Raw genomic sequence first — 207,500 nt, 5'->3', positions numbered from 1 at the left:
TCTACAATCTCACATCGTGAGCTCGTAGATCGGATATTTTCAAATGCCCAAATAGGGCTGAAGTGGTGCATGTATGTCTTGTAATAACAATCAAAATCTACAAAGTAACTATAGTTGTCAATTAATTGTAGTGGAGTAAAAGTGCAATAGTTGCCTCTGAGGTGTAGTGGAGTAGAAAGTATTGAAATGTGTAAATACTCCAAGTTACCTTACACCCTTGCTCACTGACTTGAGTACACGTTTGAGGTACTCTACTATTGCTTAACTCTCTATACTTTATACTACTAGGAAAATATTGTACTTTATGTTGTTGCTTTGTATATTTTGATTATTATTGTAAAACATGCATTTTATTATTTATTTATTTGAAAGTATGTTTACAGTACTTTGTTTCTTTTGAGTATATTTAGGTATTTGATCTCAAAAAGCCATATTTTATACTTTCTACAAGCTCACAACGGTTGCATCTGCGACGCAAACTTGTATGTCTGCTGTTAACCGGAAGTGTCCCGCAAATAATGCTACAGTAAATTCTCGCGGAAACAGGTGGATAATAGACTAAGATCACAACTTTGAGCTTGTAGATCTGCTATTTTCATTTTCATTTCATTTCAAGTATGTCTAAGTACATTTTGGTTACATTTTGAATATATGCCTTTATACTTAACAGAATATTTTCATATTGTGCTATATTGCTACTCATACTTAACCCCTTAAACCCCATGCAGCATTTTATTGTAGGGAAAGCTGTGAAAGCTTTTCCCACAATAACAGAAATGGGAAAAGACACTAGGCAGAGCCGAGAGCCCTGCTCAATAGTATAGAGAAACTCTGCTCAACCCTGTTTAAAGGTTAACGTGTTTAAATGCAGGTTAAGTGATATCTTTTGGTTGAAACCAAAGGTTTTTGTTTAAAGATTAAAGCTCTATATTCTGCTAGTAATCATTGCTTTAGAGTGTTTTTTCAGTCACAGGGGTCTCTCGAGCACTTAGATAGAAGAAACAGAAAATAGGCTAATACATTTTGTGTTCCAGTTTGTCTACTCATTTCTTTGTGACGTCACATCCAGTTGCACTTGTTTAATCTGCATCCAGAGTTCTCTATCCTGATTGGATAAAATTGGTATCCTGACAGAAGAGGAGGAGAGACATGCAGAACATCCTTTTACTGAATAAACACTCTATGGCAAAGAGTACTATCAGAATAGAGAGCTATAACGTATTTTAACCAAAGACAATCACTTGCTCTGCCATAAAGTGAAAAAAAAGAAGAGAAAAGTATTTCTTCCTCCATGCCAGTGCAAACAGGCCGTTGTTAGCCTGAGGGGTCCGGCAAACACTAATTATAAAAAGCTGGCTTTCGGCCCACGGGATAAAAAAGAAATCACCGTCACACCAAGGAGGATGCTGGGAGATTATAGGAGAGCCGCCGTGGGGGGAGCTTGAGATCGTGATCATGGCTTATTATCGCAGTGTTTCCCAAATGATGGTTCAGGACACATTTTTTGGGTACAACTCAGCATGCTTACAGACCTGTTCTTGACCAGTACTGTCGATGATGCGTTGGACTGATCACTATTGGTGAATGCTAACCTGGTGAGTAGCTAACCTGCCGACGCTGGTGAATGCTAACCTGGTGAATGTTAACCTGGTCTAACCAATGCTCAGTCCCCGTGATGGTTCGCAAACTTTTCAGCTCGAGACCCAAAATAGCTATAGACGTTTGCCCATGCAAAATTAGGAAAATAGCGGATCTACAAGTTCGCAAAGCAATAAATCAAAACCAGTTTGAAGTGGAGTGTTCAAGTCAATGGGGAGAATTAATTCGCTAATAAATTAATGGCCATATATGGAGATCTCTGTGTCAGTCCTTGTCTCTTTTATGCCCATATGGAGATCCCTGATGTCATCAGTATTAAGTCCCATGTGTCTTTGAATGTCCGTATATGGACATACTCTAACTATGTCAGTCTCATGTGGTCTATGATGTTAGACATCTATGATGTCAGTCATCTATATTTGAGAAAAAAAATACATTATTACCGTAATTAAAGTCAATGGAGAAAATGTATTCACAGATACATTTACAGTATATAAATTAAACTATGTAACGTATCTCTTAGGCTAGCAAAATGCAAGGAATCAATTCCCGATGAAGCCAGTCGATTTCACATAATGGCCCAACAAGTGCGTGCCACCAAAACTGTGGGAGGAGCAGCGTGGCAAAAATGTTTATAAGGGGATGGAAGATAGATGGATGGGTGGAATAAAGTCGGACAAGTACTATAGTCTGGGTAACCACACTAATAATTATAATGATATGGCCGTGAATGTGATTTCATGATCAAGTTGTACTGTAATAAATAAGATATTTTAATCTGTTCGCATTTAGTGAGTGTGTGTGCGTGCATGCCTGCGTGTGTGTGTGTGTGTGTGCGCGTGCGTGCGTGCGTGCGTGTGTGTGTGTATACACGTGCGTTCATGCATGCATGACTGCATGTGTGTTTGCTTGCATGTAGGCCTACTACATGTGAGTGTGCATGCATGCCTCTATGTGCATGTGCATTCATGTGTGCATGATGAGAGAAACAACAGAGCACAAGCACAGACACTGATGAACCACACACGCACACACACGCACGCACGCACGCACGCACGCACGCACGCACGCACGCACGCACGCACGCACGCACGCACGCACGCACGCACGCACGCACGCACACACACACACACACACACACACACACACACACACACACACACACACACACACACACACACACACACACACACACACACACACACACACACACACATGCATACTGTACAAACCCATAGGCATGCATCAGCTTGTTAGGCCAAACATGTACAACACAAACACAAAAACATACACAAACACACACGCACAGCCTGATCTGTCAACCGGTTTCTACTACCGGCATGGGTCCAAAAACTTGACAGGATAATACCCCCTCCGATCTCCGATCTGCCATCCCGATTATTACCAGAGTCTGTTAGATTGTTTAGCCAACACGGAGGTACACGTTAAAACAGCATTTTTTGGCAACCAAATAATTGGCAAAGCACTACAATTTTAATGATAATATGATATTGTTATAAAAAAGATAGGCCTATATCGTCTCTGTGGGCACATATGATCCTGACGACCATTGCTGCGTGTCACTCCCCATCTCTCTCCCCATTTCCTGTCAATCTACACTGACCTATCAATACAGTAAAGGCATAAAAGCCCCAAAACAAATCTTTGGATGAGTTTTCATTGTGATACAATGGAAACTGAGGTGATTTGTTCACCTGTTAGGGTCACTTGTTCACCTGCTAGGGAGGTCCACCTACTCCTCACCATTCAAAAGCCCCTGTTGACAGGCGCCATCCCAGACTGTAGGTTGGACTGGAGGACAAAGATTGCCTGTACATTTTCTTTTTCTGGTTTAATATATATTTACTTTACTATGTTTGTTTCCTTGATCCATTCTTCAGAACATCGACTGATCGATCACCCAAATATTATAAAGTGGGCCCTGAATGATCCAGGGATTTTTTTTTAAACCGCTACACATGTATGACTGATCTCCATTTAGAAACATTGCTATTCAGAAGATTGACTTCCATTATTCTAAATGGAGGTGTCACCTAAACCTGACCTTAACCCTAACCTCAGTAAAACTAACGCTGGTGAATGCTAACCTGGTGAAATGCTAACCAGCCGACGCTGGTGAATGCTAACCTGGTGAATGCTCAGCCCGTTTCTAAGTGGGGGTGTTTCTGAATGGGGATGTTTCTAAGTGGGGGTGTTTCTGAATGGGGATGTTTCTAAGTGGGGGTGTTTCTGAATGGAGGTCCGTCCCCCACGTGGTTATGAAGCCGAAACGCAGCTTTTTGTCCTCTCAAAAGCGTTTACTGCGTCTGCATGGATGTAAATGGGTCAACCACAACAACAAGGTCAGAGAAATGAGGCTGCGACCGAAACCGCTTTGATTCCTGGACCAATAATAAAGCACCAACCCGAGCGCAGGAGGACGGTTTAAGTAACGGCAATCCCTATTCTCCCTTCGGGTTCCGGCGGCGATGCCAAGCTCCTGGAAATCCCCAGGCCCGAGTGCCCCCAACCTGGGGTGACAGGGCAGTCCCCCCCCCTCCCTGTGGAATGCGCTCCCACATCAAAGAGGGCCCCTGCTCCCATCCTTCTAAAGCCTGATTTATACTTAGTTAGCACACAGCCACGGGTGTTGCCTGCGGTAAATAGCAGATTGTGAGCTTGTAGATCTGCAACCAAGTATAAAGGGCCATTTACACTGAGCTATAAAAAAATGTTTTAAAAATCGTTGTAAGCCAAGTGGGTGGCAGTGTTCACACCAAATTTGTACAGTATATATATATTTTTTAAACACAATGGTGAACGATATATAGTTATAGTTATCGTGCCCTGTGGGAATGGTGCTTAAATCAGGCGAACAAGAAAAAGGCATAGTTTTTAGCTTGCTTTCTCCGCTTTTTTGTTGTTGTTTGTTTTTACATTTAGACTCAATTCATTGTATTCTTAGTTTCTTTCTCTTTAGTAATAATGTGCGACTCGGTTCCACAGATAAATACTGTGAAAATAGCAGATCTACAGGCTCAAAATGCCTCGAAACGCAATGCTATTCTCACAATTTTGACTCTTTCTTATATTATTTGACAATTTGGCTAATGTTCACCTTGTTTTTATAGTCATTTTGATGCAGAATGGTCTTTTTTTTCTTGGTATTGTAAAGGTCTTAAAAGTCCTTAAATTGTCACTTCACTGTCAACTAGGGACCCCCCAATGTTTCACCCTTAGCTTGAGACCATGCGGCCCAAACCTTTTAGCTCAAGACCCAAAAGAGAAATAAGATGTTTACCCAAACTAGTGAAAATAGCAGATCTACAAGCTTACAACAAATACATCAAAATTCTTTGATTATTAAAATTTTGATTCATCTCTTATTGAATTTGTTTTCAACTCATGAAAATGTGATTTTGTTTTTGTGGAAATCTTTAAATGAATATAGCCTAATAACAATGACAAACATTTAGGAAACTAAAACATAAAGGGATATTCTGCTCGCGACCCCACAGAAATGGATCCGCAACCCACCATTGAGGTTCCGACCCACTGTTTGGGAAACATTGGGCCGCCTTTGTGTTGATGAAGGATACATCCATTCGTACACAGGACCTGTCCCCGACTTAGCCCGCTGCACACAAGGGGGAGTTCCACTGGAGCCTTGCTAGAGGGCACGTTGTTTGAGGGAGGGGGAGCATTACTCATGTTCCCTGTGCCAGATTAGGCTACTTCTGCAGGTACAAAAACACTGTTAACATGTCCTTGGTTCGAACTCCCTTTGGTCCGACCACCTAATCCTAACCTTAACTCTAACCTCAGTAAAACTAACGCTGGTGAATGCTAACCTGGTGAGTAGCTAACCTGCCGACACTGGTGAATGCTAACCTGGTGAATAGCTAACCTGCCGACGCAGGTGAATGCTAACCTGGTGAATAGCTAACCTGCCGACGCAGGTGAATGCTAACCTGGTGAATTTTAACCTGTTCGGACCAACGGGAGCTCGAACCTATAGACGGGTTTCTTGTTTACAAACATTGAGACTAAATGCACAGCTGACTGTATCATGTAATCAATGCCGTCCAATCCCCAAACCTGTTGTTTTGGGGAGCGCTGGTTTCATTGGCTAATTTTGGTACGGACCCTGCGCACGCATCTAGTTTTATCAGTGTAACGTGGACCAGAAACCCGTCTATGGGGCAGTCTCCAAACCACCAGCCTTCACAGCAGGTTGAGTGAGTGCCTTGCTCAACAGTAACTTATAGTTGCTGAGAAAGGGGGAGATTAATTGCACGTAAATGCACGTACTGCATTCGGTGTATCTGTCGCGTAAGCTATCTGTTTGTGTTTACGCCCAAAATCTCCATGAATTCAAGGCGTCATGGGGTGTGTATAATTGATAGAACATTTTAACCTGATGCTGTCGGCGGCAGTGGCTATAGAGCGGCTGCCCTGGGATACGGAAGGTTCCCAGTTCGATCCAGGGCTCCCCACCGGGTTACTGTCGAAGTGTCCTTGAGCAAGACACTGAAGTGAAGCAATTTGGATAAAGACATTTACCATTTTACTTAAAGGAGTATAGTTCACCCCCAAAATGACTTTTTATACTCACGCCAAGGAGACTTGAGTTCAATAATATTTTCCGATTTTTGTCGGATTCCTAAGACAAAAAATGAATTACAATAAATGTACCCCCATTGATTCCGGATGTCAATCCGGAATCAATGGGGGTAAATTTACTCTAATCAAAATTCTGTCTTAGAAATGTGACAAATACAGAACTATATTATTGAACTCAACTCTCCGTGTGAGTAGGCTAATCAATAGGGGGGGGGGGAAGTCATTTTGGGGGTGAAGTAGGCTACTCCTTTAAAGCTGCACAACTTTTCTCTTCTACCCCGGATTTGAACTAGCTGGTTTCCATGCGCAAAATGCTGACATCAGGTTAAATTCATGTCAGATCTTGTATCTACAGGTGAGATTTTAATTTACATGCTCATAGCATACAGTTTGGACACCACTGGCTACAGTCAGTGTTTTTTGGCAGTTGATATCCTACCTGGGAAAAACGGAGAGGTGTTTGAACAGGTTTTTTTTTAACAGGTAATAAAAATGTGCAACCGCCTTTTATCAGTGGTGCAGTGGTGATTCAATGTTTGGGGGGTCGCGAAGTCGCTCAACACCTACTATACAGGTCTATTGATATGCATATAGGCTCGTTTCTTTGTTAAAACCGTTGTCGAAGTGTGATCTTGGGGGGTGCGAGACCCCGGCTGAAAAAAGATATGGGTCGCCGGGGGCGCGCGACCCAAGACCACGGCAACACTGCCTTTTATAGTGGCTTATCTTACAGTAATCCACTAGGCAGGAAATGACAAGCGAAGGCCCAACTACACCAGTGAGACTGATGCATTCCAGTCTTTTACAATATGTATTAGCCTATCTGATAGTATGATATAGACCCATGAATTTGGCTGCAGACCCCCCATCTTTCCCCAAAGAACCACTGGGGGTCCTCGGACCCCACTTTGAGAAGCAATGCTCTAATAATATTGATGTGTTATAGGCTAGAGGGCGACATCTTCACTAATTGATACCACGTACGCAGCACGCACGCACGCACGCATGCGCGCGCACGCACGCGCGCACACACACACACACACACACACACACACACACACACACACACACACACACACGCGCGCGCGCTATGGAAATAACTCTGACGCAAATCACGCTCATTTTTACAAACCAATAAAATAAAGTATTAATTCAATCTGTATGGCAGAAAACGGGCCCTTTCACGCCCCGCCCACCCAAACGATCGAGGGAGACCGCAAAAAATAAATAGCGTGGTGGATATCAGCTGGGAGAGAGAGAGAGGGGGGTGGGCAGAGAGAGAGAGAGAGAGAGAGAGAGAGAGAGAGAGAGAGAGAGAGAGAGAGAGAGAGGGGGGTGGGCAGAGAGAGAGAGAGAGAGAGAGAGAGAGAGAGAGGGGGAGACAGAGAGAGAGAGAGAGAGAGAGAGAGAGAGAGAGAGAGAGAGGGGGGAGAGAGAGAGAGAGAGAGAGAGAGAGAGAGAGAGAGAGAGAGAGAATTGTCATCTCGTTTCATTCACTCTTCCTGTGAGTGAGAAACAGATTGCTGGTCTTGTAGGCTACTTTGGAGGATGCAATGTAACCGGCCGTGTTCCATTCACTAATTCGCCTGCGTGTCAGTGCGTGGCGTGCGTGTGTATTAAAATGCCCTCCCAATTTTAACGTTACAGAACCATGTAAAAGATAATAATACAGAAACAGCACGCAAGCTGGTTGCTGCTGCAAAGCAAGGCAAGACAAGACAAGACAAGACAAGACAAGACAAGACAAGACGGGAGAAACCTCACCACCGGGCAGTCAGCAGGTAAGATTGAACTGCTAGTAATCTTGTGCAAACAAACACAGATATAAAGTCTCTTTTATAGATGATCTCGTACATATTAACACAAGATACGCGCACGCTTGCATGCAGCAGCGCGTTGGAAAGGAAAGCGTACATGCGCTATAAAACATTATTATTATTGGGAACAAAATGTATTTTTCATTCAAGATTTCCTACTATGCGTGGGAACTGTCCGCACTCTCTCACGTGCGAGGCTGCCGATAATTACAATTAGGCTACGATACTAAATGTTGCTGCTAATTGGACGCTGTAGCCTCGTGTTGTTGTGGAGGTTTGTGAGTGTGAGTGAGTTGACTAATAGTATAGTGGCAAATGAGGATGCTATGTTATTGTTTGGATTTACAAGTGAAGCTTCACTCCACAACATCACAATGCTGGCACAGTGTGTGTGTGTGTGTGTGTGTGTGTGTGTGTGTGTGTGTGTGTGTGTGAGGGAGACAGACGTCCCTATATTGTGGGGAAAGCTTGAGCAGATCGATGAGCTCACTCAAATTGCTATTTTCCTGCGAAAGCTTTCCCCACAATAACCGACACAGAGAACAGAAAAGATACTAGCATTGAGCCCTGATCGAGGGACTCTGCTCAGTTTCACCTATGGCCCTGGAATGATTCTATAAGAACAGTGGTGGACAGAAATGAATAAGCCTATATTTACTATGATTTTTTTTTTCTTTTGATTTTTGATTGATTGATTGATTGAAGAATTTATTAGCAGTTTGCAATAGAAACAAGTACAGTTTCCTGACAGCACAAATCACTGGTACAAGGTCAACTAAAAGTAGATCCTAGAAAGCCTTACAGCTTATTTACACAGGAACCACGTATGTATCTCATATAACATTGAAAGACAGACGGTACAGTACTGTACCTTCTTTTCATAGTAGCTTGCTTTAATATGTACTTTACCTGCATATTCGTATTTCTTTTTAATCTTGACTTTCATGATTTTCACACTAATAGCCAACATGTCAAAGACTGACAAATATTGACTTATAAGTAAATGACTCACTTCATTTCTAGGCTAGGATAAAAAAGTACATACGATTTTGAACTTTTGCTTTTTGTTTTGGGTGAAACCCAAAACCAATAACTAGGGTCGGCCGTCGCTTTGGCAGTCACGTGGGCAGGGTACAGTGGATACATTTCCCCTGATGAGGACACGCGGGCTGCCTCCATGTATTCTATATAGTGCGCCGGCCGCTCAGCCGTCCAACATGTGGAATCGAGTGCTCCTCCTTTTTAGTCGCTCCAAGTAGCCCCCCTCTTTTGGTTTGGGAAGGGCGATATCTGTGTCGGAAGGTATTTGGCCGGGCGGAGCCAGCCTGTCTGCATGTATTTTAGCGTATTTCAGTGCTCTCGTCATAGCATATATGTGTAAACGAGCACCACTGCCTCACTAGCCCTCTCTCGGTGTTCCTCGGCAAAAGTCGCGCTCCCTCGTTTTGTGCCGGCCGCCATTGACTCCTATATTCTATACTGAAACATAAAAACGGCTTTATCTCGAAATAAGGTGCAAATAACGCCGAGGAGGCCGAGATCAGCTTGTCTTCACGGCGACACTATGCCGTGATGGTCGGCCCCGGTTAGGATTTTAGTTTTCGCGACCGTTTGTAAACAAACAGATCTCCTTCCTGGATCGTCAGTGTACACCCACGTGCACACGCACGGAGCTTCCGGGGCTCTTCAAAATAAAGCGTAAGTGAATGGTGGCGTCCTGAGTGTTAAAGCAGGTGAAAATAATAATAAACAAATAATAGTTGGAAATTTTTGGATTTAAGCTCACAAAAAAACGGTGAGTGGTTTAAACATGCTGAAGTTAACATTTCCCATTTGGCAATGCGTCATGGTGTGTTGCAATACAGTGGATTAATGTTTTAAATATACATTTTAGGCAGATTACCCCCCCGGACCCCCCTGCGGCTTAACACTTTAAGAAAACAACAAGCACCCAAAACGCTCTATCAAAGAATTTGATTCTAGTTTTCAAATGATAGTGAAGCTCGTTCAGTCGAGCTTTGTGCTTGCAGATACTAGGCTATGTAAACTTCCACTCAGTTACTGGGATTGAGTGTTTTGTCCATCGCTGCATGCTACATAGGCCTATCATTTGATTTAATATCAAGCAATGGGTAGCGATTCACAAGTGTAGACAGATACATAAAAGTGCTGAACAAATGTGGAATAAATGTGGAAAAAGGTTCTCGCCCCTCTTGTCTTAGCCTTGGATAAAGACGGCCATCGTTTGGTCATAATGATGTGACCGTCTTGGAGTTAGTTAAACATGAGCTTTGATACGAGACTGGCATATACCGTCTTTTATCAAGGCTATCCCTTTCTTAGCCCTGAAACATGACATGTCATGGATCGACTTCAACCTGGTTTGGAGCATTTTAGCCAATTTGCGACGTATGTCTACACAAACGTTCAGGTTACAAAAAAATATTGCTTACTGAAGGCTCACGGATGTCACACTATGGTACGCTCAAGCAGAATTACCCATATCTTCCGTATTGTTTAATACAAATAATTGTAATCCAATCTGCGACCATTCTCTCAGATTTTTCTCATTATACTTTCAACTATGCGACCCCATCGCTTGGGAGGTTTACTGCACTCTGATACATTACAACTTTTTAAGAAAATGAAGCCCGATCGCATTAAAGTGCTTCTTATTAAACAATACGGAAGATACAGGTAATTCTGCTTGAGCGTACCATATTGAGCCTTCAGTTAAGCGCTTCATTTTTGAAAGCTGAACGTTTGTGCACACATACATGGCAAATTAGCTAAACTGCTGAACACCAGGTTGAGGTCGATCCATGACGGTCATGAGATACGACCGTCATGTTTCAGGGCTAACTGTCTGTAGCTTACCGATATGAGAATAGGCATACATGCTGCTGATATATCTTTGATATCTGTCTCTGTGCTGAATTTCCTTTTTGGCCAAGCAAAGTTGGCAATAGGAATCAACTAGAAAGATGCAATTCTGGGAATTTACAAGGGTGGTTGCCGTGACTTACCATTTGAATTTTCCCCATTCAAGTCAATGGGGAAAATTCATTCACTAATACATAATGGCCATATATGGAGAGATCTCTGTGTCAGTCCCTGTTCCTTTTATGCCCATATATGGAGTCCATGATGTCATCAATATTAAGCCCATATCTAGGAATGCCCATATATGGACATACTGGTTGAATCAGCATGTCAATGGAGAAAATTAATTCACAAATAAATTAATATAAATGAAACAATATAACATATCTCCTAGCAAAATGCAAGCACATGATTCCTGATGAAGCCAGTTGATTTGTCCAAGTGCGTGCCACCAAAACTGTGGCATGCACAATGTTTACGGCGAGTTTAAGCTGATAAATGGCAATAACTCTAGCATGAATGAAGAGCTTAGAAAAGCAAACACCACACTAAGCCTTTGGAGACTGATCTGATGAAAGCTGGCTTGCGACTCGCACCCTGTTGAGAACTGTCACTAAGATGATCTATAGCAGTGGTTCTCAAAGTGTGTGCCGTGACGACGCAAGTCCAGGGGTGCCGTAGAATATAGGGATGGACATCGGAATCGGCCAATATCAAAAATCGGCAGGTATCATATCAAACCGGCCGAATCGGTGACCGGCAGGTCACTGACATAAATACCGGTTTTATGCCAATTGTGTCTATGGCACTGCACAGTATGATGCTCTGGTCCTGTGACTAAAGTAAACATTAGCAAGTAGCAGCCAGTCTACTTAGTGGGAGCCTACAGAATACAGATGGTGCTGATTACCTTTGCAATGTAAGGATATATTCCATAATCCTGTGTCAATGTCGTCTCCAAAAAGAAGGGGAAAAAAGCATGCGTCACCTGCTTTCCTCCTGCCTAGTCCAGACGGTCATATTAGACTGGATATTGTCTGTGATTTTGGATATTGTACTATTGTGATTGATTTGGCATTAGCGTTCTTCTAGCTTATTGGTACTCAAATTGAAGTATGTCTTAGGCCTACTTGGCCTGAAAAAAAGGGTATTAGAGCAACCCTATTTTCTAGTTCTTAGCTAAAGAAATCGGTATCGGAAAAATCGGTTTTGGCAGGTCAGACCTTCATAAAACCGGTGGATCGGTATCGGCCAAGAATCAGTCCATCTCTAGTAGAATACTTTGATAATATTTGGAATTCATCAATATCACTTCAGTTTAACAACTTAAACCCTCTATACTTAGTACTCCTCGACAAAAAATGCCGATCTACAAGCGCACGTGTCACGTTGTGACGCATTGTGAGCTTATACTGTAGTGTAGATAGGCTCTTTTTGGTGAATGTTCCCCCCAGAATAGGGATGCTGGGGTTCAAGTGGTTAAATGTCAAGTATGAAGTTATTTTCGATCTGTCTGTCCTAATGGAATCATATTCTCCCAAGTTTTCCTCGCGACACATACTGTATCTTAGGGGGTAAGATTTACATATTTACGAACTGTACGCAAATGTAAGGTAACTTATATTATAAAGTAACAATATAATACAGGGGTGCCATGGATGAAATGTTATTCACAGGGGTGACATGAGACAAAAACAGTTTGAGAACCACTGATCTATACTTGGTCGCGATCTACATGCTCGTCAAAGCGTTGTGACTCGTGGACATTTTTCACGGTTCCGTAAAATCTGTTAAACTCATGTTGTTGATGTCGGATGTCGTATGTCCAACAACGATCTACAAGCTAAGCTTGTATATCTGCTATTTTCACTACTTGTGTTAGAGTCTACCTTTTTCCACCAGAAGAACTTTGGTTCTAGAACTGGTTCCGTTCTAGATTCTTGGAACCTTGGTGCTTTCACGGAACCAGCCCGCGAACCAAACCTGCGTTTCCACCAGTTCTAAGCAGAACCATTGTTTATTTATTTATTTATTTTTATTGATATGACTGTAGACTTGACAGGAAATGGGGAGAGAGATGGGGAGTGACACACAGCAAGGGTCGTCGGGATTGGGATTCGAACCCGCGACACACTGTCAGGCATCAGAGCCTATGTGGTATGCACCTGGACCGCTAGGCCGGAGGGTGACCCTCTTTTTAGTTAGAGCAGGAGTCTTAGACGTTTTTCATGCCAAGGACCCCTTAGCTGAGACAGAGATGAAGCAGGGACCCCCAGCTACATATTGTATCAAATTGTCATACAGTAGATTTTCATGGCTTGGCGTCATAGACTTGTTTGACAGCACAATCGTCAGTGGACGTTGGATTCAGTGAAATGTGTATTTTCACTCTGTCTGCTCTTTACCTCTACACCAAACCTCTGCCAAAAATAGCCAATCTACAAGCTCGGGTTCAAGTGGTTAATGTGAAGATAATTATCCTATATTCACAAAGATTTGGCGGCACCCCTGTAGTAAATGGACCCCCTAGACCCCTGTTGAAGACCCCTGAGTTGGAGAGCCCGCCTGGGGAGCAGGAGTCCCCAGTTGCCCCAGGTTCGATTCCAGTCCTGTCCAGCAATGTGTCGAATAAGACTGGTCAAAGGGGCCTTTTCCACCAAAAGAACCTTGGTCCAAGAACCTGCGCCGTTCAACTTTCTTGGAACCTTGGTTCGTTCTCGTTCAATAGCTGTCTCTGAGATGTAGTGGAGTAGAAGTAAAAATACAGAAAATTGGAAATACTCCAGTTAAAAAAACGTAATAAAAAATAAAACATACTTACAGTAAGTACAGTACTTGTGTATTTGTATTTAGTTACTTTACACCACTGCTTTCAGGCTTTATCCAAGCTGAAGGAACACAATGGTTCCGCTGCTCAAAGTGGAACCAAGAGTTTTTTTTTTTTTTTTTTTTTTTCTTTCTTTTTTTCTGGTGGTTGCCAACTCGGAACAGAAGATTGGGAGCCATGTTTGTGCTGTCGGAGTGTTGCTTGGTTACCTGAGAATGACCAGCACTAATCTGACCTGGACATAGGCTGACTACTAATGAGACAACTTTTGTGAAAGTTGTTGTCCTTTTTTTCTTTGGTGAGCTGAGGGGGGAGGGGAGGGGGGGTGGAATCCATTGATTGATTGAATTCTTTATTAGTCAGAAATGTGAACGGACACCCATATGGTATACTGTGTACGAATAGTGGTTCGGGTCATGTTTGGGTCGCGGACACATTTTTATGGATCGAAAGTAAATCCCTCCCCCTTTTCTTGATTCCTACATTACAGCACAGACACACACACACACACACACACACACACACACACACACACACGTGCACACACGTGCACACATGCACGCACGCACATGCACACAAACGTATATACAGTACATACATACATACATACGAATGTATACACATTGCCCTCTCAATGTCTGTACTTGGGTGTTTTCACTGTCTGCTTGTCTACCAAAGCAAACGTTAGGACACATTTGATTTATGTCACTGCATTTTCAGTGCTTGTCATTAGCAGGGGCGGATTACCCTGGATCTGTGGTGCCCTTTTCTATGACCCGTTTTGGTCGTTTACCGGGGAGCGTTTCAGCGTTTCTTGCTCCAAAATGTCGGCGCTCTTCTAGCGATAGTCGAGTCTTCTTTCACAGCTTGTATATCTGCTATTTTTGAAAATATCAAAAATCTTTGGAAAATGTTGAATATATATATATTTTTTACATACAGTCTTCTCCTTTGGGGGACCCTGGTTGGCACAACTTATTTTCAGATGGGGTCCGCGGCCAAATACATATCAATTTGGGGGTCCTAAATCAGTGGTTTGAGAACATCTGTATAATGTAACAGTATAATGCTGCTGACACATTGTAAAAAACGACAACAATAACACTATTTAGCAGCATTTAGTGTTCAGCTGAGATCTGGCTAGAAGACAAAGAAAATTGGCACGGCCTCTTAAATCCTTATTTTAGAAAGCCACAATGCTGCACCAAGGCTACAAAGGGATTTTTCTCCATTTCAGCTGTGCCAACGTAATGTTGTCCGGATGAATATTTCAGTGGCTTCTCTGTGAATAAAGAGGACGTCAAGCTGTGAGAGAGATACTCCTCGTTCAGCCCAGGTACAGTACAGTACAGTACAGTACAGTACAGTACCTACTGTAAGTACATTTACTTCCACTCCACTCTCATATGCAAATATTGCACTTCTACTCCACTACAATTGTTTGAAAACTTGAGGTACTAGTTACTTTGTAGAATTTGATTATTATTAGAAAACATGCATTGACCTCTTCAGCTCTATATGCATTACTGGGGCTATTTGAAAATAGCCGATCTGCAATCTCACGCATTGTGAGCTTGTAGATCTGCTATTTTGAAAGTATTCTTTTATCCACAACTTTCCAACATCCCATTGTGCATTAACCAGAAGGCAAGCGGCATTTCCGGCATGTGATCTACAAGCTCACAACGGTTGCATCTGCGACGTGACGTGAGCTTGTATGTCTGCTGTTAACCGGAAGTGTCCTGCAGATAATGCTACAGTAAAGTCTTGTGGAAACAGGTGGATACATTTGGAAACTTGTAAAATGGGACATTCTGCAAAATGATTACCTTTTTCTTTCAGTGCTTAGGTATATTTTAATGTGAATACTTTTGTTTGAATACTGGACTTTGACTTGTAACAGAGTCTACATTGTGGTATTGGTACTTTTACTTAAAGGAGCTATAGTCAACTTTTTCATTGTAGGGCCGACACTTTGTTTACATCCTAGTCTAACATAGACAAGAATGTAAACAAAGTGTCAGCCTGACAATGGCCAAAATGATTATTTTATCATTATTGTACGCTTTGTGTAGTAATTTTTAAATAGAAACACATATATGAAGCTTATTTTTTCATAACATATTTTTGAAACATTATTTTTATTTTAGCATCCGTTTTTCAAAAAAATGTTGACTATAGCTCCTTTAAGTATGTTTTAATGTGAATACTTCTATTTGAATACTGGACTTTTACTTGTAACAGAGTCTACATTGTGGTATTGGTACTTTTACTTAAGTACTAAATGTGAGTACTTCTTCCACCACTGAGTACAGTACAGTACAGTACAGTAAAGTACAGTAGGCCTGCATTTTAATAGGTCTTATTCTGTTGAAAGTGGCCTGCAGGCTGTGCCCTGGACCTGAGGCCGATTCTACAAATGCGGTAGCGTCAGTTCAGCAAAAGCTAAGGTATGGCAACATGACTGGTGTCTTGCACGCACACCAGTCATGTTGCCATACCTTAGCAACAGGCATGATGAATTTATTTTAAGAAGTACATTTTATTCCCTCCCCTGTAGCCAAGGTATGGCAGCTGCCATAGCTTGCCATATGCAATTGTTTGTTGTTAACATAATTCAAAATCATTAAAACATTTTCCAACACATCAAGATGAAAAAATAAATAATAAAAAAATACAAATAAAAAAAATGGCTATTTAAAAAAATGGCACATTCCAATCCCTCACCTGCACCTGCCTGCTTATTCACTCCCTACTCCTGCACGTGTTGTATATTAGATGCTGTATGTCGTTGTTGTCGGGTGGAAACCTTGTATGTCCAAAACCGTTAGTTTTGCATTTATCATTTTAAAAATGATTCAAGATCTGCTATTTTCACTAGTTTTGTGCATCTTGTATGAGGAAGCAAGGTTTTACTTTCGGAAAATAAATTACAAATTTGAAACTTGGAGATACAAGGTTTCTACCCGACAGTGACGATATGTTTGACGAGCAGTCTCCCACACCATGCTCAGCAAATACGGCACGATTTTGTAAATAAAGATCAACCCCTTATTCAACGGAGTAGTTCACCCAAAAAACACTTATTTTCTATCAATTAATCTACTGTACACACCACATGAAGTCTTGAATTTTTGTCACATTCCTGGGGCAATTTGATGACTGGTGGAGTAAATGTAGACTCCGCAAGTCTCCTGCCGGGAGACTAAAATTATTCTCTCAGGAATACAAAAAAAAAGAAATCTCCATGTATTCAAGGCTTCATGGGGTGTGTAATTAGTAGATCATTTTATCAGGCAGGCACGTTATGTTTCCATTTTAGGATATGAGCACGCAGAAAAGTTTGGTCGGGTCTAAAACATCCCGTTGAAGCCTGCGACTTCCCATCTCCCAGCTCACTCCAAAACATGATTTACTAGACTGTGGTGGCTCATGTGGGACAACCAAGGCATGGATGCGTGTGTAATGACAACTAATAACAGATTCATGAAAAAAAAGAAGTTTGACCGCAACTAATAGCTAAGTAGCGATATGCTTACAGGCTCCACTCTATGCTATGAGGGCTGCTGCAGATAAACTGGACGACAGAGGCAATTCCGCAAATAGACCCCATGGCCAGTCAGTTTTGGGATCAATATAACTAGGGGGAAAAAGCCTATATGCCTAGGCTATTTTAGTCTGGACTTGTCCTTTTAAGTAAAGAAATGTAGTCTACTTTTCTCACCACTGATGGGATTCCAGGGTCGACTTTCCAGCCCTTCTAGAAGGTGCTGTGCAGGGATCCAGTTCAATGCAACATGTGTTTAGGGCCATGGCGTTGCCCGGGTTTCGGGTTGCATTGCTTTGGTGACTGTGTGAATGGAACATGGCACTGAACAGTGCCAGGGTTAGGGGAGAGGGGGGAACACCATTTCCTTGGTGGCTCTGTGTTGGGCAGAGCCCGGCAGTCACTCTGCCAAGGTTAGGGGCAGTGCCAGTGACACTGTGGGCAGGGTCTTTGCTTGGCAGGCTGTGGTTGTGTGGAGGCATTGTGCTGTTGTTCCTGGGTTAATAAAGGTAGCAGGAAGAGTGGGCACCAAGGAAGAGTGGGCACCTTGATGTCAAATAAGAGTGGGCACCTTGATGTCAAATTGGCCATTTGATCCAAAATGTTAAAAAATGTAATGTGTGGAAAACTGTAATGCAAAGTATACATGATTAGAACATGATTGATAATGTGCCTGTTCAAATAATGTAGACTTTACATTACTTATGTAACGCTTCTATAACTTTTACTATAGGTAGCACCCTGTGTTCAAACTTAATTCCCAAGTGCATCCATAAAATAAACCACTTAACAACTTCTACCTCAACAATTGTTTGGCAATTTATTAAACTAAAGAGGTAAAATAAGAGTTAAGGAAGAAAACGATAGGATAGGAAATGTCCTTTTTAAAGAACAAAATAAAGTAAAATAGCAACAGGTTGTTGTGTTCACACAAATAGGTCTTGTGTCCTTTTAAACCTTTTTAGAAATATGAACTGTTTCACAATATTATATTTAAAATGGTTGAAGCCGCTTCACTCTAGTTGAGCCAAAAATAAAGAGTGAATACTCACAATATCAAGGGTTCAAGGGTTTTCACCTCCAAACTTTGGGGAGTGACTGGACTGGTGATGGCTAACTAGTGGATTTAATGGAGCAATGTCCTTTCTCCCTCGTTGCCAGAGGAACTACCCGGCTTTATCCTGGTCACCGGGAGCGCTATCTGGGCCCGTTTTTGCAGATCTAGGAGGTCTTGAAGGTCTCCCTTTGCCAACTAGCCAGTCTGGCTAACTGGATAAGCTGACTGTGTAAACTGACTGGCTAGGCTAACTCCTATTGTAAACACTGCTGCTTCTAAACAGTATCTATGCAGTTACCTACAGCCACTCACTTGCACTGTAGTTTTCTTTAGTCCTTAAAAACATACAGCATTCAGCATTCTTTTCCAAAACACATGTTTTCAACCATTTCTTTGTCTCTGCCAAAATCACTGTCTCCCTTCTCTCCACTCTCTCACTTACTTCCCCCTTCTCCTCCTCAGCACCTGAGGAAAACATTATCTTAAAGTGACAGAGCAATGTTACATTGAAATGCACTTTGAACAAAACAAATGGCCTGAAATAAAATATATATAGTGGCCTGGGGCTACACTTAAATTACCATTTGTCAAATATTTTATAATTTTCCACAAAATAGCTAATTTTCGAGGTGCCCACTCTTCCTTAGTTCCCACTCTTCTTGTATCCGTTAAAAATGGTGTAAAAATTGGCAATTTTGTGACGAAAAGAGAGCTGAGCTAGAAGACAAAGCTCTCGATATACCGAGCAATCTTCGTTCCAACTCTCACCTATGGTCGTGAAGTGTGGGTCATGACTGAAAAATTAAGATCACAGATAGGTCTACAAGCGGCCATTTTTCCAGACGTGTGCCTGGCTAGAGACAGGGTGAGAAGTTCAATCATCTGTGACTGCCCCTTGACTTGGAAAGGACCTAGCTTAGGTGGTTTCGGGCATCTAGGGTCCAATATTTCGTTCAGTGGGGGTGGAGAATTTTCTCAGGGTGCGTTCTAGGGATGTTCCCAGTTAATTTCACTGACATGTACACAACATTTTTTAAACCGAATATCAGAAAATTAATTATAATCTTTTTAATTGTAATTAACACCCAGAAAATAGACAAAACTGAGCACAATTCGATCTATTATTAGGCCAAACCTCATTTGAAAAATTATCAACAGTATATGAAAGTCTTTGCTGGTCATCTGCTCTCCTCCAAGTTACATTAAACCATTATGGTATTGCATTCTCAGCCAACTTATGATTAAGCCTGCCATTCCCCTTGTTCTTACCTCAAATTGATTTATTCTTAAAATCGACCAGATAACAGAGGCAGCGGAGAGCGGACATTAATCTACTCGAGGTGACGACTGATTTCTCCATCACAACTTTGCGCCGTAGCAACTTAAGTAAAGTAACGTAATGAATGATGCTGCACAGAGGCAGCAGCAGACGTGCGAACACTGCGGATCATCGTGACCACTGCGCAAAGTGTGACAGTCATGCTCCGCAAATCAACCATGGTTATACTTAATTTGCTTATTTTGCTTGTTAAACGAAACATTATTAAGACATGACAGTGATATGGGTGCAAAATGTAAATCTTTAATAAAGTTAATATTTCAATAATTAAAAATACATTTAATAGAATAACCAAATTGTATTTACAAACCGAATAGTGGGGGCAGCCCCGTTTATTCGAATATTCACGCACATCCCCATAATAGTGCGGTCGCAACCCGGTTCATACTGTCTGATGTCCAGTCGGCAAAAGAGCCAAATATCTAGAAACATTCAGGAAGGCGTTCGGATCTTCTCTCAATGCCTTTCATAAACAGCGAGAAAAACCTCAGCGAGCAAAGTCCTATCTTGTGAAAAGAAAACATTCCTTGGGCTACAAATGGCCTCAGAAAACGATGGTTTATTGATGAAAAGTGATGACTCATCACTTTTCATCACTAATCACAGTTTTGTGGGGGTTTTCTGGGGCTATTTGTAGCCCAAGGAATGTTTTTTGTGCAAAACAAATGCTTGTAATGGATTCAGCATCATGACAACCCCCTAGTTAGACCCCTCACATCCTACTTAAATACCCAGAAAAATATTTTCTGGGTATTTTCCTCCTGTATAGAAAGTCGAAGGGAGCCCAACTTGATTTGACCACTGTGGCGACCCCGAAGGTCGCAAACTCGGGCGCCCTAGCTAAATCATTAGAGCATGCCCTGGGCTACATCTGTGCAAAATTTGGCACTTTAAGACAAATTTGCACGAAATTAGCATTTGCTCCCCTTAAGGCCCCACACTATTAGTTCCTGTTTCCGGTAGATGTAGTTTCCTGTTCTGGTTGAGGTTCTCATTGTTTCATTTGATTGGCTCAGCAGCAGATCTCAACTGGGAAAAACCTTCATATCGTTGCTGTCGGGCAGAAACCTATTATCTCCATATTCTAACTTGTTGTGTTTTTAATTTTTATTCGTAAATGTATGCCCTAAAACTTGATCACACTACAGCGTCACACAAAAGCATCAAAAGTAGCCGATCGAGATCACGCTTTGAGCTTGCAGATCTGTTACTTTTGGATTGGAATTCTGAAAAGTAACAGTTTTGGACATTGTGAATGAAGTTTCCACCCCACAGTGACAAATATCAAGTGTCAATCAAATAGTTAACCGCAGTTATTAGTACGACAATTTAACAGTCAAGTAAAATGTCACAATATCGTGACAGCCCTGGGTTCAGTTCTGTCTGACATTTGAAAGGAGAGTGATTGTTGTTGTTCTTTTTTTTTTTCTTTTTTGGGGTTGTTGCTAAAATATATATTCAAATGTATGAGATCATTTGTATCATTTGATCTCCCCGCGTGCCCCGGGGCGGGGAGCGAGCCAGTTTGCCTGTCAAGTCAAATGTATTCAAAAGGGACATTAAACGAACCGGTTTGTCACAGAGTGCATTTGGCTACTCTCACAGTGCATAATGGATATACCGCAGAGACGATCCAATCCAAAATATACATATATTTTTTGTGTATCAGTAGTGGATAGTAACACTGTGTGTGTGTGTGTGTGTGTGTGTGTGTGTGTGTGTGTGTGTGTGTGTGTGTGTGTGTGTGTGTGTGTGTGTGTGTGTGTGTGTGTGTGTGTGTGTGTGTGTGTGTGTGTGTGTGTGTGTGTGTGTGTGTGTGGCATTGTGTTGAATGCGTTCGGTAGTGTAAAGTACAGTACATAACAATTAAAGGGGCACTCCACCACTTTTCAACCTATGTTCATATAATTGGTCCTCACTCAAAAATAGCTTTTTTTTTTTTTTTCTCAGAGGAGGGCTGTGGGCAGGTCAGAAACCCATCGTCTTGTGACATCATCGATTGCCAATCCAGCTTATAGAAACTGCAGGATTTCTATTCCTGAAAAGTTAAAATTTTAAAGTGGAAGCCATTGTTCTCGCGATAATAAAAATCTAAATATTTTTTTCAAAAATATTGATTAATTTTTTTTTTTGGGAAAATGACGATGGATTCTGAACTTCCCACAGCTCTCCTAGGATACTTGGACTGAGTAGAAAAAAATTGTGATATTTTATCATGAACATTAGTGAGGACCTATTATATGAACACAGGTTGAAAAGTGGTGAACTACTCCTTTAAGTACATTTACTCAAGTACTGTGCTTTTTTTTAGCACAGTACAGTACTTTTTTACTTCACTGGCGTATCCACATCATCTCAGAGGCAAATATTTTACTCCACTACAATTACTTGAAAACTTGAGTTACTAGTTAGTTTGTAGATTAGATTTTGGTTATTATTACAAAACACACCTCAGCCCTGCATACATTCCGGCCATTTGAAAATAGCCGATTGGCTATTTTCCAAAATAGTTTCATACATTTTATATATAAAAAAACCTGGGACGTTCTGCATAAAAAGTAATTTCATCTTTAATAAACACATATCTACAATAGGGCAAAAAGAGTACTTCTTTTTCATCGCTGCATGCGTTTCACATCAAACAGAGTGGTTCCCTGTCCTTGGCCACTGTGTCCCGTGGCTGCAGCCTGTCAGGCCGTGCAGGAACAGATAAGGCTGGCAGAGTTTGATCTGGCGTCGTGATTTTAGACCAATTTAGAACTCAATTCCCGCCCCCCACCTCCCCCTCATGACTATCTGTCTGTGTGTCCGTCTGATCTATAGAATCTCAGCCGATGTGTCTTGGTGCCATTTTGTCTGTGAAACCCTTTTATTATGTTTTTTTTGCGTGTCTGTCTCAATGCATGTCAATGCATGTCTGTCTAACCAGTTAACACGTCCCTGGACTTGTTAACGGGCCCGCTGCACTTCACGGGGGGGAAATCGTTATGTCGTCAGGTAACGTGTTAGGCACTCCAGGTTGTTAAGTATTGAGGGTTTAGGTGGTTAAATATCTGAAATATCTCTCCCTTAGCAGAGTCTCTGTCTCTGCTAAGGGGTCAAAGACCCCTGTTTTACAGTATTCTTATCATGGCTCCACGTGCTTCAGACGTGCATCGTGCAAAGGCTCCGATCACAGAATAAGCTCCACTTTATCAAGACAACTCATCTGTTCCGCTGCTCTTTGGACACAGACGCTGCTAATAACATTATTGTGGGGTGTTTGGCCAGCAGTGTATCCTGTTCAAGTTAATGTTCTGTTCAAGGCTTTGTCCCAAATGGGAGTCTTGGTGGCAGCAAGCCAACAACATACATCGTCGGCTGTCTGGGGTAGAAACCTCTTATCTCCATATGGGGTTTTTTTTGTAAATGAAAGCTTGAATCCTGAAAAGTCACAGTTATGGACATTCAATCTTCCCAACCGACAGAGATGACATGCTCTTTTTATTTATTATCTTTTTCTTTAGGAAATTAAGGGGAAAATAAACTGTGTTCCAAATGAATGCAATGTAGATATTATTTTACTTACTTAAGACTTTTAATTGGTTCAATGTCTATGAAATCCACAGACACAATTAACCTTAACTCATCGACTACCCAAAATAAGAGCGTTTTTCTATACTTTTCAAAATCACACCAGTGTGCATGGTATCAAACAATATTAAGATTGGCTGTTTTTGCTACATTTGTGTGCCACTGTACTATGACAAAGTAGGGCATTCATTTATGAAATGACTAAAACGCATAAGGCGTTGAATTATGGAGATATGATGTTGCTGCCCAACAGTGACGGCATATAAATGAAAGAAACGTATGCAACTGGGCCACCTAACAGGGTTGCTGTGAGTTATGTGGTTATATAACATACATGTACAGCTGAGGAGACGCTGATGTTTTTGGCATGAAGCATTGGTTCTCAAAGTGGGGTACCAGGACACCCCCTCCCCCCCAAATGCTCATTTACCCAATGAGCATATAGGCCTACTGTATACAACAGATTAGTGCTAGGTAAGGAAATAAGAGGTGATGAGATGGATACTGTAATTAGTTGACATGTTTAATGTGTGGTAAAGCTCGCCACTGAGGGTGGAATTAAATTAACAGTGAATCAATTGTATTTAAATCAATTCACTGCACTGCACTGATGTGAAATCAATCCGCGCTGCAGTACAGCGGCGGAATAGAGGGTATGCGTGTGACATCATCATATCCGGAAGTTATGTGTGAACGCCTACTGAGTGGCAAAAAACTTACTTTTTGGCCTTGACAGCCCATACATCCAAAAAGAAAAGTCCTATCTGATTGCATTAAACGATGTTAAACAACGTTAAACTAACTTTGCCACTCACTTTGCCACTCGATTTGCCATTCACTTTATGCATGCGCATACCCTCTATTGGGTTCGAATTGTGAAAAAGAAGCGGGGGTACATTTTCTCAACAAATACAACTTGAGGCCCTACATATACTTCTTCATGTGACAAATAGCGGAAAAGGACAATCTACAAGCTCACGACGCGTTGTTGTATTTTGGAATACAAATAAAAACAGAAGAAAAAAAATTGCCAATAGCCAAAAAGATCTTGATAGCTGTCGTAGAGTTTATATTATCATGATTGATTATGTGACGTTAATAACAGTAGTAGATATTATATTATCATGATTGATTATGAGTAACGTTAGTAAGAGTAGATTATGCTGTATCATGCATTACAGATTACATGATGTACTGTAAGAGTCAAGATGTTTTTCCTAGGTTGGTAGATATTGTTTGTTACAGCTTGTCCTTGCAATGCCAGTATAACTAGGGTTTGATTTCCTTTGCTTAGGGCAGAATCTCGGTACCACAGGCCTGTGGTACTCCTATGTACACAATCACTTGTACAATTCATTGTATTATTACCATGCGCGCAGGGGGTAGGGGGGGACGGGGGGGATTAACACCTCCACTTTTTTGGGTGGGGGGGATATCCCCTCCAGTGCTCAGGAGCTCTTTAAATTTTTAAAATCGCTTCATAATTGCCCGATCTATGAGGAATCAATCTGCAGTTTTGCTTTGCTTCATATAGATGCGTGATCGCTGTTCGCGATGCGTCATGCCAATTTAGCCAAATAAGAAAAGAAAAAAAGCTCTCGAAGCACTATAGGCTATACATGGCATGTTGACAGCTTTTAAGTCTAAATATGTTTTTTTCGGACACACACATGTACAGTAGGCCTATGTGCTACAGTTCAAGGACATGCAGCAGCCGTCTGGCTGCCATTACCTAGGCGCTGAATTAAGTAATTAAACAGCCCTATTCTTTTACATCTCTGTCATTTTTGGTCTAATTTTACAAATGTAAATTTCTAAATAATAAATGAAATGTATTTATTATTACTGTACTCAATATCAAACTAAATCAGGTGGGATATGTTTTATTTCGTTTAATTAGGCTACTGGTTCCATCAGATTCCCTTTTTTTTGGCAGGAGGCCGCCGTTCCGTAGCCTATTAATTAACTCATTGAGTGCCTATCCCGAATTAGTTCGGGATATATTATCGCATCCCAGAGTGCCTATCCCGAACTAGTTCGGGATATAAAAAAAAAAAAAAAAAAATCAAAAAAAAAAAAAAAAATTTTTTTGACATTTTTTTTTTGGACCCCATCAAATCTAGTGAACATGATTTCAATCGCGATTTTGCATGTTCCACCCCCATACAACCCCATCTAACATACAGGGCAGCCATGTTTGTTTACATAACATGTAAAACATAATGGCGATTATCTCAAGAATGCCTGAACGGATTTCCAATCGGATTTTTTTGTTTGAAAGCTGTGAACAAACTGCACAAATCCACTCCAATGCAATCCAGGATTGCATTGGATTTTTTAGAGCTCATTCTTCTCTGTTATTTTCCCATGCATGAGGTGTGCAAGGTTTAATCATGGCTAAGTTGACGAAAATAAGGCTTCTAAAATGCTTGGTAGCCAATAGCTAACTTCAAGCTAACTTCATCCTCTTCCTGTACATGCACAAAGGAAAGTGTTCAGGCAAGTCATGGCTGCAGGGCTTCTGCATATACCAGCATATCTCTATGGGATTTTCTATGGCCACTGGGCGCCCTCTAGTGGTGAAAGGGGTGGCACTAAATGAGTTAATAGGCCACTATGCGTCCATTGTTCACTCAACAAGGCCAGCCTATGTCACACTGACACGCTGGCATGAGATGAGAGAGACAAATAGATATGTGGACGTGACAAAAAAAGTATTATATTAATATAGCCTTCTCTCTCTCTCTCTCTCTCTCTCTCTCTCTCTCTCTCTTTCTCGCCTTTTTTTCTCTATACGCAAACAATGTCGGTTCTAATAAAACAGACCTTATTGAGTGTGAGATATTTACAAGCATGATATCACTGTGATATGTGAATAAGCATTAGCCCTCCCCATCCTCTGGTTTTATGCCAGTTAAATGGAATGACGGACAAGCTTCTGATTGGTGAATGTACCTACAGCGGTCATGCCATCGGTTTCCTCACACGTTTCCATGAAAACACACCCATGAATAATTTTTCACGTGGTGAGCGCACAATTACGATCATCGCAAATCACATAATCAGCTGCTGAGCGTTATTCATGCGTCAAACGCGATCGTCGGCAGTCGGTATCTCCTTAGCACGGGCGTTAATTACCGCCTTCTTAATTGGGCCCTGAGTAGTTCTCATTTCAAGGCGTATTACTGCCCTCTAGAGGCACAGTCCCACCAGTGCAGTGCAGTCAGCTCAGCTCAGCTGTTCTGAATGAGTTTAATTAATGCAACGCGATAGTGACAAGCAGGCAGGCAGTGGCAGAAGGAGACCGTCATTGCAGGTGCTGGACCTGCTGCTGGTGTGTGTAGGCTAGTCTCACATCATTCTCAGTCAAAAAACCAAAAAACGATAACGTCGTTCTTTAAATCAAGCAACAATGTAAGTACCTTTGAACAGATGCATAATGGAAGTGCAATTTCGTTTGTCAACACATTTTAAGTTACGTTTCCTCTTGTTACTGTGGGGGATACAGTAACAAGAAAAAAAAAAGCCTTGAAATCTGCGTAAAACAACTGTGTAATTCAGCTCAAGTGGAGGGGATATGTCCCCCCCTCCTCGGGGCAAAAGTGGGGGGGATATCACCAAAAGTGGGGGGGATACCCCAAAAATGTTCGCGCGCGCTATGCGCGCGCACATACCTCCCAGATGTGTCCCCTTCACTTTTAAAATGCCTCCTGCGCCCCTGATTATTACCACCACCACCTTATGCCTTTGCCTCTGACACTTCTTTATTTACGTCTTATTGACAGAACTTGAATTCCACCACATAGCCAATGCAAATATTGTAAGTTTAAAGTGCTCACATAGCCTAGGCCCAATAGCAGGGGTCTTCAACAGGGGGTCCGGGACCCTAGGGGGTCCTCAGAGTTACTGCAGGGGGGCCGCCAAATTCTTGCGTGATAGGATAATTATTTTGAACAATTGAACCCTCGCATCCCTATACTCTCAACGTTGCGAGGCGTTGAGAGCTTGTAGATCGGCTATTTTTGGCAAATAGAAGTAGGGTTGGTGTATCGGTAAAAAAGAGCAGAACAAGTACAGAGTGAAAGGTCAAGTTTACTAAGTATCGACAATTTAGGATTTTAAATGGTTACGTGTCAAACAAGTCTATGAATAGCTATGAAATCGATGAGAATCTCCACCACACATTTATACAATATGTAGAGGGGGTCCCTCCCTGCTACATCTCTCTCTCTCTGCTAAGGGGTCCTTGGCCTGAAAACTTTGAAGACCCCTTCCCTATAGTGTCATCGATTCTGTTGGGCTTGTTTTTTTTAGATCTGGCTGCTTATTTCTCTCACAAAATGTGGCAACGGTGATGGAGGTGGAATGGAAGGAAGAATGCACTGTGCACATGACTGCGTCCCACAGTAACTGACACAGCCGCGCTGTCAGCAAAGTGCAGCAAGGACAAACGACACTGTTGAGTGGCGAGCACTTTGGCCAAGGACAGGGTGACATGAATTAGCTATAGACAAAGACAGGTTTTCAGGTTCGAAATCTAGAGCAGTTGTCATGAATATTGTCTGTACACGGACAATGCATGCATAACATAACAATGTTCTTATTTTGATCACAAGACCCCATTACTGAATGTCTGACAGTCCAGGTTTACTTCATAATATGTCTGACACATATTTACTTTAATGTGACAGTATATGGCACATTAGGAGTCCAGTGGTTTCTCAAACCTTTTTATTTTCAAGGACCACCATAACTCTGAGAGTGTACAAATGGATTCCAATTGTACACTCCCAGAGTTATAGACCTGTAATGGTCATTCAGGGCTATCTCTTGAAGTGTTTCGGGTAATATTATTGTCCGCTCATTTGCATGTCCGTGGCAAAAAATTGAATTTTGACAAAAATGTCCACCACAAGCTAGCATGGCGATGACCAATGACGTGTCGCATTCAAACTCTACTATTTAAAGGGATATTTCACTTCCAAACATGTTTGGAGTCATTTTAACGTCTACTCTTTTGTGTGCATCCCCAGACAGTTTTTAAGTTGCTTGATTCAGTATTTCGATATTCGATTTTTACACGCATGCCCTTCAGATAGAAACCCATTTTAACCATGATTAATCAAAACACCCTTTCTTGGTTCTGGTGAATGATATTGTCCTTATGTGAAAGGTCGATGTTTTTTCAATTGCTTTCACTTTTTTTCATTTCCCCAAAACATTATAAAAATACATTAACTGGTTGATATTCAGAGGTTGCACTTTTTTTTACACATTTGTTTACATTTCCTGTGAAGTCATTAAAACACTACAGAAGTTGCCTGAATAATACAGTCAGTATTATAAGTTAAAAAAAACTAAGCTAAATAAAACACCTCTTTGAATAGATATTTTCTCCTAGGTCCTGCTAGGCTTTTCTAACCCAACCCACCCCCTAGGAGTTGCTGTGCAATCAAAATAAATTCTCTCTTCTCTTGTTTGTATTTTCCAACCGAGACCATAACCTCATTGACTTTCTCTCCACACAGTTCCTCTTGGAGATGAAGTGTCAGTTGTCTAGCATAGTGGTTCTCAAACGTTTTCATGTCAAAACCCAAATTGATTTGGCCGCGGACCACCATTCGAAAAGATTTTGGCAGAAGAGAATTGGATTCTTCTTTTCCTTTCGGATGTTCCCTTCAGGGGCCGCACCAACAAAGCATCTGCCTCCATCTCACCCTGTCCTCCTCTTCTCTGCACACCAACTAACTTCATGTCCTCTTTCATTAGATCCACAAATCTCCTCTTTGGTCTTCCCCATAGCCTCCTGCCCAGTTCCAACCTAAGCATCCTTCTATACCGATATACTCACTATCCCTCCTCTGTACATGTCCAAACCATCTCAGTCTGGCCTCTCTGTCACATGGCACGACAAGACTTACTACCCCGCAGTGGCGTCGGTGTTGGGTGAAATCATCCGGCAAGGGCTTCTGACAGTAATGCGGGGCGGGAAGCCTCGGCAAGCGAGCTGAAGCGAGCAAGTCGCCATGTCGAGCAATGCAAAGGTCGCTTTAGCTGACTCAGCACCGTTCGAGTTGTAAACCAGGGGGTCAAAATAGTAAATATTGTTGTGGGGACTGCTTTTGCGACCGACTGCCACTCAAAGGGACTTACATAAAGAAGGCTCACGTTGTTACAAAATGATTTATTACAGATTGAATAATGAAATACATTTAACATAAAACATATGAATATGTTTAAATAACAGTATACATATAGATTAGATTTTAATAGTGGGGGTGGTAGTGCAGGTGCAGGTGGCAGTGCAGGTGAACCTCCGTCTTAACTCTTGACAATGGAGACTATAGGTGGAGTTGGGGATGGAGGTGGGTTGCTTGTTGCATGCTGAAAAGAGAATGACAAGGTTCAGAGGCAGTGGAGATATTTAAATGTGGAGTCCAGTCCAATCGCCTGATTGACTGGCTGCAGATTGGCTAGAAGTGCACACCCTTTGAGCTGAGAGTAACAACTTAGATCTTTTTATTGAACTTACGCCTAAGCTACATTAGTGGGTTGGGCTGCTGCATGCCAGGCGTGGTGGCTCCTACAGGGTTCCCACGGTCATGAAATTCCTGGAAATATTTTGAAATTAGACAAATATTTTTCCAGTACTGGAAAAAGTTTTGGATCAAGGGTCCTGGAAAGTCCTGGAAAAAATAGCTATGCATTGTCTTTGGTTATTGATTGTGTTAATGCCTCTGAAATGACAAATTAAACATTGGCCAAATTGTCTACTTGCTCGTGAGCAGGTAGATCGGCTATTTTCACAATAAAACCGTGTTATACAAAATTCCTCAACTCTTAGTGCTCGTCAGGGTGCCGGATCCCCAGTTCAAATATGATTATTTCGGGGGTCACAGTCTGAAAAGGTTGAGAACCACTGGCATACACTGCCTGTCTTTGGGCATTGCGCATAGGAGTAAGCGACTCGTTATTGAGCTGAATTATTGTTATATAGTCCTGGAAATTGGGTTAAGTATCCTGGAAAAGTTTTGGATATTAATTGGTAAAAATGTGTGGGAACCCTGCTCCTATGTCTGGCAGAAGCCCTTGCCGGATGATTTCACCCGCGTGCAGTGGCGTCGAGTCTGACAGAGCAACTACACATGGGGGGAAGGGGAGGACGAGGTGTTTAGTGGGAAGGTAGACCATGTTATCCAGTATAGCTACTGTAACTCTAGTACTTCCAGAGAGGGGCTCGGCCCGGCTACAAATGGTCCAGAAACCTTTTATGTCCCAATACTGTTCCTTAGTAGAAAATAAAAGATAAACTATTGGAAATGGACAATCTACTGTAGCCTATGCAACGCCTTGTAACCTGAGGCGCTGTGAGCTTGCAGATCTGCCATTTTCACTACTTCCGTAGTTCCGTTGTGCCACACTCCTTGTACGACGAAAGGCATTGACTTACAAAGAAATAGTTTGCGATGTGGAGATACAAGGTCTCGGCCCCGACAGCGACGATGTGAGTCGGAGGGGGAGGGCGAAGACAGCGCCTTGCGGTGGAGTGTCATAGATGGACGGCGGGGGGTTGTCAGCAGAAAAAGGATACTGGGGTCTCTCTCTCTCTCTCTCTCTCCCTCTGTCTCTCTCTCTCTCTCCTCTACAGGGACACCTTTCTCCAGGCTCTGTGAAATCATCTCCATTAGAGAGAGTGCTCTGGTGCACATCCGTCTTGCTGGCCTGAGAATTTTGTGTCGGCATTATTAACTTACACACTGTGTGGGTGGGTGTGTGTGTGTGTGTGCGTGCGTGCGTGTGTGCGCCCGCGTGTGCATCTGCACACAAACACACGTATGTTTTTAAGGAAGAATGTGCATGTATTACTCGTGACCAAAACGTACGTGTGTGTGTGTGTGTGTGTGTGTGTGTGTGTGTGTGTGTGTGTGTGTGTGTGTGTGTGTGTGTGTGTGTGTGTGTGTGTGTGTGTGTGTGTGTGTGTGTGTGTGTGTGTGTGTGTGTGTGTGTGTGTGTGTGTGTGTGTGTGTGTGGACATATTACTCACCATCTCTGTGTTAGTGTGAGTGAGTTTGTGTGTGAGGCTTGTGTTCAGTCGTTGCCAAGCTAGGTTTTTCTTTCAACCGATTTTGAAAAATAGCAGATCTATAAGCTCAACAACCCCTGTAGTGTAAGGGGAGCTCCTTTCAGACTGTTTCACAGATCGCAGAATGGGACTTTAATTGGCCCGACAAAACCTTTTCACAGCTCTCTCTCTCTGGAAGGACACTGTTGCCATATTTTGTCAGAGAAATAAGCAACCAGGTCTATGCAAACAAGCCCAGTGACTATAGGCCCCATGAGCCCTTTAATCACAATAGCTATTTGAAAATAGCAGATCTAAAAGCTCACAGCTTATAGATCTGCTATTTAAAAAAATAAATATTTGACGCATTATTTTCAGATGGTGGTCTGCGAAGAAATACATTGATTTGGACAAGCGTCGCCATGCAAATGTTTGAGAGCAGGTTTAAACTATTTTGGAAGCAAGGCCAAAATGACTCCAAAAAGGCTCAACTTACCAAATATTTACACACAACTTCAGTGTTGTAAAGCAACTAAGTACATTTACTTAAGTACCGTACTTAAGTACACTTTTGAGTTATTTGTACTTTACTTGAGTAATTCCAATTTCCAATACTTTTACTTCTACTCCACTACATCTCGGATCCAAATATTGTACTTTTACTCCACTACATTTATTTCAAAACTTTAGTTACAAGTTACTTTGTAGATTTGTATTATTATTACAAAACATACATTAACCACTTCAGCCGTATATATGTTTGGGCCATTTGAAAATAGCCGATCTACAAGCTCAATCGCGACGCATTGTGAGCTTGTAGATCTGCTATTTTCAAAAGATTTTTATACATTTGATAACTTAAGATGGGACATTCTGCACGATGAGTACTTTTACTTTTGGTACTTTTAGTACATTTTGATACCAATACTTTTGTACTTTTACTCAAGTAAATGTTGAATACCGGACTTCTACTTGTAACAGAGTACATCTACATTGCAGTATTGATACTTTTACTTAAGTAAAGAATGTAAAAGTACTTTTTACACCACTGCACAACTTTACCAGAGAAACAAGCCTGAAGCTGGGTAAAATGAGCCAACAAGGCAACACTGACAGTGAGTTGTCCTGGGATCGGAAACAGTGTCACGTATATGGGCTCATGGGTGTTATTATTATGATTATTATCATTATTATGATTATTACTGTTTTTCACTCCATGACAGCATCCAATATGTAGGACATGATGGAAATGAAAGGTCACACATCTGTCCCGCATCAGAGAGAGAGAGAGAGAGAGAGAGAGAGAGACAGAGAGAGAGAGAGATCCCACAAAGGGCAGTAATAATGGCATATTTCCTCTTGCCTCTCACTGTGTGAGGTTCTCTCAGACTACCCTTGAATAACAAATAGACTCGAATAGTAATCTACTTTTATTTATGTTTTTTTTTAACACACACTCACCTTGGACTCTTTTATGTTTTTTGACCTTTTTCAAAGGATGCTTTCTGTTTTGTCTCTACAGTTTACAGTTACAGTTTAGGCATTTAGCAGAAAGCTTTTAATCCAAAGCGACTTACAATAAGCAGATAACATCACAATAATAAACAAGATAATATGTCAGTACATCATCAACAATATAACAAATGCAAATGGATATCTATCTAGAAAAACACAATATAATCAAAGTTCTAAAAACCTAAAAACAAAAACAAATGCTAACTGGCTTCATGTAAGGTCATTGATTTTTTTCTGTAATGCTAAGGGTTTAGGTGGAGTCTGAAAAGGTGAGTCTTCAGTCCACGGCGAAAGCTAGCAAGTGAGTCCGTTGTTCTAAGTGCGACAGGGAGTTTATTCCACAACTTGGGGGCCAGGAGGGCAAACTGTCTCGGACGAGTGGATTTTTGCCCTGGAGTTTTTAGCGAGGGTTCTGTCAGCATCCCTGTGTTGGCTGATCTAAGTGAACGGGTGGGGATGTAGGGGTCAGGCTCGGTGTGGGAGGAATTTTCAGCCCTGGGATTTGCATCAGAACGGCCCTATGCGAGTGCGCGTAGCGCGCGAGCAAAAACATTTTGAGCATTATTTATTAATTAATTGTCAAAATTGAGCATTATTTATTAATTAATTGTCAATTAGCACCCCCCCCTCCTCAAAATGAACGGTTCCAACGCCACACTAAAAACGGACCCCAAAAGACTGTGAAAATTGATGACTCATCACTAAACCATCATTTTGAGTGGCCATTTCTTGCCCAATGAATGTTTTTCGTGCAAAACAAATGCTTGCAATGGATTCCGAATAATTAAAAACCCCTAGTTTGATCCCTCACATCCCACTTAAAGCAGATTTTTTTTGGAGTCATTTTTTCCTTTATATTATAGTGTATAGTAAGTGAAGGTAGGTAGGTCGTTTTCAAAACTTTGCCCTGATGGGATTCCTTGGGACTTTTTTTCTCTCACTAAGGATATAATGAGGATACAGAATCAGTTGAGTTTGCTACTATTGCAATTTGTTTTAGGTTTAGCCTAATTTTGGCCTACAATTACTGGACTATAAGCATTATGTTTTGGATTGAACTGTTTGAACATAATGCATAGGCTATCCACAAATGTAGGGCCAACTTGCACAAATACTGTACATTAATTACTGTAGGCTACCCACATTACCATTTGCGCATTGGCGTGACATGTTAAGGTAATAAATTAGGATACTCACAAGTTATATTGTGGATACAATACAAGCAGTGGATGCTGTCCCAGCGTCTGGTTTAATAAGACAGGACAGCCTTTTGGGGAAGTTGACATAATTGCTCCTCAGATATATTCCATTCAAGGTAACGTTTTAACGTGTCCAGCTGTCCACATGACATGTTTCATCTGACTGGATGCGACCATAGGATGCGACAGACCAGTGTTGCGTCCATGTTTGTTGTTGCCATCTTAAAATGAGCGTGCATTCTTGTTAATTAGTGGTTTTACTCACAAATGCTCTCTCGTTTGAAAGGCTCTGTGATGTATTCTAACTAATAACAACTTGTTTTGATTGTCCATCCAACAACTAAACCGCGCGCCTAGCTCGTATTACAAAGTGAAGCCAATCGGTGTGCAGCGTCACAGGCACAGCGACAGCGTGATAGAGGGGGCCCATTGAGGGGGGCTTCCGATAGTGTCATTCACATATGAGCGTCATTTATTTGGACTGAGATTTACTGGCAGTCGGAGTCCCCCCTGGCAACAGGACATAGGCAGAACTAGCACGTTACAGAAAGGGGGCCCCAATGGGGGTTTTCTGATGGACGACGATCATTCGCATTGACGGCCGAGGCCCGTTTCAATTGAAACACTGCAGTGACCTGCAGCGGCCCGCTCGCCGGACTCCCCCTAGCGGCCCAGCGGGGAAATCCCCGGTTTCCCAGACGCTCACGCCGACGGTGGTAGGGGTTGATCAGGTTTTGGAGGTATGGAGGAGCCATACCTCCTGCTTTGAAGGTCAGCATCAGGTCAGCATCAGTGTTTTGTATTCAGTGCGGGACGCAACCGGGAGCCAGTGGAGGCTGCGGAGAAGGGGAGAGACATGTGAGAACTTAGGCTCTACCGTGGCTACCTTTTCTTTTTTCTTGGATTGTTGTTTAATGTGCTTCAGCTAAAAAGCCAGTGTTTTATAACACCGTTTTACTTTTGCTTTTGTTAGACACGACCTTAGAATAAGGTCGAGTGCACGTTGGGAACCCTACCTACTTGGTGGTGGGGGGGGGGGGGGGGGCAGTGTTCTTTTAACACATCGGCTGCCACATGGACGATCATGTGACAATGTGGCCAGAAATCATCTGGGATGGGGGCGCCCGCTGGCGTAGCGGTCCAGACGCATACTACATAGGCTTGACAGCGTGTTGCAGATTCGAGGCCGGCTACCTTTGGTGCATGTCACTCCCCGTCTTTCCCTGTTTCCTGTCTACCTACTGTACATAATAAAGGCAGAAAAGCCCCCAAAAATATCCTAAAAAAACTAAATTAATAGGCCTATCTGGGATGATGCGTTCCTTAGCTTGTTTTGACCAAAAACGCAATTTGGGAAAATACGAGATAAATGTATTTTTCCAAATCCAATAACCTGGAAGGGAAATGGGGCGAAACGTTTGGGGATTATGTAATTTCCGGTGGTATCCGTCTCCTAACAACCTATAGCACCATTCATACCATTCACATTGGCGGCGAATGATTTAACACTGAGGGCCCTTTCCACCAAAATAACTTTGGTTCTTGAACAGATTTTCTCCTTTTCTTTTTTTAACGACCCTGGTGGAAAAGGGGCCTGAGAGATAGTCCTGTAATGATCTATTTGTGACCCCTCGTTGATCCCCCACACCCTATGTTGAGAAACAATGGATTTATACTGCAGTAGCGTCGCCCATGTTAACGCACAGCGCTGGGCGATCAAAGAGGTCTTTGAAGTGTGTGTGTGTGTGTGTGTGTGTGTGTGTGTGTGTGTGTGTGTGTGTGTGTGTGTGTGTGTGTGTGTGTGTGTGTGTGTGTGTGTGTGTGTGTGTGTGTGTGTGTGTGTGTGTGTGTGTGTGTGTGTGTGTGTGTGTGTGTGTGTGTGTGTGTGTGTGTGTGCGTGCGCAAAAGCAAAATCCCGATAGCCGTAAGCCTAGGTTATCATACATTCTTTCATATAGCATACACACACCTTGCCTGCAGCCATACTTAACCGCAGTGGTTTAACCTTTTATCTCCCTGCCTCCCTCTCTCTTCCTCATCATCTTTCACTCACGTATTACTTTTATCTCTCTCTCTTGCGGCTCCGTTTCCACTGCGAAGGGTTAACATCCAGAGGGTTCCATTTATTGCCTGAAACTTTCCAGAAACTGTCAAGCTCTGAGATGTCTTTTGTTTCTTTGTTTTTTATTTTCAGTATAACCTGAACCACCACTGAAGGGGGAGTTACAGTACGTCTTAATAATAACTAGAACTGCACTCTGTCGAGGTGCCAACTTGCGTCTTGTGCACAAGTGCGCCAGCAGAGCGACCATGAGGTGCGCTCACCACTGGCATCACCACTGGCGATGCCAGTGACATCACCAGGAATGCTGGTCCCTCATTGGCTGTTGTTAATGATGACGTTGACAGAAATGCTGGTCCCTGATTGGGCTACGGGCTTAAACAAACACAGACACCGACATACGTACGTACGTACGTACGTACGTACGTACTTGGCCAGCAGAGCATACAAGTACTGTGTTCGGCAACCGTACACAGTACTTGTATGCTCTGCTGGCCAAGTAACTAGAAAGGTGCAATTCTGGGAAATTGCATGTGTGGTTGCCTATTTATATTACATAGTGTAATTTCATGTGAACTTGAATCAGAAAAGGGACATGTTGGGCAATCACACTGATAACAGACCTGGGACAGTGACCACGATCTGTATGTGTGGTTGCTGTCCTGGGAGGCCTTCGCCCGGCGCTGGTTTAAAGTTTAGGCGAAGTCCATTTTATGAGGTTGGTCAGATTTTGCCTGGGTTTTGGGCTGGTGTTGGTTAGGTGCCGCCTGGGGCAGTGAACATAATCAGTTAGTGTGTTTGCTGTCTTGGGTCCTGGGTGGTGTTCGGCCATTGCCGTTTTAAAGTTCAGGTGAACTCTAGGATGTCGAGTTGGTCAGACTTTGCCCTTGGACTTTGCCTAGGTTTTGGGCCTGAGATCTGGGACAGTGCCCACAATCTGTCCTTGTGATTGCTGTCCTTGGTGTCGTTCCAACGACACCAGTTCAAAATTCAGGCAAAGTCCAGGATGACATGGAGATCTGTGATATTTTTTGGGGCTAAAACATTCCAAGCATTTTACATTTTTTGGGCATTTATTTTGATAATACTGTTGGATTTCTCCTTGTATGGGCCGTTCTGTCCATGACGTCAGTTACTTTGTGTGCATGATTGAGCACGGATGAGATCTGTACAATTTTTTTGGCTAACACAAAGTGGGACGTAGGAGCGGTTTGTACCGCTCAAAAATAGCAGATGTATAAGCTCGCACCGCAGCATGAAGTGACCTCTTCTTCTTCGCTTAGATCGGCTATTGTTGGCAAATGTTCCCCCCAGAATCTTTCACACAAAGATTTGGTGCCCACCCTGTAGAGGCTCGGGACCTCTTAGGGGTCCTGAGCCTCCTGTTGAAGACATCTGGACCATAATAAGTCTTGGTACCCCCCTCCTTCACAACTTTGACACTTTGACTCACCTTAATTTTTATTTTGTGGCAGAATTTGCCTTTTTATGTATTTACTCTGGCAGTGGATGAATAAAAAATCTCTCTCTCTCTCTCTCTCTCTCTCTCTCTCTCCCCTCATGCAGCATGTACCTGGTTCCTGTATTAAGCCTGTTTGAGGCCTGATAAGCCCTCTGGGAGGCTGCAGCCTTATTGAACATCATTTAATATACCACCGCCGCCACTCCTTCCTCACAACAGAGCTCGGTGCATCTGCAATATGTCAGGACAAAGACCTCGCAGGCTTAGCTTCTCCTCCTTCCAAACCACTTACCGTAAATCCTGCATGCTGGAGCTGAGTCCCTCAGGGCTCCCAATGCTTGGGTCTTTTCTGTTTTCTGTTATTGTGGGGAAAGCTTTTAGCCGAAAGTAGCAGGTCGACGCGTTGTGAGCTTTTCGGTCTGCCCCAGCTGCATTCACATTTAACCAAATTTTCTCCTCTGAACTTTGTTACAGATGTGACTTGTCATAAGCTACTTTGTGTTGGAATATGAAGTGTGTCTGTCTGTCTGTCTGTGTGTCTGTGTGTGTGTGGTGTGGCCGGGTCTTAAGCGTAATGACAGCCACTCTCGCAAGTGTTTACGTTCCTACAGTATATAGTCTTTCCAAAGGCAGAGCACTCGAGTCCCAAATGCCATCGCAAGACAATCATATGCTACGCATAGAGTGTTTTAGACATCGTATTGAAATGCTGTTGTAATGTTTTACGAACGCATCTTAATTTATTGTTCCCATACTTGGGAGAGCCATTAATATACCCATAGTCCGGACGGGAGGGACTGTGCTGGAATTGCTAGTTGGTTGTCTACAATTGAACCCAAATAAAGTGTGATATTATATATACAATAGAGGTTCGGGCCGCTACACTGCACTCAAATCTACGGCACATGGCCGATCTGACTGATATCCCCATATATGGAGATCTCTGTATCTGTCAGTCCTTGTCACTTTTATGCCCTTCACATGGAGATCCTGATGTGATCAGTATATGCCCATATATGGACAATGCCCCCTTTTGTGCCCATATACAGTATGGAGATCCCTGATGTTTGGGCATAGTTGCATTGGGAACTCCTTATATGGTTATGGCTGGGTCATGGTGACATGAGTCAGAGGTCAGCATAACAGGATGACTTGCTGCCTTGATTTGAACTGACCGACCGACATTATCTTCATTAGAGTCTAAGAAAAAAACATATATCTAATACTCAAGGGCAGCCTCTGAACTATCCCAGGATGCCTGGAACTTATTTCCTCTGCTTTGTGTTTTGTAGTTCTGCTTTTTTAGCTCTGTAGTTTGACTCTTCTGTAGTTTGACTGACTCTTCTGTAGTTTGATTCTCTGTAGTTTGACTCTTCTGTAGTTTGATTCTCTGTAGTTTGACTCTTCTGTAGTTTGACTCTCTGTAGTTTGACACTCTCTGTAGATTGATTCCCTGTAGTTTTACTCCCTGTAGTTTTACTCCCTGTAGTTTTACTCCCTGTAGTTTGACTCCCTGTAGTTTTACTCTCTGTAGTTTGACTCTCTGTAGATTGACTCTCTGTAGTTTGATTCCCTGTAGTTTGACTCTCTGTAGTCTGATTCCACGCTGACTAGTAATCCTCGTTGTGACCCAGCCATGAGCTGTGGAGTAAATATTACATCAGCCAAGAACAAAGTCAGCTCTTCCTTCACAGCATCATCCCATGCAACGCAATGCAATGCAACGGACATCTCGTCATGTTGGCTTTGGCAACTGGAATCCCAGCGAGGCTGTTTTTCACCTCGAACACTGTTCTCTGTCTGTGGTGGAAGTAGAAGATAGGTTGAAAAGTGTTGAAGTTGTACTTTAATGTGTTAATACTCTTAACTTAAAGGCTCCATTTTCATCCACGCCTGACCTCTTATCCCTAAACTTTTTGGCCTTGTTTTACCATTTTGAAATTTGAAAATTAAAAATGGTTCAAATAGCTGATCTACAAGCTCACAATGTGTCAATGTTGTAGATAGTCTATTTGATGTATTTTAAAATGTTTTTCAAAATAGTAAAAAAAGGCAAAGAGGTTTACGGATAAGGGGTAAGGCATGGACGAAAATATAGCTCTATATCTGCAAAGTAACCCTAGTAATCCAAAGAAGTCGAATAATTGTAGTGGATCAAAATAGCACAGTACTTTAAGTAAGTTCGCCCCGCTGTTGCAGTATCTCACCATGTGGGCTTTGACAAAAGGAGTCCCGGTGTGGCTGATTACTCTGTTTTTACCTCGACACCGCGACGAACCCACTGTTCTCTGTCGAACTGCAAAAAAAAGAAATTCTCAGCCGCCAGTGAAGTTCTGCTGCAATCGGAAGAAAACCTGTCTTTAGACATTAAGTCTGGTGTACAGTAATGTTATGGTGTTCTGTGTCCTCTGAGAGTTAATTACCACACCAGATTGTCAAACGTTCGCACACGTTAAGGTGAACTCTGTGGAGAAGATTACACCACTCTCTCTGCCATGGGGATGGATTGCTCCATGTGTGTGTAAGGGATGGGACGATATGAAAATGTTATATCACGATTATTGTGAACAAAGAAATCATGATTTACGATATTATCGTGATAATCAAAATCCATTATCCTGGGGCGGAACATTTTTCAAAAAAATTGCCGATCTGCAAGCTCACAACGCATCACGTTGCGACGCGTTGTGAGCTTATAGATCTGCTATTTTTTGGCAAAGACATTTGGTATAGAGTGAAAAAAATACTGTATCAAGTATGTATATTATAAGTACCTTTTACCAATTATAGAGGGTTTAAGTGGTACCGGATATGCAGCAAATAAAAGGTGAATTGACCCCAGTGCATGAAGGAGGACGATATCACGCTAAATTAAATCTCCACGATACGATTATCGTGAGTGTTTTTAATCACGATAAACGATAATATCGCGTATCGTCCCATCCCTAGTGTGTGTACGCACAGGGAGTAGGATATTTGTTTCTGAGCCATCAAAGCAGGAACAGGACAACTTCAGAAGTGTGTCTCTCTTAACAAAGCTTGTCTGTGTCAAATATAACGAGTTCAGTTGTTCTGGGCTTCAGCACACGCACACACTTGCACGCACGCACGCACGCACGCACGCACACACACAAATAACAAGCCAGGCTCTTCAGTTGTTCTGGGCTTCCAAAGAAACAACAACAAAGAGTAGCTACAGTTCATTCATTCTTCTCCTGGGTCATTCCAATCAGTGGTGGAAAGTAACTAAGTACATTTACTCATTTACAACTAGAGCATTTACTCATTTACAAATGCCTTCTATTTTGTGGTTATCAAAACCTTTTAGTGCCAAAGACCCCAAATTGATACATATTTGGCCACGACCCCCCCCCCCCCCCCCCATCTGAAAATGGTTTGCACCAGGGACCCCCAAAAGAGAAGATACCGGTATGTCTTAAAATAGCCTCAGATGTACAAGTGAGTCACAAGCAGGGCAGGAAATTCACGGCGGCCACGACGGCCATGGCCGTCGTTGCCCCTCTCTTTGGCCGTGTGCCCCTCGAAAAATGACATGCCCAAACGGCCACCGTGGCCGTGGTGCCCTGGCGCCCACAGCAGTCCATTAACTGCTTTTTACTGTTTTTTCCTCTGCGCGATTTTCCAGTCATTACGGTAACAGCAGTGCGTGGTTGGTTGAGCTGCGCACATGACCAGTAGTAGATTCCATTTACGCTCGTAGTAAAGTTGAAAGTTTGTTTTATTTGACAGGGACCGTGCTCATTAATGGACATGTCAGTTTTCACTTCAATGTAAATGAGCCAGAGTTAGCCAGCCGTAGGCTAATTTTCATCTGTGGTCCCTGGACCCCCCTTGGTGGTGATCAACCCCCCAATCCAACCCTTGATGCTGAGTGCCAAGCAGGGAGGCATTGGGTCCCATTTTTATAGTCTTTGGTATGACCCGGCCGGGGAATTGAACCCCCGACCTCCCAGTCTCAGGGCGGACACTCTAACCACAAGGCCACTGAGCTGAGTAGGAGCATACAGTGTTGCCAGACGTACGATAATTATCGTATTTGTACGATAATTTGATCCTCTGTACGATGTACGATCAATAATTCCAAAAATGCCCAGATGTACGATAATTTCGGCATATCACCAAAAAGAGCGTGAATTCGCTATTTTCCCTGGCTGCTGATCTGGGATCTGGTTTGGCTTCTCAAAATAAGCCAGGAAATCGGTCAATCTGACCCTAGATCTGTACTTGGAGGCATTAAAAACACCGGTTGCATCTTTCCAGACCAGTTTCAGGCTTTTATTTGTGTAAGCTCCAGGAAGTTGCCTACCTCCACACAGCCTATTTGATGCCTTTTTGTCACGCAGGAGTCTCAAACCAGGTCGTTTCTTACACTAAAGACCCATTTTTTGGTGAAATTACGTTTTACGCAAGTGATTTCTCTTTTTTTGGCTGTGTACGATAGTTTCATGTCAAATACGATAATTCTGAGGCTCCGGTACGATAATTCAACATTTCCCATCTGGCGACACTGGGAGCATAGCAGCCGCCGCATAGTGGAGCCGCCGGAGTCCCGCAACACAGTGTTTATACAAGTTACAACACAAAAAACATCACCGGGCTAAACGGGAGTTTTATCTAACGCAGCCTGTTGAATAAATCCGAGATGTAGTGGACTAGAAGTAAGTGTTAGAAATACTCAAAATTACAATAAACAATTAACTAACCCTAACCCTAACCCTAACAATTAAGTACAATACTTAAGTAAATGTACTTAGTTACTTTACACCACTGCACATGGCAAAACAGAAATAAACAGGTTCTTGATATTTATTTAATTGAAAGGTATTACATTAAACCTTAACGTTTAAGCTAAATTAATTATGACTGGCGTGGACTTAAAATCATTGTTTTAATGATGGCCTTCCTGCCCTGGCACTTGGCCTTTGTGCCCTCAAAAATTTGACAACACCAAAGGCCAAGTGGCCTTGCCCCTAAACTGACGAAATTCTAGGCCTGGTCACAAGTCCCAAAAATCGTCCCAAAATCGTCCCAAAATGGTCCCTGTAAATTTTGTTTCCAATTCCGACCTGTGCCGGGAATAAAACCACAATCAAATGACAAACCAAAGCCGAGTTGCCCCCTACCAATTTTGTCCGATTCCTCCCTGTTTTGTCCCGAAATCCGATTGTATCCGAGATTCTGAGAGACCCGACCATTTTATGATTATTAAAGCTCCTTGTGTGTGCCTTTTGCCTTTCATGTGCCGAGGTCCACTGACTCACTGCAGCCGTTCTGTTACATTCATTAAAAAAAGAAGAAAAAAATGCAACAATAACAAATAATGGATATTAACTCGCGACCCATAACAAAATGTGTAGGAAATGCTTATGTCAGAGGTCTTCAACAGGGGGTCCGGGACCCCTAGGGGGTCCTCAGAGTTACTACAGGGGGTCCTCCAAATCTTTGTGTGATAGAAACTTTTTTCTTTTTCCTTTTTCATATTAACCACTTGAACCCTAGCGCCCAAATTCTGAGAACATTAGCCAAAAATAGCAGATCTACAGTTGTGAGCTAGTAGATCGGCTATTTTCTGCAAAGAGGTTTGGTGTAGAGGGGAAAAAGAGCAGACTAAGTACAGAGTGAAAGGTCAAGTTCATTAAGTATTGACAGTTCAAGAGTTTAAACATCTGAAAACACAAATTGACATGAATCCAAATTCCAAAATACACTGATGATTGCGCTGTCAATCAATGAAACTATATGGAAACTAAAGGTGAAAAGGTTGTGGGGGCCCCTGCTTCATCTCTCTCTCAACTAAGGGGTCCTTGGCCTGAAAACGTTGAAGACCCCTGGCTTATGTAAACACACGATAACCATCTCCTGTTCTCTCTCCCCTGTCGCCAGGCAGCCTCCCGGTGACCACGCCCCCACCCACCCGTCCCCCAAACGCCATGAAGCGCTGGAGGAAGCTGGTCCTGGCGGCCATGCTGGCCTGGCTCCTCCTCTTCCTGTCGGTGCTCTCGCACTTCCTGGACCTGCGGAGCGCCGTGGCGCCCAGGGCGCGCTCCTCGGGGGCGGCGGCGGGACCCTCGCTCAGCCGCACCGAGATCCGACGCCTGGCGTCCATACAGGGGGGAGGGGGAGGGGGGGTGAGGCCTGGGACCCCCGGGTCCTCCTCGGCCCCAGGGGGCCGAGACCCCGACTGGGGAGGAGGGCCCCGCGCCCCCAAGGTCAGTGATGGACTGTAACTCAATGCATTTTACTCGCGTACTCAACCTTTTTAGGCCGTGACCTCCCAAATTAATCCTATTTTAACTGGGGACACCCCAAAATAATCCTATTTTAACTGGGGATCCCCCAAATGAATTGTATTTCAACTGGGGACCCCCCAAATGTATAATTTTTTTTAACTGGCGACCCCCTAAAATAATCCATTTTGAATTGGGGACAGAACTGGAGAGCAAAATCTGATAATGGCCGGGATACTCAAACTTCTGAACTTGTGGGCCACGTTACAAAAATATCAAGGGGCCCACGGGCCAGTTGATGAAATGACATTACTTGATAACTTCTCTCTTTTATTTGCTTTATTTCCACATAACGCAAGAGAAGTGCAATGTGCATTATTGTATCGATTGGAATTCCATTTATATTCTGTCAATGACACAATTTGTAATCAAAGTAATTTGCTACATTTTCTCTTTTTAATAATTCTGTACAATTAGCATATTCCACACGAACACTAAAACAAACTAATGTACTTTTGTCTGCTATTTGTATGGGTTGTTGTCTATCTGTCTGCCTGCTATCAAGTGAGATACTGTAACATTAAAGATAGCTGAGCCAGTGATGTCATTACGTGCGCATCCCGCATCAAAAACTCATTCAAGTCGCCCAGGGACTCATTCATGTCATGGTCCTGGGGTCCCGGGGATGCGCCTCCATTGGAGTCCATGTTAAAATAATTTACCGGGTCGCGGTAAAAGAAAAACATTTTAAAATTCCACAGACACCACCATTGTTCATGGGTGAAAGCATCCTACTTTACCCTACGTTAACGTAGAAAGTCTTAAACAGGCGATAGATACGTCAATGTTTTGATTCCACCAACGTCCGACGCCATTTTGCGCGCCCGAATTCATTAGGGGCACATGTTTTAGTATTTTTAGTAGTTCTAAGTTCAAACATTAGCCAAATTGTAAAATAAATATAAGAAATAGGCAAACATTTTGAAAATAGCCGATCTACAAGCTCACAGTTCTTGAAAACATTGTATTGAGGACTCATAAAACTTTTCTGGAACCCATTTGAATGACCATCTGTGGGTCCCGGGACCCATTACATTGAAAACCTAGTAACATCACTGCTGAGCACATCTCTCTTTCAATTGCTTCACAATGTTATTTATGACTTGGCCCACATTCAACACAAATGTCTTTTTACAGAAAATAAACTTAAAATAGATTGCCCAGACTGTTTAGCTTCCAAATGGCCGCTGATGCAGTTGTTAAGTAGAGCTACAGTACATCTCTCTTTCATTTGAAATTGATTTGCATTAGGCCTACAATGTGTTAATTAGTCGGGCAGAGCCGCTGGTTAAAAATAAAAAATCTGCGAAAATCTCAAATGGCCGCATTCAAGATGTTTTGGCCATTATCTCTGGAACGGAAGGTCCAATCTGCTCAGTTTAAAGCTTGTTGGATGTGTGACTTCGAGGAGCTGGGTTAGGATTAAGATGGGTCAGTATCACTGGCCTATAGCATCACAATAATTTAAACCACCCGCAAAAATTCAAAAATGGCATCTACAAGCATTGTACATCGGCTATTTTGAAAGTATTGAAACTTTTTGAATAATTCAGATTTTCTTTTTTTTTTTAAACACAAATCTTCTCTTACAGTTTTTTCCGAACACAGGCCTACTTTACTGAGTACATACTTCTCTCCTCCACCTCTGCTGAAGGTTCCCAGAGGAGAGGCCCTCCTAAACGGGGACCCCCAGGAGGGGCGGTCGGACTGGGCTGCGGGGGGCCTCCGTGCCGAGGGGGCGAAGAAGAAGCAGCCCCCCGGGGGGCCGTGGGTCAAGGGGGACCCCTGGAGCCCGGAGGTGGACGACGACTGGGAGGAGAGAAGGCGGAGGAGGAAACTCCGGATCCGGATGAAGAGGGCCAGGAGGTCAGTGGTGTAAAAAGTAGGGGTGTAAGGATAGGCCTACATTTGAACAACGATTCGATGCGCATCACGATACATGGTTAACGATATGATACATGGACGATATTAGTTTGTTCATTCATGGCGATACGACACAATTCGAGTCAATGATTTAAAATCAATATAGTAACTATTTAGCGAAGACATTAAATCTGTGTGAAACATGTCAATAGAGCAGGTTCTTTAAGGGAAAAATCTAGAACGCCTAAAAAAACGCCTGCGAGGCGCTGTGAGCTTGTAGATCGTCTATTTTCGGCAAAGAGTTTTGGTGTAGAGGTGGAAAAAAGAGCAGACTAAGTACAGAGTGAAAGGTCAAGTGTATTAACTCATCTAGTGCCATTCCCGAGATATCTCGTGAAATGTACTCGAGTATCTGTAGTGCCATTCACGAGATATCTCGGGAAAAGTAATATATTACTGCAACGGCGAGTACATTACCGAGAAGAATGGGCGGAGGTCCGGAGACGAAATCCGTCGCTGATTTCGCATCATCACGGCTCCACGAGCACAAAATGGTCCCATCCATAACATTGAGGTGGACGGGGGATCTCATCTTTAATGTCCATTATCTCAAAACTACACTTTAGAAGCTAGGATGGAGGCAGATGCTCGCTTATGTTACACAGTTATAAAAGCTCCCGGTCGGCCATTACACAACTCCACGTGGACAAGGATCGGTTCCGGCGCACGACCCGATGACGTCAGACCGGAAGTGATTGCGCTGTGGACTTCTGGCCTTCAAAATAAGATAACGGCGGTGATGCCAGCCTGAAGGTGGCGTCGTGGACTTTATTATCCGTTCATTTCAGGGGCACTAAATGAGTTAAGTATTGACGGTTCAAGTGGTTAAATATCTGAAACACCAATTTACATCAATCCAAAATACACAGATGATCGTGCTGTCAAACAATGAACCGATATGGAATCTATGAAAAGGTTGTAGGGGGTCCCTGCATGCTTCATCTCTCTCTCAACTAAGGGGTCCTTGGCCTGAAAACGTTGAAGACCCCTGCTTTACGCCACTGCAGGAGATGGAGAGGCAGAGCGGCCCAGCGGGGGGAGAACACAGCGGCCACGGAGGACGAGGGCGAGGAGGAGGGCGACTACATGGTGTCGCGGAGCAAGGCGGTGGTGCAGAAGCTGTGGAGGGGCGACGCGTCGGCCGACATGCTCAGCGCGCGCCTCCAGAAGGCGCTGAAGGACTACCTGAGCTCCAACAAGCACCACGTGGCCTACAAGTAGGTATCGGTGTTAAGGGGAACACACACCGGCTGTGGTGGAAAATAAAACGGGGGCATATCGGAGCGGCGGGCGAGGCGTTAAAGCTTACTTGCACTGTGCGTTGTGCGCGGGTGTCGGGTGTCGACCGCTGTGAGCTTGTAGAGCTGCTATTTTCGCCACGCAGTTAAGTATAAATCAGATATTACGATGGCATCACGGCCTGACAAAAATACATTTTACCGTAGTCCACTAAATCAACTGTAGATTTAGTCTAATCTCAAGACGATCGGTCAACTGAAACTAAATTAAAACTAAAACATTTCAAGAGACTAAACTATACTTTCCTGGCCAGGTCACTATTGTTAAAGGTCCTACACCATGCATTTAAAAATAATTTATATAACACTGTTTGTGTCCCAAAAACGTTTTTGAAAAGGTTTGAGGCTAAATTACCACTCCTGAATACAGAGCCCCTGTCATTTCTGCCTGGCTTTCAGAGCATTTTCAGCTGCAGTACCACCTTGTCCTGAGTGGGAGGACTGCGCTATTGAGCCAGTTTTGGCCCCACACTCCTCCCCACCTCCTGCTCAGCAGGCCTGCCCACCCCTCCCCAACCCTCTCCCAGCTCCTCCTGCCTCCTTCTCAGGCCTGCCCACCCCTCCCCAACCCTCTCCCAGCTCCTCCTGCCTCCTTGTGACATCACAAATCTGACCTTTCACAATCAGGACCGTTCTGAGACATGCTAACATAGATCTGCCCATAAACTGAGAAAGACACAATGGTCAGAAATAGGACTTTGTGAGGATAGAAGTTGCTGGTGGGACACCAAGAAAATACATAAAAATTGGAAAAATGTAAATTCATGGTGTAGTCCCTTTAAAGAGATTTTAATCTCAATGATAATTTTTGATGATATGAAGGATACAAAAAATACCTATGATATAACCCGTCCCTGCTCTGTGCCCACACAGCGGGCAGCGGAGGCCGCGGCAGAGCGGGCTCCAGGTCCTGTGCGAGCTGAAGAGGCGCGCCCGCCTCCGCACGCTGGACGGGACGGAGGAGCCCTTCGCCAGCTTGGGCTGGACCCGGCTGGTGCCCCCGCGACCCCTGGACCAGCTCCTCCCCCAGGGCTCAGAGTTCAGGACCTGTGCGGTGGTGACCTCGGCGGGGGCCATCCTCAACTCGTCTCTGGGGGCGGAGATAGGTGAGTGAGATGACCGCTGTTAACCGTTGTCTGGAAGGATCAGTGCCCAGTCCGCCCACTTGAAAATGTCAAAAGAAGAAGACTGGTTGTACTGGTCAGCTCCCAGTGGCGTTTGGTTGTACTGGTCAGCTCTCTGTACAACAGTAGAGGACCGTAGTTGTACTGGTCTGCTCCCAGTACAGCAGTAGATGGCTTGTGGTTGTACTGGTCAGCTCTCAGTGTCCAACAGTAGAAGACTGTTGTTGTACTGGTCAGCAAGACTGGGGTTGTATTGGTCAGCTAACAATGTCCAGCAGTAGAAGATTGTTGTTGTACTGGTCAGCTCCCAGTACACCAGTAGAAGACACATGTACAACAGTAAAAGGCTATGGTTGTACTGGTCAGCTCCCAGTAAAACAGCTCTCTGTACAAAAGTAGAAGTCTGTGGTTGTACTGGTCGGTCCAACAGTAAGACCGTCGTTGTAGGCTACTTGTCAGCTCCCAGTTGAAAACTTTAAACAACATTGCCAGAATGTCCCTTTAGATTGAGCAACCCTATGTAGGTGAATGAAACTGTCCTGGCCCTGCGTTTTGCACCAGCCTCTTTCACTTTGAATGTGAAGATGTTTTGAGACACCCAACAGCGTGGTTATTGAAGATATTCTAGTAAATGAGGTTTTGCCGCCCTCTTGTGGTCATTAAGGGTGACTACAGGGAACAGTCATATCACTATCTACATGCTTTAGATATATCATATTATGCATTTTCAGTTACGGTAACTTTAATTAAAATATCTTTACACATTATGAATTGCCACATTAAATCTCACCATTATCAATTATTTGGTATGGTGCTCATACAAATCTGTCCAAATGAATATAAAATTCACATACTAGGTGAAGAGGGTAGGCTACATACTTGCATACACACCTACGTAATGCTATGTAGAGAAATTAATGCTTGGCCATTTTTACTGAACGTAGTCAGTACATGGTGTGAACTTATAGAACTTCTATTTTCTCTAGTTTAGGCCCTGGGGAGACATCAAAATGTCTCATTTGGGTCTAAACAAGTTTAGGAACCACTGCATTTGATTATGGTGAACGGTGCATTTATATAACGCTTTTTATCCAAAGCCCTTCACCCATTCATACACCGATGGTGGAGGAAACCATGCAAGTCACCAACCTGCACATTAGGGGCACACATTAGACACACGGGAGCAATTAGGGGTTCAGCGTCACTTCGACACTAACTGGTGGTGTTGTTGGCCCCCAAACTGTGGAATAAACTTGCAGTTGCACTTAAAACTGCAGACTCACTCCCTGGCTTCCACCGTGGTCTTAAGACTCACCTATTCAGACTCCACCTTAGCAAATAGCACTTACCGTAGCACTTGCCTACCCTCAATGACCATACATGTAATTTAGGTAACATCTTTTACGTTTTATTTTTTATGACGTTTTTACTGAATAGTTGCTTCGTCTACCTGTTTTCTTAGATTAGCCTACTATTTATTTCCATTTGATGTATTTATGTTGATGCACTGATGTAATACCTTGCTTATTGTAAATCGTTCTGGATTAAGAGCGTCTGCCAAATGCTTAAATTCTGGGGGAGCCCGGGATCGAACTGCTCTATACCGGCCACTCTACCACCTGAGTCACTACCACCCTGATGTGATGTGATGTGCATATGATGCTGCATACGAGTCCGTATAACGTGATGTTGTTGGCTGGTGCCTCCTCAGATTCCCATGATGCAGTGCTTCGCTTCAACGCGGCGCCCACGAAAGGCTTTGAGAAAGATGTGGGGAACAGGACCACCATTCGCATCATCAACTCCCAGGTGAGACCTGGGACTCTCCTCTCCTCTCCTCTCCTCTTCTCTCTTCTCTGTGATGTTGTTGAACTACAAATGAATGTGCCATTATATCTATTGTTAAGTTGACTTGTGAAGTACTTCATGGCAGTGTTGATTTTGACCGCAAATTTTGATTTAGTTAGTCTTTTGAATGACATTCTGTTTAGTTTTAGGGGCATTTTAGTCACCTGAAATATTTTACTTTTAATCTAGTTTTAGTCGACTAAATATCATTTTAGTTGACTAAATATCATTTTAGTTGACTAAATCTACAGTTGATTTTTGACGACAAAATTGTATTTTGGCGTTGAAACGGCTGATTTTACACTTAGTTTACATGCTGGAAATGGCTGATATACAAGCTCGGGCTTGTAGATCTGCTATTTTCTGAGCGCAACACCCGAGTGCAACCAACATAAAATAACTTGTCTTTTAGTTTTACTGCAGTGGTTCTCAACCAGTGGTCCCTGAGGGGGTTCCAGCCCTCCAGGTGGTCCCCAGCTAAATGCAGAATTGGTAACCAAAGGGACCCTTATAGATCTTTAACTCTTGAGAGCGTAAAATGAAACCAAACGGACCCTCACATTTTGCCTGTTATCTCTCCTATTGCCACATCAATACAGCATGCAATTGTGGACAAAATCTTACCCAACAAAATATTCTACGTTTTGGGTCCGAGAGGATAAAACAAATGGTGGTCCGTGGCTCAAATGCAGAATATATATATGTCCCTTGATATGAAAAGGTTCTACTGGATATCTTCTCTCCTCCTCCAGCGTACCAGCTACGCAAATTCTTGTGCTTACAGAGGTATTATTGTGCTTACAGGTGTAGTTTTGATTTTATTTTTATTTGGATATCTTTTAGCCATCGGCTACTCTTCCAAGAGTCCAGCAAACACAAGAATACATTACATTACAGCATTCATAATACAATTATAATACAAATATGAGTTTCATCATAAGGATCAATACAGTTCCACTCACTCTTTCACACCCACACACACACACACACACACACACACACACACACACACTACTATGCACCCCTAGGATGCCCATAGTGGACTATGCATGGCAGGGGCGTCCCCTCCCTGAGCCATGCCTAGACCTGGCCGCATACCAAAACCAATGTATTAGAAAAACAGAAAAAACATAATAATAATAGTAAATACAAACACTAGATAGATCATCAATAAAAAGTCATCATAGTTATCGCACCTGGTTCCATAATTTAACTGCCCTAAAAATAAAAGATCTAATTCCCATAACAGTTTTTATTCGTGGTAAAACATAATGACCTTTGTGTCTTGATCTTGTGTTGACCTGATGTCCATCACAAACTAGTGACAGTCTGTTCTTTATGCTAACCGGTTTGTTAGACAAATGAATTTTGGAGATCAGTGCAAGAGACTGCTTTCTAACACATTCCAGTGCTGTGGGCCATCCCATTTTGCTATGCAGTTCACTTGTACCTAATTAGTAGCAGTACTAGTATTGTTTTTCAAACTTTCGGTTTGAGAATAATATGTACGTAACGTATACTGAAATAACATACTACTGATTCGATGGACACTGCCACTGCATTAATGGACATGTCCACAAGAGGGCAGTGTATCCACAAAAACAAAGACTTTTGTCAAAAAGTCTACACATGAAGGGGTGAACTATCCCTTGTGAATGTATCCACCACTGACTATCTGTCATGGTAGGATTAAGGGATGTACAGTATGGATGGTTGGCACTGCGGGCTTGGGAGCCTTTCAGGCGGTTCACGTCTCAGAGAGATGTGACCATGCAGACCACATGGACCCTCTCTATCTCCCCAGCGCTGGGAGCAGTGTGACATATCCCAGTGCTTCTTTAAGCGTTGAGGGGGTTCCAGGGGGTCCCCAGCAAGATGGATATTTATTTATAAATATAAAGAAATACAGTATATATATGAAAAAATAAATTAAAAAAGTAAAAAATAAAGTAGTTAGAAATACATTCTGAGGGGGGGCTTCGTGGAACTTGGTGGCTCCGGTGGTTGGTGCATTCTATGATAATGAATTATTAATTATTAATGAATTAATTATTCGTTATTATGTTTAATTCTGGTACTGTATGGGGGGTGGGTGTCCTTTCTTTTGGGGTATTTGTTTGTTCCAAAGAGTAGGATCTTGGGTATTTATTTTGTTGTTGGGGACTGGGAAAGAGGCAGCTGGAGTGCATTTTCTATGTTACCCCTAGGGACCCCTAGCCTGGTTCGTAACATTGCTAGTCACGCTACGAAGTTAGAATAAAAGATGAACATACAAAATAACTATTATACCAAAAGAAACAAAAGCAATTATAGCAAATTAAACCAATTTTAAAGTAGGGCGATCATTTTGGAGGTGCACGGCACCGGAGATTCCGGCCGACTGATGACTGCAACAAACTACAACATGATTTGCCGACCAGATCAGAAACCCAAAAATTATATTGATCCCAGGCTAACCCCGGATTTGAACTCGGTTTCCTGCGTTTGAGCTAGTAGAACCTGCCTGCTTGCTTGCTCTACTCAGGGGATGAATTGAATCTTGACCATCAGGTCAAAATTAGTGTCAGATCCTGTGTGTATAGGTGAGACCTGACACAATCTTAATGTCTCGATAGAAGACAGAGGTTGTATTAACATACTCCACCATATACTGTATATTGGACAAATTAAATTGTATTCATCAAAAAAAAGTTACATATTGCCGCTTTTAATATAGCCTCAAAGTCAGTAAAAAACCCTTTAACCCTGTATATTTTACATTGCCTTTTTTAAATCTGCAAGCTTGTGACCTTGTAGAACTGCTTTGCAAAAATATACATACAGTACACGAGCGGGGTTCCAGGGGAGTATTCATATACTTCATATGTCTAAACATATTGGCTTTTACTGCCTTATTTATACTTTTATCTGGGCTTTCCTCCCCTTTTTTCCTTAAATTAATTAACTCTTGTCATGCTACAGTTTTATGCAAAAGTAGGCGATTTTTGCTATTTCTGAAAACATTAATACTTTTTACTTTGATACTTTTTAAGTACATTTTGATTCCAATACATTTTTACTTGTACAAATCAAAGTTGTGTGTGTCTTTAATTTGTATTATTTTATGAATGAATATTGAAACAATGAAAAGTAATTACACGAGCTTGTGACTTAAATAACGGAATCCATCGGAACGTCCAAAGTTTGTTTTATTTTCTCAATTTCCTGAAAAGCAACAGGTTTAGGAACTTACAAGGTTTCCACCTGCCGGCGACGATATTATGAAGCATTCTCGAAAAAAAAACCCTCAGGCTTCTTTACAACCTTTCTCTGAACTGTATGAAAGTATAAAGAGGCATGAGAAATTATGATCCGTGGCAAATGGGAACACAATGTTACCCGATCCCTTTTCACAGACAAAAAAACCCCGAAAACATTACATTCACTCAATGCAGTGCATGACTGATGTCACTGGTGAGTTACTACTCCAGTCCCAAGTATCAGTGGTGTATCTTAGTACATTGTAATGTACTCAAGTGCTGTACTTAAAGGGGAAGACCACCCACTTTCAATATTGAACTATGTCATTAATATACCTTAGAGGAGTTGTGTGAAAAAAAAAAAAGTTCCCCCTCTTCTGTGTTGCCTAGAACTGGAGGATTGATTTTCGGGTTTGTATTATAAAGTACAACGGTGTGATGTCATCAAGTTGTGATTTGCAATACAAACCCCAACATCAATCCTCCAGTTCTAGGCAACACAGAAGAGGGGGAACTTTTTTTTTAAAATTTACACACTCTAAGGTATATTAATGACAGTTCATTATTGAAAATGAGTGGTCTTCCCCTTTAAGTACAAATTTGCTTGGAGTATTTCCAATTTTCAGTACTTTAACTTCTACTCCACTGTGCCTCCATCTCAGGGGCAAATATTGTACTTTTTGCTCCACTACAATTATTTGTAGTTGTTTTTGCTATTATTATTACACAACATACATGAACCACTTCAGCCCTATATACAAGTAGGCCTACTGTACTTTTCGGCCATTTGAAAGTAGCCGATCTACAAGTGTTCCAATCCGTCACGATGACTTAAATATACAAAGTCATTACTGACACATTTAATAATTGTATACTTTCAAAACATTATTTAGAGAAACTGTAGATCTATTGTTGGATTTTTTTTAAACCTACATGTAAATGTTTCAACATGTAAACGATTATGATGATTCATTATTAATAATAGTGAAAATATAAGCTCTAGGAGCTCAAAACACATTGCACTGCGACTGTGTGAACCTGTAGATCGGCTGGCTCTATTAGCTCAATGGTAAAAATGTCAGCACTCGCGCCGTTTACAGTTTACAGTTTACAGTTTAGGCATTTAGCAGACGCTTTTAATCCAAAGCGACTTACAAAAAAGAAGAATAATACATCACTATAATAAACAAGATAACATGTCAGAATATCAACAACCATATAGCAAATGCATATGAATACCAATCTAAAAAACAATATACGGTAATCAGTAAAGAAAAGGATTCTAAAAACCTACAAAAAATGCTTACTAGCTTCATATATGGTCATTAAGTGAGTCCGTTATTCTAAGTGCGACAGAGAGTCTATTCCACAACTTGCAGGAAACCTAGCTGTTTCAAATCCGGTATAAGAGGAAAGTAACATAGTGCAGCTTTAAGTGGGTCGTCACAAGTGCAACATGTATCATTAACAACAACATGTATTAAAATACTCTGGAGTCAAAAGTCTCGTAAAATACAAATAGTCACATTTATTTGTCATAGCACAAATACAGAAAACCTTTACAGTACTGGAGTAAATGTACTTAATTACTTTCCACCCGCTGAATAGTAACATTATATTGCGTTGTATCCCTTTACAGGCAAACAGACACATTTGCATCAGATTGCATTCATACATGGCTGATGTCATTGGTGACAGCATCATGGATACATTACAAACAAACAGGAATTCTGCATTGTTGCGTAAACTTTGTGACAACTGACACTCACATCCTGACAGGGCTTGTTGGGGACAACAATAGCAATAGTTTCAGTTACTACTACGGACATGCAAAAGTTAAAAAAAGAAAAGAAAAGGAAAATTGAGTTCATATCCAAGATGAGACAGATAGATGGCCAGCCGAGGAACATGTTTAAAGGACGACTTCACCCATTTTCAGCCTATCTTCAGATAATTGTTCCTCACCAGTGCTCATGATAAATTAATTTTAAAAAGATGTACTCGCGGTCTGTGTTTCAGAGGAGGGATATTGACATTTCAGAAACCCGCCTACCAGTGACATCATAATTAGTCAGGTTTCTTTCCTTTTTTTTTTTCAAAAAATATTTCACTTTTTCTTCCTTTCTTTTACTGCCAAAGCTAGCCTAATCGTCTTGTCTGTTCCCTGCCAGCAATATCACTCACCTTTGAGATTTTATAGAACAACATCCATCCATTATTTTAGAAGAGAAAACCCCATAGATGTAATGGCAGAGACTTCCATATTTTAGTCCTACAGAATCTCATTCAAACCATGGGACCTGCGTTGCTCTTGTGTCCACAGATCGTGGCAAGGCCCAGGCACAACTTCAACAGCAGCTCCCTGTACCAGGACGTCACCCTGGTGGCCTGGGACCCGGCACCCTACTCTGTCGACCTGCCAAAGGTAAGGACTACACCAGCCGGGCACCGGCCTTCTCGGGAACGATGCAATATCCGTTATACCCTTTGCCAGAGTGCCCATTGTAACCGCCTTTCTGTCTGTGTCCCTTTTGTGCCCATATATGGATATCTCTATATCTGTCTGTGCTTGTCCCTTTTATGCCCATATATGGAGATCCATCAGTACCGTATTCTATGGCCATACATTGGCATACATTGGCCATAATACAGTAGGCATATCAGGCGGTTTGGCGGTTCTGGAAAGTCCCTTGCGCAGTGGTAAATGTGTGGGGGAATTTGCCCAGTCAAGCTTCAGCTGGGGTTGCCATGGCAATCAGTTGTCTCACTTGGGCCATGGCCAGAGCCTTTTCTGGTGGTTCTGGACAACCGCCTATCAGACCGACTCCACGCTGGGCACAGCACACCCTCGGGTTGTGCAACTTGTGTGGCGAACACTTAATATGCTGCCTTAGTACTAATGTAGATTAACTGACAAGCCTTTTCCTATTTTAGTTTAGTTGTTATACCTGAGTATAACATTTCACACAAAACATTAATAAAATAAACAGTTAAAACCCAGTGTGAAGAAAGCGGTGCCTTTGTAGAGTTTATTTCATTGAGCTAATACAGTGCATGTATATGAACTAGAGGGAACAGGGTTGAATATGCTTGACTCTCACTTTTCTTGTGCATTTCACCTGATGCATGTTGTTAATGTCATGGATTCTACCGAATAACCAAAGAAAAACTTTTTTTTCCCCTTCTTTTAACAGAAAGATTATCACTTGCCCTAACAGGTACACAAAAGGAGAAAAAAATGGCAGATCTACAAGCTCAAAGCGCATTGCAGCACGTTTTGACCTTGCATAGCTGTGTTTGGGAAACCGTGATGTAGAGCTACTTTTTAAAATCTTTTTTACATTTTGGAACATAATAAGGTCTTTCCACCCGAGCAGAGAAGATAGGAGTGTGTCTGGGGGGGTGGGGCTGTGGAGCTGTCAAGCGGTGAGGAGTTATCATGGTTGTGAGGTGTACGGTCCTGTCTGCCGTGCCGTGCCCTGGACTTATTCAACTTCCACACTGTCGCCATGGAAACTGTCTTTAACGCATTAAGACTTGAAAAATACCTAAAAAAAATCTTCTAAAACCTAATGGTTCTCTGAAAAACGTATGTTTCTTTATCTGTGATGCTCAAAGTTTTTAATGTCAAGGAACCCTGGAATTATATGTATTTGACCCCCGCCATCTCAAAATATTTTGTTCCACGGAACCCCCCAGAAGCAAAGATTTGAGTTAAAAATTCGATTTAAAATCTTTTATATTCAATGATTTTGAATATAAATGATTTTATTCAAAGAGTTTTTCAAAAATAGCAGATCTACAAGCTCATTGCGCAGCACTGACAATATTGAAAATAGCCGACCTCGTTGTGAGCTTGTAGGTCGGCTATTTTCGGTATACTAGTGATGTGATGTACGTACGCAGGGCCGTAGCGCGCCTAATCGGCGCTCTAGGCGAGCTCTCTCGAATGCGCCCCCCCACTCCCGCGCGCGCGATTTTTGCGGGTTTTGCCGTGAATTTAGTCGGTTTTGGGTCGGTTTTGGGTTGGTTTGGGTCCACTCCCTCCATTTCGGCGCCCCCTCGGCGCCCCCTCTAGGCTGGCGCTCTAGGCGACCGCCTAGTCCGCCTATAGCTAAAAACGGCCCTGTACGTACGGCTTGGATTTTTACACAGTGAGGTCAATTATTTCAACATACAGTAAGATGCTGCATTCACGTTCTGGAGAGTTTGGACAAGGACATTCTCTTGAATGCTGCCTTCAGGTACATCATGGAAAGATGACATTTGCATTTCTTTCACCATGGTAAAAGGTGCATTCCTGGTCTGGAGTGGGCACTTTTTACAAACGGGTAAAAGGGCAGGGCCTCAAGCCCCCTTTGATGTCTAAGTGTGCAGGTCCCTGCCTCTGAGATGTAGTGAATTCTACTTAAGTACTTGAATGTGAACGTGCTTGGATACTTTGCCAGCGCTGCACAAATGGCTTGTGAATTGCAACTAAAAGCGCACTGTGGAGTGACAGTGTGTGGAATCACACCTCCATCAGTCAGGCTTTCACAGCTCACTGTCTGCCAAGCAGCTGCACTATTATTTCCTCAGCTGTCTGGCAGAAAGCCTCAATTCATCAACATAGCATAAAAAACACAATAATTACATGTCATCAACAGATGCAAACTCTGCGTGTCCAAAAGTGATGGGAAATTGACATTTACCTCCCCTTTGTGGTCTCCTTATCGATGTTTTCGAGCGGTGCCTCAGCGATCCAACACTTGACCGTGTGTGTGTGTGTGTGTGTGTGTGTGTGTGTGTGTGGGGGGGGGGGGGGGGGGGTAACATTTTGAGGTATTTGTACTTGAGTATTTCCAATTTCCAATATTTTTACTTCTACTGCTCTACATCTGAGAGGCAAATATTTTATTTTATTAATATTTATTTGAAAACTTTAGTTAACTCTTTGAGTGCCTATCCCGAACTAGTTCGGGATATTCGGGATCAAAAACAATTTTTTATTTGCTATTTTACTTACCCCGAGCTGCTTGGAGCAACGTGGGTGGTCCCGGCTCGCCCAGCGCTTACCAACGAGAGACGCTAGATGCTCCGACGATTTATTCCATTGAAAATGGTTTAAAATAAAGTTTAGACCCCCCCCAATGTTCACCCAATGTTCATTGTAGGCGGCGCAACGTATTCCAGGGTGCCTATCCCGAACTAGTCCGGGATATTTAATGAAATGGAATAAAATGATAAGAGGCCTTCTGAAGCCTGGCCTGATTTTTCTAGCTACTAGCCGAAAGCTAGCAATCGCCCGGCCGGCCGTTATTTGCGAAAGAAATCGCCAATCTCCGCCTAATCCAATGAAAGACCACATCTTTGAAGGCTTATATCTCTGGATTGTGTCTTTAGGGAAGCGGCGCGAGGTTTATTTACGGCGAAATCGCCCAAAAATGATCTTTTAGATGACAAAATGGGAATAGCCATTCTGTTAGCATTACCATCCGGGACCTTTCCATGACGTGCATGAACGTGAGCACATGAGGTCCTGGAAGGTGAGGTCCTGGAAGCTAAAGTGCTCGCCTATGAGAGATACCCTGGCATTCTATGGCCCCTAGAGGGCGCTGGCACCAAATGAGTTAATAGACTTTGTAGATTTTCACAAAACATACATTTATCACTTCAGCCCTACAGTATTTTGACCATTTGAAAATTGCCGATCTATATAGCTTGCAACGCATTGTGAGCTTGTAGATCTGCTATTTTCAAAAGATCTTTATACATTTCGAAACTTGAAATAGGACACTCTACCTAATGAGTACTTTTACCTTTGGTGCTTTAAGTACATTCTGATACCAATAGTAAACTTGTAACGGAGAAATACTATTTTGCAGTATTGACAATTGTACTTAAAGTGGCTATGTCACCTAAAGGGGTACTGTCACCTTAAGAAATCATATTAAAAAACAAGTTAATATTTTTTTGATGTCATTGTGGGAATGCGTGATAAGCCAATCAAATTAATTAATTTACTGTTACTTACTGTATGTCTGTACAATGTACATTCTCTTCCCATCGCCCGCAGGGCCGCTCAGCCCTCAGGAAGCAGCTTCTCTGCTCCCACTGGGCTAGCACCAAAGCTAAAGAGGCTAAAGCTAAAGACACACATTTATATATAAATCTGTGCATATAAAAATTATATTTCCCCCCAAATCTGGTCGTTACTTCGCCATTGTTCATGTGAATATGGTTGTTTATCTTTTATTGATGAATTGGCGGATTCGCTAAAATTCAGCGAGAGGGGATGTTCCCTCTCGCCGGGAGGCGGGGCTCTAAATGCGGGGGGCTTGCCACATTTTCCCCGCTGCCCGTAGCCCCCGCTAGCTGTCCTCACGCTCACAGTCACACGCTCGTTGAGTCGCCTTGCACGGCGCCACAGACACACACACACACACACACACACACACACACACACACACACAGCTGAGCTCTGGTTAATCGCGTTAGAATGCGTTCTCCATAACGTTAATAGTTTCAATAAAAGGAACGATGTTGGGCTAAGTGATTTGAAGAAGGATAGGCTATATAAATTGATGAAATGGAAACGCAGTGTTGATCTGCATGCATTTCTCCAGACTGGACTAGTAAAGAGGCTGTCTGTCTTCTTTCTCCTCCTCCTCCCCGCGCCGGCGGGCAGTGGAGGGGGCTACGCTGCGGGCGATGGGAAATGTTGATTCAAAGTATTTTCAAATAGACCACGTGACCTACTGTATCATACTATTATAATTTCGGGTCTGACAGCGCACCTTTAAGTAAAAAAATGTAGTACTTTTTCCACCACTGGGAGAAACCAAGAAGTGCAAGCATAGTCCAAATGGAATTGAATGAGGGCTCCAGCTAGATTCTGAGAGACATAGGGCCATATTATTTCGCCGGTGCCTTACCCCTTATGCCTAAACTTTTTTGCCATGTTTTACCATTTTTGAAAAACATGTTTAATTAGTTCAAATAGCCGATATACAAGCTCACAACGTGTCAATGTAGATTGGCTATTTGAAGTATTTCTAAATGTTTTTCAAATTAGTAGATAAAGGCAAAGAAGTTTAAGTTTAAGGGGTAACTAAAGGCACCAGCAAAAAATAAGGCAATCAAGTTTGTGGATGTTATATATCTGTGTATCTGTGTAACTTGTGCCCTTGAAGGGCTCAATATATACATATATCTCTCTGTGGATTGTATGTTATATCTGTATTTTAAGATATATGACCTTGAATGTTCATGCGATAACTCTGTATCTTATGCTCGGCTTCTGGGGGGTTTGTGATCTCAGATTACGTGTCATGCTTGCTCAAATAATCTGTATTATCACATGAGCAGAGTCACACCGGCAAACTGAACGCAACATTGTTGCAATAATGGATAATCCTGACAAAAGTGTCTAACTAAACCAAAGTACGTGGTTTCCAAATTTATCAAACTTATATATATATTTTAAATAGCAGCTCTACAAGCAACACAACATGAGCTTGTAGATCTGCTTTTTTAAATAATTATATTCTTTTTCATCCCGCGATATTGTAACCTGTTTTTCACCCAGTGCCAATTGCTGAGCTGTAATCCTGGTGCTACTCTCCCTCTGCCAACCTGGGGAGGGCCACGAACTGAGCTCATGCTTCCTTCAGTGCATGAGGTGTGGGCAAGCTGCTTCTTATCACCTGACAGTGGGGGAGTTTCCCTCGTAGGACGTATACTGTAGCACGTGGAAGGAACATGTTATTCCAACCAGTTCCTTTCCCCTCCATCAGGATAGATGTGCTATATTTGAATTAAGGTCTGCAAAGTACCTGGCCCATGACAATTTCTATCAGTGTTTGAGTCTTTGAGATCAGTCTTTATTATACACCTTCATTACCTTGGATCCCTTCACGGTGTGTACGGATTCCATCATCATCAGAGATCATCGTCACCTGTGGGAAGATGGGACAAAAACGTATGCGTGCGTGCGCGCGTGTGTGTGCGCGCGCAAGATGTGCAGACAGCTCTTGTTTTCTCTGTCTGTACACACCGCACCGCTCATGTAACAGCAAAAGTGCCCTGTTTAATGAAATGATGCCGCATGAACTCAATGACTCCTAACTACTTCTATACATGCATACATTATGTATCAGACTTTGGAGGGGGTACTGTGTGTGTGTGGGGGTGTGTGTGTGTGTGCGTGTGTGCGTGTGCTTGCATTTGGATGGATAGATAACTACTGTAGAATCAAGAAAGTTTTATTTGTCACTCACTTATGAGTGCAAACAGCATTTTGTCTTTTTTAATTGATTCAATAATTTATTAGCAGATATACAAGCTCGCTTGTAGATCTGCTATTTTAGAGAAATCATGAAAATGTGTGCAAATCGTTGAATTTTCTAAAGTGAACATTTGTAATTCAAATATTTGCTCCCTGATACATAATATTTTGAGATGGGGGTTGGCAGCCAAATACATATAATTCTATAATAATCCTTGACATCAAAAACTTGACCTACTTAGACACATGCATTTTTCAAAAACCTTAGAAGGATTTAGACAGAAAATATTCAAAGACTTCTCTTGCATAAATGTTGACGATTTTTTTTCTCTCAAAATAGCAGATCTACAAGCTCGCAGCAAGCTGTGAGCTTGTATATCTGCTATTTTTTAATAGCTCTAGCAAAAAATATGTTACTTTAAAATAATAATGCGTTCCGGGTCCTAATGGGTTAAGGCTAAAGGGATAACACAAACAAAACATTTTTCCATTGTGGTCCTACTGTATGTATTCAGTTCATCAACATTGCATAGAAACAATTACCCAATGACACATGTTATCAACATTCAAAACAGTATCATGTATAAAGGAGAAAAAGAAAAACCGGCGGCAGTGAATGCCGCCTCCTTTCGATGGGAATTTGCATTTACCTCCCATTGTGGTCTCCTGATGGATGGATTTTTTTCCCCAGCCCTATTTTGAAAGAAACCAGTGATTCACATCTTTGAATGAATGGTGATTGTGCAACATCCTATACTGTAGGCAAACTAATATGTAAGAGAAGAAATTATACAAATATAAATACAGTATACAGTGAGAAGCAATTATCTAAGATCTTGCCGGCTTTAGACGGGGACATTAGCTCATCAATATGCAGGAGGTGATGTTCAGGTGATGTGCATATACAATACGTATCTTTGAACTGTGTAGGTATGTGCATATTGCATAATATGCATATATTATATATATATATATATATATATATATATATAATGAATAGCAGCAATATCATAGTCGAAGATGGATAGAGAGAGGGCATATCTCTCACTCGGCATCTAATCGGCACCTGTCACTCTGCGGTTTACCCTCGTTTCCAATGCTGCCGAGAGTGCACACTCACCACACAAATCTACAGTTAAGATGCATCTTAACAGATATAAAACACAGAAACAACATGTGTTCGGGGTGAGGGGTCAGCCCAGCTCCTCAACCAGACATCAGTCATATTAAAACTCGACTACTGTAACTCTCTCCTCACTGCTCTACCAGCATGTGCACTTAAGCCTCTCCAACTGATCCAAAATGCTGCAGCACGATTGGTCTTCAATGTATTTACGTGTTCTGAAATTCGCTCCGATATTCGTCCGGAAAAACAAACAAACGCAGCAGTGTGCAAAGACCTTAGGTCTTCTCACCACTGTCTGGTTTGGCCATGGTCAGTTGGTATAGTCCTGACGTTGTATATGTTGCGCAGAGCATTTTTTCCCAGCCATAGATAATCCCCTCTGGTCCTCTGTGACTTCCTCCAGTGCTGCGAGGCCTTATGGATGACAGTGGACTCGTGATTTGTGTGAGCAGGATGACTGACTGTCTGATAGAGTACAAATATATGTTTCAGGAACAGCATGGCCGCATAATCCTCCCTGTACGCTGTTCTGTAATGTTTCAGTATGTTGTCGGATGGAAAAAGCCTTCCTTTTGTATTATAATATATAGAGCCCTGAGGTCAACCATATGGGGTTTAAGTGGTTAAAGGACTGATTCATCGTGTATATTTGTACGTTTGGGTACCAGGGAGACACCGAATCTATCTTTTTTGTGTCTCTGGCTTGAAGCTAGGTTTGGGCAGCTCCGCTTTTACATGGCTTTCTTTTTTAGCCTTCTTATGTGTTTACATTTTGTCCATAGACACTAAATCCGCTTGGGAAAATCGTACCTAGTGAATCACAACACAGTAAATGCGATAGCAAACCTCACTGTGCATATAATAAGTTGTGATCATAACGCGATACCATTTGTAAATCAATATCTACCGCCACTCCTGCTCATATACTCCTAATAACGCTGGTTTATTTAACTTCCCACATATTGTTGACATAGAGGAAACAGTGTACATTGAGACATGGTAGTTATTTGCTTAGCGCACATTAATCATTAATGCACTTTGTGACTTCCCAAATGTCCCATGAGGAAGCTGTCAATGAACTGATTAAATGGCCTGCTTTAGCTTTCTCTCTCTCTCTCTCTCTCTCTCTCTCTCTCTCTCTCTCTCTCTGTCTGTCTGTCTGTCTGTCTGTCTGTCTGTCTGTCTGTCTGTCTGTCTGTCTGTCTGTCTGTCTGTCTGTCTGTCTGTCTGTCTGTCTGTCTGTCTGTCTGTCTGTCTGTCTGTCTGTCTGTCTGTCTGTCTGTCTGTCTGTCTGTCTGTCTGTCTGTCTGTCTGTCTGTCTGTCTGTCTGTCTGTCTGTCTGTCTGTCTGTCTGTCTGTCTGTCTGTCTGTCTGTCTGTCTGTCTGTCTGTCTGTCTGTCTGTCTGTCTGTCTGTCTGTCTGTCTGTCTGTCTGTCTGTCTGAGCACCATTACAAAACCATCCAGTCCAATTGAAACCGGACTAAAGCAATCGTATTGCTTATTGTAAAATGCTCTGGATTGAGAGCGTATACTGAATGCCTAAATTATATATTGTATCTTTGTATGCGAGCAAACGCGCGCAAACCACTGCCGACTGTGCAATCTTTTGTCTTTGAATGAGTTGTCAGCTCCCCAGTGTTGACGCACTGTGAGATAAACATGCTGTAGATGGCAAACATGGGACAAAAGGAGGGGGGATCTGCTAATAATTAAAGGCATCATACCGTAGTTTTATCTTGATCTTGATGCGTGTTACAGGGAGCGAAGTATCCCCTGACCAGCCCAGGCCAAAGGGTTCTGTGGATTTACAATTAGGACCCTAAACAGTGTTGGGCAAAGTACTCAAATGCTTTACTAAACAGTGGTGGGAAAAGTACTCAAATGCTTTACTTAAAGGACAACTTTGTTTTTTTACAACAAGGGTTCATATTTTAGATTGTAATTAGAGAAAAGAAAAAGTGAGAATTAAAATGTTTTCATTTGCTTCGTTCTATTGTTTTATCGTGTTTACTGTGCTAAAATGTGGGGCATGCGTACACATGGGGGCATGCGTACAAGTGGCTAAATATGTATTTTTAGACACAATAAGCCAGCAGTTTCTTTATTGATATTTACAGTAACACTTCTAGTCCCCATAAGTCACATCCAACCATGAAAGGTTGCGTTGTATCTTGGGAATGGGCTTATTCTGTGTAAAATGACATATTTAGCCACTTGTACGCATGCCCCCAACCACTGAAATAAAGATCTCTAAAACAATAGAAAGAAGTAAATGAAATAATTTGAACACTCATCTTTTATATTCTTTAATTACAATCTAAAATATGAACCCTTGTTGTAAAAAACTAAAGTTGTCCTTCAAGTAAAAGTATCAATACCACAATGTAGAAATACTGTTGCAAGTAGAAGTCTGGAATTCAAATTGTACTTAAAGTTCCAAAAGTAAAAGTACACAATGTTTGTTCTACAGTATGCCACAGACAAGGCCAAGTCTCGCCACGGACACAGTTGTCTGTGTATGGACATATTGATGACCCCTGATTCTAAGCCAATTATGTGTCTCTTCCCAGTCATCAATGTTTGGGTGAACTACTCCTTTAAAGCATGTGCCAGTACAAAAAAAAAATCCCCATGAATTCAGGTCTTCATGGGGTGTTTAATTGGTAGAAAATAACAGTCGTTTTTTGGCTGGATTGCTCCTTTAAGAATGTACTTGATGAACCTGTGTGGCATCCCCCCCACCCCCGCCCCCTAAACACAATTATGTAATACCCGGTCAGAGCTACAACCAAATGCTCAGAAGAGATTCTGAGACAATGATTTAATTAGGAGGATGAACAATTAAGTGTAGAGAATGAAACCGGCCACCTGTCTGCTACTCACCAATCACGTTAAACCAACACAATGCAGGTCCGCTGAGTTTCCGCTTTGATGGAAGGAAAACAATTTATTGACTTGGTCTTAAAAGGGACTAGTGAGTAATTACAGAGAGAGAGTGTGTGCATGTGCATTGTGCATACACACGCAGACGTTATGTTCATTCCAAGATATACTATACTCGGATGTTTTACTTAAGTAAAAGTAACATTTATTCAACATTCATTGAAATTGCCCGTCCTTGGTTCTGGTGACTGATATTGTCATTCTATGTGAGTTTTTTTTTCAATTACTTCTTTCATTTATTCCCAGAAAAGTACAGTACTTGAGTAAATGCATGAATATTGTGATGACGATATGACTTGCAAATAAGTAAACACATATTGAAGTAAAGAGTTTTGAACGTTGTGCCTTTGGTTTGCTGCTGACTTGGAACCTGGACAATAGATGGATAGATCTATACTTTATTACAACCAGTTGCCTAAAACCTACCGTGATAGGAAGGAACTAGGAATTAGAGAGGTTGCTATCAGGTTGTGAAAGTGGGGTGCCCCCAAGGGCCCTTGAAGGGGGGTCCAGGTGGTCCCCAGCAAATTCAGTTGATACCGTATATACTGTATGTAGCATTAAACTTTCACTTTAACCGCTTTAACCCATATACTGTACACGTTGGTTATTTGAAAATACCCAATCTACAAGCTCAACACATCTGCTTTAAAATCGAAATAGTAATAATAAATGACTAGAAAGGTGCAATCCTGGGAAATTGCAAGTGTGTTTGCACTGACGCGAGTCGCGAGGAATCCACTGGGAAATGAATTCCGTCTTACCATTTATGTTACATATTTTGATGTCAAGTGAAGCATGACCAAAAGCTTCAATTTGCTGTTGTGCAAAGGTTAACAAAAAGAAGATTCACTTTGCTGGCAAAAAGTTCTCGGACCTAGAACAATAGTGTGTTGCCTAAAGCAGCCACACTGATAATATTTTTGAAACATTTAAACACTAATCTTGTGTATGGGCATGAACTCTTTTCAGATGAAGACCTGCTGTCACGTACATATTGATTTGGGGGTCCTTGACATGAAAATGTTAGCGAACCACTAGATGGTTTGATAGAATTCATGGGAGCTTATACGCATATCGGAGTGTGAAGACTTTTGATGAACAAGGATACTATAGTTAACTAAAAATCACACCCAGTGTGAAGTGAGCGGTGTTATTTATGAATTAATTCCATTAAGTGCTCAGCGAAGCTTGGCCAACGAGACCCTGGCAGTAAAAACAGACACCAATTGACCAGCAGTCTGGACAGACACTAAACGGACAAAGCTAGATGTAAGATCAGTTAGCACCGCTCAAAAATATACCAGGTGAAAAAAAAGTTAGCCGGAAAAAATTGAAATAAAATAAAAGAGTGAAAATGTACTTAGTTTTAGCCTGAGATTTGGTCAAATGTATCAACATAAGCATGAGGAGGCACTGTTGCATACATAATATTATCTAAGTCTGGTGGAAACCTCGTGTATGTCCAGGATTCAAATAAAAAGGCAGACAATAGCTGATCTACACGCTGTAGAGCAGCTATTTTTGCTACTTTTGTTTGACAAAGTTGGGCATTCATTTACAAAACAAACGAGAAAAGAGTTAAAAGATGGAGATAAGAGATTTATTGAGACCGGGATGTCTATGTGACTGAGTCGACTGACTTGACAAAGTGTTCTGAACCGCTTCAGTCTTTCTCCTGACAAATGCTACTAATGTAATAAAAATATATAATAAAACTAATACAGAAACTCATAACTAAAAACCTGTTAAAATAAAACTGAACTAAAAACATACATACACATGGTTAAACAGTAACTGAAACTGAAATGAGCAAACCCACTCTGGAAACTAACTGAAACTAAATTGAATTGAAAAAAAAAAAAAAACTGAAAAAAATACTATTGAAAAAATACAAAAATAAAAACAAAACTAATTAAAAACCTAATTGAAGCAAAGGAAAACAATGCAAAACCATAACAACTAAGCACCCAGGTCCCCCCAGCAACATCTGTTCCTCATTGACAGTCATGTTGTTGAATGTTGGTTTCGACACTATTTACTATTTATATTATACCTATACCAATTTATGAATGAATTGGTATGCCGTGAACACAATTTCACCCGGCTTTTGTTGTCACCTTCATTAATCAATCTATGTCAATGCAGTGAAGGCCCGGGGCACAATCTATATTAGTAAAATGTAAGCTATTGCATGCATGGTGATGGGATCGTTTAACTCACTTGCAGAGAACAAAATAGAATAAAAACCATTTAAAAAGACAGTTGTAGAGGAGTAGTAGCTCTCTATTCTCCTGCAGTGATGCCGATTAGTTCCCAGTGGGATCGCTTAAGCATGTTCCAGTGCCCTGCTTTCTTTCCCATCTGAACAAAGGGAGCCTCTTTAAGGGCAGTGGTCTCCTTGCCGTCCCCTTTCTGCTGTCCAATTGCCTGGAACTTGTTCTCTGCCTTTTTGTTTTAGTGGGCCCGCTGGAAGCCAGCACGCTCATGTTAGTTTTTCTGTTGCTGTTGGAGGCCATGATGGCCTTGTTCTCTGTGGCCAGCTCCAACCTGATGTCGTGAGGGAGCTGCGAATGCTCCAGACCACACTGAATAACCGATTGCTTGCATAACGTTTTCAAACTAGGAGCCAAATCTAAGATATACAGGTCGCACACCTCGGCATCGTCCTCGTCCTCGAGGTCTCCATCATTTACCGGAATGGGCGTGCAGCTGTATCCTCCAAATAGGACGACGCGATCTTCCACCATGCAACAGCACATCTTAGACATCCATGAACATGGGCCTTTCCCCTTGCACTCGACCTTCTTCCAGGAGAAGGTCTCCGGATTGAATTTCCACAGATCGTTGACGCTCTCGCCCAGGCGGAAGTTGTCGCCGCCGAATATGTACAGCTCTCCATTGTATGCGAAGGCTGAATGATATGCGCGTCCTTCTGGAAGAAGCTGTGCAGAAGGCGTGCTCAGCCAGCAGTTGGTCTCTGTGTCAAACACCCTGATGATGTTGTACTGATTTTTGTCCTGGTCCCCTCTGCCCCCAAACACAAACATACTTTTACCAATAATGGTGGCAGAGTGACATGTCGTGGCAGGCGCCTGAGAGTTTCTTGTGTTAATGAAAGTCCAGGTCATTGTGGCGGTGTCCAGTTTGTGAATGTCATTAGTGTATCTAGTCAGCAGGTTGAACCCTCCAAAGATGTACATGACTTTACCCAGGACACAGGCCGAGTGGTGGTACCTTGATGCTGGAACGGTGCCCGAAACCTGGGGCTTGAACCACCTGTGGGTGCCGACGTCGAACGTGTAGAGCACATTGCTGTGCTGCCTGTACGTGCTCCCGCCCCAGATGTAGATGACGTCTTCTATCAGCACGGCCGTGTGGCTGTGCCGCATGTAGGAGACCTCAGGAGGAGGTTCGCCGCTTCCGGTTGTCACCGGCTGCAGCTTGATCCAGCGCAAGGACACAGTGCTGAAGACGTGCACGTCGATGGGGTCCATGTAACAGATGCCCATGCGCATGTAGCTCCGTCTGTCGGACATTGCAGGGATTAAACAGAATCCACCGAAAGAGTACACCTTGTGCCCCACGGCCACAGCAGCATGACAGACCTTCTTTTGGCCTTTCAGATGCACGGGCCAGCAGAACATTTCGCACACAACCAGAACCACCGTGGGCGGGTCAGAGCGGATGGGTCTAACTTTACCCCGTCAACGAATGGGAGGACTGAGGACTGTTGCGTACTCTATCGCTTATATTGGTACAGCGTGACACAAGCGCTTACACAAAGCTTGACCAATCCGCAAAGCCCCTTGGGTTGGGTTAGCCAATCAGGGAAATGTAATGCCTTTTGTCCTGTTTCAAATACTTTATTAATAGTCATGCTACTATTGTATTATTGTTACTATTCAGGGGAGCACAAAAGGAATCAAAATCTGTAAAAGACACTTTGGTCACTTTGCAGAGTGCATATCTTTGCCAAGCCGGGTTGCCTACCCCGAGCTGTGTCAGTCATGGGTGTCAGGACATCAATGACGATGATACACGACAGAAGAAGAAGGACAGGAATTTAGAACAATTCTGATATGCGTTCAATAAATTATGGTCCCATTAATTTTAAGATCAATGATAAAGTAAGGAATGCTTCTAGGGCTTCGACTGGTTCTACCGAGTGAAGACCCGCCTTCTTGCATCTTTTTAGTTGCCTTATGCTGCCTTATTACTGACTCCCTGCTGCCTGATGCTGCCTTATTACTGACTCCCTACTGCCTTATGCTGCCTAGTGTGGTTGCGTAGAGGGAAACACATTATAGTAGCCCAGATTTATTATTATTTAAAAAAAAAGTTAGTCCATTGAGTTCAATGGGGAAGTGATGCTAGCTCGAGGATTGGTCGAGCTTCACATGACAATTTGGCTATAATATAGGCAGCCACACTCGAAATTTCCCAGAATTGCATCTTTCTAGTTACTGACACTCTACTGCCTGATGCTACCTTATTACTGACTCCCTGCTGCCTTATTACTGTTTCCTACTGCCTTATGCTGCCTTAGTTTTGACTCCCTACTGCCTTATACTGCCTACTAGCCTGACGTGGCCAGACTAATATCACAGACTATTTTTGAGCGGTGCTCCTAGAAGGTTACAGGAAACGGTCCTTTGAACTTTGCTACTACAGTATTTATATTACAAGCAGTAATATAAATAATAAGATAGGAATTGGATTTATTTTTTTATCTCAAAAAGATTGTAACAAGAAAAATACAAGCTCACAACTGTAAAGCTGAAGTTGAAGTTTGAACGAAATCTATAGCTCTAAAAATGTGGAAGTGCCAAAAAAAGGGGTAACTAAGTGTGCTTGCTAAAGCGAACCCACAATTAACTCATAAATAGCCTCGATCACTTCACACTACAGTAGGTGTGATTTTCTTATTTTGTATTTCCAGGCCAACTGCCTACTGCCTTATGCTGCCTTCTTACTGACTACCTACTGCCTTATGCTCCCTTATGATGGTGGAGGAAGTCTTAGTGGAAGCTCTAGGTTGTTGCGAGCCACCCTATGACAGTAGTGGCTGGATCAATGCAATGTAATCTAATCCACTGAAATTCCACGGCACACGTCTTAATATTCTGTCACGAACACCACTGAGATGAATCAATAGATCGATACACAAATCGCTCTCCGTCAGGTTTAATGTTTGCAAAGCTTGGCAAACGCCACTGTCGGTTGGATCGTACGCAGGGTGGAAACCCGGTATGTCCCGAAACCCTGTATGTCCCGAAACCACTATTTTTGAGGAAATGTTAAAGAAACGATCCAAAGTAGCTAACTATTAGGCAGTCATGCACTCCAGAAACACATACAAAGCTAGCCCTGACTGACCATAACAGGTCCGTAACTCAGAGTTTTCAAATGGAACTGAGTTGACAATGACAAGTAGGGTCCATTTGGTTCCATTTGTACATTATGGTGGTCCTTGCAAGTAAAACGTTTGAGAACCACTAGTACTAGTAGACTCCACTGTGCTATAACGTCATACTAAATCAGTGTCATACATATTCTGAAGAAAACCTGGAGACTTGACATTCAGTAATTGGGTTTTATGATCAAAATAAGAACCTTAGAATGTTGTGTAAAAAGAAAATCTGAAATCTGGACATATTGATTACCCCTGCTCTCAGGCAGTCAATGTACATACAGTATAGGCCTACAGAGTGAGACGTTAGAGATGCAGTCCTAGGAAGAATAATCAAAAATCACAGAAACCCACCCTAGACTAAGGCGCGCACACATACTTGCAATCAAATATAGCTACATCATCACAGAACTACACCGATATGCGGAATGCTCTGCCTCTTAGGGCTGTCATACTTATCACACAATCGTCTAATCACAATTATTTGAGATAATCAGTTGTTTTGCATGATTTTCCTAATCGTTTCCATGTGAAGAATGTTCACACATTTTGAAACGTGTTCACACATTTTGAAATGTGTGAACACACTATCTTTTCAAGATATAGTGGATGAAATGTGTGAATATGTCATTCATTCCTTCGTATATTTAGCTTATTTTTCATGTCTGCCCTAGCTGTGCAACTTCAAATCCAAACAGAAATGTAATTTGTATTCATACGTTCCAGTTTGTAGACGACGAAAATGCAAATAGATCTTTAAACTCCTTTCTGCAGAGGCAAACGGGGTATGTTATCAAGCACAGCACAAAATGAGCACTGCACATAGTAATTTCCCATTGCACTCGCTTTACCATTCACATACTGGAGCACAGCTGGCTCCACTTAAGCCGCTGATTCACAACGATCTTCCACGCAAATCGCGTCAAATGCAAGTTTTGTCCATTAGAAGGAGCAGAGGCATCAATAGATGGTTCCAAAAATAGGTCAGCGGGTTTGAACCCCCTCTCTGAGCCACCATGGTGTCCAGCAGCGTTGTAAGAGCAGGGGTCTTCAACAGGGGGCCGAGGACCCCTAGGGCAGGGCAGGGGTTTCCAAACTTTTTTTGTCTCAGGGCACCCCATAAATATTTGTTTAAATCCGAGGCACCCCTGCATTATAATTTTCACCCCCAGCACCTTATATTTATAGCATATCGTCATTGTCGGGTGGAAACCTTGTATGTCCAAAACCGTTCGTTTTGTATTCATCATCTATAAAAATGTACAAAACTAGTGAAAACAGCAGATCTTGTAGATCGGCTGTTAGAGGCGTCAATAGATGGTTCCAAAAATAGGTCAGCGGGTTTTGAACCCCCTCTCTGAGCCACCATGGTGTCCAGCAGCGTTGTAAGAGCAGGGGTCTTCAACAGGGGGCCTAGGACCCCTAGGGCAGGGCAGGGGTTCCCAAACTTTTTTGTCTCAGGGCACCCCATAAATATGTTTTAAATCCGAGGCACCCCTGCATTATAATTTTACCCACAGCACCTTATATTTATAGCATATCGTCATTGTCGGGTGGAAACCTTGTATGTCCAAAACCGTTCGTTTTGTATTCATCATCTATAAAAATGTACAAAACTAGTGAAAACAGCAGATCTACAAGCTGTGTGCTTGTAAATCGTCTGTTTTCACTCGTTTTGTGCGACAGTCTTGTATGATGAAGCAGGGCTTTGCTTTACCACATTTACACATTTGAAACTTGGAGATACAAGGTTTCTGCCCGACAGTGACGATATTCTAGTGATTATGTTGCGAGGAAAACATTGAGAATAGCCATTTTGGTTAGAACTGACTGAAAATAACCTTGAGTTTAAAATGATACTAAATATTTTTTCAAGTGTCCAAATAAATTCCAAATATTTTCAAATTATCTCGCAGCACCCCTGGACTGCCGTCACGGCACCCAAGGGTGCCCCGTAACCCACTTTGAAAACCCCTGCCCTAGGGGGTCCTCAGAGTTACTACAGGGGGGGCCACCAAATCTTATGATGTAACTTGGCAATCAATAAACACATCAGTTTCTTGATAATCTCTCTGACGGAATGTTGTGTCTTCCCTTTGTTACTGTTGGCGTTTCTTCTCACTAACAATGCAGCAGTCCCTGTCAAAGTTACTGCAATGTACAGTATTTGTCCTTGCATGCATGCTTTCAGGATACATATAACACTTTCCAGTTAAGTAGGTCAATAACAAAGTTGTCACCTTGAATATTCACATTCACATCTTTTATACATTAATTGTATAACTCGTGCACGTCACAGGTTTGTTGTACAAGCTCCCCACCGTCATCATTTCATCTCTGTCGGGTGGAAACCTCATACCGTATTATGTCCAAAAACTGGTACTTTACCATCAAAAGTAGCAGATCTACAAGCTCGAAACGAGTTACTTTGCGCCACGTTTCGAGCCCCCCCCCCCCCCCCCCCCAGCACCCCTACTTCCCGCGGTAATGCCTATAATGACATAATGGTGCTTGGTTAATAATAGCGGGGTGGAATGAGGCGGTTAAAAATAGCAGCGGATATAATATCACATTTAATAAGGTGAATGATTTAAAAGTAAACCAGGGCTGTGATTAAAAGACCATTTATTTTGTCTTGTGTCATATCTCAGCCACCGTTGCCACTATCCATGCCAAACTTTGCACACACACTCCTTGGCTGGCAAACCACAACCTCCACCCCTCCTTTCTCACATGCCTTCTAGTGCCACCATGAGGTTGCTGGCAAACCACAACCTCCATTTCTCACATGCCCCTCTTCTAGCGCCACCATGAGGTTGCCGACCTGACGGTCGCTTATCTCCCGATTAGGGAGTCTTACTGGTCTCCTAATATTCCCATCTCTTCTCCTTTGTGATTGACTGATTCATTTATTGAATACTTTTTTTACGGTAAGACACTATGAAGCTAAAAGGATGGAAAAAAAAGTTTCTGCCAGCGTCTTTCATTGATTTTACCTTATTTTTGAAGTCACGATGTGTAAACGCGCTGTTTGTAACATCCAACGATCATTTCTTCTTTCACACGGAAAAGAAAAATTGTAACCGGAACGATCGAAAACAATCGAAACGAAAAAGGTTTTTTGACGATCAACACAATATGGAAGTAGAAGCAGTTATTTTCATTTTTCGGAATTTGCTATCATTGGTCTGGACGGACAAGCGGATATTCGGATGACGTCATCTCCCGATGATGGATCATGGGAAAATGAGTCCCTGCATCACGACCGGGTGCAGGAGACCGTGGTCCGATATCAAACAATTATTATTATTATTATAATTCGTTCCCTTTCTTGACGTACCTTGCTCTTACTGTACTCTGTTCTTGTTTTATTTTTTATTTTCTTTATCTTTTTTCTTACTTCTCTGTAACTTTGTAAATAACCTTATACTGCTGTGCTGCCTCTGGGCAACTGATTTTCCCCCCTGGGATAATAAAGGTATCTATCTATCTCTCTATCTATCTATCTATCTATCTATCTATCTATCGACGCGTTATCGAGCCAATGGCGGCCAAGCTCTGGATATCAAACAACGCGTTTTAGCGTCAGCGGCGGCCAAAATCCCGTTGTTATTTGCTTAACCCTCCTCTCTCCTCTACCTGTGCTCTCCTCTCCCCGCCTCTCAGTGGTACGAGAACCCGGACTATGACCTCTTCACCCCGTACAGTGAGCGGCGGAGACGGCGACCGGACCAGCCCTTCTACATCCTCCACCCAGCGTTCATCTGGGACCTGTGGGACGTGATCCAGGCCAACACGCAGGAGAGCATCCAGCCCAACCCGCCGTCCTCTGGATTCATCGGTGGGTTCCTCATGTTACCATAGTCGGAGGCCTTAGGGACTTTTCGTGCTAATCAGTCTAAAAGCACCAAATTTTGCCCAGGGCTTGCTCTAATGATTTTGCTAGGGCGCCCGAGTCGGCGACCTTCGGGGTCGCCACAGCGGCCAAAACAAGTTGGGCTCCCATCGACTTTCTATACAGGAGGAAAATACCCAGTAAAACATTTTTTTCTTTCTGGGTATTTAAGTAGGATGTGAGGGTTCTAACTAGGTAGTCCCCCCAGGAATCCGCGATTCCGCGATCGCAGAATTTTTCGCGGAATTCGCGACCACCCGCGGATTTCTCGGCCGTTCGCGGACTTTTCTGACGTCCGCGGAATAGCGGTCGCGAGTGGCAGCAGAGCGGCGGGAGTAGTCATTACTACTATTATAAAACAATGTGTACATGGTCTGGCAAGTGGCCACTTCATACAGAGCCTGGGGAATAGCTTAGCTTCCTCCTGCTAGTTGCACTGACGCTGTATTGGTCCGGTCCCACATTCGTTCCTGACAGAAACTGTGTCCTGATCTATAGTTCCTCTCTGCCTCTATAATGGTCCTGGCAATAACAATGCTAATACAGAAGAGAATAAATAAATATTACACCCATACTAGGTAGTAGGTAGGCTATCCTCTAAAATGTGGTTACTATGGGCATTGGTTAATTTGCATGACAATATAGTCTTTGCAACAGAAAGTAATTATTAAAAACAATAACAATTAAATAAATAATAGATTTAATATTAGATTTTTATTCTCAAAAATGATTATTTGATTATTCTAACCACTAATTACAATTAATTGTAGCTATTTCATGAAGGGTTTTACTTGATTATTAGAACTATATCATTTTTAGCTTGATAACTGGTCATTTTAGGTTGTTTATTAATGTCCGCGGAATCAAGAATTGTTCACCACAGAATTCCGCAGAATCAGGATTGTTCTCCGCGGAATAAAGCATTTTTCTCCGCGGATTCCTGGGGGGACTAACTAGGGGTTTATCATGATGCGGAAGCCATTGCAAGCATTTGTTTTGCACAAAAAAAACATTCCTTGGGCTACAAATGGCCCCAGAAAACACCCACAAAACTGTGAAAAGTGATGACTCAAGAAAACACCCACAAAACTGTGAAAAGTGATGACTCATCACTTTTCTTCACTAAACCACCGTTTTCTGCGGCCATTTGTAGCCCAAGGAATGTTTTTTTGTGCAAAACAAATGCTTACAATGGATTCCGCATCATGAGAAACCCCTAGTTAGACCCCTCACGTCCTACTTAAATACCCAGAAAAAAATAAATCATTAGAGCATGCCCTGGGCTACATCTGTGCAAAATTTGGCGCTTTTAGACTGATTAGCACAAAATTACCATTCTGTGCAATTCAGGTATTGAGCAGACACTCTTTTTATTTATTTATTTATTTATTAGATGCACTTGTGAACAATAGCCATATAAGATAATGTATACACCATCCATTGGCCAATCATATGGTTCACTGCAGCTCAACAGTCAGTAAGTGTGAGGGTTGGTCAGGAGATGTCTATGAACTCTGCGTTTAAAGGCTTGAAGGCTAATTGTCTGTGATGGAGTCGACCATGCTCTGGTATGCTGTTCCACACCCGGACAGCAGTGAAGAGAAAAGATCTGTCCAGTGTGCGTGTATAGGAACCTGGGGGGGCTGAGAGCATGTTCTGGCATGGCTGTGCATCGGCGGGTGGTTCACTGTCTGACGCAAGGAGGAGGGAGCATATCCCTGAGGTCCCTTGGGCAGTGGGGGTTGTGCATTTTGTACAGGACCGTAGCGGCTTAATCCAGAGCGACTTACAGAATAGTAAGCAAGGTAAACAAACACAAGGTATATACATAAAATGCATAGAAATTGTCTTCAGGTAAACCAAGAAACCGTTATCAGTCTAAAGTAAACAGTATAATATCAAAGAAACGTATGATCTGTATACAGTGCTGTAAACTGTAAAGTAACAAAGTACATTTACTTTTGTTACTTGTATTGTATTGTACTTAAGTACACTTTTGAGGTATTTGTACTTTACATGAGTTTTTCCAATTTCCAATACTTTTACTTCTACTCCACTACATCTCGAATCCCAAATATTGTACGTTTACTCCACTAGATTTACTGGTTACTTGGCAGATATAAATAATACTATTATACAACATACATAAACCACTTTAGGCCTATTTTACAGTATACCTTGGCTATTTGAAAATAGCCGGTCTACGAGCTCGCAACGCGTCGCATCGTGTTGTCGGAGCTTGTAGATCTGCTATTTTCAAACATTTTGTACTTGGTACTTTAAGTACATTTTGATGCCAAAACGTTCATACTTTTACTCAAGTACATTTTGAATTCCGGACTTTTACTTGTAACAGAGTATTTCCTTATAGCAATATTAATACTTTTACTCAAGTAAAATATGCACATACTTTTTCCACCACTGTCAGTGTCTGTACATTAAAACAAACATAAAAACAATAGGATGACAGTTCAAAATTCTCCTCTCCTCTCCTCTCCCGTTAAAACAAACACATCCGGTGTGATCAAAGCCTAATGTATCAGATTAGCTGTCACCGATCGCCGCTTCCGCACTCAATTTGGTTGCGTGCATAAATCACACAAGGTTTCATTATTAAAACTATCAACAAATTACCTTGATTGTATCACTATACTTATGGGCCAGACGTCCCCATAAGAATATTAGAATTTGAGAAACAGACGTTGTGAGGAACATCTTTTATAAGAAATATAGAGGTGTGGTTTAGGGTTTTGGGGTTGGAATTATGCCGTGTGTGTGTGTGTGTGTGTGTGTGTGTGTGTGTGTGTGTGTGTGTGTGTGTGTGTGTGTGTGTGTGTGTGTGTGTGTGTGTGTGTGTGTGTGTGTGTGTGTGTGTGTGTGTGTGTGTGTGTGTGTGTGTGTGTGTGTGTGTGTGTGTGTGTGTGTGTGTGTGTGTGTGTGTGTGTGTGTGCAGATCAGTATAAGCCCTTTAACAAAACCGATCGATGACTCACTGTGCCTGGATGCCCTCTGAGGAGAGGAGTATTTGCGGTGTCATTCTGTGGGATTTAAAGATGCTCATTTAGAAGGCCAGTCACAAATATTGTGGTTGAAGACCCGGCGAAATGGCTTTTGCTATTAGCTTGTTTTATTTTGAAGTTCCGGTCTGAAACACGCGGTCTTCACCCAATCGGTAGGTCCCGTTCCCTTAGGATTTCAAATTCAAAAGCACCAATTTCAAATACTTTAACTACTACTCCACTACATCTCGCCTCGGATCCAAATATTGTACTTTTACGCCACTACATTCATTTGAAAACTTTAGTTACTAGTATACTAGTATTGTAAAACATACAAAAAACACTTCAGCCCTAGTTTAAACCATGGCTATTTGAAAATTGCCGATCTACAAGATCTACAGATCTGCTATTTTCAAACATTTTGTACTTTTACTTTTGGTACTTTAAGTACATTTTGAAGCCAACACTTTAATACTTTTAGTACTTTAAGTAGCCTACATTTCGAATTCCGGACTTTTACTTGTAAGGGCACGGTCACACCAAAGTATGGTTGCCAGCCGATCAGGGGATTCTGCCAATGCAATATAATGGCAGATTATTTTATGAAATCCGCAAATGGTAGATTTTGTTGTCATTTTAGCATAGGCCATTCAAAAAAAATAGCAAACGTACAAGATCACAACAAGCTTGTGCGTCTGCTATTTTTGAACATTTTTGTGAAACTTCTTGAAAGTGTGACAACTACTCATTTTAGGAGCCGTTTTGTGGAATCGGCCTCGGGTCTTAATGGGATAATTATATCCACCACCCATTTAGAAGGAAATGAGCCGGTGAGTCATCAGTAGCAGTAAAATAATTTCCTCGCCAGGCTGGAGGTTATCTGCCTAAATCAAATAATAAAAAAAAGTGAAAAGACTGTTGTGAATTTAAAATGTGAGCAAACTCTTTGTCATTAGTGGTGGAAAGTAACTATGTGCATTTACTGAAGTTACTGCACGTAAAGGACAAGGTTTCAACCACTTTCAACCTTATCTTCATTTAGTTGGTGCTCACTAATTAATGCTCATCATACTTATGATCACCATTTTTGTCTACCCCGTCTGTGTCTCAGAGTAGGACGGTCGGTAGTTCAGAAACCCGCCTACCTGTGACACCAACAATGGAGAATCCAAGCTAATAGAAACGTCAGGCTTTCTATTCCTGGAAAGTTAGCAGTTGTTCTCGCGTCAATAAAAATACATCTTGTCAACTCCGACAGATATTCCATTTTATGGAATCGCACCCGTGCGAAGGGTATTCACTTTGCACCCGTGCGAAGGGTACTCACTTTGCACCCGTGCGAAGGGTACTCACTTTGCACGGTATCTAACATGACACACGTGCATATCTCCTTGTATTATGGGCCGTTCTGTTCGTGACATCAGCTGTGGTGATGACGGTCTCTGCGTACTTTCTATGACGTTGGTCTCGTTCTACAGACATGGGGACACATAGGGACCTACACGCAAAGCCAGACGTAGGCGTGGTTAGCACTGCTGAAAAAGTAACAGGCTTAATGATGATGTCACTGGTAGGATGGTATCTGAAGTGTCCACAGCCTTCCTCTGAGACACATAACGAGTAAATTAAATGGTTTATCATGAGCATTACTGACTACCAATTGTATGAAGATGAAAATAAGTGAAGTGGTCCTTTAAGGACAATCATGTGGTACTTTTACTTTACTTTTTATTTTAAAGAAAGAAAGAAAAAGGTTTACAAGCGGTTCTCAACCTTTTCAAGCAACGACCCCAGACAAGCACTTAGAAGACCGCCTATCTTCTACATTTTTTTTGTTTTTGTAGCCTAAATTAACGCCCCCACTTGATCATTCTACAGGGTCACACAAGAGCATCAAAAGTAGCAGATCTGCAAGCGTGTTTCAAGCTTGTAGATCCGCTACTTTTGATGTGTATATATATATATACAGTATATTGAATAGCTCGAGTTTTGGAGATACAAGGTTTCCACCGGACAAGCGACGACGTTCTCAAAAATGAATGTGGGAGACATTGTGAGCCGACAATGAGAGGCTTCTTTTGTGCCGTGAAATGAGACAGACGGGGGACAGGCGAGGAGATGGTGCTACACTTTTTTGTACAGGAATGTCAATTTCTGTGATTGAAAAGCGTATCTTTCCATATCAGTGGTTCTCAATCTTTTAAAATCAAGGACCCCCAGAAATAAATGTATTTGGCCGGGGACCCCATCTCAATATATTTTGTTCCAGGGACCCCCAGAAGCAAAGATTTGAGAAGAAGCCTCATGCCATTAAAACCGGGAAAGCATCCATGTAATTTAAGATGTTTGTGTTTTTCATACAGGCCTGTTCTAGCACCACCATGAGGCCGATTTTTGCACAGTACATATTCGGACAGTAGCTCCTACAGATGTCCAAAAAATCACTCAAATCGGTAGACAGTATCTCTACAGTCATGTGATCAACATGAATCCGTTCGATGTTCCATATTGCATCATGATTGGCATCCAAAGTTTGGAGGATTGATCCGCCTTGAACAAAATACCTCAAATCATGAACACAGCGTGCAGTTTTGACGAAAAGACCCGCCCCCACCTGCCTCTGATTGGCCTACCAACTTCTGTTTCTGTGACGCACGTGGAATCGCTGCACGTCGAAGGTGATGCATAACCCCTCGGTCCCGTGATGCATATGCCCCAGAGTCTACCTTTCTATAGCTGCGTTTCCATAAAGTCTCTTAATGCGCATTAAGAGTTTTGCGAATACATCTTTTTATGGAAACACTTCAAAATTTGAATAAACTTTCATTATCCGCAAACACTTTTATCCGCTTGGAGGAGGTGGATGTTGAGGCTTTATCGAATAAACTAAATGCGCATTTGTGAATGGAAAAAAATGGTAAAAACAAGCGTTTTTCTACGGACCCTAACTAAAGACCGGATGATCACGGATATAATGTTATTTTTGCAGTGAAAAAAAGAAAGTATGTGGATCTTCAAAGTTTAGTAAAAACGCTCGAGATTGTTGGCAGTGGGATGATGTTTTAACTCTGGCAGTAAAAGAGTTAAATTGTCACAGTTTGGTTTCCCGGTTTTAACAGGATAATGTATTCACTAAAACCTTTCCTCCACTTTTTCAATCTCACGTGGCTTCTTCTAGACCTGCCATTGTAGGAGTGCATGAAGGCAATTATCGTTGGAAGTGAGAAAATCCCCCCTCCCACCCCCCTCCCCAAATGCGGTGATGATCGGGGGTCATTGTGATCGAGTCCATTACCGTGTCGGATTGTCAGCGCTGATAATTGGATTTTCTTTTTCTCTTACATTTCTTTTGTCCAATTACACACTGGATCCTAACATCATATGAAATATTTAAACATCGCTGACATGCCCAGTACTACAAATATAAGTCCGCTGTGGGAAATGGAAATGTCACATTTAAATTTAAATGAGAGAAACTTTTGTTCCATTAATGTACAACTACATGAACCTGCTGCAGACTCTTTTTGTGTAAAGTTTGTTACTGTATCTCCATTGTGCAAGTTGAAGACCATGCATATCATTTAGCTCTTGGGGAGAAACCTCGTAATCTAATCTATGGTTCACCGTAATCTAAAATAATACAGAATTATCCAAAAATATTCCAATACTTTCAAGATCACAAAAAAGTCCAATAATAGCAGGCTCACAGCGTGTGATGCACAGGAGGTTGTATGTCTGATATTTCTGAATAGCCAACATATGAAATATGTGGTCAAAGTGATTGTGATGATAATTTGCACATAAATAATCAAAGGACTGCAATGGAAATAAGCTGCTGGCTTTGTGTGTGTGTGTGTGTGTGTGTGTGTGTGTGTGTGTGTGTGTGTGTGTGTGTGTGTGTGTGTGTGTGTGTGTGTGTGTGTGTGTGTGTGTGTGTGTGTGTGTGTGTGTGTGTGTGTGTGTGTGTGTGTGTGTGTGTGTGTGTGTGTGTGTGTGTGTCTAGCTATACTTATGGGGACTAAACGCATGTTCACACAGTCACCTGCAGGGGACCTCTGACAGTGTGGGGGGTGTGTGTGTGCATTTTACATCCGTTTATTACCAACTACTGTAGTCCTTGCCCGTTCCAACATATGTGCTCGGAATTATGTGCAGTTTGGGTTATGGGGTGTGTGCACAGTGTATGAGGGAATGTATAGGAGTCTCAGAAGTAATGTTGGAGAACCCAGGCGTATCAGTGATGTCAGTCATCTCTAAATGTGGGCACTGTTTAGTATCAGTGACGTCGGGTGTATCAGACATACAGTACAGTACATCGGACAGACAGGCATTCAGCCATTTATTAATTCATGGGTTGCATTTGTAGTCCTACACCGTCCATGTTGAGGAGCAACAGGTGTTTCAATTGTTTAACTGGCATAGAACTAATGTTCTACGCCAATCAGAACACCTGTGTTGGTCCTCAACATGGCCGCTGTAGCACTACAAATGCAAAAAGAAATCTTCATTTTGAAACTTGTTTCAACCATTCAAGAACTTCCCGTCCCCTCAGGCTACGTGAACCACTGGATTCTCACTCCACTGCAGCTGTGTGCAGCAGAATGGCTAAGTAGCCTAGCTGTCACTCACACTGCCCAAGGGAGAGAGAGAGGGCCAGTGTGAGGCATGTTTGTAACTAGATTGCTAATTTCAAACCTCACGTTTTCAGATATAACATATATATTTTAGAGTGCCGATCTAAGTTTGAAACGAGGAAAACGCTGTCTGGACGTCATCTTGAACGAGGTCCACAACGGATTAGCCCTGTAATTAAAATCAGGTGTGTTTGGAGGAACGTGCAGCTATGGGAATCACACGGGTGAATTAAATCAAGACTCGTATTTATTCATGTACATCCTACTGTACATGTCATCAAGCATGTACGTTTGCAGGAAGCAATTCAAATTCACCTTTGATATAATAAGTATAAGTCCCATTTAGCCCATTTAGACATAGAGACCGCTTCTAAAAACACCTTCTAAATCCTGACCAGAGTTTTCTGAAAAACAGTTACCGGTACCTTTCATGAAAAAATCCCCCCCCACCATTCCATGGCTCACTGGAGTGGATTTTTCAGTTAATACCCGTTTAAAGGACCATGATAAAGACTTTTACGTTTAGTAAAAAACATGTCACAAGACCTTTAAAATTTGGAGATAAGAGGTATTGTCCCGACAGAGAATATATATACAGCATAGCAACAGCTAATAAGACAGAGGTGTTCCTATCCGGATTGAAAGGTACAACAACGTATACAGGTTCCAGGTCTAAATTGGTTTATTGTGCAGAGACCTCTTGTTTCAGTAGACATAGTACATACAGTACGTGGGGCATACATGCATTGGGAGTCATGGCTTGCCCATAACCATGGTGGCCATGATGATACATATGGCTTCAATTAACAGCAGCAGCCAATGCCTTATCTGTATAGGGCATAGCATAGCCCTAATTTCTGGTTCCATCATTCCAGACATGGACGTGCAGAGAATATTGAAAATATCGACCTCCAAGCTCACAGCGCGTTGCGCTGCGACGCGTTGTGAGCTTTGAGGTCGGCTATTTTCGGTTTAAACTAGGCATAATCAAGTGAATACTGGAGATGTGGCGTATGGCATTAACACAGAGAGGGCAACTCTTTCAACATAAGATGCTGCATTCAAGTTCAGGAGAGTTTGGACAAAGCAATTCTCTTGAATGCTGCCTTCAGGTATGGCATGGAAAGAGGGCATTTGCATTTCTTTCACCATAGTAAAAACTGCATTCATGGTCTGGAGAGGGCACTTTTTACAGATGGATAAAAGGGCAGGGGCTCAAGCCCCCTTTGATGTCTATGTGTACACGTGCCTGGTTCCAGACCCCATTCATTTTTACCATCGAGATTTCCAAAAATATTTATATCAAAGAATCGAGCCATCCAGGATCCTGGTGAATCATGACCATAAACCCTTTTTATGGTCATGGCCTTCGTTTTTTCACAGAATCGGATATTCTATGGTCATGATTCACCATCATTCACGTTCGGCTCAAAAATAAAAGCCTGGGCTAATCTGTTGAGTGTTGACATTTCATGCTATGCATAGGAAGTGGGAATCCCCCAACCAAGGGGCAGGGGGCGTCGCTCTCTGAGCTGTGTGCTATGGGGAGTGGGGGCGGGCACACAGATCGTAGCACACAGCTCGTGAACCAATAGGGAGCCGGCATTGGATTCCAGCGCTAAATTGTATCCGCCCCTCTAGTCCTCAGAAAGGGACTGGCTCTAGGGGGCACGGTGGTGCAGTCGGTAGCGCTGTCGCCTCACAGCTCACATCGGTCCTGGGTTCGATTCCCGCCGGGGGACGCTGGGAGCGCTGGGGGCATCATCCTCCGCATCATCAGCGCCCACACCCTAGGTGTGGCGAAAGGGCCTTTCTGTGTGGAGTTTGCATGTTCTCCCCATGTCTCCTAGGGTAGGTACCCTCACAAAAACATGCAGTAATCCTGATCTCTATAATGCCTCCCCTGGCCATCTGGGGCGCCTGATGGAGGGGAAAGGAACTGGAATAACTTCCACACGCTATGTCCAACCGTGGAAGCTCCCCCGTCAGGTGATACGAAGCGGCCTGCGCACTCCTCATGCACATTAGCTCAGTTCGGGGTCCTCCCCAGGTTGGCAGAGGGAGAGCAGCGCTCAGGATTACAGCTTAGGCAATTGGCACTGGGTGAGAAGTGGGTTATAAAATCGTGGGATAAAAATGTAGGATCCTGGATGGCTTGATTCTAGGCTAAAAATAACAATAACAATACAAATATTTTTGGAAATCTCTATGGGGAAAATTAATGGGGTCTGGAATGATGGAATCAGAAAATGGCTGCCGCTGCTATGCCCTATAACCATGGTGGCGGTGACACATGGCTTCAATGAGCAGCAGCAGCCAATGCCTTAACTGTAATATATCTATGTATATACATATATAATATCTACGGCAAAGACATAACAGACCAGCGATGGACGAACGAACCATATGCTTTGAACACCTCGCAATGCAAACAACATTCTTCCACGAACAGGTTATACTTTATAGGAGGCCCATTCGTGAGGTCTTACATCGGTAAAATACCAAAGACGCCTTTTGATAAGGGCCAGAATCATGGCACAACACAGAGGTTTGGGGTGACATTGCACATGAGCACTGCACTGAGAATCTTGGATGACGCCCATGTCTAAAGGTCCTCGTCGAGTTCTCTCACTTTGTGGCCGTCATCTCGCTTTAATTTCTATTCTGTAATTTTTTTTTTTTCTGGTACTCGGGTGAGTTTGCCGTTGTTCTCTGGATGATTTCCAACAAAGTCATCTGTCTTCGTTCCGGAAAAAAAAAGGTTTCATGACAGCGACAGTGAGCGTTTTGATAATTTATTAGCAGGATTGTTAACAGTACAGGAAGTATAGTCAAAGGTTATGCTGAAAGGATAACACAAAAAGCTTGGTTCCATTGCGGTCCATTGTACTCAATTCATCAGTAACTTAACATTGGTGGTCCGAGTGCTGCTGGCGCGTGAACAAATCCCGGCACTGCTGTGCTTTCTTTTTTGTTACGTCCTGCCTGAACGTACAGTAGAGTGAGGTGTCAACTTTTAATGCTATTTTTTCCACTTCATCGTACGACAGTATGGCATGGTGAAAATCGCTGCCCTACGAGCTCACAGCAGTGAGCCAGTCGGTCGGTCGGCTTCTTTCATAAATTTTTGGTCTGTGTAAAGTTCCAAAAACGAGGACGCCAGGTTCGAAAGCGGTTAAAACCGCTCAAGTTGAAATAACCAAAAAGAGAAACGCACCACCACACTCTGGCGAACGGCCGAAACACGAGGGGAAGCCGTCATTCATAGTCCCGCCCCCTTTATAGTACCTTTATCATCTCTTCACGAGACGATATCCGGCAGATCCAGGCGCTGCTGCTGCTCTGCCAACGCCTCCATTTTGTCCGACAGCGCCGAGTGCACGGGGCTGACGCACACCTCCTCCTTGCCGTTGGCCTCGCTGTGCTCGTAGCAGCGCGGCGAGTGCGGCGGCGCGTGTCCGACGCCGGCGGTGCCGCCACCCGGGTTGCCGGCGGCGGGCGGCGGCCGCCTGTTGAGCTGGATAACGGTGGTCTTGGACGCCACCGAGTGGCCGTTCTCCGCCGACGGGTGCTTGCAGTGGAACAGGATGAGGAAGCACCGGTAGAACTGAGATTGGAGAGGGAGAGATGAGGGGGGAGAGAGGGAGAGATATCGTGTTAACTCATTTAATGCCGTTGAATGACTTTCCCGAGTTATTCCCAATAGTCCAGGCTGCCACCGACAAGATGGACGGGTTGATTATTTTTGTCTCTGGACGGCACACTTTTGAAAAACAGACGCTATTCGTGCACAACTTTGCAAAAGCTTACCTTTCCCACGTGGAAAGGTTAACTGTTTCTGACAGCAAATGCACAGCTCTTATGGTTTTGTCGGTAGAATCTCCCTTGGTTGCCATGTAACGGCTTTGTTGCGACCGTCAGGTCGTAGTTACTATCAAAACCTCGACCAGCTGTCTGTCAAGTCTGTCTGTCACACGTCACACTTTTGCCCTGCTCATATCTCCGCAACCGTTGCCCCGATCCATACCAAATGTTGCACACACAGTCCTTGCCTGCCAAACTACAACCTCCACCCATCAATTCTCACATGGCCCTCTTCTAGCGCCACCATGAGGCCGATTCTTGCAAAACACATTTCTGGACACTGCTCCTACACATTTTGCCCTAAAATCACGCAAATCGGTACACACATGCTCTACACTCATGTCATCAACATGGATCTGTCCTATTTAGCGCCACCTTCAGGCCGATTTTTTAAAACACATTTTTGGACACTACTCCTACAGATTTCGCCCTAAAATTACGCAAATGGGTACACAGTATGTCTACACTCATCTCATCAACATGGATCTGTCCCATATAGCGCCACCATTAGGCTGATTCTTTCAAACACATTTTTGGTCACTACTCCTTAGGGATGGGTATCGTTAAGATTTTAGCGATTCCGATTCCGATTCCGGTTCTGCTTATCGATTCGATTCCTTATCGATTCTCTTATCGATTCTCAGCTGGTCAGAAATAGTGGCCAATAGTCTTTTCTACCTCCTCCACTCCTTTTCTTCTTTTTCTAGAGAGGTTTGGGTTATTTTTATTACTGTTTTGGGTGCTTATTTCCCACACAACGGTGTAACAAGTAACTGTTTATTAGTTATTTTAGCACACGGTGCAACACACGCATGCACACACACACACACACACACACACACACACACACACACACACACACACACACACACACACACACACACACACACACTACAACATCGGGAGCACAGCACCCCCCCCTTGCAGCGCCCCTGGAAACACCCTCAGCACCCCCCTTCCAGGCTGTTCCAGCGCCCCTGTATAAGCCTACTCTCTGTCGGTCGCGGAGCTGCTGCTGTACACAACTAAAGCAGAAGCACTGTCTTCAACAGTTTGGATCAAAGGATTTACATACTTTTCTTTCTTGCACATGTGATATAGGGGAGCATTTAGCAACACGGAGCACATTGGACATGTAGCGCGTTTTGTAGTAAGAACGTGGGAGGCGGCGGGGCTTGCAAAACAAACTTTTTTGGGCACTCTAGCTCGGCGGGAGACTTGTCCGTTAATGCAGTGAGCTTGAGTAACTAACAACTTAACTAGGAAAGCTGACGCCTCATTATCAAAACATGAACATTCTCGTGAAATATACAGCCAGACTTTAGAACGCCTCTGTTTAGACAACATGTTGGCTGAGCCTGCGTCTAAACAAGGCAGCGCGGCGCGTGTGTTATGTCATCGCGCATATGCAGGAATCGATAGCAGAATCGTTAAGGACGTTGGCTAACGATTCCATGGAACCGAACCACGGGCAACCGGTTCTCAACGAGAACCGGTTCTCGATACCCATCCCTACTACTCCTACACATTTGCCCTAAAACCACGCTGCGACCTAACGGTCGCTTATCTCCCGATTAGGGGGTCTTACTGGTGTACATATCAGATCTATTCCCTTTCAATTGTACATGCATTATTTAATTTTCATTGTATTGTTCCTTTGGCAATGTAAACATATGTTTTCTCATGCCAATACAGCCCCTTTGAATTGGAAATTGAGAGAGAGAGGGGGAGAGAGAGAGATGGGTGTAATTACAGTTAGTGTACATTCACCACTGATGTTGACTTCTTCGTTATACTACAGATACACACACACACACACACACACACACACACACACACACACACACACACACACACGGATAAAGTCACTTTATTAAAGTAGTTACAATGATTGTGATGCTTTATTAACTACTTATGAGTGTGAGAGAGTTACAGTGAGAGAGAGATGGGTGTAAATTACACCCAGCTAATGACAAAATTATTACACAGTGTAATAATGGTTAGTGTATATTCAACAATCTACAAGCTCAAAATCACGCCTGTAGATTATTCCTATTAGCTTTTGGGGGAATTTGACTTCTGGGAATTGTAGTCATGGCAAGATGGCTGTAATAGATAGATATCCCTTGGTGTCGCCCCAATTACCTCAAAACCACACAGTAGCTTGAGTAGATGTACTCTGTTACTTTTAACCACTGGTAATATTCACATTCGCATTCTGAAAGAGTTTGATTTTTGCTAGATGGAAAATATGTAAATTTGGCTTCTCCGTCATAAATCAAAAAGTACAGCTGCAAACAAAGCAAATAGCGCGCCCAGGCAGTCGAGGGATTGTGGTGCGAGCTCAAGACAACACAAAGCAATCTACATCAAAGCGGCGCCGGGTTGCAGCGCACAGAACACACACTCCAAGGTGAGATGGTTTGTCCTATGGCGTCTGAACATTATGAGCGGCTAAACATGCAACGGCTGTGGTAGTTAGACAGTGTTATTTATATATAAAACTCAGCACAAAAAGAAAGGAAACATATTAATAATTAATTATATCTCCCCTTTAATAATACCAAATTGTATTGTGTTTTATATAATTTTTATCATTGATTCGTCACCTGTACAACAAGGTACAGCTTGCAAGGATCTGGCATTCGTGGAATGAGCAACACAGGCAAACACCAAAAGAACAGTAATGCAGGCCTGCCAGGCCATTTTCACCATTTTTGGAGGGACGCTACCCACGAGTTTGGCTGTGTTGCTCCTCCTTAATTATGCCAAATGGTATTGTGTTTGATATCATTGTTATCGTTGATTTCTCACCTTTACAACGAGATACAGCTTGTAAGGATCTGGCATTCGTGGAATGAGCAACACAACCAAACGTGTGGGTAGCGTCCCTCCAGAAATGGTCAAAATGGCCTGGCAGACCTGCAATACTTTTCTTTTGGTGTTTAAATCAATCCACCACGGCACGCCGTTTTCCCCCCCGCGACGGTCTTTTAACAACACCTACGGATGAACATAATGGATGGATAATATTCTATTAATTTCTAAAGGCAAGAGCAGAGCAGATGATTAACCTAGCTTAGCCTACATCTGGCAGTAAAAGAGTTATGGGGAACATGTCTGAGGACCAACTGCCTTCACAGGCCTACAGTTATCACGTCCTCAACAGCAGGAAGGTGGCAGCAATTACATGCTGCCAAATCAATCCTGTTCAAGTCAATAGGCCACCTTCCTCCTCTGTCATAGGCCCGCTCGTTACCTGACATGAATTGCAAGTGGTGGATTGATTTAAAGTGCTAACCCCGTCCACTTCTGTTCCTGATGGCTGGGCCAGGGGCATGCGCGGAAATGTCAAAACAAGCCTTTCTTTTGACAGTTTTGTCATAAATTAATCGTCCAATTGTGTCACCAGAAAGTTGTGAAAATAGACGATCTACAAGCGGGGTTTACTTATTCGCCAAAGTCTCGTTGAGGCATCGGGTGACTGAATCATCTGTGTGGCCGTGGGCGGGGGGCGGTGTGTGTTAGGGTGACTGAATCATCTGTGTGGCCGTGGGCGGGGGGCGGTGTGTGTTAGGGCTGCAGCTATCAATTATTTATTACCTTTTCACACCGTCCGTTGTGAGCTTGTACTGTAGATCAGTGGTTCTCAAAGGGGAGGGGGGGGGGGGGATTTCCTTTTTTCTTTTTAAAGGGTAGACTATGACCGTGTGTGTGAGAGAGAGAAAACACTCCATTGTAAACAATGCTGGAGCAGGGTTTTTTCATTCTCCTCCAACTTTAGAACCATTTGTCCGATTGACAATTTTTTTCTTCTTCTACGGTATCACAGAGGCTGTGTCTGTTTGCGTGATATGGCCTTTCCTAAAAATGGTGTGTGTGTGTGTGTGTGTGCGTGTGCGTGTTCTGATCCCTCCCACCCCCAGGCATCCTGCTGATGATGTCCCTGTGCCGGGAGGTGGACGTGTACGAGTACATCCCGTCGGTGCGGCAGACGGACCTGTGCCACTACCACGAGCGCTACTACGACGCGGCGTGCACGCTGGGCGCCTACCACCCGCTGCTCTACGAGAAGCTGCTGGTGCAGCGCATGATGAGCCCCGGCGCCGAGCACGACCTCAAGAGGAAGGGGAAGGTCACGCTGAGCGGCTTCGGCGCCGTGGACTGCTCGACCGCGGACCCGTGAGCGCTGCCGAGGACCCGTGAGCGCTGCCGCGTGCGCGCCGCTCCAACAGCTGACCGCGCGTGTTTGTGTCCATACGAGCGTGGATTTGTTTGTTCCCCATGTGAGCACGGCGACGCAGCCACCCCAGTGGTGCTGCTGTTGAGCAGGCTTGAAGTGAATGGACGGGGATTTTAACATTGTTCCTCTGGTTCATATACTGTAGCTTAATGAAATTTTTTATTTTTTTGATTTCCATTCATAATCTGGCTGCGTTCTGCCGCAACAACGGCAAAGATCTGTATAATACAAAAGGGTTATAATAATCCGGGAAAACCACCTCCGATATTACTGACACTTTCAAAAAAAGTGAAGTTCTGTGAAGTATTACGTCTACATTTAGAACCACTCCTGAGGTGGTAGGGACGTCAACAATAAATAAATCACTTTTTTTTAATCTACAGGCTTGTAGTGAGCTTGTTAGATTGCGAACGTTTGAAAGTGAAAGTTCCCGGCCGATTCCTTTGGATCGCCACGGCCATGGCGAGGAAGGTTGGGATTTTATCACGTTGGCAAAGAGGAAGGTGGAAGAAACTGTTCAAGTCTAGATGAAGAGGATCACATTCTTCCATGTCATCGAGATCACATGGAACGTTTCGGGATTATCCATGCCTTCTTCAGTGTGAACTATTATTAACAAGCCGGATCAATTCCGTTCAAGTCAACAGAGCCGCCTTCCTCTCAAGTAGCTCTCGCTCGTGGCGCGTTCCGACACAAATTGCAAGTGGCGTATACATTTTTAAGTGTACACGCTTATCCCTGTCCTTTTCTAATCATGATGTGTGGAGGGTTGGGTTGTTGTAGGTGTCAAAAGGAAGAATATTGACAATTGTAGTAGCTGGGTTACTCTGGGTCTGTGACCGATCACTTGTTTTAGAGCAGCGCCTGAATTTGGTGCTGACCGTTGGGTAAGAGCCCAATACCTCCCTCTGTTAAAAGTATTAAGTGTTAATGTATTAAGGCGTATTAGCCAGCCAGGGATCCTTTTAACCCTCTTGCCCTTTGTCTGTGACCCCATCAACACCGCTTTGGGAACCATAATGACCCGACAGAATGTCTTCGATGGCAGCTGATGGTGGAGGAAGAACCAGGACGTATAGTAAACTTTAGCCGTGGTGGACAAAGTCTTCAACCCCAGTGCTGGAGTCACAGTGTAGATATACTGCTGGTGAAATATGAACTCGACTACAAGTGAAACATTGTTCTGTCAAGTGGAAGTTGCTCTCCACTATCATTTCGAATAGATCTTAACGTAAGGTACTGTACAGCAGTGGTCCTTGAAAGGGTTCCTAGGGGGTCCCCAGCAAAACGTGTTAATATGGCAAATTACAAGTGAGCTTGTAGCTTACCAAGTTTTCATTGGTACACTCTCAGAGTTACAGACCTGTTTTGGTCATTAAGCCATTCAGGGCTATCTCTGTATGCGCTTCTGGTAATAGTATTGTTTGCTCATTTTGTATGTCCGTGGCAAAAAAATATATATATAATTTTGACAAAATGTTCACCACAAGCCAACATGGCGATGACCACTGGTTGGAGCAAAGTTTTGAAATCATTTTGAAAAGAATCTTGAAAAAATAAATAATAAAAATAATAAGAAAAAACGTGAAAGACAGCGAAAGCAAAGCAAAAGCGTCCCCACAATAACAGAAAACTGAAAAGACACTAGTATAGAAGCATGATTTTTTTTATGGATCCCTGAGGTCATCCATGTGGGTTCAAAACCCGGTGCAGTCTCACTAACTGTGTGTGTGTGTGTGTGTGTGTGTGTGTGTGTGTGTGTGTGTGTGTGTGTGTGTGTGTGTGTGTGTGTGTGTGTGTGTGTGTGTGTGTGTGTGTGTGTGTGTGTGTGTGTGTGTGTGTGTGTGTGTGTGTGTGTGTGTGTGTGTGTGTGTGTGTGACAGACATTTTGTTGACGGGCAGATGTTGGTACAGTTGTGGAAAGTAACTAAGTACATTTACTTACTGTAAGTACTGTACTGTGGTTAAGTACAATTTTGAGTTATTTGTACCAGTAATTACAATTACCAGTACTACATCTCAGATCCATATATTGTACTTTTACTCCACTGCAATGATATTAACATTTTAGTTACTAGTTACTTTGTAGATTTTGATTATTGTTACAAAACACACATTAACCACTTGAGGCGTATATACATTTTGGCTATTCACCGTGTCAAATAGCCGATCTACAAGCAGAGCTTGTAGATCGGCTATTTGACACGGCTTTTTTTTTCAATTGATTGTTATGCATTTGAAAACGTGAAACGGGACATTCTGCATTACAAGTGCTTTTACTTTTGGTACTTTAAGTACATTCTGAAACACTTTTGTACTTTTACTCAAGTCAATTTTGGAGTCGGGTCAAGTCAATTTTGGAATTCCAGACTTGTAAGGCTGCAGCCACACAAAAGTACTACCTATGAGAATGGATTCCCCATTCCGCCAATGTATGTCAATGGGAATGGAGCGGGTTTCATGCCAGTAGAGGACTTTGCGTTTATGCTGGAGCAGATAAATTCTCCGGTTTTCCCCCTTTGTCCAATCGGATGATTCAAAAGCGGAACGGGAGGGGTTCTGGAAGTGAGTGACAGGCGCGTCACTGGCTTTGGGACAGAATGCGCTCTCTGCGTTTTTAGTCAGCCGCGCACAAAAGGAGTTTATCCGCTGGCGACTATACTTTGATTACTGCTTACTTTTCCATCACTGCCTGTAGGCAGGGGTTGACACTAAGATCTCAGAGGCACTTGCCCGTCGGGCAAGTACAGGTCATGTTCTACTTGCCCTCAGGTCATGGCCACTTGCCCTCATAATCGTAAAATTGCAATTTTTTTAATTACCGTTCATTTGAACTTTCTACTTGCTGTGATGTTGCTAGTTTTTCAATGTAAATGGGTCCCAGAAAATTAGGATGGTTCCCCAATAAAACATTTTTAAGTGTTGTGAGCTTGTAGATCGGCTATTTTCCCTCTTTATTATAACTAGTCCTTACCCGTTCAAAGATATGAGCTCCGAAATGTGCAGTGTGTGGGTTATGGGATGTGCACTGTGCACACGGTATATGAGGGATGGAAAGTAACTTTAACTGGTACTTGCATGATAATATGTAGGAGCATCAATGTAAGAAATACCCGTTTCGTTTAATGGCTATGTGTGTGTGTGTGTGTGTGTGTGTGTGTGTGTGTGCAGCGGTTTGGACCGTGAGACCATCCGCAGAGTAGTCTGTGTTTCTTTTTGAGAGGGTCGGTCCGCCTGAAAAACGCGTTTTGGAACCAAACGGTTACGTTTTGCGCGTTTGTGACGCCCTCTACGGGTGGAATTGGAAATGCTTCTGGGGATTCGTTGAGTAAGCCACCCGCAACCTGTGGCAGAAATTCAGTGTTGACTCGACGTTTTGTTTGTGATTTATGGCTATTGTTTGCAAAACGGGCCCCTCCCGCTAACTTTGGAAGCCCGTTACGAACGAACGGTATGGACTATCAAAATATCCCTTGACTATGTTCATTGCATGGGTTCAGAGATCATGTGTACCCATTTTCGTGACATTTGAAGAAAATATGTAGGAAAAGGAGCAAAAAGTGTGTTTTGGAGAAAATTCAAAATGGCGGAAAATCTATCCTGACGCAAATGGGCGGGGCCTATATGGGGAGATGCATATTGACCCAAGGAATCCAGGGAAAAAAGAATTTTACTTTTTCGACCTACGGTTCAAGAGTTACAAGGCAAGTAGGCCGTTATAGCGCCACCATGAGGCAGAGTGGAAATGCTTTTGGGGATTCGTTGAGTATGCCACCCGCGACCCTTGGTTAAAATTCAGTGTTGACTCGACAATTTGTTTGTGCTTTACGGCTATTGTTTGCGGTCCCATCCTGCTAATAACTTTGGAAGCCCGTTACGAACGAACGGTACAGACTATCGACATATCCCTTGAGTATATTCATTGCATGGGTTCATAGATCATGTATACCGCTTTTTGCGACATTTGAAGAAAATATGTAGGAAAAGGAGCAAAAAGTGTGTTTTGGAGAAAATTCAAGATGGCGGAAAATCTAGCCTGGCGCAAATGGGCGTGGCCTATATCGGGAGATGCGTCTCGACCCACGGAATCCAGGGAAAAAATAATTTTAATTTTCCGACCTACGGTTCAAGAGTTACAGGCCGAAACGTAAAGTGGACTGTTATAGCGCCACCATGAGGCCAACTGACAAAGTTATTTTTTATTTAATCCTTGATATCATTATAAATCTCCTCTCAGAGTTTTGTAACTGTAGCCCCTATGGTTTGCGAGAAAAAAAATATTGAATGTGAGTTTTTGCGATTCCCATTATAAGTCAATGGGAAAAATTAATTCACTAATAAATTAATATCAATTAAACGATTTGTGAAAGTGAAAAAAGGGCTTCACAGTTGTGTCAGGTGTGTTCATATGCTAATGGTGATGCGATTTCAGATCAATTGCTCCAGCCACTGAGGAGAAACGCTGTGACAGACAGACAGACAGACACTCAGACACTCAGACACTCAGACAGACATTCGCTAAATTATATGTTAGATATTATTTGGCTAATGATTGTTTTTATAATATAGTTTGTTGATTACTTTTTATGAGGTAATGGGCTTTTTTCTTTATTGAGGTATTAAAGGTCTTAAGTCCTTAAATTATGACTTCACGGTCATCTGGGGAGTGACTGGGGACCCTCCCAAAATCATTTGGCGACCTCTCTGGGGGTCTCGGCCCACAGATTGACAACAACAACATTATCTTCCCCGTGGAGAAACTGAAGAGGATGTTGTAGAATGTAGATGGAAGTGGAGCAGAGATTGTTGTTTGCGCTAGTGTTTACTTTTTACAAACAGTGATTATCTTTGAATGATTTATAGACTACTTGTGTCACAACGTGAATAACGATCTGAAAATAATGCGTCGCGTGTCGGAGCGATAGTGTGCGACTAGCTTTGTTGCGTGGGTCGCTGCAAGCAGAAAGAGACGGGCTGCATGCCGCGATTGCCGCGGCAGACCTTCTCTGGAGAGGAGATTGATCCTGCAAACGGTTTCGCTGAATGTTTTGCGCGAATGAAACCCGCTGATTTTTAACTAGTTGCAGCTGGCCTGGCCCGGGTGAGTGGGTGCTGCTCATCATGTCTTCAGCTGCATAACGTGAGCTGGTAGATCAGCTATTTTCAACAGAGCTTGTGCGTGTGTGTGGGGACTTGGGGAGGGAGGGACTTGGGGAGAGAATGGGAGACGGACTTTTGTCCTGTTCAATAATCTAAAGAAGACGGATATCTCGTTATGTTTCTCAAAATGCGCACCTGCCCGGTCGGGCAAGACGGTAGCAAACTTCACCTGCCCGACCTTTTGTTTTACTTGCCGCGGGCAGGCGCTAGCGTCAACCCCTGCTGTAGGGCATCTCTGCCTCCGACGGTGCCTATAAGTCCCAGCTGTGGGGTCTACAGCTGGAGGCCATCCTTGCCTGGTGTTGTTTTGCTCCTTATGACCCTGTGTTTGTGTGTGTGTGTGTGTGTGCACGTTTGCATGATAATGTGTGTAATGGCTTCCCTCTGGACAGGGGAACATGTATGCTCTCCCCCAGATTGACAGCTCTATTCCTCGTGCATGGACTCCTTGGGGTCTGAGAGCCAGCGCTAGAATGATGGCTTCCTAACAAGCACTTTATAAAAGATGGCATCCTCATCCTCATCTGCCCATGTCAGTTTGGTGTAGATTTTTGACAGCAATTCCTTTTGGTCTTTTGAATAACATTATTATTATAATAAAGTGTATATATATAGCAGCTCTAAGATCATTCCATTAGATGGATACGCAATTACCACGATGAGTGTACGCATTGTTACGAAGGAGTTGCTGTTCATTTTTATACATAAAGATATACGTATCACTTGAGTACTTGGCGTGAGCTGCAGTCAATCTGAAGTGATAAACTCCTCTCAATGCTGCTGTGAAGATACCTGTGGTTGGATTGTATGCGTTGCCGATGTTGGTGATGACATTCTTGTAGACAACAGCGTCAATCTGAAGTGATAAACTCCTCTCAATGCTGCTGTAAAGATACCTGTGGTTGGATTGTATGCGTTGCCGATGTTTGGTGATGACATTCTTGTAGTGATGATACTAGAAGGTCTAACTTGTCCACCCAAACCAGCAGAAAAGGCCACCTTGGGTTGGTCCCTCAGTTCCTGCACCAATTGGTTGTCAGTAGCTTTCATAAGTGTTTCAATGGTGGACAGCTGAGCAAGGTGTGCTTCACTTTCTTTCTCTCTGGCATTCAGTCTTGTCTGGTGGTCTGTAACCTGGTTCTCTGTGGCAGTTAGTCTGGTCTGGTTCTCTGTGGCAGTTAGTCTGGTCTGGTGGTCTGTAACCTGGTTCTCTGTGGCAGTTAGTCTAGTCTGGTGGTCTGTAACCTGGTTCTCTGTGGCATTCAGTCTGGTCTGTTGGTCCATAACCTGGTTCTCTGTGGCATTCAGTCTGGTCTGGTGGTCTTTTTCTTCCCCAGAGCAGAGAAATGCATCTACAGTATTAACCACTTAAAGCTTTCACTTAAAGCTTTCCTCACAATACAGCTCACAATACAGATGCTGGGGCATCTGTATTGTGAGGAGTCCTCCGCTGCTGCCTTCAGCTCTGGACAGTATACAGTCTGCCAGGGATGCGATGCCCAGACGGTTGGTGGCGTCAATCTGTCCTTTGAGGAAGTCCACACACATCTTCTTCACCGGCTCAATTTGGTACTGGTTGGCTGCGTCCAGCAACGACTGGACGTTACTGCTGTTCACTGAGATCCTGGCTGTGTAGATAAACTCCACCAGCAAGCCAATGATTTCAGGCTCAGCACTCCTCAGCTCCACCTCATGGGCTGTGGAATCCAACATACTGGTGGTGAACATGAGGCTGAAGAAGTGGCTGGCTGCATGCAGCCAGCACCAGTCTGTGCACAGGGAAGTGTTTTCCTTGAACCACCGTTTTTAATTTGCATGCGGCTTTACTTTGGATAAGTCGTACGGAGGCAATCCTTTGAGCTTGACTGACCTGTTGCCAAAACAATAGGTCAATTTCCTCTCCTCTCCCTTTTATCAAGCTGTGGCTGTGTTACTGTTTACTGTTGCTACTGTGCCTTTCTCCCTGCTGTGTGTGTGTGTGTGTGTGTGTGTGTGTGTGTGTGTGTGTGTGTGTGTGTGTGTGTGTGTGTGTGTGTGTGTGTGTGTGTGTGTGTGTGTGTGTGTGTGTGTGTGTGTGTGTGTGTGTGTGCGTCCATTTGTACACTAAGAGTTACAGACCTGTAAGGGTCCATTTGGTTCCATTTGTACACTCAGAGTTACAGACCCCTAAGGGTCCATTTGGTTCCATTTGTACACTCTAGAGTTACAGACCCATATCGGTCCATTTGATTCCTAACTATCTAACATTTAGCTGGGGACCCCCTGGAACGCCCGCAAGGATCCCTGAGTCCCCAAACATTTTGAGAACCTGTGTGTGTGTGTGTGTGTGTGTGTGTGTGTGTGTGTGTGTGTGTGTGTGTGTGTGTGTGTGTGTGTGTGTGTGTGTGTGTGTGTGTGTGTGTGTGTGTGTGTGTGTGTGTGTGTGTGTGTGTGTGTGTGTGTGTGTGTGTGTGTGTGTGTGTGTGTGTGTGTGTGTGTGTGTGTGGGGCTAGAAACTAGCCAAGCAAACTAGCTACTTGTGTGAGCAACACGCATCAAAGAGAGGTCAGGTCAATAGTTGAATAGGCCTTAACGAGTGTCAATTAAGAGTACATTCCTCCACGGCTGTGTGGAAGGGTGCTTGATGGGCCATTAGCGCTGCAGGCAGTGAAGGAGAGGGATCGGCTGCATTATGATTTTCATTTTTGAAACTCATTGTAACTTATTTCACCTCAATAAAAATACAATTCGATGTTTGGCACACCCCTAACTACCATACAGTAATACTTCCTGTTATATATATATATAATAAAAAAAAAATACAGATACCGAATCTTTTTCCGATATTAATTTTTATGCTAATATCGGCCGATAATATCGGGCATCACTAATATCTATATATGTATATATATATATCGATGTGTTTGACAAGACCGAGGGACACAAAAAGTGTCTCGATACATAAATAACATAAGATAAAAATCAGTGATACATTCCAGCGCATTGTAAAAGCAGTGGTTATTTTTTTATATCAAGGATCCCCCACAATATGTATTTGGCCACAATCCCCCCCCCCCCCCTCCCATTCTGAAAATATGATTTTGTGTTGATGCAAGATTTGTATAGTTAAAATGCCCCCCCTCCAAAAAAAAAAATATATATATATAAAAAAAAAAAATAATAATAAATAAATACAATAATAATTGGAATTTCAAGATTCTTTTGAAAATAGCAGATCTTTAAATCTCTCAAGGACCCCACTTTGAGAACCACTGCTGTAGACAATAATGAGCCAAGTCTGCGTCCTTATCATGAATATATACTGTATGTATGTACTGTATGTATTCATATGTATGTGGGCTACGTATTAATGTATGTATATAGTATGTAAGTAATGTATGTGCGTTGAGTTGTAGCGTGCGCACAAAAGACAGCAATAGAAATGTCATTGTTCCTGACCGTGTAGAAAGCCTGCCATGTTAAGCGCAGGCTTTTTTTCTTTAGTCACTCCAAGAAACTGCTTGTTTTTGCCTCTTTTCTTTTGTTTTTACTGTTTACTTTCGATAGACTCATTTGCACTGATAATGTTTCCATTTTCTGTATAGAATTTGTAACTTTGTTCATTGTTTTCTACTTGGACTTAATAATAAAAATGTACTAGCTTGTAGCAGTGGAGTTTGACTGAGTTGTGTGTGTGTGTGTGTGTGTGTGTGTGTGTGTGTAATATTCAGGATAATGTGTCATATTCAATAATGCGGTAGTTCTCAAACTTGTATCAAGGACCCCCAAATTGATACAGTATTAAGTGCTAGGGACCCCCATAATAGAAGCGCACAATTATGTAAAAGAAATTAATTGGCGATGTTGTGGAATCAGGAATGACATTATTGCTAACATTTTTGCTAGGTTTAGTTCAAACAGGGGTGTGATTTCCTTTGACCAATCGCAGTGTCAGCTGACACTTCCGTTCCCTCCGGGCAATGGGATCTCTGAACTCTACACATCAGCCTGAGGCGGGGAGAGAGAGAGGGAGCAATTATTTTTAGCGGCACTTAAATGCGTTGCAAATTAATGCTTATGTCTTACCTCCAATGTTTTCAGATGAATATTTGAATGCACTATTTATTAAGTTTAAAACAGGCTGGTCTAGGCTGCATTGACTTCCATTCTAGGCTGAAACATAAAAACAGCTTTATCTATGAATAAGGTGCAAAGAACGCCAGGGAAGCAGAGATCTGCCTGTTTTCACGGCGACACTTTACCGCGATGGTCGGCCACGGTTTGGATTTTAGTTTCGCGAGCGTTTGTAAACAAATGGATTATCCTCCTCAATCGCCAGTGGACACTCACGTGCACACGCACGAAGCTTCCGAGGCTCTTCAAAATTAAAGCGTAAGTGAACGACGGCAGCAGCAACAGCTAGAAATGTTAGAAACCTTGGCTTCCCATGTGTTAAGGGGAGCACACACCAGCTGTGGACGGAGCACGGACATTTCACCGCGAGACAGCGCCTGGAAAATAGAACAGTGGCGCATCGGAGCAGCAGGCAAGGTGTGAACACGCGCCTGACGCCGCCAGTATGGTTATGTTCATTGAAAATAATGGGGGCTGCTGTTTTGACGCACATTGTCCACAGCCGGTGTGTGTCCCCCTTAATTAAAATCAGGTGCGAGTGGAGGAACGTGAGCTACTGGGAATCAAACGGGTGAATGAAATAAATATTAATTTATATTCATGAAGGTTTATATAGGCCTATGTCATCACACAGTATGTTTTTCAGTAATTCAAATTAGACATTTAGGGACGTTTTACATATGAATACATAAAAATGTATTCCTTTCAAATATCTTGCCATCTAATGATAGATGATGTGTCCTAATTATGGCTGTGGGTGTGCTCTAAAGGTGTGAAAAACATAACTACGGAGATAAATATTCTGTGACTACTGGAAAAGGTAAGAAAAACTGAAAATCGAGATGTGGATGTGTTAACACCACTGCCCACAGTGGCCTTTTTTCCACCCACCTGTTGTATTACTTGATATTGTCTCTGTCGGTTTCTAATTTCATGTCCCCAAAAAAGAAAAAAAAGTTCTTCTGACCCACCTGTTGTAGTTCTGTTCTATGAACCAAAAGAATAAACTACAACACCCAGAATTCCTTCAGACCCACCTGTTATAGTTCTCCCGTTCTATGAACCAAAATAAATCAACTACAACAACACCCAGAGTTCCTTCCGACCCACCTGTTGTAGTTCTCCCTTTCTACTAACGAAAAATAAACTACAACACCCAGCAGAGCTCCTTCCTTCCTTCCTTCCGACCCCAGGCCCATACCTGCTTGTTCATGAGGATGTAGATGAGCGGGTTGAAGACGGTGCTGCTCTTGGCCAGTATGGAGGGCACCACGCTGGCCACGGGCGTGACCAGGCCAGGCCGGCCGAAGGTGGCCATCATGGCCACCACGCCGTAGGGCATCCAGCACAGCAGGTAGCACAGCACCGTGGTCAGCACCATGAACAGGATGTGGAACTCCCGCCGCCGAGCCGCCGTGCGCCGTATCCGCCCCATCTGCAACAGACAACACAGACCGGAAGGTATGTAACCGTGGTTTTCAATCCATGCTAAATGATGGAGAGTTGGTAACCAAATGGACCCTTATAGATCTTTAACTCTTGAGAGCGTACAATGAAACCAAATGGACCCGTAAGGGTCCCTTTGTTTTCATTGTACGCTCTCAAGACGCTCTCAAGATCTAGTTAAAAGAAAGGTATTTTTTATGTTTGGATGCGCTCGGTGTTACGCTCTGAAAATAGCAGATCTACAAGCTCACAGCGTGTCACGCTATGCCACATTGTGAGCTTGTAGATCAGCTATTTTCACCATGCAACCAAGTGTAAAATCAGGCATTACGACGGGAAAAACCCAGTTGTCCTACGCCCAGTTGTCCTACATCCCAGTTGTCCTACTGTGTCCCAGTTGTCCTAATGTAGCCAGTAGCTACATGTAGCCTACCCCCACCTCAGCATTCGTACAGCTACTCAAGTAGTGTACAGCTCTCGCCGAAAATTCGCCGTCCTACTGCTGTAATTATTGTCCACGACATTGCAAGCGGCGCGAAGGCCAGCGGACCTTGGTCCTGCTCTTCGCGCCCGAGCGCCGCAGGCGCGAGTGCCCGCGAAGAGCGGACCACGAAGCCGTGGTGAATGCAATCGTTATATTTATCGGCCTGGGCAAGCGCACAATAAACGCATGAATGGGATGAAGATCGCTTGCTTTACAGTCTGTTCGCGGACTAGCCCATACATCCAGGCTACAGTAGGACAACTGGGACATGGACAACTGGGCGTAGGACAACTGGGACTAGCCCATTACGACACCATCAAGGCCAAACTATAGATTTAGTCGACTAAAATCTTAAGATATATATATATATATATATATATATATATATATATATATATATATATATATATATATATATATATATATTTTTAGAACTAGACTAAAAGTATTTCAGGTGACCAAAATAATGACAAACTAAACAGAATTTTATTCAAAAGACTATGACTCAAACTAAATCAAAATATGCTGTCAAAACCAACGCTGCTTTCCGACCAGTACATTTCCAACCCACGGATGCAGGTCCCTCCTGCACACTGGTCTACCTCTACTACCTTCTCCTTCTCTCAGGGACAGATTAACGGTGTGCCACGACCCCGACCCCTCTCTCCCTCCCAGTCCAGGGCAGAAAAACCCACGTGACATGACATGCTCCGCTCTGCTCCACTGGTTCGCTCAGCGTAATCCCCAGATCCCGCCGGATCCTTATAAATGATGAGGAAATGGGAGTACCCCCTCAGGCACCTTAATGCTCCCTTTCCCACAGGATATAAGCTGCCCGTGATTGAATGTTGTTGTTTTATTTTTATATAAAGGAGTTCCGGTACACCGCCTGCCCTCTCTATCCTATTAAATACAGTACATGATGCTGGAGAGAGGAGCTGACTGAAGGCCAGGTAGGAAGGAATGTACAGCACAGGACAGGGAACAAACTGTAGCCATGCGAAACTGTGCCCCTTGGTTTTCTTTAGCTCTGGTCCATAGCATTAGAAGGAGTTCTCCTTAACGCTATTATGGGACCAATGAGCCATTGCGCTCACACCCACGGTAGCCCAGCCTCTCGTCTTTAGTACAAAAAATTATAATAATACAATTTAGCTTCTCCCCGAAACAAAGACGGTTTTAGGGAGTTGAAAACCTACTTTCCCTAGCGGGAACACTCTGAGCAGACCAGTTTACAGAGCCAAAGGTCAAGTTTACAAAGTGTTGAGGATTTAAGTGGTTAAATGTTAGAAAATACACAATAACATGCGAATCCAACATATTACTAGAAATAGTTGTAAACATCACGTCTATGAAGTTATCTATGAAATCTATGAAAAAGTTTAATTTGTGACACAATGTTATGCAGTATGTAACCGTCTATACAAGGGGCCCATGCCTCATGCCTCTCCTATTTTCAGAAGAAAACTCTCTGATAACTCCATCTATTCCGATGGACTCGGGAGCCGCCAAACAGTTTATGTTTCACTTCAAAGCAAGCAGCGTAATTAATCTGACGTGTTTATATACATGTGTACTGTCATGGCATGTTGTTAACATCGACCCCTGACCTCTGTCCTGCTGAGCTGGCCCTAATGGAAGCCACCCGTGCAAATGGACAGTTTTAGTATCGCCAGCGGTCGACAAATTATTACCCAGCTCTAGCAGTTGAATCAATGTATACTATGCTGTACTAATGGTCAAAGATTGCTCAACTACAAGAGAAAACGGCATAGGCAACTTGAGTTTAAGTACTGGAGTGTTTGCTTTTAAACAATACTTAAATGACCACTTCACACATTTTCATTTTCAACCTGTAAAAAAAACTAAGACTTTTGATACAAAAACACACAAAAATTCTTTCACACATAGCAGTCAGCTGAGTGAAGCTGAATTTCCCCCTAGGATCAAACAGATAGGGTGGGGTCTAAATTTTGAAGAAATACACATTTCCAATACTTTACGTTTTAAACACAAATTCTTAGACAGAATTGACGGTTGGTCTGAATTAAAAACTAGACCAATGGTCCTATATAGGCCGTGACCCCACTAAATAATTATATTTGAACTGGGGACCCTAGCCTCGCATAGCCAGACAATATCACACTGCCTTGTGTTAGCAATGGCAGATATAGTCTAGCTGAGCTAGACTACCCCCCACCCTGATAAACAATTGTAATTTAGGAGTTTGAAGGAGGCGTTGAATTTAGTTTGACTCGACTAAATATAGTGAAAATATCACATCCACAAGCTCAGCGAGGTGTTGAGAGCTTGTAGATAGTCTATTTTCAAAATGTTTGCCTCTTTCTTATATTTGACGAAAAGAAAATCTGACCCACAGTTGAGAAGCGCTGCACTAGACTAAACTAAACAGAAGTGGCTCAGGACATCGGTGATGTAAGGTGCACTTATTGAAGGTGATGGGAAATTATTGGTGGACTGAAGATTAGGGAACCAATCCTGTGGTGAGTCGATGGACTGGACTTGCGAATTTGAGGAAATCAGGGCACGTGCATGCAGTAATGCATAGGGGTTTACATTTTACAAAATAATGCTAATGACCAATGTGACTGAGCAGAATGACAAAAAAAGGTTAAATGCTTGTGGTGATGCAGACTGTGAGGGGAAAAATATATGGTACATTTATTGCTGTAGCCTACAAGGAGAACTGGCACATTTCAACTCTTAGGTCTTCAACGGGGTGAATAATTAGGGAACAGGTATAATTTTAGGAACTATGCTATTGCAGGCTTTGAACCATGAACCTTCTGTAAGCCAGGCTTGTATCTAAGGCGCTGTTCAGACAACGCTGTTTCCACGAGAAAATGCTGAAATTAAATGTCAGGTATGCCTTCCGTTCAGACGACAACAGGAATTTCGGGGGTTGGAAACGCAAAAAGGAAAACCTCTTCCCAGAGTGAAAATCTTTGAAATGATCCTCCTTGCGTTTCCATCTAAACATGCGAGTATACAGGGAATCCGCAAAATGTGTGATGTCATGGCCGTCGACGCTGCAAAGCTGACAGCAGTGGAGCCTGTCCACTGCCATGGTGATTATGTAAACAAATGCTGTGATAGGAAGGAGAGCGGAAAAGTGTGTCACCGCCACCTAGCGACATGGCATACACACTACATCGTTTTAGTCATTGTTGCATCTCCCTCTGAACGCTGGATTAAATGAGAGAACGCAACAACATTTTTCCGCTTTCTCTAGAGACTGTTGTCGTCTAAACGTGGCCTAAATCACTGCACCACCATGGCTCATACTGTATGTATATCTCTTGTGTCTTCTTCAGGGAAATATTTGATGCAGGTACCGTACAATCATTGGAAAAATGTCCTAGCTGGTTTTAAACCAATAACCTTCTTATTTATGAGGTTCATATCTTAACCACTGCACCGCCGTGGCTCATTAATTTGTTCTCTTGTGCACTCTTGATTGAAAGATTAGGTAAAACTTGGCAAAAATGTGCTTGCTGGTTTAGAACCAAGAACCCTCAGTGTTTTAGGCCTGGATCTCAAGCACTGCACTGCTATATGGATTATTCTTAATCTGTTCTCTTGCGCTTTCTTCGTTGAAAGATTTGGTACAGATACAAACTTGGAAAAATGTAAAAAAGAAAAGAAACAAAAACAAAGAAAGTTCTGCTTAAGTTGTGGTGGTGCGGTGAGTTTAGTCAAAATTAACACCAGAGATAAGAGCTTTCTACCCGGCAACAGCGATATGCGTTCCCCCGTTACCTACAGTACAGTACAGTACATACCTGTTTGACGGCTAACATCAGGCGTCCGTAGCAGTACACCATGGCCAGCACGGGGATGCCCAGGCAGAAGATGAACAGGCAGATGATGTAGGAGTGCGAGCGCGTCGTCCTCTCCGTCCAGGTGACCGAGCAGCTGGTGCCGGCGCCCTCCAGGCCGTAGCTGCTCCAGCCCAGCAGGGGGGGCACCGTCCAGAAGAGCGAGTAGAGCCAGGCGCCGCCCACCGCCACCAGGGGCTTGCGGTAGTCGGGCGCCCGCTTGTTGTACACGGTCAGCGTGCTGTAGCGGTCGTAAGAGAGCACCGCCAGCGAGACCAGGGACACGATACCTGCGGGCGGGGGGAGTGGGAAATGTATTAGTAAAATAACAGTGTAAAGAGAGCGGTTCGTTCGAGCAGTGTTAAACTATATGAATTATTCTGTTTGTCCATTGATGTCAAGGCTGCTCAACAGCACCACTCACTTGGTCACTCAGCGGTATTGTGGCTGTCACTACTCATACGCGCCATACTGCATACAGACATACCTACAAGTATTGGTTTAAAAAAAATTACTTAAAAGTACCAAAAGTAGAAAGTAGTATTATAAAGAATGACCAATTATGCAGAATGTATCAAATGTATACAAAAATGTAATTAACAGATATACAAGCTCACAATGCGTCATCTACAGTATGTACACATGGAACCAAATGGACCCATAAGGGTCCATATACTGTCAGAGATGAATGAGCTCCCATTCAAGAGTTCTCCTCAAAAGAACCCCAGCCAACCAGGTGGTTATCTTGATTTCATCCTGCTTGTAGATCGGCACCCAAGCACAACCAAACATAAAAGGACTTGTCGTTCATCTCTTCTCCACCAGTCCCTCCCTAACGTTTTAATCTAGTTTTGTGAACGAAATTGTCAGTATATTTAGTCTCAGTCATCATAGCTTAGTTTTTTATTCGGCTTTTATTTTGTTTTCGTCAGTGGAAAAAGGTAGTCGACTAAATGAACACTGGGGGTTGTATTTTGATTGTCTTAAGTACCAGCTCTTATGCCTTAACTTAAAGACCTGGCCATACTGTCTCTTTCCGACATGCAGCTTTCCGAACTCTAATTCCAGGTAATGCTTTTCAGAAGATGCGAGTGACATCATTTTGTAGTTGAACCGAACCTTTAACACTAAAAGTTTGGTGGTCGGAGAAAGTATGGACAGGCCTTTTAGTTAAGGCATAAGAGCTGGTACTTAAGACAATCAAAATAGAGCCCAGGTTCTCAAAAGAGCCACTGCCCACCACATTACAGCTGGGCTTTATCTTGGTTTCACCCTGTACTCTTGGATTTTACCCTTTATTTCAGCCTTATGAACATAAGTATTTGCCAAATTAAAAGCTGATCCTCAGCCCCTTACCTGCCCTCCAGCCCACACTAGACCAATTATCAAGGAAGGGAATTAACGCTGACGTATTTTTTGTTTTGTTTTGACTACGCTACCAAGTGGCACGTTGTCCGAGGATTAAAGCACCAGATCATCTCTCTTGATGTTAACATAATCTAATGGGTGTAATGAAGGATGACGCAATCGCCGCAAAGAGCATGTGACTTTTTTCTTATTTTTTTTGTACATTAATCTCGGTGGGAACACGATTTATGCGAAGGAAAGGAAAAGAAGTTGTACAAGAACTATTATGTTTATTTCTTCTATTTTTGAGTGAAAGTAGCAATACCACAAAAAAAGAATAGCCTACTCTGTTACAGGTATAAGGCCTGTATTCAAAATAGTATACTATATAAGCATCAAAAGTTGCAGATCTGCAAGCTCGGAACATGGCGGGAAGCGATGTATTTTGAGCTTGTAGATCTGCAACTTTTGCTATTTTAGAACTTGAATGCTGAAACAGTTATGAGGTTTCCACCCGACAGAGCTAGGCATGTTGGGGGTTAACCACCTATAGCAGGCTGCTACTGTGCAAATCCATATGCTTCATTACATCTGCGGTACCACTTCAAAGTTAACATGTTAGTTTGAAAGCTGAGATTGGGGGTGGGTGGTATGGGGGTTCTATCTACCCTGTCAAGTTCTGTTCATGTGCATTAAAGAGCCACATGTAGACATGTCCGCTAGCACACTGGTTCTCAAACCCCCGACTAATACAAATAAGATTTTCACAAATGTTCACGATCCTTCTAAATTAGCAGCTAAGCTCATTAGACATATGAGCTTGTAGATCTGCTATTTTCAAATAGCCAGAGTATAAAATAATGGTTAAAGTGGAGTGGTTAAAATCTAAAGTAACACAGACGCTTTCCCGGTTTTAACAGGGTAAGGACCATCGAACTATGAGCATTCTGTAACAGTGGCACCAACTCCTACATGTCAGAGTGCTTGTCAGGGTGGTCACCAGTTCAAATATGATTATTTTCGGGTGGTCACCGCCTGAAAAATTGAGAACCATTGCTGTAGATAATCTGACGCTGACCGTTAATAATGAGGCAAGCTAGTTGTTTGCGGGCAACCTGTGGTCATGCCAGCTGGCATACCAGCTAGCGGTTAGCATAGTATTAATGAGTTAATAACAACAACACTACCCACTGATTCCAAGGGTTAAGCCGATTGCATCCCTGATGTCCTTCTGATTAACCCATGAGGGCTCCACTGGCACACTCTCAAATACCAATATCAATGGCTCGAAGGGGGACCATTTCCACCTCCCTAATATAGCCTATATCCCGGTTGTTGTAGTTGGCCGTACATACCAATACCATAGACTGTGAAATGAACGGACGGCGTCACACCATTGGTTTCAATAGACCGTACATGGAGCCTATTTTGCAGCGATTTCAAATCTGCTATCTATCTATAGCCCCTCCAGAAATGAACTGTCCAGAAATGAATCAAATGAACGGAAATGAATCAAATGAAATGCTATTAGCTGAAACCACAGATAAAATCAAGTGTAAAGTTCGTCCAAAACCTCATTGAATCGTATTGAGGTTAAAATGTCAACGAGAATCCGGCAATGGGAGAATATGAATATGAAATATGACCAAAACTAAATGAGAAGTTATTCAACCGACTATGACCAAAATGTACATCAAAAAGTGCTGTCAAAATCAACATAGAATAGAAGACATGCAGAGTGGCTTCTGTGGAATCCAAATGAAATGAGTCGGTGGCGGCTGAGAACGTGAGAGGTGGGGACCACACTTGACGAGGGATTAAGCTCTTGTCATGTGAAGTGTCATTTGTGTGTGTGTGTGTGTGTGTGTGTGTGTGTGTGTGTGTGTGTGTGTGTGTGTGTGTGTGTGTGTGTGTGTGTGTGTGTGTGTGTGTGTGTGTGTGTGTGTGTGTGTGTGTGTGTGTGTGTGTGTGTGTGTGTGTGTGTGTGTGTGTGTGTGTGTGTGTGTGTGTGGCCAGCGTTGCGTTGCGTGCCATATGGTCCACTCCCCTCATGATGGGCAGCTCATTAACATGCCATGTGTGTGTGTGCTATACAGAAAACACCAAGGAGAAAACCTTGTATGTCCCCGAACCCTGTTCCCTTGTTTTACATCTGCGGTTTCTCAAACATTTGACATCTCCCCAGAAGAGAAGATGCGTTTGAAAACGTCCAAAATAAAAGCAGATGTGCAAGCTCTGTGCAACCCCTGTTTTTGAATAGCCGCGAGCCCGCGACGTATGTGAATAAATGGTTGGAGTAGTTCACCCCCAAAATGTTTTTTTTTTCTATTGATTACTCGTGAGTTCAATAATATTTTTTAGTTTTTTTGTCACATTCCTAAGACAAAAAAATATTACAATGTAATAAAAATGTTGTCTTAGGAATGTGACAAAAAAACTAAAAATATTATTGAACTGAAGTCTCCATGGCGTGAGTAATCAATAGAAAAAAAAGTCATTTTGGGGGTGAACCACTCCTTTAACAGATTTAGCTGGGGAGTGGGGACCCCTTGGAACACCCCACCACCCCCACTCATAGGCATATACATACATGTTTTTGGCACTCTGCACTGCAGTGGTGTAAAGTAACTAAGTACATTTACTTAAGTAATGTACTTAAGTACAATGTTGAGGTATTTGTACTTTACTTGAATATTTCCAATTTCCAATACTTTTACTTTTACTCCACTACATCTCGGATCCAAATATTGTACTTTTACTCTGCTACATTTAGTGTATTTGAAAACTTTAGTCCAGTAGGAGCGAGATCATTTAGCGACGTCCAACCTGGTCGCAACCTGGTCGGTAGTTTTCACTGACCGGGTCGCTAAATCTACCAACCGGGTCGCTAAATCTACCAACCGGGCTGCAAAATCACTGACCAGGTCGCTAGATCTACCGACCGGGTCGCTAAATCTACCGACCGGGCTGCAGTTTTAGGTCGGTAGATTTAGCGACCCGGTCGGTAGATTTAGCGACCTGGTCGGTGGATTTAGCGACCTGGTCGGTGATTTTGCGGCCCGGTCGGTGATTTAGCGACCCGGTAGGTAGATTTAGCGTTAGCGACCCGGGCGGTGATTTAGGGTTGCGTCGGCAGGTTAGTTACTGAGGTACGGTTACTGAGGTTAAGCTTAGGGTTAGGGTTAGGGTTAGCAGCCCGGTCAGTGGATAAGCGACCCGGTCGGTGGATCTGAGTACTTTTTCCACCACTGGTGCACTGGGCCTAACAACGGCCCATAATGGCTGTTCTGGAATCACCACTAAAAGCAGGCACAGCTTGGCGTGTGACTTATTGCTTTAACTTTAATAGGATCATCCAGCAGTCCGAGAGCCAGGTGTTACATATGCGTTACATGCATGTGCTCATGTCCCTCTGGCAATGCTGTCGTGGCTGCATGCACACGCGCACACACACACACGCGCGCGCACACACACACACACACACACACACACACACACACACACACACACACACTTGTGTGAAGAAATTCACACAAGTAACACACATACTGGACTGCACAATAATTATTGTACAAAACAGTTACTCAGACTCACACAATGCTATGCAACATGTTTTGAGCTTAAACGAGTAGTTCACCCCCTAGAATAGTTTTTTTCTATTGATTACTCACGCCTGACTGTGTTCCTGACTGAACTGACAAAGTCCCTGGTTCATGCACCATTTACCATTTAAGTATATTTCAATGCAAATACTATTGTACTTTTATACAAGTAAATTTAGAATACAGGAACTTCCTCCTGTAATAGAGTATTTCTCCATTGCAGTATTGATACTTTTACTTAAGTACCAAATGCGAGTAGTTCTTCCACCACTGGTTTCCAGTGTTTCAACTATGGCTCCAGGTGAGCGGAAATGAATCTGGATAAGGAAACAGCCGTTCAAAGGCAGTCTAATTCCATAGAGGTTCCATGGAGAAACCCAGCATTTTGAGGTGTAATAGCTGCACATCAAGACGGAACATAACGGAACGGAACGCAGATATATTATGCAAATGTAACACTGGGTCGAAATTACTCAATGTGCACTTTGAAATCTGCTCGGCTTGACTTATTGGATTTAATTTGATTTGATTTTCACTCGAGAATATCCCTTTGAAAACATGTCACGCGAGCCAAGACGTACGGTAGGCAGTACATGTTTCACATACATAACAAAAAGAAAAGAAAAAAAGAAAGAAAGAAAGAGAAACAGACATGCAAACAGCCCTGAGGTGAAAAAGGTGACAACATTATCTGGGGCGCATAGCACGCTGCAAAATTTTTGACCTTTTTCGGGTCGGGTCGGGTGAATTTGCAAGATTCTAACTCGGTTAAACAGTGACTTACTCATACACACTGGCGGAACAAGTGAACACCGGGCCTGTATGCGAGCCACAATGAGCGGGCCTCGCTAGTTAAATAGTTAAATTGGTGAACTGCTTAGGAAACATTGGCACAGGGACAGCAGCCCATGAGCTCTATAGCCTTCAAAGTATGCTTATGCTTATATAGGCCTACTCACCACTATTTGAAGGGGACTCCACGCTCTGCTCTGCTCTGCAAAATCATCCACTTGTATTTTTCTATGCCCAGTTTCTTTGCCTCGTTCACTTTCTATTGACAGCATGGCCAGTCAGTCCAGTAAGTCTCCTTTTTACACCGGATCTGAACGAATCAGACAAATGACCAATTTGGATTCAAAACAGCAAGTTTGCATGCCTGCAGAAGGAAAGAAAATGTATCTTGTGTGGCAAAAAAAAAAAGAAAGTTTTGTGCTTCAACCAAAGGGGCAACTAGAAGCAGTGCTCTTCCGAGCACAGGTCTCCACCAGGTGTAGTATGTTGGTTGTGGGTGTGCATTGGGTGGTATTGAATTAGGTGGTTATGAATGAGCAGGGTCAAACGCAATCCAAGGTGAGTGGACAAGTTAGCTTCAGAGACAGTGAAGTGTCAAAAATGTGTTTGTCAAAAAACAGCCTCATGGTGGCACTATAAAATGCTGATGTGAAAAATGCAGGGAAAGGGTTTTTCCTTGGCCTCTAGGGAGTGCGCTTACAAAGTTTGAAACTCATCGGTGGAGTTATAGGTAAAACGACAAATCGGCCTGTTATAGCGCCACCATGAGGCTGATTTAAAAAAAATGTAAGTGGCATTTCTTCCTCAGCCTAGTGGGAATGTGTGTGTGCGATTTCATGAAAATTGCACTTTGCATTTGTGATTTGAAATGGCTCAATCCTACAAACACACACACACACACACACACACACACACACACACACACACACACACACACACACACACACACACACACACACACACACACACACACACACACACACGCACACACACCCGTACCCAGAGTGGATCTGTTCTTGCAGACCAGCTAGCAGTGGTAGGCAGGTTTGCCAACAGAGGACTGTCAGAATCCAGGAGATTTCTATTTTTTGTAAATAATCAAGTACATATTATATTATATATGTCACAGCCCCTTAGACCTGGCCTGTAGGGCCTGTGGTGTCCATATGGTGTTCTCCCTGTATATGTGCTTCTCCCACAGAGCCTATGGGTGTCGGCCAATGAGCTTGATGATTAGGTGCATTGGGAGCACCTGGCCAGTACTCTCTGGAGCCCTACATAAGACTGGGTGGCAAGCCAGTCTCTCTCCCTGTCCAGACGACAGCACCTCTTTTGTTTGCTTTCCCTTATATTCAAGTTTGCACACTCTTCAACACCCCACACTTAGCTGGGGACCCACAAGCCCAAAAGCTCAAGGAATAGGGTAGGACCTGTGATTTTCTGCTGTACTTTTTATTTCTGTTTTATCTATTAGTTTGGTCATTAAGGTCCACAGAATGAGAGGCCTGCTCTGCCGGAAACATCGCGAAAAATAGTTATGGCCATTTGTATATTCACTGTCTCATTGACTCCGCTAGAAATATTAAAAAAAGGAAGAACATCTGCTTTAATTAGCAGTGAGGGGTCAAACTAGGGGTTCTTCATGATTTTGAATCCATAGCAAGCATTTGTTTTGCATAAAAAACATTGCTTGGGTTAACTTTCGGCAGCCCAAAACTGTGAAAAGTGGAAAAAAAGTGATGACTCATCACTTTTGACTGTTTTGGGGGGGCCGATATCTAGCCCAAGGAATGTTTTTCATGCAAAACAGATACTTGCAATGGATTCCGAATCACGAAAAACCCTTAGTTTGACCCCTCACATGCTAATTAAAGCAGACTTTTAAAATAATATTTCTAGTGGAGTCAATGGGACAGTGAATATACAAATGACCATAACTTTTTTTTCGCTATGTTTCCAGCAGAGCAGGCCTCTCATTCTGTGGACCTTAATGACCAAACTAATAGATAAAACAGAAATAAAAAGTACGGCAGAAAATCACAGGTCCCCTCCAATTTTGGTGACTGGGTCCCCGGCCAACTACACCTACCACACATCCATGCATTGCTCACACTACTTATTACTGACCTACACAGCTCAAACTCTTGAAAGTATTACTTAAAGCTATACTGTGTAAGTTGCTCAACTTGTGGTCAGTAGCTCTATAGCAAACCTCGGTCGCGTCCGCGTCTTTCGGCCGTTTTTCGGTTCTCACACCCCCGCGTCACCTGCTTCTAATGATATCAACGCACTTAATGCGAAATATTCACGTGCTTTCAGACTCTTCAATGCAGAAAGTATCCAGGATACTTGGATATTCAGTATCCAATAACTCACCAATGCAGAGATATTAGTAGTAAAATGTCGACATCTAGTGGTCAACCTCAGAGGAGCGCAAAAATAAAACCTGAGGTGACTCCCAGCCTCGAACCAGATGCCAAGTGTGCTCTGTTCCCCAGTGTAACGCTCCACGCCACTGACCCCGACGGAGCGGCGCGGTATTGGGCGCCGATGAGCCCCGTGAGTCGCCACCGAGGCGAGCGCTAGCGAGCCGAGTTGCCGCGACGAACGGTGCGAACGGCGCCCAATCCCACTCAGCCGCGTTACCGAGTTATGTGCCGTTATGGACAGAATAGTAAATATTCAGTCCCTCACTATCAACATCTACCCCACTATCCACGTCATAGATATCCACGTCATAGATAAATGCACAAAAAAGGAGTCATTTCATCCGTTCATTAGCTCAGTCAGTAGAGCACGGATGCAACAAACCCACGGTTTGGGTTCGATTCCCCTGAGGGGACTAATATTCAAGGCGAGAGATATCGGCGCATGCGTACTTCAAAGTCCGTGGATACCCAGTGCATATTCTCTGCATTCAAACGTCTGAGAAATGGTGAAAAAGTCGGATTGAATGCGAAGAGAGCAGTCGAAGCCGGTGCCCGCGTCTGCCTCCACCTCGCCGAGATCTATCTTTTGAGGGGTCCCTGGTTCCTGTGCGTTCAGCCATTCCGGAGATACACTCCTTCACCCATGCTTCACCGTGCACCCGAGTATAGAGACACACGGGAGACTACAAATATGGCCGCCCTAGCGACCCCACTCCAAGATGCGCTGTGATTGGCCGGCAGTGTATAACCCTCGCTGTGATTGGCCGGTAGTATGATGACGTCATTTTGCCGCGAAATTCTCCCCCCCTCACGGCTCATAGAAAACATATAAAGAGAAGGCTTTTGAAGCTGAAAATAATGGAGTGGGGGTTCTAAAACTTTAGCGATTTAACAGTTAGGACCATTTTAAGATTTGTTTTATAAAAAAAGTTACATGGTATAACTTTAAACATTTTGTTAATAAATTATTGTTACATTTAAAACCACTACCTCGTGTCCTCCTCAATTTGTCATGGCCCCACAGGCCGGGTTGTGACACATAAACATTTAATTATTAATTATATATTTAATAATTCAGCAGTATTTAATTGAGAAACTAGTTAAACTTTAAAGTTTATGGTGTAATGATACTTGTATTATGCCTATTGTAGCACTTTGAGATTGTCACAAATGTAAAGTGTCTTTTTTAATGTAACTGTCTAAAGTGAAGGGCAAAACAAGAAAAACTTGTGGCTGAAACTGTTATAGTTTTGATCATCAAACTAAGAAATCCATATATGACAAAAAGGGTATGAATTTGAATGACATTACTTATCTCTGTTTGCTTTAAAGTGCTTTCAAGTGTAAATGCAGGTGCAGACTCAGTAAAAGTACAAATGGTTTTAAACAATAACCTGGAATAGAGTGTGTCAAAATGAACCCTGATCATCAGGGGGTGATCTAGTAGATTCAGTCATTCTATCAGGGGTAGAGGTGTTTGCAGTGGATTTTCATCTTTTGACCTGTCATCCCTCCTTTCAACTTTAAATATAACCTCCAAATTTCTATTAGTGTGAAAGGCTTGGTGGTACAACAGTAAAGCATATGCCTCACAACCTGAAGGTTGTGGGTTTGAATCTTGGTCAGGGAATGTCTTCATTTTTCTTGTTTTTAAGGCGTTGAGGGCGGAGAGAGCCCAGCTCCCTCCTCACGCCCTCTTTTAGCCCCGGTGGAAGAGGGAGGAGTTTGCAGGTGCCACACCTCCAGGGGGAGGAGCTTTTGAAATTTACATATTAAGTTAAATTATAATTATTAAACGTTTTCTTTAATTTATTATTTTTCTTTGTTAGTGATTTTTTTCCTTTTTTTTGTATTTATGGTTCTTTTTTTATTTTATTTATTTTCAGTTCATGTATTAGAGATCTTGCCCATTACCAGTTTTATTTTAATGTTTCATCTTTTGTTTGGATATTTGAGATCATTGTAATGCACTTTTGGGTTGTTTTTAATTGGCTTTTGATGTTGTTTAGAGTTTTGAGATATTTCAGTTTTGTTTGGGGTTTGAACTTAGAACCTTTGACTTATTAGACCTTGGTTTTAACCATTGAGCCACGCTGGCATGAATGATACAATGGCGGACGTAATATTTAACCCAACTTTCAAAATATAGATGGACAGTGAAAAGTTCCAGCGGGGAATTGAACCCCTCAACTTTGGTTAGTTAATCCTGTGTTCATCTTTTGAGCCATACCGGCATGGATGATACAACGGCGGACGTAATACTTAAACCAACTTTTAGAATTTAGATAGACAGCAAAAAGTTCCAGTGTGGAATTGAACATCTCACCTGTGGTTTATTAAACCTGTGCTTATTTCTTGAGCCACACTGGCATGAATGATACTGGGGCGAACGTAATACTTAACCCAACTTTTAGAATTTAGATGGACAACAAAATTTCCAGTGGGGAATTGAACACCTCACCTTAGGCTTATTAAACCTGTGTTCATCTCTTAAGCCAACTGACATGAATGATTTAATGGCGAACGTAATACTTAACTCAACTTTTAGGATTTAGATAGACAGCAAATTTTTAAGTGGGGAATTGAACACCTCACCTTTAGTTTATTAAACCTGTACTTATCTCTTGAGCCACACTGGCATGAGTGACACTGGGGCGAACATAATAATTAACCCAACTTTTAGAATTTAGATAGACACCAAAAGTTCCAGAGGGGAATTGAACTATTTACCTTTGGTTTGTTAAACCTGCATTCATCTCTTGCGCCACACTGGCATGGTCAATCAAATGGCGGACGTAATACATAAACCAACTTTTAGAATTTAGATAGATAGCGAAAAGTGGGGAATTGAACACCTCACCATCGGTTTGTTAATCCTGTGTTCATCTCTTAAACCACACTGCCATGGATGATACAAATACGAACGTAATAATTAACCCAACTTTTAGAATTTAGATAGACAGCAAAAATATCCAGTGGGAATTGAACACCTCATCTTTGGTTTATTAATCTTGTGTTTATCTCTTGAGCCACACTGGCATGGGTGATGCAATGTCGTACAAAATACTTAACCCAACTTTTAGAATTTAGATGGACAGCGAAAATATTCAGTGGGGAATTTAACTCCTCACCTTTAGTTTGTCAAACCTGTGTTCATCTCCTGAGCTACATTGGCATGGATGATGCAAAGGCAAACGTAATTTTTAACCCAACTTTGAGAATTTAGGTGGACAGTGAAAACATCCAGTGGGGAATTGAACTCCACACTTGTGTTCATCTCTTGAGCCACAATGACATACAGTAGATAGCTTAAGTTTTTTATTCAACATTTTCTCTAATTTATTGTTTTTCTTTATGTTAGTGATTATTCCCAGTGATTTTGTATTTGTGGTTATTTTATTTTCATTTATTTTTCTTCCAGTTTATGTATTAGTGATATCGCCCATTACCATTTTTATTTTATTGTTTCATTTTTTGTTTGGATATTTGAGTTCATTGTAGTGCCCTTTTGGATTGGTTTATTGGCTTTTGATGTGAGTTTGAGTTTTTAGATATTTTAGTTTTAGCACTTAGAACCTTTGGACTTATAGACCTTGGTTTTAACCATTGAGCCACACTGGCATGGATGATACTGCGGCAAATGTAATACTTAACCCAACTTTTAGAATTTAGATGGACAGCGAAAATATCCAGTGGGGAATTGAACACCTCACCTTTGGTTTGTTAACCTGTGTTTATCTCTTGTGCCACACTGGCATGGGTGACTCAATGGCGGAGGTAATATTTAACCCAACTTTTAGAATTTAGATAGACAGTGAAAATATCCAGTGTGTTAAATATAAGCTCCAAGATTGCATTAATGTGAATGGCCTGGTGGTGCATGAGTGAAGTAGATGTTTCACTACTTGAAGGTTGAGGGTTTGAATCTTGGTCAGGGTAGTGGGTACGTCTTCAATTTTTGGGTTTTTAAGGCGACAGGGGCAGAGACAGCCCAGCTCCCTCCTCACGTCCTCTTTTAGACCCGGTCGGTGGAAGAGGGAGAAGCTTTAGAAATGTACATACCAGTAAGACTCCCTAATCGGGAGATAAGCGACCGTTGGTCGCTTATCTCCACAAATAGGCCAAAAGTTTGTTTTACCAATTATCAAGACATACGGGCAGTTGACAGTTTGCCATGGTTACTCATTGAAGTTGAATCTCCATATATGGAGATAACCTAAGCATCACACTAAGTCTGACCTCACCAGCCCATATTTGGGCATGAGCAACTTATGTCTCCATATATGGAGATATGATGACATCACACAGTCCTCAGCCGATGATGTGGCGTGATGTCATACAATACACAAACGAGCCCTACAGTATAAAGGGGCAATTCTTGCCAGGAAAGAAGCATTTCTTCGACTCAGACCTTATCGCCAGGGTTGGCTTATAGCAGCTGTCGGTAGATAATGCCGGTCTTATATACTCATTGAAGTTGGATCTCCATATATGGAGATAACCTACGCATCACACTAAGTCTGACCTCACCAGCCCATATTTGGGCATGAGCAACTTATGTCTCCATATATGGAGATATGATGACATCACACAGTCCTCAGCCGATGATGTGGCGTGATGTCATACAATACACAAACGAGCCCTACAGTATAAAGGGGCAATTCTTGCCAGGAAAGAAGCATTTCTTCGTCTCAGACCTTATCGCCAGGGTTGGCTTATAGCAGCTGTCGGTAGATAATGCCGGTCTTATATAAGGGTCATTTGTGTACGGTGTGATGTCATACTGATGTCAGCAGTGTGATGTCATACTGATGCGGAGATATGAGCAGGGCAAAGGTGTGACGTGTGACGTGTGACCGACGGACGGCCGGTGGAGGTTTTGATACTAGGGTAAACAGTTGGTTCCTAGGTTAAAACCATGGTTGCTAAGGTGGTTGCTAACGTACACTAACAGACCAGCAACAACAGACTGTTGCCACAGCAACGTACACAAAGGTTTGTGTACACATGTGGTGTGATGTCATACTGATGCGGAGATATGAGCAGGGCAAAGGTGTGACGTGTGACCGACCGACCGACCGACCGACCGACCGACGGCCGGTGGAGGTTTTGATACTAAACTGAGACCTACGGTCGCAATTAAGTTAAATCATTATATTCAACATTGTCTTTATTGGGGCTTTTTCATTATTATGTTAGTGTTTTACCCAGCAGTTTTGTGGTATTTTTCAGTTAACTCATTAAAAGCCTCAGACATTAACGGATTATAATATCCAGAGTGCCTCCCACCCCCCCCCCCATTCACGGCCGTTCTCTTATTTTGTCTTATTTTGAAGGCCACCGGAAGTACTTCCGGTCTGGCGTCATCGGATCCTTCGACTGAACCGATCATTGTTTATGTGGAGCCATGCTGGATCGGCTCGTAGCGTTTATACATGTGTTTTATAAGCGAGCATCTGCCTCCATCTTCGCTTCTAAAGTGTAGTTTTGAGATAATGGACATTAAAGATGAGGCGGCCCGTCCACCTCAATGTTATGGGATGACTATTGTGTGCTCGTGGAGCCGTGATGATGACAAATCAGCGCGGATTTCGTCTCCGGAGCGTCGGCCATTGTACTAGGTATTTTTACTCGCCGTTACAGTAATATATTACTTTTCCCGCGACATCGCGTGGATGGCACTATAGATACTCTATTACTTTTCCCGCGACATCGCGGGGTTGGCTTTTAATGAGTTAATATGTGACTGTCATTGATTTTTCCCATTACCATTTTAATTGATCATTGTTTTGTTGTGACATTTGAGTTTCATTGTAATGCACTTTCAGTTTGATTTACCAGCTATCTTAATTGTTTGGTGGGTTGAGATATTTCAGTTTTATTTGAGGTTTGAACCTGGAACCTTTGATTTGTGAACCTTGGATTTAACCTTTGAGCCATGCTGGCATGGATTGCTCAATGGCGAACGTACCCTAACCCTAACCCAACTATTACAATTTAGATGGACAGCAAAAATATCCTGTGGGAGATTTGAACTCCCTGCTTCAGTGAAAAAGAGAAAGATGATATTCATCCAGATGTTGGACTCCAGAGATCTTAAAGTTGTGTGTCTGTCACTCAGCCTCTGTGATTATCCGACACAACACACTGTCAAGGGCTAGGACTTGAACCTCTGACTTCTCAACCTCAAGGCAGTTACTCTATTCATTGAGCTGCAATGGCACAGACATTTACAAGCCATTGTCAAGTAAAATCTGATCAATACAAATTTGGCCGCAGACCACTATCTGAAAACATGTAAAATGTAATATGTTGGAGACAAATAATCAAGCTGGGGAATCAAACCTGTGACTCCCTACTCCCCAGGTGTGCTACTGTCTGTGATTACTGTATTTCAAATGCCAAATGGATAATCAGATAAAACCATAGTTATATATAGAATGAAATTCTATATATGTATCCGAAATTTGGACGGAGTGAGCCAACGTGAGCCGATGCGAGCCGACGTCCAAATTTCGGTGCGCAAATTTTCGGAGGTGGCAACTGGTGCATTTTTTCAACTTGGACAGGGGAGTGTCAGTGTGGTGTAATTGTGTAATTAAAGCAACAAAGTAGATTTATTTGAGTAATTGTACTCTAAGTAGCTGTGTTAAGATGTTCTTGGGGGAGTTGACCCCCAGACCCCGGTTGGGGAGTCGTAAACGGTAGGGGTGGGGGCAATGCATGCAAGAAAGATCATACAGATATTCACTTAAGTAAGGATCACAAGAATAAACATAGGGCCTATATTGAGACCACTAAATCGTAGCTACTGCTACTAAACACTGTAAGCATTTAACTACTGGCAGAGAGCTCAAGAAACTGAGGGGTTAAATACTCACAGGGTTAACCAGACACAGGTGAACACAACTGACAATCAACACAGGGATTGCCTAAAGCCCGGATCAGAGTCTACGGTGGAGAGCTATCCACCGCAAATTTCCACCTCAAGTCAGAAAATACAGTAAGTGCAGGCCATCATAGTCACGGCCCACGGTGAAGTCCTTTACCCCGTCTAGACCAGTTCAGGTCGACCAATCAGTGAACGGGGTGTAGAGCCTGTCTGTCTGATAGTAAAAACAGAGAGATGTGTTGGGACTCGCGGTGGAAAGCTCTCCACCGCGAGGAATGATGTAACGTAGTTTCATGACTCAAAAAGACTCGAAAAGACTACACACCGCGGACCCGACTATGATCCGGGCTTTAGAGACTAACAGGACACAGGTGGAGAAAACTAGCAAGCACAGGGAGGTGAGATAAGACAGTAACAGAGTAGAACAGGAAAAAATAGATACTATGGCGCCATGCTCATCTTTTCTGTATCGTTCCAATATTAGCATGGCACCATACTTATCTTCTCTGTATCGTTCCAATTTTAGTACCACTTTACCTCATGGTTCCACCTCATGTAGGCCTAGTCTCAATAAAATATAGCCTCCCAAAAAGTACCGCCCCCTTCTCGAGGGAGTCCAATAGGAAATGGGCCCTGGTGTGACATCACACCAGTCCCCTTTTCAGGAGAGAACTGTTCGGACACACTCACTCAGAAAATCACAGAAATGAAAACCAAGGCTTAAAGTTAATGAATTGTATTTTTTGGGGTGGAAAAATACACTGGGAATAATAAAAATAAGACATTTTTGGGCATAAAACGACAAGGGCGGAATTCAAGTGTGACTCGCATCACGGCAACCACACTTCTTCTTTCTAGTCTATTCATGAAATTACTGAGAAAAATATCAGAGCCTGCTTATACCGTCCAGAATATGATGAAGTACTGTAGGTCTGTAGCTGTGATGAACAGGCCGTAGAGCAGTTTGTGATTTGAGGCATTTTGTCCAAAACGGACCAATCTTACAAACTTTGAAAGCCAATCTCAGCCAATCAGGATGGAATATGGACAATCAGACAGATCCATGTCGATCACATGACTGTAGAGATACTGTCTACCGATTTGCGTGATTTTTGGACAAAATCTGTACCAAAAGGTAGTTTTGCACAAATTAGCCTCCTGGTGGCGCTAGAACAGGCCCATGTGAAAAATGTGGGGCAGAGGTTCTGAATTGGCATCCAGGGAGTGCGCTTACAAAGTTTGAAACTGATAGGTGGAGTTATAGGTAAAACCACGAATCAGCCTGTTATAGCGCCACCATGAGGCTGAATTCAAAAAGTTGAAGTGGCATTTCTTCCTCAGCCTAATGGGAACGTGTGTGCGCGATTTCATGTTAATTGCACTCTGCGTTTGTGATTTGAGGCATTTTGTCCAAAACGGACCAATCTTACAAACTTTGAAAGCCAATCTCAGCCAATCAGGATGGAATATGGACAATCAGACAGATCCATGTCGATCACATGACTGTAGAGATACTGTCTACCGATTTGCGTGATTTTTGGACAAAATCTGTAGGAGTAGTGTACAGAAATGTGTTTTGCAAACATCGGCCTCATGGTGGCGCTAGAACAGGGCCATTTGAAAAATGTGGGGCAGAGGTTCTGAATTGGCATCCAGGGAGTGTGTGTGCTCATTTTGGCAGCGACCGGGCCAACGGCGCCGGAAATTAGCTGGTAACAAACTTGGAGGACGGACGGACGGACGCACGGACGGACGGACGCACGGACAGGGGCGAAAACATACTCTCCCCCTGCCTCGGCTGGTGGAGACAATAACCTGACTCCGCCAGATGTGGTGTATTGAGTTCCAAATACGCCACCATCTGGCTGAGTCAAGTTAAAGGGAAAAAAAAAACATTCGCTGGAATCAAAGCTCACTTCTGGGTTCTGGTTCAGCCTGCTGTTCCTATTAATGGCCCAGCTGATGTCGCTATTTGAAACAGCAGCCAAGTAAGAACAGCATATCGTTGCGGTAGAGGCAGAAACAGCTCTCATCTCCGTTATTTCTTCCGCAAAGAAACACCCCTACTTGATCATACAACAGCGTCACACAAAAGTATCAAAAGTAGGAGATCCGCAAGTTCGAGCTTGCCAATCTGCGACTTTTGATACTTTTTAATTGGAAACCTCATATGTCGAAAACTGTTACTAAAGTAACAGTTTGAGGACATGTGAGGTTTCCACCCAACAAAGATGATATAAACTAGATGGTTCAATTTGTTCTGACAAGCTGACACAGGCTGAGTAACAAAAAAGAAAAGAAAAAAGACGTTGGCAGTTCTGTGAAGTTCAAGGCTAAAATCTCAAATATTCAGTTTGATGGTAAAAGCCAAAGATAAGAAAGAGTCTTCCGATAAAATATGACAGGCACTTCGTCATAGTACCTGCCACATAGAAGCCACTCTCCTTTCCTCTGTCTCCTTTGCTTTTGGACACTATAAAGTTGTCAGTGTAGTCAGACCACAACGACATGTTAAAAAAATAGACAAGAGTGGGGCGCCTTTTGTCCTTCTTCTTTCTCTTCTTTTTTTCATCTAGAAAGACAAGCTGCGGCATTTGATGCTGTGAGAGTCGAGCTGCAGGCGTAATAAGACTTCTAAATCAGTGGTTTTCAAACTTTTTCATATAAGGGTCCATTATTAATTGATGAACGTCATCTGGAAATTCTCTGCTCCGTCCACCTCCATGTAAATGGATTTAGAAAAGTACATTTTTCTTTCTAGGTGCGTTTTTGGCCAAAACAAAACTACGGACCCTAAGTAAAGACCGGATGATCGCGGATATGTTATTTTTCCAGTGGAAAGAAGAGAGATTTGCATTCGAGGCATTGTGAGCGAGCTTGTACATCTGCTATTTTTACAATATACTGTAGCTGTGGAACCGAGTCAAACAAAATGTAATACCTCAACTCCTACAATTCCAATTCAGGGTGGGGGTCCCCAGTTCAAACATGATTATTTTTTGGGGGTCCCCAACATGGATCCAAATGGACCATTTAAGGGTCTGTAAGTCTGAGAAGGCACAAATTGAACCTTTTTTCTTTCTTTCCTTTGGGAACCCCAATCTACAAAATCTACAAAAATTATCAATGTTAATTTAATCAAGACAGCTTCTGCATCTAACTCTTAACCAAATGAACCCGTAAGCATTCACGCCATTTGGTTCCCAACCAAATAGTTCCAAGAGCGCCCCATCCACGAACACGGGGAACCCCTGGCGGGTTCCCGAACCAGACGTTGAGGGACACGGCAGAACAGCACGGCGTGGAGGGAAAAGCGCAGCAAAGCATTGTGGGTCACTGGCCCCGGGGAGAAAAGCTGTCGCCGGGCAGATGAATAGCAACAAGTTCATCAATATGCCATTGAACTCACCATGCGTTTGTTTGAAAGAGAGGAAGAGAGAGAGAGAGACAGACAGACAGCTGCAGTGTGGCGGCAGTGGCTCAGGAAAACAGAAGTTTTCCGGCTCGATCACAGGCTCCCCTCCCTACTACCTATTACTGTGGAAGTGTCCTTGAGCAAGACACTGACTGAACGCCTAAAACCAGGGGTGGAAAAAGTACTCGCATTGTTCACTTAAGTAAAAGTATTAATACTGCGCGCAGTGTAGAAATACTCGGTTACAAATAAATGTCTGGAATTCAACATTTACTTGAGTAAAGGTACAAACGTATTGGTATCAAAATGTACTTAAAGTACCAAAAGTACCAAAAGAGCTCATTATGCAGACTGTCCCAGTTTTCAAATGTATAAAATTATTTTGAAAATCTACACGGTGATGCAACGTATTGTGAGCTTGTAGATCAGCTATTTTCAAATGGCCGAAATGTATGGGCTGAAGTGAGTAATGTATGTTTTCTAATAAGTAACTAGTAACTACGGTTTTCAAATAATCGTAGCGGAGTAAAAGCACAATATTTGCCTCTGAGATGTGGTGGAGTAGAAGTAAACATACTGAAAATTGAAAATACTACAGTAAAGTAAAGAATACCTCAAAATTGTACTTACAGTGAGTAAATGTACTTAGTAACTTTACACCACTGCCTAAGACTGCACCCGATGAGCAGGTTGCTGCCTTGCATGGTATCCTCCGCCATCAGCGAGATTCAGCATGTCAATGAATGAAATGTGAATCGGTGAATCAATGTAAAGCACTTTGGATAAAATCCCAAAATAAATGCAGCATTAAAGATGGGATGTCGTGATTTTTTCCACCCTACAATATAATCATCAGGTATTATGATTATACTTTGATGAATATATTTTTTTATGTTCTTCCACACCCACCTTGCCACACCCACCTGCTCATTAAAGGAGTAGTTCAAAAAATGATTTATTTTTCTATTGATTACTCATGCCATTGAGACTTGAGTTCAATAATAATTTTTTTTAGTTTTAGTAGCATTCCTAAGATAATATTTCATTACAATAAAGGTACCCCCATTGATTTCCGGATGGGGACCCAAATGCATTTGGGTCCCCATCCGGAATCAATGGGGGTACATTTACGATAACCAATCTTTTGTCTTAGGAATGCGAAAAATAAAAAAAAATATTATTGAACTCAAGTCCCCAAGGCATGAGTAATGAAAAAAGTAATTTTGTGGGTGAACTACTCCCTTACGTGTGCCTGGTTGTCAGGTGGGTGGTGACCCAGCTGAAGTTAGCCACGCCTACAGCTGCAGTTGAATGTTAAAAAGGTGAGGGGATGATATTATGATGTCATTATATCAGTGTATTTCAATTGGGCCTTTTGACTCAGAGGCTTTCAGCTTTCAGGAACTAACCAAAAATACACAGGGAAGACATATTTGCATATTATAACCACACCTGGGGGTCTATCAGAGTAATGATAACTCCATACACACATACAAAACAGAAAAAGTACAAAACTATGGCACCACCTCTTTAGACAGACAGACAGAGACGAAGAAAGAGAGACAGATGGAGTGAAAAAGAGCTTGAGGCAGAAATCAGAGGGGGCGCATGCAGATGATAGAGAGAGACGGACGGACACATCAAAACTCATCACCAAAGGCAGAGCTTTCCGTTACAGGGAGCTACATACATTTTACCGAACCATGATGGAATGGAAAACAAACATCACCCTTTCCCTTGCCTATATGCTGTGATGATATATTCTGTTCAATCTGATCAAAGTATGTATGTGAATAATGCTGATATGATTTAAACATGACATTTCACCAGTGGTGGAAAGTAACTAAATACTAACTAAGTACTCAAATACTGTACTTACTGTAAGTACAATTTTGAAATTTTCTTTTACTTTACTGGAGTACTGTGGAGTAGGCCTATCTCCCATATTTTCAATAATTCTACTTCTACTCCACTACATCTCAGAGGCAAATATGGTACTACAATTTGAAAGCTTTTAATTTAGTTAGTTACTTTGTAGATTGTGATAATTATTACAAAAACCCTTAAGACCTACATATTTTGGCCATTTCAAAATAGTCGATCTACAGGCTCACAACACGACATGTGAACTTGTAGATTTTTTTTTCAAAGGAGTTTTATACATTTCTTATATTTGAAAACTTGCAAAATGATACTCTTAATGTTGGTACTTTAAGTATATTTTGATGCCAATAGTTGTACTTTTACTCAAGTAACAGTAACTTGTAACAGACTATCCCTACAATAGGGTACTTTTACTTGAGTAAAACATGTACTTCTTCCATCACTGCATTTCAATGTATGTTGGGCTGCTTCAGTTATGAGCACAAAAAAAAAAAAAAGCTGCCGGTGGGGAAACGTTTCTGAATCTTGCACACATCTCCCGCGCGCCAGTAATAAGGCACATGTGTGGCGGGGGGGACGTACATCCGGGGAGCCCCCCCCGGGGCACCGGGCCCCCCGTTTCAAAGTGGGACCGGTGGTGCAAAAACAACGCGCTATAGCTAACACTGCCTCTGTAGACACAGGAAGACGGGAATTAATCATTCAACCCATTCATCAACCATCAAGCCCCTGTCATCAGGGGTATCACACCAAATTATGGGCCCTGGGTACAAGGATTCACTCACATTTTGTGCTTTAACTATTGAAAAATAGCAGATATACAAGCTCACAGCGTGGCATGTTTCTAATGTCAGTGGTGCTCAAACCTTTTCATTTTGAAGGACCCCCAAAATGATATGTATTTGGCCACGGACCCCATCTCAAAATATTTCGTTCCAGGGACCCCCAAGAAGCAAACTTTGAGTTACAAATGTTCGCTTAAAAAGTACATAGGCCTATATTCAAAGATTGGCACACATTTTCGCGACTCGAAAATAGCGCGCTGTGAGCTTGTAGATCTGCTATTTTTCAATAGCTAAAGTATAAAATAATTAAGGCCCCCTCCACCTTGGGCCTTAGTAATTCAGTCCCACTTCCCCCCCCCCCCCCCCCCCCCCCCCCCCCCCCGGTTTTCTTTTACTACAGCGCATTTCGAGGAAGACCTTCAACTTATTTTTCAACATAATTTTCTTTCTTTTTTTTTCTTAAAAATCAGAAATGACTATTTTTGAAGTTTATGAGTTAATTTAATTTCAGTCAGACAACTCTTGGATTGAATTTAGAATATATTTCTATTGAGCACAAGTGAACATAGATATATGAAGCGTTTGACGTCAGGGCTCTGTCCCATTTCATGCATTCCCTGTAAGCAGAATTATAATAAAAATGATTTGCCAACTATATTTTACAGGGAATGAAATGAATTAGAACCCCATAAGGGAATCATAGAAACAGAGCCCACATGTGGATGTTGGGGTGGTGGTGGGAGCAAAACGCTTTAGCGCAGAGCAGGGCCGGACTGAGACATAAATTCGGCCCTGGCATCTTGGCCCAGACCGGCCCACCTCAACCGGCGCGAACCGAATATAGAAGATCTACAAGCCCACAACGTGTCGAGGCAGCGATGAGTTGTGGGCTTGTATCAGCTGTTAAATGTTTGCGTGGGACTCCTGGGCCACAGTAGCCAGTGATTGGGCTACTAGGCCCAGTGGGCCAATCATGTTATGTCTCTCTGCTCTGTGGGCCGGTGCAACTGAAGGATTGGCCCTCTCCACTTATAGTGGCCGCCCAGCCCAGAGTACAAAGCAGCAGCAGCAGAGCAGCAAGATGGCAAAGCAGAAGCAAGAAGAATCAGCAGGTAAGTTTTCAGCAGGTAGGTTTAAATATCCCGGCCCCAATCGGACAGAGAGATCTGATTAGGGTGGCGCGTTGCACTGAGTTGTCTGCATGAATTATCTACGCAAGCTGCGCCTCATTAAGCTTCCCACGAAACTTGGGCAATGTGACCCTAGCCTCGCGTAGCCAGGCTTTACTCATCTGCGAAGAGAAAAGCCTGGTGACAATATAAGGCAGAAAGCGTTCAACTTCCGCCTTGTGAGCTTCCCCGGAAGTGAGCTTCCCCGGTTTTCCCCTAACGTAACTTCCGTTAAACGCAGCACTTCCGCTAGAAATCTTGGAACCAACCGGAAGGCATATTGTCCACAGGGTGATGTGACCCTGAGCTTTCGACAAACTTTGAGTGCTTCAAGTGCAAAGATGTGGGCCAGATGTAGGACAGATGTAGGCCAAGCTTCGAGTTCCGGATAAAGCCTGATAGAGCACTGCTCAAAAATCATTAACCACTTTAGCCCCAAAATAGCAGATCTACAAGCTTACAACACATCGTGCTGCTACTGGTGAAAACAAGTATATGGACCACTTAAAAAATGATTTAAAAACGCTTGCGATGCATTTTGTGCTTGTATCTGTTATTCACATAATAATTGATAATTTCTGGACAATCTTTGTTTTTTTTGGGTTGAAAATGTCAAAGTTTTAAAACACCAAAACATTGATAATAAAAAGAAAATATACTGTTTATAATTTGTACTTTTTGATAATTAAGTATTTTTGTACTATACAGTACTTTAACTCCATTTCAAAAGTGACTGACCAAACATGTATAGTTTTGACCAGGAGTATTTATACTCAACTATTGGGGCTGAGCAGTGGAGGTAAAAGTATCAGTCGCATCACGACGCATTGTGAGCTTGTAGATCTGCTATATATATATATATATATATATAGGGCTGAAGTGGTTATAGTTTTTTGTAGTAATAATCAAAATCTACAAAGTATCTAGTAACTTAAGTTCTCATAATTGTAGTGGAGCAAAAGTACAATATTTGCCTCTGAGATGTACAGTAGTGGAGTAAACATACTGTAAAAGTATTGTAAATTGTAAATACAGAAGAAAGTAAGAAGATGGTACTTCAGAAAATGTAGTTACTTTACACCACTGGGGTTGAGTACTTTTCCCAGCCCTGCACGTGGCAAATAAAGTCTTTGAACATTCACAACACAAGCACAACATAATCAGATGATAAAAGAAATTGGGGAAATGGGTCTGTTGTTGTTGCAAAAAGCAATTTGCCTGGAATACGGATGTGAATTAAAGTGGAATGGAATTGAAAGAATCCTGCTGCAATAATTGCTATGCTATTATGTTTGCGTCCTTGGGTATGTGTAGGATTCCAGTTATGGGGGGAAAGAAAAGTCATCAACCACAATTTTCTAACATATCAGAAAAAGAAATGCATGTATTTAATTCAGTCTGATCCAGAAGTAAGCATACAACCATAGACTGTAAGAAAGAATGAACAAAGTGACGCCATTGCATAGACCCGTTTTGGAGCCTGCTTTTCAGCCATTTCAAATCCACCATCTTACTATAGCCTATCCGGTCCGAAATGATATTGGCTGCAACCGCAGCGAGGACGGGCCTTCACTAGTTCGGCTGCGCTGTGTTAAAGGGATATTCCACTTTCAACAGGGAAACACCTTATGCCTATGGGCTTTTCTCCACACACACCCATTGTAACTTCAAACTCCATTTTAACCATAACGATAACTTTTTTAATTATTTGGGAAAATGGAAAAAATTAAATACAAAAAATTATTATTAAAAATAAATGAAAAAAGTTATCGAAAAAACACAGCCTGCTCACGTATTAGGAGGGTAATATGAGTTGCCAGAAAAAATAATGGGTGTTTTTAATGAATCTATCATGGTTAAAATGAAGTTTGAAGTTACAATGGGTGTGTGTGGGGAGAGGCCCTGGGCCTGGAGGGCCTGGTAACATTTACATCAAATAAATCTAAATATTGAATCAAGCAAATTAAAAACTGTTCAGGGTGTTCATAAAAGCCTGATTAGACGATAAAATTACCAAAAGTTTTTTTGAACGTGAAATATCCCTTTAACTCAGCGGGTGCCCACGTGTCAAACTCTTTGATGTCGCTGGAGGCCCACGGCGCGTTTGCCGCGTTTACTGTATTTACAGTAACAACTTTAAATCTCACCGTAAGGTTGGGGCTACGCCGGAATGTAGCCCATTCACCACGGGTTGCTTCGAATCGACGCTGAGAGCATCGCGCGGCCGTTTTTCTCCATATACTGCATTTCCCCATCTTTAACGCCCTTTATCTCTGATGTTTGTTTTATGGCTAAAACTGTGGCAGGCTGCGGCAAAATGACCAACTTTTGATCGGCAATCAACAGCTATGATCAACACTGGCCCATACAGTATGTTACACAACAACATCCTGTCTGCGGTCATGTGACCAAGTGACGTCATGACGCATGCATTGACGCAGCAGGGCCGTATTCAATACAATGGTGGTGGGTCTGGGCATCGAGAGGGGATAAATGGGGCTCAATCTTGGGGCACCCAATGTGTTAAGTGGTCAGATAGATGGGTGGGTCGTGTGTATTTTCGAGATTCTCAAGCATGGGCCCGGATCCAAAAATGGTTAACAACCACTGTTTTGAGGCATTGTGTGGCCCATGTATAAGTACTGAATGTTCCATGTTTATGTAAATAAACTGCAGCGCCAAGTGCCAACACCTTGGTGAAGGTACATGTATGTAAAAAGCCCAATTTTGAACTCCATGTTCCAGTGTGACACGCTGCTGAGTGTCAAATCAAAGAACATCAAAGGACAAGGCTAAAGTTTATCGACGCCTTTCGCTTGTCATGTGCACCCCCCAACCCCCACCCCAGGGATCAATGAAAGCCTTTACACCAACGACCAAACCAAGGACAATCTGTCTTTGGCCGCTACGCTGCACAATGAAGAATAACCTTCTTAAACCCCATATGGTTGAGAAGAGTCCCTAGGCTACAAGTTTATGTTCTGTTTTCTGTTGTTGCGGGGAAAGCTTTTGATGAAAATAGCAGATCGATAAGCTCACAAATGCATGGCGGTGATGACTGGCTGTTTTCTGCAAAAGCTTTCACCACAATACGGATGGGTGCTGGGGTTTAAGTGGTTAAAATGGTTTGTTAAAAGAGGTTTTACGTAGTGAATGGCTCTTCATGTTCCTCATAATGGTTCTAGAGAACTTCCCACCAAAATAATGATTTTGAGGAACAAGCAATGATTTCCCTAAGAACCAATTTCTTATGGGTCTGTGGAGGAACATTTAATCACCTAGTCCTAAACCCTAGCATCACAATTTGGGCATGTCTTTATTAGAAGAACATTAGCAGAAAATAGCCGATCCACAAGCCCACGGCGTGACAAAACGCGATGCGCTGTGAGCTTGTAGCTCGGCTACTTTTGACAAAAGAGATTTGGTGTAGAGGGGGGTAAAAGGGAGGGGACCAAGTACAGAACCCTGGGGACAACGGTCAGTGAAGCATATAGGATTTAAGTGGGTAAAGGTTCTTTATAGGACCATCAAAATAAATGGTCCTTTAAAGAACCTTGGTCTGGGAAAGCCAAAACTTAAGAACCAGTAACGGGGGTTCCGTTTGGCGCCTTTTATTTCTCTGCGTGCACCAACCACCTATGCGTGTCCCATTACATTTCCCTCAGGCTGTAATGAATAATTATCAAAAGAAAAACACTGGCGTGATTCAAGATGAATGTGATTAATGCAGAGTTTGTTAGTCTTTGATCAATTCAGCGTTTCAAACATCAGGTTTGATATTGGCAAAGCTGTCCTGGTGGGGAAAGAATGAGGCGAGGGTGCCACGCGTTGGAAGAAGTCTGATGTTAGACATGGTTATAATACTAGACAGGCACGAACAGTGTTGGGTATCGTTACTTTTAAAAGTAACTCATTAAGTTACAGGGTTATTGCCATTAAAAAGTAATCTGTTACGTTACAGCGTTACCTTCTGAGAAAAGTAACTTGTTCGTTTCTGTTTCCGTTACCGACAATTAAAACCCACCTGCGAGGGTGTTTGGCAAACATAAAATCCAGAGTGCAGCCTACCCGCAGTGCAGCCTACTATAGCCTATAGAGTTAACACAGAAATCGCAAATTTAATGCAATTTCCGAATAGTAAAGTATAAAATACGGCTAGCATGATCAAGAACACAAGATAGTAAAAGGCACAAAGCATTATAATTTACTTTACCGTTCGAAATAATGATTTGTTGGCTTTAAGTCCAGCTATTTCTGTTATAGTTTCCCCTTCTAAATTGATGTCAGCACCCGGGGGATGCTGAGACATTTGCTGAGTGGGCGGGCCGTGAATAAGGCTTATTTGCATTGATGTTGACCTCCTCCTTCCTTTCACCAATAAATCCAAAAATAGTGTGAATACTTCCACAGCCTTACTAAAAGGCAACCTCTCTGTCTTCTCTCAATCTATGCCATGTCACACATGTGCAACAGATGAATGTAAACAAGACCAAAGGCACACTGTTGCGAGTGTGTCACACCAATAGTGGTGACCCATCGAATACTGTAGATTAGACCAAGAAGGCATCGGTCACCGTTTTCGTGTAACACCTGGGAGTGGGAGCGTGCATGCATGTCTCCACTGACATGCCACACAGAAGAGCTCATTCATTTAGGAAACAGCGCAAATGTGTGAGATGGATTATTTTTTCTTTGTGGCAACCAAAAGAACAGGGTCTTAAATGCAACTAAGTAATAATAACATTATTTTTTGGAAAAGGTAACTATAACTAATCTAAAGTCGTTAGTTTACTCCATTACCCAAAAAAGTAATCTGTTAGAGTAACACCGTTCATTTTACCAAACAAAATACACTCTTTCTGCTGCAGTGATATCTGTTACTGTACATCACTACTGTAGGTCAAACACAGTGTTCACCTCACCTGGATGTTCCATGTTAAACGTATAACAGTCAGGGCCATTTGTTGTGCTGACTGGCTGGCTGGCTGGCTGGCTGACTGGCTGGCTGACTGACTGACTGACTGACTGACTGACTGACTGACTGACTGACTGACTGACTGAATGATTGAATACTTCATTAACAAACAATTATGTAAGCAATACTGAAAGACAGACAGTACAATAGCCTACAAATCATCATCAATACCAAGAGCAATAAAAGGTATAACAGTAAACCCTTTATTAACTTTAACTTGAGCTTACTGTGGATTACTGTACCACGCGTTGAACGCGTCGAGGGCACACGGAGACATCAAAGAGTTTGACGCGTTGGCACGTCGTGGACCTCCTATGAGTTAACTTGCTGACGGTACTCTCACTCTGGTGACAAGCTAGATGGGGTCTTCAACAGGGGGTCCATGACTCTTAGGGGGTCCTTAGAGTTACTACAGGGGGGGGGGCACCAAATCTTCGAATAAAGTTTTCAATCAATCAATAATGCAACTGTATCACACGAAAATAGCAGGTCTACAAGTTCACAAAGCCTTGTAACGAGTTGTGAACTTATTTTAACTGTTTGACAATTTTGGAAGAAAATAATTGACATATCTGCTATAATAACAGGACTGAGGGCAGATTAAATTACTTAGTTACTTGTTACTTGCTTATTTGCATATCTCAAATCTTTTTTCCCCCAGAACAACTAACAAGCAACGTAATGATGTCTGCCATGTGTTTCTAAACAGAACAAGGGACTCTTGCTTTCAGTTCTTTATTACATAACAATGCCACGTTATATTTCTAGTCATGACCAGCTGCAGTGAAAGGATTGTTGCCACACACACACACACACACACACACACACACACACACACACACACACACACACACACACACACACACACACACACACACACACACACACACACAGACACACACAGACACACACGTACGCATGACTTATCTACTATTGTTGAGCGTGTAAACAGTGGGGGTGAGGGGTTTAAATAAGGGTCATGATCTGTGTGGGGGTAAGTGAGGGAGAAACACTGTCAGACAGAGGACCCTTGAGCAACGGCACAATTCCTGTTCAGTGATTAAACTGTGGTACTGTGTAAGTATTACATAATCGCCAAATTATTTGAGATAGTCGCTGTTCGTTTTTGCATAATCGTCACGCTCATTTTCACGTTGAAAAAATCATTATATATTACATTTTCAAAAAGAGTGGAAATAGAAGATCTACGTCTATGTAGAGGTACAGTTGGCCTATTATATTGGATATTTCCACTATTTGTGTATCTTTTAAATCACACACAGTCACAATTGCCCTATATATGCACCTTTTGTTCACGAAGCCTTAAAGCGAAGCCCTAAAAACAGAAATGCATTTTAATGAACTCTATTGGGCTGGAGAGACTGACTTATATAATTGGGGGTAGACAGAGCGACTTCGAACAGCTTTGGGAGGTATATATGGGTGCTGTGGAGACAAATACTTGAAAATAATGTGCATATTCACAATGGTAATGTAAGGTTAAAGAGAAAAGGAAAAGAAATGGAGAAAAAAATGATGTGAACAATATCATCTGAATTGTTTTTTTTTTTGCCAGACCCAGGGGGTCGGCCTACAAAAGGCTTTGTCGGTCTGTCGGTCTGTCGGTCGGTCGGTCGGTCCCTCTTTTCCTCAGTGTGCCTGTGTTTGCCTCTGACTGCTCATCTGCCCCTCCCTTCCCTTGCTCGGCTGATTGCCTTGAGTGCCGTCACCTGTACAGGACCAGCTGAGTTGAGTTGGCTGACGAGCTGCTGACACTATAAATTCCTCAGCCCATCTACAAGCTCAGAAACATTTCCAGCTGCTCAGCCTATACAATCCTGTGTGTTCATGTGTTAGTTCAGTGCCATACTAGTGAAAACAGCATTCTGATTTTCATTGCGGGTCTGGCAGAACCAGGTGACCTGGTCTAGTTTGTAAACAAGGTGACTTTTAATGGGCATTTGCAGGGGGTAGGCTATTGTGTTGTGTGAAAAAAAAATCAATAAACTTAAAATAAAAAAATAAATACAAATAAATGCATTTTCAATTCATAATGTTCCAATAATGTTCCAACGACAGAAAGGCAACTAAATCGTTAAATCGCTAATTATTTGAGTGACAATTAATCGGTAAGTAAAATGACATAATCGTGAAAGCCCTAGCTCTGGGCCGCTCCAAGGCGTGCATGTGCGTCACTCTGTAGTACGTAGAAAAGCACGGCCCCACGTGAAGAAAACCATGCACACTTTCCTTTTAGGGAAGACAATAAAAGCTTCTTTTTTTTTGCTCTGTGCCCTGGTGAACCAGCCACCTGTGCACCAGTTCAACATGTGGCTGTATAGTGTGTGACTCACAATAGTTATCTAACAAGCGCTTTGACCTTATCAACTGCAAACAGCACACAGTCCGTTGGCTAAACACCATGGAGGCATGTGAGCGCTGTGGAGCACAATCTGCAGACACAGCCCAGAGCGGCTTCAGCTAGGGGCCACAGGCAGGGAGCAGGGACGTGCTGGGCCCCTGATTCAGCCCGGGGAAAAGAGTTGGAGAGGCCCTCATTGCGTGCTATAGAGAGAGATCTCTCCCTATAGCGCTGCTGCTACTCAAAGATTTGCCATTTCAGATCATGACAATTGACAAGCCAGTGGGCCAATTACTGTACATGAGTTATATTTCGTCGTTGTCGGGTGGAAACCTTGTATGTCCAAAACCGTTTGTTTTGTATTTATCATTTTAAAAATGATTTAAACTAGTGAAAACAGCCGATCTACAAGCACACAACGCCTCGCACCTACTTTTGTGCAACGGCCTTGTATGATGAAGCAGGGCTTTACTTTGCGGAAACAAATTATAAATGTGAAACTTGGAGATACGAGGTTTCTACCCGACAGTGACGATTTACTTTGTTGGCTGTCCAGCTCCCTAAATGGAACGAAGGCCGACATTTTATTTTTATTTCTTTCCTAATGGCCGGCCTGGACCGGCCGGGAATGAACCGGCCGTTCGGGAGTTGTCCCGCTTTTCCCAATGGCCAGCACGTCCCTGGCAGGGAGACTGGGAGTCCCCAGTCACTCTCACCTCTCGCCTCGATTCGTTTCCACGGAGCGCCCGTCTACAGCGGTTCTTGTATGCTTGTATTTGTTAAGGTATTGGAAAAGGTTTAGGGTTAGGGATTGTTTTACAGGGGTTAAGGTTCGGAATAAGGTTTGTTTTAGGCATAGTTTTACAGAGGTTAAAGGAGCAGTTCACCCCCAAAATGATTTTTTTACCCACCCCATGGAGACTTGAGTTCAATAATATATATATATTTTTTGTTTTTGTCACATTCCTAAGCCAATAATTTGAGGAGACTCTTTGTAAGCCCATTGAATCCGGATGGAGACCCAAATGCATTTGGGTCTCAATGGGAATCAATGGGGGTACATTTATTACTAGTAAGACACCTGAGGGTGGAATGCGACCTCAGGGTGACATGCGACCTCGCCCTCAATTCTTGACCATCTTGGCCAACCACAGCGTTTCTCTGACGATTCTAGTTGTCATTCTGGGTGGAGTTTGTTCATGTTTTTGTGAGGGTATCAACCCTATAGGAGACACAGGGAGAACATGCAAACTCCACACAGAAAGGCCCTATCGCCAACCCCACCTAGGGTGTGAGCGATAGGGCCTAAACATGGAGATGTGGAGAACACTATATATGGAGATAGTCCAGTCCATCATGTCATATGGGACTACAGTAGCCATTGTTAGGCCGGAGTCAATGGCTGTCTGTCTGACTGTCTGTACAGGAAGTGATGTCACATGACATACTTTTTATGCCCATATATGAGTCATTCTGTACCACATCTTCATGTTTAGGCCAAACAGGTTCGCTCCATTTCTCCATGTATAGGTCCAAATGCCCAACGTCGAGCTTGACAAGGAGGATACCGCACATTGTACCTCATCCACCCTTTCTTCTCTCTCCTTTTGGTATCTTTATCCTCCTCCTCCTTTTTTTCTTTTTTATTTTTTTCACAGCCGCCCCCATATTTACTTTAGAAAATATATATTAAATTCTAAGAACGTTTCGAGTACCAGTTTGATACAAGAGCGAATAAGCGCTACACTTCTGGAATCCTGTGCGTCGACTTAAAGTCGGATCCAGGCCTAATAACTTTATCTAGCCGCCCCGTTGCCACCTCCTTGTTACATTTTCTTTTCTGAGACACATTTTACCTCATCCACCCTTTCTTCTCTCTTCTTTTGGTATCTTTATCCTCCTCCTCCTTTTTTTTCTTTTTTATTCTTCTCTTTTTTTGTCTTTCTTAGTCTTGTGTATCCTTCTCTTTTGGCCACTGTCTATGACGGTAGTCCCATATGACATGATGGACTGGACTATCTCCATATATAGTGTTATCCACATTTCGTGTAGCCGCCCCGTACAGGAAGTGATGTCACAACTCGCTGACATCACACTGACATCACTCCCGTACAGAAGGAAGGTTACGGAAGGAAGGAAGGTCACTCAAGCGACGCGGTTTTTCAGAGTATATGCGACCTTCGGTCGCAATAATTATTTATTATATTAGGCTTAAACTGCCTAATGTTGAAGACCCCTGCTGTAGACCACACACACACACACACACACACACACACACACACACACACACACAGTTTACGTGGGTCTATATGGCTATTTGGACCCCTGGTGGTCCCTGGGCCCCGACCGCTGAGAACCGGTGCACTGACTACGCTAATCGTCTAAAAAAACGAATAAATGATTTGCCTTTTGTCATTTGTGTCCACTTCAGTTTGCGTTATCATCGTGAATACAATGTGCATAGCGTACAGCGGGGCTTTGACAACTATTGAATTTTAATTAGTCATTGACTACTAACACAAAGTTGTCTACTGGTCGACAAGTTATAGAAATATATCATATTCTCTCTCATCCAATAACCGTTTCTCAGATACAATAGGCCAATGTGAAAAGGTTGCCATGTCTTCTCTGAAGGATAAAATCTGAAGGAGTAATATCAAAGATTGTGTTTTACATAAGTTTGCCTCCTGGCGGCTCTATAAATGGCTGATGTGAAAAATGCAGGGCATGCAAGGTTTTTTCTTGGCCTCTAGGGAGTGCTCATACAAAGTTACACTTATCGGTGGAGTTATATGTAAAAACATGAATTGGCCTGTTGTAGCGCCACCATGAGGCTGATCTGTGTGGCATTTCTTCCTCAACTTAGTAGGGATGTGTGTGCAACATTTCACAAATATTGCACGCTGTGATCATGATTTGAGGCATTTTCTTCCTCAACTTAGTAGGGATGTGTGTGCAACATTTCACAAATATTGCACGCTGTGATCATGATTTGAGGCATTTCGTTAAAAACGGACCAATCCTGCAAACTTTGGAAGCCAATAGCCAATCAGGATGGAATATGTTAAATCGGACAGATCCATGTTGATCACATGACTGAGATACTGTCTACCGATTTGCATGTTTTTTTGACAAAATCTGTAGAAGTACTGTCTGTCTTGCTAAAGTCGACCAATCGATTGTGCTATTGAATTGGCATCCAGTGAGTGTGTGTGCACAGTTTGGCAGTGCACGGGCCAATGGCGCCAGAGATTAGCTGGTAACGGATGGACGGACAGACGGACGGACGGACGGGCAGGGGCAAAACATAGTCTCGGCCATGCCTTTCGGCCTGGCAGAGACAACCAGTCAAAGGTCAAGTAATGTAGACGGGACAAACGTGGGTGTGTGCAATGTGATTTAAAGAAGCCACGTGTGCTGTGCCCCACACTGAAGGCACAACATAATATATAACCTCGGGATCCAAGATTTCAAGAAGAAAAGCCTGGGCTAGTCCCCCTGTAACTGTGGTTCACAACATTTTAATTAAAAGTTTGCGCATATGAAACATGTAGCCGTTCAGATATCTTATTTTACATCAGTATTGTTCATGTGAACTGGTTTGTTTATGCTTATCCATTATAATGATCAAAATCGCTATGATTGATCACTCGTTTTCCACCGCGGATTCACTTCCTCATTTACTCATGCGAGTGGCCAGCAGCAACGCAGAAGAGAGAAGTGAACAGCAGGCGGTGGGAGGGGGAGGTGAACAATGCTATTGGCCAGAGACTCCCAGTGAGATTTGCCGGGTAGTGTATGGGGCATAGAATGTCCACGTTAGGCGAGACTATACATTGTAACACATTGATTAGTACATCTCAAGGGGTTCATCCTAATAAAAGAAACTTGAACCATCATCCTCAGAACACTCATCCTGTGAAACATGTTGCGAGACCACCGCAGCCTGCTCGCTTTCTTCATCTGCCTCCGCTCAATGGACAGCACTCGACGGCCATCGATATCATATAGAGCTCCGACGCAAGGACACGCGACGCAAGTCTTTCTCCCGCTCGGTTTGAATAAAGAAGAACATTATCTGAGCGAGCGATTACGGAGTCGATATCTCCAGACATTCACGGGTGTGTTTACTGCCAGATGGGTTTTTTGGGCGTAGTTTTTTGCCAATTCCTTCACAATGGCAACGCGGATCGGAAAGAAAAGTAATAACCAGGGGTGAGATGCCGTGGGCTCGGCGAGCCCACACTTATTTTGCTGCACGCACGCGTGCCTCATATGCTCACACTAATTAACAACAAAAACACTAATTAACAATAAAAACAGCGTGCGCGCATGACGTCATGAATTTAGAGGACCCACACTTCTAAAATCCATATCACACCACTGGTAATAACAACCCATTCCCGGGCCGAGCCGCACATTTTGATGTATATATTGTGGGGGTGGCATAATTCGTGCGGCAGTTATTACGTGCCGAGATTTGTGGGATCATTATGTAACTAACTAACTAACTAACTAACTAAGTATGGCGGATTACATTGTCTTATTTTGAAGGCCAGAAGTCCATTGCGTAAACACTTCCGGTTTGACGTCATGACGTCATTCACCGGAAACGATCGTCATCAACATGCGGTTGTGTAATGGCGGATCGTTGCTTTTCAACATGTGTTTTATTAGCGAGAATCTAATGCCATCCTTGGCTTTAAAAGTGTTGTTTGGAGAAAATGGACATTAAAGATGCGATTCCCCGTCGGCCTCCATGTTATGGGATTACTATTTTGTGCACGTGGATCCGTGATGATGATGAATCGGCGAGGCCGATCGTGCCAGGACCTTCCGCCGGACTACAGGGTAGGAGAACCGGCGTTACTCCATATACAGTACTTTTCGCGAGTATACTCGGGATCGGCACTCTAAATACTCGAGTATTTTTCACAAGCATTCTCGGGATCGGCTACAAATGAGTTAATAAGACTCTGGGTCATTTACCTGATCATTTAGACCCGAGGACCTGATTATATAAATCCTAACTGTTCAGTTTCTGAAAAACCTGTGTTTAGAGGTTCGCAATTTTTTTTTAAATCAAGGACCCCCCCAGAATTATATGTATTTGGCTGCTGAACCCCCATCTAAAAATATTTTTTTCCAGGGAGCCCTCTAGAAGCAACGATTTGATTTAACCCTACCAGTGCCAGCCCCTAGATGGCGCCAAAGAATGCCAAGCTTTCTCCCATCGGCGAGCGCATTAGCATCCGGGGACTCACGTTGCAGTGACGCGCATGCTCACGTTCGTGCACGTCATGGAAAGGTCCCGGATGAAAATGGCTACAGAATAGCTATTAGCATTTTGTCATTTAAAAGATCATTTTTAGGCGATTTCGCCGTAAATAAACCTCGCGCCACATCCCTAAAAACACAATCCAGAGATATGGGCCTCCAAAGATGTGGTTTTTCATTGGATTCGGCGGCGATTCGCGGCAACGTTTGCGGCTCGATTTCGAACACTGGATTGAAAATTTAGGCCCAGGCTTCAGAAGGCCTCGGATCATTTTATTCATTTCATTAAAAAAGCCGAACATGTTCGGGATAGGCACACTGGACGTCGTTCCGGAAGCGGCGCTGAACATTCGGTGAACATTGGGGGGCTCAAAAATGTATTTTAAACCATTTTTAATGGAATATATCGTCGGACCATGTAAAATGGCTAGCTGGCTAGCGTAGGACGAGCCAGGACCACCCACGACTCTACAAGCAGCTCAGGGTAAGTCAATTAATAAAAAAAGAAATTGTATTGGATTGAAATAAAGCCGAACATGTTCGGGATAGGCACAGAATGAGTTAAAATTCACACATTTTCCAGATTTTTCAATAATAGCAGATCTACAAACTCATAGTGCCGCTATGAGCTTGTAGATCTGCTATTTTTGAATAGCCAAAGTAAAATAAAGTGGTTAAAATGTGACACAAATGCTTTCCAGGTCTTAAAGGGTTTAAATGTAAAAAATAAATATGGCTGCCATTGAAAGCAGTGTTAATCGTCATATTAGTCTTTAGAATAAAATTTCATCTAGTTTTAGTCATATTTTTTGTCATCTGAAATGTTTTAGTTTTAGTCTAGTAGACTAAATATCGTAAGGCTAAATCTGCGGTTTAGTTTGTCTGCAAAAACGTAATTTGTCGGGCCTTGATGGGTGTTGTAAGGGCAGATTTTGCACTTGGTTGCATGCTGAAAATAGTGGAAGCTCACAACGCGTGGCGGAAGCAGCATGATTCCATGGAATCCAAATGACTGAAATCAGTCGTGGCGACTGAGAACTTAATTTAATCCATGATGAGATTATGTCACAATTGTGACAATGGGACTAATTAGCAGCCACTCAGACTCAGACGAGCAGACACACACACACACACACACACACACACACACACACACACACACACACACACACACACACACACACACACACACACACACACACACACACACACACACACACACACACACACATCCTTCAGCCTGTTCCATTAGCCACCCCCAGGCTGGATACACACAGAAGAAGTCTTACACAATTACCAGGACACTTGTGTCTAGTACATACTTGTGCATAGCGAAGCACCTTGAACAGTCTTTGCTACAGTAAACACACGCTACAATAGGACAATAGAGCTACGATAGCCGAATTAACAACATCTTATTATTCAGCTGTCATAACAGTACTCAAACATACAGTGACATTGTGTATCCTCGCAGACACACAAGAGACAGGCTGGCTGGCTGGCAGGCAGGCAGACACACAAATCACAATCACAGTTGCACAGACAGACAGACAGACAGACAGACAGACAGACAGACAGACAGACAGACAGACAGAGACAGGCTGGCTGGCTGCAGGCAGACAGACAGACAGACAGACAGACAGACAGACAAACAACCCTCTCTTATTGGGGTCCCTGCCACAAGATATTTCCGTAGATATCAATTTGGGGTCCTTGACACAAAAAAACGTTTGAGAACCACTGGTCCAGAGCAGTGGTTCTCAACCTGTGGGGTCGGGACCCTCAGGGGGGTCCAAACATGATTTTGCAGGGGTCCCCAAATAACAGTGAAGTGACAATTTAAGGACCTTTTTAATGCCTCAACAACTAAGAAAATGAGCATTACTGCATCAAAAATCAACAAACTATACTATAAACACTGGTCAAACATCGGCCAAATTGTCAAATAATATAAGAAAAAGGCAAACCTTTTGAAAATAGCCGATCTACAAGCTCACAACGCCTCGCAATGTGTATCTACTATTTTCACAATATTTATCTGTGGGAACCGAGTCAAACTAAATTGAATGCCTCAACACCTACAATTCCAAGTGCTTGTCAGGGTGGGGGGTTCCCAGATCAAAATATGATTATTTTGTGGGGGGTCACGGCCTGAAAATGTTGAGAACCACACTGGTCTAGAGACTGTGTTCTCGATAGGAACTATATTCAAATAAAGCCCACTTTTAGGGGTCGGTGGGAAGATTTGAGAATAACTGATTTAGAAGGCATTGGTAAGTAGCCTGTCTTTTATGGGTTAATGTGTGCATGGGCGGGGGGTGGATTAAAACCAACAGAAGACACAAGCCTTGACAGAGACAATTATTGAAGAGAGAGGTAGAAGGTGTAAGCAGGGGGAAACGTTAGGTTGTCAAGAAGCATTCAATTAACATCAGAAAAGGTAGAATTATAGGCCTACTCTGTGGTTGAATGAATGGGCTCTATGTGCACTAGCTGCCATGTTGGAAAGAAACCGGTCCTCGACACGAGACTAAGGTACAAAGAGATTCAGCATCTTGTCAGGCTAGGTTCAACCACATAGTCCACAAAAAAGGTCACTTTCACATGGTAAAGAAAAACCCTTTTAATTATTTTTGCAGAAATAAGCAAATTCCCATTGAAATGCCGTCAACATGATGGAGTAGAAGCAAAAGTACTGACAATTTGAAATATTCCAATATTAAGTAACCAGTAAGACGCCCTAAGGGAGAGAAGCGAGGCACATGGGCGTGTGCATATGGGCGCGCGTGTGCACATGGGTGCGTGCACGCATCCGCCTGGGTGACAGCAGACTGCTGGGCGAGCGCTGGCGCTTTGACATGGGATCAACTTTGACCAAATGTGGCCATATTTTCCCAAATATGGATATGACGTCTGGCATCATGACGTCATAGAACACATGAGACTTATCATCATTGTGATGTCAAAACGGGTCAGCTGTATGACAGACAGACGGACGGACATGAGCTGCAGGTTTCATTCTAAATAGCGACCAACAGTCACAGAAATACCTCAAAATTGTAATAATGATTCCCTCTTAACGGTCCGATACCTTAACGGTTCCCTTTAATGATTCCTAGGGGGTTCCAAAGGGGCCCTTACAGGTCTGTAACTCTGAGAGAGTGTACAAAGGGTGAGTTTCTGAACTGTCCACAGCCCTCCTCTGAGACACAGCTAGACCCAGTAGACGAAAGCAGTTTTCCATGTTATAATGACCATTAAAGTGAGGGCCAATTATATGAACGTAGGTTGGAAAAGGGGTGAGTTTGTGTGTTACAAATCTTTCCCCGTCTCAACCCAGGAGCGTCTTGTCTCTCTGTTAATACAACAATTGCCTATAATTGCCTATGGGCTACGTATGTTCAGATTGTTCACACTAACCGCCTTTCAGGGAGATCGAAGGAAACGCTGCCTAGGGTGTTTTTCTGATGAAAATGTTACAAAATACAAAAGAACAGTCAGTCAGTCTGACACAGACTTCAATATACTGCAGTCACCGTAGAACAGAATAGAGAAAGGAGTAATTGGCTGGAGTAAAAATACCCAACCTAAGTGCTCTTTGGTACAAATGGGTAACACATTTTACTTGCAAAAAAGGGAAGACCCCAAGGCACTCTTGTGGAAAAATGAAAAGTGAAAAAGCCTAATTCACGGCAAGAATAGTCACCCTGATGAAGACATTGTTGCCGCATCACGTAATGTAGGTGTATTTTGTATTCTTGCCATGCATTAGCCAGACTGCTAGGCTTTAGAATTTTCAAATAGCCAACATGTATGGGGTTACACAAAACAAGCCCAAATAAGCAACTACACTTCTGAAACAAGCACAAAACCACAACCCGCAACTTTACAGAAAAAAACAAGCACAAGTACCGGTATTCTTATAATAAGCAGACTTTGCAACACTGGTATCAGAACAGTGCTGTGGCTAGGTATAAGCGGTATAAGCGACCGCCTAGAGCGCAATCTCAAGCGGGGCGCCGCCGACAGTTAATGAGCCACCCAAACCGACCCAAAACCGACTAAAAACACCCCAAAACCTGCAAAAATCGTGTGTGTGCGAGTGGAGAGAGGCGCATTCGAGAGAGCTGGCAGAGAGCGCTGATTAAGCTGGCCACAGGTCTGTATCAGAACCTCTCTCTCCCTCTCTCTGCCTGCCAAAGGCTGCGCTATGGGCTGAGATCCCATAGCCCAGAGGGAACGGGACCGTCAGCTGACACTGTGATTGTTCAAAGAAAACCACGCCCCTGTTTGAGGTAAACTTAGCAAAAAAGCACCAGCAATAGACCATATTCAAACGGCGGCCATTTTGCTATTAATGAAACACCTCCCTGTTGCTACCCCGTTTCTTCAATGCAAAATGCCTAAAACTGTGTGAATATGGTCTATGAAGCGATCATTTCACGATCAAAACGCGTAATTTCGTGACATCTCAGATAAAAAAGGTTTTCACTCACCGAAGCAGGAGTTGACGAAGCCGTACCACATGCAGCCGTGGCGGCCGTAGAGCCAGCGTGCCCGCAGGCTGGAGGCGAAGCTGAGCGTGGTGCCGAACAGGCACACCAGCATGTCGCTCACACTGATGTTGAGCAGCAGCATGTTGACGGGCGTCCGCAGCGTCTTGAAGCGTATGAAGAGCACCAGCACCACCAGGTTGTTGAGGAAGCCGAACACCATGATGGAGCCCAGGAACACCGACACCACCCGGTGGCCGGTGTGGGACAGGCGCTCCTCCGGTGTGTCGCTCCACTCCTCCGAGGGGGTGTAGGCCTGTATGGTTAGGGGGGGGGGGCAAATGATTAGCTTAATGTGCAACATTGTTTTCTCACTCAACAGAAAACAAACCAACATTATGCAAGTGTGTGCAGGGTATCTGTGCATTTCTAAAGTGACAATTTAAGCCGGACTAGACCTTTTTAATACCTCTAAAAAAATGATAGAAATTAATAAACTATTACAACCAACAACCATCCAAGATCATTACAATGTCAAAAGTAACCAAAACAAGAACAACCATACTATTAGAAAAAGCAGGCTAAACTTTAGAAAATAGCTTACAACTCAGAAGAGTCAAACTAAATGTAATTCCTCAACTCCTACAATTCCAAGCGGGACTGGCCATAAGTCCGACATCTCATTACTCCAGCAACTATGTGGCTACACGTGCGTTCAGGTTTAGGGTTAGGGATAGAGTTAGTATAATACGGCGAGTTGGACCAACATCGGAGGCACCATTCCAAGTGCTTTTCAGGGTGGTGGTGGAGTTGGGCCTTGCTCTATACCAGAAGTCCTCATCGGCCACTGATGTAGTACAATTTACTATTTAAGCATTTAGCAGATGCTCTTATTCCAGAGCGACTTACAATAGCAAGGTAACATTGTACATCAATCAACATAAATACATCAAATGCATAGAAATAGTATTCTAAAAAAAACGTAGGTAGACCAAGCAACTGTTCAGTAAAAGAAGAAAAAAAGAATGAAAGTGGGGAGGTGATGTTATATTATATATAGTCTCTATGAGTTCTCTCTCCTGATAAAATTGGTATCCCGTCCCAATCTGAAAATGCATTTTCTGTTTAGTAAAAGGGAATCGGGATATAGGATAGGTGGGCACTAGGGACATCTGGGCACCTCAATGTAAAGGCTATTGTGTCCAAAAATGTAAAAAGAAAAAGGATATGGTCTTAAGTCATACAGTACAGTACATGATTACATGGATCAGCCTTAATGTAATCCTTTCTTGTGTAGCCTATGCCCCAAACTGACTAGATACAGGTGTAGCAATGGTAGAGATATTAGACCTTAATTGTCGAACGTTTAAACACAATGTAACCATGTATTGTAGCCTATAAGCAAAACAAAACAAACAAACAAAAAAGAGCTACGCTATACAGAGCTGTATAGCGGAGGGAGAGGTTGAGAAAGGAACTAGAGAGACATGGAGACTCCTGTTACTGAACAAACCATCAATCAGAATTAAATTAGGCTATCAGAATATAGAGCTTTGAGAGCTACTTAACTTAACAGTTATAGCCTGTTGATTTTATCCAAAGAACATTAGGCTACTTACCCCACCTTTAATCCTGAATGAATCTGTAACAGAGATAACCTTACCTCCGGGTCCAGCGACGACAGGTTGGACGTCAGGTTGACGCTGGACACTTCGGAGAACATGGCATCCACTCTGGCGCGATCGGTTCGGTTTGGTGGGATGCAGCTACAGCGTGCGTGCATGTGCGTGCGTGCGTGTTTGTGTGTCTGTGCGTGCGGCGCTGTGCGCGCGATGGAACGGATCGCCCCAATTACGCACGGTTTGGTGCTGGCATCTGGACGCGGTATCTAATTAATTGCCTATAGCAGTTGGTTGAACCTTTCCGCTCCCCTCTCAAACAATAACACAGCTTCTCGTTTACATGTTGATACTAATGGTAACAATGTCCACTGTTCCAATTGGCAGAGTGGCGAACGCGCGCATTGCGCTCCAACAAAAAGTCCCAAATGCATCGCTCTCAAGAAGACAAAGTCCGACTGCTCAGGTTGTTATTATGACACATTTCCACTCATGGCCACATGCTGTATACCCTATAAAGTGTAAGTAGGCCTACTTAGAGCGACATAATGTTAAAAGTAAAACATTATTTGTAACGTGGGATTTATCTGCTGATTTAAGGAAACCTGGGGACAAGTCAAAAAAAAAAAAAAAAGGGGAAAAAAAAGAAGAAGAAAAAAGTTCACATCCGCGCAAAATGAGCAAATTTCTTCCCGGTTTAAATCCTAGAAGACGAGTAGATTCCTCCGCGTCAGTTAGTTGTATAGGTTATGCTGCACAGTCAAAAGCCACCACCACTCAAGACAGTAGCCTATATTTCTATGTGCCGTTCCGTTCTGAAGACATTCCTGCACTAGAGCGCTGCCGTGTGTGTTCAGTCAGCAGAGTGGAGTGAACAGACTGGAGCAGCAGATAGCTGTATAGTGTGATACACACTGACTCAGGAGGAGTGACGCAACGTCGTTATAGCTTACTACTAGCCTCTCTCTCTCTCTGTGTGTGTGTGTGTGTGTGTGTGTGTGTGTGTGTGTGTGTGTGTGTGTGTGCGTCCGTGCGTGCGTGCGCGCGTGCGGGTCTCTCTCTCTCTCTCTCTCTCTCTCTCTCTCTCTCTCTCTCATCTGTGACTCTTTCTCTCACTCTCACACGCCTGCACGCACACTTTTGTATTAACTAGCCCTTACCCGTTCAAAGATATGAGCTCCAAAATGATGTGCAGTGTGTGGGTTATGGGATGTGCACTGTGCATACAGTATATGAGGGATGGAAAGTAACTTTAACTGGTGCTTGCATGATAATATGTAGGAGCATCAATGTAAGAAATACCCGTTTCGTTTAATGCCCCCCCCCCCCCCCCCCAGCCCGCCCGCCCACCCGCCTTGCGCACACACCCGCCTGCCTGCGCACACACACACACACACACACACACACACACACACACACACACACACACACACACACACACACACACACACACACACACACACACAGAGAGAGCTGGTTAATACATGTTGCCTCATGCTAGATGCAGAATAGATGTGCCTCATGCTAGATGCAGAATAGATAGTAGATACACCATAAAAATGCTAATATACAGTATATGATTTGTGAAAGTGACAAACGGGCTTCACAGTTATGTTAGATGTGTTCATATGCTAATGGTGATGCGATTTCAGATCAATTGCTCCAGCCACTGAGGAGAAACGCTGTTTCAGACAGACAGACAGACAGACAGACAGACAGACACTCACTCACTCACTCAGACATTCGCAAAATTATAGTATAGATGTATAGGCCTATTGTCAGGGCGTTTCAGAATTTCAGAGATTTTGCATGAATGCCATTTTTAGCCCTGAAGCCAAAAATAGCGACATGTGTGTTGTGTGAGTCCTCGGAAACCTCGTATGGTATCGCGATGCCCCAGTTGCCTTAAAGTTAAAGCTCCAAACAGCCCAGAACAAACTAATTAGGGTCCTGCTTCATCTTCCTCCTCGCCTTACCACCTTACCGATCATCACCACGAAAGCGTGGGGTGACTCAAAGTACAGTATACCTGACAGAATACAGCATCTTGCAATGGGCCTGGTGTACAAGATACACTACACCTCCAAGCTCCAAAATATCCATGTACCTGACAAAATACTTCCTAAAGGTCAAGGATGTCCACGATCACAACACCAGAGGCAGCTACACTAATCGTGTTCAACATAGATTTAACACTATAAACAAGGCTCTAATTCGTTCTCCTACTACTATACCAGCAACATGTGGAACGCCCTTCCGCAAGCCTTAAAGGAGTGCAAATCCCTAGCCTCCTTCAAAATTGGTATGAAAAGTTGCCTTCAGGCGGCTGCTACTCGAGACTTGTAAATAGACTAGCCCCCATGCTTCCACCCCCCCCCCCCCTCCTTTTTTTCTCCCCTTTTTCTGCTTTTGTAATTGATGTTATCCTATGTAAAGTGCAATGTGCTATCCGTCTGTCTTTCAATGTTATATGAGATACATAACGTGGTTCCTGTGTAAATAAGCCGTAAAGCTTACTAGGATCTCCTTTAAGTTGACTGTGTACTTTTTTCTATTGCAAACTGCTAATAAACTCTTCTATCAATCAATCAATCAATGAGCTCGTATCAGAGCCCTGCAACGGGTTGGGTACCCGTGGGTACCCGACAGGTACCCGTGTTTGACGGGCGGGTACGGGCGGAATATATTCAACTATAAATTTGCGGGTACGGGGACGGGCGGTGCGCGACTAAACACGGGCGGGTGACGGGCGGATGACATTTTACTGTGAAAATCAGACAACTGTTTCTGCCTAAAACAACGTGCAGTGAGCAGCAGGACGACAGAACCACGGCATGCATACAGCACTGTTTCCACCTAAACGTCAAGTCACACAGCGGCGGCAGCCGGCTGGAGCGCACACACTCACAGTGAGGAGGACACCGACACACAACTGAATAAAGTGGCCGCGAGTGATCTGCTTGCCTAGCGCGCGATGTAATTGAAAGGTCCATGATTGTATAATATCCACGTGATTCCACAACTATTAGGAGTTCCTTTATTATCGTCACATCATGGGTCCGGTTTGGTTTAGATTACCTCGGGCTGTTTATCATGAGAGAACCAAGACAGACAGACAGCGAGTAGCGTTCCCTTCAGCTGTGAAAAGCTGGATATGTGCTTCGCCGTATGACGGTGCGTGTCGAGCATAGCAGACATGCAAGCTCACAAAGCTGCAAGTTCCGACATGTTGTGAGCTTGTAGCTCTGATATTTTCAATGCGCGACACCGTCGTATGACAAATACAACTGCACAAAGGAGCGGAGGCAGAAAGCAGCAGCAGCAACAAGCTGTCGCGACAGTGTCAGACCATGATACAATTTTAAATTAGTATGATTGGTTTTAAAGGTTGTTCTACTTTATCCAAATAATAATAGACCTATTAATAATAGGCTTAATAACAGCATTTTCCAACGGCTTGCAGGGGGATCAACTATGGAGTGAAAATGGAGTGCGATGCCATTGAAAGAACGCACGCACGGCTGTAGGCTATTTACTTTAATGCATGTAATCATGGGTAACGGGGCGGGCGACGGGTCCATTTTTTGACGGGCGGGGCGGGTCTGGTTTTGATTTTTTAATAATGACGGGTAGCGGGCGGTCCACGGATCTGATTAATGTCGGGATGGGTGGGCGCGGGTTGTCAAAATTGGACCCGTGCAGGGCTCTGGCTCGTATGCAATTGTCGGGTGTGCAAACCCGAAGTAGGCCTATCCACAAGTTTCCGCGGGAGTTTACTGGAGACTATCGGGACCAAACTTCCGGGTTTAACAGCAGACATACAAGCTCACGTCGCGTCGCAGATGCAACCCGTTGTGAGCTTGTAAATCGGCGGCGGAAGCTCGGTGCAGACGTCTGCGCAATGCACTATGGGGCGTTGGAAACTCGTGGATAGATCAGGCATTGAGTGGCGAGTGCACAGGCATGCGCACACACACACACACTGTGAGTGTGTGTGTGTGTGTGTGTGTGTGTGTGTGTGTGCGTGCGTGCGTGCGTGCGTGTGTGTGAGTGAGTGAGTGCATGTGTGCGTGCATGTGTGCGTGCATGTGCGCACACTCGTATATGCATGTGCGTGTGTACCTCGAGAGTGTGTGCTTGCCTGCAGGCTGTGAGGAGCGTATAGCCAGGCTGTTGGAGCTTCGTGACTGCAACATGCAGAGAGATCTAATGAATCAATGAAGCTCCTGCATGCCGCCTCATGGGAGGAAGTCATCTCTGATTGATTTTGGATTCATGTTAATTTGTGTTTTCAGATATTTAACCACTTGAACCGCATCAATACTTAATAAACTTTCTCTCCACTACACCAAAGCTCTTTGCCAGAAATAGCCGCTGCGAGGCGTTGTGAGCTTGCGGATCTGCTATTTTTGGCTAAAGTTCTCAGATTATGGACACTAGGGTTCAAGTGGTTAATAATATATATAAAGGGAGAAAAAAAAGTTTCTATCACACAAAGATTTGGAGGACCCCCTGTAGTAACTCTGAGGACCCCCTAGGGGCCCGGACCACCTGTTGAAGACCCCTGCCCAAGGGAAACTGAATGTCAAACTTTGTGAGATGTGTTTCTACTTTCTAGACACCTTTAAAACACATTGGTTTAGTCAGGGTTTAAATATCCCCTGACTAAAAACACATGATTCTCAAACTTTTTTGTGTCAAGGACCCCCAAATGTATATGTATTTTGCCAAGGACCCCATCTGAAAAGGATTTGTTCTCTCATGGACACAACTCCTAATACAAACCAGCACAGTGTGACTTATTGTACAGTATACTGTACAGTAAGTCACATGATTTGATTAGATCTTCTGATAAGATTATTTCATTTTCGTGTCCCGCACACTAAAGTGCCCAACCCTCATGGTTTTATAAGACACCACTTTATGCTTACAGCATGTTTTGCATTCACATAATACATTCCACTACAGCTCAGAATTATCCAGAGTGTTCTGGTCTTCCCTCCCATGCTAATCTCAAGTCCTCAGAAGTTCTTTTTTTACTCCCATGCACGCTTGACAAATACAATTTGCCAGAACAAAAGCTCCTGAAACATACCGAATCATCTAAGTCAAATCAACACAAATAGAAGACATTTTTACCAACAAATATGTCTCTTACAATCATATTTAAAACAAACAAAAAAAATCTTACCTAATTTTCAATTTTGCCAAAGTTCACACAACAAACGAATAGTTGTATAATTTGTGTGATGGGGAACATTAACCGAAAATAGTAGACTAGATGTACAACACTTTGAGGTGTTGTGAACGGTCAAGTTGACTAAATATTGGTGTTTTTTAAAAGGTTAACTGCTTGAAAATAAACATTAACTTGAGTCCAACATATTAATTATAGAACGGTAAGGTATTCATCTAAAACAGGGGTCAGTGTACCTTTTTTAAATTAAGTGCCATGTTTTAATTTTCTAGTTAATGTGCCATGTCAACACTTATTTTAATGACACCCCATCAAAAATTCGGACATATTTTGATTGTCAGGAGGACATTGTTATAACGACCATTAGACTTATAATATATATATTATATAATAACCTACCTATCTCCCCGACTCCCTCCCCAGTCAAAGTTCAGAGTTTTAATGAATGTAGAATGATGTGCAAGATCTAATTTGCGGCAAATTAGCGGACTTAATTTTAATTGACCACGTTTTGATTTTAAAATAAAAATCCTCTCTCACACACTTCTGCCAGTGTGCCATTGATCACCCTCCCCTGTGCCAGTGTTGGCACCCGTGCCTCAGGTTTCCTACCCCTGATCTAAAAAAATTGGACCCCAAATCATAACTGACTGTGGAAACTTAAAGGGGTAGACCACCCATTTTCAATATTGAACTATGTCATTAATATACCTTAGAGGAGTTGTGTGGAAATAAAAAAAAAGTTCCCCCTCTTCTGTGTTGCCTAGAACTGGAGGATTGATTTTGGGATTTGTATTGTAAAGTACAATGTGTGATGTCATCAAGTTGTAATTTACAATACAAACCCCAAAATCAATCCTCCAGTTTTAGGCAACACAGAAGAGGGAGAACTTTTTTTTTATTTCCACACAACTCCTCTAAGGTATATTAATGACATAGTTCAATATTGAAAATGGGTGGTCTTCCCCTGTAACACTGGACTTAAAGCAACTCTGACTACAGAAGGTTGACATTTTGGTATTATAAATCCTTGTTTAGAGTGGTTTTGTGTAATATTTTGAGATATGGATTTTTGATATTCTTGAGCTGTATGACTTTCACGGCACGCGCAATGTATCTAGAATTTATGAACGTTTACATTTTTTGAATAATTATATTACAGAAGAAAATGAACTTTACCCAATATTCAACGTTTTTTAGATGAATCTGTAAATATTAAATGCAATAGTGGGGAGGGGGAGGGGGTCCCTGCTTCATCTCTGTCTCAGCTAAGGGGTCCTTGGCCTGAAAAGCTGGTCCCAGCCAGCTGGACCCTGACAGGACATTCAAGGAGAGACACCCGTACGGATGCCCTTGTTTGTGTGTGTATGAATGTGCAGATCCTGTTAGTGAAGGATTTATGCTAAGTCTCAGACGTCTGTCTTTAATGTCTACTCATGATCCCATGCTGGCCGGGGATGAATTCCCTTTTTATAAGTCATAATGCATTGATTAACCTTGTTATGTTGTGCGGGTGATGTGGTCTATTACAGAAGACGTGCGTGCGTGTCTGTGTGTTTTTTGTGTGCGGCCTGCATACAGTAGGTACTGAATGTGGGTATGTGAGTGTATTTGTTGCCTGTTCGCAAAGTGTGTGTGTGTGTGTGTGTGTGTGTGTGTGTGTGTGTGTGTGTGTGTGTGTGTGTGTGTGTGTGTGTGTGCGCTTCTGCACATATACCGGTATAGGCTCATGTATACAGTGCATGCGTGCGAGCGTTCGTACAAACAAGCGTGTCTGACACTAATGTAAGCCGTAGACAAATGTATGAGGCACCTTGGCAGTAGTGGAGGAGAGGGAGAAGAACGGGACATGGTCATATTTATACATGACCTCCTCCCAGGGTTCATATAGTGCGCTGTGCGTAACCGCATCGAGTGGTTAGGGTGCACACACGTGAAAACGATGCTGAGCAGAACCATGCACAGCTGCGTAGGGATGTGTGGAAAGGATAGAACCTTGATGTGAGAAGGTGAATATAGTGGTCTACAGCAGTGGTTTTCAATCTTTTCAAGCCGCAATGCCCCCAAATAATCACATTTTGACCTCTAATATTTGAAAGTTTGGCCAATGTTTGACAATTGACCCTTTGCTAAGCTCCTCCACAAAAGCGATTGTCCAATACTAGCAACTGTTGCTGAACTGGCAGCTTGCCCAGGGCAAGCTTATTTGGTCACTTGTTACAGTACATCAAGTCAGACAGACATTATTTGGTCATTGTTTCAGCATGCGGCTGTTACCATGGCAGCGACACTGTTTAGTATCAATGATCAGCATGTGGACAGACGGCGGACAGACATTCCGTAAATAGTTAGATATAGTTGACAATTTTAATCCATGCTAGTGACTAGACCATAAGGGCCATGTCAGCTAGAACCCACAATTTGCTGTCAATAACTGTGGCATGTACTGTAAGGGCATGTTGTGCAATTAAATTGACAAGCCAGGCCGATCAAAACGTCGATTTTCTTCGCCTAATTGTTCATTTCAATGCTGCATAGCTCATGGCGTATGTTAAATCCAAGGGCACTGGCAGTCTTTATACCCAGCACATCATCATTATCCTTTCCCAGGCGGAAAAGTGAACCTGGGCCACAGTGGCGAGAGCACAGAATCCTCGCCACTATAATAGACCAGTAGTTTTCAGCCCTTTTCATTTCAAGGTCAGTTATATATTTATTCTGCATTTGAGCCACGGACCAACATTTGATGAGATTTAGCCCCTCAGTGAAATGGGGAGAGAGAGATGAGGAGTGGCATGCAGCGAAGGTCATCGGGATCGGGATTTCGAACGTGTGACACGCTGTCAGGCATCAGAGCCTATGTGGTATGTGCCTGGACCGCTAGGCCAGCGGGCACCCTAATAAACTGTGAATATTATATTATGGTTAGATATATAGGATTTTGTCCACAATTCCATGCTGTATTGATGTTGGTACCAAAGGAGAGATAACAGGCAAACGCTGACCAGAATAATTCTTCTACAGTACATTCTCTAATTGTGTAGACTTCTTGTAAATTAAGTAAATGTGACTATGACACATTTCCTAATATTTGTTCATGCCAATGCATGAGGGGTCTTTGTGGCATCAGTTCAAAGAGCTCCCCACACGTGAGGAACCGTCGCTATCCTTTTCCCTGGCAGGGAATCGATTCGAACCACAGCCCTGGGCGGTGAGATACTGTAGTGCCAGATCATAGCCACTATCGACCATCATGGGATGGGACATTGACTGATTGAATACTTTATAGTCAGAAATGTAAACAGCACGTTGTACAATAAGACATTAAACGCACTACCGAAGGCCTTAAAGGAGTGTAAATCCCTACCCTCCTATAAAACAGCACTGAAAAGCCACTAGAGGTGGCTGCTACTCGAAAGTGGTAAATGAAAACAAAGCATATCCTAACAAAGCCTCCCCCTGACCTTTCTATTGTAAATACAATTTTTATGGTATCTTCTGCATAGTACTATCTGTCTGTCATTCAATGTTATATGAGTTAAAAAAGGACCTCAATTGAAACAAGCCATATGCATTTTTGTGTGTATTTTTAGTTGACCGTGTACCAGTGAACTGTAAACTGTAATGAAACTGTACCTTTTCTTATGCAAACCTCTAATAAAGACTTCAATCAATCAATCAATCAATCAATCAATAAATCAATCAATCAGCTAAAATGACAACACACAAAATGTCCTGTTTCCGTTGTGGTCCTACTGTACGTATTCAATTCATCAACAGAGCATAAAAAAATATCAACAAATATAAAACACATGTGTAGAGTAGAACATTGTGTGTATATAGGTGTGTGTGTGTGTGTGGGGGGGAAGGGGGGTGGACAAAAAGCTCTTCAGAATAGAGATTGCAATACATATGCAGTCGACAGCAGATGATATGTTTTACATTTAAATGGATTGTTTTCCATGTCGTTGTTGTCGCGTAGAAACACCTCTTATCTCCATACTATAACTTTTTATTCATAAATTAATGGCCTACTCAGGGCTGTATTAACCATTGGGCCGGTGGGGCCGTTGCCAGGGGCCCTTGGCTCTCAGGGGCCCTTGGGGGGAACTGGGCCGTGTGGTCATTGATAATTTACTAAAATTAAATGTATATGTTAATTAAAAATAAAATGCGTGGGCCCCTTCTCTGTTGTCTACAGGTGCTTTCTTGGCCCACAGATGCTCATCATGGCTTAAAATCCGAGCTGGGCAGTGTGCGTCGGGAGGGATTGATTGATTGATTGATTGAAGGCTTTATTAGAAGTTTGCATAGGAAAATGTACAGATTCATGACGGTACAGTTCACTGGTACAAGGTCTACTAAAAGGAGATCCATGAAAAGACTAAGCTTATTTCAACAGGAAACCATTAAAGTATCTCATATAACATTGAATGACAGACAAATAGAACACAGTACTATGCAGTAGATATGTAAAGAAAAAAAGAAAACAGTAGGTCTATACAATCAGTAAGTACAGTATATACAATATATACAAGGAAGGGGCAGGTAACAGTAAGTCTAAACAATCAGTATGTACAGTATATACAAGGAAGGGGCAGGGAGGGTAGGGTTGGGCTAGGTTTTTACCAGTTGTGAACGGCTGCTGCCTGTAAGTGGTTTTTTAGGGCAATTTTAAAGGATGCTAGTGATCCACACTCCTTTATGACCTTCGGTAAGGCATTCCACATTTTTGTGGTGTAGCAGAAGAACGAGTTCGACCCTTTCTTTGAGTTGACTCTGGGTTGAACGTGATCTGTGGCACTGCCTCTGGTGTTGTAATTATGGACATCCTTAACGTTTATAAAGTATTTTGACAGGTACTTGGGTATCATAGTGGTGTAGTGTATCTTGTACACCAGGCCCATTGCAAGTTGCTGTACTCTGTCATCTACTCTGAGCCACCCCACTCTTAACTGGTGAGTAGCGGTGAGGTGAGTCTGATTGGGAAGGTTAAGCAGGACCCTAATTAGTTTATTTTGGGCTGTTTGGAGTTTAGTTTTTAGGGCTTGTGGGGCGTCACGATACCATACGTGGACTCCATAGTCAAAGAGGGGCTGGATTATTGCACCAGCTATGGTCTTCAGTGTGTTGAAGTTGACCATTGGGGCGATCCTCTGTAGGAAACGAGTTCGTTGGTTGATTTTTTGTATTACTTTTGAAGTCATCTTTTCGCTGGAAAGATTAGCTTCAGGGGGGGTTATGATGGAGAGTGGGGGGGCCCTAAAAAATTATAGGCCAGGGGCCCTCGCGGGGGTTAATCCGTCCATGGGCCTACTTGATCACGCTACAGTGACACACGCGATGCATTTCAAGCTTGTAGATATGCTACTTTTGCTACTCTACTTCCCAATTTGAATCCTAAAAAGTAGCAGTTTTGGACATATGAGGTTTCCACCCGACAGGCGACATATTACAATTAATTTTTGGCGTTCCCAGGCGATAGGAGCCGAGCCAACAGATAACACGGTGCGCCTGGGTTATTTTATCACAAGAGCAACAAAGAGTGATTACATTGTAGATAGCCATCCATCCTTTAAATGCCAGACTGCCACTTGGTGGAATGCAACTTTAAAGTATTGTGTAAAATGTTGAGGTGTTGAGATGCAAAAATTGTACTTTTTGTTTTACTCCACTACATATATTTGACAGCTTAAGTTAATAGTTACTTTGCAGATTTAGATTGTTATTATCACAAATACAAATGAAACATTTAAGCCATGTTTCATACTTCGGCCATTACAAAATTATAGCCTCAATGTGATTGTGAACACTGAGACACATTGTGAGAGTGTAGATCTGCAAAATTTGTTTTGATAAAGTATGACAAATGTTGAATACTTGTGTAGTTCTACTCAAGTAGAATTAAATGACTGAATAAATTGAGATCCTCAGATCAACTCAGTGACTTTGAAACAGGGGTGAGACAGAGATGGGTGAGACAGGGAGGGGTTGCTCAACTCTTCTACTCCCCCCGAGACCTGTGAATACAAGAACGCTCTCCCCAAAACACACTCGCCCCGGGGGAATTTCTGCAGCCTCGGAACGGTCGCCACCTGGTATTCCTAAACTTAACCTCAGTAGAACTATGCCTAAAGCTAGCCTTAATCCTAAACGTAACCTTAGTAAAACGAGTACAAGAATATAAGAACCGCTGGGGTGTGTGTGTGTGTGTGTGTGTGTGTGTGTGTGTGTGTGTGTGTGTGTGTGTGTGTGTGTGTGTGTGTGTGTGTGTGTGTGTGTGTTTTGGGGCGAGCATTCTGGTTACTGGACCAAATAGGCTACTCGCAGCTGGCATTTCGGGAGGATGACATTCCGCCTACCCTGAATCTAATTCCTGAAAACGCCCCTGGTTATTCAAAAGTACAAAGTGCATTTTATTATTTGTGCCAGAAGAGTGCGCAAGTACTGCGTTTGGTGTATCTGTCGCGTATCCGTTTGTGTTTACGCCTGTAGCGAATCAGGGACCAGCATTCCTGGTGACGTCACGATCAACAGCCAATGACGGACGTCACCATCAACAAGTGCGACCTGATATAAATACAAGGAGCACTCTGCTAGCGCACAAGTACACCATACATGGCCACGAGTGCACAAGGAGCAAGTTGGCACCTAGTACAGAGTGCAGTCTAGCTTACTTCTGTATACCATTTTACACAAAAAAATTATCAGGAAACAAAAAAATCAAACCTCGGTTCGAAGTGAAGCGGTGCATTTTTATTCTATGTGTTCTAGATCTATACATTCTGTGTTCTAGATCTATACTTACTATGTGCTTTAGTTCTAGTTCTGAATGAATGAATGATTTTGTCTGGAGAGCCAAATTGTCATGTGAAGCTTGACCAATCCTCAATTCTTCATTCTGGACTGGACATGCACGGGACATGTACGGCAGTACGGGACAGACAAAGCTATACCTTGGAAGCGGTTTTCACCGCTTAAAAAATTATCAGTAAACAAAAAAACTAGAAAATCTACTTGGAAAACTATCGAAAACTAAAACTAGTATTGCCCAAATATGTACATGTGGCATTGTGATGACGTCACATCGTCACAAGTAGCATATACTGTACAAAGAAACGCTAAGCCTTTTGAACTTAATTGCCACTCACTATCAACAATAAGCAGCTGGTTTCAAACCTCTCAGTCGATGATATCAACTGTCTTCCACATGACAGCAGCTGTATCCCTGGTCTGCAACACCTGGCTTAACCTCACCTGGCCATCACAATCTGAATCTGTATTCTGATCCGCTTGCTGTCCCACCCGCTAATCCAGAACACTTTCTATCCTTAACAGTATCCAGCTTATTTACTCTGCAACATACTCTCCAGGGCTTGTTATACTGTATAGTCAGGCAGGGGAAGAAGCTGAAGGTGGTGTCTGCACAAATGAGCAGTTCAGAGGAAATGTCCTGGATCTCCTGGTTCTGTGGACATCGGGGGAACGAGTTCTTCTGCGAGGTGGACCAGAGCTTCATCCAGGACAAGTTCAACCTGACGGACCTCAACGAGCAGGTGTCCCACTACCGCCAGGCCCTGGACCTCATCCTGGACGTCGCCCTGGACGAAGAGGAGCAGGACAGCCCCAACCAGATGGACCTGGACCAGGCGGCCGAGGCGCTGTACGGCCTCATCCACACGCGCTACATCCTCACCAACCGCGGCATCGCGCAGATGCTGAAGAAGTACCAGCAGGGGGACTTTGGTTGCTGCCCCCGGGTCCACTGCGACAGCCAGCCCGCGCTCCCCATCGGCCTGTCGGACGTCCCCGGGGAGGCCACGGTGAAGCTGTACTGTCCCAAGTGCATGGACGTGTACGCGCCCGCGTCGTCCCGGCACCAACGCACGGACGGAGCCTACTTCGGCACGGGTTTCCCCCACATGCTGTTCATGGTGCATCCCGAGTGCAGGCCCAAGAGACCCACGAGCCAGTTTGTCCCCAAGCTGTACGGCTTCAAGATCCACCCCAAGGCCTACCAGCTGCAGCTTGCAAGCAGCAGCCAGCATTAACAGTCTGCACAGAAGACCATCTCCAGACCAGTGGTTCTCAACCTTTTCAGGTCACGAACCTCCCAAAATAATTTGAAGATTTTGAACTGGGGACTTACCCCCACCCTGACAAGCACTTGTAATTTTAGGAGTTGAGGCATTACATTTAGTTTGACTCGGTTCCAGATTAATATTGTGAAAATATACGATCTACAAGAGCACAACATTGCAATGCGTTGTGAGCTTGTATATTGGCTATGTATGTATGTATGTATTCTATGTTTTATATTGCATGTCTGATTACATTTGGCAATATGAAATAAGGCTTATTTGTCTTTTGTTCAGAGCAGACACCTGACAAAAGACCATTGATATAAAATATTGATTACGATAGTTAAATAAAACTGTTTAAATGTGATGTGTATTTGACTTTGTTATGGTCTGACCAAAATACATTAAGTCAGGAGATATTCGGCCCTCGGGTGTTTTAATATTTTATATTGTGGCCCCCTTTGAAAAAGGTCTGGACACCTCTGATCTAGAACAAGAGGTGTCGAACTAACTTCCGAGACAATTGCAGATACTCATATGCATTCACTTACACAGCTATCGGCTTTGTTTTTCAGCCTCACTCTATGGCCTTATCCGTGGCACCACTGCTATGCTCTATGATGTGTTTGTGGATGACATATCTTTGACCCATATTTATTTGTAAGACATTGTAATGTCTGTGAGTTTGTCTGTCCAGGGTTAATCTGATAACCACGTCTTATATATTCCATGTGGTTTAAAACATCAATATTATAGGCCTACTGGAAGTTGCCCAAATATGGAGTCGACTATTGCAGTACAACTGACATCATCAGATGAATGACATGACATCATAACATCATTGAAAGCAGTCAGTGTGGAATAAACCGGTCCAGTTCTTAAACGATCACCGCCAGACAACGCCGGAGTCATGACTGCGAACAGATCCAGATGTGTAGCACTCCTGATCGTGATACTGGTGTCCATGATGGGGTCAGCGCGGGCAGACGGAAAGATGCTCGTTCTGTTGGACAACCCAAACATCAGACACACTCACTCAATCTTCTTCCGCAGCCTGGCGGATCGAGGCTTCGACATGACATTCAAGTCAGCGGACGACCCCTCCTTGTCCCTCGTCAAATACGGCCGGTTCCTTTATGACCATTTGATCGTCTTCTCGCCGTCGGTCGAGGACTTTGGGGGCGACGTCGACGCGGAAGCCATCGCGTCGTTCATCGACGGCGGCGGCAACGTCCTGGTCGCCGCCAGCTCCGACATCGGCCGCCCCTTGAGGGAGCTCGGCGCACTGTGCGGAGTCGAGTTCGACGAGGAGAAGACCGCCGTCATCGACCACCACAGCCACGACGTGTCCGACCGGGGAGAGCACACGCTGGTCGTCGCCGACCCGGACAACCTGCTGAAAGCCCCCGTCGTGGTCGGCGAGCCCGCCAACAAGCCCATCCTTTTCAGGGGCGTCGGCATGGCGGTGGACTGGAAGAACCCTCTGGTCCACCGCATCCTCACCGGCTCCTCCACCTCCTACTCCTTCTTCACGGACAGACCCGTCTCTCCGGCGTGGGGGCCCCACCCCGTCGGCAAGGACACCCTGCTGATCGCCGGCGTCCAGGCCAGGAACAACGCCAGGGCCGTCTTCAGCGGCTCGCTGGACCTCTTCAGCGACGCCTTCTTCAACGCGCCGGTGCAGAAGGCCGTGCCGGCATCGCCGAGGCACGGGCGGTCGGGGAACGCCGAGCTGGCCAAGGCGCTCTCCCGCTGGGCGTTCAAGGAGGCCGGGGTGCTCAGGGTGGGCGCCGTCGCCCACCACCGGGTGGGAGAGAGTGCCCCGCCGGCGGCGTACACCATCACCGACCTGGTGGAGTACAGCATCGCGATAGAGACGCTGTCCGGCGAGGGCCACTGGGTTCCCTTCCACGCGGACGACGTTCAGCTGGAGTTCGTGCGGATCGACCCCTTCGTTAGGACGCGCCTCGAGGGGAACGGAGGCAAGTACAGCGTGCGGTTCAGGCTGCCCGATGTGTACGGAGTGTTCCAGTTCAGGGTGGACTACAACAGGCTGGGGTACACGTACCTGTACTCGTCCATGCAGGTGTCCGTGCGTCCACTGCAGCACACGCAGTACGAGCGCTTTGTCCCCTCGGCCTACCCGTACTACGCCAGCGCTTTCTCCATGATGGCGGGCCTGTTCCTCTTCAGCGTCGTCTTCCTGCACATGAAAGAGAAGCAAAAGTCTGACTGAAAGCGGAAATGGAATCTGGTCTTTTTTGGGCATGGAGTTGAAAATGGGGGGTGGCTTCGATCCTGTGACACTTGAAGGACTCGCCAGTCCTACAAAATACATTATGAACACATAATGAAATACAAAAAAAAAAAAAATACCCCATTAAACTATGCTTCATACTTTAAGGCTAAATCTAAACTTTTCTTAGGTTTCTTTTTTTTGCTCACTTCACGCTAGGTGTGATTATTTACATTTCATGGCCCCCCAGTTTGCTATGCATTAGACCATGGACCCCCATTATTTTTTAATTTTTATTTGTTTATTATTTTTTTGTTTGTTGTTGCTCTGGGACCCCAACTCTGCACTGTAAAATTCTCAGCTTGATAGACCCAATGTACAAAAGTATATTATTATGAATTAATCTCAAGTTCCCAGATGTCTTATTTTCGCCACTAGGGGTGAAAATATGATTGATATCTTAGTTTAAAAAGAAATCTCACCCAGTGTGAGGTCAGCGGTGCTAAGTTATTAAGTGTCCCACGAAGCTTGGCCAATGTGACCCTGACTGTACAAACAGACATCAATTGATCTACAAGAAAGATGGAATTATGGGAAATTTCAGGTGTGGTTTCTGTGTTTGTATTTTCCCATTCAAGTCAATGGGGTTATTTTATAGTATCTTTTAGCCAATGAGGAAGCAGCAAAAACCATTTAGAGAAACTTTTAGCCAATGAGGAAACAGCAAAACTGTCAGCGCGAACCAATCCTCTGGTGGTTACGGAGTATAACATTTAACCAATGACTAAGCAACAAAAACTGCTTTTGATGTTGTGAGCATACGCCACCATACATCATAAAAAAATGCTTTTAGCACCGCTCAAGAATAGTGAAAACAGCACATCTAAAGGCAACGCATTGTGAGCATAGATAGTCTATTTTCACAACACATTCTCACTCCGAAGAAGAAGGCACATAGCTACTTTTTGTCAGAAGCCGGTGCAGGCAGTGGGTGGCCTTCTCTGGCAGCAATGTGTTGATTTTCACTATCACTTAAACATTTTTTTTTTATAAAAAATAAATCTGAAATTAATTTGAGAAATAACTGACTTTTCATAATTACAAAAAAGAATTGTAGGAAACAAACAAACAAAGAGAAAATATTTACACTCTGATAAAAATGGGTCTGCGACCAAGACATGGGTCCTGACCCGTTGCATGGGAAACAAAGTTATAGACGGCTTGGCACTGAAATAAGCGTTTAATATCATTGTAGAACAATGTCTGTGGTTCTTTCTTACGGTGGCCCTAGCCTAGAACAAGCCGAGTCAGTTTTTAGAACTCTTGAACCACATGGGCTTACAGTCAGTTTTTGTTAAAACCTTTTGCTACTACTCAGGCAGATTTTGTCCAAGCCGCCATGGCGTGGCGCACAACGCATTGACAGTTTGCCGATCCATTATTCCCGTCAAAAGCTTTCCCCCGCAAAACTGATGCTGTGGTTCAAGTCAGTGGTTTTCAACCAGTGGTCCCTTTAATATATATTTTTATCCCACATTTTTCACCCAGTGCCAATTGCCTAAGCTGTAATCCTGGGCTCTGCTCTCCCTCTGCCAACCTGAGGAGAGCCCCCGAACTAACCTCACGTCACCAGTGTTTGTTTACAACGGGCCGTTGATCCGTTCTAGGCGGAGACCACAATAAGAACCAGTAAGACTCCCTAATCGGAAGATAAGCGCGCTTATCTCCACAATCTGTCGGTAGATAATGCCGGTCTTATATAAGGGTCATTTGTGTACGGTGTGATGTCATACTGATGTCAGCAGCTATGTCTCTATATATGGAGTTATATGTTGTTCGTGTCCAAATATGGGGCTTGTGAGGTCAGACTTAGTGAGATTCGTCGGTTATCTCCATATATGGAGGGATGTGTTGGTTATCTCCATATCTGGAGATTCAACCTTCAACATGTAACTATGGCTACCTAACGACTAGCCACATGACGTGAAGGTGAGTGAGGGTCTTTGTAACAGCCACCCCCAGATTTCCCGTGGAAATCTGTACAATATCGAGAAGGTCCGAACGGAAACTCTTAGTCAACTGGCCACCCCATCAAAGAGTAAAGGGACATCAAGGCCTCTCTCTTGTCAATGGGCTGGTGTCGGCCACCCCGTACGGGTTCTAGTCTGAGGTGATAGCCTGCCACCCCGTTAGTAGGCAGGGGTCCCGACAAGCCAAGGGGTCGATTGCACCAGCTTCCTCCTGCCGCGAAGGGTGCCAGCATGACTCACACCATCCTTCCTAGACGATTTTGACATCTTGTTACTAATCTGTCGGTAGATAATGCCGGTCTTATATAAGGGTCATTTGTGTACGGTGTGATGTCATACTGATGTCAGCAGTGTGATGTCATACTGATGCGGAGATATGAGCAGGGCAAAGGTGTGACGTGTGACGTGTGACCGACCGACGGACGGACGGCCGGTGGAGGTTTTGATACTAAACTGCGACCTGACGGTCGCAATAAGTGGCGTCACATCAATACAGCTTGGAATTGTGGACAAAATCTTATCCAAAGATATAAGAGAATATTCAAAGTTTTGTGTCTGAGAGGCTAAATCAATGGTGGTCCATTTGATGAGCATCAAATGCTGAATAATGGGCCTTGATATGAAAAGGGTTGAAACCTACTGGTTTAACGTGGTTAATCTTACAAGTAGGACATGACGTCTGTGTCCACAATAACACGTTTATCAATATTCTCAACCACGTCCGTGTGAACAACTGTGAGTCATATATGTTCCATTATGGTTTAGTATGTGAAATCAAAAGTATTGATCATTTTGAGTTTTGACACATTGCTATACGAGTATAGCCATATCATTCTGTACCAGTTCAAGAAGAGATGTTATCTGTAATCGGAATGTTTTATAAATACCCACACTTTTGACTTTTTCTTGGAAAGTGGCCTATTTTTGTGACATTTTGATGCACAATTACATTATAGAACTGGCTGGTTCCAGCATGCCTGCTACAATAAACAGCTGCATATCAAGAGGTAAATACTGTAAAATCACCTTGAGGTTGAAAGTATTGGAGACAGCATTGCCTGGCAAGTCCTGGCTGCCATCTTGAAAATGATTCCCTTGCGGAACATATTGTCCTAGATTTTCAGTATACAAGAGAACACAGACCCATTTTGTTATCATTTTAATTAAATGAAAAAATCACCCTACCTTCAATACTGGACCTCACTAATGCTCAATATATGACACCATTTCCGTCTACTCACTCTGTGTGAGTAGCCTACCACTATACCAGCGGTGTCATCGGTAGGCATGTTTGGTCATTTCAGATTTTCTTTTCTCGTATCAATGCAAGAGCAATGGCTTCTATTTCAGCATGCGTACTTTCCAGGAAGAGAAATGTTAGTTTTCTATTAACTCATTCACTGCAAATTATTTGATAAAATAAAAATGTGTCCAAAAAGCGACAGCGGGCCTTGCAGGGTAACTAACCACTGCCAGCAACATAGTTTTTCAAGTAGTCAGAGAATATTGTCTGCTACTGCAAAAAAAAAGAAAAAAAAGAACACAACTTTGGATTTGACCATTGCAATCCATAGTTATCGGCCATTGAAAACTCCACTGTTTAGCGGGACACATAGCCAGACACAGAAGCGGAGAAGTGAACAATTATTCTGTGAAAAAGATAAACAGGAAGCGGATGGAGCGGTGTTTTTCCAATGACGTCATTTCACTGGTGATCCAAATGCTTTAATGTAGTTGTTCTCAAATGTTTTCAAGGACCTCCAGTTTTGGTATGCATTAGGCCACGGGCTCCCATAACTCTGAGAGTGTACAAATGGAACCAAATGGGCCATTCGGTTCCATTTGTACACAAACTTTTGAAAAATCTCGGAATAGTCTGTGTTGTGATAGTCCGATTCGGCCACGGGAGCATTCAAAAGACGCCACGTGTTAGAATCAGAAAATCGGTCCATTTGAAAGATAGAGGCCCTCGCGTCAACCTCGCGTCCAGCTCCTCGTGTTTTTACTAGCTGGTCTACAGATCGTCAACAGTATCCCAAAATCTTTACCATATTTTTGGTACATAATTCAAGTGTGAATGTGTATATTATTAGATTTTACGTTACTTTCTCCTCAGCGTTCTTGGTGACGTCACAAAGGGTTTTTCTCCGCTGGTGTGTCTTCAGCTGACCAAGTTGATTAAAACCCTTGTCACACTGTTTACACACAAAGGGTTTTTCTCCAGTGTGGGTACGCTGGTGTGTCTTCAAGTCACCTAGCTGATTAAAACTCTTGTCACACTGTTTACACACAAAGGGTTTTTCTCCAGTGTGGGTACGCTGGTGTGTCTTCAGGTGACCTAGGTGATTAAAACCCTTGTCACACTGTTTACACACAAAGGGTTTTTCTCCCGTATGGACACGTTGGTGTGTCTTCAGGGTGCCTAGAATACTGAAACCCTTGTCACACTGTTTACACACAAAGGGTTTTTCTCCAGTGTGGACACGTTGGTGTGTCTTCAGGCTGCCTAGAATACTGAAACCCTTGTCACACTGTTTACACACAAAGGGTTTTTCTCCAGTGTGGACACGCTGGTGTGTCTTCAAATGACCTAAGTCACTGAAACCCTTGTCACACTGTTTACACATAAAGGGTTTTTCTCCAGTGTGGAGACGTTGGTGTCTCTCCAGGTTGTATAGCCTACTGAAACCCTTGCCACATTGTTTACACACAAAGGGTTTTTCTCCAGTGTGGGTACGCTGGTGTGTCTTCAGGTGATTTAACCTACTGAAACTTGTGTCACATTGTTCGCAGTGGAAGTTTTTTTTTTCTCCACTGTAGACACACTGGTGTTTCTTCAGAGCCGATACCTCAATGAATCTCTTCTCACATATGAGGTTTTCCTTCCTGTGTAAGTCATCAGAAGTTTTTGTACTTCTCCTGGCTGAGACGAAGTCCTCACAAGATCTTGGTTGGTCTGTGTCTCCTCGTTTCTGACGAGGAGAGACAGTTTCGGAAGATGAGGGGAGCTGTCCATTGCTCATCATTTGACAGTCGAGGTTGTTGTGGCTCCTCTTCATGTCTTCATGTCTTCATGGAGGAGAACCTGAGATGTGAAGGCGTATGGAAACTCAGAACAGCAGACCTACGTCTTGGAAGATTAGTTCATGGACACCACTGCCGGTACTTGCACTGTTAATTGGAAGGTGTTTCTTTGTCTATTGCGGGCTGGAAAGATTTGGTTTTGATATATTCTCTGTCAATCTCTGTCACCCCCTCAAGTCTCTATATAGACATGACTTAGTCTACTAACACTCTCTTGGTCATACCCAGACTAAATGTGATGTTTAAAAACTGCGTCACATCTTATTCAGGCAGATCAGAGATCTGGTCTGATGTCACAAAACACAAACCGTCGACATCATTCCTAACAACGCCGATTTACACAGACACATTTGCGATTCATCTATCAGTGACTTTGGCTTTGTATGTCATTGTTTGGCTGCACACATTTCTCGCTTCATCAGGGCGCACTTGTTGATAGTGACGTCAACAAAGATTCCCTGTTTGGCTGAGGGTGATGGAGGGACAGACATTTAGTCGTTTAATAGTTACTAGAGGTCTGCGCCCGCTTCGCCCGTTCCATAGTGAATATATAGTCCCACTTGAGTAAAAGCAGAATTATTTATAAAATAAATAGAAACTAGTCCTTGCACGTTCGAACATAATGTGCTCCGAATTATGTGCAGAGTTTGGGTTGTGTGGTGTGCATCTGTATATGAGGGATTGAATGTAGGAGTCTCAGAAGTAATGTTGGAGAACCCAGACGTACAGTATCAGTGATGCATCAGTCATCTCTAAATTTGGGCACCGTTTCAGCATGCGGCTGTTACCTTGGCGTTGGTATCAGTGATGTCAGCTATCTCCAAAATTGGGCACTGTTTAGTATCAGTGATATCAGGTATATCAGACAGACATCGGACAAAACAGTAGTTTATTTTGGTTATATAAGGAATATATAATGTATGTAATGTCCAGAGAATATTTAAGTCTCATGGACTTACAGTAAAACTAGCTGGGGACCCCCTGGACTGGCTGGACCCCCCCCCCCCCCCCCCCGCTGGAACCACTGAACTATGCATGTAGCTAGAATTAAAAAGAAAAAATGACACAGATGATTAACTGATGGAAAGGGTTAAGGTCAAAACACACACACACACACACACACACACACACACACACACACACACACACACACACACACACACACACACACACACACACACACACACACACACACACACACACACACACACACACACACAGTGTGTCAGTGCCATGATGCATAGTCGAGGGCACATGGGGTGGAAAAAACGAACAAAATTTGCATTTTCTTTTTTTGGCTCTTCTGGGCCAGCCATCCACGGTCACTTTGGCACTCGCCCTTACTGTCTTGAATTGAGGTGAATAACAAAACGTACATTTATCAATGTGACAACATAGCCTGAATCCTAGATCTCATTTCTGTCGGGTGGAAACCTCGTTATCACCAGAACTGTTACTTTTGAGGATTAGATTCAAAAATAGTAAAAGTAGTAGATCTACAAGCTTCGAGCTACTCTTGATACTTTTGTGTGAAGATGTAGTACAGTATGATCAAGTAGGGTGTTCATTTACAAATAAAATCACAAAAAGTTAGAATATGAAGATTAGAGGTTTCTGTTCAGACAGCAATGATATATCCCCCCCCCCCCCCCCCCCCCCAGGACCCCTCACCATTGAGAACCAATGAGCTACAGCATGTCATGTAGAACTATTTATAATTTCATAATCTAATGTATAATCAAAACATTCCTTCTCTCAAGAACAGTGCAACCTCCAAGTGTCATAATAAATGCCATAATAAGTGTCATTATCGACAGAGCTTTGACTGCTGGTCATATCATTTCCCATGATGATGTAATGCATTACCTAACTTCATAGATAAGAAAATGGATAGAGACTCACTCACTTTTTCATTGTACCTCAGAGAAGGCTCTCTCATGAGAGGTGCCTTGGAATAAACCAGTGGTTCTCAAGCCTTTTTCATGTCAAGGACAGAGCAGAATTTGACAACTCTATAGCTCGGGGGTTATTATGTTGGATTGTTATCTCATGCCAGTTCACTTTGTTTCTGTCTGTAGCAAAGCTTGCCTACTTCCTACACTTGACAAGACACTAGGGTTTGTAGACACTTTTCCTTTTAGATGAACCAGTAAGACTCCCTAATCGACCGTCAGGTCACATGTATACACAAATTGGCCTTAGCAACCTCATGGTGGCGCTAGAAGAGGGGCATGTGAGAAATCAGGGGAAATCAGGGCCCGCTGACGAGATCCAAATTAAAGATGGTTCGGTAGACGTCACCTGACCTGACCCGTTAGGTGTGTTCAGGGACGTGCTGGGTCCCTAATTCAGCCCGGGAAAAGGAGCTGGAGAGGCCACGTGCCAGATTTTTCGCCTTCCGGGCGCGCAGCAAGGCCCAAATACTAACCGATGAACGGTTACTGTGATTTTAGGTCTCATCGTTTTTCTGGTATGAAGAGAGTCTGATGATGTTCTATGTAGATCATCCAGGAATAGTCAAGGAAGCTATAGGGAGCAGTGGGCCGGTATTCAGATGATAGACAAGCAATGTGATGGCTCTATGGGCTGCTGCTACTCAGTGCTATAGAGAGATATCTCTCTCTCTCTCTGCAGCACTGCTGCTACTCAAAGATTGTCCATTTCAGATCATGAGACAAGCCAGTGGGCCAGTGGGACAGTAATATTTACTTTTTGGGCCAGCCATTTTTTTTATGGCCGGCCTGGACTGGCCGGGATGGACCGGCTGTTCGGGAGTTGTCCCGCTTTTCCCAATGGCCAGCACGTCCCTGGGTGTGTTTGAAGAATAATAAACTTGACCCCGGTTCCCCTGGGCATCATTCGGTTATGCTGAAAACATAAAGACGTTGGCATATTGTGCTTCTGTTTTTGGCACGGTATGACGTTGACTGTACAGTACAGGCCTTGGGTGTTTATCTATGCGCGCGCGCGCACACACACACACACACACACACACACACACACACACACACACACACACACACACACACACACACACACACACACACACACACACACACACACACACACACACACACACACACACACACAGAGAGAGAGAGTAAAATGCAAAGGGGAAATGGGCTCCGCAGCTGCTCCAACCCAGCACCCGGAAAACTGGTGAGGAGAGAAAAGGGCTGCGTTAGCGATAAATCCACAAAGTAAAGTGCACAGCAAACAACGAGAAGTTGTTAGCTCTACTCTACAACTAATAATGACTGTCTAGCGTTAGCGTTACCAACCATAGACATAGTGAAGATCTGGCACGGAGCTGCATGCAGGTTGGGCTTCTGGAGTAGATTGCAGATGGCGACCAGGTGGGGAGATTGGGAACGGGAGGCACCTGTGTAGATCTCTAGAGTGCAGAGGTCTGCAGTGGCGTGCGTTCACTTGGCTTCATCTCGTGGCCAAGCACGGTACGTGTGGAGGCGAAGACATAAAACTTGCTCCCTTATTTCCCGGGGAGAACTATTTTACCACCACACTGAATATTTATCGTATTCTCCCATGAGCTGTATTACTTCCATATTTGTATCACGAAGTGTCTCAGACTCAGTTTACAGATTGTGCTGTTAGGAGAATCTGTTTTGAGACAAATTGAGAGATTACCAAGTCTTGTAATCTGAAGACTCAGCTCTTCAGACTCCACCTTAGCCCGGAGCACTTGCAGTAGCACCTGCCCTAGCCTCGATGACCTTACAGCATTGCGAAAATAAGACTAAAATGTAATTAGATAACATGTTATGTAGACAGATGCCAGGTCAGTGTTGACCTGGCATCCTATAGTGCTGTGGTTCCCAAACCTTTTAGCTTAAGAGTCAAGACCCAAAAGAGAAATTAGACCGTGAAAACAGTAGACCTACAAGCTCACAAACATGCAGTAAAGTATTAAATAAAAAAAAAGAAATGCAGAGCCCAAATATGGAGCCAAACGCTGACTGAGATGGTACGGTAGACGTTACCTGACCTGAGGTGAGTTTGAAGAATAATAAAAACTTGACCCCAGTTCCCCTGGGCATCATTGGGTTATACTGGAAACATAAAGAAGTTGGCATATTGTGCTACTGTATTTGGCACGGTATGTTGTTGACTGTACAGTACATGCCTTGGGTGTTTGTCTATGCACACACACACACACACACACACACACACACACACACACACACACACACACACACACACACACACACACACACACACACACACACACACACACACACACACACACACACACACACACACACACACACACACACACACACACACACGTCGCGGACCGATTTGTATGGGTCACAAGTAAATATCTCCTTTCTTCCGTTTTCTACACTTAAAACATAAATAGAAGGGTCAAAATCGGTTCCATAATCAAGGGCTCAAATCTCGCTCCCGATGACCTTTGCTGCATGTCACTCCCCATCTCTCTCTCCCCCCCCCCCCCCCCCCCCCGTTCCCTGTCCATCTCCACTATCCCCTATATATAAAGGCCCCCAAAAATATCTTTAAATATTTGTATTTTGACAAACATGTCCACCACAAGTCAGCATGGCGATGAGCCCTGTGGGTGGGGTAGTGGTACTTTTACTTAAAGTACAAAATATGAGTACTTCTTGCACCACTGATAGCTATGGTCATGGACAGACAGGCAGACAGACAGAGCTCTTCCTTACATTCCCAGGACCTACATAGGAACGTTGTGGAAGGTCGCGGGGTCGGCCGAGCGTCACCACAGGGATGCTCTCTGCTGTCCCCTCGGGCCGCGCTGTGACGGGGATTATTAGTGTCATGAAGTTATCGTTATAATAACATTGTAAAGCCGGGTTCCTGCGGCGTCCTTCTGAGAATAGGGCCTGTTGTTTGCCCTTTAGCAAATATCATCTTTTGGCTTGTGGTCTGCAGACGCAGAGGAGACTGGACAGCACATGGCCTGTTTGTGATTTATGTTCCTAGAAAGTGGTGGGAAGTCTAAGTACTTTTGAGGCACTTTTAACCAGGGGTCATCAACAAGTCCGTACACAGACATATGTGTCCTTGTCTGTGGCAAATTCTAGATCTTCTTTTTACACACCATTAAAAGCTTCTCATTAAGATCATAATACCCAATTACCGAATGTCAAGTCTCCATGTTTTCTTCAGAATATCTTTGACTTATTTACTACGACACTATGGCATACTAGTGTTCACTGTAGTGGTTCTCTAATGTTTGATTGCAAACCCCATGCCGTAAGGGTCCATTTGGTTCCATTTGAACACACTCAGAGCTCCAGACGTGTTCATTCAGGGCTAGCTATTTGTGTTTCTGATATTATTGTCCACTCATTTTGCATGTCTGTGTTAAATTGTATTTTGACAAAAAAGTCCACCAAAAGCCAGCATGGCAATGACCACTGCTTTTAACTTTACCCAGTTACTTCAATTTGTTATAGTACATTAACCAATCGAGCCCCATTTTATACCTTGTCCATTTGAAAACAGCCGACCTACAACCTCACAACGTGACGCAATATGCTATTTTCACTATTTTCTAAGATATTTTTTTATATGCCTTTATTGACAGACAGGAAATGGGGGGAGAGACGGGAAGAGACACACAGCAAACCTGGGTCGGGCTCAGGATTCGAACCAGTGACCTGCCGCAGGCTACACAAAGCCTTATATACATGTGCCTAGACCAGTATGCCATCGGGGGCACTAAAATCCTTTCTTAAGATATTTTTTCTCACCTCTTTCATGCCTGTAACAAGGATGCCACCTTGAACGTGTAACTCTGCCATTTTACGAAACACATAAGCACCGTCTTCATCCTCGCTGAGTTTGGAAAACCATTTATATCTTGTCAGAACTTTCTTAATTGATCGCCCTGCGTGTAATTACAGCAGATGTGGGAGGAAATGAATTTCCGTAGAAGGAAATTAATAATAAAAAAGTTAAGAAAAGATTGTAGCGATAACTTCACAGTGCTACAGAATGGAATATTACAAAGTCTCAACCATACCATAGAGCAGGGGTTCCCAAACGTCTTTGTCTCAGGGCACCCCATAAATATTTTTTTAATCCGAGGTACCCCTACATTATAATTTTCACTCCCAGCACCTTATATTTATAGCATATCGTCGTTGTCGGGTGGAAACCTTGTATGTCCAAAACCGTTTGTTTTCTATTTATCATCTATAAAATGTACTAAACTAGTGAAAACAGCTGATCTACAAGCACACAACGCCTCACGATGCGAGGCGTTGTGTGCTTGTAGATCGGCTGTTTTCACTAGTTTTGTGTGACAGTCTTGTATGATGAAGCAGGGTAAAAGACGTACACATTTGAAACTTGGAGATACGAGGTTTCTGCCCGACAGTGACGATATTTTAGTGATAATGTTGCGAGGAAAACGTTGAGATAACAGCCATTTTGGTTAGAACTGACTGAAAATAACTTTGTACTTCAAGTTTAAAATGATACTAAATATTTTTCAAGTGTCCAAATAAATTCCAAATATTATCAAATTATCTCGTGGCACCCTTGGACTGCCGTCGCGGCACCCCAGGGTGCCCCGTCACCCACTTTGAAAACCCCTGGCAGAGGACAGAGTACATGAACAATGGGCCTGGTTTAAGATACTCAAGGACCTATTATACACGTCTTCTAGCTTGCAAAAATAAATCCCCCCTCCTCACATCGCTTCCCCGTGCTGTTAAGTGGAGCAAACTAAGGCACCAGCAATAGTGTGGGACACAAGGATGTAAGAATAGCTTTGAAACGTGGTATTTTCTGTGAATATTCTCCTACTTTTCCACAGAACAAAACAAGCTCAGTGGCCTTGTGGTTCCGCCGAGATTGGGAGGTCGGCCTTCGATTCCACAGCCCATACCAAAGAAAATACTTTTAAAATGAACCAATGTCCAGGGGGTGTACTTTCACATCATGTTACACGCTACTAGCATCATATCCAGGGGGTGTACTTGTGCATCGTGGCTGGGGGGTGTTCTTGTACATCAAGCCACCTCATGCTACAGAAACAGGAGATCAGCTCCTGACCCTATGGGCCACATGGTTCGGGAAGGCTTAGCGAATTACTTATAAATAGAGATGGTCCGATCAGGTTTTTTGGAACCGATCACCAATCACCGATCACCTACGTTTAATCACCCGATACCGATCAATCACCGATCCGATCAAGTTGGGCAATATTATTTCTATTTATTAAAAAGAAAAAAAAAAGAAAAAACGTTTTCCCATAAAGACAGTGGCAACATTGTCTGCCATTCATTATTTTCAACGCAAAAACAAACCATGTCACTCTCTTTCAATTATATACAACTAGCCCTTACCCGTTCAAATATATGAGCTCCGAAATGATGTGCAGTGTGTGGGTTATGGGATGTGTGCACCCGTTTCGTTTAATGGCTACAGAGATACTGTGAAACGTTGTTTCAGACAGACAGACAGACACTCACTCAGACATTCGGAAAATTATATGTTTGATAACATTTCAGCTTACTTGGTTAATAGCATTTCTATTTAAAAGCAGAATCAATAATTGGCCTAATAGGCCCTTAAGATTGTTTTTCTGTACAGTATATTGTACACATTTGGGGTCCTTGCTCTTGGCATGAAAATGTTTGAGAACCACTGTTCAGTGGTGTAAAGTAACTAAGTACATTTACTTATGTACTGTACTTAAGTACAATTTTGAGGCATTAGTACTTTACTTGAGTATTTCTAATTTACATTACTTTTACTTCTAGTCCACTACATCTCGTATCCAAATATTGTACTTTTACTCCACTACATTAATTGGAAAACATTACTAGTTACTTGGTAAATATAAATGATTATATTATAAAACATATAGACCTACATAAACAACTTTAGCCCTATTTGAAAATAGCCAATCTGCATGTTTGTATACTGTATCTGCTATTTTCAAACATTTTGTACTTTTACTTTTGGTACTTTATGTATATTTTGATGCCAATACTTTCATACTTTTACTCAAGTACATTTTGAATTCTGGACTGTAGGCATATTACTTGTAACAGAGTATTTCTATATTACAGTATTGATACTTTTACTTAAGTAAGACATGTGAGTAATTTTTCCACCACTACCACACTGTTACAATGTCAATATTATAGTTAACAACGTTTGACTACAACGTTTTTATAGACCTGTTTGCTTGTTTCTCTCGCAAGAAAGGCAACCCATTAGCTCATGTGTGCGGCTATGCTAGCTCAGATGGAATTGATCGTTTATACTCTATAGGGGAACAAAAAAATGTATCATTAGATCGACAACAAGTGTTGTCCATAACTGCTCCCATCGACTACTTTGTTTAGAATTATGGTGTTTGGAACTAGGTTTAACAACAACGTGACTAGTCGTGAGTTCACCCTCACGCACGCACGCACGCACGCACGCACGCACGCACGCACGCACGCACACACGCACACACGCACACACGTACACACACACAGTGAAGTGGAGCGAGGAGCAGCGCGACCATAACAAACCCTTGCCTTGCGCATGTATAATAAGTCATTGATCGGATCGGTGAATTTACCTTTTGATCTAAACCACCGATTATCGCGGATCACGCTTTGATCGGCCCGATCCGATCCATTGCCGATTGATCGGTAACATCACTACTTATAAACAACTATAGCCATGCGGGAGTACAATCAACTTGCATCCACAGACCACTCGTCTCCATCTCCTGCAGACAAAACATACATGATTGACACCTACACACAGAAAGATAAAAGTTCCAACTGGGAACTAAAACGTGTTCGCGGTTCGCGCCGCGGTTCGAGCTTGCGGATCTGCTACTTTTGATACGTTTTTGTGCAGCTGTATGATCAAGTGAAGTATGGCATTCATTAAAAAAATACATAGTCACTGTCAGAAACCTTGTATCTCCAAGTTTTCGTAAAGTAAAGCCCTGCTTCATCATACAAGACTGCCGCACAAAATTTGTGAAAATAGCAGATCTACAAGCACACGTTAGGTGGTGCCATAGACTGTATAAAAGATATGGACAAAGCGAAGCATTGGTTTCTATGCAGCGCAAATGACACAATATGGGTCCTTGGCATGGGTGTCGCCATCATAGATTGAAATGCGATCAGAGGAGGCTATTGGCTGCCAACGGTCACGTGCAACCGCAGGGATACATGGGAGAATGTGGTCGGAGCCTCCCGAAATACAGCACACAAAGAAGAACACAGCCGGCTGGTATCAGTTTAGTTGGCCACGCCCCCCGCAACTTTATCATCAATTTTAACATAAATGGGACCTTATTTTCACAAAACGCATATCATCGTGATTGAAAGGCAATTTTTAACTAGCGATAGGAACCATAAAGTGTTCATTAAAATGTTAATTAAGGTTAGAACACGAAAGGGGAAAATGAATGGGATCCAATGGAGAACAATTCTTTTTGCAACCGGCCAGGGGGAAAACAGCGCAACTAGCGGCCAATCATAGGAAGTTTTAGTTCCGTATTGTGCTCATTTTAAATCGGCGGTACTCTCCCCCTGGGTGGTGCGAGGCGTTGTGTGCTTGTAGAACGAACGGTTTTGGACATACAAGGTTTCCACTCGACAACGACGATATGGAGATAAGAGGTTTCTGCCCAACAGCGACAATATAAAGAAAGTCAGGGTGCTTCATCCATTCACACACACACACCAATGTTACAGCAGAGTGCAGAGTGTTTTAGCTCAGTGAACTCACATCTTGAGCGACTGGCTGCACAATTCCTACCGAGGGATGAGGGGCGTTTTGATAAGATTTTGGCACCCTTTTTTATCTGTTATCTGGGGTAGACAGGATCTCAAGACAGACAGCTATACAAATTGGTTCCTTTCGCCCCCGCAAAAAAAAAAAAAAACGAAGCGAACAGTGCTGTGCTGTTACACATTATTTCACAGGTTCTGGATTAGTTTCCATACACAGTACGCCGCGACTCGGTATCAGATAAGGTTCTCAAAGCTAAAGCCCGGGGGCTTTAGGGGCTGCAGCCTGCCCCCCAGAATCAGTTTTATTGTTACTTCCATAATACACACTAGGCATACACGGGAGGAAAATACCGTTCTCAGACGCAACTCATGGTGCTTGGCACATTTAAAAACAACAGACACATTAAAAAAGAGGCAAAGGCATTAAAAAAAAGGTTTTGTTATTGAAAACCCTTTAAAAATATAATATCCTTTTTAGCCTTAATGTCTGACCGTACCACACGCTGTTTACATCTCTTACTAATAAAGTGTTAAAAAAAGGTGGAGTTTATGCCTACCCAGGGCACCGCAAACTTTGGAGGGCAGTCATAGCAATTGAGCATATATGAGCCCCATGTTCACACCCTCATAGAATGCCTAAACCAACACTAGACACATGTGAAATAAAAAATCGAACCTCTGTTCGAAGTGGAGCTGTGTGTGTGTGTGTGTGTGTGTGTGTGTGTGTGTGTGTGTGTGTGTGTGTGTGTGTGTGTGTGTGTGTGTGTGTGTGTGTGTGTGTGTGTGTGTGTGTGTGTAGCACCTCTCTGGTCACCTAGGATCATGTGTACCGATTTTTGTGACATTTGAAGAAAATATGTAGGAAAAGGAGCAAAAAGTGTGTTTTGGAGAAAATTCAAGATGGCGGAAAATCTATCCTGGCGCATCTCCTATATCGGGAGATGCGTCTTGACCCAAGGAATCCAGGGAAAAAAGAATTTTAATTTTCCGACCTACGGTTCAACAGTTACAGGCCAAAACGTAAACTGGGCTGTTATAGCGCCACCATGAGGCCAAATGACACTATTATTTTTTATTTAATCCTTGAAATCATTATGAACCTCCTCTCCAAGTCTTGAAACTGTAGCCCCTATATGGTTTGTGAGAGAAAAATAATTGAATGTGAGTTTTTGCGATTCCCATTATAAGTCAATGGGGAAAATTAATTCACTAATAAATTAATATCAATTAAACTATAGAACCTTTCTCTTAGCAAGTTACTAGCACACGATTCCCGAGTAAGCCGGTCGATTTGACATATGGCGCGAGTGTGTGGTGCAAAAACTGTGGGAGGAGTAGCGTGCCGAAGTTTAGGCTACAGACACGGACGGACGGACGGACGGACGGACGGACGGAGACCCACACACACGGCCACGTATAGGGAGCTTGTGTTCCACACAGCTCCAAAAACAATCAGCACAGGCATTGGCTGGGGCAACCAGGACACATGTGACAAATTAAAGGACAACTTTGGTTCATATTTTAGATGGTAATTAGGAAAAATAAAAAGTGAGTGTTAAAATGTTTTCATTTACTGCCTTCTGTTGTTTTATTGCGTTTACCATGCTAAAATGTGGGGCATGCGTACGCATGGGGGCATGCATACAAGTGGCTAAATATGTCTTTTTAGACACAATAAGCCAGCAGTTTCTTTATTACTATTTACAGTAACGCTACTATCCCCATACTGTAAGTCACATCCAACCATGAAAGCTTGCGTTGTATCTTGGTAATGGGCTTATTCTGTGTAAAATGACATATGTGTCCCAGCACGGCTGATGGCTAGTCATTGCATTTTTTCTCATTTTCATTTTTTCATTTCATTTGAAAGCTGGGGATCATAGCTACACAATGATATATTGGTTGTGGAGATTGACCCAACAGTTTTGAAGATATGACTTATAGAATGATGCCATGCTGAAATACTACTTTTGAGATATTCAAGTTCTAAATAAATGTCTAACCTGCAAATGACCTGACGATCTCTCACATTAATTAAAAAAAGTCTTATTTACATGCAGAGTTAAGCTCTGGTGTTTAAGTGAAATGTAGCCTAGATATTTTGAGATGCATTTGTGGCTTTTTTCATTTTAGAAAAAAAAAAAAATCATATTAGCAGTAGTGAAAAACCCTGCCTTCCGAAATGACTGCCCCTCAGTCACGCTGAGTCACATATTTAGCCACTTGTACGCATGCCCCCACCCACTGAACTAAAAGTCTCTAAAACAATAGAAAGAAGTAAATGAAATCATTTTAACACTCATCTTTTATATTCTTTAATTTCAATCTAAAATATGAACCCTTGTTGTAAAGAAAACAAAGTTGTCCTTTAACACAATTCACATTATCATGTATTGCAAAACCTGTGATATCCAGTCATTTTGGGGACAACAAGACATTGAAGGGTAAATTCTGGTCTGATAAAGATGTTCAGTGCATGTTCTAATCATTATTAAATGCAGAAACGCATTGACACAGGAGTGGAGTTCTGATCAGTAGCAGGTCAAGAATGGTCATCTGTTAAAGCTGCCAGAAAGCGTGTCACAAAATTTAAATATAGGCCAAGTATTTGCATAATATTAATCAGTTGTCTGATACTTTAGCTGCCCAACAACATAGCTAGTGTTACACACTTGGTTATTTTGATGTAAATAATGACTCCAGTGTGCAGGTTAAAGGGTTTTTACTGTCAATCTGTAAACACACAGATCACAGGCACATTAGCAACACTGCTACACATTGGAAACTCCGGTCTATTCTCAAAATAATACAATAATATCTCAATTTCTCAATATCAAAATAGTCACACAATAATCAACACTCTCTTGTAACAGTAAAATTCTCACAGTTATCAAAATATGTCAAAATCCACATTACTACAATAACAGTACAAAACGTTTTCACCTTATAAACAGTGTTGGGTATAACGGCGTTGAAATAAACGGCGCTACGTAGCGCCGCTATTTTTTCCAGTAACGGGTAATATAATTAATTACAATTTCCATCGCTACAACGCCGCTACCGTTATTGACAATGAAATGAGCTCCGTTAGTCCGTTATTCAAGCGTCCCCAAGCTTACACGGGCCGGCTGACAGTTGATGGGTAACGTGTCCCGATGATTGTGCTTGGTGTGTGTGTGTGTGTGTGTGTGTGTGTGTGTGTGTGTGTGTGTGTGTGTGTGTGTGTGTGCGTGTGCGTGTGTGCGTGCGGCTCCATGTTCACTTCTCTCTGTGAGCCACATAATCCCCCCCTCTCTCCCTCCCGCACCACACACACATGCACCAGAGAAGAGAGGGGAAAGAAGAGAGCTGAAAGTTGTTGGATTAATTCATGATAGATCAGAATATAAGTAGCCTACTTCTTTGTAGCTGTTGTCATCTCAAAGTAAAATCCACGATTTCAACAATCAGCCAGCCAGCTGTGTGTGTTGTTGCCGGGTTAACGAGGCTGTTTAGAATGCACGTGTGTGTGCGCTTGTGGCTCTCTCTCTCTCTCTCTCTCTCTCTCTTAACGAGTCTCCTCTCTCTCTCTCTCTCTCTCTCTCTCTCTCTCTCTCTCTGCGACGTGAGAGAAGAGAGAGAGAGAACGGCTGTGTAACGTTGCTGTTAAACTTAATTCCAAAAACATAATTCCAAAGTCATTGGAGGACAAGTTGTTGTCGATCTAATGATAAAGTTTGTAGTTCCCTTGTATAGTTTAAAACAGTCATTTCCACAGGTGCTAACCGTTAGCACTAGATGTAAGGAGGATGAAGCGTTGCCATTTAGTTTCTGCGACAGAAACAAGCAAACAGGTCTATAAAAAAGTGTTGCCATATCCTGTTTTTGCCAGCAAACAGGTCTATAAAAATAAAAATAAATGGGGAAGGTCAGTCAAACAGAAACATTGTTGTCTGATATTGTTTAAGAACAGTGGTTCTCAAACATTTTCATGCCAAGAGCAAGGACCCCAAATATGTAATATAGTGTACAGAAAATCTTAAGGGCCTATTTGGCCTATTATTGTTGTTATTAACCATTATAGCCAAATAACCTTGAAAATAATGAAGGATAGACAATATTGCCACTATCTTTATGGGAAAACTTCTTTAGGAGTAATTTTCCTAGGACTAAAATGATTTACGATACGATAATGTATCGTATCGAGAATCGAATCGAATCATGACCTTAGAATATAAAGTTGAATTGAATTAATATATACAATGTCAATGTTGTGTAAGAGGAATCATTAAATATATAAATGCTCCTACAGTGATACAATAGAAGAATTTATGGATTTCACGCTGTGATCGATCGGTAATATCGGGATTGGCAGATATTGTTTCCACGCTGTGATCGATCGGTAATATCGGTATCGGCAGATATTGATTCCAGCTGATCGGTGATCGGTATCGGCCCCAAAAAACCTGATCGGAGCATCTCTAGTTATTATGTGTAAGTACCTGTCTATGCTGTTCTACTCTGTGCACCTGGCTTGTGAAACCTGCTCCCAAAAACAATCCAAATTCTTTGACATATTACAACGTTTTTACACAAATAGTTTCCTAATTACTTTCCTAGTAATTAGTTACTTTTACAATAGAGTAATTCAGTTACTAACGCAGCTACTTTTTTGGAGAAGTAACTAGTAACTATAATTAATTACTTTTTTAAAGTAATTTGCCCAACACTGCTTATAAACAATAGAAATCTATCTTTGCCATCACATTAACATTCACAACATTATCAAATAATAATAATCTTTTCTCCAAAAACAAGATATAGGCCTATAGCAACTGCATACATTACCCTGGTGCAGTAAGTAGAACCATAATTAAATCGTTTTGCACAACACTGCATTCACATCTCATTCATTCCAGGCTACAGGTGAGCTTTTTAACCCCACTCGATGTCACAGTAGGCCTAAGTATAATAATCAGTAAGTATTTCTAATGTCACCAACATGCATTCCACACACACATTTGCTTCATAGAAACGCCCCTCAGTTTATACTTTCATCTAACATAGTCCTCAATTACATTTATACACTTTAGCATCGCCATTTCTCACCTGTAAACACACAGATCAAAGGCACATGCTACACATTGGAAACTCCGGTCCATTCTGAAGTGGAAGGACCCCTGCTATCCCAAATGTGCCCATGAATGTGCCTCCCACAGAGTGTATTTAGCTGCCCTAAAGATTGCCTGTCTAAAATGAGTGTCATTGCAGTGCAATACCCAGAATGATAGCGTGTGTTTCACAACTTCAGTGAATGTACATTATGCAACATTTCAACCAGTTCCCAGAATAATATTAACAGCATCCATCCTAATGAAATGAATATCAATAAAATAATGAAATAGGATATGGGGGGTAGGCCTATGCCTTTTTAAATGCAACAAATATAATCATGTAATGTGTCTCCAGTCCCAATTTAATCATGTATCTCACACAAGCACAATCAGCACATACTCATGAGCTGATAGAGCATCGCAGCGGAAGTGGATTCCTGGGGTCACTTAATATTCCCCATTCATTTTCGCCATAGACTTTTACAAATATATTTATAACAATTATGTTAAGCCTCGAACCAAGCCATCCAGGATGGAGGTGAATCATGATCATATAACCTTTGATCCTATGTGAAAACATATTTTAATATTACATTATTTGATATACTACATTTAATAACTACCCTTTGTTTAGCGATTTTCAAAATGTTCTTTTCATAGAAAAAAAGGTTATATGGTCATGATTCACCTCCATCCTGGATGGCTTGGTTCGAGGCTTAACATAATTGTTATACATATTTTTGTAAAAGTCTATGGCGAAAATGAATGGGGAATATTAAGTGACCCCAGGAATCCACTTCCGCTGCAATGCTCTATTGGGGACACTTCAACACTCTGCCGATGCCTGGAATCGAACATGGGGACCTCCGGGACCTCCAGCCTCCCAGGCAGGGCTCTCTAACCATCCAGCTATGGCCACCCCATTTATCTTCCTGCATGGAGCCCCCATCCATCCATCCATCCATGACCCCATGCTACACCCAGGAGGACAGGCATTCGGATGGGCTGCGGCCACACAAACGTACAGTAGGCTACTACTGGAGTTGTAATGAATGTGATAATATCATGTTGCCTCTATCGGGTCGAAAACTCATATGTCCAAAGCGGTGTAGGCCTACTGCTCAGGATTCACATTAAAAGTGAAAAAAAGAAAGAAAAATACACAGACTTTGCACTCACGGAACTAAGTTCTTCTGCCTGAGTTCTTCTGCCTGGAGTGGAACATCATTCACCAACCCAATACAACAACCCGGAGTTTCAAGGCACCATTATGTTCCCGGGTTTCGGCACCATTATGTTGTATATTTTGAGACGAATTAGACTGAAAATATGTGAGCGGATCTGTGAATATTTCTAAGTCTTTTCTGGAGAATAAGTTGTTGAGAAAACTCAGAGAAGACAGGCAGTGGAGGTTCTTGTTGATTTATTTCAAAGTATGAATTCCCAGGATGGAGCCCTTTGGCCCAAGCAGCCTTTCGGCTTGACTTGAGTTTGCTCCTATGACAACATTTTAAGACAGCTTTTATACCAAATACATACATGTAAGACAGAGGCGGTCACTAGGCTGGCTGGAGGGGAGAAACCTCCCAGAGTACCTGAATAGAACGTCTTCTTCATCAACATACTCCATTGTCTTTGAGAAAGTACCTACCAAACAGTATAGGCACTGTTAAACAAAAGAGGTGTTATCTCACCCTCTCTAGCAGAAGACCAATGAATATCATCTCAAGGCAAAAAAAAAGTGAAAAAAGAGAGTGACCAGACAGTGAGCATACTGTCTCCATACATTCATTAGCCTACAGTGACATAAGACATATGGGGTTATTAATATTGTCTAACACCGTGCATTTTTATCTCACCCTCTCTAGCAGAAGACCAATGAATATCATCTCAAGGCAAAAAAAAAGTGAAAAAAGAGAGTGACCAGACAGTGAGCATACTGTCTCCATACATTCATTAGCCTACAGTGACATAAGAAATATGGGGTTATTAAAATTGTCTGTCACCGTGCATTTTTTTTCTGTCAGTAATAGCCTATTGAATCTAACGTGGGAACAGAACAATCTTTGTAGTGTGTGTGTGTGTGTGTGTGTGTGTGTGTGTGTGTGTGGGTGTGTGTGTGTGTGTGTGTGTGTGTGTGTGTGTGTGTGTGTGTGTGACGTGCGTGCGTGCGTGCGTGTAGCTGTGCTGTGTGCTAACTATGGAGCTGTTTGCTGCTCCATAAAAAAACCACTCAAAACCGGATAAAAACCGCAAAATGTCATCTCCCCCACTATCTAAGACCCTGTGACGCCCCTGTATATCATGTTGCCCCTATCGGGTCGAAAACTCATATGTCCAAAGCGGTGTAGGCCTACTGCTCAGGATTCACATTAAAAATCATCAAAAGTAGCAGATCTGCAAGCTCGAAACGATAAATATTTAGAGACAAGAAAGACCTATGTAGCCTACATATAGTCCTGCACAGGACATCAACATAAATACATCAAATCCATAGAAATAGTAATCTAAGAAACAGAATGTAGGTAGACTAAGCACCTATTCAGTAAAAACGTTATATAAAAACCTTAAAAAAAAATGATATAGGACTAATATAACTTACTGTACATGTATGGTCATGAGGGCCAGGAGGGCGAATTGTCTGGATATACTGCAGGGGCTTAGCAGGACGCGGACAACGCTATTGCGTGGGTGCTGCATGAGAGTCATTTGGGGCCCAGTGGCCGAGTCAGGCCGACCTGTGCTGTCGGTAAAATAAACAAATAATGTATACAGACGGCGCCGCTGTTCTGTCCGGTCGCTGCTGCTTCCATGTCCTTTAGTAGACTGCTACGATTTCAAAATAAAACATGTGTTCAATACTCACATTACAAACATCCAATAACATGACTCTTGTTTTGAAATGCCCACCGGTATGACAGGAAGCTCTATTGGGCCCCATGCTGCTGACAGAACACAGGCTAACGAGTAAAAACAAGGCCGGGCATTATGGAATATAAAGTTTAAACACAAGACTTTGGGGCAACAGTTAATATTTACCATGCTCTCTGAAACCAAGACAATGTTGTATACAGTATGGAACAAAACGTGCCCAACTGGCGTCCTCCTCATTACTTAAGCAGGTGAGTAAGTCATTAATGTAAATAATGCTGGCTAAAGTTTGCAGTGATGCATATTCATAGGCCTATACTGTATGACAATGGCTCTTCTCTTGTTGCACAAATGTAAAGTGGTTGGGCTACATTTTGTCATGAAGGCATTAGATGATGAGCTTGTAGATGTCTGCTGTTTTCCGTTCCGTGATCATTGAAAATAGTCGCCAGTGTGTGTGTGTGTGTGTGTGTGTGTGTGTGTGTCCCACTAAGCAATTTGGGGGTTAAAACGCGTTCAAATCACGTCTTCGCCGTAACCGGACGTCTAGCTAGATCCGGTCTGTGACGAGTTTAAATTTTAAAGTTTTTTCAACGGCTATACATAGACTAGACATTGTATCACCATCATATAAACGGCTACATTTCACCGTTAGCGGCCGCCGAAAGTAATGAAAATGATGGCAGCCAGCAGGGTTTAAAATCACTATTCTTTGGTTCTGAGAGCTGTATGCTTCCTGAACCACCGCAGCTGATCGTATTTGTATTGCATTCTTGCACTGTTATTATTTGACACAGGGAGTCGACGGGGTTCGAACTCGGGACTTTTGCGCTACCGCTGGACCACGGTACAGCTTATTACTTGTATGTGTTCTAGCAGCTATTAGAAGTTGACATCGCCTCCCGCTGTTCGTTTTAGGTCGGAGCATTTTGTTTGACAACACAAACTAACTTTATATTGATGCATAGCTATAAAACGATTTTATTTAATCATTATCGTATGGTGGGGGTGGGGATGTGGCCGGGGAGACATGCAGTCTTGTGTGTTTGGGTCTGTTGGTGTCAGAAATTAATTATGTAACTCAGAGAAGTAATAGTATGCTGTCATGAGCAGCACCACGGCATTATGCCATTATTTATTACACTTTTAGAATTTTTCAAAGGTATTGCCCAGCACGTCTTTTAGTCGGCTAAAAGATGTGCAAATATGGCCAGAAAACTGCTCAGTGGATGCAATTAAACTACAACTATTAAGGTAGAACCGGGAGATACTGTTAGCATCCGATAATGAACAACTTGATAAAAATGTATTAAAAAAAAAGATGGTCTAACACACGTTTGTCCTAAACGGTGATATATCGTTTAAATGGAAGCGTTCAGATGACGGCTACAACTATACTAGACTATATAGTGAAATTGGCTCTTAAAATTACTTTAGTCCAATATTTGAAAACCAGGTGTGGATATTAAAGCTGTTTTTTTAATCAACAACTATGGAATAATGGATTAAATGTAATCAGCTACAATCGGTCTATAGACAGACTGACGATAGACGGTTCAAATGAGGGCTAAACATAACTATAGGTCTAAATGACGTCTGGTGTTTACTGGGGTGTGTGTGTGTGTGTGTGTGTGTGTGTGTGTGTGTGTGTGTGTGTGTGTGTGTGTGTGTGTGTGTGTGTGTGTGTGTGTGTGTGTGTGTGTGTTGGGGGGGGGGGGCCCACGTGAAAATCTCACGTGGGGCCTGGCGGGGGTAGTTACACCACTGCTGTACACAGCTATAGCATGCACGAAATCATACATAACTTAAGATGGCAGAGAAGGAGGCTGGGGAGGTGGAGGGAGTGTGATAACAGACAGCTGCAGGAACAGAGCTGTAACCAATACTGAGCATGAAGGGTGAACAACAGGGTTCTGATTAAAAAGACATGCCTAAATGAACCATTAGATTGAGGGCAACATGTGTTAGCCGATGGGAATGAAGGGAGACAAGTGAGGTTAAACATGGTAACTGCCGTGGGTGCATGTGTGAATTAACTTGACCCATTTTGACACGTAAGGGTCCGCACTCTTACGGCCCGAGTCCGCTGGGCATCGCTCTCACCCCAATAGTCAGCAAATGCTTTGAGAAGCTGGTGAGAGAATATCTGCTCCACGCTACCTGCCTTGCTGGACCAGTGGCAGTGTGCGCATAACGCCAAAACAGTTCCTCCGGCTCTCCGTGTTAATCCAACCTAGAACCTCGCACCTAGAAGCTGAAGGACAAATCTGTATGCATGTTGTCTGAGGACTACAGCTCAGCATTCAACACATTGACTCAGCATTGGCACAGCGTTCCGAGATCTAGAGTTACACCCACACACGTGCGACTGTATACACTTCCTTTCAAACCGACATCAGGGTGGTGAGTATGGGCGGCATCGCACCGACCCCCTGACCCTCAACACTGGAGCACCCCACGGGATTCGTGCATAGCCCTCTCCTCTACTCCCTGTACACAAATGACTGTATTGCCAAACATGACTCACCATCACACTAGTGGCGTTTCCATAAAGCCTCTTAATGCGCATTAAGGCTTTTTCACATAAATCTTTTTATGGAAACACTTTAAAATTCTAAAAAACTAAATGCGCATTAGTGAATGGAAACGGGTCAGCCAATACATTTTAATAAATGATGACATTCTGGTCCATATCATCCTCCTAGTTAACACTTTCCCCTGTCGCTTAATTAACGTCCATTGTATAGCGTTAGCCCACAAAACAAACCGGTTGTTACACACGGAGTGACATGGACCGTGTGTAAATTCCTCCCGTTTTCACATTGTGCCAGGCTGCCAGCTGTAGCTCTTTATAGACTGTTGTGCAAAGGCAAACTCCGACAGAACCAGTGGTGGGCAAGGAAGTAGGGAGCGCTTCGCTGTGTTCAGCTGGACCGCGCTGAGTCGGCTCATGCGACCGTCGCTAATTCGAATGACATCCGCAAATGGAAACAGGCTAAATTCGCTTAGTCTTAATGCGCATTTCTGATAATTCGCTTCCTATTTTCCAATACGTTTATGGAAACATAAGTGCATGGACGACACAACAGTGATGATAGGCCGGATGTTCAACGATGACGTCATGCCTATTGAGATGAGATTAACTCACTGGCACTCTGATGGCCATGCGAGAATACTATATTCTCCAGGCAACAGATTGTTGCCTCCCACAATTTTCAAATGCTTCCGTCACACAGTCCGGAGAACGGAAGCTCTGATCATGAGTAAGCGATAAAGCGGATGTGAAGCGCGAGAGCCTCCTCTCCACATCTGTTTTGTCTTCACTGTCGCGCAAATATATCCTAATATGAATTAAGAGCTTCTAAGCATTATCTAGCTTGCTGATAAGCTAAATTATAGTTAGGAATCAAATGAACTCTGGTATGTAACTCAGAGAGTGTACAAATGGAATAGGTCCATTGGGTTCCATTTGTACACTCTCAGAGTTAAATTATCATTGATTTTACAATATAAATTGTGGTCCCAGAGAGAGGAATACCATTAATTGGGGGTCCGTAGCATAATACATGTCAAACTGGGGGTCTTGAAATTAAAATGGTTGAGAATCACTGCTAGAGACGTAAAAAAACTTCTCTCATGGGGTGACATATCTTTTCAAATTGGGGCTAATAAGTGTCACTTTAGGGGTCCTTAACACGAAAAATGTTGGGAACCACTGCTCCAACGGCATTTGGAGATTGTGGAATAGTTGTCAGACTACGCACGACTACCGAGAGAACAACCTCACCCTCAACGTCGACAATTCCAAGAAGTTGATCGTAGGCCTGTCACAAGTATTACGTAATCGTCTAATTGCAATTATTGGACATAATCACAATTATTTTTGTCATAATTGTTTCCATGTTGAAAAATTTTCATATATTTTCAAACATTTTCAAAAATAGTGGAAATAGCCAATCTACAAGCACACAACGGGACACATTGTGAGCTTGTAGATCGTCTATTTCCAATATCAATGTTCTTTTTTAAGTATAAAGTTGTCAAATACACTTCTTTGTATAATTTAGGTTATGTCATATCTGCCATGTGCAACTTCAAAGCCTACAAGCCAAACAGAAATGTAATTGTCGACAACAAAAACACAATTTAATCGTTAATCGCAATTATTTGAGTGATAATAATTAATTGTCATGTAAGATGTCATAATCATGACAGCCCTAGCTGATCGTGGACTTCAGGAGGCCGAGGAGGAGAGAGTATGCGCCCATCCTCCTCGAGTGGAAAAGGTTCGGCGAGTTCAAGGTATGCTATTTTAACAACTTTTGTGAGACAGTCTTGTACGATGGAGTTGGGACATTGATTTACGATAAAAACATTAACAGAAAAAGTTAAATAATATTCAACCTTGTATCTCCATATATATTATATATGGAGATACAAGGTTTCCGCCCAATGTCAACGATATGTTAATGCGTGTTCTTTCGTAACCACAGTATTTATTCATCGCTTCAAGCAGACATCAATAAATCATTCTTACATGTGGTCAGAGGCTACGGTACATGCATGGCCCAATGAAGTTTTAATACTTGTTTTTGTGTGTGTGTGTGTGTGTGTGTGTGTGTGTGTGTGTGGGTGCGTGCGTGCGTGCGCGCGCGCAATGATATCAAAATGTATGACATTGGTTTATTAATCTGCTTCTTGTAATATTAATAATGTACATACATGAAACATACAGAGCATCTAAAACTCCCAGCATTAATGAACACACAAACGTAGAATAACTGAAATACGGTAGTGTAAACATTGCAAACTGTTACAACTGTTAATGTTATGGGCCTTGTGCTTTTTCTTTTTTTCTTTTAAATATATTTTTGGGCTTTTTGCCTTTATTGATACAGTATACAGTATAATCTGACTGAGGAAAGAGAGAGTGAAGGGGAGTGACATGTTCAAAGGTCGTTGGGATCGGAAGTCGAATCCGCAACACACACTGTCAGACCGCATCAGTGGCCCAGGTGCCCGGACCGGTACCACAGCCGCCAAGGCCGCCCATGTGCTGTGGAGCATGTGTAGCATTGCATAAGTAGCCATGGTAACCCACGGTTTCTGAGCCATGTGGCCATATAGGCCAGGAGCCCATCTCCTGATTCTGTAGTGTGAGGTGGCTTGATGTACAGTACACATACTCCCCCTGGACATGACACTGGTAGGCGACATCGTAGCGACATACCCCCAATCTAAACCTTGATGCTGAGTGCCAAGATGGAAGGTATGGGTCCCATTTCTTTGTAGTCTTTGATATGACCTGGCCAGGGGATCAAACCCCAACCTCCCAATCTCAGGGTGGACACTCTCTAACCCTACCACAAGGCCACTGATCAAGCTGCTATTTTTGTTTACCCCAATATGGATTAGGCCAAATATTTAGATTTACAAATAAATCTGACAGACATGGGGACATGATGATCAGGTTCAGTACTTTAGAGTTTGAGGTGCTTTCACTTTACTTGGGTATTCCCGTTTTAGGATAATTTACACTTCTAGTCCACTACATCGCAGATGCAAAACGGTGTACTTTTTTCCCCTCCACTCCGATTACTTGATGTGACACGTTGTGAGCCATCTTCGCAGGATGTTCGCCTAATTTCACAGAATGTTCGGCCTATTATAACACGCCCAGAATAGGAACGACGCTAGGGTAAATGTGGTTAAAGTCACAATTACCTCCAACGACGGCAGAGAGGAGCCACAATCAATGCTTTCATCATGCTGCGCTCATGGGCCATTATAAACACTGTAAATTTGTAAACACTGCCATTTCAAAAAACTGTAATTTAGCCCGAAAGAACATGATGCAAGTGTATCATTGGTCACGTACGTCAAGACGATCTTGACCTTGTTTCTTCATCCAGTCTGGTTGTCTACACTCGGCATCAAGAGAGAGAAAAAAGAAAGAGAGAAAAAAAAGCATTCTGCTGTTTCTTGAATATAATGTGGCTATAACACATTTTAGATGTTTTTTCTATCCTGCTGAGAAATGAGAGCCCCTGAAAATACTCGCTCTGGGTTACGGCCTGTCACATATATATCGCTGTTGTCGGGCAAAAGTCTGTGTTTTAACATTGTGTTTTTTTCGTAAATTAATGCCCTACTTGATCAAACTACAGCGTCACACGAAAGTATCATAAGTAGCAGATCCACAACACGCTGCGTTTTGAGCTTGTTGAGCTGCTACTTTTGTTATTTGGGAATTTGAATCCCACAAAGTAACAGCTTTGGACATATGAGGTTTCCAGCCACCCGACAGAGACGAATGCATTACAGCCTTTGCCCAAATTAAAAATAGAGCGTAGTGTAGGTGTGGAAGTGTGGGTTGAAATGAAAATGTGAAAATATGCAGCATGACAGATCTTTATTACAGCATGAGAATCAGACAACCAAGGCCCTCGGGTGGTACACTCCCTCCCGCTACACTCCCTCTTCCAACCTGGGGAGAGCAACGGACTGACCTCATGCTGTATGAGGAGTCCAAGCCGCTTCTTTTCACCTGACAGGGGGGACTTTCCCAGGTTGGACATAGTCACGTTATTCCAAACAGTTCCTTTCCCCTCCATCAGGCTGGCCAGGGGGAGGCAGTATAGAGAGCAGGATTACTGCATGTTCTTTGCTGGCGCCCACAGCAGGAATCGAACCCAGAACCTTCTAGCTGGGAGGCGACAGCGCTACCACCGTGCTCCCTCAAAACACATATAGAGGGGAATTATTTTGGAGGTGCACAAAGCCTGCGGTTCCGGTCGTGGGATAGTATGGGTTTTTTATACTGTCACATAAAAAACATCTGGAAGTTGAAAAGGTTGAGAAAACAAGGCTCATTCGCCATTCCTCTCCAAGCCAGATGTCATACTGTACAGTAAGTACATACAGTCCATATCACATTAGACAGGCACACTAGATCCCCTGTCTGCCAGCCTATAAAACTCAGCCTCTTGAGTTCAGCAGCGGTGCATTAGTGCATGTACTCAAGTACTGTACTTACAATTTTGAGGTACTTTTACTTTATGGAATAATTTCCAATTTTCAGCACTTTTACTTCTACTCCACTACATATTATACTTTTTACTTCACTACAATTATTTGAAAATGTTATGTTTTGCTAGTCACTTTGTGGGTTTTGATTATTATTACAAAACATGCATTAGCCACTTCAGCCCCTTTATACATTTTTGGCTATTTTCAACAGAATAGTATGCATTTTGAAAACTTGTGAAAATGGGACATTGTGCATAATGAATACTTAAGTGAATGTTGATGCCACAACATTTGCACTTCACTGTGAATTTTGAATAACAGATTATTATTTTTATTATTTTATTATTTTAACAATGTTGTATTGATACTTTTACTTATGTAAATCATTTAGAGTACTTTTCTTTCGACCACTGGAGTTCAGTGAATATAGTCTGTATATCAAATGTATAAGGCATGGTTTTAGCATCACATTCCTGGCCTGATCTCTGTAACCCTTAAGAAGCCCTCTTAACGTCGGAGTATAACTATATCGTTGCTGTCGGGCAGAAACCATTTATCTCCCATAATTCAACTTTTTAATGTTTATTTCTTCCCATAAATGAATGCCATAATACTGTACTTGTGCAACAGTGTACGAGATATTCCCCCCTATAAGACAGTGGGAATTGGGATACAATTTTTTTTTTTTTTTTTTTTTATGTGATTAAGGTGTAATACACAAAATGTGGTTGAAACAGAGCTACACTTTCTAACCACCTGCCCAAATACCAGGACATCAGAGAAAAAAACTCTTTGGTATCCTGACCTGAAAAAAATACATTTTCTGTTTCTAGAAAACTCTTTAGGATTTTAGAACAGCGGTTCTCATTATATGTACAGTATATACAAGCTCACAGCTGCCAGCTCGTAAATCTCTAGTAGCCTGCCAAAGTGTGTGCCTTTTCCATTGACAATGTGTTGGGTGCTTATAAGTTAAATATTTCAAAAACTACAAATTATTTCAAAGTAAAAATCTCAACCATACATGTCTGCAGTAAGGTGGAATGTTTTTATTTTGAATCAAGTCTCTAAGTTAAAGTATGAAGGAACAGCGAGGTGCCAAAGTTATCAGATGTGGGTTTTAAAAGTTAATTATCTCCAAAACAACATAACATTTCAAAGTAAAATCACACATTAAAATTTAACCTTACTGTGGACATGCATGCTCGAGACTTTTACTTTGAAGTAATTTGTAGTTTTTTGAAATATTTAAATTTAAGCGCCTAATGCATTGTCAATGGAAAAAGTACAAACTTTGGCAGGCTACTAGAGCTACAAACGTACACCTAGAAACACCGTTCAAACTTTATCATGTTCAGCTTACTGTGGAAATGTTTGCCTGAAAATGAATATTTGAAATGTTTCCTGGTTTTAGAGATATAGTCTTTACAACATTCTGAAAATTAACATGGGGCTTAATGGCAGATTTGTGTGCCTAAAAAAACACGTTCACCTAGAAACTCCATTCATACTTTTTATAATGCACCTAACTGTGGACACACATGCTTGAATGTTTTACTCTAATATTTTGTAGTTTTGGAGATATTTAAAACTTGAATCTGAAAACTTTGGCACCTCGCTGTTCCTACATACTTAAACCGAGCAACTTGATTCACAATTAAAAAATTCCACCTTACTGTGGACATGCATGCTTGAGATTTTTAATTTGAAATAATTTATAGTTTTTGAAATATTTAACTTAAACACACAATGCATTGTCAATGACAATGGCCTTTTAAGAGAGAAAATAAAACCATCAGTGTCAATTGTTCAGATGTAGAGGTGCAGGTGTTAGGATTTGATCCCATGACCTTCTGATGATGAGTCAAGCGTTTTTCCAACGAAGCCTGGATCTGGGTCACGGCACCAATGTAACGGAGGTGATCCGAACTTCCCCACCCAGCTTTGAACCTGGGTCTCCCGCGTGAAAGTCCAATATCTTAACCATCACTCCAAAGGGACATCCCTATGGAACGAGAGCAGATACTAGACTTTTGAGGCTTCAGGCTGGGGCTGCGACTCTCTCCGCCACATTTACAAATAACTTTCCAAAGTACTCCTTCATCAAACTACACGTACACTTTGAATATGGAACCTCTCTGCTGAAAGTCAGATCATTATACCACTCAGGGACGGATTAACAGCCTCGAGGCCCCTGGTCGATATTTTTTACTTTTGGACTTTTACTCAAGTACATTTTGAATTGCAGACTTTTACTTGTATGTCTCTCACTCTCTGTCTGTACAGTATCTCTGTCTGTCTGTCTGTCTGTCTGTCTGTCTGTCTGTCTGTCTGTCTGTTTTTCTATGCATGTCTTTCTCTGCGTCGGTGGTCTGTATCTGTCTGTCTGTCTCTCTCTGTCTTTCTATGCATGTCGGTCTGCCGGTCTGCCTGTATCGCTCTGTCTGTCTTTCTCTCTGTCTGTCTGTCTCTCTCTCTCTCTCTGTACAGTATGTCTGTCTACCTCTCTCTCTCTCTCTCCCCACTGTGTATCTGTATCTCTCTCTCCATGTATCTCTATGTCTCTCTCTCCATCTTTCTTCCCCCCCGAGCGCGACTCACAGTCAAGACAGGTGGCTGCTCACCCCAGAGGGCCTGGTTCTGCTTCAGGTTTCTTCCCATTAAAGGAGTCATCCAGACCAAAACACATATAGGGTTAAATCTGCCTTTTATCATACCCCTTCATACCTGCTTTAGTCAATTTCTTTCATAGCTGCCCCTGTTGCTAGATTTCGGCTGCCCCTGTTGCTAGATTTCGCGGGCCCTCTCATAACTAACACAGTGGATTGTCCTTAGGCTAGTGGGGTTATTTCTTTAGCTTCAAAGTTAGTATTTTTTTATTGGATTGTGTTTACACAACGTCCTGAGACCAACCACACCGCTGTTTTGACCTCACAGGCACCCTTACTTGTCAAACAGACCCCTCCCTTCCCTCCCTTTCTAGCCTCTCCTCTCCCTGCTCTGGTGCAGAGCAGAAGCCGTTTAACAAGTAAGGGTGCCTGTGAGGTCAAAACAGTGGTTTAGTTGGTCTCAGGACGTTGTGTAAACACAATCCAATAAAAAAATACTAACTTTAAAGCTCAAGAAATAACCGCACTAGCCTAAGGACAATCCACTGTGTTAGTTATGAGAGAGCCCGCGAAATCTAGAAACAGGTGCAGCCGAAATCTAGCAACAGGGGCAGCTATGAAAAAAATCGACTAAAGCAGGTATGAAGGGGTATGATAAAAGGCAGATTTAACCCTATATGTGTTTTGGTCTGGATGACTCCTTTAAAGTGGATTTTCTTCCCTTCTACCACTGCCACTGTCAGGGGAGAGATATCTCCACTTAAGTGGTCTCTCTTGAGACCACTTATGTTATGATTTGCCAGCTAATAAAGTGGAATTGAAACGTGAGATACAGGATATTATTAGAAAAATTACGGGTACTCGGGTAGCTTAAGTACAATTTTGAGGTTTATGTATATACATGGATATGTAGGCTATATCGTTGTTGTCGGGTGGAAACTTGTGTCCAAAACCGTTGGTTTTGTATTTATCATTGTATAGTAGGCTATAAAAATTATATAAACTAGTGGAAATAGCTGATCTACAAGCACACAATGCCTCACATTTGTAGATCTGCTATAGTTTTGTGCAACAGTCTTGTATGATGAAGCAGGGTTTTACTTAACGAAAAGAAATGCACAAATTTGAAACTTTGAGATGAGGTTTCTGCCCGACAGTGACAATAAGTAGGTTTTTTGTACTTTACTAGAGTACTTCAAGAATTGTAGGCCTACTCCACTGCATGATCTCAAAGGCAAATATCGTGCTTTAACTCTGCTATAAATATTTGAAAACTTTGGTGACTAGTTACTTTGTAGATTTTGATTATTATTACAAAACCACTTTAGACATACATCATTTGGCAATTTGAAAATAGCCGATCCACAAGCTCACAGCAGATCTGCTATTTTCAAAGGATTTTATACACGTTTAAACTTTAAACATTTGAAAACTGACAATATTTGGTCTTAAAACGATAGTTAAAAGTCCTTACATTTTCACTGAAGAAATGTGCAGATACCCTGTATATCCAGTATACACAAATTATGTTGGGTTATTTACTGCTGAGTGAGAAAACAATGTTGAAAAAAAAAAAGGAAAAAAAAAAAGATTAAAACCGGGAGAGCATCAGTGCCATTTCAGATTTTTAGCGTTGGCTATTCAAAAATAGCAGACGTACAAGCTCGCAGCGTGGCATGAAGTGACGCGCTGTGAGCTGGTACATCTGCTATTTAGACTATATATATATAATATATTTAGAATATATTTATTGCGACTGTAGGTCGCAGATCAGTATGTTAAAGGACAACTCCGCCCTAAATCACTTCTAGGCTCATTTTCCAACTTATATTGATCCCAAAAGACTGTCCATCGGGTCTATTAGGCAGAAATGCCCCTGTTGTCCAGTTTCCCCAGCAGAACCCAGCAGCTCTCAGAGCATAGAGCATATAAGCTTATCGCTTTTACACTGTTTGTTGTGTTCAAAAGTGATTTTCTTTTTCATGAATGTGTTACTAGTAGTCATTACAAACACGAAAGCCCCACGAAAGCCACCACAATCTCATAAATAATGTTTTGGGGTGAGCATTCGGCACAAGTGCCAATCAAAGTGTCTGTACTGGCCAATCACAGGGCATCTTTTCCGGGACTTGACAAAACACATAAAAGCATAACATCTGTTTAGCAGAGTGTGATGGCTTGTGTGGGACAACGATGACATGGATGTGTTTGTAATGCCAACTAGTACCACATTCATGAAAAAGAAAAACACTTTTGACCAAAACAAATAGTGTAAAAGCGATAGGCTTATAGGCTCCAATCTAAGCTATGAGAGCTGCTGGGTTCTGCTGGGGAAACTGGACAACAGGGGAATTTCTGCCTAATAGACCCCATGGACAGTCTTTTGGGATCAATATAAGTAGGAAAATTAGCCTAGAAGTGATTTAGGGCGGAGTTGTCCTTTAACGGTCACAGCGTGTCCGTATGTATCTCTGTCTGTCACGCCTGACACTGGGGTTTGTCGCTCTGACATCATGCTCTGATGTCAATGTGATGTCAGGGGAACCACTCAAACAGAATGGGTTGCCGCTCTGACATCACGCTCTGGCTTCACTGTGATGTCACACTAACAGAATCCCTTTTATGCCCATACATGGAGTTCCATGATGTCATCAATTCAATATTAAGCCCATATCTAACGGGACTTGCCCATATGGAGGCCACATCAGACACATACCACACTAACAGAATCCATATATGGCCAAGACAGATGGACAAGAGAGCCCATATCTGTGTGGCTGGTTCTACAGACAGGGATCTCCATGTATGGGCATAAAAGGGTATGATCTGAGATGTCATGGACTTCATAGGACTTTCACATAACGAATAACGGAGTAAGCATGTTTGGGCTCTACATAATACAGTACATGGATCTATCTCCATACTGTATATGGGTACCAGGTGTCTCCATATATGGGTAACTGGTCCGTTATATACTGTATATCGCATGTCGCCCCTTAGGCGTCTTACAATTATTTTTATCTGAAAAGTGTGAGAACTACTTATTTGGAAAGCATTTGTAGAATCGGCAATCAGGTCTTAAATGGGTTAGGCAAAATCATCCGAGGACCCCACAAAAATAAATTGGGGGTTTGTTCGAGCACCACCGAAGTAAGGCACTCGAGTAAGCGCACCGTGCGTTTCCATTAGCGCCCACCCACTCTATGAAGAGTTCATTCAGAGATAACCTGGACGGTGTTCAAGAGCAACAAGGGCAGACAGAGTAGAGGAGGCTAATCCACCATCTGAAGGCAGCTCTGCAGATCGACCGTGATAAGACAGGAAATATGCAGACACTGCTCTGATCCGGCCAAGCCAAGGATTACAGCCTAACTTACAGTATAGCACCATGAATGGAACACATGTAGCCTTGTTCCCAGCCTTTGGTTTGCAGTGTTGATATTAACAGCAAATTTGTATGTGGTTTTAGTCATTCAGATATCGTCCATGCCTTACCCCTTATCCCTAAACTTCTTTGCCTTTTATTTACCATGTTGAAAAACATTTATAAATGCTTCAAATACCCGATCTACATTGATAAGTTGTGAGCTTGTAGATTAGCTATTTTAACAATTTAAAATGTTGTTTTTCATCATATAGCATTAAATAGCAGATCTACAAGCTTCCAACGTGTAGCGTTGCGTCGCTCTGTAAGCTTGTGGATCGTCTATTTTCGGAGTTTGACACCTGCACGCAACCAAACATAAAACGACTTGTCTTTGATCTACTGGATCTCTACTCCAGTAGTCCCGGGTCCGCGTCAATATGCCTACAGGCCAGTATGCCGATGACCTAAACCTAACCTTAACCCTAACCCTAACCTCAGTAGAACTAACGCTGGTGAATGCTAACCTGGTGAAATGCTAGCTTGCCAACGCTGGTGAGTAGCTAACCTTCCGACGCTGGTGAGTAGCTAACCTGCCGACACTGGTGATAGCTAACCTTCCAACGCTAGTGAGTAGCTATAACCTTCCATCGCTGGTGAGTAGCTAACCTTCCAACACTGGTGAGTAGCTAACCTTCCGACGCTGGTGATCGCTAAACTGCCAACGCTGGTGAGTAGCTAACCTTCCAACGCTGGTGACCTGGTGAATGTTAACCTACTCGGACCAACGGACGCTTGGACCAATAAGTTCTCCCCGTAGTCCCTCCCTCGACTAAATTAACACTGCTACTCATCTCCGAGGAGGAAAGCTTGGGCACTACTTAAAGTCGTGGTGAAATGGCTTTTTCAGTCATTTTATTTTGAAGTTTCAGTCTGACACGTCATCTCGACCAATAAGGAGGTCCTGTCCCTTCAGGCTATGGAACGCTAGAATCTCACTCGCTGCAGCTGTGTGTATAGTGTTTGTTTACGCTGCCACTCCTGTTGCCCAAGGGAGAGAGAGAGATATGAAACATGTTTGTTAGTACGTTGCTTATTTCTAACCTATAAATTATAATGTATGAGTGTGATTAAGTTTAAAATTAGTAATCTGGCCGCCGTCATCTTTGAGTTACGTAGCAGCCCAAGAGCATCTTCCTAATCAAAACCAGGTGTGTTTTAGAATGGCAATCTGCTCAAGAACCATTAGTGTCCCATTTAATGGTATTTGAACCACATAGCTCTTTGCTGCATGTCAATCCAACTGCTGGCTCACCCCATGGGTTGGACTCCTACACTCAGAATCTGCTTTAGTACGGACGTCCATGGACTTTCTTATTAAAACCGGAAAGCATCTGTCATTTTAGATTTTAAAATATATACAGTAGCAACAAAACTCTTAGGATTTAGAACATTGGTTTAGAACATTGGTACTCAAAAAATAGCAGATACACAAGCTCACAGCGCGTCACTTCTCATGTTGAGGTGTTTTTCCACAATGTTTGCCTCTTTCTTACTTATTGGCCAATTCGGTTATCAGAAACGTCATTAAAAGTCATTACATTTTTACTTTAGAAATGATACCCTGTGTACACTGTATACAGTATATATGTTGGTTTGTTTGCTGTTGAGTGAGAATTGAGAAAACAATGTTATCATTGGGTACTTGCCCAAAATAATTTAGCGAACCTGTGGGTCCCGACCCACAGGTTGAGAACCACTGAATGTAGAGCAAAAATAGAAGGGGCCCTAGCATAGAGCCCTGGGCTACTCCGGTCAAATACGCATATAGGGTTTAAGTGGTTGAATGTTGCCATCTTCAGCTTTGACAATGGAAATGTAACTGGTGTCAATGTCCCAGTCAGACAGTATGACATCATCTTTTGACAAATGACTGCATGGTAAACAGCAGTGGTGGAAGAAGTACTCACATTTCTTACTTAAAAGTATCAATAATGTAATGTAGAAATACTCAAAAACTCTAAATGTACTTTAGTAAAACTACAAAAGCATTGGTATTAAAGTCCCCATTTAGACTGCAGTCAAATCCAGCCTAAATCTGATTTATTTCTCAAATCTGATCTTTTGGCCCGACTGCATTTGCAAGTGACCAGATCAGATCTGTACGTGACTGTGTGTTCAGGCTGATTTATCATTTTAACAACGTCAACCCAAAGCCACCCTGCCTCGACATTATCTGCTTTGGTTACCGAGGTAACGACGCAGGCGCCATGACTTTCCCTTTTTATATGTGTTCTTCAAATTCTAAATTTTCCTCTGACATTGCAAATAGGACCTTGTGAACCCATTTTCTGCCATGCCGTGAGATAATATGTCTTGGCTATTTTCAATCGAACGAAATGTGTATAGGGCTGAAGTGGTTAATGTTTGATTTGTAATAATAATCTAAATCTACAAAGTACTACATGGTTAACTTTAAGTACAGTACTTCCACTGGTAAACATGCTGTCCACAGTCCTTTCTTATATGTCCTTATATGATCCGCGGCTGAAGAAATTCAGTCTATGATTTAACTCTCGCAGATTAAATCTCTCGGGTGGAAATATTGTGATAGCCTAGGCAAAGTAACGTTTATCTGATAAAAAAGTAAAAGCAATAATGTGTTACACGCAAGTCAATGAGGAGCATATTTCAATATACTTTTGATGTCTTGCCCAACTTTGGAGTTGGCAAGGTAACTATACAACCCAAACCTCCCCTGCAAGCCAAATGACGTCATGATGATGTTATAATAATGTCCTCTGGTGACTCTGGTGATGTTCAGAACTAGGCCAGATCACAGCCCATATGGGGATGATCTTGATGTCATTACCAGGAGGACGTCATATGGACTATAGGATTATTGTTATTGTTTGTAATGTTAGTTGAAATATGAGCATGTAAGGTTATATCCTGGGACATACAGTATCTGACTAGTTATGATATTTATCTGGCCTTGATCGGACCCTCTCTGATTAATCCAGGACGTCCGTTTTTGTGGACAGGATTTATAGGCCTATTCTGACTAGATCTGACTAGTCATGGTTTGACTTGATCTGGCCCCAATCGAGACGTCACCGATTGGTCCAGGTCCTGACCATGCTTGCTGGGTCTACCAAAGTGGTCTTGCCATTTAAAACTTTCGCCTAAAATCAAATGCTAAAAGAAATAGAGACAGGACGCCAGGTTATAATCAAGTGTGTAGCCTATGTGCACTGTGACACGCACTGTCTGTGCGCTGCAATGTGACATGCACATACGGTACAGTGCATGTGCACGCACATACACCGCAATGTGACCTCATAGCCAAATGTCTCAGCAGTGTCACCGGATCTTAGCCTGGGAACGTAATGTAGTCGGGAGCACACCGGATCACTGCTCTGCCCCCAAGCAGCGGTGGAAAGTAACTCAGTACATCTACTCAAGTGCTGTACTTCACCACTTACTGTAAACCCCAATATCCCTCCGTATTGTGGGGATCGGGAGCTTTTGCAGAAAACAGACGATCTGCTATTTTCAGCAGGAGGCAGGCCTAGAATTTCATCATTTTAGGGGCAAGGCCACTTGGCCTTTGGTGTTGTCCATTTTTTGAGGGCACAAAGGCCAAATGCTAGGGTAGGAAGGCCATCAAATAAAACAAGATTTTAGTCCATTGAAAGAATATGTGGAATATCTGCTGTGAAATAAATGGGTATTTACAATCTGATGCTAAGCCCTGCACAAATCAAATATTGGATTGGTTTAAATATGGGGACTCAACAAGACACTGGTGTCTACATGACAAGAAAGACACTGGTGTCTACCTATTGAGAAGACAGAGACAGAGGAGAAAGTAGTACAGTCAGCTGGGCTGGGGCATTAAGGCCACTGTGGCCTCAGGGCATGCCATTTTTTTGAGGGGCACAAGGCCAAACTGAGGGGCAACGACGGCCATGGCCTTCATGGCCTCCCTGAAAGTCCTGCCCTGGCAAGAGCTTTCCCCCGCAATAACAGAAAACAGAAAATACACTTGCAGCCTTGTAGTGATTTTTAAATGTTTTACTTTACAGGAGTATTCTAATTTTCAGTACTCCACTACGTCACATTAGCTAATTTTGTATTTTACTCTCCTACAATTATTTGAAAACTTCAGTTAGTTCGTAGATTTTGATAATTATTACAAAACATACATTGACCACTTCAGCCTTATACACATTTTGGCCAATGTGTCGCATTGTGAGCTTGTAGATCTGCTATTTTCAAAAGATTTTTTTTATAAATGTTATACCTTTGAAAAGTTGTGAAATGGTACATTCTGCGTAATGACTACTGTACTTTCTACTTAAGTCAAGTACATTTTGAATTACTGTCTTTTACTTCTAAAAGAGTATTTCTACATTGCAATATTGATACTTTTACTTAAGTAAAAGAAATGTAGTACTTTCTTCCACCACTGATAACTTGTATACCATGTTAGGAAAACACTGGGAACAGACTTGGACAATTTCCCCCAAACAAAATGTCCAAGGCAGAAACATACCAATGACATACACCTCATATTTGAGATATACATTTCAGATGGAATGCGACTATTATCCAAACAGCCTGTCAAAGCTTTTATCCAAAAAAAAAAGAAGGGGGGGGGGGGGGCTACCTTTAATTCTAATGCAGAACAGACCAGTGTTAATTTTGACTGCATTTCGTTTTAGTCCAATTTTAGTCATCTGAAAAGTTTTAGTTTTGTCTAGCTTTAGTTACCATCATAAGATAGTTGACAAAATCTACAGTTGATTTTGTCAACAACAATGTATTTTGGGTTAGGAAAACTAGCTGATTCTAACTGATAGTTGATACTTTTAGTTGATAGCTGATTCTACACATGGCTGCGTGCTGAAAATAGCCGGTCTACAAGCTCACAACGTGTTGCGCTGCAACGCGTTGTGAACTTGTTGTTCGGAACCGGAGCACAACCAAGCATAAAATTGTAGGCCTTCTTGTCTTGGTTCTACTGGATCTCCTCTCCAGTCGTCCCTCCATCCGACATTTCAGTCTAGCTTTTAATTGTCAATATATATAGTCTAGTAGTTTTAGTCGTCATAGCTCAGTTTTGATTTAGTTTATATTAGTTTTCGTCAATGAAAAAAGGTAGTTCCCCCTTTCTCAGGTGGAAAGATGAGCACATAATTACGTAGCGTGCGTAACATTATGATATAAGAGTGACGTGGATGAAAAGGTTATTTACAGGAGTGCCCTGAGTAGAAAAAAATAAATAAAAATTGGACACCCCTGGTTTAGAGGCATATGGGCATGGGTGTCAGCACCCAGGAAGCAACATGGAACACGGAAATGATGAAGGCTGACATCAACCTTCATAATCATCCCTCACATCCCTGAGGTGATCCGTCTGTAAGTCCCAGCTGTCTAACACCCTCCCCCCAAGTAACTAGGAGTACATTTACTCAATTACTGTACAACTAACAACATTTTGAGGTGCTTTGACTTTTCTTGAGTTTTATTTCCATTATGTTGCCCAATACTTTATACTCATACTCCAACTTTATTATTTATTTCTTCTTTTTTTTTCCTTTTTTTTTTACTCCACTACATGTGTAGATTTTTGGTCGCTAGTGTCCTATTTTACATATTTCATTGTTTTACTACAATCTACAATTGTGATGTGTGGTGAGCTTGAACAGCTATTAGAAAAAGGTTTGTCAGAATTTGGGATTGAATGAAAGAATATGTATTTTTGGTTAGTATATTTTGATGCCAATACATTTAGTGAAGTCAAATTTTAGACACAGACCTTTATACTTAGCAGAGTATAAATAAACATGTATATATATATTTTTTCATATGGATATCAACAGTCATCATCATCATCACTCCTATGCCCGAGGTACTCCATCTGTAGAGGCCAGATGTCCCCTAGTCCCCCCAACCCACACACACACCCACCCACACACACACCCACCCACCCACCCACACACACACACGCCCATCCCAACACTTCAGTGTCAACGAGTTTTGTCAGAACAAGAATCACTCATATTTGATGGATACATGTCGTCACTGTCGGGTGATAAACCTTTTATGTCCAAAATCCGTTTTATTAACATTCGGAAAAGTTTTTTGTATATAGATCAGTGGTTCTCAAACTTTTTTTCATGTCAAGGACCACCAAATTGACACGTACTTGGCTGCGAACCCCCAACTGAATAGGTTTTGTGCCAGGGACCTCCGGAAGACAAGATTTCCACAAGGACCGCAGGGGGTCCCCGGACCCCACTTTGAGAACCACTGGTATAGATCTACATGCTCCCCTCAACCAGAATAGGTACAGTTGTGAGCTTGTAGATCTGCAATTTTTACTACTTTTATACTACAGGCTTGTATGTTGAAGTAGGGCATCGATTTGCAAACAAAAACAAACCCAAAATGATAGACGATGTGACCACGACCATGGCTTTGTAGAGGGAAAATATAATCTCAAGTGTTATGGAATAATTACTGATTCCACCTGCATCCTATGTGATACCGCTAAAATGTGGAAAGCCCTACAGATGGCCTTAAAGGAGTATAAATCCCTACCTTTCTTTAAAACTGTGCTGAAAACCCTCTTATAGACAGCTGCTACTCGAAACTGTTAAGTGAAAACTTTGCCTAACCTTACCTCCCCCTGACCTTTCTAATGTAAATACCATTTAGTTTTGCATCGTGTTTTACGATAGTACATAGTACTGTGTTTTATTTGTCTGTCATTCAATGTTATACTGTATGAGTTAAAAAAGGACCCTGATCTAGACAAGCCCAAAGCTTTTTTGAGGTGTCGACCCTTTTAGTTGACCTTGAACTGTACTGTCGTGAAACTGTACCTTTTCCTATGCAAACTTCTAATAAAGTCTTTAATCAATGAATCAATGAATAAATCAATGTGTTTTTCTCCATCACCCCAGTGTTTTTCCCCATGCATCATCCCAGGATTTTCCACTATTATCCTCAGTGTGCAATGTGGAAAACAATGTGTTCACATCCGTACTGAGGGAGATCAATAGACGCTTGTCTGGGTTTCCGAGGCTAATAGACGCTAAACATGCTTTAATCTGCCCCCATCGCTCGAGAGCTTCATGTCACGTATCCCCAAGAGTCGAAACCACTAGGTTCCCTATTCGCCTGCCGGACCTGGCTATGACCTTATAGGGGTGCTAGTGCTGCTGTCTAGTGCCCTTTGTGAAACTGCCAAGTCCTGCATCCTGACCTCCATTGTGACCCTTGCAAAACCTGTCGATGTTGCATCCTGATCATGTCAAGCTTAGGAGGCCGTTTGGTATCTACTTCCTCTTCTCGTAGCAACTGCATAGCAACCGAGAGAGATGATTGATTGATTGCTTCATTGATTGACTGAAGACTTTATTAGAAGTTTGCATAGGAGAGAGACCTTGCATCCTGTATCAAACTGTCATTCTCTGCTGACCCTGTTCATGAACGGTATTATTCAACTCTTTTTACTTTGTACTTTGAAACTGTATTGAGCTCTTTTGTCTCTGAACATAGAGTTGTTTTGTCTTTTGTGAGTTTTTCCACCACATCTTTCTGGGAATTGTAATGAACGGACATGTCACAGACACAGACCGCCACATAGACGGGCAGAGGTGATATGATGAGTATGTTTGGTTAAATATTCTGGTAGTAAATGAGTTAAATTATTAAGTGTTGCCCCCAACACTGTAACAGTCGAGCAAAGGAAGGCACCAGTTTTATGAATGTGTGTGTTATGAATGAGGCATGAAGGGCATTGTCTTGTGGTGGATATACAAAGACCATTGACATTTCCTAATGCCAAGCACAGTTCTCTATTGAGAGCCATGTTTGTTGCAAATCATTTTTTATATACATAAATGACTTAGAAGTTGCGAAAATAGCAGCTCTACAATCTTGAAATGTGGCTTTTATTTTGGCTATACTTTAAACTTTTTGAGCTGTGTTCCTGGAAGGAGCTAAGCTCCAATATCAGGCTTTGTCCAGGCTCTGAAGCGTGGCCTACATCTAGCCTACATCTTGGCACAAAGTTTGTTGTATGCCCAGCCAGGGTTACATTGGCCAAGCTTTGCACCACTCACTTCAAACTAGGTGTTACTTTTTTGCTACTGTAAACACATCTTTCTCCCACAGGCCGCGTGAGTTTCTTATCTGGCTAACGCCTTCCCATAGCCCAAGGGGATGGGACCTACTGATTGGTTCAGAAGGCTACATACTGTTTCAGACTGGAATTTCAAAATAAAATGACCAAAAAAAGCCATTTGATTTGACCAGGTCTTTAAAGATCTCAGGCTGTGAATGATGATGATGATTACTGCAGCCAGAACGGAGGTTATTTCCTCCAGAACGGCATACATTGCTCTCATGGATGTTAATTGAAATTAACCCAATTAATTTAAAACGAGAACATTTCGGCCATTATACCCAGATGAGCCCAGATGAGGTTATAATGATATGCAAATGAGCTGGGGAGATGGACTTCATATATGCAATAATGAACAAGCAACGTGAACTTTCCGTGTGACGTGTTCTCTATGCAGAGTCAAGAATCCAAGGTATACTGTACTAAAGGAGTAGTTCACCCATTAACCCATTAATCTGCCATTTTAGAAAACAATTGCAGATCTAGAAGCTTGCGACGCGTCACTTCGTACCACACTGTGAGCTTGTACATCTGCTATTTTTTGACATTTTTGAAAAATGTTGAAGTTTTAAAAATGATGAATAAATTTGGATTATGAAAAAGTGTGACAACTATTGATTTTAGGAGGCATTTTGTAGAATCGGCCTCAGGTCTAAAATGGGGTAATTTTGCCCCTGAAACCTCTCATCAGATTGGCATTGCTATTACGCCCAGCCACTTTGAGCAGGCTTTTGTCACAGGGCTTTGGAGGTTGTCTTGCTCTTCCGAGGCGAGGTCGTACTTTGCAAGTCAAAATAAACGTTGTCGGACGAGGTCACAAAGAGAGCCTGCATGGCGGATCAAACTCTTGATATGTGGCTCGTTATTCCCGATCCACTTTGATTTTCAAATGTTGTCGCTGTCGCGCATAGACCTTGTTGATAAAATATTTCATATTCTTTTTATAAAATATTTCATATTTTGTTTATTTATCAATCAAATATTTATAAATTCCAGGCGTGAAAAAAAAAAGACTGGCCACAAATAGCCGACTGTCGAGCATCTGATGAAGTAGTTCATTGTTGCGCCGTAAAATGAAATCAGTATGTGCGTATACACAAAGACGAGTGCGATGATCTGCTATCCAACACATGTTTGTATGTACCGGGGTCAAGCCGATGAAAG

At 42.7% G+C, this 207,500-nt stretch overlaps 5 protein-coding genes across 5 annotated transcripts; 3 read left to right on the top strand and 2 right to left on the bottom strand.

Annotated features, from left to right (window-relative positions):
- Positions 1 to 43,516: 43,516 nt before the first annotated feature.
- LOC308280187 (beta-galactoside alpha-2,6-sialyltransferase 2-like) lies at positions 43,517 to 90,632 on the top strand (the record flags this gene model as incomplete). The annotated part of the gene is made up of 8 exons (XM_080720450.1): positions 43,517 to 43,795; positions 45,528 to 45,739; positions 46,804 to 47,013; positions 47,968 to 48,200; positions 49,930 to 50,027; positions 55,629 to 55,730; positions 74,721 to 74,895; positions 90,373 to 90,632. 8 exons carry the CDS (start codon positions 43,517 to 43,519, stop codon positions 90,630 to 90,632), a joined length of 1,569 nt encoding a protein of 522 aa, XP_080576576.1.
- LOC308309336 (kelch domain-containing protein 3-like) lies at positions 67,951 to 69,288 on the bottom strand (the record flags this gene model as incomplete). The annotated part of the gene is made up of 1 exon (XM_080754887.1): positions 67,951 to 69,288. One exon carries the CDS (start codon positions 69,286 to 69,288, stop codon positions 67,951 to 67,953), a length of 1,338 nt encoding a protein of 445 aa, XP_080611013.1.
- Positions 90,633 to 101,109: 10,477 nt separating the features above from the next.
- tmtops2a (teleost multiple tissue opsin 2a) lies at positions 101,110 to 146,876 on the bottom strand (the record flags this gene model as incomplete). The annotated part of the gene is made up of 4 exons (XM_080720449.1): positions 101,110 to 101,397; positions 105,696 to 106,021; positions 145,157 to 145,469; positions 146,817 to 146,876. The coding sequence occupies 4 exons, from the start codon at positions 146,874 to 146,876 to the stop codon at positions 101,110 to 101,112; spliced, it is 987 nt and encodes a 328-aa protein (XP_080576575.1).
- A 12,523-nt stretch (positions 146,877 to 159,399) lies between these two features.
- LOC308280185 (casein kinase II subunit beta-like) lies at positions 159,400 to 160,020 on the top strand (the record flags this gene model as incomplete). Its single annotated transcript, XM_080720448.1, has 1 exon — positions 159,400 to 160,020. The coding sequence occupies one exon, from the start codon at positions 159,400 to 159,402 to the stop codon at positions 160,018 to 160,020; it is 621 nt and encodes a 206-aa protein (XP_080576574.1).
- A 994-nt stretch (positions 160,021 to 161,014) lies between these two features.
- Positions 161,015 to 162,286, top strand: LOC308279964 (dolichyl-diphosphooligosaccharide--protein glycosyltransferase 48 kDa subunit-like; the record flags this gene model as incomplete). Its single annotated transcript, XM_080720189.1, has 1 exon — positions 161,015 to 162,286. One exon carries the CDS (start codon positions 161,015 to 161,017, stop codon positions 162,284 to 162,286), a length of 1,272 nt encoding a protein of 423 aa, XP_080576315.1.
- Between the last annotated feature and the right edge of the window lie 45,214 nt (positions 162,287 to 207,500).

This window comes from Nannobrachium achirus (genome assembly GCF_963921795.1).
Source record: "Nannobrachium achirus genome assembly, chromosome: 24".
NCBI lineage: Eukaryota > Metazoa > Chordata > Actinopteri > Myctophiformes > Myctophidae > Nannobrachium > Nannobrachium achirus.
Note: the sequence above shows the minus strand (reverse complement) of the source record. Positions and strands in the feature narration are given on the sequence as shown.